Source organism: Anopheles nili, chromosome 2, assembly GCF_943737925.1.
Source record: "Anopheles nili chromosome 2, idAnoNiliSN_F5_01, whole genome shotgun sequence".
In the NCBI taxonomy this organism is placed as follows: Eukaryota; Metazoa; Arthropoda; class Insecta; order Diptera; family Culicidae; genus Anopheles; species Anopheles nili.
This window is the reverse complement of record NC_071291.1, coordinates 18,928,781-19,211,749: the sequence shown is the minus strand read 5'-3', so window position 1 is coordinate 19,211,749 and position 282,969 is coordinate 18,928,781. Positions and strand designations below refer to the sequence as shown.

The 282,969-nt window shown below is 50.0% G+C and overlaps 20 protein-coding genes across 20 annotated transcripts in view; 11 read left to right on the top strand and 9 right to left on the bottom strand.

Annotated features, from left to right (window-relative positions):
* Positions 1 to 15,785: 15,785 nt before the first annotated feature.
* Positions 15,786 to 16,792, top strand: LOC128731294 (chymotrypsin-1-like). Its single transcript, XM_053824406.1, has 3 exons — positions 15,786 to 15,861; positions 15,954 to 16,528; positions 16,607 to 16,792. The coding sequence occupies exons 1-3, from the start codon at positions 15,786 to 15,788 to the stop codon at positions 16,790 to 16,792; spliced, it is 837 nt and encodes a 278-aa protein (XP_053680381.1).
* Positions 16,793 to 45,576: 28,784 nt separating this feature from the next.
* On the top strand, positions 45,577 to 119,071 carry LOC128720510 (nuclear receptor subfamily 2 group F member 1-B). Its single transcript, XM_053814183.1, has 6 exons — positions 45,577 to 45,963; positions 46,027 to 46,189; positions 62,392 to 62,541; positions 83,474 to 84,016; positions 118,691 to 118,848; positions 118,955 to 119,071. Exons 1-6 carry the CDS (start codon positions 45,577 to 45,579, stop codon positions 119,069 to 119,071), a joined length of 1,518 nt encoding a protein of 505 aa, XP_053670158.1.
* A 138-nt stretch (positions 119,072 to 119,209) lies between these two features.
* Positions 119,210 to 120,094, top strand: LOC128731283 (forkhead box protein P2-like; the record flags this gene model as incomplete). Its single annotated transcript, XM_053824394.1, has 1 exon — positions 119,210 to 120,094. A coding segment is annotated over one exon (885 nt), but the record flags the coding sequence as incomplete, so codon positions are not given.
* A 3,318-nt stretch (positions 120,095 to 123,412) lies between these two features.
* Positions 123,413 to 124,344, top strand: LOC128721082 (coiled-coil domain-containing protein 134-like). The gene is made up of 3 exons (XM_053814796.1): positions 123,413 to 123,587; positions 123,737 to 123,858; positions 123,922 to 124,344. The coding sequence occupies exons 1-3, from the start codon at positions 123,413 to 123,415 to the stop codon at positions 124,342 to 124,344; spliced, it is 720 nt and encodes a 239-aa protein (XP_053670771.1).
* Positions 124,345 to 124,428: 84 nt separating this feature from the next.
* LOC128720033 (nuclear cap-binding protein subunit 2) lies at positions 124,429 to 125,035 on the bottom strand. The gene is made up of 2 exons (XM_053813677.1): positions 124,964 to 125,035; positions 124,429 to 124,853 (listed from the first exon to the last, which is right to left on the bottom strand). Exons 1-2 carry the CDS (start codon positions 125,033 to 125,035, stop codon positions 124,434 to 124,436), a joined length of 492 nt encoding a protein of 163 aa, XP_053669652.1. The 3' UTR covers positions 124,429 to 124,433.
* A 297-nt stretch (positions 125,036 to 125,332) lies between these two features.
* Positions 125,333 to 130,706, bottom strand: LOC128731273 (meckelin). The gene is made up of 8 exons (XM_053824383.1): positions 130,457 to 130,706; positions 129,345 to 130,129; positions 127,223 to 127,852; positions 126,868 to 127,149; positions 126,644 to 126,790; positions 125,824 to 126,585; positions 125,674 to 125,761; positions 125,333 to 125,577 (listed from the first exon to the last, which is right to left on the bottom strand). The coding sequence occupies exons 1-8, from the start codon at positions 130,704 to 130,706 to the stop codon at positions 125,333 to 125,335; spliced, it is 3,189 nt and encodes a 1,062-aa protein (XP_053680358.1).
* Positions 130,707 to 131,486: 780 nt separating this feature from the next.
* On the top strand, positions 131,487 to 133,970 carry LOC128731318 (nicalin-1). The gene is made up of 4 exons (XM_053824427.1): positions 131,487 to 131,767; positions 131,875 to 132,062; positions 132,224 to 133,030; positions 133,106 to 133,970. Exons 1-4 carry the CDS (start codon positions 131,599 to 131,601, stop codon positions 133,595 to 133,597), a joined length of 1,656 nt encoding a protein of 551 aa, XP_053680402.1. The 5' UTR covers positions 131,487 to 131,598; the 3' UTR covers positions 133,598 to 133,970.
* Positions 133,971 to 134,555: 585 nt separating this feature from the next.
* On the top strand, positions 134,556 to 139,404 carry LOC128731262 (uncharacterized). Its single transcript, XM_053824372.1, has 6 exons — positions 134,556 to 134,575; positions 134,656 to 135,911; positions 137,157 to 138,631; positions 138,710 to 139,066; positions 139,161 to 139,251; positions 139,328 to 139,404. Exons 1-6 carry the CDS (start codon positions 134,556 to 134,558, stop codon positions 139,402 to 139,404), a joined length of 3,276 nt encoding a protein of 1,091 aa, XP_053680347.1.
* A 5,515-nt stretch (positions 139,405 to 144,919) lies between these two features.
* On the top strand, positions 144,920 to 149,617 carry LOC128731250 (uncharacterized). Its single transcript, XM_053824361.1, has 3 exons — positions 144,920 to 145,121; positions 148,628 to 149,030; positions 149,105 to 149,617. The coding sequence occupies exons 1-3, from the start codon at positions 144,920 to 144,922 to the stop codon at positions 149,475 to 149,477; spliced, it is 978 nt and encodes a 325-aa protein (XP_053680336.1). The 3' UTR covers positions 149,478 to 149,617.
* A 2,833-nt stretch (positions 149,618 to 152,450) lies between these two features.
* LOC128731239 (glucose dehydrogenase [FAD, quinone]-like) lies at positions 152,451 to 154,408 on the bottom strand (the record flags this gene model as incomplete). Its single annotated transcript, XM_053824349.1, has 2 exons — positions 152,451 to 154,090; positions 154,153 to 154,408. Coding segments are annotated over 2 exons (1,812 nt in total), but the record flags the coding sequence as incomplete, so codon positions are not given.
* Positions 154,409 to 161,151: 6,743 nt separating this feature from the next.
* Positions 161,152 to 182,131, top strand: LOC128720344 (glucose dehydrogenase [FAD, quinone]). The gene is made up of 5 exons (XM_053814046.1): positions 161,152 to 161,230; positions 168,492 to 168,795; positions 180,263 to 181,162; positions 181,243 to 181,679; positions 181,758 to 182,131. The coding sequence occupies exons 1-5, from the start codon at positions 161,204 to 161,206 to the stop codon at positions 181,962 to 181,964; spliced, it is 1,875 nt and encodes a 624-aa protein (XP_053670021.1). The 5' UTR covers positions 161,152 to 161,203; the 3' UTR covers positions 181,965 to 182,131.
* A 25,754-nt stretch (positions 182,132 to 207,885) lies between these two features.
* On the top strand, positions 207,886 to 230,545 carry LOC128731228 (uncharacterized). The gene is made up of 5 exons (XM_053824337.1): positions 207,886 to 207,987; positions 226,237 to 226,378; positions 228,999 to 229,175; positions 230,114 to 230,228; positions 230,368 to 230,545. Exons 1-5 carry the CDS (start codon positions 207,886 to 207,888, stop codon positions 230,543 to 230,545), a joined length of 714 nt encoding a protein of 237 aa, XP_053680312.1.
* A 3,673-nt stretch (positions 230,546 to 234,218) lies between these two features.
* Positions 234,219 to 236,616, bottom strand: LOC128731217 (microprocessor complex subunit DGCR8). The gene is made up of 3 exons (XM_053824326.1): positions 236,334 to 236,616; positions 235,963 to 236,252; positions 234,219 to 235,898 (listed from the first exon to the last, which is right to left on the bottom strand). The coding sequence occupies exons 1-3, from the start codon at positions 236,614 to 236,616 to the stop codon at positions 234,444 to 234,446; spliced, it is 2,028 nt and encodes a 675-aa protein (XP_053680301.1). The 3' UTR covers positions 234,219 to 234,443.
* A 1,724-nt stretch (positions 236,617 to 238,340) lies between these two features.
* On the top strand, positions 238,341 to 240,557 carry LOC128722071 (cytochrome P450 4C1-like). Its single transcript, XM_053815889.1, has 5 exons — positions 238,341 to 238,692; positions 238,758 to 239,013; positions 239,409 to 239,535; positions 239,600 to 239,797; positions 239,889 to 240,557. Exons 1-5 carry the CDS (start codon positions 238,341 to 238,343, stop codon positions 240,468 to 240,470), a joined length of 1,515 nt encoding a protein of 504 aa, XP_053671864.1. The 3' UTR covers positions 240,471 to 240,557.
* A 9-nt stretch (positions 240,558 to 240,566) lies between these two features.
* Positions 240,567 to 241,325, bottom strand: LOC128722072 (general odorant-binding protein 84a). Its single transcript, XM_053815890.1, has 3 exons — positions 241,007 to 241,325; positions 240,816 to 240,945; positions 240,567 to 240,735 (listed from the first exon to the last, which is right to left on the bottom strand). The coding sequence occupies exons 1-3, from the start codon at positions 241,289 to 241,291 to the stop codon at positions 240,647 to 240,649; spliced, it is 504 nt and encodes a 167-aa protein (XP_053671865.1). The 5' UTR covers positions 241,292 to 241,325; the 3' UTR covers positions 240,567 to 240,646.
* Positions 241,326 to 245,860: 4,535 nt separating this feature from the next.
* Positions 245,861 to 246,239, bottom strand: LOC128721119 (uncharacterized). The gene is made up of 2 exons (XM_053814842.1): positions 246,194 to 246,239; positions 245,861 to 246,114 (listed from the first exon to the last, which is right to left on the bottom strand). Exons 1-2 carry the CDS (start codon positions 246,237 to 246,239, stop codon positions 245,861 to 245,863), a joined length of 300 nt encoding a protein of 99 aa, XP_053670817.1.
* Positions 246,240 to 247,000: 761 nt separating this feature from the next.
* On the top strand, positions 247,001 to 247,407 carry LOC128721114 (uncharacterized). The gene is made up of 2 exons (XM_053814836.1): positions 247,001 to 247,071; positions 247,154 to 247,407. Exons 1-2 carry the CDS (start codon positions 247,026 to 247,028, stop codon positions 247,405 to 247,407), a joined length of 300 nt encoding a protein of 99 aa, XP_053670811.1. The 5' UTR covers positions 247,001 to 247,025.
* A 229-nt stretch (positions 247,408 to 247,636) lies between these two features.
* LOC128722057 (glucose dehydrogenase [FAD, quinone]) lies at positions 247,637 to 263,290 on the bottom strand. The gene is made up of 5 exons (XM_053815876.1): positions 263,280 to 263,290; positions 254,269 to 254,419; positions 253,994 to 254,120; positions 248,261 to 249,555; positions 247,637 to 248,185 (listed from the first exon to the last, which is right to left on the bottom strand). The coding sequence occupies exons 1-5, from the start codon at positions 263,288 to 263,290 to the stop codon at positions 247,934 to 247,936; spliced, it is 1,836 nt and encodes a 611-aa protein (XP_053671851.1). The 3' UTR covers positions 247,637 to 247,933.
* A 9,940-nt stretch (positions 263,291 to 273,230) lies between these two features.
* Positions 273,231 to 274,891, bottom strand: LOC128731206 (odorant receptor 83a). The gene is made up of 4 exons (XM_053824315.1): positions 273,854 to 274,891; positions 273,588 to 273,692; positions 273,359 to 273,514; positions 273,231 to 273,281 (listed from the first exon to the last, which is right to left on the bottom strand). The coding sequence occupies exons 1-4, from the start codon at positions 274,889 to 274,891 to the stop codon at positions 273,231 to 273,233; spliced, it is 1,350 nt and encodes a 449-aa protein (XP_053680290.1).
* A 1,602-nt stretch (positions 274,892 to 276,493) lies between these two features.
* Positions 276,494 to 282,969, bottom strand: part of LOC128722132 (alpha-tocopherol transfer protein-like) — a 7,134-nt gene continuing 658 nt past the window's right edge. The window contains exons 2-3 of the mRNA XM_053815968.1: positions 277,211 to 277,515; positions 276,494 to 277,115 (exon numbers count right to left, since the gene is read on the bottom strand). Coding sequence (XP_053671943.1) covers positions 276,494 to 277,115; positions 277,211 to 277,515 — 927 coding nt within the window. The remainder of the gene's footprint in view (positions 277,116 to 277,210; positions 277,516 to 282,969) is intronic.

The window sequence follows — 282,969 nt, the reverse complement described above, 5'->3', positions numbered from 1 at the left end:
CGCCCTTCGGGAAATCCACCCTCCAGGGGAGAAGATTGATGATTGGTCAAGCAGGCCAAAGGAACGGCAATAATCCTTACAGGATTATCGGTTTGATCTGGATGCTCGCGCGTCATCGGGGCGGCAAATGTCGGATTGTCGAATTTATTCCCGAACCCTCGCGGTGGTAAGCGAGTTGAAAGGAATCTTTTAATTAACTTTGCATCGTATCCCGTCTGCGAGCGCTGCCCGAATCAATCTCAATCGTTTCCAGTTCACTCGCAAAATCTGCTCACAAAAGTTTCGTCCGCAATAATTGCGCACCGCAAAAGGCAGGCGCGTTGGAAAATTACGTGAATTTCCCGCGCGCAAACGGTCTTATCTTAAAGATCCGTCGCCGCCGCCGAGACCGTTAAAAATTCGCGCCCTTGCCGGCCATTTGTGGCAGCTGCTGTCCGCGTTGTTTGTCCCGCGGTGGAATTCAGCGCACAAAACGCTGGGCCTCAAACGCCGTTGCTGCTGTACGGCGCCACTCGGTGTGGGCCATAAAAAGCGTATTATCGGCGGGAACCGGGTTTAATTTTCCATTTCTTAGCGCGCGCGTTCGGGAAGACGAACCCAACCGGGCGGCGGTGGAAATGTGTGTTTGTCTGCTAGACGCAGAGGAAAAAAAAGTGCCCACAGGAAGCGCTCGGTACGCCATGTTTTGCATGCCATCTCTCTGGCATGCCCGGCCCGGGGGCTCTTTTTCGCGCAACCGTCACCTTCCGGGCGCAAAACTAACGCTGAAGCTGACACTCTCCGCCGGAAAAACGAGCACTTGGGAGCGCAATAATAAAGCGCAAGCAATAAATGCAACATGAAACAGAAATTAAAAACCTACCGCGATATTAAAACGGTGGCGCACTCGGGGCAAATTATGGCCACTCGCAGCACGGTGGAATACAGGGGGAATATGGGTGTTTTCGCGCCCCTTTTTTTGTTGCCGTTTCATCCCCCAAACTCAGCCTATGCACGGGTATCCCTTTTTTCCACGTCGCGGGTGTGTGTGTGTGCGTATTGAGTTAACAAATGTCTTATTAGTCATTAATTAATCTTACCGCGCACAGCACAGGAAGGAGGTCGAACCGGTGCCATTGTGGTTTTTCCTTGATTCCTCTCCGCCCTCTCACCCAACGATGAGGCAAAGTTCCTTGGCGAAAAAAGGGGTGCGCTTTTTGTCCGTAATCATAATCAGGCGCGTCTCGCAACCCTTCCGACGATCGGATTGCTTGGATGGAGTCGTTTTGATCCAAGCAACCGCTGCCTCAAACGTCATCCAGCGACGGGAAAGGCGCAGTCAATAAATGGTGACAGCTTTGAAATATTGCGCACCTTTAGCAAACGCGCTCGCTCGCCAACAAAAGGGGTTGATTTCTGCTCTCATCGCGCGAAACCGCCGGTGTTGATAAAAGGATGCGCCCCGCGCGTTTGTCTCCGTGGCGGGATGGAAAATGAGCGTCATTATTCTCAAATGTACTGTACAAATCATTGGGCTTTAATTGGGCCTGCTTTGGGCCGACAATGGTCGGCTTATCGGAGCCCGTGGAAGCAGTTGGGAAAATAAATTACCACGCAACTAGACCCGCTGGCGTGTCGCTTTTTTTCCCCGCTTCTTCTTCTTCTTGAAATCCACCTCATGATTTCCATTCGCTCGATCTCGTCCTCAGACGCTAATGGTGAAGTGCTAATAGAAACGTAACCTATCACTTCGCCCAATTACGTGCCACTTCCCACGGGGCCCGTCACGAGGCAATGCATTTCAGCGCAGAATTATGATCGCCCCGTAAACATCTCCAACCAGCTCCACCACATCGCATTTCATCTTCTTCACCAGCCTCGTACTCCTTCTGAGCTCGCTCGTTCCCGTGGTTGCGTTCTCGCTCGTTTGAGTTGCGCGGGAATGCTGCAAACCGGACGCGACCGGATTAAACGCCCCAGGAACACGACCGCAGCAGCATAAACCAATCGAACGCACAATGCCGGCCATACCCGCCGTGGGGCCAGCAAGCGGCTCCACACCACCGACTCACATAAATTAATGGTACCGGTAATTTATAATGAAAATGTTTGAATTTCAATTCGTCTTTGTTAATCTTGGAAATTATTTATTTAATTTGATACCACCGACCGCCGCGGATCCTGCTCCAGCCCGAAGTGATACGATTCTCCCTTCTCCGACCGAGATATGCCCTTTACGAACTCCCAGATCGCCCCCTTTACCCAACACATACGGCCATCGCGGGTTGAATGCGGGACGATTTGATGTAAATTATTTCAATTCCGGGCGGAAAATCGGTCGACGCGTAAACCGCGGGGCGATGTGGATTACGCGCTTGCACATGATGCCGGTGGGGTGGGATTGTGGCTGGCGGCTCGGGCAAGGATGAGAAAATGCTGGTTCTCCGCCCACCACTTCCAACATCCTCCCCTCTGCCCTCGCCTGGGCAGCTGCGTCGCACGGAACGAATTAAATGTAAACACACATGTGCGGCTTCGGAACGCGCGCACGGGATCCCCGGAGGTGGGTGGTTGTGAAAAGGGGTTGACAAATTTATAGACTCCGGGTGAGGTTCTCTCTCACACCCCCTTCCTCCCCCCGCCTTCCCGAGGGCTCTTGCAATGACGCGCCGATCGTCTTTGTTGGGCAGCAAGCGCGAGAAGCGAATCGCGAGCGATTTGTCCGTTGGCGTATTGTGAGTCGACTCCCACGACGCATCCCCGGTGCTAGATGAAGGGGTTGAATCGCGTAGACGGAACATTGCACGTATACCAAGGGTTTGCGAAAGTACGGCACGCCACACGGTTGGGAGGAGGCGGAAACAAACCCCTCCCTCCGGGTGAAAAATTACTACATTTAATTGAAAGTGATAAGACCTCGCTGCCGGATGTTGGCGGAATTGGCGTGTAGCTTCTCGTAAACTGCTTGATTGAATTGCAACCACGTATGGCAACACCTACACACCGATTCTATTTCGAACGTTTATGTTTCGGTGGACTATATTTCGGCTTTTTTTTCGATGTAGCAAATGTTTAAATCTACTCAAAAACAACCCACTTTCAGCCCGTTGTGACATCAAGCAACATTGAGCAAGAGAAAGAAGAGAGAGAGAGAGAGCGATTCGTGTTTATGACTGCATGGGAAATGGAAATGAAATATAAAAAAACGCTCAAAATCTACGAACCCGACTGTGCACTATTTAAAAGAAAAAAAAGCGACACTTACTCAGCGGGACACGACGTGCAGCCAGGGACTTGTAGCTTTGCAGGCCACCGGTGAATGGCCAGTGGTTCAGGAAAGTTCTTTAACTTTAAGTGTTGCTTATAAATTATTCATGTCACCTCCCCCCCCCCCCTGGTGGGCGGTGGGTGGGACTCCATCATGCTCTGGCGGACGCGAGGCAGGTGGCCGATAATATTCCGGAAGGAATTTTCTTTTTTCTTATTTCCGCTCTTCGCTGCACTGGGCTCGGCGGGAGAAAATATGAAGCCATTTTCGGGTAAGAGAGATATATTCAATTTTGTGGGAAATGTAAATGAGCTTCGGGACGGAACTCGGTAGTGCATATTTTGAAAAAGGCCAACATATCGTCCACATCCCTAGGCAGGGATGCTTCACGCAGCTCCAATGACGCAAAGCCGGCGCCGGAAGTGAGAGCAGTTGGTCACCTTCTTTCGGGTTTCGCCAGCGCACCAAGGGCATACGAGTTAATATTTGTCCTGCTGGGCACCGGGAAAAACCCCTTTTTTCGAGCCTCTGTCGCTTGACCGAAAGACGTCAGAATCGCAGCCCGATCGTCGAAGAGGCCCTAGGTAAAAGGAAAGGTTCGCTTCTCCGGCAGCACGGCAAACGGACGCTCTCAAATATTGACCAACCGATCCCCGGGGGTTCCGGGTTCCAGAAATCGAACAGCCACCGAAACCGAAACATCATCAATCAAATGCAAATCAAACATTTTACGTAGGCGCGCATGCAACCCACCGGACCCAGCCGTCCGGATGTCTTAGGGACGATTCGAAGGTCCGGTCGGTTTCGAGGGATGAAAAAAAAAGAAGAGAAAAGTTCGTTCGCGATAACAAAAGGAGCGTGAAAGTGAAATGTGCTCGCGCGGTTCCGGGAAGAGTTCGGTTGTTTGGTTGTGAGCTAATTTGGCAAATTGCTTTTCATTTCCCGTTGATTGATGGAAGACGCATTTTCGTCATGGGACGGCGTTCGTGCGAGTTCTTGGCGTGGGTAAGAAGAATAAATTCAAAGCTTCCCCCGCTGATGGTTTCTGCGTGGTCGCAAAGGTGCTCCAGGTGGTGATGGTGGTGATCCTCGGACACATTTCATCTCCTCCGAACGCGTGGGATTTTCACCACTCCATTTCACGATAAGCAAGCAATTGATTCCGTTAAAAGCAATTGGTTGGCTTAGAGGAAACTGGGGCTCGGCTTAATCAATAAGTGGCATTTTCCCACTTACCGACGAGTGTAAAACAAATGCGCCGTTCATGAATATGCGCATCCACACGGAACGGCGAGCTCTCGTCGCGTCACATACGCACAGATGGGTGCAATTTTTTTCCCTCCATCTTCCAGCGTCATCCGCCATCGCGTAAGGAATAAAAAAATCCCGGAAAATTGATCGAAAATCAAAGCAGACGGACGTGGCAAATAAATAAAACACTTCCCAAAAACAGCACCGACACGTCCGGCCGAGGGGGCGCTCCCACAAATCGCTTTCAATAAAGGGAAAAAGCTGCAGAAAAAGGGCACACATTCGCTTCTACGACCGTATTTGATTGACCCCGGCCAACACCCGCGGCCGGCCCTTCGATCAGCGGCAATAAAATATGATCCGATGAAGTGTCATTTAGCATCGGGACGAAGTGGACCCGGCGTCAGGACAGGAAAACCCCCGACAAGCCGCCATTCGTTTTATTGACCGACACGAAAACTTGTCTCCCTGTTTTCTCCCAACCGGCCCAGCAACGCAGTTCAATATTTTCCGGTGGCTTTTCTTTCGGCTCGACTGCTGGTTTATGCTTACCGTTTTTTTGTCCTCTTCCAGGCGTTGTTTTACTTTCTCGCCACCACTAATGTGCTGCTCTCGAAATGCTGGCACGGCCAGGGTGGTGAAAACGAGCGGCCATCACGGTGATGGTGACCAAATGGCAAATCCACACCCCCTGGAAAAGCCCCCTTGGTGCACTTAAGGATATCGAATTTCCCGAGACACACCGAGCGAAAGGTCCTTGGTCACTTTGGGTTTTGCAACAGAGAGCGCCCGGTTCACTCACGTTGCGCAAATGTGGCTAACCTTCCTGTTTTTTTTTTCTTCTCCCGGGGTTGGCTGGCCGGATGCTGCCCTGACCGCCTGCATGTAACGGATCGTTGATGGTGATTTTATTTTCCCGTGTGTGTGTCACCAACTCTGGCACCTTTTGCTGGGACGGTGGCGGGAGTGCGTGTCCTCTTTCGGTTCGCCATTTGGTGTCGGGTTTTGACGCTTTTTTTTCTCCTCCATCCCGAAAAGGCCTCACTGTCGAAGAGAACAAGAGTAGAAGAAAAACGGTTGCGAGAGTGATTAGAATTTCAAATAGGTGCTTTATTTATATCGCTCTTAAATATAACTCTTAAGCGATGCGGGTATTGGGGTTTGATTCGATTTCCACTCACGGTTTCTTGGGACATTTTCGAACGTTTCTTAAGCCTGTTAGAGTGAAAATCATCCCAAAAGAAACTTCCTCCCACTGATGATCCTTTGTACGGTTCGCTAGGCGTTCAGATGATAAGTATTTCATCTTTAAAGCCACCGAAAGGGGGAAAATCCACCCTGATAGTCACCCTTTCCCGGAACGGAGTGGAACAAAAAATAAATATCAAAAGAAATTAAGGCACAAATCAAGTCAAATTGGGCGTGCAGTCGTGAAATGATATCGAGCCGTCGAGCGGTGGGCAGAAAATCAAAGTAAAAAGGACAAGATGGGGCCCATGAAGGACACGGGCCGGAATAGGAAAAAAAGAACCCAAAAGGAACCGAAGACCGAACCGGACATGCAACGTCTAAAACGTCATTAGAAGGTGATTGTTCCCTGGTCGTTTTTGATGCGGGTGGCGCAGGACGAGCCTTTTGACATTTGGAAGCAAATTGAATTTCATCGGTGGTGGTTTTGGTTTAGCTGAAAAGCTGCAGGAAGTAAATGAAACGAGGAAAGGGTGGATTACGGGATCGGGAGGAGTCACTGTTTCGATTGTTCATTGCGGTTTAGCTTTTAGAAGTCATTTTTTTACATCGTGAAAAAAGCAGAAAAAAATGAAACGAAAACACGACAGTTAACGTGGTTGCATTTTCTTTTTCCACTCCTATCCAAGCAAACACAGACTCGAAAAATAGAGCACCCAAAATAAAGATTAATTGAAGTCTATTAAAACATAGCAGGCGCGTGGAACGCAATATTAAAATGTTGCAACAGTGCCACCCCAAACGGTAGGCGCCTCGTCGAGCAGCCGCGGGAAATGGGGAAAGAAAAATTACGAAATTTATAATTGAAGCATAATTCACTGGCGGTTGCTTCTCCAGCAGGCGCAGCTGGATGGGTGACGAGTAAAATGGAACTAATTACACATGCGATAAGCGCACCCGCCAGCATTCGGCGAGCGGGCAGGAAAAAAAGAGCGAGTGCCGGTCGCCAACCCGCATCGGAAAGCGCGAGATGCCACATCGTAATGACACCGGAGTCGACGAACGACCAAACGCACGTTGGATGATGAATCGAAAGATGTCTAGAACGTCTAAGTCATAGCGGGTGCCCTCGGAAGGCGTCCAGCCGAATGTAGAGCGCAGATAAAACCGTCCTCTGACCGTGCGCGAGAGCACAAGCACGCTAAATGAAATTAAAAAATAATAACACACTTGTCTTGGCGAAAGTCGCTCCCCGAGACCGGGGCCGCTTCCGCGAGATTTATCGGCACGGAAAAATGCGTACGATAGCAAACAAACCGTGGAAAATTTAGAGCAACGTCGGAAAAAGGAAGCAACAACAACAACAGCGAAAAAAATGTCATCACCGCACACTCCAGCCCGGGTAATCATTAATTTCAAACCAAAAATTAGCATATTAATCATAAATCCACCGAAGACAAACGACAACGCACGGCGTGACCGAGGGAAGGATCAGCTGGGCGGAGGTGGATAGCAATTATCATTTAGCGTATGGTCGACCCGGGGAGGTCCTTTTTTTTGGCCGTACTTTGTGGTTCATTTTTAAAGATCCCTCAGCAGGAGAACACTTTCTCCGGTGCCGCAGACGCCCAAAATGAGTGCAATAATTGATATTCTTTCACCCCGACTGCTCTCCGAAGCGTCGGCGGGACGCGAAGTGAACATCATAATTAATTTATTCATGATTTTTCCCCAGCCAGCCAGAGTTCGTTCTTTTTTTTCGGCTTTGTCTTTTATCTTCTCGGTTCACTCTCCCAACACACAACGGAATCGGTTTCTTGGGCTATTTTTTTTTTTTTCGTCTGCTTGTCTCACCGATGCAAGAAGGCGCATTCATAAACCAACCTGTTTTTGGCCGCCCGAAGCATCTCCACCGTTCGCGTATAAACACGGCCGGACATATTATTGCAGATTATTATTGCCACCATCATAATTCACGCCCCTGCTCCGGGGGCAGGTCCGGTGCAGTTGACAATTCATTAACTCGCATCGAAGCAGACATCGGGAAAAGTCAAAATGCCGAAAAGGCCAAAAGGTTTCGTTGCCGTTGCGGTGGTTGTGAATTTTATTTTTCAGCATGATGTTTTTTTATTCGTCCCCGGTTCGTACGCTGAGCAAAAGGATGGCAAAACAACCGCCGCTGGCACACAAAACCAATCCTGGGCGTCCCCGATGGCCGCGGAATGTGATTCATGGCTTTCTAATAGTGGCGAAGGCTCGCAACCACCGAAGCGGCTCGCATGCAAAACTCCACGCCCGGTGCAGGTGGTGCTCGAGAGCCCGGTACAATCGCCCATCCGTACGCAAATAAATAAATCTAATTGATGTAGCATTATTATTATTTGCTGCGCTTTAACGGCGGTTCGACAGGAAAGCCGTTTTTCCCGCCATCGCGTTGAAACACAGAAAAACACACGCGCCCAAGAGCAGGGCCGCGCTTGAGCCACCAGAAACAAAGCAGGTCGTTCCTTTTAATCTTCCTCAGCGGGCGTGGAATGAATTATGGCTGTCATAATACTTCCTTCCCAAGCCTGCTTTGATGCCGATGTGTGTTTGCATTACCAGCCGAAGATGCCGGAATGCCTGTGTGTGTGCGAAGAAAGTAGAAAGAGAGAAAGAGCAAGAAAATCTGTGCGCGAATCTCGGCAACATCTCTCCCCCAGCTAATGAAGTATGAAATTATTCAATTGAAAATTAGTCTTCGGCGAGTGTTTCACGATAACTTTATGGCTTTCCGCAGCGCTGAGGAGGGCGCGGAAATTCGCACACGCCACCCACGCCCGGCCGGAGTCCTCCCACGCGTTCTCGTTCGTGGCTGGGTGGATCCATGGTCTTATATCAAATCGTTATTTATGTGAGAGACTGCACCCGAGCGATAAAACATTCATCGAGCGGCCCGGCCCAAAAACGGTCTGCCTCCTTCCTTCGAAAGCAGGCCTGGGAATTTTATAATTTCCTTCTCTCCCGGTGTTCCCGGCGGCAGATGAAGCAAGGATGTAGCGTACGCATGGTGAGTTGGTGCGCTTCGAAAAGCCGCCCGAATGAAGGCATAATTTCCGGGCGCACGGACGTACCGTGGCCACAGCCGCCGAATCCAGCCGCAACTGTGTATCCGATGTCAGAAAGGGAATTCGTTTGATGGTTCCGTTGTGGTGCACTTTTTTTTTCGTTCCCCGATCCATTGTTGCGTTGTCATTAAAACACGCACGACGGGAGTCATTTTCCACCGATAAGGGGGGGTGGAAAAACATGCGATTCGATTCGAATGAAAAATCCCGCACCCGATTCCAACGAAACCGATCAAAGACTTGGCGCGCGTGATGCGTTCCGGGTGTTGTTTTCCCGCGCGGAAATGCACGGAAATGTCCGTCCACAGGCGCGTATTAATTATCGCCATCACGCCGGTGTCCATGACAATTTCTCGTCTCACCCTAGACTGGGCGGCAATTAGTAGGCCAACGCAATGGCGCTCCGATGGAGTGTGCGAGCCCTGCGGATTGAATATTCATTAATTTTATTTCATTTCAACGCCCCGCCATCGTCAGTGCGGTTGTAAACCTGCGCTTGGTTGGGCGTGGATTTGCAAAGGGCGTCCGCTTGCGGAGAGTTTTACACAACCGCGGGCTCTGTTATTGCGCGGTTTTGCACTAATTAATGGCACTTTGTTATGGCAAAAAGCAAACTCCCCAACCGCAGGCGCGAGTGGAGTGACGAATTCTCATCCCTTGGGAGATGAGAGGGCTGTATCGTTGGACAGGGTTTAATCTTTCAACCATCACTTGGTGACATCTTCCACAGCGTGGCCCTTCGGGAGGGTGGAATTAATTAAGAGCGATGTCGCGAAGAAGTTACCATCGCTGAGAACCGGACCGAAGCAATCGTCCTTTTTTGGGAGCAGGTTTTAAAAGGATTGTTTACGGTTGGATAACTCAATTGGAATGATTAGTACGTTTGTTTGAAAAATAGCAACCGCCAACAACGCCACCGGATGCCAGTGACATCCATTAGCGCCCAGCCGGTGGGTTTGTACGGGCCAGGATTACCGCAGCTGGTGGGTGGTCGTGAAACGATGGCCAAACTTTGCGACCAACCCGTGCGAAGGATAAATAATTTACTTGCCAATCCAACGAAGCCACCAAAGATCCAATACACACCCGTTTCTCTCTTTCGGGACAAACTTTTCGGTGATTTATCTGCCCCGAATCGGTTTCGTGACATCACCATGCAGAAGGACATGGGAGTTGGTGCGCTTTGTTTGTCCATAAAATTCGACAAAACTTCAAACACCAAACCGGTTCGGTGATTAGCCGAATACGAGCGTATTTTGATACGTGCAAAAGTTTACCTTCACACACACACAATCCAATCCCGGGGCTCGATACGAGGTGCCCGTTAAAGGGAACACAATTTATTGCACCCATCCGTAGGAAAACCCCGCACCTCGATTGAACGGGCGCTCGGCACGAGAGAAAATCACTAATAATTACCCAAAAACCCCATCAACAGCATTCCAGCAGGGCAGGCAGGCTCCGTTCGGTTGCGAATCGAATTCCACCGGGGCTAGAACGGTGCTGGCCGCGCGGGCACGGAACGGAAAATATTCACACAAATTAATAACCCTAAACCACCCCAGCCGGCTGGGCCCGCAACAAGGATATATCCCGAGCCCGGACACTCGGACAAGACAATCGCACGTCTCGCAAACACACAAAAGCGCCCGGTCCCTGGGAAGAAGCAAGGACACAACTGGACACTGGACACCGAGGGAGGCGGAAGGATGTTCCTTTCCCGATTCCCGGCGAAAAACCCCGTCCCGAGTGACCCTTCGCGCGGCCGCAAGGAAACACATGCACATTACCGTGATTGTCCGGTCGGAGAACGCGTCCGAGGCGAAAGGATGTCTCGGCCGACCGTCTTCAGGCCCGAATCGAACGATGCCGCCTTCCTTCGCATGGTCATTCAAGAACCCAAAAAGGGTACGTACAGTGAGAACAGCCAGGGGGGACAGGACATTGTCCGGGGGTAGGCGAGAACGAGAGTGGGAAAAAAAGCGGCGCACATACCAAGGCAAGACTTAAGGACGATCGTAAGGACTGGACGCACAGGGTCAGACGGAACAGACGGAAACGAGGTTCTACGATAATGTTTAAATTGCAACGGACGCTTGTGACCAAAACCACACACACACACACGGGCGCGCGTCCTTGTGGAAAATGGGAAAATCGAGCACCGGAGGGACAAGGCGGCCGATGGAAATGGCTTGGAGAAAATATTTTCCTTCGGAGTAAAGTTTAAAATTACTGGTCATTTATTATAAAGCGCCATTCATGGGTTCTGCCTCCTTCTACTATCTGCCCCACCCGTCCAATTCCTCCCAAGGATCTCAGAGATAATACGTGTGTGTGTGTGTGCGCCGGGCTACGGGACAGTTTTTGTCGTTGACTTATTGACATTGCGGAAAGTTACGCGTACGTGAAGTGTGGAGTTCTTCGGGTAAAAAAGCGTGCTCCTTCCAGCCAGATCATTCCTTTGGCAAGGACTATCGGGGAACAGAGATGACGGGAGCAAAACACGCATAGTTTTCGAACTGGTTTATAGAATTAAATTGGAAGGAAAATTGATGCCTCGCTGCAACGCCTAGGGGCAGCAAAAACGGGCGTCATTTATTACAGAACGGGGGCTCTTTTGGAAGAAACAAAAACGTAAATTGCGCCAAAAACAAGTCCTCTGTGTCCTTCGTGACCGTATAGATGCATTCTTTTCAAGTGTCACAACGAGGCACACACTTTTTCTTTATAATGCAAGAAACCGTGAAGCTGCCATTCGATGTTGATTTAGCTTTGGCTTTGGGAATCCTTCGGCGGCCAAGAGTCACCGTTGTTTGCAGCGCGAATGTGCACCTTTGCTTTGGGAAGGCTGAGAGGTTTTCCCGGGCCCTTCCCGAGGTCAGGGTGAATAGGCAGCGAGATGGTACGAGCGCCTGGGCTGTGAGAAGGAAAAGCACAAACATCCACCGGAACGGTACGCGCGGCTGAAACCCAATCTCTTGTCGGTGTCGGGAGTGAATGCACTCGTAATGGAAATCTGCCCGCTTGAGACGAGACCTTAAAAGTTGCCTTTTTTTGTCACTCTCTCTCTCTCCGTCTCTCAATGACTGTCAATCAAAGAATTGATATTTTTTAATTAGATTTCACTTTTCCCCGGGCACGATGGAGCATGTGCGAGTTCCTGCCTTGCGTACATACGCCACCCGGTGGACCTTTTTTTTTTCCTTCTTTTGGAACTCTCCTTTGCTCCCGCGTCCCGTGCCACTTTCCTTGGCATCGGATAATAAAAGCCCGCCCGCCGTCGGTCGAAAAATCAGGACATAATGGTGCCTGCCGGGTGCTCGAAGGCATACCCGGCTCCGGAACACGGAAATAGACCGGCAGATAGCGATCGGGAACCCGCGGGCGGCTACGCCTAACAAAAACCTTGTCACTGTTGTGGGCCTTTTTTTAAAAGAACCTTTTTTTTACCCCAAATTTGGGCTACATGCTGAGGTTTCCGGTCTACTTTTTTTTTACGTTTGGTGTGCGGGTTTCATTTTTTTGTTTGATTTTTTCTATGCCCATACGCAAGGCCCTTTTGCTGTCCATTCTCGCGGGTGTGACGGCAATCGTAAGGACAATCGCACAACTGTTGATCGAACCGTAGACTTAAGATGCACGCGTGCCAACGGATTCGGGCCGCGTTGACCTGAAATGAAAGACACCAGGTCGAGTTACGCAAGATCAACAGAAGCCAGCATTCGATACTATTTGCGAAGGACAAACGGTTCAAATTTCACACCCAGGTGAAGTATAGCTCAACAATCAGCACTAACATGTTTTTTTACCTCGACCAAAGTCAAGCATAAAAAACAAACAAGAATCATCGAGATGATCTGCTTGTTCGAGTCCTAATTTGGAGGCATGGACTTCCACATTCAACGCGGCTAAACTGTGCAATTACATCGTACTGTTTAATTGTGCGATTATGTGCACCCACGCGTATGGTTTCCGTTTGGCGTGAAACGACCAATCCAATTAAACAAACAATTACCAATCGGGAGCCCCTTGGCTAATCGGAAAACGGCGGAAACAAGCCACACAATTACGCCAATCAAACGTTTCGAGCGCCTCATCGAACGGGAAATCGAATTAGAAAAGCAGATTGGGTGGACCCCGCGGTCCGCGAACTGAATCGACTATCGTCCGGCACGCGATGGCTTTCCGGTGTTAGTGGAACCATTTCCGCTCCGTGAGGGTGTGAGGTTTTCCGATTTGTCCAGGTCCGATTTGTCGTGATGTGAATGATCCCGCCATCGATAGCAGAGCTTCGTCGTTTTTGTTCAATTCCACCTCAATTCAACGTCCTCACCGGACACACATGGGTGACTTTTCCATAATGCCCCAACAATAATCACACCCACACGCAATGTCCTGCGTGCAATTGAGCTCCCACTATCGCGCAATGGGAGCCAGGCACGAGAACGGAAAGGGATTTAGTTCATTGCCGAACGGAACTGGACATCGAGAGGGTCATCGATCATCACCGATGGTCAACGTCAAAGCGCCCGCACACAGACACAGAGGTGCGATTGGAACTAACAACCACTTCCGGTGCGTGTACCGCGTGGTCCTTTCGGCCACCGCGCTATCTAACTCGAAGCGTCCCTCACAGCGTGACGCACGTAAGATTTAAGGACTCGCAAAAGTAATAATCATAATGCGGAGTGGCTCTCCGAACCGGACGCAGTGGGACACCTTTTCGAGAAATCGAAACCCGGATTGATGTCGAATGAGCGGGTTTTCTTTTGTTTCGCATCAAAAGGAGGCATCCTTCTCGAGAGCAGAACCACGAACGGGAGGATCTCGGGTAGGTGGGTGTGCTTGCTGCGACCTTCCCTGCACCCCGACTCCCGACCGCGGTCAAGGTCCGCCACCGAGCAGGGATTGACCAATAATGGCGCGGTGGTTTGCCGAGTTGTCCCGTTATTGAAGTCATAATTTTAAAGCAGCAAAAGTTGTGTGTGTGTGTGTGTGCACACAACACAAAACGCACCCTCTACCTCCGCATGCGTATGGGTTTCGAATTTCCGTTTTTCCCCCTACGGGTGCAGACGCCCTTTTTTTTGTGGGTGCACCGGGACCACCGAGCGGACATTGTCCGTCTGTCCGACGGGGAGGAAAGGGAAAACAAACACGGGATTTATGACGTGTGGGGGCGGCGATGAATGGCAGCAGCAAAATGACGGGGTTGAAGGGGTTTCGTTCGTTGAAGCCCGAAAGGGTGGAAAGCATATTTTCGAGTACCGGTCGGGTAATGAAAATGACATCTAAATGCCGATCTGTTGAAGCGTATGAATATTAATTACGAAATGAAGCGAACAGTGCCCGCCCTGGGGCGATACGCCTAAATTGGCCCCGTTTAGCTGTGTGGTTGCGGCAGATGCCACGAAAAAAAAAAACCGAAGGCTGCAAAATTCATTAAATCGGCTCATAAAAAGGCTCATACCGGGGAAGGTGTGCTTTAAAAACAAATAATGTACAACAAGCAACTAACAGATAGCAACGGGGTCATTCTTTATGCTCAAGCCGCTGGTGGTTTTTTATCTGCGGTCCCACTGTCGAACCGGTTCGTTCGCTCAAGCAAATAGTTGCTAATTAAATTATGAGCCACATTTTTCAACCGCCACCGAGCAAGATCAAAAAATGGGGCGAACAATCGTCACCCTGGCGACAAATTCTCGCGCGCGGTGGAAATTCCGCGGACGTCCGGATCGCAAATTACATTTCACCACAGCCCAGATACGCGTCCAAACGACGTAACCGTGAACTACTTCACGCTCCCGACACCGAATCGTCGTGTTTTCGATCACTTTCGACGAGTAATTAATGGTTAACATTGAAATAAATAACTACTGTTCACCACCCACTCTCCCCGATGGCATATGCCCGTCCGGGTGCAAGCCACTGGTTCGTTTTTCCTCTGATAACGCGCTGGGGACAACGTAAATGCAATTTGCAACACTCAAAGGAACACACACGCGTCGAAGTGCATCGGCCGTGCGCTTATGAAACCGCCCGAAACCGATCTGCGACCTGGAATTGCTGGTGGAATTGGAGGTGGTTTTCTTTTTCGCCTACATTCCTCGCACTTGTGTGTGTGCGTTGCACCCCTACGAGGTGGCTTATTAGCATATCACCGATTGTTGGCCAGGCGCGTTTTACACAGCAACCACACGGTGCCGGTGATGTTGGTTGATGACGCACTCGCGATCACCAGGGGATCCATAATCGAGCACACTAAGTATCGCAGACACAATGGCTTCCGTGACCTTCGCGATCGTGAATTCTAGGTCGATCCGATGGTATGCCCCAACGGTGAGGATCGTCATCAAACGATCGTCGATCAAGTGAGGTCACAAACGCAAACTGCCTCGAGATCGGCGTCAGTCATCTTGCCGTGAGCTGCCACGACGCCCGTATCTAACGCAATTCGGAAGTGAGCATCGGAAATCCGGACCTGCGGATCCCGGAAACCGAGATACGGTGGGAAGATCTCGCTCGTCGTCACTCTGCGGTCGGGTCGTTGCGCTGGTTCGAGTGACAATTTGAGACAATTAAAGCTAAAAAAAAACACAATTAAAAGTAACGACGATCGCGTTGTTCGTGGCGCTAATCGGGCTTTGCGCCATAAATTCAAGGAGACCGAGCGACCGGAAGGTATCCACCCCCCGGGGGTTTTGCGGACTGATACGGCGATGGTTCACTCGCGCAACCAGCGTTGATAGCGGAACCTGCGTGCGTACCGCAGGAACACCAAACGAGCTGCAGACTGGTGGTATGCGCCTGGTGAACGATATAAATATAATAATACGTGACACACGGTTCGTCATTGCGTTTGTGTCGATCCGATCGGTGAGTCGCGCCCGGTTTCCGTTTGCGTGGTGCGTCCAAAAAGAAAAAAAATTGTGCCCATTCCCAAGCACCCGTGTTTTGTCGGACGTGATCCTCGTTTCCGGAAGAGACTCGTGATGAGTTCGATCAGGTGCATAAGTGTTTGGGTGGTGGCGCTACTGGCAGTGGGATGTTTCGTCACGATCAGCAACGGTGAGATCACGGATCAGCGAAGGATCACATAGGGGCATACTGACATTGACGGAAAATATCTTTCTTTGCCTCTGTTTCTCGATCAATCGCAGCCGATGACTCGAAGATCGTCGGTGGTACAACGGCGGACGAACGCATCCCGTATCAGATCTCGCTGCAGGTGTTGGTCAGCTCGTTCTTCGGGTTTGGTCCGAAGCGCTGGATGCACAACTGCGGCGGTTCGATCGTCAACGAGTACTACGTGGTGACGGCTGCCCATTGTCTGGATGGGATGGACATCAACCGGATGTCGATCGTGGCTGGGACGAACGATCTGCGCAACGACAGCTCAAAGGGCACGCGGTACTACCTTGAGTCGTACATGATCCACCCGGACTATATCGAGCTGAACAGAAGCGATATCGGTGTGATGCGCGTGAAGGAACCGTTCACGTTCAACGAGAAGGTGCAACCGATCCGGTACTCTTCTGATTTCGTTGGTGGAGGCGTGACGTGCTTGTTGACCGGCTGGGGTTACACGATGCCGATCCGCGTCGGTTCGACGCCCAAGGACCTGCAGGAGGCCGAACTGACGACGATCACGAATGATCAGTGCCGTGAACGGGGCATGCCTGTTAACCCGACCGAGATCTGTACCTTTACGCGCGTTGGCCAGGGTGCTTGTGGGGTGAGTATTCTGAGGGGGATCAGCCCGTGCCCAGCAGGGGGGAAGTGTTCCACGTGCTAATGGATTGCATACTTTCAGGGTGATTCCGGTGGACCGTTGGTGTGCAACAACCAGCTATCCGGTGTGGTGTCGTACGGAACGCGATACTGTGGCATCGGTGTTCCGGACGTGTACACGCGCGTCTCGGAGTTTGATTCGTGGCTGCAGGAAAACACACAACCTAATGGAAATGCTTCGGAACCGATGGTAAATGCGCCCATCTAAGCGTACGCCAGATGGAATGCGTTGTTCATCTCGCGAGGATAGAAACTATCACACACAAGTACACACCCTAAAGCAAAAAAAAAAAACAAACCAACCCGCTCGAACAATAAACGTAATGTAATCTTTTAATTTTTCCGTCCAACGGGCATGCCTGGAGGGATCTCAACAGCTTCCACCGCGACCGCGAGCTAATTAGCTCGCATAAGCGTTAACACAATTTAGCCCCGACGCAGGATCAGCCGCGATAAGGGCTCGCCTTATTCGATCCGCTCAAGTGCGGCTCGAACACGAGAGGAGAGTAGGGGAATAAAAAAAAACGCACAATGGACCGCGCGCGTGTGTACGTTTGCAATAGGAGCTGGCTTCTTTGTGCTCAGCCACCCTTTCGCTGGGTAAAAGGATCGTCCAAACGCTCATATCCTGGCTCAAACATTCCTACCTCCCATCGAGAGGCGTTCGAGCACGGTTTCGCGAGTGATTGTTGACGGTATGTTTCAATTTGTGGCACACATACAAACACACAGACACGATCCTTCAGGGCATAGGGTCGTCTGCGCTCTGGTCCTAGGCAACACCTTCACTCGGGGTCGGTGGTGCATCCTTCCATGATGAAAAGGCTCACCCGCGCGCGCGCGCGCACGCCCGTAGGGTTTAATTTTTCCACGACCCCCGAACCGAAGGGCGCACACGAAGGATGTGAATCCAATCACCCCGGGGCCAAATTAAATGAGAGAACTAACTTTTGCACTTATTAACGTCGGCTTTTCGGGCATGAATGGGGCGCGTTGGGTTGGGTTTTTGGAACTTTTCACCACAAACAACGCGGGGCAATAGAGCACCACGGAAGAAAAGCGGGCGAGAAATGAGACAAATCCCTCTTTGCTCTGGAACGGATTTCTACCCCTTTTGCAACAGCGAGTGAGCAATGCCCCAGGACTGGGAGTGAGTTTGCCCGAAAGGGTCCTGCTGCCTGGTGCAGTACCACCGGGGTGACCTTCACAGAGTGTTGGATCGTCACAGTCGTAATCAGCGTTGCGTTGAGGATGTTACCACATGAGATCAAGATGCTGCTTATGATGGTGGTGATGGTGGTTGCGAGCACAACCGGAACCACAACCCCTCAGTCGCTCGCTCTATCAGCCCCGGGGATAGAAGCGTCAGCGGATGATGCTGATGGGCCGACGGGACAAGAAAAAAAAATGATACAGGACCAACGGGCGCACTCGGAGAAAAAAGGGGGAAAAATCTTGCCTCGCAGCTAGAGATGCAAAATGAGATGAAAAGTCGCCGAGTGCAAGAGTAAAATGTTACAGATGTCAAAGTGCTGTCAGTTCGTGACCGACCTCGGGGCACCGGAGGACACCAGCCGGCTTCCTATTCCCGGCCATCCAGGCTAGCCATTCATTCGTTCGAGCGTGCGTGCGTGCGTGCGGCCGGAGAACGAACGATTCGGGTTCGAGGTTGGCGTTTTGGGCAACAAAAAAGGACACGCGACACGCGCGCTCCGGTTTTGATTGAATCGGAAGACGCAGCTCACGGGCGTGCAGATAAAAAGGTTGACAGCAGCACAAAGCGGCGCTCCCAAACCCCAGATTGTGGTTGAATTGAATACGGGGCTTCTTTTGCATTTTTTTTTATTCACTCTCAACGGGTAGGGAAATTGGTTTCGGTGGTTTGTCCCGATCTGTTGCGTAGGACGGCAGCAGTGGCAAGTGGCAGAAGGTATCCCACACTCCGTTGGTTTGATTTTTATCGACTGCGCAGTGAGCCAGAGAAACAAATTACTTTTTGCTGAAAGAGTTTTGTCGTAGGCATTTTCTATGAGAACTTGAAAAGAGTGGGTTTTTAAAGAACCCACCCAAAACTCTTACCTAAAGCTAACCATTGTTTTTTGGAGGAACAGTTCTAGACCTTAAAGACATCCCTCTGAAACAGGTTTCGTGCTTGATAAACCAGAAATGATCGGAAAAAATCCGTTAGAAAGGATTCTCGATTTTAACTTTCACGAATGCTTCTCAAACCAAGCAACCTGGACATTGGCGTTTTTTTCCTTTTTACCCAGCGATCTAACTCTGTCCAAATAAACGAAAAGATATCTGCTCGCTTTCACCCTGTCCTAACTGACGGTGTGGAAATTTTCTCACAAAGGTTCGAGTGTTTAATTTAAAATATTATGATCGATCGCTTTCGGCGGCATATTCACGCGACGCACCATCGTTTGCGTATCCTCTGTACAACGTAGCCTTGCGCTGGAGAACGGGTGAACAAATTAAAAAAAAAAGGTGGAAGCAAAAAAAAAAAGACACGCACTCACGGCCACATAAGCCTTTCGGTTTCATTACGGACCCCCATGGGCAGCGTTAACCCCTTCTCGACGTAAAACTGACCGGTGCTGACACTGATGACCTTTGGGACCGAAAAGAGGTACGTCGCAGCGACAGCGGAACTGGGGAAATGAAAGAAGAAAAAAAAAGCGTTCCCGAAACGACATGCGCAACCCCTGAACTTCCGGCCAATTTCCCGACTGGGCAGCGGCGGAGCATGGAAATGCACCGTAAGGACGTGCGCGAACGACCAGCAGGAACGGAATTAATCCTTTTCCGTCCGTGTGACCGGGAGCGGGAGCGCTTTTGCAGTGTGTGTGTTTTTTTTCCAACACGAAAGAAAAATTACCAAACCGTCCCAGTGTCACAGCGGCGGAAGAAAACTCGTTCCATACCGATCTCGCCGTCAGGGTGCTTTTCCTGTCGGCTTCCATTTAAAACGGGCTTGGCCTTTTTTGGTGCCAAAAAGGTGAAATTGGTTGAAAAATTCCTACCCAAAAATACCCAAACGGACACTCTCGCCGCAAAGCCTGTTCCTGTTTAACCTGTTTTTGGATTGTAGAATTTCTTCCGTTTTTACGTGACCCAAGGACATGCGACTCAAGGACCTCGCCGGGTGTCGTCGGTGGGAAATTGGGCACTTTTCTCACGGGCTTCCGAAGGTACACGGTTGCGATTAAGTATTTGCGTAATCGATGGGTTATCCTTCTTGGGCGTCTCACCCGACCAGGACAGGTTTTCTTCCAGCGGAAGGTTTCCAAAGCTGGCCGCAACCCAAAAAAGGAGACAAGCAAAACAAAAAAAAATCGTCTCCTCGCAAAACCGACCGTTTTCGGTCGTGAGAAAGTCGCTCAAATTAGATGTAGTTTTGATTCAAATTTCATCGTCGTCGCAAAGCGTGAATGGTAGAAACCTATCACCACGGCGCGGGAACCTGTTTGCGCTTTTTGCGAAGTCACCTTTCCGCAGTCAACCGACGACACCGCGAGACATGTTCCACCCAAACACCGTGATCGATAACCAAAGCCGCGATCGTCGTCGTCGTCGTTGCGGTCCTCAAACGAACCCGCGCGTGGTTTTCCACTCGCAGCTGGAAACAATGTGGCACACCTGGCAATGGTTCGTCGTCCCCAACCCCACAACACAACAGGTGTCACCACGAACTGCAGCGGCAAATATCGCGCACACATCTTTGCCGATCATTCGCGAAACCACTTAACATTCAACCGCGCGCTATTCCGTTCACTCCCAGGGGGAAAAGATTACCATCTCGCGGTGAGGCGCGGCTCACCGTGGAAGGAACTGGCACAAGGGGGCGAAGAAGAGGTAGTGGCCGAGACGGAAGGATGGAGAAAAACTACATGCATCGGGCTCGTCATAAAACAAACCGCGCGCGGCCCCAAAACCGAAAGAAGGCCATCGCACGCTGTTCCCAGCGATTATTATGCGATCTCAGCAGCCTTTGGGTTGTTCGCCTGCTGTGACGACGATAGGGCACAGAAACCGTGGGGACACTGCTGGGTGGGGAAGATTGCAATCTAGTCTCCCCCCTCCCTCCCCACTTGCTTTTTATCTCACAACCGCGTGTGCATTCGCTCACGTGAGATGCACTTTCTGCGAATTGCACCGATTGCCGCATGCCGATTGGCACGATCGTGGAAACTTTCTTGCAACCCACGGCGGGGGTTTTCCACACATGCACGCGATCGAGCGGTCGGTTCGGTGGGTGCACAAACAAGCCACGAACACACACACACACACACACATGGCTGGAGTTGGGTAATATTCCATGCTAAATTCATCAGCGAAGTGCCATGCAGCGACGAGCCACCTTTTCCGTGGGGGGTTTTCCACGCCAAAAAAAAAGGGGGTTTACAAACGGCTTTCAAACGTAAACAAGCCGTTGTTTGATCGCGCTTTACAACCCATCTCGGTGGTATTTTTAAGCGCCCCAAAAAGCGCGAGCCGACCGACATGACATGCTCTTTTTCTGGCACCGAACAGGGCATGATTTATCGCTCGGCTAGGAGCCACTTTCGAGTGGCGCACTTGTAGGCCGATGCTGGAGCCACGCCTCAGAAAGCCGAGGGAGCGGAAAATTGTGCCATGATTAATTACCTTCCCGATAACCCTCAATATACCCCGTGCGATGCAGATAATTTCCCATTCTTTGCCTCCGTGGGGAGGAATCGATACTTCACGGGTCCGGGTGGCTTTCTGTTCGCGTTGTCGCGAGCCCATCTCATCCCCGCTAAGACTAGGGTGCTAGGGTTAAACGGGGCGCTCGAACGGAACCATTTTCCTCGCTCGGCGTATGTGCACTCTCCGTTTTGGGTGAGGATCGAGGTTCCACGAGCGCCACGTGGCCACCTCCCGGCGTCACGACCGATGCAAAAGCTCGATCACGACACGCCTAACGCGATCGCAATCGATCGGACGATTTTCCGCGGTACTGGCCGAGCTCGAAGGGTTCTGCCCGGGTGGAAATGTGACGCCGCACACATAAAAGTGATCAACCGCCGTCTGCGGCGTTCTTATCACGGGCGCACATCACGCGGTTACGTAAGCCACGAAATTCCAGCAGGAGACCATCGGTCGGTACCCGGGATTCTGCGGAATTTTGCCCGTTCCGTTTTATGCTCAAGACTCCCGGTCGTCGCCGGAAGAACCAAACTGGACTCTTCTTCAAACGGCAAAAAAAACACAAGAAGGCCCACGCGCAGGAAAGGTCGTAAATTAAAAATAATTATCCTGCTTATCTTTCTACTTCGCGCTATCACAACAGCGACGCGCTCGAGTTTGAATCACTTGGCGCCCTGTGTTTTTGTTCTTTCTTTTTTTTGGGTGGGCTTTTGAGGTGGAAATCTTTATATTTCGGAGTAGTTAAGACTTCATTTTTCTCGAGTTTTCGGGCCATTGAGTGGGCTCTGGTTCTGCGGCCGGGACGGCTTGAAGTGGACCGAAAAGACACAGTGCCTCCGGGGTACGTGTCGTTCGTGGTGTGGTTACGCGAACGACTCGCGTGTTTGTCGCGTTTCATGACTTCCCGGGAAATGATGCCGCGCTGAAGGGGAGGGATGAGTGAAGTTAATGCTTTTTCGGATAATTTATAGCGTCCTCTCGAGCGATCTGTTGACCCTGCGATCGGAGCGATTGTGGCCCTTGCGATGCTCCAGGTTCTATAATGAGCTCTACAAGAAACGAAATTCGAAGCGAACGGTGGCACTCGCGGAGAAATGTTCATAATGTCTTTACTCCATTGCCAACGGCACCTATCGCTCGTGGGTTAGTGTTTACACAGAAACAGAACAACTGCATTTAACGGACATTTAAATGAGCCATCATACAAAGGTTGAAATCTGCTTCCAAAGGGTCAGCTACTTTCGATAGAAAAGAACAATGCAGCATCCAAGAAGAGGCGAAATTTCAAGTTATTCTATGACACATATTCCTCTCCAACAGCACCGGAATTGCAACCCCTTTTTGTGCTGACCTATTGAGGCCAAGATGCATGTCCTGGAATTAAAACAACATACAGACTTTTCCTCCAGCGTCCAGCAGATGAACAAAAAAGAATACCCTCCAAACAAAAACAAACTCGTCCATTTCGACATCAATTACCACCCGGTCATAACCGTTGACCAGTAAACGGTCAAACGATCATGCGCATCACCACGGCGGCAGCTTCCGGTGGACGCTGCTGGGCGACCTTTGCCCAATAAAACATCTTCCGGCACTCGATCTTGCACCCGAAACGGTAAAAGATCGTGATCTTCCAGTGTCACCTGGACGACTCCCGCCAGCATCAGCATCCATCCATCGCCAGCACAGGGGTCACTCGGGGATGAATTAGAATATCTTACCGAAAACTGGTCCTGCTGATGCTGCTGCTGCTGCTGCTGCTGCCGCCCGGTTGTGATGACATCCCGAGCACAATAGGGGTCATCACGCATACACGCTTTTAATATTTGCATGCAACCCCCGGGATGCTGCATGGGCTGCCCGGGGGCACCGGAATTCCAGCAGCACCGAGGGGTGCACATTTGAATCGCATTCAAATTTCGGTGTCTCCGGGAGCAACGAATTTCGGCCACACTAGCAGCTCTTGCAAAGGAAGAAACCAAAAAGATGCGCATGCAGATGCGCCGCTCCCTTGTGTCGATGAGTTTGACCCCTCCCGGTTGGGGTGCGCGGCGGCCGGACAGGGTAGGAAAAATAAACATAAATAATTTTTCTTCCTAAAAGCTGGTTGCATAATCTCGCCACCGTAACACGAACGCACCGTCCAAAAGCGGGTTTGCGATGACCAGCGAGGTCCAGGAAGGTAGAAAGAAACAGAGAGAGAGAGAAAGAGCTTTCACCGTCTCATTCTTGCACTTGGAATAACCGTAGGGTCTTAAGGAATCCAGACATCCTCGAAGGGGAAACACAACACAACCGAAACGGCAAAGCCTTCAGCTGACCATCGTCCGAGCGGCGGGCACATTTAGGCGCATTTCCCCGGAACCGGGGCCCGCAAAAACCCTTCGGTCTTTCGATCCTTTCAACGGCCGTTTTGTGCGTGCATTTTGCGTGAGAAAATATTTTTCCAGCCGACAGCCAACCGGCTGTGGATGCGGAACGCCGAGTTTTGGGCAAATAAGCGCTGTGCGCGGTGAAAGAAAAACGCCACATCGAATCGACTTCCTTTTTTCTTGTGGCCGGACCGCGACAATCGGTCTGGCCGTAACGGATCGATCGGTGCGATTAGGCGAGAAACAAGCAAACCACCCGATCGAGCCCCGGCGTATATTGTTCTTCGCAAAATGCGACTTTATGTTGGATGCATGCATTAACGTGCACGTCTTCGGGTCCGTGTGTTTGCTTGGCACCAGCGAGTGGGAATCAAGCGGATTAGAGCAATTAGAGAGAGTGAGAGCGTGTGTCTCGGCTGAGGGAGATTAAAATTGATCATGCACCAGATCCCCGTTTCCCAGCGAATTTTGTACGCTTTTCCCATCGCAGCAACACAGTTGCTGCTTTTTCAAGACACATGTGATCTCGCAAATTGAATTAATTTCACATTAAACCCCAACCCCATGTGTGGGAAGGAAAACACATTCATTTAGAGGTCCTTTTTTACTTAATTTCACCATTTCCGCCAAATACAGGAAAAAATACCCTTTCCGACAGTGAAGGATCGGCTCGGGGAAAACGAGCAACGACTGCTCTCATTATACATTCGCTTCCATCCATCGATCATCGGCCGAAAGCCTTTCGTCGCCTGCACAGGGTTCGGTGGAAAACTTTCTAATTAACAAAAAACCACGCCGGACACTCCGTTGACACTCTATCGCTCGCGCAGGGCACACGGATGGAGCGAATGTCCCGTGGGATCAGCCTCCGAGCGCACTATCATTTTGGGTGTGCAAAACATCACCAACCGACCGACCAGCGGCGGTGGTTCGGATAATGTTTCAATTAGCGCCGTGAACGTGCGCCCATAGCCTCGCCGTGTCGCGCAAAGTCGTAATTAGACGTGCCGCAACCGTTTTTCGTTGCCGGATGTGGAAAACCCCTTTTTTTCACGTTGCCCGTTTTCCCAAAACACGCCCGATATCAATTACCGCGCAGTGTGCATGCGTCCGACGAGCGGTCTAGAAGTTATCACTTCTAAAACTTCTCACCAGCCGTTGCTACCACAACATCGCCGCCGACGTCGGTCGTGCCTCCCTGGGGCATAATTCAAATCCGCAGCGCTCTCGTCCTTGCGCAGGGGTTTGCCGCTTTTCTTCGCTCCACTCGTGGTGACAGTGATAAATTAATAATTTAAAACCTTTCTCTCTGACCCTTGGGCGAGCGGTGAGAGCCGCAAAAGTTGGCTCCTTAACACGGAACCGCACGGCTGCAGGCAGGATCCTGGGGCCGGAAAGTTTACGACCAAGCTTCTGGGTGCCAGGAGCAGCGACACAACTCACCGTGAGATATTAACTTACACCCTTAAATAATGATTTTATCCGTGTTGGACTTCGTGAATGGGCCCCGGGTTTCTTTCACTCCTGCATCGCAGTTAGTGATTTTTATATCGTTTCGTCGCTACACACGCACAGCAAATTACTTATTTCATTTTCCATCCACGAACGGCGGTTTGGGAAAACAATCCCGCACAAAAATCGAGATTGGTTCGTCTTCGTTCCTTCGAATGCTGCAGCATCGTTCATCGCAAAACGGGCAATAATTTACGCGCACCGCTAGCGCAACCACTGTTGCACCACCATCGACTAATTTGCATAATCAAATTGATTTACTTGCCTAATTCCGTATTCCGCCCCCTTTCGGTTTGGTTGCCGTGCGTTTGTTTCGGTGCTGGGGTGCGTTTTGTGTGATACTCCTTCACCTTCGCCACCGGGTGTGCTGGCGATAAATAAATAATTTTCCCTCCCGCAGGCAGCCTCTCGAGGTCCGCACTCGAGCAGATGTGCGCGCTGATTCCGTACCGATGGTGATCTCCCTCCTTTCGGCAAAAAGGACGCTTCCGGGTGGCGTGGGAAACAGTGGTCGCGAGGGGGCAGTAGTTGCGAAACCCTCGACCACAAGGCCCTCGATCTTCGGTCTGATCAATCACGGGTCTTATTAGCGACCACAGCAGTTGCAACTGCCCGACGCATGCGACAGGACAAGACAAAGATCACCCACCGAGGACGAGACGTGTCCTCAAAGAACGCTAACGAGACTACCCAAGAGAAGAGGCCTTTTTCTCCTGTGGCGTGTGATTGATCAAACGCAAGGGACCCTCGCACTCCCGGTCACTCGAAGGCGGCGTTAGCGAACGGCCGTTAACCGCAAAAAGGACACACAAACACCATCTGAAGTACGTCACCCACTGTGTGCTCGAAACAAAGATCCTGTGAGGGGGTGTGCGCTCGATCGTCTGCGAGAAAGTTTATCTTTCATTAGTTCGACTTCGATTCGATTCTCGTCGAGAAAAGGTCCTTGCGGGAAGAGAAGGAGGGCGAATGTTCGGGTTTTCCGTCCCTGGCCGTAGGTTTCTGGCGGATAAGGACGAAATTTATGGGACAGTAACGTCCGCGGCAACATCGGTAGGATCAAGATCGATCGATCGGTCGGTCGCATGTGCCGTTATTTAACAGTGCCGTTTAGCGGCTGCATCTCCTTGGTGTCCTTTCGGGGGTTGGTTGCATGTCACCGCACCGAACTGCTTTCCGAAACCACTTCAAAGCATCGTTCTTTTCCGGCCGAAAGCGAAGCCACAGCGCTCTTAAGCGCGCGTTCCGTGCAACATTGTGTGCCCGCGATAAGCCGTCGCCTTGCGTCGTCGAAACACGTCCAACGGTCCCGCACACTTTATCATTCAACCGCGATGTTGACGATGATGATGATGATGACGACGCCAACGAAGGCGATGATGATGGCGATGGGAGCCAACACGTTCGCTCGTTCGCGCTCTGTCCGCACCCACTTGACGATGTAATCAGGCGTGCTCGAGGATGAAAAATCCTTTAATTTTCGCTTCCCTCCCTCCGACCTACAAACCGACCGCCCTCCCCGTGGCCCCGTCATTTGTCAGGAGCGTCGGTGCGTGGAACACATTTCGCCGGCGCGTCCTCGTTTCTCGGTTGCGGGCCACGGTTTGCCGCCATCATTCATCGGACGCATCGACGCATCACTAATTCATCACCGGCCTACCGGAGTGTAGAATGCAGTGTGGAGGTGCGCGCGGTGGTGGTTCTGCAAAACTTATTTCCCGTTGCTTTTGGGTCGCATTTTTAGGTCCCATTCAAAAGGTATTCACTCACCGTCGAGTACGGCCAACCGGATGACCGCGAAAGGGGCAACTGCAGGGGCGATCAAGTGCAGAATCTCTTATCTGTTGGCTGTGGGGAGTGGCTCACGGGAGTGATTGGTTTTTGCTCCTAGAAATGTGCGTTTCGTTGGTACTTTTTGTTGAATACAGCACGAAAAGTCCACCCTTAAATAAAGAGAGAAATTCCACAAATAACACACACTTTTCAGTGCTGTCCTGAGCAGTATATTTGCAACGCGATAAGCTCTTCTAGTACATTTCTTCCGTAACTGTTTTGTTACTTATCCACCTAACGCAAGTATTCGCTCCAAAAATTTGCTCCTTCCTTACCAGGAAACGGGGCACACCTTTTTACGCCAAACGCGTTTCCGGTTTCGTGGCACGCATTTCACCTCCAAGGCAAAAGATGAGAAATCGGCCCGTTTTTTCGCGGTGCGGAAACCACAACTCGCATAAATTCAGCAACAATGCCACGCAAGAGCTCGTTGCGAGAAATTGTGGCTGATAAATAAAGAAAAAAAGGAGAAGACAACTCTCACCCTCTCACACGCATTGCCAGGGCTACATTGTGTCGCGCGCCCGGAACGAGATTAAGCGGATATTTTATCACTCGTTTCGCTTTTTTGCTCTCGCTGCTTTGTGAGCTGCCGTTCGAATGGGGGGTGTTACGTTTTCCGGCAGTGGAAAATTCCACCCAAAACGCTCGCTGGATTGTACGTGTTTCCACGGTACACCGACTCGAAGGGGGTTGGTTCATCCCGCGGGGAGGAATCCTTAGGATTACGCGCCCCGTCATGCCATTCGCCGGCATGGATGCGCCCTTTTGAGCATAATTCAACCGTGCACCAGCACCGAAAGCCGATTTAAAGTCGAAAGCAGCGCGGTTTGGCGGGAATGCGCTGATTCGGGTCTGATTAACTACTCGAGATCGAAGCGATTAGCCACTCGAAGGCATTACGCAGCGCTCAATCGACACCTAGACGGGAATGGAGCGGAAAAAATTGCCCCCAGTGCAGTGAAAAGCGTGAGATTTGAGCAATTCCTTGCGAATTAAAAGCGTAAAAACCGCCTCGAAATGGAAAACCCAAACTCCAATCGCGTGCGAATAAGTCACACATCAGTTACAGACAATCTCGACAACTGCCTCTGCTCCAACTTGCGATCAGGTTCCTGCCAGAGACACGGCCTCCTACAGCATGGCCTTCACAGGTGATTAGCATCAGCCGCCATCTGGCTCCGGGATCGGATCGGATCGCCTGTATAAATAGCGCTTTTATTGCACGGTATGATCTACCCGCCACGATCACGGATGTGCCGCACAGGTGGGAAACAATCAAGAAGAAGAGCTCGTTGAACGTTAGATAATTTTCCGACCCAACCGAGGGTTCTGACACCTTTTACAGTGTCTCGTCAGAAGCGCAGAGGAAAAAAAAACACCGCAACACAACCGGACTTGGCTATAAATAACGCGCACGCCTAATCGAGCTTGTAAACATCATAATTTAATATTCGGAAGTCGTCATTTTTTATTCCATCGCCCTCACGCTCTGTCTCTCTCTCTCTCTCACGCTCGCTCGCTCACTCATATGTGCTTGTTCTCCTTGCGATCGCAGCAAGCCTTTCTTCTCGGTTACACGACGTTTTTCCCACCCCAACGGATTTCGACTTGTATGTCATCCGCCCGCCCGAAACCATCAGCAGAACCATTTTTCATTGGACAGATTTTAGCGTCCCATTTCCTCCTTCCATTACACCGTGCGTGTGTGTGTGTGTGGGAGGAAAGGAGCCAGTTTGAAGGGGTTGAGACTGGGCGAAATTCGATAAACCGAGCAAGGGGCCGAGAGCCGTGTGGTGAGCCTTTTTACGACCGGCAGGTGCAAACAATGTTACGATGTTAACAGATTTCTTATGGCTCCCTCTTGTGGCTGCCTTTCTTCGCCTTGCAACTCTTCACCGTGGGGTTTTTTTTTTCTCTCCCCTTTTTCACGAAACCAATACCCCAGCCGGTGGCGGTGGTGGAGTTTCAAGTTGCGTTTCGTGCGTGTGTGGAGTGCGTTTCTTTTTACAAACCATTTTTTTCTCTCGTTTGCTCTCTTGCGCATCCCCCCAGGGGGATTGATAATTTGTTTCTCATTCTCCGTTTATTCGACGTGATTTGTCACATGCGCGGATAACGATCGAGTTGTCGAACGAAACGGTAAACGGTTGAAGGATACACGATGTTTATGTCGCATGGTTTTTTTTGTGGCTTAATATTTTAACCATTTACTTTAAAGTCGCTTAAAATTAACAGGCGAGGCCTGCGAAAGCTTCCATTTCAGCTTCGAACGGTGGTCACCTCTTTCGACGTGGGAATCCAACGTGAATTGGTTATGCTACGGCCTTCCATCGTAGCTACCGATCGACGATCCCAGTCGTCGATCAGCCTGCGCCAAACGCCGCACATCCTTTCATGTGTCGAGGGCACCTTGACCCAGGTCTGACGCGCCTCCGCCCTTAGCGCAACCGGGCGCGCGAACCCGTGAGCTTGCGAGGCCACGCTGAACCACACACGGCCCGGTCCAGCCATAAGTCGCGCTACTTAAATTTAAATTAGGGTTAATGTAGTCAAAGGAAAAGGTTAATATTCTAAGCCAAGCCAAGGTAGGCCCGTACCGGAACGCATCGCGGCCCGGAGGGGCTATTTTTAACCGAGACGCGCGCGCTTCCGTCGATCGGTTCTCGGTGCGGGATTTTGTGGCTTCATGGTCTCCGTTCGCTTCGGCAGTTAAAAAGCCCACCTCCTCGCTTGTACGGGGTGGAAAAACGAAGAAAAACAAAAATGCTCGGAACGATCGAGTGGATCGTTAAACCGGGTCGGTCGTGGAACGGGTTCTCTCTCTCCATCGCAACTTCGAAAAGGGGGTTCCGTTTATGTTCGCGGCGCATGATTTAGTGCCACTCCAAAATTGTGCCTTCATACACGAAGAAAAACGTAGCAATTATCACAGGACGTAAGATACGTCTATTGGAACTTTTCTCGATGTTCCATACACCGGAAGCAATTGCGAGCGTTGTGTAATGCAATACCGAAGCCGTTTGATACCCTCCAACGCGACCGTATGTTTGATAAAAACTCCCCTTTCGGTCGGCTGGTGTTGCTCCCTTTTCCATAATTAGTAGCAACACATCATCATCATCATCATCAGCGTGCACGAAACGCGTCACTAATTTGGCACACGTGAATCGTTTCCCGCACTCGCGACAATGTATTGCGCGAAACTTTCCCCGATTTCGCGAGGAAAACCCTCACCTTCCGCTTCGCCAACGTCGTAACGATTAAACTTTTGCGGAATGAGAATGTCACGACATCATTCCAGCGAGCTCTTTCTCGCTGAGGATGAAACCGTGCCAGGAAAGGACTGGAACGTCGGCATCGGCACCGAGGCGAAAGACCGATTTTAAGTGAGTTATTGTTGTTTAATTGACGGCGGGTAAATATAGAAATTATTTGCGATTACCATCACCGGCGTCGTGTCGTCTTGACGATGGTGGAAACCCGTGGGACCCCGGATGACGGCGGCAAGATGCCTAGGGTTGCGATAAAACGCGCCATTTCTCGCATTCCTCGCGTGCATACCATTCGCGCGCGCATTCGATGCATGTGGACCATAACAATGGGCGGTTCAGTTGCTTTTTTTTTTCGATGCCGTTGTGTGCCCAGCTTCTGGAATTTCCATTTCCCAGGCCACGCGAAAGGCGGCCTCCAGCGTCAGGCACGTCACTCAAACACCATCACTCGCGATCGTCGAGCGTAATGCTTGGCATCTCGCGGCACGCTTATGCTCCGTAGTTCTTCTTCTACTGCCAGAGTACCGCACAACGACAGGAATCGGAAAGGCGGAAAGATCACCCCATACCCCAACACGCATTAAGCGACAATTCAATTAAGATCGCTGCAATAATTGGATAACAGCTCGTGCGGTGAAACAATGCTTCCGAGTGGCAAGTCCTCGAGAACGGGGAGCTCAAAATCAAACTGCTAATTACGGCAACAACCTCGATGCCCTAAGCCAATTCCCGCCTAGGGTGGAAGAAAAATCTACTCCCGATTCTAACCTCCGAACCCGAGTCCGCATGCTAGCATGATGTCCTCTGGAGTGCTTCTCGCAGGACTACCCAACGACGCCGGGTGTTCCTCCGCAAAACCACAAATCCACCGCTCGGGTAATTAAGCGGAACATCATCACCCCAATTCCACCGATCCTTCGGTTTCCAATCCTTACTCCGGGCTTGCTGATGGTGCTTCTGCATGAAGGCAGTACTGCTCCGGCGGCGTTCGCTTCCGATACGGATCTCGGCCGCAAAATTGGGAACGGTAATTAGCCATCGATAGCGACAACGGAGGCCCGACCTGCGTGCTCCCAAACCGTGCTGCGGTCGTCTAGGTCCAGCGGCTTCACTGGACACGCTTTTCATTCGCTCGGTGGAAAACACGGCCACAAAAGGGCTCACAGAGGAGCCCATGACGGTTTGGGTCTAGTAAGGGCACACATTCAACCCGGAGTTCCGCGAACCCATGATGGGATGATACCGGGGGGCTTGTTTGCCATCGTAGTTTGGGTGGTTTTGTAGAAGTCTCATCTAGCAGGGGATGATCCGCACACCGTTCGTCCGGCACTCCCGATTGAGCTAATCCTGGCATCATCCGTGGCTCGTTTTAGGGGCGGGATCTTTGCATCCTCGCGTGGTTTGTGGATACGTTTAGTTGATTCGTAAAATGAGAGTATCAAATGAATACCCACCACCGTGGGGGAGCATTTTAGACACGCTGGGAAATAATTAAACCGAACGCAACGCCAGCGAGTTTGCCGTTTGTTTGCCGCAAAGACCTATAGAAAACATTCACGCTAACCCGTAACGCGCCTCTGGGGGGATTCGGGAATCATGACAACTATTTTTCCGCTCGTCAAATCAATCGTCCCGAGGGAATACCGCATTGAGCGAGACCTCTCGGTTTCCATTGTGCGCGCGTCCTGATACTCATCATTCACTACCATCATCATTGCCATCATCATCATCATCATCATCGTTACCGTCGGATATCATACATCTCGCCATCACCCGTCACCGTCCGTTCCGAGGACGATGAACGACGTTTCCGAAATTGCGCTCATCCGGCGCCGTATCCCCGGGGGAACCCAACCGCCAGGACAATCGTGTCCTTTTTAGCTTCGGCAAGTGCGGCTTAGCCGTGGGTTTTCCCTCGACTTGCCGTGCGCGTCCAGGGGGCGAGAGATCTGATCCCATCAACCTTCGCAACCGGGAGTCGGGGACCGTTCAAAAGGTTCCCAATCAATTCTTGCCTCCCATCTCCGTACGAAACGACGACTGTGGCGCAGTGGGATTGATTCCATTGTTCGCGATTTGCCGCGCCGGGAGGCGATTTCCAGGCTTTCCAGGAGACATGGCATTTCTGAACCGTTCACCGCGTGGAAGCAGCAAACGCACCCGAAAGTGCATTAAAAACCTGGCCTGGCATGTATAAAAAGAGACGACTCCATTGCCGACATCGGCCGTCGAGCAATAAATAATGATGTCTAATTAATGGAGTTGCCATGGTAGCAGCCTGGCACCAGGTTTGACCTCCGGCTAAATTTATTCCCGATCTCGAAGGCTAGCTATTTTTGAGCCGTTTTTTTTTCTGCGCCTGCAAGCCAATCGAGAATGGCTCATCGAACGGTCTAAAACAACTCGGGCGGAATTCTGTACGGCACCACCAGCCAACGGAACCTCAAACAAAAACCCCGACAACCCACAGCCATCGGTTGGGCTGCTAGCGGAGCTAAAAATAAACTCCCGCCATTCTGAAGGGAACCCCGAATTCGGATCCAAGTAGTCTGCCGCACACGGGCGAAATTCCACATTTTTGGCATTCCTGCCATCTCGGCGTGCGTGCGGTGGTGCAAAAGTGAAATAAAATTGAACACCAAAAAAAAAAAACGGAAAATACGAACTCCACCGCCGTTCTTATCCACGTCCATTTTTAGCCACGTTCGATTAGCCGACCGAGAGTGCCCATGTCTGCACCAGGGCATTGCGATTCCGCACGTCATGAATCACACCAACAACCGATCGGTGCTGGGCTAGGAATTCGCGCAAACACGTCAATTCGACTTCGAGCACTTCCTCAAGCCGTTCAGGCACCGACAGAAGAACGATGCCCAAAAGTGACAAGTGCGCGCACGCGAGAGTGATGAGTGAGATTCGTACCCACTTCATCCAAGTAGTCCTTGAGTGAGAAGAAGAAAACAAAATTGCCCAAGAAGTTAATTTTCTTTTGCGTTCTTTTTTTTACGGAAGCATGCTGCTTTGTACCATTCGTTTTGGTGATTTGTGCTTGGGGCCTCTTGGGCCGGTTGTGAAAACGCGAAGTTCGGTTCGAACATTTTGCCCCTGTGTTGCCGACAAACCTCTCGGAAGGGACCATCTCCACCTGGCGCGGTCCCGTTGCGTAAGGGTGACTCATGAAGCTACCATGCACCTCGTGGCCGCATCTAACCGTAAATTAGACCCCATTAGCTTCACCTGGAGGAGTCCGTTTCATGTGCCCTGCCAGCTTCTGGGAAGTCCGCATTCGCCAGTGGTGCTGTAACGCAAACGTGCGTTTCACCCGGGGACACACCGGTCATAACCTGCGCATAACTCCGCGCGATTTATGTGCGCGTTTGCGCAAAGACGCCGCGCGGTGACACTTTTATACTTCGCTTCTTTTTTTTTGCTTTCAACTGTGCGTCCTCCATTGGGGGGTCTTTAGTGGAGACCGCGTCCTCAAGTGATTTGCGTTTGTTTGCGTATCGCGTTAGGTGCGGCATCTGGTTGCGCGCGGGAGTTCTTTCGGAAGCCGTGAACGATGCGGGAAAATGGGCAATGCCACGATTCGCTCCGTTTGACTGCGCCGTAAAGGTCCGCTCGGTGGCTCAGTGACTAATTCCCCCTAGTGGCAGGAGAATATCTAGCAAATCAGTCGCGTTAAGTGTTTCGGCTTTCCAGCATAAGGCGAAGGTTTAGTTTGGCTTTGGTTAAAATTAGCTACTGTTTTTGAGCAGTTAGCTGTAACAAGATAAATCTCGCGAAGTGATAATAATGTAGGCCTGTAAACTTATTGCAAGATATGAATTGAAACTTCCAATGCCAATAATATAACAAAAAATGTATAATAACGTAGCTCAGGTCCAATAATGCACAAAACATATAATATGATCTTTTAAATTTTCAGCTAGAATCATAAATCCAGAATGTTGCATTACTCCAACTGCTGTTGGTTTACAAGACGATAGATATATTTCCCACGATCATTCACATCCATTAGCTGATCATTCACTATGTAGGGGCTGTACAAGCATCATTCTTTCATGCAAAAATCTCAACAAAACATCGATTGCAACAAAACATCACAACGTGTTAGCAGCAGGTCGATAATAAGCTGAGCCAACCTAGAACACCTTCCCAGCGATCCGCAAAAGAGTGCATCGCAAAACGCTCCACCGTTCCAAGGACAAACAAAAAGGAAAACGTGAGATTTCTGCTTTCCCGTGGCTTTCCTATCCATCACGGTCAAAATTCTGTCCCCAGCTCGAGGAGAACAGTACTGTGAAGAGTTGTGTCTGCCCTGGCTGGCGCTAGGAAAGTTCTCCCTCACCCTGCGGGCAGCATTTTCCCACGCGATCACTCATCAACAAGGTTCCAGATTCCGCAGTCGAGACCGCAAAAGCTCGCCCTGCAAAACCAACGTGTGCGCTACGCTGGTCGGTTAATTGTCACAGTTCTCACTCGATTGCGGGCGAACACGGAACCCGCCGGAACGAATTCGCCCTTAGCGACAGATAGCGATCTAATTGGGCGAAGGAGGCGCACTCACACACGGTTGGGCGGCTTTCCCGGTTGATGATATGGGAGCGGACGAATCGTCGTCACGGCAACGACTTTCTTGGGCCAGGCGGAAGGCTAATAGCAGAGTCCGTTGCCCGGGAAAACCTGGCCACCCCGGCTGTCGGTTAGTGGGTCATGTGCCGTTCGTGTTCAAGCAACCGTTAGCGCGTCAACGGCATTGACGTTTTCATTCAGTTCTGTTCTAAATAAAAAAAAACAGCAAGCAAACAGCTCGATTTTATCGTTATGATTACGTTTTGAAACGAATTTCGTCTAGCTGCCGTACCGGGGTGGTTTTATCCCCCCATCGGCTTGGAATAGAATGAAAAATGGATCTCTCTCTCTCTCTCTCTCTCTCTCTCTCTCTCTCGCTAGCTCCCCGGGCGTAGTAGGCCATGGGAAGTGAAGCGATTTCTGCGTGTCCTTTGCCACGTTCTGCTCCTTTTTGCACTCTGCACTCGAGGTCGAATGATCAGCAGAGTCCAATGGAGGCATGGAAAACCACGGCCAGGTCGCGAGTGATGGTGGGGGGATGGAGTGAAAAACGCACCTCGTCACCCCATACACGCCCCTGCCCCCGCGTGGTGCTATCATTTGCACCTTCATAAATCATTTTTACTGCCCACGCTTTTCTCAACCCAGGGGGGTTCGCTTTCCGTTCGTCTCGTTTCAGCGGACGTCTTTTTTTCTTTTTGCACGTTCTCGGATATTCTCTCCTTTTCGTTGCCTCTCGCTTTCTCTCTCATCTCGCTCTCTATCTTATCAACCCATCAACTCCCGCCCAGGCAAAGGAATGGCCGTGTTATAACGTTGTAAGCTGGGAAAAGCGCTCCAAACGGGCCCGCCGATCGCTCGCCTCGAGCTGGGAAAAAGCTCCCACCGCTGCTGCTCCTTTCACCCCCCCTCCCCTCATCGTCTTTCAACACCCACCAGCAGCGCGGAGGGTGGGGATTGATGGATGATGACGTTAGCCCCGGGGTTGGAGCAGCTCTACATCATCGCGAATGTGCGCGGCCACCAGCCTCATTCGCAAACCACCAGGCGTCTCCTTGTTGCGCGAGTGTTACAGCGGCTTCGAGGACCTCGGACGCCCTCTCCCAAACCCCCTGCTTCACCTTCCCCTTCCTTCAGGGCAGCCAAATACTAATTTCCACCAATGGGAACAGCTCGCGGGCCACCCCACACACCCACACACACACACACACCAACGGAACGTGCTGCGCTGCTTGTTTATCATTTATCAGCCCTTCTTGCTCGGGCCACCTAAGCGAACCGTAGCATTCCCGTAGAACGAGACGGCGGAATCGTGGGGCTCACAAAAAAGGGCTCGTTCCATTCCTTCTCTTTTTTGCTTCTGTTTTTTTCTTCTTCTTCTCCCAGAACCGAGAAACAGCGCCGCACACACGCGCATGCTGCGAAGGATCGTACTTCGAAGGACCATTTCAGACCGGAAAGGATGACACCACCCCACCAACACCTCACCATCCCGACCCCGTGTGGTTAACTGGGTCGCGTTCCAGCGGTCGTTCGGTTCGTGCCACTTTGCCCAACCCAACTAAACCCAATCCGACCCGACCCGAACGCGAACCGAAAGGCCCTGCCGCGTGCGAACCCACCACCGGCATGGTGGACCCGGGAAAAGTGACAGGCCACGCCGGGTCCAGGCCAGGCCACGGAACCTTGCCGGGGCTTAACCGGTACGGTTGGGCGGATGCTCAGCCATGCTAGGACGAGGCTCCGGACACACCGGAGGACACCATTAAGCTCTTAAGCCGTGAGAGCTTCGCCCCTGGGGGAGGAAAAGTGGAGGAAAATCTCCCCACGAGTGGGTTGCGAAAATGGGCTTACGGGGAGTGATGGCTTCGGGGAGCGCTAAGGCAGCATCCTTCACCACCGGTGGGGTTCTTTGTTGCGGAGAAAGAAAAAAAAGGGCGTCTCCCCATCCTGGCGTCAATCGATACTTGTTGGAAAAGTTGCGCCACATTTTTTTTCGCAACACACACATACAGCGCAGTTGAAAGGATATTTTCTTGTGGGTTGACTTCGGACCCGATTTGCCGCCCTAACGACAACCGTAATCGAGACCGTTTGTGCCAGGGACGATCGAATGCCAACGCCCAACCGATTGCGAACACTTTGCGGATGGTTTGATGGTGTGAGAGCGAGTGTGTGTGTGTGTGTGTGCGGATAGCGAGAAAGCTACTTTTTCTGCTACGCTCGCACAAAAGTAGCCACATGAGCACTTATCCTGATAAAAGTCGTTCGAAAGCAACGATCAGCACACGTTGGAAATCGATAAACCAAAAAGCTTTTTTCCGTAATACTTCAGAGCTTACGCTGAAAATTCATCAAAGCATTCGCTGCAGTTGCCATGGCAATGCTATAAAAGAAACAAGACTTTTAAGCGTCAGATTTTGAACGGCTCTCTTTTTTTGGAATTCAAACACATTTAGTACAATCTTTTATCTTTCATCATCTTTTGTATTATCCCATTTAGGCCTTCATTTAATTTTCTGGTAATTAAAGAGGTTTATGTTGATTCAAATGTCTTTCCAAATAAGCTGCATTTGCTGTTTATCATCTGTCACTGATAAACAATCTTAGAACCGTGGCTATAGTTGCTATTTGTTAACGCAACATAACGTCAACCATATGATGTAACTTATCTGATTTTCTTTAAATACAATCTCTTAATAGCGTTTAGTTTGATTGTTAAAAGTCACCGTCCTGCAGAACGTTACATATAGGAGAACAATGTTTTACAGCTTTAAACAAATTCCAACCCTGAAAAAGGTTGCTCATCATCTCGATTCACGAACGAGTGCCACTAACTAAAGCAGCACACATTTTCGTGGCTTTCACGCAATCCCTAGCAACCATCAAACCGAGGCATCGGCTCCCCATTCGAGCCAAAGGAAAAATGGATTCCCGGGATTCGTTTTCCATCGCCAACTGCACCGTAGCAGCGACTGGGAAGCTTTTCGCCCACCAGCAGAAACTCTTCGAGCCGTTCACAGCGCGAATGGGGCATTCTTATTTACTACCACCATCGCTTGCCTCCCCTTTTGCTCACCACCACTCGCACCACCACCGTGCGCCAGTTTGCAACGCCTCCAATGTCGCGCGCGTTTCGAAACCTCCTCCACCACGCTCTTCTAGGACCTCTAGGTTTCCCCCCGGGCCACCATTCCGGAAGGTGGCGGAGCCAAGAGCTGCCAAGTCGATGATGTCACCTCGTCCGCCCCCGGGAGGCCAAAGGAGGACCCGCCGGCGTGACTCGGGCAGGCCCCGGGTTCGTGAGGACTCGGTCTTTTCTGCTCCGATTGAACTCCACCTTCTCGAGTCACCTTCCTTGAGTTGGATGGCGGGGGGAGAGGATAGAAAATGGGGGCGCCACAACCCGTCCTGCAATCTGCGGTCTCGTTCTTGCGTTCATCCACCCACAAGCCACCCAGAATGGCGCGTGTGTGTGGTTGTGTGCCCCGGCGACGTTCAAACCTGACGGAGTATATAAGAAAGTATGTACACCGTCGTTTCTTTTCCCGCAAACCGACGCCACCCGTCCTGCAAAACCCCACTCACCCAGGTTGCGGTTCGGAGGACTGCGCGCCATCTTAGACTGCTCGTTTGGGTGGTGGCAGCGTGAACGAGAGTGAGAGAGCGTGAAGGGAGAGAACACACGAAATAAAAAAAAACAGTGAACCAATAAAACGACTGATGGGTGGTGTCGGAATTGACGAAAAAACCCACCCTTCGACGCGTCGAACCACGCACACACCTGCACCGTGTCCGTGGGGCTAGCAAGGGCTAGTGTAAGCACCCAAGATGGGGTGTGTGTCGAAGCGAGAGAGAGAGCGAGAGAGTGCGAAGGAGAGAAACGTCAAATGCGAGCGCGTTGCCGGGGCGATATCTGCGTCTACTAAATGGTGGCGCATTTCCCAACCACCGGGTGAACCGAAAAGGAGAAACTCCACCACCAGCGCACACATTTACACACACCGGGTGGCGCACAGGGTGGTTCGAAACCTCGGTGCCGTCTACTACCGGAGGGGAGCGGCCTGTGTGTGTGTGTGAGCGGCATCCATTGGGGATTGGTTTCGAAATTAAAGGCGTCGATGAGCGAGCGAGCGAGCGAGCTGGAGGGTGGTGTGTGAGCGAGAGAGCGAGATAAATTTCACGCGCGCATGTCAAAAGGTCAGACATTGCCACCCATTTTGCGGGTGGGGGTGTTGGAAGCGCCCGTGGAAAGGTTAGGGGTGGAAGAACCAAACGTGTGTGTGTGTGTGACGAGTTCGGTTTCCGCTCGGATTCGAATCACCTTTTGCATTTCCCCCAGTCCAGAGGCCGGTGCGCTCGAGCAGGATCGGTAAAAGCGCGCCCTTTAAGAGAAAAGGGTAGATCAGTTCGATTTCTTTTTGTTTTTTGTTTTTGGCTCGGTGTTTTTTCTCCACCCCATAGAGCGACACTTTTTCTTCTTTAGCTCCCGCGATTAAACGGGAAATAAAACATCGTGGAGTGGAAAGTACATCCATTTTCTCCGGTGCGCGCTCGTTCACCGTGGTTCGCTCGCACCCGATCCGGGCACCAATTGGCGGCAGGCGGATTATTTCGTTTGTGAAAGGTTTATCGCTGTCTTCGTGGCGCATAAAACACGCTTACACAATGCGAAAGGAACCGAGGGAACAATCGCACACCATTCATTTCATGTGGTCGCGTTGGGCGGTCAGTTACACTGTCGGAGGCACTGAGTGGTATTGAACGCGATTGTGCGATTAGACGCTTGCGTGAGGATGTTGAGAAACAATATATTAGCACGTTATTTTTCGGCATAGAAAAATGCCAAAAAGAATCGAGCATTCGTCGACCAGTTTGTCATGATACCGTCCTACATTCTGTTCTTCTATTGTTGGTTGCAAAAATCTGGCAATTATCGCATTCAAATGGATGCATTTTTTCAATTTATATTGCCTTCTTGATAAGCTTCGGTACGCTACTGATGCGGCGAAAAACAAAAACCCCCTCGTTAAATTGAGCACATCAACGCAAACGACCTGGGGGTGGTGGGCTCCTCGTTGGGTCCTGCGTCGCCCCGAAACCCATTAGCATTGCTCATTTCATCCAAACCGTGCCACCTTGGGAGGGACCGTGACCAACTTGATTTTCTAGCCGCTTATTGCCCATTCATTGCCCGGTATAAATTAGCACCCAAGCACCCAGCACGCATACAAACACCCGCCTCTCATTGTCTCCTGCGATGGCTCAATCGGACAAATGGTTCCATTTTCTCGAGACAATTTGCGCACTCGGCGTGACGATGTTTGGTTGGCCAGTTTATGTAGGAAATAGAAATAAAAGGCACACCACACACACGCATGCGAAACGGTACACATCGCTCACAGCTCAACAAACAAGCAGGCGTTGATTAATCCGCCGTCGCGCGATGCAAAATAGATGTTGTTTTTTTTTCTTTCTTTCGCGCGCTTCTTTGTTTCCCAAGTGCCTCCTAATGAGCTTCTGTTCGATCCCGATCGATCCTAGGTGGGTGCCCTGTCTCCTTCTAACGCTGGTTGTGGGTTTCATACCCCAAACGAAACGTGGAGATGCAATAACCGCAGCGTTGGCGACCTTCAGCGAGGTGTTAATTAAACGAATTGCGCAAATAACTCCACCACCACCAGAGGGCGCTCGGGCGCACACGCGTGCACCATCGACGCGATCGGGGCTTTGTGTTTGCGAGGTTTGCAATTGAGTGATTTATTCCTTCTAATTCGTCTTGCGGGCACCGTCGTGCGTGTGCGCAAACGCAACACCTTTTTGCTGCGGGGTCTCTTTGGGGTTGATCTCGTGTAAGGGTAATGATGGCGCGCATCGGGAGGGTTTTGTGACGCTGGGCGCCAAGTGCAGAAAGCTTCCAGCTCCGTTCCAGCAGGTTCCATTTCGTTCGACTAGCGCCAGGAAAGGGCCACTTTGATGGGACGCAATTGTTTTTCTCTCTCTCCACTACGTGTCCGTGTGTGACGACCACAGACGACAAATGTCGGAAATGATAACGACGTCAGTGGCCGTCCGTTGATTGATGCCATTTGGGGGGGCACCCAGGGGGAAAAGGATGGGATGGTGCGCCAGGGCGACAGACAGCGCTCAGTTTGCATTCCATTGATTTAATAGCTATTTTGATTTGAAACTGTGTGGATGGGATTGTGTGACGCAGGGACACGTGAAGGTGACGAACAATGAGTGATCTAAACCTAGCCGGGAAGACGATGAAGAGATTCTAAGAATAGCTGATTTATATTCCTGGAACTATCATTAAATCATTTAAATTGTTACACTTTCTACTAGACCAAAGAATTTGACTATTCAATACGTTTAGCTAAATTACGTCCGCCCAATGTAACATTTTCCTCCCCACAGAAAAAAGAGTATAAAACCGAGTGGAAAACGACACAGACGACCATTTTCCCGACGCCTTATTACCACCCAACAAAACGAGAATGGGTCAACAGCAACGGCACAGTCGTCGTCAAGTTTATCGCCTCCACCGCATCAGCGACCGCCCCACATCACACATCATCGTCATCAGCAATCATTTCCAGCATCGACGACACACCAGCTTGACACTGGTGTACGTTTTGCGGCCGTCGGGTGCATTTTTCTAGGTCATATCAATTAAAATCCCGCACGCTCTCGCAAGAAACGAGCGTTCCCCTTCGAGATACGACGCTAGATTTCCTCCGGGAAGCGACGATTATAACGTTAGCCCGCCTGTCTGGATGGATGTTGCATTTTTGCATGGAAAACTGTCATTTTCCACCGCATAGACACACCGCTTCGTCAGCAAACCCCAGTAGGCGGTGGTAAGGCTAGACATGGTCGCGTGTTTTGTAGCTCTTGAAATGTCCGTTCGCATGCTATACTTACAACCACTCCACAGTTCGAAGCAAAAACAGAGATTAGACGCCAGGCAGTCGTAGGTTTTCGGCCTGGTTAAATATCGTTTACACTTTCACGGGGCTAGCCATCCCCCGGGGGAAGGCCAGACGATGTACGAGACCCCTCGATCGAGCCATCCCGGGACAAGGCAGGTGGCCCCAACGGGTGCAGTTTTGTCGGTGTCAGCCGAGGTCAGGTCGGCAGACGACGCCTTGCCAACTCGCTCAACGTAACGCCAGCAACCGGAGTGGTCTTAAGGCACAGCAGCAGCAGCAAAAAAAAACAAACAAAAGCACGGTCTGCTGCAAAAAGCCCTTTCTGCAAGCCAACCGGAACCGGGGCCAGAACCTTCCGAAACTCGCCGCCACATGCCGGGTGAGGAGCGTTTCCTTATCATGCACCCGTCTTACGCCTTTGTTCGGGATTATTTTCAAATATAGAATCATTTTTTTTTCTTTTCTTTTGAACCACCCTCCGTCACTGGCTCTTTCCCAACCGACCACAGGCTGATACGCGTGTTATCAGCCCTCCCGTTCAGCTTCAGTCGGTCACCATTTTCCACGGATGCGCATCTTTCGCGCGCGCGTTGTTTTAACGTTTACGCGCCGTTATCACCCCCGGGCAGCTGATACGTTCGTGCGGTGCGCGCACGCCAGGCTTCAGCATCCCCACGACACCCAGGCGTGAATGTGCCCGTGTTGCTGGAACTGCTGCAGCTTCCCCGAACGCCATTGGGGCTCTTTTTTTTCATGCGCTCGGTTGCAGATTGTGGCGCGTTACCTTATGGTCACCAGCGTGTGTGTGTGTCCCGGTCTTTGGAGGGGTCGTTTTTCGTGATTTTGTCTTCTGCTTGTGTTCAATAAATTTAACGACCTGGGTGCGATTTTGGAAATGGTGGTCTAAATTTAGTGATGAGCCAAACCACCAGAGGCATCAGAAGTTTCATTTTCTGGTTCTCTCTTTAACCTAGTGCAAGAGAACATCGCAATCATTATCGATTGCACCCGGGTTTAACCGTAACATTAGTCGTTTTAAATATCGGTCACACGGCCTGCTTCGTTGAATCAGCAATTCAAGCAACGAAAGTACGCTTTTGGGGAGGCGAACGCCATGGCAACCTAAAAATGGCTCGCAAACACAAAAAAGTAATACCCACATCGATAAAAACCGAACTTCCTCCATCTGGCGGAGTAGAGAGCAAATATAAATGGCACCGGGCGAAAAATAAAACATTTCCACGCACTAAGAACTAGGGCGCACAAATGGCACCAAATAGCAACAAAAAGCACCAGACTCCATGGCCTTCCGTTTGCGTTTCTCCTGGTCGTTTAGCTCGCGGTCAGCGGATTATCCTGCGGTTTGGTGAACGTTGGAAAATTGCAAACACTTCTACCGGATGGGGGCGAAACACGACCGAAAACCGCCCGTGAAACGAAGTTTAAATGGGTGCCAAAGTTTGAATGGGCCCTGAACTCGGAGGCCGACGCAGAGGCCGAGAAAACATCTCCAAAAACGCCACCGATGCCGGGCGAGATGATGTTGATGATGATGGAACGCATTGTTCGGACACCGGCCACGAACCTCGTTGACCGCATAATCGCAGGAGTACGGGCACCGGATGCAACGAGTGGCGTGGAAAAACTCGCGTCGGAAAATGGATCCCATCCCCCAAGCGGGTCCAAAGCGGGTGGGCGCGTTTGGAGCGAAATTAAATCCAATCCCACCACCCGGTCGACAATGGAAGAGTAAAAAAAAAAACACCACCCCAACCGAGCGTGGGGGTGAAATGCCCGAGAGGCCATTTTATCCGCTCAAGTCCGGTCTGGCGGTGGCGTTTCCGTGTCCGTGCTTGACGGACGGGTGGAGAAAAAGAAGCAAAAGAAAAAGCAAACAAACCAAAGAAGAAGAGAAAAAAAAGAAAGGATGTCCACTCGGTCGAGGGAGGCAAGTTCACAAAACCCCTAGCTGGACCCCGGCAGGACCTCCGGCCCGGTGAACAACGGCCTTTGCCAGGACACGCGCGCACCAAAGCTCACCCTCCCCCAACATCGCGTGCCAACCAACCCCGTCTAATTCGATTTGTGGCCCCCAAGCCTCCTGCCATCGATTTCCGCACGTCCGATTTCCCACTCCAAAGCTCGCCAGCTTCGTAGGTTCATCCCCACTCCACGGCAGCATATTTCCCCGTCGGAATTCCGACACTCGGGCAGGGTTTGTGTGAGCGAGCGAGCGAGCACGCACTACCCGACCGCGCAACACACCATTCGTCTCGCTCGCACGGTGCACGGTGCGCCATTACACAGGGCGTGGCCTCTAGCAGTCACCCCGACCGGCCCCGGGAGCACTGACAGCTCGCTCGCTCACTCCACTTGCATCGGGACGCTCGCGCGAAAACATGCCAACACACTCACTCTCACCGTGCGCTCTCACTCACGCAACCGGCGAGCGAGTGCTCTTTCGAACCCTCGAGGGCCGCAATGGGAGACCTTCAACGCTGGGGTTAGGCGAACTTCACTGAACCTTGCCAGCGTTTTCCACCACCACACGGCCAGCCCCGTACCGAAAAACCGACACCGGTGGTTGGTTCCTCTTGCGCTCGGTGGCCAGAGCAAGACACCGGACGGTCGTTTCGCGTGAGTGTAAGCGAGACAACCAGCTGCAGTGTGCGCGCGACGTGTGGTGGGGCAAACAGGTCGGTCGGTTGGTCTGATCGGTCGGTCGGTCGGGTCGGGTCGCGTACCTACAGCCACACTAAGTTCGAAGCGGGAAGTCCTTCTGGATAGCTGCGTGTTGCCGCGCGTTTGCGTATCTCTTTGCGTCCCGGAAGGCCAAAAGATCTCGATCCGCGCCGCGTCCAGCATCCGGTGTTCGTTGTGAGCGTTTCGCTTATCGAGGAACCGTTGCAAGACGAGCGATAAAAAAAAATTAACAAAAATAGATAAAAGATTCGAGCGAACAAGAATAAAGAAAAAAAAATCATAAACCCATTCTTGGAACGTGAAATTAAGGATTTGTGTGACGTCCGGCCGTTTCGTTTCGTGGTGGTTTACGCGGGTTTCGCGCTTAATCCTTGACGACGGTGTTTTTTGGGTGGGATGACAAGTTGCGAGCAGTGAAAACCATCCATCCATTATCCCAAGTAGGCCGTGCTTGGTGCGAGCAGAAAGCGCTTCAATTTGCGACGATCACACAGGTGCGCCAGTTCAGAGCGACCATTTTTGCGCTGCTCTCGTCCGTATGTGCGTGTTTTTTGACATTCGTTGATTTGTGTCGTTGTTGATTCGAAACAAAACGCGCGAAGCATAGCGAAAAAACAACAACAACAACAACAACTCCACCACAGTGCAACAGGAAAGTAAACAACACACATAACACACCACCCGATCCTTCCTTGAGGCCGCGCGAGGTTCGCATGATCGCGCGGATGACGCGATAGCGAATCGATCGAAGGGATTGTGTAACTCGCTGCTCTCTGTGGCCGTCTTTACGGGGCCAGTGATTAGAAGCGGGTTCAGTTCAGTGGGTGGGTGTGAGCGTGTAAGTGTGCAGTGTACGTGTGTGTGTTTCCGTGTACCTCTGTGTGTGTGTGTGTGTTGAGAGTGCCCGATGGTGGCGAACGTGTCCGGTGCCCGATAAACAGATACCGCGCCCCCGCGTGTGTGCGAAAAATCGGCCCATTCCCGGAACCCACCCACACCCATTCCCTTTGGTGGCGGTGGTGAAGAAACGCGGGAAAAATTTTCCTCGATAGCGTCGGCCCCGACTGTGGGGCCAAAACCGGTAGCAATATTCTGGCACACAACACCCTCAGCATGTACGGCGGAGGTGTGCTCTGCCCGTCGCCCTCGACGGCAACCGGGTTCTACAACCCGCGTGGCCAGGGCTCCGAAATTGGTGCCCTCGAGCTGGGGTTCCCCCGGGGGATGGCCCTAGTACCGCCGCCGCCCCACGGTGCCTGGCGTGATCCTTCCAGTCTGGCAGGAACGCACCTGCCGGTGGCGAGTAGCGCGACCTCGGCCACGGGTGACGACATTACCACGCTCGGGCAAGGGCCACCGGGGCAGGCTGGTGGTGGATCGGTCGTACCCGGCATGCAGACCTCCTCGTCGTCCTCGAGTGGGGGGGCGCAGGACAAAAAGGACTTTATCTCGTCCTCGTCCGGTGGCTCGTCGCTTGCAAGCGTCGGACCGCACCCCTCGGTGACCGGGGGAAGCGGGACGGGCGGTGGTGGTGGTGGTGGGGGCCTGTCGTCCGTGGGGCAGGGAATCGAGAAGAAGGAGTTCCTGTCGCTGCAGCAAAGCACCACGCCCGGCTCGCAAAGCATGAACTCGCAGAACGGGCAGGACCTCAAGAACCAGAACATCGAGTGCGTCGTGTGCGGGGACAAAAGTTCCGGCAAGCACTACGGCCAGTTTACGTGTGAAGGTAAGTGTGAACGGAAGTGTGGAAAGTTCGCCTGTCTCGAATTCAACTCGACGTTATCGTTAGGATCCTTATCGCTGAGGATCCAATCCTCTGTCCGTCGTGATTGTGATAAAACATTCGACCAATTCGTAGGAGTAGCATTCTTTTCCCGCGTCGGAATAAGGTGTCGCGTTCTCAAAAGGACATCCAGAGCGTGAGAACGTCTTTTCCATCACACGACCACAGCTGGTGCATGTTGACAAGTTTTTATTAGCTTTCCCTCGTATCCTGTCGTGTCGTGCTGCTGCTGCTATTGCAGTAAATGTTACGATTATTGCTGCATTTTGAACTCGCTGGGGTGTTCCGGAAAAAGCCAGTGCTCTTCTCGCTTAAAGTTTCCAGCGAGTTTCCAAGCGGCCACGTATTGAGACATTGGGCGCTCGAGGCTTCCCGGTTGCGCCCGGTTCGACACAGACACAATTAATCACAACAAATAAGCATAAAAAAGCCATCATTCATGCACGGGACGGTCCTTCCGGGTGTTTCCTCGCTGCTTTATGGGCTCTTAATAGTAAGACGTGCGTGTATACGATTATTTTTCCGATTTCTTTGGAAGCGATTTTCGGGATAACGTGACTCCCTCCCCCCCAGGCAGCAGGTTACGATCAAGGATGTCTTAGTCAGGGGAACCCGTATTCTTCCGGCAATTGACTTCTAACATTATTTTTATTATGTTTGCAACCAAACGCGGCACTCGCTCCCCTCCCAAGGTCGAGGATTTCGTGTGTTTGTTTCGGGGCGCCTTTTTTTTATTGTAGTTTTTACCGAAAATAAGAGGCTGCCGGAAAAACATCCCGAAAAAAAAATAGAGAAACACTCGTCTCTCGGGTCTTGCGCCCCCTCTTGCAACTGTTTTCTCCGATTGCACTTGGTAATTGTTATGATTTCATTTTAAAGGATCCTCTCGTAATGGTCCTTTTTTTTTGCTTTTCCGTTTCGCCCTGCATTCTCCCCGACTGCCGTCGCCGCTCACTTATGGTTGGGATGGTTGTTTTTTTATGGGATTTTAGTGGTTCGCTTCCCGTTATCTAAGGCACCGGAGGAAGATTAGGGAGATTGTCTTGCCGGGGCTCACTTACCGGAACGGAGTTTTTTTTTCTTTCTTCCTCCCTCCGAAGATCCCGGTGCTTTATTTATGGGAGAAACATTTTTCTTCCCAAAACCGGTGCTGCGGTGGAATCCACCCGACAAATCTTCCCCGGAAGCTGCCCGAGCCGCCAAGCACAAGCGGCAGGAGAAATTGTCTTCCCGGCAAATGGGATGAAACATCATGTAAAACATCGTCGTTTTTTATTCCCTTGTGTTGCTCCTTTCCCGTGCAATCATGGGTGAAATATGCGCATGCAAATAGTTCTCCGCCCGGCCCTTCGATGGCCCTTCTTCGAGGTGTAATTTGAGTGAGTGTGCGTACGGTGGCGTTCGACGGATTGTGTAAACGAACCGTCGTCCTGACAAAGGATACCACCGCACCGTCATCGACGCTGCTGGTGCACTTCCTTGCGGAGGGCAATTTTCCGCCTCGGTTGATTGATATCGGCATTTAATCAAAATGCAACCCCGTAGAAGCAACAGCCGAGCGAACTACGAATCAAGATATCGGATACGCAGAGTTTCTCGCTAATGAGATAGTTTATGAAGCTCGTCCTGCATCCTTTTCCCGGGTTTACCGGGATGCCGCTACGTTTCAGCTGGCCGTTGGAGACAGCACGGCACATCTTTCGCATGTGTAAGCAACAACGGCTAGGAATAACAATTTTCCAAAAGGGTCACAAAGGGCCACCGGCTTCAGGGGCGCTTGCGAAGCGAGCTGCTTAAGATGTAAATGAGCTCCGGACGGGCATTCTGGCGGGGGATAATTGAAACCCCAGCCCAGGGTGATACAGCAGCGAGAGAGAAGTAAGGCGAGTTCGTCACCATTGAAAGCTTGTTACTTCAGCAAACAATGCTTGCAGCAAATTCTATCACAACCAAGAAGTGGCCAAATGGCCTTGTGCAAATGCCACACACAGCCACGCGAGATTATAGCGCGTTTCTACGAGGTTGTTAATTTTCGTAACTTATCATTTTCTAACCATTATCCCAGCTCTCTACCGACGGGGTGACGTTCCAAAAAGCACCCACGAGAGAGAGAGGGTGAGCATTTTTACACACAAAATTGAACCGACCCGATCACATCGACCCCCGGTCGTAAGGCGGGCGTAGGCGGGAAAAAACAAAAGCCGTATCTGGCACACAATTAAGCAATAATCAGCTGTAACAACCACCAGCGTCGTGGTGTGACATTTGACTTCTCGAGTGTACGGCGCCCTCGAAGTTTGGTGGTGTCCACGCGCTCAAATAAAAGGAGTAGAGTAGGCCATGAAGGTCATACATGTCAACGGGATTAGCTACGATCTATTGACACTGGATTGTGAGTGAGTGAGCAAAAAATAATAAGAAGAAAACAAGCACAAACACACACAAAATGGCAGCGAAGATCATCAGAGCGAACGGGTCGGAAAAATCAAACACGGGTTCCATGGCGCCGAGATAAAAGCCAACGTTTAGCAAAACATTGATAGGGAAATGAAATGTTTTTCTTTTTCTTTCTTGCTTTTGCACATCCCGGAGGCAAGCTAATCAAAAGCCACCGGGGCGCGATTGCGTCACAAACGCACCCAGGGTATCAGCTGTAATTATGATGTTTTGCGACGGCAAACGGAATAGGATTGACCGAGCTCTCGGTGGCTTCTTCCCGGGCGTGATGTAACGGCCTACCGACGTTGCCACCGACCTCGACGGGGGTTGTGCTCGTCTTCACACTTTTCGTTCACGCGCGCACCCGAAAAGGGGTTTTGCGGAAGTGAACCGGTTCCTGCTTAAACGGTTCCTGCTGGCTACAGGGAAGAGGGAGAGAGAGAGAGAGAGAGAGAGAGAGAGAGAGAGAGAGAGAGAGAGCGAGCGAGAAAAAGCAGCCACTGAAGATCTGTGTTTGATACAAAAATAAAAAAACACACCCCGAATGCGCGAGCGAGAGACCGAGAGCGAACAACCAAAGATCGCACAAGGATCCGAGCCTGAAACGCGAGGATGCGTTCGCCGGGTGGTTGCGGAAGAGGGAAAACGTGGTGTAAAATCGGGAAAGAGCGAACACAAAAAAAAACCACACGCAACAAAACATTAAACTCATAAAAAACCAGTAGCGTCATCAGCGCGCGCGATTGATGATGATATGATCTTCGTCCCCGCCGGGATTGTTGGGGTTCAGGTCCTTCGGATCGGATTTGCCGGTGGGGTTGTGGTGTTGGATGCACCGCGGTCAAATGTCAAGCTGCAGCGCAGTCAATTAATCGTAAGCGGCCGTTTGGCAAGGCGGCGAGGCAAGGGTTTTTCAATTTAACCGGTTAACCCGTTTTTACAACGTGTTTTATTTCACCTTTTTTTTTCGTTTTCATTCGAGGAAGCAACAGCACAGGGCGCACGATTGTGTGCATTTGTGTGAACGATTTTCCACCGCATGCCTAACACAGGCGATCATCCTTCGCTCCGCCGTTAAAGGACGACGTTTTTGCTAAACGAACGCATTTTCCCCGAGCGGGAGAATAGCAAACAATTTAAAAAACTAAACAACCTCGACCACGTGGATGTATCGATCGTGTGTGTGTGTGTGTGTGTGTGCCGCGTACGGAAGAAAATCGCTTAGAAAAAAACCCACCCCTTTTCGCGCGTCGTGTCACCGAAGGTCAATTGCGTATTTGCGGTGGCGTTTACGGCGACAAAGTTCCCCACCCAGTGGACGGCAATTTCCGATTCGATGCACCCTCGATGGGCGCCTGTGTGGGCCTGTGTGTGTGTGTGTGATTGTTATATCACGATCGCGAGCCTTCACGATGGGGGCCCTTTTTTACAAGTCTAAAAAACGAGATTACAACCCGTAATGGCATCCGTACGTTTAATGCGCGCATTAGGCCCGAAATGGCGTTTGCTGAAACATGACGCAAATGCACGTTCCATGGCCAGGAGGTTCGATTTGTGCCTCCTTCTAAGCCGGCTTCAATTCGCTTCAGACAACCACTCGTCGTTGGAAACCCTTTGCTGGGTTCCCTATTCTTGTCGCTCAAAACTGCTGCCACGGCGAAATCGGCCACCGGTTGTTACTTGTTTTTTTTTTCGTTGTAGCTGATAAGCCCCCCGTACATGCCAACGTGTGCGTGCGCTTACCGGAATGCGCTTACAAACATTCGTGTGCCAAGTGTAATCAGCATGGCGTCAAATGGTGCACGACGCTGGTGGAAGAAATTTGTTTTGATTTTTCCTCCACGGCCCACCGGCGTTCCGTGGGGACGGTGCTATCTCGTCCGGGAAAGGCTGTGGGTTTCGTTTTGGGCGCGCGGTTGATAAGAAAAAACCCGCGTCGCGCAGATTGATGAGTACTTTTTGTTTTTTGTTATTTTTCTGCCTCCGGCTCGATGCCTGCGCGGCTCGATCCGGGTTGCGTCCTGCGTCCATTGGCGGTGAGACGTTGGCGTAGTGTTGGCGAGTTACCAGGCGGATGGCCACGTTTCGGGGTTGATTTTTTGGTGTCGAGAGCGAACGAGAGCAAGAGACAGATCATGTGAGGGTGTGTGTATGAGTGTTTTAAAGCCATTGGAATTGAAGCTTTATCTGCAGGGAAATCGTATCGTTTTGAGGTAAGATCACTTCTCGAAGAGATGAACCGCGCTGTGTACGCTTGTGTGTGCGCGTTGTTTTTCTTTTCCTGCTCAGTTCCGCTATCCCAAGGCCTCAGCCAAAGTCTCGAATGCCGATGCACCGGTGCAACGGGTGTGCATAATTACCGTGGAATGATTATAAGCATGCGAAAAGCGCATCTTACCTGTTGCCGTGGGTTAGAATCAAGCCACCGGAACAACCAGTGAGTGGGCAGATAAAGTGGCGAAACAGCGAAAAAGCAGGAAAACGGTACCAACGGTGGCGTATGGGTGCGTCGAACTCGATTGTGCGGTGTTTTTCATCCCCGGTCCTCGGCGCGAGAGTAGAAAATTTATGCCAACCATGCGATCGTTCGGCGATCGCTCGATAGAACGTCGAATCGTTTGAGGATCGTGCTTCTGGGCTGGGAGGTTTATCTTAACCCACGGACGGGTGCATTCACACGTCGAACCCGGTGGCTGACGTTCCGTCTTATTAAAGCCGAACCCACACCGTTGGGCGCTGATTTTATGAACAGCGATATTAATTATAATTAAGCAACGCTTGGGGGGTTCGTTTCTTGGAATGTGCCGTGTGTTTTGGTGCTTGTTGCTGCTTTTCCATCAATTAAGACGCGTTTGCCACCCTTGCCACCGGAAGTTGCGTAATCTTCAATTCCAATCGCCGATTGAGTCATTTCGCAGACTTTAAGGGGGTGCGAAAATTGTGCAATCGCAATAATCTTCCTACGGCGCTGCATAAGCTGTAGGCACTGTTTTTTTTTCCCTGCTAGGGCACGTGTTGCGGGCGCCCACTTCCTTACGAAAAGCGGCCCTAATTCGCCTAATTAGCCATAACTGTCCACCGAAACCCACCGCAGTAGGGGACTTTTCCGGACGCCGGACTTTTCCATTTACGAGGCGCTTCCGACGAACCGCGGAACCGGACCGTGACCACGGGAAGTGTTTTTCTGCGGAACTCGCCCAACCGTTTTACGAGCAAGATTCCCGTGCGCTGCATGTGTGTGTGTCTGTGAGAGGGCTTTTCCTTTCATCCCCAGCGCCAACGCCAGTGGAGGCATCGATTTCACAAACGCCCCCGCCAACAAAGGGCCCGAAATTCGACCGACCGTAGATGAGCCCAATTTTCACGAAAAAAAAATCCAAACCTCCGAGGCGCCAACGTGCCTGAGAGCCTGTTCTTAGGGATTCTCGCAGTCCTTTCGTACGCCAATTAAAAGGCAACACCGACACCGGCCGGTGGAGCCACAATTCGTCACGAAATCACAGCCCAATCCTCGTGCTTGTGCTCAATCGCGCGCGCCTAATGTGGACTGCGCGAACAATCGGTCCAACTCGCGATGGAATCGATCCCATGTACGGAAGTGGAAGGGCTCGCGTGCAGCGCCTTTTAAATGAGTGCCCCCCCTCTCCCCCCTCCTCCAGGGGGGCGTGGGTCATCTCCGCGCCTTGGCACGAGATTGTGTGCGAGGTGTGCAACCGGGTCGACCCGTGGGTCAGCATGGGGGTCGTGGTCGAGTTTTTCTTTTTTGTCCTGGTTTTTTTTTTCTGCGCCCTGAAGATTCCACCCCGCGAAAGAAGGAAGAGAGTTTTATTAACTATTAACCTCAATCGAACGCCGGGTGAGGGATGGAAGGAAGCTGCACGATCCGGTGACCCAAAGGGGTGGGTGGGAGGAAGGGAGGGCGGGTGGAAACTCACGCGACTACAATTTCCACTCACCGCGCGCCTATCACGCGCTTGGATCGATTTTCGATTTTAATCCAGCTGGATTAAGCTGTGGGATTCTGCGGCACATGGTGGCAGTGGAGAGAGAGAGAGGGGGGGGGGGGCGGGTCCGGAAGGGACACTTCAAAACCTCAGGCCCCCCTTTATCCCTTCGATCGCCACCACCACCACCATCACTATCGATCGAGAAGAAGCGACCGAAGACGCGAGATGAAGTGAGCAAAAATCGTGACCTACTCGAGAGCCGGCGCGATCAACTAAAACCCCTTCTCAGCCGGATTCTTCTGCTGCCGGGTCAGGTCGATTCTTACACGTCCCACCACCCACCACCCACCACCCACTACCCACCACCCTCCAGCCACGGTATTGTTTGGCTCGTTTTGTGGCGCAGTACGCGCGGCGCTCTATCTGTCGGCCCGGTACTCGATACACCGCGACGTCGATACGCGATCAATCGAAATGATCATCAGCCACCCCCACTCCTTCGCGGGTGGATCACCTCTTCACACACACACACACAGTGCCTCTTCGATCGCACGCGATGATATTGTCGTCATCGTCTCCTTTCGTCGCTTATTAATCATGAACCCACGGCCCGAACCACCCCCCATTCATGGCGCAGGGATTCGATAAAATGCCTATAAACGTGATAGCATCGCGCCGTTGATTACAGATGATGATAAGGATAAGGATTGAGTAAGAAATCATAACCATCGCACCGCACCGTTGCTGCGCGAGGGCTGGTGGGTGATTTTCTTTACCTCCCAGCAAAAACGGACCCATCGATTATCGTTCCGTAAAGGACCTCCACCGCGTTGCGTTGGTGGCCGATAGTTTTCGCTGCAAATCATTCACATTTACTTTAACGACAACTCGTTCAATTAGGCGCACCCCACCCCGTTGTTGCGTCTTGCGCGCGAATCAAAACCCATATTGAATTAAGCGGTATTGATCATCCGTCCCGCGGCCACGAAAGTCGCCTTTTCCGGGGAATCTTAAATTGATTTTAATTAACTCAACTACTGCGAGCCTCGGGACGTCATTTGGCGCACGTCCCGATTTCGTCCCGAGCCCACGAAGATCTGGCACCATTTCGCGAAGTTTCGCTCCACGCCACTGCGACGGACTGCGCAGTTTCAATCCCAAATCATCCCCTCGCTCAACTGAACGAGGAAGACGAGCTTTATTTTTTTTTTGAAGGGAGGCCCACTATTTTTAGCGATGTCTTTATTGTGTGGTCCCCCACCCCGTGCTCCACCCAGACGTGTCCACCACCGCAAGCCAGCTCGAGCTCGAGATGGTGTTGTAGATTCGACCCAATGATTAGCATCTCGCTCAGGCAGCAAACATTGTGCCATCAGCTCGGTTGTCTATTGCCAGCAGAGGGTGAAAGGAACAACACAACAAGTGATGTTAATTCCATCGATGATGACACTTCAACAACGACGGTATTTTGCCTACCTTCCGGAGCCCATCGATGGCAACCCGGCTGGGGGTCGACCCAGCAGGACTGCGGGCCCCTCTTCTCGTCGTGTGTGCACTCTCGAAGAGATGGTGTGGGGGGACTTTAGAGTGACGACATTTTAACCTTTACCACAAGGCTCGAGCGAGCCCGAAAGTGATGGGATACGTTAAATAGAGTTATTGAACCGCAACGTCGATTGGTGCGACGTTCGCCGTGCACGTGACCAGCCCGGTGTGGTGGTTTAGTTCGGCAACACTGTTTGCTTGACGGATGATTTACGGGCGTCTTTTTGTGCTTTGAAAAAACAAAAAAAAAATCCATCGCTCCTTTCTGTTGTTCCCGACGTGGGAAGGAGTTAATGAACAGCTTTCCCCAACGGGCAGGGCTAAATATTCGGGATCGTAGCAGCTTTTTCTTTTTCCTTCATGTTTTGCAATGTGTGGCACGTCCTTCCGGTTGTTGGGAGGGGGGTTGTTTTCGGAGAAGCGAATATTTACTTTGGAAGGTACCACCCCCTTTAAGCGAGCTGCTCTCGTCTCGCATCGGGCGCGTTGTTGTTTGGGTTTTACTCGCTTTGTGTTCTGTTCAACTCTCCTCCGCTCTGTGGGATGAGCTTACAGAAAGAAGAAAAAAAAAACCAACAAGCACACCTAAAAGCTTTACCAGCACGCCCAACGAACGAGCTACGTGTGTTTTGTCGGTTCGTGGCATTCCCCCACTGGGGTGGAAGTGATTTATTGACAGCGAGCCCTAACAGTGATGATATTGTTTTATTAGCGGAGGCAAACCTGGCAAAATGCACGCGAGTTGGATCGATGGGAATGAAAGTGGGCGATAAATGCTTGCCCTCCGGAGGGATATGGGACGGTTTTAGCCCGTTGGTAGCCGAAGCGCTCGCCCGGACGTCGCGGTTCGCCAAAGCGGAAATAAATCATTCCCATCGGTGAACGAGTGGCAGCGCTTAGAAAAGGGGTTTCCATGTTAACTCTCGCGAGGGTGCGCTTTCGGTGAAGCAATTAAAATCGCGCATTAGCTGTTGGAAAAGCGTCTCGAGGGCCAGCGTAGGTGCAGGTTAAAATTACCATCCCAACTGCCACCGCTTAAGACAGCCGCGCAATGTAAATTGCGTCGAGCTTCGATTAATATTAATGGAGCACACCCCGCGCGAAATGTAGCTTCCCTTCCGAAGCACAATTCGAATATCGCTAAATTACGCCCGGCCCCGGGCGTCTTTCTTCCATAGGTCAAGGGGCCATAAACTAAGTCCCGCCGTAATTCGATAATTATCGCCATGTTTGCAATTGCACCGGACACAGGATCCGTTCCTGGTGGCGTGCTACAGCCCCGGAACAAGACAAATCCGTGTGCCGCGGACGAAGCCTGGGAACTGTGCGCGTTCGTGGATTCCAATTTTAATTCCATCCTCCCCCCCCCCTCCCATCTACCCACCCTTTCGGGTTTCACTGAGTTCCCATTTTCCCTGGCCGACGAGCGGTTGCGAGAACGAGACCGCGCACGCCTCAGCATCCGAACGCGAGCGCGCGCGCGCGCACTCGCAATCGATTTTAATTCAATATTATTTTGTTGCCTGTGGCGTTTGGCGGAGAAGCCGGCTAGAAGGGCGAGTAGGGCCATTCGTTCGAGTACAGCACCGAAACCCTCGAGGAGGCTGCAATCGCCGCAGGCCGCCGTCGAAGGGTTGCTCCTCGGGGCCGCCAGGAGGAAGCTCCCGGTTCGGTTCAGGAATCGGAGAAGATAATAGCCGGTAAGTCACCCTCCTAAAGGAACCCCCCCTCCCTTCCCCGAACACGGTGAAGCCAAGCGCATCGCATTCCCGGGCATCGTTTGGGGGGAGGGAAACCGCGATTTTCGTTTCGGTCCGGGCACCGTATCTGGGCAATAAAGCGGAGCAGGAGGCTAAGTCCGGTTCGCAGGAAATAAACTCATAAGTACCTGCAAGTCGTGATCTTATTCTTTATGCATCGGCTGCCCACCGTCTGCGCCGGAAGAGAGAGAGAGAGAGAAAGAGAGAGAAAGAGAGTCTTACTCGATCGTTGCAGGCTCACGCCGACCAGTAGAGGGTGTTCTGTCGCACGGTTCCGCACAGTCGCACGGCCCAAAACCAGTCGGCGGCCCAGCCCTTCGAATGGGGACTATCGCGGCGTCCCTTTTCCCGATCGCGGCGCCTCCAACGTGCGACCCTTTCCCAGCACCATAACGGTTTAATTATGTTTAAAAGCGAGCCAACCTCGCCTCCGAAGCCCGCCTGATAATAGGGTTAATGAAATGATTTCGAAAAGGCGGCTGTGCATCCGAGCGGGAGGATGCAATCCCCGAAAATGTACTCCCACACACATACATGCGAGCGATCCTCTGCCATTGCATCGATGAGATGATCAATATCCGAGGCCGCAGCGAGCGTATGAAAAATCGCAATCCCTTCACAGTGAGGGAAAAGAGCGCACACTCGCAGCATCCCCACACATCGTGTGTTCCGCCCGGTACACTTCCAAAGGGTCTAAGGGCTGGCGCGCGCCTCCGATCACACACATACTCGATCGTATGGCCGCAGCGTGCAGCGCGCGCTGGCTCCTTATCTGGGCGCATCGATCGAAAAATAATTTATTATTTCATATGCTTCTCCCGCCCTGTGCTGGGGGAGTTTGGTTTTTTTTTATTAACTGCTGCACGAACTGTGCGCTTATCTGCGCGGCCCTGGGGGGGAAACCGGTGTGCCGCCAAGAAATTGCCTTTCGTAATGCTCGACCCGACCAAAGGATCGTGTTTACTTTCCACGGGACGGCTACGGGGCGGATAAGCGGCCCATGATCGATCGTTCGCTGACGGACGTTCTCCGATCGCGGGACTCCGGGCCGCGCGATGAGAGGAAAATTATAAGATGGGAAAATTTTCACCCCCAGATAACGACCCGGCCCGGTGTTTGCCCCGGTGTCGTTCGGAACAAATTGGCATCCGGTACGGGGGGGGCAGACCCACAGATATCGAATTATCGGCGAGTGGTGATCGCGAGTTCGCGATCTGCGCATCTAAAAGCGCATCGTTTCTGCGCGAGTGCACACGACTGCTCGAGCTGCTGCTGCACACTAAATTTAGTCACCACACAACGCGCCACCGAGCTCGAGCTTGTCAACGGAGTGTTACAAATAGCTCGTAAGTGCCCTTAAGGACCGCAAGGGGGAAAAAACCCAGCCCCTCAGGCCACTAGCAACACCTCCTTCAGCTCAATTTCGAGCACCCTTTTGAATGCTTCCGGCGCGCGAGCGGAGGGCTCTCAATTTCGGCACTGATTTTTAATCAAATGCAATTCAATTAAACACCCCTACATTGGCCGGACGGGTTGACCGACACCGTGTTACGAGTGCTTGTCGAAGCGCGTTGGATGAGGGTTTTTAATTTTGTCCAGGCGGCGGTGGTGCCTCGCAAGGACCTCCGGCACCACCGAAAAACCAAACACCCGAATATCGGCTTCAGCTGGGGCGATCTCGCTCTCTCGGGGTGGAAGTGTGCATGCAAATTTATGCAAAATTATTTCCAAACTAAGCATGCGTCCGGGCGCGACACCAAACCCATCCGCAGCCCTACCGGCGGTTTGATATTCGAGACAGCGACCGTAAGGGAGGACAGCAACAAAAAAAAAAGAAAGAAAACCCCGAATCTGCCCGCTGGCCAAATTTTCAAATCTGACGACTCATTCATGTCCGCTTCCTTTCGCTAGCACGCATTGATAAGCCCACACGATGGTACCATCACGGACGTGGACACCGGCGGCGGTTCGGCTAGTTACACCGCAATATGTGACCGATTCCGGCGTATAGTTTATGAATAATGTATTCATCCACCCGGGCCGCCCCTTGCATGTGTGCTCGACTGGGACCGGCACCGTGACGTTCCATTCTCGACCACTTTTCGCCCCCGAGGGCCGGGAAAAACCGGGATGGCGTATTAGCTGGTGCAAAAACACGACACCAAGCGGGCGCGCGAGCTCGGCTGGGGTGCAATATCTCTCCTAAAGGATCCACTTGCGTTGTTTCCTTTTCTTTTTTCCTGTTTTTTTTTTGTGCGAGCGCGTTCTCTTTCTCACTTGCCGCTTTTCCAAATCTGTCACGACTTCGCTTCCCGTCGGTTCCCGAGCCCCACCACAGAAGGTGGCGAAGGGTTCATAATCAATTATCTTCCAACGAACCACAAAATTATCTCGTTATGCATCCCGCCCGCCCAAAGGACCGAACGAACGCGTTCGCGCCCTGAGGACATCCGCTCGGGACCCGGCAACTTGCGAAGGTGTGGACCTTGGCGTGCGAGCGAGCACACACACACACGCACACGTACGACCTGGTCCTGCGCCGTGTTGCCTCGGACCCTAGGGGCACGATCCCGATCCCGGTCTGGTGGGTGGAGGAGATGCAGATTCACTTACGCCCGGATCTAGATAAATAGGTGTATCATCGGATTTTTTAATTTAATTATCCCACATTTTGCTGCCCGCTGGCGACATGATACGGATGGCCGGGCCGGCGTGGGCGGTGGCGTTCGTTCCGTACGCCAATGTTGCGATTTTTTGAATAATTCAAATCGGCCCGCGGGACGTGTACGATTCTGAGCACGTGTGTGATGCTTGGTAAAGAAAACGAACGAGCTCGAAGTACGCGAATCGAAACCCTAAAAAAGCGCACATTTCGATCTTCTAGATCGAAAATTTAAAAGCACTAATTTTTTCCAATGCCAAAAACAAACATCAAACGACGCGCTTCCGATCAGAGCACGCAACCCTTCGCCAGGATCAACGGCCGGTTGCTTTCGACCACACCGAGCGGCTACGTAATGTGCTACAAATTGAGCGATAATCTTAAATTAAGCAATTCCCGGGCGCATTGACCACCGGGCGTGCTGGGACGTGCCAAACGGACCGTGCCCCCCTTTTTTCCTTCCCATTTTCCGGGCGCATCATCATCATCATCATCGTCATGCTCTCGGTTACGCTACATATTAGGCGCAGTATGAGTGAGCGCGCGCTTGCAATCGCTCCACACACTCTAATTATCCAGAAATGCATCAGAAAAAATAAGCAATTGCAATCAAACCGCTCCCGGGCGTGGGTAATGAGATAAATAATGAGCCACCTTTGGAGATAGCGACTAGCACAATAGCGCCATCTAGTGGACGATCGGGTGCACCTTGCTTCCGTTGCATGGCGGCGTTATTTAAATTTCAAATTTCATTTATTGTCTGCAACGTTTATTAGCTGAGGCGCCATTTTTTTTTTGGGTATCACTCCGTTCGGAGTTTGGCTTTGATCTGCCCGTCGACCTCCCACGGAACAGCTCGCTGCTGCGGCTCGGGCCAATAATGAAGTGACCCCAAAGGAGCAGCAACATGCAGTTGCAGCGAAAAGATCCTGGCCGCATCTGGTCCTCTGGACACTGATGCTACCGGCTCGGATCCGTTGGCCCACTCACCACGTACCGAAGGGCAGTGCTTACCGGGTCATGTAATCATCCTCGCCCGCGGCTGCCTCAGCCGACAGCTCGTCATTACATATTATTATGATTATATATATGCAGATTGGGCCGCCCTCGAAGGCGCACTACGTGCGTCCGCATTCGGAAGCGCGAAAGCACTTCACACAGCGAACGCGACCGATCCAGATCCGATCGCGGCGGTATCCTATCCGCAAGGGATCCTTGACCGCACGAGGGTACCGCAGTCACCAAGAGGTCCCGAGAGAGCGTTCGCTAATTTACATCAAAAGGGCGCACACAAAGCGGGAGGAAAAATCCGTTAATATCCCATTACCGCCGGTCGGGCTGAACGTGCACCATTCGCGCGTTCGGTTCGGTCTTTATGTTTAGCGTCAATTTTATTGTTTTCCCGCGTCCCGGCTTGCGAGCGCGGAATGAGCTATGATTTATTGGGCCCCTCACTTGGCTTGGTCGGCTGTTTCGTTTGGTCCTTCTTGTGTGGGGCGGTTTTGTGGTCGAAAATTGAAATTCATCTCCGAGTGGTTTGGGTCCGTGCATAAACGTGAGGTGGAAACAGTACACGTAAAAGAAAAAGAACGAGAAAAATGCATCCCTTGCAACCCGCAAAGACATGACACAGGCTGCAGTTCCTGCTGTTGCGGCTGGCTGTTCCGGTTCCAGTAGTAAGTTGTTATAACTCAATTTATCACCCATTTACGAAAAGGGACCCACACGGTACAACCACCAAACCCGGCGGCGTACCGAATCGCAAACAATTGTCTTCGAAAGTGCCGGTAGTGGTGTGGGCGGTTTTGTTTTTTCTGAACAACCCGTGAGGCCCTTTCTCGCGGTCAACCCATTTCGGAGCATGGGAGCGATTTTACGACGACGCGCCCTGCCCGTAGGTGAGTGTCAATTAGACACGGTCGCACACAAATGCACGTCTAGGGCCGTCGTCCATCGGAATACGGCGGTAGAGCAATTTATGCTCCTTCACGGGAGGCGGCGACAGTGGCCGCAAATCAATCTGTCGAAATGTTGAGCCACAAAATGAAATTTTCCGATTTTACGACCGTTCCCACCGATGGCTTACAGCTACGATGGAAAGATACATACAATTTTTCTAACCCCCACCGAAGAGTTGGAGAGCCGTTAGACAGCGAATGGCGTTCTTATTTTTGTTTCTTTTCGCCACCAAAGTTGCACCAGGACGGATCTGTTCTCTAGTGCCAAACGACCCATTGCAAATCCACCAGAGCGTTATGCAAATGGAGCGCATCTGGGTGGGTGACTTTGCGAAATGGATCCTTCGAACGCGTCCCCAAGCAAGCGCTCTTTCGAATGCACAACTTTTTGCCACGCACAGTTTTTATTCCCTCTCAACGAGAGTGCAACGCACTGACGGCTCCGGTTGCGAACGACGCCCTATCGGTCGATTCCCCGGAAGACGGACAAGAAACCATCCGTCCATTGTTGGTGGCCATTCAGCAGGCTGCGTTACAATAAACTGCACCCCCGGGAATGCACAATTCGTCGGGTGAAGCACACAAAAACTGTAATAGTCGCACATTTAGTGCTACAAAAGCCCCCATCGCATTGTGCTGGGGCCTTCGCACGGGTCTAGCGTTTCTTTTTTTTTTATTCTGAGGTGATGTAAGAATGGAACAACAATCCCACAAGCTTACGCCGTGCGTCTGGCGATGGTAGAAAAAAAAGGAGCGCGAGAACCCCATTTCACCCAGCATGAGGTGGGCATTGTTGTGCGCCAGCGAGCGCCAGGCCCCGAAGGGAAGTAGATTAGGATTTTGACTTTGACGACAAACCGGCAGAAGAATAAAAACGGGAAAGCAAAAATGTCCCCGAAGCGGAGCACAAACGAGCAAGGATACGTGCGACCGAATGAAATTGTTCCTAATTAATACGGAACCGGCCTGTCCCGCCCCGGAGCGATGCTCGTTACATTGTTACAACGGTTCCCATTGGTTCTGCCGACTCCACCGGGGTGCCGGGTGAGCGATGCCGATTGTTTGACAGTTTATCAGGATCTGCCCCTTTTTGTGGGTCGCAGAATAGACGACGCGTATGTACCACACACGGCGCGCGCACGGTTCCTTGCAGTTACGTTCCCTTAACATTAACAGCCAGCAGCATCTTTCCCTGTCTCGCTGTGGGTAAGAAAACGTTCTTTTGCTGCTTGACGATGGAACTACAAACGGTACGTTGAACGAAAAAAAAAGTGCTACAAATTGCTCGCGTTCTCATCGGCAGGAGACCTCCGCAACGAGTGTGGACGCGAAATCCGCCACACCGGGGTCGCTGCTTGATGGATGATTAAAATGTTTCTGACCACAGAGCTGGCAGCGCTAGGATCGCCGCACGTTGTGTTATTTTTTTTTAACGCACGGATCCATCAGCCGAAGGGTTTGGGTCATTAAAGCCGGCGCTGGGGCTTTCGCACCGTCAAAGATCACGCTCGAAGGGACGATAAGTGAGGCCGCCGGTCACTGCGGCTAATTACGCCGACAGAGAGGTTAAACTAATTAATCTCTGCCCACGGAGCGGTCCGTAACGGCGGCGCTAAAAAAACCGCCCCTAAAAAAGGACCCTTGGCTCGACTTGGGGGATATGTCTGACGAGCTTGATCGCGAGATCGATCGATATTCGATCGGATGGACCGGGTTTCTGGACGGCTCTGTTAACTACCACCTAGATGCATGGCAATGCTCGTTGAGATAATGTGAAACAAAAATCGCTCAAAGTATACCCACTCAATAACACGCTTGCTTTCTTCCTTCCTAGGCTGTAAATCGTTCTTCAAGCGCTCAGTGCGACGAAATCTCACCTACTCCTGCCGGGGCAACCGAAATTGCCCGATCGATCAGCACCATCGGAACCAGTGCCAGTTCTGCCGACTGCGAAAGTGCCTCAAAATGGGAATGCGACGTGAAGGTAAGCTGATATTTTTTTTTGTTCTTTCTTTAGTGCCATCCCACCCAACACCCCACGTGACATAATCAGACGGGTGCACTTTTCGACAGCTCACCCGTCGGTGGCGCAAAGGTGTTCAGGGCGATGTGCGTCCTTTTTGTTTCGCCTCCTGCACGCGTTCGTGCAATAATTAGATTCAATGCCTCACACTGCGCGCGTGAAGCCATGAAAAGCTCACCTCACCTAGCAGTGGCGGGAAAACTAAAAAAGCCGTCACAACATTGGCACGTCAAGTGGCAAACGATGTCAAACAGCGGTCGTGTGGGTGACAACCGTGCTGACAATCGAACGCAACGAGGCACCACGAGAGTGCGCGGTGTTTGCTTGCGCCTTACACGCATCTACTCGCGCGGCAACAATTTTGCAACGCTTTCACGAGCAAACACGCGAACATGCGTCACACCGACCGACTGGCCGTGAGGAATTCCAACTCGAGCCTTCCAACCAAAGGAGGCCCAGCTTACACCTTCGTGCAGGGCGAACAGGGAGTCTGAGAAATCATTCAATTAGTCTTTTGCGTTTGTGGAGGCAAGCGAATGAAGAAAAAAAAAGAGGAGGAAAGCGGCACATAATCGACAAAAGGATGCTCGCTGTTGGATTGCCGGTGCGATGCTCGCATTGTTGTGCTTTTACGAGCGAAAACAACCCTTTTTTCTCGTGGCTCCGGCGCGCGCGATCGGTCCAATCGAGCCCGCTCCGTATCGTTAAGTAATTACTGTTTTTCTCAAGACCCTGGGCGCCTCGGGCGAATTCTAAAGGCGGCAACAATAATATCGTTTCCACGCGAACACAACACGCCCGAGCGCGTATCCTGCCGGGCGCCTAAGGAGGCGCTGCGTTTCGCCGGCTTCGATTGTTCGCCGCGTGTGCAGAAAACGCGCCCCGTGTTGCTTCCTGGGAGCGTTCCACGCCGAACGGGAGATCCTTGCGAAGCGCCGAGGGAGAGCCAACAAAACGGTAACAATTTCTATGCACGATGCGCGCCGGCTGGAAGCAATTGACATCCTTGGTTCACATTCGGGTGCGTGACCCTCTTATCATTGCTGTTGCAATCGATTGTTCCGCGATGCGGCCACACAATCGTGAGAGCTCAACGAAACAAAAAAGAAAGGCCTTCAATGTTTCGCAACATCTTTGACTTTGTATGGGCACGTTCTTTTTTTTCTCTTTCGTTTGTTTGCTGAAGTTCAAGATGAATGCCCGCGGTGTCCGGGTCGATGAGAGCGCAATTTGCCAAACCGTACTGATCCAAATCGTGGATCCTGGGTGGCCTTAGAACCATTTTGACGAATCTCCTCAAGGATACACCCCGCTGGTCGCAATTGACGGGCGTTCATGACACTGCCGTCGATTGGCATGTCAACGAGAAGTGCCTAGTTTCCTGATCCGTTTTTTTCCGGTTGCACGATACAACGCAACGGAATTTTCCACCGTCATGCTGGCCGGCTCTCAAGGATACGCGCTCTTGCATGCACGCAGCTCGCCCCGGACGGTCGGTGTGATTTATGGAATCGTTATGATTTTTAATATTTAAAACAAATATACCCGCACAGCCCGAATCCGTTACGCAGCCTGCCAAAAACTCGTCGGGTCGCAGGTCGAAAAAAGGGGTGTATAATGCATCCCGTTCCGTCACCACCCCGATCCAGTTGCTTCGCGGCGTTACCTCGAGAAACAATGCCAGAACCACGGAATTTGTGCGTGTGTGTTTAAGCAAGGACTCGTGAGTTGCCGATTCCGGCTGGCACGGTGCCGAAATCGGTAATGGAATATTTGAACTATCCGCTCGGCCATTATCTTCAGGTCCCGCGTGCATGATTTATTGCCCCATCTGCTCCGAACGGACACCCCGTCGAAGGATGTGTGCGGGCATTGGCGCATGAGCAGATAGAAGAGCAAAAAAAAGGTGAATTGTGGAAAATAATCATAATAATGACCGGCTGGACACTGTCCGAGAATTCGATCGGAATTTTTACACGAAAAAGGATGGCCCCGCCGTACGCGTCTAATCCGCTGGGAAACCCCGGCCAACAAAAGCTGGCACCCCAGTATCCTCTGTGAGAAAAGGGGCCATAAGACACCGGGGCCGACAGGACACTGGGAACCGGTTTTTTCGCTGCGTCCGGTGCGCGCCTTGCTTTTCCGGAAGGAAGATTCTTGCGTGCTTGCGTGGCCGCTAGCATCTTCGCTGAGAATCCTTCAATCGGTCAAGCTCGGACGCCGGTCAAGATTCGGGTTCGGGTCCCCTTTCTCGGACTCGGACTGACCGTTGGAATAAATTATAATTCATTAAGATCGTCCTCATCCGTGGCCGGGGTTGGCCGTGTAATCCTTCCCCGAGACCGAAGAAAATAGGGGTTAAGCGCCTTTACTGCCACCGGAATAGTCTGCCATCCGTACGGGTTCACTGGTCGCGGTGTCGAGGTCACGCCACGTGTGTGTGTGTGTGCGCGCGTTTTAAAGGAAAAGCCAGAGAGAAGGCTACTCATCATCTTCGCTTTTGATTTGCGGCATAAAGCCACCGGCCGAAGGTTGCACCGGAATGCAATCGCCAAATTAAAAGGGAAATCTTTGAAGATCGCCAGCCGAAGATGCCAGGGACCTCTGACCGAACGAAACACGGGAACGAAAGGAGACGAAAGCCCACCGAAGAGGGGATAAAAAAAAACTCCGCACACGGAAAGGGTGCACCAGCGCTGAAGGACATCACCACCACGGAACAACGGGATTTGGTGTGAGGATTACGGGTTTAGACGTTTTTGTTTCGTGATGGTGCAGCTGAAAACCGCGTTCGCAAGCGCTGACCACAATTTGACAGATGACTGCGGACGAAGGTGAAAGTTGTCCTTTCTTTAGGGATGCCATCCTGCCCGGGGTTTAGGCTAACGAAAAGGTGATGTTAGAATGTGTTTTTCTCCAACGCGCCCCGATGCACTTATTCGAACGATCGTACGATCCAACCGAGCGATCACTCGAACCGTCATGCTGCATGTTGATCATCTCGACTGCGACCAGGGATGCCCATTTGCGCTCACGATCGATTATGCGGGAACGCACATTTTCACACGCCCGACCGCCAATCCCTGGCTGAGGACGGCTTATGCCGCCCAGCGATAGCATCGTGCCCGATCCATTCCATTCCGCAAATTGATGATTATATTGTTAACAACTATTGGCAGCGGGGTCCACGGGATGGATGGCGCGCGCGTGTGTGTGTGTGTGTACCGTCGTCTTCACAACGGAAAATTTCCGATGTAATCGAATCGAATATGAACGGCACACGGGGGATTGAAATGGACAACAACAGATAAAAAAAAACATCGAGCGGCAACAAAAACCGCCAATTCGAACGGCACCTGGAACGGAGTGGGCGCAAGAGGGGAGGAACGGAGAAAAACATAAAACATAATCATAAAATAACACTCCTTCGGCCGCGATGCATACAAGCCTCAAACATACATTCTTACGCGCCCTTCCGACCTACCCCGTGTTCGTGCGGGCGGCTCCGTGCTCCAGATCGTGGATCGTGGCGGTGAACGTGTGAGTATGTGTGCGTGTGTGTGTGTGAGAGAGTGTGGGAGGGGTGGATGAGTATTAAAAGGAAACGCGAAATCTCGCTCGAAACAACACGCGGAACGAATGTGCCCGAGAACGATGACGAAGACGACGACCGAAGGCGAAGGCCGCTGATGATGATGATCGCGAATGATTATGATGCCGTTTGCTGATCGCGGTTTTGGGTGGATGGTTTTCGAGCGCAACAAATAACAAAAAAAAACAAAAGTGCGTCCCGCTGAAGAAGAAAAACGTTTGTCTCCCCCCACCAAAAGAGGCAAAGTGTGCTTGGGAACCCAAGCGAACGTCCGGGGTTAGTGATCGGTGTTGGGTTGGGCTGCTGCCGTTATCTTGTCGTTCGAATCATGCACGGGGTGGTTTGTTGTTCCTTGTGCCGGGCATTAGCCTCCTTCGACCGGGAACTGCTCTCAAGAGCGACACCGCATTCGAGCGCCCATGAATGCGCCATGAATGAAGCCTTACTGTGCTAAGGAAACCAGGTTTGCCACCAGGTACCTTTGGGGACGTTCCCGCCGGTTTGTTTGCCCTCGAGCTGGAAGCGTTCTATTGTGTCGTCAAGCGCTAGATAATAGGCCGCATCGGAAACGGAACAATACCGCGTGTGTGTCTTCTCGCGTGTGCGCGAGCGCCTCTTTACCTCAGATCGATCGAAATGCGCTGATAAAACGCACACAACAAAACAAGCGAAGGGCATTTTTCTCACCCGAACGGGAAGCTGCCCGGATCGACTTTCTCAACCACAGACCTCAAGGACAACGGATCCTCCGGAGGACAGCAGCGCGCATCCTTTTCTAAGGTGGGAAAATTTTCGGCCCAAAGGTGTCCCGAAGACGTCCTGGCTCCGGTTCCATGGGCGCATATTACGGGGCCACTGTTTTGACCACTGGTCATCAGGAATAATCACGGTTACGACCACTGACCGAACGAAGCGACCGAGAGCCAACAAAAAAACCAACATATACGCAAGGACAAAGACATCCTTTTTCTCGGCCATGGCCCGATCAAAAAAAAAAAAAGGAAGGGTTAACAGGATCCGCTTTCCTTCCAGCAAGGGTATGGAAAAACTTAATTAAAATAAAATGTCCATTTTTTAAATGACAAAACAGCGTCATAAATAGCGTAAACTTGCCCGCGACGCTGGCGCATCCCGCCGAGGGATGGGCTTTCAACAGGATCCAGGGATCTTCGCCTCAGGATCTCGGGGTGTGTTTTCCCGACACAGCAACCCGGCACCAGCTGAAAACACCTTCGGGTGAACGGGGTGAAAAAGGATTCACCGACCCGGGATCCGAAGCCCGTCAAGAGGTTCCCTCCCAAAAACGACATTCGGCAGTCCGTGTGTGTGTGTGTGTCCGCTAATGTATCTTCATCCTTTCACCAGCACCAGGGTTTCCCCGGACGATGCCGGGTTCCGGGCGTTTACATTGAACCCCTTTTGTCTCTCAACACCTGAAACTAATAAGTGATCATAAATTTGACCTTCGAGCGACAATCCCCGGTATGGCTGGGTTGTGCCGATGTATGCCAGGGCTTCACCCCGACCCGATGAACGGACACTCTAGCGCCCTCGAAAGGGTCCAGGGTTTTCGGCACAGCCGGGGGTATTTGCATGGGAAATTGTGCAATTAAGACGAAAAATGCCAACCCACCGGCATTTGGGCTATCCGACAGGCTGCACCAAACCGACTGGCCGGGAACCAGGACGAACGGACACGGATCCTTTTGAGCCGGATCGCGATCGCGTCCATACGAGTCCGAAGAGTGATGGCAAACGATTAATCAAATTAGGCCCACTTGGGAGGTGTGCCGCCGGTTTCCATCACATGGCTGGAATGGGTCGCGGGAAAAAGCCGTTGTTAACCGTTCGAACGGCTCGGGGAATACTGCGATAGAATGACGCGCGTACTGAGGGCGATAACGTGCCTGTTGGCCTCCGTTAATGGGTCGAAACGATCGCGGAATGGAGTATCACTCGATAGCTCACGCGAGATGACACGTGATTTTTGTTCCGCGAGGTCGCCGTCTCACAAGCAACACCTTTGAACGTATCAACGCAACGTCATGATAGGTTGCTTTGTGGCTTCATCTTCGTGTCTAAATTTGGGCAAACCAGAAGACCCAAACCGTTACAAATTGATATCTTTGATGCAGTCCTTTTGTAGCGATGCGAAAGACACCGGAGCACCAGTTGCACCAAAGAACCACTCAGCTTGGAACTATTTTGCGCAAGCTGCAAGCAAATAGGCACACACATGCAAACATCCCTCCAACAATCGTCCTGCAGCCCAAAGCACCCTGACAGGGATGTGGGCCTTATGCTGCTGTCTAAATTATGCTCATCATTTTTGCCCGTGTCCCGTTCCGCATACCGTAATAACATTTGGCAATGGAAATCCTCACTCTGCGAAACTCATCCATGCAAATCATCCCCTGAGTCCTGCGCCTTTCCGGCCAGCCGTTCCGTGTGCGGATATGTGCGAATATTTCTGCGTCCTCACTCATTATGCAGGACCGAAGCCCCTGATACCTGCTGTCCTGCGCTACCATGAGAAGTCCCCGAAATCGCATCCCATCAAACCCGGCCGGAGCCCAATGTCTTAAGACGAGCAGGACGAGCCCGCGTCGTTTGTCTTTCCATTTTCCCAACCCACGGCGCAAGGATGGGCCCGAAAAGGCCGACACCGGTGTCCGTCCGGTCCCTAGTGTTGCGCCATTTTCGGACGACAAAAACACGCCGCAGTAACAAAACGTCCGGCCGATAATTATCTTGCCTAGCTCTGTCCCTTTTCGTGCTCAGGGATCGGTTCCCTTGTTGCCGATCGCAGAGGTCAGGCAACGAAACGTGCGCGCGCGCGCGCCCGTCCGGATGTTCCCGCACGTTGTGTCCCAGGTTTTTGCCGTCAGACACCGATGGGGACACCGACACCGCAGCAGCCGTCAGTGTCGGAAAGTATCCGCTTACAGGACCCAAACCGTACCATCGGATTGCGAGCCGGATCGTTGCGTCGACCTTTTGCGAGCTCCCTGAGCTGGGAAAGTGACCAAACGCGCCCGGGAGAAGAGTAAAATACGTACTTCGCTTTTCGTATTTCCGTTCCGGATCGCTCGGGGGTTTGGAAAGCACCGGGAAATTAGCCCGCACGGACGGGCCCCGTGGTGTGTGTGTATTTGACTGTGGCCGCATTCGGTGGTTCTGAAACTGATTCGGTTATTCGATACTTTTTTCCGCTCACCGAGTCCGTCCACGGGTCGGAGCAGTTCTGCTGCGAGTGTGCGGACAACGACGGCCAGCTACTTGACAGGCTTACGGTCCCAGGACACGAGAACATGGGGACCCAGACACCGGTGGGGTTTGCTTTCGCGTAGTAATTTGAATAATTGTTCAAGATGGCGTAATGATATCGGCATCGGAATCACAACATGCGCGCACGCGGAACCGGTGAGATGATACCCTTTGGCATCAACAGCAGCAGTAAAACCTCACGGTCGAAACCAACTTTGTTGCGGAATGAGAAGGGCACACACAATGGTTGGTTCCGCTGGGCACGATCACCTCGCTAAACGGGGTTAACGATGGTGACGTATTCGAGGCAGGCCTGTCCAGGCGCTTGAGCTAGGAAACCGGCCAGCACACGGCCAGGCGGACAATGAGTCAATAGCCAATCATACATCGACACCTTCCCTAGAAAAGAAGTACGGATGTTTCGTTTTTTTTTTTCATCTTTTCCTGCAACCCACAATCGGGCCAGATCGCCGTCAATCGTCTCGATCTCGTCGATAATCTGTTGGCGCAACAAACGCGCAAGTAAGCCAGAGAAAGAGAGAGCATGCATTAAGGGTTGTGTTTAGGGGTTTCCTTGGGTTCTTCGCCTTCACCATAGCTCCCATAGCGACGTGCCTCTCAATAGGGCATTAATCGCTCGGGCTGACGGCTAGAAGTGGCCCTGGTACCGTCGAGCGCGCTGAGCTAAAGAAGGTGCCAACGGTGCCCGGTTTGATTGGAACGGTCGCTGGTCATCGTGCCATTAGGTGGCGGATATCAAGCGTGTCGGCAAAGCACGTGCCCAGCCGCCCAGAAAAGGTGCTCTATGGAATGCCGGCGGGCATGAGATGGCAACTTTTTCCGCCACAAACTACGAATTCCGAACTCATCGACCGATGGCGATCGATGGCTCGCGGTGGCAGGCTGATTTGTATCCCCCGTCGTCGTCGTCGGGGCTCACAAATTTGATTACAAGTGCCCGTCGTGGATTAGGCAGGAATCTCGATTGAATGGACCGGCGAACAAGCAAAAGAAGCCAAAAAAAAAAAGCCATCCCCTTCCCAGCTTCGGATGATGCGAGTTGAAAGCCATCAACCGCGTCCAACACCCCTTAGCTGCACGCACGAGCCCCCAGGTTGGTCCATCTGGCCGTGAAGTGTTTGAGAAATTGGATAAAAAACACAACATCAGCCCATAATTCGCCGGCCTGCCCAATTTGCAGCCAAGTGACTGCGCTGTTGACCCGAACCAAGAGGAGGCCCTGCCATTTGAACTGGCGCTGGTCGCGCTACCGGAGTACCCCCGGGTCCGGGAGTCGATCGGGTGCATTTTGGCAATCACTTCCCGTTGACATGCCGTTGTTAACCTCTTCAGGCGCAAGGGCAAGGCGCTCTTGACTCAGCAACAAATGCCTCCCCGGTTTGAGAAGCTGCCTTTTGGCGTTGCTGTTTCTGTCTCGCGCAGCAGCCAGAACTCGTGTGTGCTTGCTTTTCTTTGTTAACCTCAACAGCATCACTTAATCCTCCACCGTTCGGGCACAGAACGGGAACGGCTACAACACCGACATATGAATAAAAAAAACAGCATCCCTCTCTCGATTGCGACCGCCTCAGTTAATGTGATTAATCTTCGGGTTGGTTTTTTTTTTCGGGGTGTCTTTTTCTATGGCCATCCCTCTCGCGTGTGTATTACACGTTGACACAACATCACCTTGCCTCAAGGCTTCCTAAACGCTGGTTTCGTACGCGTTCCCTTTGCCGTGTCTTCCCGGGAAGCCCTCTAGGACTCGCTGGCGAGAAACTCCGCTCCGGGGTATCCTATTTAAACATCATTTAGTCCACATCGGAGGCACCTAAAACCCCGATACACACACGCACGCACAGGAACACACAAAAAAGCGTCAGTTTTCGAACGAACAATGGAAGAATGGTTGCGTTTACGGGCCGAAGGAAAAAAAACCATTCACTGGAGCCAAACATTGCCCAACACCGGTCGACTGTTTTGCCTCAGGGGGCTCGATTCCGTATGTTTGCATTGGCAACTCACGTTTGGTTTTCTCCACGACGACGCGTGTCCTGACGAGCCAACACAGTAAGGCACCTATAGCGCGTATCTCAGTACCGTTTCCAGCTTCCTTATCATATCAGTGGACCTCGAAGCGAAAAAAAGAACGAGAAACAGCTTGAAAAAGCATCCCCCATCAAGCTATCTAATGCCCGTGGTGGCCCCCCGAATGGCTGCTGGTGTAAATTGGCAAACATTGTCGGTGCGATCGCGAAGCCGAAGGGATATAAATAAACCCTCTCCCGGTTGCGATCGTTTGGCGGTGAAGCAACCAGCAACCAGCGCGAAAAAAAGGGCCTTTTTTCAGCGTAACGCACCTTTCCCGTCGAGCGATGGAGAGCGTTACACATTATTCTTCACCGGTCGCCGATAAGCGGGCAACATACACGACCGTGGTTGAAGAACATCAGGCGAAAATAAGATCGAGTGCCCTCCCACCCTGGGCACCGTACCGTACCGGGAACACCCCCGGCGAGATGAACCGGGGAAGGGCCCAAAGCCTTACGAAAATCGTCTGTCGTCTCTCGCTCACTCTTTCTCTCTTTCTCGAGCCGCTGCCACAACGTTGTTCCGATTTTATTTATGACCCGTTCGCGGGATGGATCGCCGGGTCGGGCATTTTCCCAAGCTTGCAGGAATTTTGCAGCACCCCCTTTTTCCAACCCCAGCCCCTTCGCACACCTAAGAGTCCCGGTTATCGGTTATGGGGCGATTTTTATCATCCCGAGCTCGTTCGTTCGTTCTCGCGCCGCAGAATGACGCGAGGACGCGCTGGAGAATGGTGCGCACATTTTACCCACGTTTTTGCCGTACGCCGGAGAGCGCGCGCGCGCGCGTCCGAAAGATAAGTTATCGCACGTGATGATGTGAAAAGTGTATCACGATCGCGCGCTGGTTTGCTTTTATTTTCTTCGAAAATCTGCTGAACGGCCGAGATTTAGCATGCCCTTCCGTTTGACGAGACGCGGACCGCGATCGTCGAAACTCTGCTCGTGTGTATGCGTGCGTAAGTGAATGTGTACAGAGCCCTCGAGCGGTGCAGGCGAACGGAAGCGCTCCCGGGATGGAAGCCCCGCGGGAATCTTGACAGCCCTTAAGGAAACCCTATCCGTGGAGCGATACGAACACATGCACCAACACACACACACTCGTGCATGCCGAGAACATCGACCCGCAAACGCCGAGAACGCACCGAAAAGGCGAGTGTCCAATCACCCACAACTGGGATTTCTTCACCGGCCCGAGGCCAAACGTAACAGATATATAATTATGGTTAAATTAGTCGGTATTCACCTTGCCGTGAGGGACCCCGGTGCATCGGTGCATCGGTGCATCGGTGCATCGCTGCACCACAGCCAACCAGCTGCGAACGGGTTGAAGTGGAAACGGGCCTCCAGAAGCCAACCACCACCAGCTGGGAGCTAAACCTCGGCTCGAAAGGTCGCCTCTCACGTGGAGTGACGCCGCGCAAGAGATAACTTTTTCACCCTTTTTTAAGTGCGTTTCGCGTGTGCGTGTGTGTGTGTGTGTTTTTCCTCCTCCCATTTGTCTGTCGACATGCTGCTTCGCACTTCACTGGACCAAACGCCTGTTCCGATCTGACCGCTGCGAGAGTGAAACATGCTGTTTTGTGTGCGTGTAGCTCGAAAATCGATTACGTCCAGCGCCGGTACGACACCAAACGAGGGTTGATTCTGTCCAGCGACAAGATCGATGATCGAGCATCGTCGACGGGCCCTGCCCCCGCCTGCTCGCTTGGGAGTCGATGCGTCATCTCCGCGTCCGGCTGGGCGGTTGAGTTGGAAAAGCGCGAGCCTGCCTCATACGATCGCGTAGTTTCGCACGCGCGCGCGCGCGCGCTCGATCACAACCCTACGCTCGTAAACAATGCGGCAAGTGTTTTGATTGATGCCCTTTTTCTACGTTTTTTTCCCCCTCATCTAACGAAGCCTCCACCGCCTGATGATGGGGCGATTTATGAGACATGACAATCAAACCAGGCTAGAACCGGGCGAAATGGGGTGGCCTCGCCTGGGGTGCGTTTTGTTTTCGGCTCGCGAGCGCGAGTGAAAGGTGACAGAATGGGGTAGCGGTAAAGTAGGTCGCCTTGGCCTTCTGGGCCATGGCATCAAGCCACGGGGTGCCCACGGGGTGTCTCGTACGCATCTCTCACGTGTTTCCCAGCCGTTAGAAAAGGCCAGTAACGCATCGAGCAGAAACCACGGCGAAACCTTTCTCAAAAATTCGATCGCACACGGGAACGAAACCTGCCCTTGGCTCGGGGAGGTACATTCCAGTCGAGCTCGGGGAAACGAAATCGAAAAGCTGGACGTGAGCATACAATTTATGCTTCCCCAGCCGGAAGCATGCCTTCAGCAGCGTCCGTCTGCAAGGATCTCGCGCAAGAGCCCGGGACAACAGATGTAACAATAACACCCGCAATTTCGGAGACGACGCCCGAAGGAATCGAAGAAGAAGGCCCAGAGCAGAACAAAAAGAAAATAAGAAAATTTCGTGCCCTTACTGCATCGGCGAAAAATGGGGGGGGGCTCTGTTGCTTCGCCGAATTGCCTGTTGCCAAAGGAAAAAAAAAATAAAAGAAAAGTAAGAGCTGCCCTGAGAACGTTCCGCTTGAGAACTGCTTAATCCACCGGTCGCCACCACCGGTTGGTGGTGGCGTGGGCAGAAGACACGCAGATTACCGGTGTGGTGGTAACGCGCGAAAACGGAGTCCGTTTCCACCTGAAGAAAGGTTCTCCTTCTCGCGAAACGCGGTGTTCGCCATATGGTGTAAATTCAATTTTAAGCAACTGCTGCTAAGACGCTGCTGCGATGCTGCCGTTTCTGTCGGCTAAGCTGAAGTAGACACGGAACCGATGCTGCGTTTACGCGATATGCGTTCGGTGCGGTTCTGCCCGGTGTGCAACAGTCTGGCATTCGAGCCGGCTGGCTTGGACTCGGTCCAGGCTCTGATCGTTTTCTTGTACGGTGAACAGGACGACAAGAGAGCAACACACGCGCGCACACACATACAAAAAAAATACAATAAAACACAAAACGAGAACCTCACCGGGACGTGGTCGCGTAGATTGCGAAATTTCGCACACCATCGGGCTGGAAAAGCTGTGGAATGGTGGTGCAACCCGCATGTTACACCGCGGGGGAAGAAAAGAAAAAACGTGCAGCGCATACACAAAAGCCACCGACCGTGGTGCGGGTGGTTTTGGTGGGATGAAATGAGCGTGGAGTTCCTCGAACACAACCGAATGTAAGAAATGCGTTCCACGAAATTGCCACCCTTAAATTGACACGCACGCACGCACGGTAATAAAACGCGTATCCTTGCAAATTTGACAATCCTCGAAGATGCTCGAAGCTCTCAAGGGTTTCCAACTCAACGGTCTAAATTAAAGGGTAGCCTGCAGCTGCGATTACAATCCGGACGTCCGTTTGGTGGCGTTTGAACTCTACCTGCCGGCGGGCATCATTAATCATGCAATAAATCACCCATCGCCGGGGTGGATAAATTTCCCACGTCACCGCTCCAGTGTCCCGAATCCGGCAGGGTGTCCCGTGTGCTAATTGATTCAATTACGGCGCGTGATTAATGGTTGCGCGCACTTCACCCGCCGCTTATTGGGAGTATATAGGGTTCAAAATCGCACCGAAACAAGAAACCATTCTTTAGCATCATTTCTCCCGTCAAGACGCCTGTCGATCTCCGTTCGATACTTCGCCAAAGCCGATCGGTTAAAGCCGCTTCCCACAGCACCGCACACGAGCGGTGCATTGTCCTGAAACGCCCCGGAAAAAGTAGTCCCATTTTCCCGGACCACTAGGCACGGCCCTTAGCGGCGTTGCTGCCGTTGTTGCCGGGTGATGACTATCATCACAATCAGTACCATCACCGGGGCCCCGGAAGATGGCCGCCTTTCGAGGTCTGACCGCGGCCCAACACATCACGCGGTCGACGTGCCGTACCGTGAGAAAATTCCTCAGCTTTTACGATGCACCATCCGCAGCCCAGTTCGTCGTGATGTGCCGCGCACGGTCGCGTCCTACACTTCTGGGCCTGCTTCGAAGCTGCGCGCATTTCGCACGTGCCTACCAACCGGCTCTCTAGCTCCATTCCCGGATGAAGATCCTCAAAGACGGGCTGGACGGTGCTCCCGAAAGAAGGAGCACCTCCGTTCGGTAATGACACCTTTTTTTTGTGCGCGAAACCAGCCCATGGAGCGCAATTTTTATTTGCCAAAGGTCGAGCTTTTAAACCGAAACCGCTAAAACCCTCTACACTCAGGGGAGGCGCAAGCGAATAAGAAAAAAAATCTACCGCACCAATGACCCGGTGCAATCAAGTGCTCCTATTAGAGGGCGTCATAAATCTGCACCCAGCCTTTGATTGATCGGTCGTGTTTTTCCTCCCAACATCGAAGCCGCAAACTGATGATATCCATCGCTGGGATGCTCGTTTAACAAGCGTGCATGCCTAAATGGCCCTCTCTCTGCTAGACCTCTGCGTGGTGGCAGGAAAAAAAAATCGCACAACAAAACGTTCGCCCTTAAATTAAAACAAAATTAACTTTTTGCACTCGAATCGAACGCTCGCCATCCGAGAGTGAAAATGGATGAGTTGCATTATTGTAGCAGCTTGTTTCCCGCTGGTGGTATCGTTTACCGGCAGCTTATCTCCGTTAGCGAGCCGAGGACGTAAGGACCGAAGGTGGCAAAGAAAAGGGGCACCAGAACAGGGCACGGGTTAGATTGCACCGTCAACTTGCAACGACGCGATAAACATACCAGCGTTCTCGATGGAACGGGGGAAAAAAAAAGAAGCAATCGTCTTCACCCCCCAAATGGGTTCGGAACAACGCGCGCGAGCCTGATGCACTGATTGCAATTGCAACTGCACGCATTGGGCGGCAGGAGATGCCTTCTTTTCTCGATGCACGCGGTTGGGTGTATGAGGGCGGAGCAACCACAGACACAGACGTCGGGTTTGGGACCAGGTTGGGCGCTATTACAACCCTCCAACCCGGCGAATCCCAAAAGTCAGACAACAATGTGCGTCTGGCGCGCATGTACCAACATCCGCGGGTACCGGCCTTCGGCTGCAAGTACTCGCGGGGGTGAGTACGCTTACCTATGCGTGTGTATGCGTAAACGAGAGAGAGAGAGAGAGAGAGAGAGAGAGAGAGAGAGAGAGAGAGATAGAATAGGGAAAAAAATACAAACCATCGATCTCGGACTGGCGTGGTGGTCAAGCGGGTGTTTCCCGCGGAAGGAATCAACGGCGCACACGCGGAAAGCCAACAACCCATGTACACACACGCACACGAAAGGAACTCAAACACACATACACATACAGCTCCATGCTCCGGTCAGTGCGAGACCAGAAATCGAAGAAGGAGGAGAGTATCAAATATCGTGTTGAGTTTATAAGATTAACATTATTATGTATCAGATTAAAAATAAATTATAATATATTTTCACTCGCGCCTCTTTTTGCCGCCCCCCCCCCCCCAACCAGCCATTGTGTTCCCCTCCTGCCCCCCCCCGATTTGGGCAGTTTTTCCGGTTCTCGGGGATTTGTGCGTCGCAGTTCAGTTCCTGTGGTTGCTTTCATTCTTTTCCTTCATGCATTCTCGCGCTGCCGCTTTCCGTACGTTGTGTGTACTTTCCTTTTCCTTTCTATTTTCTCCCGTTCCATCCAAAATCGTGCCGACTCGTTCACACTCCACGGGGGGGTTGGCTTTTTTGCCCCCCCCCCTCCCCCCTCCAACTCTCCCAAACACTTTCAAACAAGCGCGTTACCGTATTTCGCGGGCTCCACGATCGGCACTCACTCGGTCTCGGTCCCGCAAGATGCACCACGCGCGTGAGGCTGAAGATTTGCGACCCGATTTCGGTAGATTCAAAAGCACAAGGAAACCGGGCACGGGAAAGACCCGGGCACAATAATGCGCCCCAGCGAAAACAGGGGTCCGGATAACGCATGGGAACGACGCTCGCAAGACAAACGGCCGCCGCGACAAGGGCTGGCCCCGTTAAGTTTATGCTGTGTGAAAAGATATAAATAATTCATTGCACGCTGGTTTCGCGAATTTCGGGTCCTTGAATTGAAACATATAAATTAGGCCACCACGGCACGCGGGGAAACACGCGCGAGACAGATCCGAATCCGATCGCAATAATCGCGCGCCCGCGTCGAAGGCGCGAGGATCGCGAACGCACGCGGGCTTTAGGGCTTTGAGGCTGCATTCGCGCGTGCACGGAAACCGATGCTCGAAATGCGAGTTATGCGCTTCGCCGAGAGCGCGAGCATGGTGGAATTTATGCACTGGAATGCTCACACCGATGGCAGCCAGCCCCTCGTGGGCTGATGAGTTTATTTCGCGCCTCCATCGTTAGCGCATAATAAAGGGACGTCCCGGGCCGTCCAAAAAGAGGGGGTTCATCAAATTACGCCTGTACGCCATTAACACGCGCCCGCGACCGTTCAATTCCGCATGTTGACAGTGCAATTCCTGCGCCCATTAGGACCCGACCGGAGGGTGCTGCTTAAAGGCAAGCGACAGCATACAAAAAATGACAAGAAGATGCTGGATCCCATCCAAATGAAGCGACCACGTTCCATTCGGGGCCTACAAACCATTCCCGTGGCACGGTGTTCTATCGTATCTGGAAACCTATAAAATTTAATGTACTCTCCACTTACACCGGCGTAAGTCCGCCTGGCGCGTCCATGTACTCCATTACTCTACTTCAGTAGCCCCGTCGACGAAACGGCATTCGTAACATTAAAACGCTTATCTTTGTTGAGCGTCGCGCGATAGCCACTCCAAGGTTGGGGTGGTTTTCTTTTCCGTTTGTTCCATTACAAATTTCCACCCGCACACCGGTGTGTCGGAAAAGTGGCCCGGAAAACAATAGCGAAACAAGATGCTGTCCATAAATTACGGCGAGCGCCGAGTGCGATACGCCCGAGAGTGCTGCCTTTTCCCAGGCCTGCCGGGGTTTTCTGGTGCTCGTGGATTTTTCCAGCGCTGCTGGCTTCCAGCCAGTCACAAACCGGCAGGTGCGAGAAGAGAGATTTCCCTCCGCTTTTCGTGTTTGCTGCGCAGCCAAACCTCGCTCCAGGAAGGCAAGGGAAAAACGGTTGGGAAAATAAAACGATGGTAATGTCTTTTTGACTACGTCCGACAGCTCGGTTGCGGCGGTTCGTCGCTTACGATGATTAAAGCAAAAAAAGTCACCTTCCGTCTGGCGGGTTGGGCTTTAGCCGACCTGAGCAAGGACCATCAAACTTGGCTTCGAAAATTGTCTTAACGGCCGTGGCTGATCCGTGGAAAACCGCAGGGAAACGCTCGCCCTAACCGAGTCGTGGTTATTTTTAAGGCGGTAATGAACCTTTTCTTATCTTGCATCTTGTGCCAGGCCGCGGAACCGGCTCTTGTTCGTTTGGTTCCGCTGACAAACGGTGGATTCCGATGGCGTACACGGTACGGCACTGTTCCACCCAACATCGGCGCATTTTTTCGTAAGCGTCCGTGCAGAATTGATTGAAATCACGTACACGAAAGCGCCTGACTGCGAGACTTGTCCATGCCGATTTGCCTCCCAATTTGATCCCATTTTCTTCCGCCCCTGACGACGAGCAGACGAGCCCCTGGTCGCAGTCGCAACGGTACAAATAAAATCGATTCCATAAGCGTGATTGGCGAAAGGTGTTCGATTTTGTGGCTTTTGTGGTTGGGAAGCAAACTGGCCCCAGCGCGGCTCAAGAACGCTGGTGAGTGGGTCATTATGCCGCCAACTCGACACCTTACCGTGATTGTGGTCTGTTGGGGAGAGAGAGAGAGAGAAAGAATTGCTGCAGTTAGGGCAAATTGGAAAATTTCACGTAATCCATCAAGGGGGAAAGTGATCCGCAAGGATAAAGCGGGTGCAAATCTGCACTGAAAATTGCTGCTCCCCCCGGGACGCTAAGAGGTGCAAATTGAGCCCAGTTACGTTCATTAGGGAAATGCAATTGAATTATACCACCGCCGGTGGTGTCCGTGCAGCTTTCGCAACGAGCAGCACGCTTCGGGTGGAAATTGGATGACCAAAACGTGATATCATTCGCAACATTGTGGAGCAACCAAAATGAGCCCGATAAATGACGCAACTGATGGGTGTGGGAAAATGGAACGCCTAATTGGGTGTTTTATTTTTCAAATAATCGAGAAAAATGTTTTTCTCATTACCGGCACATGTTGCGGGCGCTTGTCTCGTCGTACAAATTGTCCTTGAAGCGTGAACCGTGGAAAAGCTGGATGCTTCCTCAACGATCGGACTAAGAGATCGATCAACCGAGCCGTCGGAGAGAAATTCGTGAGCATCCACGACAGCTTTCCGGTAGCGAGTTAACAATTAATTACCGACATGCTTTAACCACCGCGTACTCGCGTCAGACTCGCTTCGGGGGCGCGCGATTCGATCAGGAATCGTGCTTTAGCTTGTAACAGCCATGAACATTGAACAGCGAACGAATTTGCAGCATTCCAAACAACGCGAAATACGACCGATGAAATCCCGTCCACAGTGCGTCCCATCTGCGACTCCGTTTGGGCAAGACCTGTTGCCTTTTTACTACTCCCCGCACGCTACAGAGCCATAAATTTTCCACCAATTTCCAAAACCACTACCGCTTACAAAAGGCCAACCGGTGACAATTTATTTTAAATGGTTTGACCCTTATCTAAATCAATTTCCATCAACCCTGTTCTCGGCCGTTTTTGTGTTTGTACGCCACTTTTTTACATCTCCCAACGGAAAGATATTTTGCAGGTGTAAGCAAATTTATGCATTTTCAATTGACACCAGGCAGGGTAGTTTTTTATAATTTTTATGTCCCCCCAACGGATACTTTTTCGCTTCCCAGCACTATCAACCGCGTGTCGACGAAGTTCGTTACTTTTTTTTACAATACGCCCCACTTTAAACCTCATATTTTCTACGCTTGAGAGCAAAGAAAAAAGTGCATGCTATTTTTCAAATTTTATTTCCACGAACTTTCACCGAATACGGCCCGATAGTCATCGCGCTTGAAACATGGCGCAGCCCGCAGTTGGGAAGTTAAAAATTGCAACAAATGCCCTCACGTTTCTGCCGCATTACACGCGAGAGGGAGAAAAAAGCTCCCTGTCCACCCACACAAACGCGACACAGTCCCGCGGTCACACACCGTCACAAAAAAGGACTCCCCCCCCGGAAGGACCGTTCACCGGTATCCGGTTCCGCCAACTGGAATAAAACTTTCCGGCACACAAATGGAACAGGATGCAGAATCTCACCGTGGTGGATCGCGTCCTGCACCGGTCGATATCGTAAAGATAACACCGGCCGGAAATGGCCCACAATGTGCGCACAGTAACGGCGACGACCGACATCGATGGCGGCAACGGAAACATCCCCCTCGATGACATGCTCGCGGTTTCGCGGAGTCCTGTTGTGTGTGTGTTTTTTTTTTGTGCTTTTCATTTTGTGTGGTCTATTATTCTACGCCGCCGTTCAAACGTCCTATCGGTTCTGCCCACTCGGAAGTGCAACCTGCACTCGATCGCGCAAAGGTACCTGAACGTGAACGCGAACGTGTAATTAAAAAAACTATGCCCCTAAAGCTCTCGCGCCGCCGCCGCCGTTTCGTAACGAGTCATAGATCTCGCTAATTTAATTCCCTCAACCCTCGGCCATCTTGTGCGGTTGCGGATCGCGACTGGTCATAAATGGTGCGCGTGTTAAAGCAAATTGCTTTTGCTAGCCCGCACTTCCCACCAGACACCAAAGGGGAAGATCCTTGTAACCGCAACCGAAGGCGCAACAATCGCCGCGATCCCAACCCAAAACCCCGGCCTATTGTGAAGCGCAGAAACAAAAAGCAATCAAAATCACTTCATTTTTCCCCCCCACAAGTGCGCGCCGGGGGTTTGCGGAGGGAGAGGGGGACATAAAACAAAAACCTCCCCCATTTCACGGAACTCCCTCGTGCTGGGGTCCGCAAGGTTCCCTCGCCGTCAATATCCACCGCCCACAAATGCCCAGCGCCAGCAGGGAAAACAAAAACAAAAAGCAACAAACGCAAGAGAGACAAGATTTATTGACTATTTTATTTCATTTTAAATAGCATTAATAATCGATGCTCGGCGAGTGTGTTAACATGAGGAATAACAACAATAACCGCTGTCTTCATCGTACCATTCCGCCGGAGCGTACAGGTTCGTCTTTTGCCACCTTCGCATCGCCGGCAGAAAAGCGCGGCACATAAGAAGCTGAAACCGGGCAGTGCATCGGGGGTTGCACCGTTTGCTGCACTTTATTGGTTTACATCTCCGTGGTAACGTGGCGTCCATCAGCCAGCAAAACAGCGAGCGAGAGAGAGAGAGAGAGAGAGAGAATGAGAGAGGCACAGCGAAAGCGAGGGCGAGCATTTTCCGCTCGAGCTTAATTATCTGATTTATGCTCGACCAGCAAACGCCCCGGGGCCGATCTTGACGGTGCAAAGGAGCGCGAGCAAAAAGAAACCGATCGCGCCCGGCTGCACAGTTACACAAACGCGCCACGGCGGTAAAAGTAACGTTCTGGGCGCTCCGTTAAGTTCGTTTAGGGGCAGTTTTTGATTCAATTACCATACGCTTATCGGCGATGGGCCGCCAGCCACCCAGTGCCACCGTTCTATCGCGAACCGTTTGTGTGTGCTTCTTTGTTTTTTTTCTCGCCTTATTTGTTCTTTCGCCCTGATTTCGAGAACCGCGCTTTACCTCAATCGGTTTCGCAACTTCTCCAGAAGACTGGCGGCTGTTTGGTTGTTTGGCCCGCACGGCCGAAAACAATAACAAGAGCGAACGCGCTCGCGAGCCTTATCAGAGACAGCACCCAAGAGGCCTGCTGATAAGCTGCCGATCCCGCGAAAAGCTGATTTGGTGGTGGTGCTGGTGGTGGTTTTAGCTTCCATCTCTCGATTCATATCGGTCCCATCCAAAGTCCAAACCGTCACAAACATGGTAAAGCAACACGGGAAGACTCCTTTTTCTGGCCCTTCACCAACGATGGCGCGTCGGGGTTATGTTCCGCTTCTCGCCGTTCACCTTCATCACCGTGGTTTGCTACCGTCATCAAGGGCCCCCGGAGGACGAACTCGGTCTTCTCTGAACCCTCCCCCCATAACCCCTGATTGGATCGTTTTTCTTAGGGCCTTCCCTTTTGCGTCACCACCAGAAGGGTACGGTGGACACGTGTGCAAGCACCTTCAACGGGGCACTCAATGACAGTAATAATCATAAATAATTAATGCTCATTTTTTCGAAACTTCATTGTTTGCTCAACAAGCCGCGCTGACTTAACTTGTGCGTCTCTGTGTGTGTGTGCGTGGTCGTTGCCGCGATGGCCGCAAAGAGAGGAGAGTTAATTGCAGCTGGGTTGATGGTGATGGTTGCGAGGAAATGAGTGCCTGGATCGAAGGCAACCGCCAACGGGGTGGAATGGGTGGGTGGGTTTTCAAGTGCGATATGGATGGAAAGCGGATTAACGATGGGTCGCGAAGGGCGACATCATAATCATCGAGTACGGCGTGCTTTGCCACGCGGAGTTGTCCACGACTCCGCGATGACGGCTTCAAGTAGAGCCGATTTTCAACTAACGGCCACGCACGCTTCGACTTGGTTCGTCGTGGTTTCTAAGTGTTTCCCGGACAGGGGGAAGAAAAAAAGCAACCCCTTCGGTGGCAGCCGTCCGGGGCTATGAATATTTAAATTTCCCTGCTTTTAAGAGAAGGCAAAATTGAATTACAATTGAAGTACAACGGGGATGAGTGTCACCACACTAACCCAGCAGACGTGGACGTGGATTCTCCCCGACAGAGGGCGCTAACAAATTTCCCAACCCAATGATGCGTTCACCCGACTAATGTTTTCTCTCTCTCTCTTTCTTTTTTCTCCAAAAATATTCCAGCCGTCCAGCGAGGTCGAGTTCCACCATCGCAACCACCGGGCATCCCGTACGGTCAGTACTCGATACCGAACGGTGACTCCGTGACCGGATTCAACGGTCACTCGTACCTTAGTTCCTACATTTCGCTGCTGCTGCGAGCGGAACCGTATCCGACCTCGCGCTACGGCCAGTGCATGCAGACGAACAACATCATGGGCATCGACAACATCTGCGAGCTGGCCGCCCGGTTGCTGTTCTCCGCCGTCGAGTGGGCCCGCAACATACCATTCTTTCCGGATCTCCAGGTCACCGATCAGGTGGCGTTGCTGCGGCTCGTTTGGTCCGAGCTGTTCGTGCTGAATGCGTCCCAGTGCTCGATGCCACTGCACGTGGCCCCGTTGCTGGCCGCGGCTGGGCTTCACGCGTCACCGATGGCCGCCGACCGGGTTGTCGCCTTCATGGACCACATCCGGATATTCCAGGAGCAGGTCGAGAAGCTGAAGGCGTTGCACGTCGACTCGGCCGAGTACTCCTGCTTGAAGGCGATCGTGCTCTTCACCACAGGTAAATTGCTGGACGGGCTCTTCGGGGACGTTCACGCGCTGCTTGCCAAAACTGCCACCCAACTTCATGCCCTCCAGGCTGAGCCGGATGTCCTGCATCTGGTGCAGGGACATTTGTACCATCGCGCCGGTGGTGCGGGTCTATCAGAAACCGTTCACTCGCGGTTGTCTGGTGGTGGCCATAACACCACCGGTGGTAGTACCGGCTCACCAAACACCTCCCTCACGAACCTCACGCTTAACAGCTCCAGTGGTAACTCCTCGCTAACCTCCTCTACCTCGCTGGTGTCGAACTCGGGTCAGGTGGCGGATTCTGCGAGTGCACCAGCGGTGTCCTCGGTTGCATCCTCGATTGCGTCACCATCGGTGACTACGACAACGCCACGGGTTCCGGCCACCACGGGTTCGGGTTCTGGCACCATCGAGGTCAACACCACCACCGCCCACCATCCCAACACCCCCCATAACCCCCATAACACCAATAACAATAACAATGATCTCAAAACTGTGAACAATAATCTGGCCACGCAGTCGCATGTCCCGGGTGAATCCTCACCATCGCTGGTGGCGGCAGGTGTTGGTGCGCTGTTCGGTAGCAACGCCCAATCGAAGACACCGCCGTTGCCACTGTTCAGCTTCCATCAGAACACACCCACCCGGTCGTACCATGGTACGCTGGATGACTTCGTTAACCTGAGCAGCAGCAGCCCGTACGGTGTTGGTCCGTCGGCGTTCACTTCCGGGTTTGGTTCCGGTGGCATCTTCAGCCCGTACGGTGGTGGTAGCCTGCAGGGTGCGATGCCATCGGCTGGCCCGAAGTACGGACCCACGGATTACAAGTTCGCTCCGTACAGCCCGTGGAGTAGACGGTAGATGGCAGCAAGGATCTGTGGATCTCACGGAGAGATATGATCTTTCGACTGACAGGCTCCACTTATCCGAGGGTCACTCGAAAAACCGTATCATCCGGTGGCACGTGTCGTCCTGTCTGTTTTGGGGGTGTATCGGTCTCGGTGTACCTAGCCTGTGTGTCTGAGTGTGTTTATAGCGGTATTTAGTGTAGTGTCCTTAGCGTTAAGTCACCTAGCTCCTAGCTCACCGTGTTCTAGTGTTCCTGTACAGATAAGCGCACACCATTGTACCAGTATTTGTTACCAAAACCAACACACGCCATGTATCTATAGCTACGTAGTACTATTACCATTAGTCTGTATTCTCTCCCACCACACCGGAAGGTGGTGATGGTGGAGTACTTTACGGTATTTATTTAATTTATTCTACTCTGTAAGGCATCGTTGGTTATGTAGATTCGTAAGCTTTCAGTGTATCGCCATTCGTCGTGTCTCGTGGGTTAGGCTTTGGTTCTCTGCTTTCTAGACCCGCTTTCTAGCGCCTTCTGACCTGACCACGCAGCATCTCAATCACGCTACAACCTCCAGATAGCGCCACCGGTCGAGCAGTAAGCGTGAAAAGCCAACCACCAAAACAAGAATAAATGCGCTTTTCGTTAGCAAAAATAAATCGTCCCGTGTTCCGATGTTCAGTTCGCGGTGTTGTCGAAACCAATCGACTCCATCGGATAGTGTCCGCGTACGCGCCCGCGTGTCTTCTCCCTATACTCCTGCTGATTGGTGCGACAACTCGCGCGTGTGTGTATCAAAGCGATAGGAAACGTTCTCCTTGAGGTGTTGTTTTTTTTCCTTCGTACATTCGTTGCCTCAGATAGCTCCGCGTGGTGCTTGCTTGTCGCATTTCTGCATGATTCAATCTTCCAATGTCGCTCGTCAGAATTCGTGTCGCACAATCAGGTCCACCGACGTGTCCCAAGTCCCTCTGGTTCGCCTTCTTCTTCCCCTCGCGCGTGTAGCACGCTCCCGTAGTTAGGTAGGTTGGTAGAGATTGGATTAGGTTGTACACAGCTCCTCGAGAATTTGCGTATTTTCTTTCCCAGTTTCCGATCGACACGTTCTCAGCCCGCTACGACGGGCGTCACATACTCCAAATTCCAAACCATCATTCCCGGTAACGGGCCGACAACGCAATGTTGGGAAGGGTGCGAGGGAGAATGTTGCACATTACGGCGATGGATGCGCCATGCGCCGGATGCTGCACGACCGGCTCGGCCCAACCACCCAACCCGACACCGTAAACCACCGCCAAAGCGAAACGAAACGGAACGGAATCGGACACAAACCGGCGTTCCGATCCGCACCCGATCAAGGGGAATGCTACCAGCCAGGGTTTCGTTGCTCTTGAAGATTTCGTTGTTTGCTTTGTACTTGCGCAACGGCAGCCTCTCTCGCGGTGGAAAAGGCTGCATAAGAAGATGTTGAAGGGCGAACGACAACGACGACGACGTCGGCGATGGCGACGAAAACCAAAAAAAAAGTACGCCAAGAGAACCGCGCATCATTCAAGCCCGGTGAGAAACGTACGCGGCACAAAAAGGCACTGGTACTGGGAATGTTTTGGTTTCCCCAACCAAAGTCAACAGAGCCACGATGCGCAAAGATGCGAAGATGCGAAGTGAAGCGAACGCAAAACATGAATTCATGTCTCGTGCATTTTCATCTTCATCATCATCATCAACGCCACGGCCAACGTCGTGGTGTACACGTCGAGGACGCCCCGTGCCAAAGCGCCGCGGTTTCGTGACGTTACCGGCAAACCTATCACTCCCGAGCTTGCGACCGCGCGCGCGCGCGCGCGCCATCTGACAATCTCCCGGAGTCCCAGTAGCACTACTGCGGCTCGTTGGTGATGTCCCTTTCGGGGTTTCCACCGGTGCATAAATAAAGCCTCTCACCAAGCGACGCCGAAACGGAAGGATCTCGGACCGAGATTAGACCGAGCCGTGAAGCGTGAGCACCGTCGTTCCGTTCCGTCTCCGTGCCGTGCCGTGCGCCCGGTAGTCCTTTTTCCTTTCCCGAAGGCGGCTTGCCTCAAGCGAAAGGTCATGCGAGATGGTCACACCGGTGGGGTACATTTCGCGGGATTTCTCGCAAGGCTCCAGCGCAAACACTCTCTCCACCACTAGGAGGGACGGAATCGGGAAACCTACGAACCAACCAGGGGGGTGCATGTTTCGCGGAAATTAAATTGAAATAATTTCCACCAGCACAAACTCCCACCTTCAAACGGGAGCTCAGGCCGCGGACTGAGGCTTTCTGACCCGAAGTACATTCGTGCCAAGATGTTACGACTCTTGGGGCCTACCAACCGACACGACCTGGGTCCTTCTTTTTTATCGCAAAAAGGTAAATTAGCGATGTTTACAACAACCGTAACGTACTCGGGGTGCTCCAGAATCGCAAACCCTTGCCTCTGGGTCTAGCCACAGGCTTGGCGTGTACAAATTTCGTTCTGTTGAAATAAAAGAGCTTGCTTTGCGAGAAGCACGGAATTCAACGTACGTTGGAAAGACGATTCGTTTGGCGGACGAAAAACGCCCGAATTGAGACTCATTTCGAAGCACCAGGCGGCCCGTTTCGAGTTGCATTATTTATGGCGATCGTTGAATCTCGCCGCTCGGAAAAAAAATCCATGAAAAAAAACTTTGCGAAAACATAAATAAAAACCATCAAAGCGCAAGAATTATTGTAAATCAATTTCTTCCGCTCAATAAATTTCAACCACTCGCCCGCAAGCGTGTGTGTGCGTTCGCTCTGTTTGACTGTAGAGTTATGTGTCTTTGCGCGACTTGACGCGACATCATTGTTGGGGTGGGTGGATACGCGGCACAGTTTTTTATTTTACGTTCCACTCCCGAAACCGAGACACAAAGCCAGCCGGGGGTCTAAACTCATGGGCAGAGAAAAGTTACACCCTACACACGGGGAAAATGGGCGCACCATAAAATGGGGAGGAATGCCGGTCTGCTTGTTTCGATTACGATTAAATCATGCGAACAGATCAAACGCCGTAGACACGCAGCTGCCGTGTTGGGAGGGAATTTTTAAAATTCCTCCAAAATCTCTACCCCCCCTGGAATGTGAAATACAACCCCAGAAACTGAGGTGCTCAATGTTGCCGAACATCTGCCCGGAAGACGGCCTCAGACATCGTCACGTGCTTCACGTACGGGCGATAAATTCCGATGCGACACATTTTTCATTCGCCTCCTCCTTGATCGTTCAAAACCTCCCAGCTCTCTCTCTCTCTCTCATTCTCTCTCGCAAGGTCACGGATCATGGACATCCGGTAAAGGTGACCCACCACCCTCTAGGGTGCCGACTCCTGCTCTCGTTGCACGCACCCGGGATTAATTAGAATGCACAATGGTATAATCTGGCGGGAATGTGTTCCACAAATTGATTCCTGTTTTATCTCGCCTAGACGCCGGGTATCGCCGGCCACCGAAAATGTTACGATCGAGGACGGTGGTCCCGGCAAGTTACTCGAGCTCTCTCTCTCTCTCTCCTTCCTAAGGACAACGGCCCAACCCTCGTATGGGTGGGGATAAAGTTTTCACCATTTGTGCCACTAGTTCGGCACTAATAAATTAAATTGTTTGCACATTCGCTCCTGCCCCTCTGTAACGGTGGCAACGAAAGAACGTCCTTTCGGAAAAGCGGCCCAAAAGGCTGACACTCTCTCTGTTTGTGCTCTTATCCAGTCAACTAATCTTCGACCCCTAGAGGCCAACCCCCGATCGGTGGTGTCGTCTTTATCTCCCGGGTTTCGGGGCGTCGAGTTTGCCCTTCAGGATCACGGCGGCGTTAACGGTGTGTTACTAGTTGCGAAAGGAAGAACGACTTTGTTTAATCTGCGCGCCAAATTTACATATCAAAACTAATGCCACAAAACAATGGGTGTCGTTTACAAAGCCCCGAGAGCTCAAAGGTTACCCCACTAAAAGAGGGAACGAGTGTGCGCGTCGTGATGGCTCGTAACAATAACCGTGTCCCCTTTTTTTGTTGGTTTTAATTTAATACCTCCCCGTCGAACGAGCTGGCAAATGGCACTGGGAAAGTTAGTTCGTCCTGCCGAAGTGAGAGAATGTGAGCAAAAAGGAGAAAGAGAAAAAAAAAAGATGCTACCGAAGGTCGTATCGAGCGCCAAAGGGTTCGCCTCTAATTTTCTCCCCGGGAAATGTCAATTTCCTCCGGCGGGCTGACATTTTCGACAGGCCCATGCGCCCGAGACGCACCATCATGCTGCTGACCGTAACGAATCTCTTCTGACACTTGCCGCTGAAGCCATAACAAGAAACAGTGACATTTGCGATTGGATTCGCTCAGTTGAAAGGGCAACGGCGACCGATGGAAATGCGCTCCGCTTCCTTTCGCGCAGTGCAATAAATGCCGCTTTGATATTCCAATCCAAGCAGGCAGTCTATTTCGGCTCAATTTTCGTTCACGCTAACACGCGTTATCTCGCGTAAAAATTGCACTTTCATTACGGCTAACAGCAGCCGGCGAGTCGAGGCGATAAATGGAGAAGAAGAAGAATAAAAATTAAAACACAACCCTTAACAACTTAACCCAGCTCGAAGGGATGATCTCGTCATCCCTCCTCTCCCGAGTTCACCTCTCGGTGACCCCCTCGGGCTAATGGCATAAATAATCAACCCCTCTCGGGTGCGTGCGGGAACCTTTTTAGCGGATTTGCCAGCAGCTGCGGTGGCAACTTCCACCCTTCGGTTTGTCGGTGTAGTCCTTTTTGGCGGGCAAAAGGGTTTCCACCCCCAAATCCGGCGGCGTGTTGTGTCTTCCTTCCGTGTCAGAGCACGCAACAGCAACATTTATCTCCAGCCGACACCACGGCCGGCGGTTCGGTTTGGTGGTTTTGTCCGAGCATAATTTACATACTCCCTCCTAACGGTGACTTTTCCGGCTGATTTTCCGATCCTCTCCCCATCCATGGCATCCGGGTACAAATGGCCGGCACACGACCGAAACACTCGCTACCATTTAGCACCTTCCGATTGCGGGAGTTGGGGGTGAATTTTAACCCCCAGGCAGAGAGGGAGGGTTGGAACCACAAAACCACCCCCGATTGCTTACAGCTGCGATAAGACCCCTTCAACGACCTCCATCGGTCACGTCCGTGGAAGCCAAAGTGTCACCCACCACCGCCACCGGGAAAATGCCGGGATCCGATTGACCGCGCGCGCAGGATATAATATGATTTGCAGGGGTTTAGAGCCACCCACACCAACACGCAAAGCCACAGTAACCGCTAATTCCTGCTGCGGGTACGCGCACGCGGGAGCACTTTGGCACGGTGGATTTACTTTAATTATAATTTAATTCATTCAACCCAATAAAAAGGTTAATTATCACTTACGCCATGGTCGGCGTGGCCATGTGGCGTTGTTGTTGTGCCTGCCCGAGGCCATTCCGCGTCCTTTCCCGGGGGTGACACGTGCGAAAGCAAGGTGCCACACATCGTGGCTAAGCCGCGCGCTGTTTGCTCAACAACCGGGAATGTTGGCCTTGCGATGCGATGGCTGCATCGACGAGGGCACTCCTGAGCTAAGGGCTGTTGACACGCGCGGTGTGAACGCGTGAGCCCTTTCAAAATCCACGGTGTAGCCTTGGTTCTCGAGCAGGTTTTCCCGTTCACCTTCTAAGCGGTGGTGGCTTAGCGAACGAACAACATGCACGCTATCTAACGGGCTGTAAAATTGCGAATAAGATGGCGTATAAAATTATGCAAAAAATATGTGCGAAAGGTTGGTCGGGATTAGGGCCATCCTCTGTGGGTTAGTGTTCAGATTGACTGGCACTTGTGTGAACGGTTCGCTAACGATCTGTGCTCCGATTTTCCTGCTGCTTACCACCATAAGCCATCATCGTCACCATCATCATCATCATCATCATAAATGCACAGGCAAATTATAAATACAGTAAATTTAGCGCGAGGTCATAAAATCAGCAAATTTATCGCACCATTTCGCCCGCACAACCCGCACGCAACTGGCGCAAAGATCGAGCTGCTGCCTCTTGCTGCGATCAAGCAACATCCCATACGATCGGGGAAAAATGCGCCAATCAGCCGGACACTAACTGCCATCTCATGCACAGACGACATTTGTGCCAGGTCAACGGGAAAATGTGCGTCCCCAACACCGGCGTGACTTTTCTACAGCTTCTTTTGGAGTGTCCCGCGAAGAGTCCCGCGTGCTTAATCCGCATTTTCCTCTTGTGGCCCCAAAGAGCATCCGCTACTTCCGGTGGCAGTGTCGCCGCGTGTAATGTCTACTAAATCCCTTGCATTACAAGGCGCAGTGCCGCTTTTTCACGGCACGGCAGTTGCACCCAACCCGGAAGTAACCTATTTACACGACCCCTCGAGGGTCACAGTGACCACGGCTACGGGTGGTGTTGTGCGCGCGTGTGTGTGTGAGAGAATGATTTGTTTTCTGCTTCGTGGGCCATCGATGGCCCCCCATTGGGAATTGAAAAGCCAAGCGTCTGCGGGCCATTGTAACACGATCGTGTAGTTTTAATCCAGCCGAGATTTGTACAAACACTTCTCGGGTCCCACCTTCTTCTTCCACGACGGGGAAAATCCCATACCAATCGATCGTAGCATTTCCGCTCGCGACCACCGTGGTCCGATTCCGGTGGACAAACGTTGCTTTTATTAGCTTAAACCAGCTAATCACATTAGGGACCGAGTGGGTAGCCCCAGGACGGAACGTTTCGAGTACTTCCTTCCTTCCTGTATGTCCTGGCGAGGTGGTAAAAAGCCTTACCGGGCCAACACGCACCAATCCAGCCACGATGCACCGATCCTGCCCAGGAACGCTGGCCCAGTCGTTGTGCGCCCTCGCAGAAAAGGTTACCCACTACTTTGCCGGGGGTCAGCGCCTCGGGTCGGCCCGACAGAGGATATGCCGCGGTGTGATTGGGTCGTCGCGATAACACCCCTCCATATCGGCAACAGCCGGTGGTGGTTTTGTCTACCCGCCATTATTATACGCCTGCGAACAGCCCCAGCCAGCTAGCGAACGCCGGTCACCCTCTAACCTAACCTTAATCACCTTAAATATAATAAAATAGAATAATCCTCCAGCGTGGTGGTGGCTCGTGAATATGGTATGAGGGGGGGGGGGGGGGGGAGGGGGGAGGGATGTGGTTGACCACCGGAACTGTACCGACGATTCCTGCCACCAACCGAACACTCAGAACACCCGCGTTAAGCTCTTTAGCCACATCAGCATGGCAGCGGACTCTGGGTTCCGAAACCGAACCGATCGGTTTGCGATGGTTTTGTCGCGATGCAAACCACCCCCGGGGGTGGTTTGAAAATCAACAAAATCTCGCCCAACCCTCCGACCACCCACTCGACTCAACACCAACAACCGGGCGGGAAGTGAACAGAAGCGGTCGAATTTCGGTAGTAAGTTCACTCGTTTATTTACCGGTCGCCGGCATCCGGTATCTGATACGGCTATACGGGCCAGTCGTGGTTTTTCCGACCTGGCACGACCGTTCCGGGTTCGCCGGCTCAGCGCTTCCCAAAGGCCGAAAAGGCCGCCTTTTGGGTGCCGCCCCAAAAAAAACAACAATCACCGCACCGAACAACAAACGGTGGAACCGTCGCGTTGCAGGGAAAATCGCGCCTACCCAAACGGCCGCCCGATTGGTGGGGCGAACCGTCCTTTGGCTCTAGTTTGGCCATTGTTTTCACCGATGGCGCCTACAGTCACACACCCACATCCACCCACACCGCCACGGGAAGTCGACCGAAAAACCTTCGGATGGAAAATGAACGCACGCGGGTTGCGCCAAAAACTCGCCGCACTCGAGCGGCCAAACATAATCCTTCGTAAGCCATATTATTAATTTTTCCGAGGTTTTCCATTACACACTGGTTGCGGTGTGTGGTTCGGTTCCGGTGCTCTCGGGGTGGCGAAAAAAAAAGGCACAAAACAATAGACGCCACACGCCGTCGTAACGGTCATCGTGAGCGGTTTTCCTTTTTGTGTGCCGGGGGATTTTCCACCCAAAAACAACAACCCGCTAGTGGAAATGGCTCGGGACCCGTGATTGAGCTTGCCCGGTTCCAGCCGATCGATGGTGACCGATTGTCCAGAACAGGCCACCGGTCTTTCGGTGCAGAAAGAAGCTCGTCGTTTTGGTGGCGCTTTGGGTCTGGTTTTTCGTGCGAGGAAAAGTGTATCAGGTTGATACATCATCATCGCTGTTTGATTTTATTAGCCGTGCGTTGAATGGAGCATTTTTTTTTCTCGCTCAAAGTATTCAATGTGTTTTAACCGACAGCTGGTGGACAAATAAGTGTCTTTTGGTTTCTTTTTACGATTATTGCTTTCCGCTGGTATCATAACGCGAAACTTCATGAAACGCGAGCTGTCCGATGGACTTGCGTTGCGTGCCAGAACCTTACGGTGTACCGAGAACGGTTCATCAACTGCGTCTGCACTGCATCAACACCCCTTTTTGTCCAGGCATCCTCTCAGCCTATCTCAGCTCGACCGAGGAACCGAACAAACAAAATAAAAGCAAATCAAATTAAGAAGATAAATAAACAACAATAGGCCATTTCCTCGAGTGGGCGATGAAAGTTAACCCCTTTTTGGAGCGCGAATTCTGGTGATTGTTGCAAACCTCGCCCGGGCCACGCTGAAATCAATCCCTTTCGCGTAGAATAGCAGCAAACAGCATGCTGTTAGAGAGAAAAAAACGCCATCAACGAAAAATCTGCGAAACGGGAGATGGTGTTTTTTTCCGCAAAACCATGCCTTCCTCGGAACACCACGGGTTAAATGTGTGCGTCTGCTCCTGGAATGCCCGTGAATGAATGCGGATATTTTGTCATTTCCGGCTCCAACCCCCTTGGATGGGATACCCGACCGGCTGCCGAAGGAGATCCTTTTCTTGCTCGTGCGATGCTGGTTTTTTTCCCATTTGCTCCCCCGTCACTGATGTTCTTTTCAGTCACGCGAATCCCCAATCCCTAGCGGGCCTCGAATGCAGGCTGCGGTTGCGCTGGAGTTGATATTTTTATTTAATTTCCACCAGCGCATTATCAACGCTCATCGCCGCTTCGCAACCCTTTCGACGGTTTTCCACGCGGCCTCTCTCGACTTGCGGCCGGGATTCTGATGGGAGTGAAATTTTCAATTTTATCATTATGATTACACTTTACCATTATTTCCACCATGCGTGCAACGCGTTGTTTGTGGAAGCGCGAAAAAACCCGAAGGGAAAACCTCGCTAGGTGCAAATGTTTGTGTTTACACTCGCTTCTCGGATCCTTCGCTTCAAGTGCGCAGATAAACACGCGAACTTTTCATTTACCAACCCGGGCACGGGTGTTCGCCAAAGCGAGGGAGCCCGAGAATGGGTTCGCTCTTCCTCTTGCCACACCACCGGTGAATCTTTGTTTGTCGAACCGATTTTCCACAGGGCCGACCCTTCGCGAAGTTCGTGTGTGTGTGTGTGGGCAGGTTGGTGTGGCAGGACACGGGGCGCAGTAACAAAAGAAAACATAAACCGCAATCAAATTAAAATCCAAACCAACACGAGCGGTCTGAAATCGGTGTAGCGCAGGACGACACAGGTTTTGCCGCTGCTATCGGTTTCAGCGGGATCATTTTTCCGACCGGCAAGGTAATAACACTTCAGCTGGATCGATTGCACCTTTAAGGGAGTCGAGAGAACGAGAACACGAGCCCGTTTAGTGATAAAAAACAGCGAATAACACGATCGTTGCTTGAGCCGAAATGCATTTCCGGGTGCAATGCGGATTATCCTTGTGCAGCGGTTGATGCCTTCTGCTCCGTCATAAAGCTCCGGTTACGACTCGGCTCCGGAGCACTTTGACCGAAAGATTTGCTTCACATCTCATCCGCTTTTCGACGTACCGTGGGCGCACATAAATCATTTTTCCGATGCACCTTACGATGCACCAGCATACCTTTGATTGAATTGAGTCATTGGAGCTGATTTAACGAGGGAGAACGTGAAATCTGCCACATGCCAGCAAGGTGTGCTTTATTAAATGCCACCACATCGGTCGCGTTTTACTGCACGACGCGAAATGCCATGCACCTCCGAACTGCCATAAAGTGCACACGGCACCCTTCCAGCCGGCCATTTACATCCCCCATGACGGTGGTGGTGCGAAAAAAGGTGCAATTCCACGCCACGGATGGAATGGAATTTCTTTTGATTCCCCACGCCACGATCCATCGCCGGTGGTGATGGTCTATCAGGGCACGGGATCGCCGTTTCTCAGGCCCCTTCGGGATGGTCCGCGAGAAAGCTCCCCCACCGGTGGGAGAGAAAGCGCGATCCGCAGGCGCGGCAAAGGCAGGCGGCACGTTTTAGAAATGCCGGGTGCGTAAAAGGTTATCACCGCCCGGTTGGTCAGCGACAAAAGGGTCCTTTGCCTTCCGGCTTCAGCCGACCTGCCCCGAGATGACTCAGCGTGACAAGATACGAGAGGCCGGCAGCATGCAACAAGATCCCCCATTAAGGATACTCCCCTGAAGGCGCGTCGGTATTTGCCCGTGACGAGGTGCAAAATTGAATAAATCATTAATAATTAACTAATCGCGCAATATTTACACTTCATTTCGATGCTGATTTATGACGGCACGCCGCGGGTATCGCTCGCGCGAAACCGGCCACTTTGGCCACAAAATGATGCTGCGATGACGGTGGATGGATATGGGGCACGTGGAAGGGTGGCCACAATGAGCGAGTTGCCGAAGAAGAGAGAGAAAAAAAGGCAAGCAAGAAGGGGCGAAAAAATCCCCCCCTGCGTGCGCGATTCCGCACAGCTGGGCGGCAAAGGCGCACTCGACGTTAAGCGAGGTAAATCGAAATCAGATAAGCCACGGCTTCCTCCGGTGGAAATGGATGGAAGAAAAAAAAGGCTCGATTGGGTCTCCCGTCGGGTGGCGAGGGCTAAACTCCTGCTGGGGGCCCCGACTAAAAGCAGAGAGAGAGAGAGAGAGAGAGAGAGCGACTCCGTGAAAACTCAAATCGATTTGGATCGGTCGGCAAAAGCCCGGCCAAACCAGCGCATCCCAAACCCGTGGGTTGCGTGCGGCCACGAGAGAGAGAGAGAAAGAGTTACACAAATATTTATTATTGAATAAATGAAAATGACAAAAACTCCCGCTGGGTCGTTCAAGGAAGACATAATAACGTTTTTTTTTGCTCCCCACATCTTCCCCGTACGGGAAAGCTGGTCGATGCGTACGCGAGGCTCTCACGTTCCGGCTCGCAACCCGGTCCAATTGTGTTTCGTCCGTGGAACAACGCACGGTCACTTCACGTTGGGTTGATCGGAAATTACACGCCGCCTGCCGCTCTTTTGGAGCTGCAATTTATAAACTTTACACCTCGCGCAAATGCGAGGCAGGGAGAGAGCAATGAAAAAAGATCCAGCTCCCTTGGGGCACCCGCGGGACGATCCGTATCAAGCAAGCCCCGCTTTATTCGGATTCGGGAGGGAGCATTATTTTTTTTGCTTCTTCCTAACGATCCCAAGTAGATGCCTTCACGAGCGCGTTCGAGCGCGCGCGATCATAAATCATGCGTCAGTCGGTCGGCCAGTTCGCAAGGAAGAATTCGCCGCTTCGCCCGATAAAGCCAAAGAACGCCAGGACGAAAGTAGCGGTGGCCGCATGCGATAAGCGACCGGGCGTAGTGATGTGCCCGCGAGAGTCTTATCGCAACCCGCAGCTTCCCGTAGCTTTGGCCAGGCAGAACAATAAAAGATTCGCTGGCACAACGGTCCCATCGGAAGCTAACGAATGGAAACCACGTCTACGAGATTGGTAAGCGCACTTTCCGGGCAACTGGGCCATAAATCGTCCAGGCCCGGTGCGAGTTGCTGACCGATCTCGAGATCGATCGCCAGTTGCTCGTAGAACCATGCGGCACACCATGGGGACCCCGGTGGCTCATTTGTACTGGCTATTCACCGAAAAAAAAAAAAGCAAACCAGAACAAACTCATCGCTGTTTTGACATTGTGTTTTGATCGCGCAAGGGATTTTCTATGGCCCTACGGCGATCCCGGCGGGTGGCGTGCGCCGGCGTAGAAGATTTATCGGAAAACAAACCCAAACACAACGCAACACCTCTCTCGGAGTCCGGGCGTCTATTCTTCGGCCGGAGTGGTACACGCCGGACAGAAAAGGCCCTTAGGCAACAGGCACGCCCGAACACCACCCTCAAGTGTGCGAGTCGTGGAGTGGTGTGGCTTATTAAGGGTCCCAGCGGCCACGGGAGAAGGTCTGCGAGCGGGAAAAGGTACCGCTACTGCTCAAGGGACGATCGGCACAGCGAAGAGGATAATAAATTAGGTGTTTACCTTGTCACCCTATTGATGACGACTCTACCACCGTCAGGCTTTTCTACACGGCTTGTACGCGCGCGTCGCTTTTAATGGCTTCAATTATCGAAAGTCATTCGAGTCGATTAGATAAATGGACTCCTGCGCGCACGCATTGAGTGCACGCACGCACAATGGCCGATCCGTCGAAGGGAAAAAGGGACGAAAACGTGAAACGAAACGGGACACACCACACCGGGGTACCGGTGGCAAACAATAAATCTACAAATTGAATGGAGCGTGCGATGTGTTTTGAAAATTCGTCACACCCTAACAGGCGTCGGGCGGATGCCTGTGAGCTTTTAATATTCTTCAGCATCGATCAGCTGGATCGATGGAAAGTGAGCATAAAGCAGATCGTTCACCGGTATGCGGGCACTCCTGCGAGCGGGTGATTTTTACGGCCCTTTTTCCCAGCATAGGGCCGGCGCGTTATGCCGATGGCGATAAAAGTTGATCAAACGCACGATCGCGAGTCAAAGCCGAGGCGATGTTAACTCTTCCACCCCGGCTCGCTACTGGAGCGGATCAGTTTCGGTCACAAGCTCGTAAAATGGAACACCTTCCCGTGGGGTTGCGGGAACACATTTTCTCGAGCCCACACGAGCTCGCGCGGACCCACACCTTAATGAGTTTATCGAACCGCGAGCGATTTTTACGATCCGATCGGCGCGGTACAAATATCGCTCGTTAAGCTCGCGACCCATGCCACGTCACCGTCGTAAAATCCCCGAAAGGACGACAGAACGCGTGCTTTGAACATTCCGCGGCGATGGCGTAGTGCAACAGCGCCGATCGATCACACGGCGCGAGGATCCGTGGGCGATCGTTTGGAATCTGCTTTTATTACCGTCCGTGGGGGGGAGGTGACACATCGCGATTAAAGACCCGGCCGGTGATCTGCGGTTCATAATGAGGATCGTAAAAAAAATGGAAGAAAAGAGAGACCGGCTGGTTCGCAGGACCCACCACAGTTTGCAGGAGCAACCTGGCAACCTGATCGGCGTATTTAGACGCACCCCTCTATCGGGTGGGTCAAGTGTTGCCAGTGCCGGTTATACACGCACATAAAGAAGTGTTAATGTCCTGCTGATCGGGAAATGGGCAAGTGACTAAAGAGAGAGAGCAAAAGCGAGCCATCAACTCTTTTCCACTGGTGAGAGTAGCTCACTTAAAAAAAAATTCCAATATCCAGCTTAACGAGAAGAGAAAGTGACGTGGTAGCGAAGACCTCCCGGTTGCAGTTGCGGGCCCAATGTGGGTTTTTTTTTCGCATCAACTTCAACCCCCACCAGACAAAACGAACCCCAACAACCCATCGATTGTGCATTTTTACGAGCCCCACAAATAACGTGCGCGCGCATCTTTTAGCGACGCACATCCCGACAACACCAAACTGGACTCAAGTCACACAGCCAAACGCACCAGACATTTGGCTTCCTTCGCCAAAAGGTCTCTAATTAGAGCGGACCACCGGTGGACCAGTTGGCGATACTGGGCATCCCATTTCGAGCCCGCCTTGACGCCGGCTCGTTCCGTTTAATTTCGAATTTCGCACCATACCATAAATTGGCCAACCGGGGCCATGGAGCCGGGTGGGTCCCCAAAAACCGATTTACCATAAATCACCCAAACGAACGATCGGTCGGTGCCAGTGCCTGGTTTCCCTCTGCAAGCGGGCCGCTTTAATCGATTTAATCAGCCATCTAGTGGGCAATTTGTACGGTCGTAAAATCGAAACCTCCCGCTCGGTGTGTCCCGGGCGGCGAACGCACGCGATGACGTCGCGCATGGCTTATTGGGGTTGGATGGCATTAAAATGCCTCCAGGTCGACGTGTGTGTGCGTGTGTGTGCGACGCATTGGTGCACGAGGAAAAAAGGCTAGGCGAGAACACATGTTGGCCCAACACCTAGCGCTATCGCACGCCGCTAGTTTCGTTTTCGATGGCAGCAAGGCACCGGACCCCGATCGGTATCAGCGTAAAACCGTGACAGCGACATGATCAGATGGGTGCGTCCAAAAAAAAAACCCCCCACCTTTGCGGAGGTGAAAAAAGCCATCCCCGATCGCCGTTTATTGCCTCGTAAAAGCTCTGGGACCGCATCGGGCGGAATCGATCGCGATCGGATTGAGCTAAAATCCGCACCGGCTTACCACGCGGGATCGCGGAACGCGTGAACTTGAGCCAGTGCTATCCAGAGGATCTGCACCAGAGAAAGGTGAGAATGAAGGAAAACCCAAACGACAAGCGAGAGAGAGAGAGAGCGAGAGAGAGAGTAAGAAAAACGAACGGGGAAGAGTGAACCCGGAGAGAAAAAGCTCCAATAATTGTCAACGGTTATGCGACGTTTTATTACACTTAGCATAAATTATAATCTCATTAAACCCGATCTCCTTCGCCCCCCTACCGGTCAGTGGGTGGGTGGTGGACGGGCGGGGGGAGGAAGCAAGGAGGAATGGTCGTTTGCTCGCCCGTGGCCAATTGTTGGCCACGCCAGTGAGGCCATAACCCGATCAGGTTGGCATTTTCTGGGGCGTGCGAGATGGTGGTGCCGAAAATAAAAAATCAATCCGACACCGCGCCAAGCTGGCATTAAATCGGAACGGTCCGCAAGAAGTCCGGCCCCGATTGGTCGTAAACCGCCCCCCCCCTCCCCTCCCCTCCTCCCTTCACCAGGGGGCCCATCAATGGACGACCGTTTTAGCATTATTGTTGATATTAACATTATTATTACGCATATTATTGGTATTATCGTCGTGCGGGCCCGGCTCTCGGGCCGGTCGGATTTGCGGCTCCCAGACGCCACGCCAGAGCACGGAACCCAACCCATATTCTGGCCACGGACCGCAACGCTAATCCTCACCAGAGCCCGGGCTCGCGAGGTCGCACCCAGGCGCTGGCCTAAAGGGTAAAGAAAATCATAAACGTAAAAACACCGAAATAAAAGCGAAATTTGAATAATTCTACCATAACATAAAATCGATTAAACGCTGAACCTGTTTGTTTTTAATTGAAAATTAATATCAAAAAGCCATTCCCGGGCGGCTTTTCCGGCCGAAGGAACGCGGCCCCGGAATCGATTTTTGGCCCGCGCTCGGCCGGCGAGCGGCTCCCAAAGTTCGACCGGGGCGGTCGGGATCAAATAGAGGCCGCGGTTTCTTCGTCCACAAAAAAAAAACCTGTTACCGAAAAGTTCCACCCAGCAAAAGGGAGGAGGTCCACTTGCCGGCCATCGTTGAATGAATGGGATATCCCCAAGCGAGTTGGCCTATCGCGACCTGACACGGTTCCGATGCACAACACGCGGGCGCGTATTTATGCGTGAGTGCCCATTTGTCACTTCATTTACAGCTTTGGACGAGCCGTTTTATGGTTTTATGTCGTCGTTTAATCATAGCGGAGAAGATAATTGTGCGTGGTTTGCCATCCACACCGAACGGAACACGATTGAACCAGATTGTCTTTTAGAACGTCCTTTTGCTGATGACGGCAACACACGCAAAGGCAATGCGTTTATTTGCAATCATTATTTTTAGAAAAAAAACCAATCGCGCGTGCGATTGCACAGACGTGATTTCATTCGCTTCGAATATGAGTGATCCCTTTTGTTTTGCATTTTTGTTTCAATTTTACGCATCTGCTTTTGTCACACAAAATCCCATTTGACCACCAGTGAGCACATCTTTTCTCGAGGATGGATAGCCAATCTCCTTCCCTGGGCTCCTGTTACATCTCGCAAAAGCACACCTGGCGAAGGAAGCTATTCAAATGACTTTCATCTGCCAGGCATTGTGTCGGGATCAGCAAACGCCACCAAAACACACCACCGCAGGGTCGCAAACGGCCTGCACACAAATTGGCCTGCGCAACTCGGAGGCGAACAGGCGACGACCGAGGGCTTCCGGGCAACGAGAAAAGTGTGAACCGAACCCCAGCATCCTATTGCCCATCATTAGCCTCCTGCGGAGCCACCTTCACAGCCACATTACCGCAACGAGCATGCCGAGCCGTTCACCACCAATTGGCAACATTGGCCGCAAAAGTCATAACCATCCTTCTAGCTTCCTTTTGCTGCTGTCCCAAGCACGATGCTTTTCGCACCGTTTGGGAGACACACCGCTTTTGCACACCGTCTGACCTCTGCCGAAGCTACCGGGTGTGATTTACGGCTCGCGTGCCAATAAACGTCGGATTTTGCGGTCATGCCGCCAGCGTGTTCCTTAAACGCGCGCATCCGCGAAATGCGGCCGCTCATAATCCGTCCTTTCGTGGCCGCGCGAATCGGCTCTAGGCGTGAAACGCGCAAAAAAACCCCCGTTAGTCCTTAGCACGTCCCTCGGGTTACGAGCCATCAAGTCTTCCCAGTCCAGGGAAGGTTCTTCCAAAACGATAGATGCGATCTTGGCGTGACCCCAAAACGGGAACCACCGCCACAAGAACTTCCGTCACACGGTGGGGGATCTATTTCGGGCCGAACGCAAAACGGAAGCTTTGCATCGCGCGGCATCACAGATAATCGAGGCCTTTGTTTGATGGGTCTTGGGAAGGGTCTAAGATTTTGGGATTTGCTTGACAGATGGCCCACACGCCGGACGTCATCGACGGTGAAGAGGCCGAAGAGTCACAAGCAAACAGGATTAGGATCAGCTGAAGCAATAGGACAACAAAACACAAACTGGCACAGCTGGTCGAGCTTTCGCACTCGCTTCACTCGCAGCGCAACCTTCGAGATGGACGTAATCTCGAAAATCAACCTTCTGACCTTCTTCCCGGCGGTCAAGACCCCACCGGGATCGTTTCATCTTTCATCTCGAATGGAAATGAGAAAAATTCATTACATTCTAACGGCAGCGGTGCGCAGATTAAGGACGACACGCCGGTACACCGGTGAAAGCCATTCCAATGTGTGCGGCCCAAGGTTTTGCGCGGCATAAGGGCCAAAAAACACACACATGCACACACGTGGCTCATCACGCGGGTACTTGTTAATTTTCTCACGCATCTTCGCGATCGAGCGGTGCCAGACTCCAGTCTCCAGCCCAAACACACGGTCGTACATCTGCACGCGCGGCCCAACCAGAGAACGCAAAAGGTTTTACCCTGGCTGTGTTTCGGCCTTGTTGCTTGGCTTTCTTTCTTGCCCGGTTTTGCATAATGCTCTGTGCCGCGGTGTGCAACAATATGCGCACATGTTCCGCGGGAAACGATACCAACCAGCGCCTGGGCCGCGCGTTGGCCATTATTACATTATGCAAATTAATCATATTTGCAAGATTTATTTCTGTACCCTCTCCTCCCGGTGCTCGTCCCGCCCGTTCCTCTCCCCGTGCGGGTCACAATACGTGCGGCTCGGTTGTTGAGGGCCAAGGGCTTTTTGCTGGAGCCCTTACGGGCGCATCGCCTTTGGCAGCACCGGTAAGGTTTCCGCGAGTTGGATGCTGAATCTGGGCACAAATTCGCATGAAAAACAATGCCAATGATCGATATAAGGAGGACCTCGGAGGCGGGACGACTCTGGAGATGGAAATGCCTTTTTTTTTTGCTTGTCTTTTGTTGCTCGCTCTTTCTTTCTCTCTCGCTCGGCGGCATTTTCTCATCCGGTAGGCCACGACCGGAATGTCTAACGAGATTTGACTGCGACACCGAGCGCGAAGACTTGTCCGCGACCTGTTCGCGAACTTGCGAGGGCTTTCTTTCGCCCGACCCACAAGGCGGGTGGGTTTTGGTATGAAAATTAATTTCCTCCCTCCGCGAGTTTGCTCGATGGTGGTTTTGTGCGCACCGGCCGGTGTAATCTTACACGACACAAGCGAGATCAGGAATTTAATCCGTGCCCATGACCCTGTCGCATCATGCAATCCCTTGCGTCCCTTTTTGGCCCTTTCGTACGTGCTGCATAACCCTAGTGCTTACGCGGCTCCCACTCTCGGGCGGACGATGAACACAACTGAACCATTCTAATCATGAATTTTTAACCACATTCGATGCCGCATAAATCCCAAACCCATATTCGCAACAGGATCACCGGTGACCTCCCACCCCGCGGTGGACGAACATCCCGCGCAGCCGAAGGTTGACCCCTCCCTAGGCGAAGGCACTTTGGTCACCGTTTTACTGCTTTATTACACCATCGCTTGCAAAAATCGCTGCCACGCTCAATATCACCGTAATTTACGGTGGTTTTATGACCATGCTGCTGATGCTAGGGAGGCCGACCCTTATGTCGAGGCTTCCACTTTTTTGTGCCTTTTTTTTCTCTCTCCAGCGCAGGGAAACGAATTTGATGATTTTCGCAACCCAGTCCCCTGGCAAATCGCGCTCTTTTTACTCGCTCGCCACCGAGGGACATCGTCGTCCTAAAAATTCAGATTGCCGGCAAACGCCACCCGACACGGCAACGAGCGGTCGGTCAGCGGACGGAACGTATCACTTGTTCTCTGTTTCACCGTCCCCTCTGTCTGTGCCACATTTTCCGCAATCATCCCTCCGGTGGATGGTAATAGATTTTTCAAGCCCACCACCGACGGCCTTTATCGTGTTTTGCGAACCCATTCGAGAGGGCTCCTAGGGAAGGGAATTGCAGTCGGTTTCATCTCATCGCCAGCAACAATGGCATTCGGACCGTGTTCCGATGCACGGAGCGAACCTGAACAAACACGCGCACACCAAGCTCGTAACCCGCCAAACAAGAACCTAGGGCCAGCCCGAATTGTGTTCAATGAGCTAAACGGGAGAAGAGAGAACCCCGAAACACGCCGGACATTTTGGCACAAGAACCTCTTTTGGATCAGCGTGCTCTAAAGTACTTTGGGAGGATGCGCCCGTGAAATGCTTTCGCAGGAAAGCTGCCATCATAACGAGCCTTGCCGCTGGCACACCTTTAATGAATAGTTTTCGTAGGACATTGGTCCTTCAAAAAATGTGTAGAAAGTTCCCAAACTAGCTTAGGCACGATATCAGCCCACGGGGTGGTCAAAATGTGATGGGATTCATCGAGCAGTTCGCGTCAGCCACGCTGTCGATGTTCGAGCTGACTGAAGCGCATCTCTCGTCCACATCTGCCCCTTTTTCGCCATGCTCCCGCTTGTGAACCGTACAAGCGGAGTTGACCTCTGGCCGCTTTACAAGCGATCCGCTGCTTTACAATCGATACGTGTGGAATGTTCGAGTGGGACGCTACACAGGGCCAACACAACACTCTTGTCCTGCCCGGTCCCGGGTGTCCATTACGTTAGATTATTGTTATTTTTATTACATTACGTCGCGGTGCCGTCTCGTTTATTTCGATTTTTGCGCGCAAAAAACCCGACACATGCACACGCGGAGCTGCCTGCCCCATCCGGCATCGGGTCGATTGATTCCTTGCCAATGCGTCCTAACGAACCGAACAAGTATCGAGCATTAATGATAGCCCCTAGCGACTCACCGGCCCGACCTGGGCCCATTTCATCTGCGCATTCTTCGAACCGCCAGGGTCGTCGCCGTTTTGAGCCGCGGTCCATCATCGCGCAGTCGTGAAGCTGCAACCATGCGCTATGGAGCTGGGGGCTTTTATAGCTCTGACCTCCTTACCGCGCAAGGTGTCGGGCTTGCGCGAACGACTCAAGCGCGAATCACTCTGGCGGCCTTTCCTTGTCGTTTCGTTTCGTTTTTTTTTTCGTTGCTGCCCCTTTGCGCGGTGATTTTATGCGTTAGAAAATTGATCCCGCGATTCAATTTGGCCTGCTTCATACGTGACATCGGTGATGGATACGGCCAACCGGCACCGGGGTCGAGATGAATGCGCGATGGATGGTAGAAAAAAAAAGTGGGACGCGTGCAAAACCCGGCCGAGCTTTTGCATATAAAGATCGCTGGATGCGCGGCGTACCCCATTTGGAAAGCCTTTCTAACCGATGATCGATGTCGATGCTCGGGAAGATCGATGAAAAGGAGATTACTGCCGGTGCCGTTGAAAAGCGGGCCGCAGCTCGATTTTCTCATCCAACTGTTGGCACACACGCCAAGCCGGTTGTGCGAAAATAATGGGTGAAGAATTATTGATGTTGATGGGTGGTTTCGCTGGCTTGTCGCAAAGTGAAAAGACCCGAGCGTAGCATCTCACCAGATGTTAAGACGTCTCCAGCGCCACCAGGACAACAGCAAGGTGACTGTTTCAATGTCAATGTCGCACTGTGGCCTTCACTTTCGTGCAGACGTGGACAACCGTGAGAGCTGTTAAGTAAAACGCAGCCGGATAAAGAGCGCATGCCGGTTGCTACGCCAACAGGCCGCGCCAGTATTGACCGCCAACTTACCCATCCAAAAAGGCGGACGAGATCCCCTCCGGAAGCGTCACAGCATTGCGTCACCTACGCCTTTTTTTCCCGCACCAAACCGTAGCCCCGCTAAGCCAATAATCACCCTAATAAAAAGAAGCGGAATAAAACAAAAACCCCCGGGCGAGCGAATTTTCCACCCTCGGGTTGAAAGCGTTGTCACCAAAAACCGGTAAGGGTGACGCAGCTACGCCTGTTCCTACTGCTAAGTTAGCATTTTTGCAGCGAAACCGGGGTGAAAAACCAGAAGCTCGCCACCAGAACGAATTAAAATAATTTCATTTAACGGCAAAACGCGAGAGCATCCGCCATGCCACGGCTCTGTCGCTCGTGTCGGTCATCAGGTCTGGTCCAACAGCAGAAAAAAAACGAGGGACCTGACGCAAACGCCAACGAAAACCAAAGCCCAAATCAGCTGGGGTGGAAACGTCACCTTTCTGGCGCGCCCCTTGCTGATTCCGGTGCTTCCGAAAACATGTGTTCTCGTGCGGCCACCGCAAGGACGAACGGCAATCGGCGGAAATGATGGAGAGAAAAATGGACAGCAACAAAGAGCAAAAGAAAGAAATGAAGTGACAAAATGCGGTGCGGAAAATCGAGCCCCCACTACACCGGGGTGTTTTTTTTTCTTTCTTCCCGTCTGTCGATGGCTTTGTCTGTCGGACGCAGATTAATGACTTGTAACGCCAAACGGCACCGGATCGAGACGGTGTGACTATGCCGGGCCTCCTTTTTTCTCTCTCTCTCTCTCACTCTGGCTCCCTTTTATTGAAATAGCTTATTTGCACAACGCTCACCGTGTCGCGACGCGTGTTTGCCTTTCGTTCTCTGGCCCACTGGATGTTGGTTCTTTTTGGCGTAAATTTGCACCAATTTTAATGTCCTCGCGGCGCTGGCGTCGTTAGCCAGGTCGGTGCTATTAGATTTTTGGTGTTTCGACGTTGAGTAATAGCCGGCGGATGTGAGAGTTGCTACCGACCCATGCAATAAAGTCCCGCGCACAGTCGTATGACGAGCAGCTCATTCCTTCGCAGGACGTCTATTATCCCTTCGGAACGCCAACCACACACTACCAAATAGTACACACTTTCATCATGCGCCCATCCTCTTGCCACTTCCGGCACGCGTTACCTTTGCCATTTTGGTGCCAAAATTTTTACACAAATTTCCGTGCCCAAAAATGCCATTTGCAGGTGCCCTTGCGAGCGCACTAACCTGGAAAGCCTTTACGTGTAAGATAACGGGGCAAACTTTCACCCGGCGGTGACTTACGAGAGCACGAGCCATCGAGAGACAGAAAAGTCTCGAACAGTCGGTATCGGGACCATTACGGTCGATTTAACGAATCGAAATGATGGCTCTCGTACCGACTTGTTGGGAATGTTTTCATTCCCATTGCAATGTGGTCCTGATGCCCTGGTGCGGAATTGTATACCGTTTGTGGAAATTAACAAAAGGCGAACCGATGATAACAGCAACCGGACTAAAACCACCACGAGTTGTCTATGGAGGATGCTCACCCGGCATGCTAAGGATGCGGTTTTTCCCGTTCCCTTTTCGAGGTGTGACAGGTGTAAAATGTTGCGCATTTTCGAAAAACCCACACCCACTGAACGGAGTGTAACCCTCTCACACTATCACACGAAAAATCACGGGTGGTTTGTGGAAAGGACGATTCTACACACCACCCCCGGCGTTGATGTTATCGAGCCTTTGAGAGTTACCATACGCCTCGGTTCGCTACTGTGTTATCAAAGTTTGCCTCCTCCAGGCCGACGACTCGACAGGCAGAAGCCACCGGGCCAACTAATTAAATATTTTAATTTGATTTTAATTGTTTTGTCAACCTCCGTTAGCACCGGGGCTGAAAATGGTAAAGGAGCCCGGTATAAACAGCAACGGCTCCGATCCGTAAAACAAGCAACTTGAGCACGTTTTACGAGATTCTTTTCAAACAGCAAACTTTAAAAGGCCCGCATACAGGCTCGTCCTTCACCCACACACGTGGTGCCCCCTGATGCAGCCCGTGTGGACATATGTTTTACACCCGATTACCATCATTATGATAAGCAATTTACCCGTGATTAAAATTATTGTTTTACGACTTTTGCCCCACACGCCCGCTCCTTTAATGAACGGAAGGACGACGACGACGAGCGGGCGCCCGAAAGAGTGCCACTTTGGCATGACTCCTTGGAGAACGCACCCCCAACTCCGGGTCCTTTAGCGCGAGAAGGGGTTGCAGAATTCGGATACGTCCCGTTACAACCCCGGATGTGGTGCTAGTGATGCTGCGGATGCCATTAAACTGTGAGCAGTGGCCCAAACCAAGGACTCTTGGAATTTGCCAGGCCACCTCCGTCCCCGAGAGCAGGAAGCATTATCTCATATTAGCATCATTTATGTAACCTCCGTGCGAGAGAAACGTCGTGCTGCCCCCGACACGAAGATGATGATCTAAGTGCCTCCTCCGTGTAGGGCAATTTTCTTCAACCAACCCTAGCTGTCAGGAATGGTGGTGGTGTTCGGGATTTCTGTGGGATGAACGGAAAGGACGCGACCGGGTGTGACTTTTTGGGGAAGGAGGATGCAGTTTTGGCCTGGTAAACACGCCAACCCCAGCCACACACGCTCGGGTAGATTTGCGGTGATGAGACGTTCCAGACCACGCACTTTTGCTGATAGTGTGGCGTGCCATTTAGCTGTCGGGTGGTGCTCCTTCGGTTCAAAAGCCGTGCCGTTTTGGATCCTGGCAGGAACCGGCAACCGGGAAACTTAGGACCCGGATCGTGCGTGCTTAATTGTGTCTCATACACCAAGGGCTATGATGGATGGTACGTGACAGTTTGCAACATTTTCGTTGCAGTGCACGAGTGGAGCCGAAAGCTGGCCTGCATATTAGGGTAGCAGTTTGGCCCAGGATTCATGTTGACAAACCATCTGGGAGCTGGTTTCGCACAGTAAAATAATTTCCCCTAGGAAGTGGAAACACTTGCTAATGGGTGTTGCAGCAAAACTTCTTCTACAATAATTAAGATTTACTTGACTCATCGCCTATGTTCGTAAATCATCCAACAATCCCAGAAGTTTGTCAATTGATATTACACCAAGCAGGAAAGCGGTAGAACAATCATACATTCGCTAATCCACCGGTTAGCGTTGGGGCGTCACTTTCCCAAAGGTCGACGAGCAAAGATCCTTTCAGGCAGTTAATCATTCTGCCCAACAGCGGACACAAAAGCACACGAACTTGGCGAACCCTTAATAATCATCAATCCCGCCCCCGGTGTATGCTAACCTCATCAATAAAACATCCGGACCAACATTGGCCCCAAGACTTACCGCAAAATACAGAATGTCAAACGTCAAATGAGCCGCTGTAATGCACCTGGGTGGCGCCACGATGGGAATCACGCCCGGATCACACTCGGAAAAACGACATCGAAACTCACTCGCGAACTTCATAAAAAATGCACCCCCTTTTTTTGGTTTCACTCGCTATACACAGCACGAAAGAGCCGGCATTTTCCGTGGTATTTCTCCACCGAAGGGCACACGGTTCCGCATCGTAAACATAACCTTTCTTTCTACCGATCACCCAACACCCGGCGTGGTTCGAAACACAGCACGGTAAGCACGTTTGGACGATCTGTAATTGCGTGTTTTGTGGTTAACGTGAAAACTCGACACTCGATTCCCGATACCGACATGATTACGATTACGATTGATCAAAATTAAGTGAAAACTACCCGGTAAAACGCACTACACACCGCACTACTGGTTATTGTTTTGTTGGGTTATTTTGTTTTTTTTTTATTCCTTTCCGCATGACGTGCACGGTAATTACAATTGCGTTATAAAAAAAATAGAACACCCGTGGAAGGGGATTAACTTTTGACGTTTGATCATTTGCTAAACAGCTGTCACTTTGAATCCGCACTAATGGCCCGTAACGACCGTTTCGCGAGGTATCGACAAAACATCAAAGCAAAACGTAACTTGGGCAGCATCCAGCCCTTTTCGCGTCGTAAATGATGACGATTATTTCATCGCCCACCACCCGTAACCGTACACATGAGGGGGGGTTAAAACCGCGGTGGATAGTAGATTTTTATTTTAATGTACTCCTCGATTGCGCCAGCTTTGTGCGTAGATAAAAGCGGATAAAAGGGTGACTAAAACCCGCTCGGTATCAGGGCGAAAGAAAAAGGCCCTACCGGCAGCGCTGCTGATGAAGGTGAGCCCTTTTGTGTTGCCGTTCGACAATTCCTGGTAAAAAAACCACAACCACGCGGGTGGTCGTGGTAGATTAAAAAGTCAAAATCGGCCCACGCTACCGCAACCCCTTTTTTCGCCACGGGTGCTCTAATTCCGCGGTTCCCTCCACAGCAGTCGACAATTTGCTGAGCGGCTTACTTATTGAGTAATTTATTATTGAAAAAATGTATGCGCACGGATTCGGTGAACTTTTCGGCACATTGGTGGCCAAGGCAGACGGTCTTTATGTACTATTTTTGGTACCACCGTGTAGCTGGAGTCCTTTCCACGCGTACACAAAATGCAAACCGTTCGGCAGCGTCTGGGGTGTGATGTAAAAGTCAAAAAATTAATCTTTTCCCAGCCGGCTTTCAACTTCGGCAGCATCTGATTGATTAAGTCGAGATCCTCACCCTTTCGGGTGTGCCGTGTCTGATGGAAAATGGATTTGTTAAGACGTGGTGTGTATTTAACGAAGAAGGAGATAACTTTTGCGAAACCCAAAAAGAACAACGGTGCGAAATATTGATTTCTTAACATCGATGTTACCGTAACCCCTCACGTTTTACAACGCCACGTACAATGTTCGGGAAGCTGGGAAAACGCGCGAGAAGCGTGTCAGAAACGACACACCGTGTACACGTTGCTGGTGCAGTGTTCAGTCGTTTAAATTTCACCCAAAAACCAGTCACCACTAACGCCACCGGCTGCTCGTTCATTCGCTCTTCTGCAGATGTTTTCATTCCCTTCGTGGCTTCGTGGGCACCGGTTGCCGTAAAACACCAACCCGGCCAGTAGTGGAAAACAGTTTAAAAACAGCAATAACAGCGCGCGCTTTACATGTAATGAACGGCCATATATCACTGATGGGAATCTCCCGCCGTACGCCACCATGCGGGCGGAATAAACGGCCTGGTCCGAGCCGAAGAAAAGCCACATTCCTGCGGCCACGCAAAAAGGGGTGCATGTGCAGCGGTGGTCGCGACATGGAAATGTCAGCATGTCGGCTTGGACCCTCAGCATCGTCCCTATGCGTCCGGCATCCACGGACCAGATCCTTCGACAGGTTAACGACGGCCGGAGTGCATCCACAGCAACATCGAGAGGGCGTTTACAGGCACCATGTTTCGTCGGATCTCCATCCGCGCTCTGGCTGGATGCCCTGTGTTTGGGGTTGGCCAGTTGACGCCCCTTGGTCTGCCCCAAAACATATTTTGGGCATTCCTCGTTCCGGTTGGAGCGGCATGTCGGAATAGAGCGCGGTAACGCGACTACCTATCAGAGTGGCAGCGCTAGCAAGGACCTCTCGCGAGATGTCCTCTCGACAAGACGCTACAATCGCGGTCGCGAAGAACGTCCTCATCGTGATAGACCAACGGCGTTGGGAGACTTTCCCACCAAGCGCACGTACGGAGGCTGAACAGCTCTGTTCAGGTGAACGCCTCCAGGATGCCATTCAGCTTGCTTCGAGACCCATTTCACCTGGTCGTGGGGGTGCGGATGGGTCCCGAGACAGTGGGAGAACCGAGAGCGAGAGAGAGAGAGACAGAGCACAACGCAAGATAACCCGCACCCTGGGCGAAGTTTATAAATGGCAGTTGTGCAATCAACACCGGGAGAGGAGCAAACAATAAAACATTTCAAATATTTGTTTTTACGATCAACGCGGTCCTGCGTACGGGGTTGGAAGGGGGCTGAAAGGGTGGAGGGGGCGGTGGGTGAGAGGGAGGAACGTTGCATCCAACCGAAGGCCCATCACGCCAATGAAATTTAATAAAGTGCGCTATCTTTTATTGGTTGATTCAGCCGTGGCTCGGCAGCGGCCCCGCGAAGGGCAAATCAAAACAAGAACAACAGCATTCAAGCACACACACACACACACACACTTGCATGGAAAAAAGGCATCGCCAGACGGACCCACGGATGGAAGGCACCTCGCGGACGACGAGCCTTTATCGATTGATGATTAATTGATGGATAAATGGGGCGGGAAAGGGTGGTGGACCCCTGACGGGAGGGGGGAGGGCAGTCCTGGCGGTGAAAAGGCGCGCAAGGAAAGGCGAAGATTTGCTTCGTTTTTTGGTTTGCGTGAGATTTTTTATTTTATTTCACTTTTTGCTCCTTTCTCTCGACGACCCACCGGCGGGTCCCGCGGTTTTCTCGCGGCTTTCGACGCGCTTTTTCTCTTCCTTCCATGCCAATTACAGCAAGTGCCCGGTGGTGGGCTAAAAATGGGGGCCTGCCCGGCAGGGAGTTGTTTGTTTGCGCACGGAATTAATATTGCCGCCACAAAATGGCGACCGGAGCCAGCCCTGGAGCAAGCGTGGAGTTTCGCCCTTGCTGTCGGTTTTAGGGGAAATTAATTATAAATTAAGTATCGAACATCGAGCCGGAAGCCGGTTTTCCTGTAGGGGGGTAAGAAAGTGATTTCCCTCCTTAAAGGTACGCCCCATTCGGCAGTTTGTTGCAAGAAATGCACGCGAAGAGATGAAACGAAAGATGCATATTTCCCAATGCAACGGCAACCATTCGGACCTCGCTTTCGCCTTCACACTATAAAACATTCAATTACAACTGCCCGTCTAATGGCATTAATTGAAACCCTTCGCTCGATATCGTTACCATGACAACTGCGCGACTCAAGCCCAAGAATCGGTGGATGCGCCTTTCGCTGCACTTGCGGTGGCGGTTTATTCTCGCGCGGAAAAACTTTCCCATGCGCGGCTCTTTATGCATACGACGAGCACCGATCCATACGCTTCCACCCGTGCGGCCAGTGCGTGCCAGTTTAATTTACCATCATTAAGCTGGGAGCATCAACACGGAAAAACGCGAGGGGGAGAAAATTCAACGCCCCCCTTGGAAGGGCTACACCACGTGTCGCGTGTCGTCGCCAGCTGGATGCCGTTGATCTATCGCAAGAAGCGGCCTTAAAGCGAAGGTCCCGCATCTGCACGCGCGCACCCGATCTCAAGTGGAAAGAAAGTGGTAATAAAAGCGTAATAAATATTTGACGCTGACACACGCGGGAAACAAATGCTAAGCGGTCTAATGACTCGATCGGAAGGCGCCCGTGACAGTCCGTGTGAGTGGGAACATCGATCGGTCCTAGCTCAAACTTTTGGGGCTAATTTATGTCTCGCTCCATTCCCCACCAGCTGAAGGTGTGGCGTTTTTCCACCGAAAAACCGCCCCGATTCCAAAAGCACCGATCATGCATCAAAGAGAGGCAATTTTGACGGCATTTAGCAAAAACCCGCCCTATCGGGAAAGCGGATGGGGGCGCAAAACTCATCATCATGCGATTACCGGGCGTGCATTTTAATGGAGCGCCTAATCCGCCCTTGCAGGCGATCCGCGAAATGTCTCTTTGATGTCGCTTCGTCGGCGGTCGCTTCACGACTAGCATTTAGGGCAGTGGCGACGTTAAATATCGTCGGCTCGACCGTCGAGCCGACGTTTCGTATCGTCGCCTCGACCGTCGCGTCGACGTCGAGATGCAGTAAAAAGTCGACGTTTCATGAGGATGTTGCCTAGCATGTGTTGCAAATAAATGGCGCTCACGTAAAATTGAGTGATCATGAAATAAAAAAAATCCATGTGGAAGGAAGCTCAGGCCCGTACGCTCTGCTCTCGTTATTTTCGCTTCAAGCTCTTCTTGACCGTGTGGTCGCGAGTGCATGTCGGAGTGGAACATTAGCTCTGAGTGTTCTAGGTGTCGAAACGATTCCCCCCCTATGCTCTGTATTCGTTCTGATTAGGTCTTGTTGTGCTTGGCTGCCTTGCTTTTTCTGCCTCTCTTCCCTTTGCTTTGCAAATTTGAATTATTTCGGGTCGAATTAGAGAGGGGAGAAGTTAGAATTGATGAGATATGAAGTTTCGTATTGAAATGATTGAGCGTCGAAAATTTACCGATTCAGCCGTCGAGTCTCATATTATGTGCCCCGTTGCTAACGGTTGACTTTCTTTCTTTTAAGGCCAAATTATGACGCCGATTAAAATATATTTTGAGATCGCTGAGAACCCCATATTACCCATAACGTGAAACTGACTTGAATTTGCCTAGCAATATCCCGTCTCGTAAGTTTGTTTCTGATCTGCACCATAATTTCACGTTCATGGTCGGCAAATCACAATCAAAAAGACAGATATTTTTAGTGGATTTAAAAAAAATGATTAGGGTATTTGGCGCTAAGTGTGCTTGGATTAAACTTCTTACAGACTAAATTATTTCTTTTGAGCAAATGAGTAGGAACCATCAAGAGACATGAGCGTAAATATTTCAGTTAAAATCATATGTCTTTGACAATATAAAAAACTAATCTTTCAACAGTCGATATTATTTATATGAAAGTAGAAAAAAACATTGAACATAATTACGGACTTTAACTCAACCTTACAAAAGCGTTATCCATATCTGGCTGGTTTGCAGGGAAGGACTTCCGTTTCCCATGTTTAGGTGATGGAGCTCGGTAGGTAATATATCGATCGGTAATAAATACGTAGGTAATATCCATCGATCCCCCGATATCGTGATTCCCATCGCCAACCAATCATTCATTCCTTATCATTCCGCATACTTTCAATTGTACTGGATTTGCTTCTTCGGTGTTTATCATAAACAGAATTCCTTCGCTAAGGGTAAAACCAATCCAATAGCTTTCTGATCGAAGCGATTGGCTAAATGTACGAATTGCTGTTCCTTTTGCCAGAAAGCCTACCCTCGGTTATGAGTAAATTCAATACCATATTTTGTTAATATAAACAAGCACCTGAATCGTTATGAAAATGTGCTTTGCAAACCAATCGTAGAAACAATTGCCGGTCTATGCTTTAAATTGAAGTCAATGAATTTCGCATGCATGGCATCTTATGAATGCATCTCTCCTATAGGAAAAGCTATCGTAAACGTAATTTAGACAATTTCGCGACGATTACAAAATTGATAAAATAAATTGTCCCATACGGTTTTCCCCCCGGTTTTCTTCTACTGTGTGATTTGCTTAAATGGCTGAACCATTTTGTTCAGGCATCGGAAAGGGTTAAACTTATTTTGAAATTATTAATTTATTAAGAATGGGAAACCCCTAATTGAAATTCGCTAAATATAAGCGATCGCTACAAACTTCTAGCCGTTGTTCCACGGACATTCCGTTCTGATAATAACATTGAGTGATTGAGCTACGTTAGGGCCGCTCAGTACGGGTTTGAAGCTCAAGACGAGTGCGGAGATAGTTTTGGTACAGACAGAACGGAACAAAAACTCGTGACGACCCCGGCCGATACGAGTGACAAGAAAAATGAGCTAGTTTGGGGGAGCTGTGTGGAGCGGGGTGTTGAGCGGTACGCGCGGTGCTCACGACGATAGCAAACACACCCATGCACAACGCTACGGATTGGAAATTTGTATGGATCGAAGAGGTGACAAGCTCATGAAACGTCGAGACGAACGATACATCCCAAATTTTGCTTGTAGTGTTGTTCCTCATCCCCGAAAACCTCGCGAAGGTAATTGCGCACAAATTTCATATCGCTCAGCAGATTTTGCACTCACTATGGGGTTTTTTTTTCCTTCTCATTTTGGATCAACTTTTTTAATACCTTCAGCAAGCAAAGTACCTCCACAGACCCTGAACGCGCGAAAGGCACAACGCGTAAGACGACGCTGAGAAGGTGGGTTTTTGTGAAATTTGCTCATTAAAATCGGGCACACAAAGGATGGCCGGCCGGATCCGCTCGGATTGCGTCTTGGAAAGTATCAGTTACATCATTAAGATGTTGCCGGTGCAAGGATTTTGGGACCAACCGAGCCGCCCCTTTTTGTCCGGTGCTCGTTTGGTTTCGAGCGATAGTTTCTTTAGAGCTTGAAAGTTTTACCCTTCAAAAACGCCTGATAAGGTCTCACACACAGCCGTACACCTTGTGAGTTTCGAAGGAGGGGGGTTTTGTTTAAAAATCAATTCCCAACCCGCCCGGTGGACCGGTGAGCCCTTAAGCATATATGTAGCTACGGCTGTCATCGGCCACGGCAACTAAACGGCGCGCCACGACTCAAGCCGTTCGGTTGTCAATCGACCTACATAAAGTGTTTGTAATCAGTAGCAATTTGCGCTAATTGGTCCGAATGGAGCGTGGAATGTACGATCGCCCAGCCCGGACCGAGGAAAAGGCACACACACAAGCGACCGAGCGCGAGCACCCGATGATGGAAAATAAAGATTATTGTCTTTAATTTGGTGCCCTGGCTGCGTTGGCTGCGTGTGGCTCTGCTGAAGGAGGAATCGCTTCTTTTCCGCCTCCAAAACGGGTACTGTTTCCACATGCGACATAGTTCGAGTCGTGGCCTACGACGCGGCGCGTGATATGTCACATTCTAGGTTCAGCAAATTGAAGGCAATTTAATTGAATTTCATCACCCCACGATCGTTCTAGCGCCCAGCGTTACGCAACCGATCGTCCGACGCACGCATGGAGGAGGGTTTTTTTGTCTCCAATTTCTATTGTTGCCTTTTTTCGAACTACAACCCCGCTTGGGGTCGCTGAGAGTGGTTGGGCGAATCTGTCATAGAGAAAGCTGCGCTACCTTTCAAGCCCTTCAGCGAAGGCGTGAGCGATAACATTTGTCGGTGTCGTCAATGTGACACTCAACTCAATCTCGTCTCTCTCCTGAACGTGATTTGTCTGATGAAAGTCCCCCCCACAAAAAAAGGAAAAGCTGAACCCCCTTGGAAGAACTAATCCCAATTAAATTGCGCCATCCTTCATGCCCACGAGCTCGCGAGCAGCATCGTGAAAGAAACAGGTGAGCAGAAGGAAGACAGAACCCTTTCTCAAAACCTTCACCGGCGTGTGGGAATTATGTTTTCCATGCTGTACACATCATCCTGACTCACTCGCTGACACGCAACACGTCTGCGGGGGGTTCCTCTGGATCTCAGAAGAAGAACAACAACAAAAAATAGACATCATGACAAACAGATGTTATCGCGAGGGAGCGCAGCCGCGCGGGCTTTATTGGTTAACCCATTACGCACGCGAACAGCGCGAGTCAAGTGGCCCTCTTTGGAGCGAGCGGACCCACTCGTCGAAATCCCGCTGCCATCCATGACCATCGGAATGTCCTCAAGTGCGCCACGTCAAGCTGCGATCGTGTCAGGCGCGCGATGAATAAATTTTAATTACCCATGCGCTACTTGATTAGCAGTCTGGCGCGTTTTGACGCTACTCAGGGCACGTCCTCGGGGTGGGCACGCGCCCTTCCAAGCCACCATTGGGCGTCCTTTTACGCTGCCACCACGCAGAATCCGAGTTCGTTTATTAGTATTTATGCCTCCAACGCATTAGCCACAAAAGAGGGGGGAAAAAAACCCCGGTTTAATTGACCTACAACCGATACCGGGAATCGAGATTCCCTTGGCCGGCTAAAGGCCGCTGTGCGCGACCCGCGACCGCAAGATAACGCGTGAAGCCTTTTTGCACGCCCAAAACCATCCAAGCAGGCTTCGGATTACATTTGCATTCGGTCGTAATTCACCCTCCGAAGACGGCCTCCCGAAAATGTGCGCCGTAAACCGGACAATTATAACATAACCTCAAACGGCAAACGGTGCACGGGGTAACGGCCCATCTCGGACTCGAAGAACAGCCTCCTTTGGAGCTCGGAATTTGTGGAATCTCTTCCCACAGGCAATGTGACGAGGGGGGGATGCCGTATTTTTCCCGTGGTCTTTTTTCCCGGTAGGAGGCAACACTCCAGGCACCACAATGCGTTCGGTTTCGGTTTGGTGCAGAATTTTTACCGTCAAGTGAAGCGGAACAGGACGAAAGGTAGACTAGATGTGATTTCGGTGAGGATGACGCGTCAACGGTGCGGTGATTTATGTTGCGGCTGGGTTCTTCCCCCAGTCTGTGGGTTAACGTGGAGGTTTACGGTGAGGAATTAAGATGGAATTGGCGTTGTCTCAAGTGGATTTCGGGAGCCTTGCGGTCGTGGTAGATCGAGGTTGTGGTCGAGATAGTGTCTAGCGGTAGAAGAGTGTCTCCAGTAGTCAGGTAGTAAGTAATTTATGCTCCTGCTAATGGCAGTCGCTTACATGCGCGCCTGCTACGATGTTCACTAGACATTCGGTCACGTGTTTCGCCTTGCAGTCGGTCGGTGTTTTGTAGAAAGAAAAAAGTTTCTCGTTATTCTTTGGTTACTTAGTTGTGATCTTTTTAGTTGTTTTTTTTTTTTCGTTTTCCATCATCATTTTTTGTTCATCTATTAACCGTTTTCTTTCTTTTACTTACAGCCATCCAGTTTCTTTTCATTTCACCTGATTTCATTGAGCTAACGCTAGCCTTTTTTACTAATGTTTGTTTTAAGTTCTTTTTTCTTTATTTCATTTTTTCTTTCATTCCTCCTCTCTACGCCTCACTATTTGCACTAACTAACCCTTTAATAATGCAACAACCCTCAGCACAGAAGGCGGCTTGCGGCCCAAACACAGCGCTATCCATTTGCACCATTAATTCGAATGTTTCGCTCTCTTCTAACACATCAGTTAACACACACCCAAACACGTGCACTCACATGGTTCAAGGTGGATATTATTTATTTTCATTATCATTATTATTTACCCATTCGCCCATAGATCCTTTGCGACCTGTCCCTCTGAGCCAAAAATGTCCTTTATCCCACAACAACGCCCTCGTTAGCTTCAGCACAGCCTGCAAAAAGTCGATCGGAGATCTAAGATAGAACCGTGTCTTTGTTCCTTTTTTTTCCTTTCGCAGATGCTTGTGGGTTGTCGGACGTGGCGCACATCGAATCGCTGCAGGAGAAGTCCCAGTGTGCGCTGGAGGAGTATTGCCGGTCCCAGTATCCCAACCAACCGACCCGGTTCGGCAAGCTGCTGTTACGTCTTCCCTCCCTAAGGACAGTGTCCTCGCAGGTACGCACGGGCGGTTGTTTAGCTTCTTTTTTTTCGAAAAAGGATGCTCACTGGCAGGTTGAGATGTTCGTTGTTTTTTTAAAACACACACGCTTCCCTCACATAGGTCATAGAGCAGTTGTTCTTCGTCCGCCTGGTGGGCAAAACGCCTATAGAAACGCTCATCCGCGACATGCTGCTGTCGGGCAGTAGTTTCTCCTGGCCCTACCTTCCATCGATGTGACACACGGCCGTGTGGCGCCAACTGACAACGACATGATCTTCACTGATGATGGGCGGTGCGTCGACTTCCGCGGTCGCGGCGGCCACCCTCCAGCATCAGCAACAGCAGCAGCAGCAGCAGCAGCAACAGCAGCAACAGCAGCAGCAGCAACATCAGCAACACCAGCAACAGCTGCATCTGCAAGAGCTGCAGCAGCAACAAGCCCATTCATCCCAGCAGCAACAGCAACAGCAGCAGCAACAACATCAACAACACCACCAACAGCAGCTTGTCCACCATCTTCAGGCTCAGCAGCAACTGCATGAACAACACGATCAGCAGCACCAGCAGCAGCAACTCCAGCAGCAGCAGCAGCAACAGCAGCAACAGCAGCAGCATCAGCTCCACCAGCAAACTCTCGGTCTAGCGTTGGGCCAAAGCACCTCCCAGACTTTAGCTCTCTCGCCATCTTCCAGCTCGTACTACAGCAGCTGTTGTTCGGACATGGCGGCGGCAGCCTTGTCCTCGCTCATGGCCACCACGAGCCAGTTTACGCAGTTCCAGAACACGCTGAATTTCGTCAGCGGCGGTGCCATTGCGTCGGGCAGTGCTGCCAGCAGCAGTGGCAGTGTGGGCAGCTCGAGATCTGGTGCCAGCGGTTCGGCCACTGGTGGTTCCAGTGCGGTTAATGGTGCTGGAGCTGCCGGAAGTGGCAGTGATAGCTGCACAACCACAATGGACGGCAATGAGGACGCAGGAGCAACGGCGAGCGGTCACGTGGACACCTTCGACAGTACGCTGGCAGCACTGGCGGCGACGACTGCGTCTCAAATCGGTAACCCGGCGGATGACGTTGACGTGGAGGTGCCTCAGCGGAAGATGGACTTGCCGGCCATTTTGCTGGGAGCAAGCCACGTGGCAAATCTACATCTCATCCATGGCGAACATCGCAGAACCTCCGACACTGACAGCAGCAATGGGCAGCAACAGTTGCGTAACCATGACGACCAGCCCGTGTCCGTCGTCGATGACGACGCTTCTTAGACCGGGAAACAGGCATGCGGGGTACTCCCACGTGGTGCCTTTCTTCTTCGTCCTTTTGACACCACACAGGACATCAGTGTGTTCGTGTGTGTGTGTGTGTCTGTGCGTACGGTATTCTCCAAGAGAATGTTAGCGACTAACAAGAAGCGGTTGGAAAGCTAAACGATTATTTATCGCAAACTCCCCCTTCCCGTGTTTTGATCTAGTTCTATGTTTTACTTTACTTTACTCGTTGTACGTTAACTTATGTCTCGTATACTCTAAATCGTTTTTATTTTTGTGCAATCTCAGCTCCGGGCCGGATCGCCACCACGCCATGATAGGACCGGTGGTCCGGCGATCACGGGCTGCTCTGTTTTCGGAAAACAACCAGCAAGCTAATCGAACTATATGTGTGTGTATAATTAACGCGGAAGGCAACAGGGGTCGGAACCGCTGTAGGGATTTAATCAAACAAACAATCGGGAAGGGGGGAGCAGAAAGCAACAATGATATCGCAATATAGACGTAGCGTAAGGAGTGTGAACAATAAAATGAGGCATTTCTCAAGCAAATGGAAAAACAAAATTCAAAAAACAAGAAAAACTACAGCTTAACCACTTGCAGGTGTACGCGAGCGGGAGCTCCTTTTTGGTGACGAACGAAAGTCGAGAAAATGCAGTAAGCAAAACATGTAGTAAGCAAAACAACAACCACAAAAAACACACATAAAGTATCCTCATCGTGCAGGAGTCTAATCAAAACAACTGTTGGCCGTCCAAAATGGTTCTCTGTCATGGTAGCATCGCTGTCTCGTTCGAGGTTTTGTCCCTCGGAGGTGTTCTTTATTGGCCACTTTCCCGGCTGCAGCTAGTTGCCCTTTCTATCGTGTACATAGATCACGCTGCTGCCCCACGGTCTTTCCCACATCCTTAGGTGTCCTTTTCGTGTCCCTCACAAACTCCTTTGCGATTGTGCGTGACGCCGCGCTGGGGTTAAACGAAATGCTGCTAGAGATGGGCTTGGGTGTGCTGCTTTTCTGCATCGAACTGACCAGAGCAGGGCTCGAAAGTGGCGGTTTCTTTTTTTGTTTGAATGCGTTTACGAAAGCGTAGCGTTACACAAACTATGGTTTAAGCTCATCGTCATCACGCGCTAGCTATTAGTGGTGTCGTCCGGCGGGCACGTACCCATGTACATACACATACAATATAATCAGCTACAAAACGGCAACGTTCTTCGCGCGGGCAGATCGCGACACGCGTGCGTTAAGGAAGAAACAAATAGGTACGCAAAGTGCACCGGGCGGCGATCGGTGGATGAATCAAAATAGTTTAGTTAACTTAATTGAGTTCGCTGGCCAGGTGCCGGGGTTCGGCCCACCCCAGTTTACATGCATTACATGGTGTCCGTTAGGAGCTGGTGGAAAAATTAATCGACTCATCTGCGAAGCGTACGCAGGGCGGCAGGTATCGTTTGTGTTTAAATTATTTGTTGCTTAATCGAACCGAGAGGACAGCAAGCAAATGGTGCGATCGCTCGCGGAAAGATGATCAAACTAGCTAATCGAAGGAAGGGTTAGGAGAAGTTTAAGCAGAATGCGTACATGTGTAATAAGCCATTTGCGACTCTCTGTAAGAAACAAAAAAAAACGTGAAGATGAAAGTGAAGATACTTTTAAAACGAACACAAAAAAACACATATGTAATATTTATATACACCTTGATTGATTGAGAAACTGTGGAAAGTGAACGAGAAATGCTAGCAGGAAATAAAATAATAAAAAAATGTAAACATCAAGCTCTGTTTAACATGGCTTTTATCATGACCGGTAACATTCGAAACGTGGTACTTTCTGTTGTCGAGATGCGTAGACGATCGTCTCACGTGAGTAGAAGCGAACATCTTCAGCACAAACGCAACCGTACACGGGAAGGAACAATAGAGTACCCTTTTCGTTACATCGATCTTCGGCATCATCGTGTTGTTGGGTGGATGCTGGACGCTTAGCTATATCCATTTGTTCGTAACCGTCCGCCAGTACTGCATTGCGGGTACTTTCTTCGAAGAAAACAGCACCACCCACCAATCCGTACCGGTCACTATCGGCAGGATATTCCAATAAAGTATCATTAATTATCACCCGTCGTCATTAATCATTTGCGCACCTTTCGCCCCCCCCCCCACCCCCCCCCCCCCCCAACTACTCGCACCGTTTGAATATTTGGTCACTGAAATTGGTGTGCCTATAAACCTTTCTCCCGTGTGTTGTGTTCCGAGCGGTTAAGAAAAGGGCTGGTCCCTTTTGCCTTCGCCCGGACGCACCATTAAATGCATCACCGATCGGTCCTAATCAAACAACACGTTGCCGACGATCAGCCAGGGCAGAAAGGTCGACGCCAGCGGAGGGCTGATTCGCTTTGGGGCCTCTGCTTGCTGTATTAATGATCCTGATGCAAAAATCTAGGTCTTAGGGTGGCCGAAACATAACAGGGCAGCGAAATGTTGTTGTGACCTCAGACGATTTGTCGGCCGTTTGCATTGAGGTATGCACAATTTGAAAATAATCGCATGTATAACAAATGGCGCCGTATAACAGGCGCACGCATGCAAAACCAATGTTGTATGCAAGCTTGCGTTGTTCGCTGCTCAGTGGTGGACTGATTGATTAGTTTATTTAAGAAATCATTTCACCATTTAATTGTTATTTTTTATTGCATTTTTCAGTGCATTTAAATGTTTTAACAGAATAAAAAGGAATAACACATTTATAGGAAATATTAGACTTAATTATCTGGTGGCTCGAATAGAAGGCCCAGTATAACAAAACAACACAATACCTAACGCCAAATCAGAAGATTTATCTGAATAAAATAAAATGATATACTTAGCAGCTATGAGAGTAAGGTAAGAAAATGCGATAAGATAAATATACAAGTATATTATTTAAAACATGATATTTGAACAGAAGATTGACAAATTGAAATTGAAATGATTTGAAAACAAATTGACGGAACATAGTCTGACGTGTATTCTCAAGATCGTGCTGGTGTGTTCGCGCATTCGGTTAAGATTGCATTGTTATTCAAGATAAAACGAGCAGAAATTTTGAATTAAAACCTATTCATTTGTTTAATTTTAGTTATGCAAAACAAAAATGAGCTATTGAGATAAACAGTGTGATGAAATAACTTTACTGTTGCTTAAATCAGTGTTCATTTACGTTCAGAGAATTAGTAAACAGTCAAATTCAGTTTTTGCCGGTTGGAGTGTACCTGTTCAGCAAACCCTCAACATCTTTATGCATTTTGAAGATAAATACTTGAACATTATCCTAAAATGCATTTCAAAACATACTCGGCAGTGGATTGTTTATTTGTGCTAATCATAACCTCAACACTTGCCGGGTTATCCGGCCTAGACAAAACAATGTTTTCTCCAATGCACGTTCAAGCAAAAGATGCGGAAAAAGTACCCGAACTTGATTTGAGTAAAATGATAAATGAAAAAGTTTGTATCCTTTTCAAATGAAAAATATTACAATTATTCATGAAACTAAATCATCTAAAACCTGCGAGACACGTCACTGGGAGTTTAATCGGCGGCTTATCGTCTCTTGGTTTCTTATCACATCGTTGTTATCCTTAATTACCGATTCCTAAGATTCAAAAATATTTGTTCGCAAGCGAGAGGAGCATAAATTGCTTGTTAACCATCTTCAGTCCATTGATGATTACGAGAAGCGGTACAAATTGATGAAGCTAGGAATTGATGAAATCATTCGGGTAAGATTGTTTCCCGACTAACGATGCCGATTTTTGTTAAAATATATTTTACTCAAATTACAGATCATTCGGGAAGAAGGAGGCAAGCTCCGAGGCAATAACATTACGTCGGAATCTGAGTTCCCCAAACTCCAAGAACTCATCAATGCATTGGCATTATTTCTCGAGAATACTTGCCTTTTCGGCGAGCTGGTGTTACACTTTCCAGACATGTCCTATCGCATTCTTAAGAGCGTATCGGACTGGCGAAGTCTAATGACTCAGGCTTTAAATTACTCAAAAGCTTTCGATCAGATTTTAGACGATAAATCCGTAGAGCTGCTCGGTCTTCTAAACCAAGAAATCAACGAAGACCAGCGAACGGCTGAATACGTTAATCCCTATCGAGATGCAGTACAATCAGCTCCAAGCGGTAAAGAGAAGTTGAAGCAGAAAAGCAAACTTAAAAAGGGACCAACGATGACTATGCCAAAAACAGAACTATAACACAAATGCCATTCGTAGTTCTATGATTGTTTTTCATTACCTTAAAATATTTATGAGAAATTTACAATATAGTTGTCTAAATATAAAGTCTATTCTCGCATGGACGGGGCGCCTAGTTGTCCCATTTGTACCATTTTGCCATAACCGCCTCGGCCCAAATCGTGATCTTGCCGATACTCGTCTCGCACCTGGCCACCGGTTTTACCACGACCGTATTGTCGCCCCTCAATAAATCCGGCGTCCCAATCTACACGCACGATGCGATCATCCAACCGCGTTCCGTTGATATATCGCATCGCACATTCGGCATCTAATCGAGCATAGTATTCCACAAAACAAAAGCCGCACGGGGTTTTCTTAAATTTATCCAATCCCATTATGATGCGTCGTACATCGCCGCAGCGCGAGAAAAGCTCATGAATCTGTTCCTCAGTGGTGTAAAACGATAGGTTGCCGATGTACAGTGTGCTGGAGAGACGTAGAAGTTTTTCTTGCTCGTGACGTGAGCCCTATAAATTGCAACGTTAAAATAGGGTAAACACTATATAGAGCATGTTCTTCATGACTTATCAACTATAGCGAGCTCACAACCCAAACTAAAAAACAGTAAAATGGTTACCTTAAAATGTTGATCTCGATACTTGCTTAACGCTATTGACGGTGTATGAACGGATGCAATCTGAGAAGACATTTTCGGATGCCTTAAATTGCGGAGAAAATGATTTATAAATTCGCAACGCCGTACAAAATTAGTTTCAATCAAAACAAGCCCAAAGTTGTCAGCTTGACAATTATCCTGACGCTATGTACAGCGCCATCTAGCCACAAATGTTCATAGCTACATCATTACGAAACTTTAAATAAAGTTCTCACAGTATCGTTACAATCTGTACTGCATGTAAATTATTTGTAAGTTAACACATTTTATGAATAAATCGATTGTCTTATACGTTTCGCGTTTTACTTTATTTTAAAAACATTATCTCAATTATATCAAAAATCGTTTGTCGATTAACGTTTTCTTGGCAAGATTATTTTTCAGCACGTAATTCATCACTACCTCAAAGCATTTATACGCGATTCCGATGACAATTATCGCCAGAAGGTAATTTTCGGTCAGCAACACAACGCAGCAGAACAGCAACAATTCAACCTGGAAGAATATGCCTTCATTCCCATAGAACAGAATCTGATCGAATGAGTGGCCGTTATCAATGTAGAAAACGCCCTTATCTGCCAAAAAGAAGTGATTTATTTTATCAATCTCTTACGAGTAGAAAAGTGCACGTGGTCACGGTCACGTGGAATAATATGTCAAGTATAGCTTACTTTCCGTTACGTAACTCTGGAATTCACAGTTCAGAATGTTTTCCAAAATGCTTCGCTCTTGAATGATGTAGTCCAGATCTTTCAGTGCCTGTACGAGAGAATGAATTAAGTTGCTAAAAACCTATAAAAAATTACACTACATGATCTTACATGATCGACAAATGCCGCGAAAAACCGATTAACATTATAGTACGTCAGTATGGTCCGTTCAAAATTGTACTCCAAACGGCCGCCGCCCGGGCTGGTGAAAACTTCGCTCGTGCTCATCTTAGCGCTCCCGATCAATTGCGGTTGGTTCAAGTGTTGATGCGGTCCCAACGAGGACGAATTTCGCAAAGGCGTGATCAGCTTGTCGTAGAACAACCGTAGATTCTTTGGCACTAAAATGGAGTACGTTTGTTGCTCGGAGCCCGGCAACAGACCACGATTTCCGCAAAGGTTGTCTTCCTCGCGCTTGAACTGCATAATCATCGAGCACATGTCCGTGTCGGAAAAGCCATGCGGCGATCGACCGTGGATGTAGTATCCGTACGATTCCATGCTCAGTATGAACACGGATATATTCGCAATGGACGCAACGTCGATAAACTGCTGGATCGCATTCTCTATGAATCGATCATGAAACAGCCAATTGTACAATCGCTGCGCGATGTACACCGTGGTGTAGATCAACATCGCAACTGCTAGGAAAAGCATTTTGTCTGGCGACCCCAGAAACTCATCGTTCCGATGCACATGCAGATGGAACGCATTGGAAGCCCAATTTTCGAAACCCAATATAACAAACGCCAGCACCAACAGGACGAGGTGGGCGAACATGGAAATCTTCCTTCGGGTCGCCAACTCTTGCCATTCGTTCGCGATGAAATAGTTGCGCCACGCCGATACGCTATCGTGCGAGGTGGGTTTTGTCTGAGAAAGAGTGGATACATATTATTCTCCTAAAAACATCAATGCGCATTTAACTCACGTTTGTGCTCGACGCAATCGAAGGAGTGTCCAGCTGGTGCAATCGTTGGCCCATGTTGCCAATATCGAATATCTTCGGTCGCTCCCAGTCGATGAAGAAAATGTCGACGTTAGCCATGCAGAAGAACACACGAATCAGTTTGACAATCTGAAGAGAGGATGCACGATGAAGGATCATTAGGTTACACACAGCATAGGTCACATTTTTTTTGGTCTTACAATTACCTTTAAAGCGAACGCTACATAGATGAAAACTTCCACCACGTTTTGTGCTTCCAGCGGCGGCAACAAGTGAATCGTGCTCTGAGTTTTGAAGATGCAAAACGCGTGCAGCACAATAGTACCTGACACGATCAGGAACACCGCACCGAGGTACGAACCAAGAAAGATGCAAAAGTTCCAGAATATCTCCATGTCGTAGTACTGTTTGCTCTGCCGCAACTTGTAACAGTACGTCTGGAAAACGGCCATAGAAAATGCGAGCAGTACGAAGATCGGGAGCAGAATCTAAAAAAAATGATGGGGAAGGAAAAATGATAACCTCGAGAACTTTAGGAGAAGTATCGCAACAGGTTCCTACCTCCAGCAAGGAAGAATAGCTGTACGCCTTTGTGAATGACACGTGGAACTCAAACTCGACCGTATTTCCCACCTGCGGGACCTGGGCAGCTGACATGTTGAGCAACGCGTACTCCATCCGTACCAGCGGTATGGCGATCCGGTTCGGGTGTTTACCATGGTCCGGATGTAGCCTGAACTCCAACTCAATTCTCTTGACGTACCGGAGAAAGAAAAACTGACTCCTCACGTCAATCTCGCCGAACTGCTTCGGTTTGTGCAGCTCGTTCAACCCCGAAACGGTGTCCACAAGCAGGAACCGCTTCACGAGCTGCCATCGGTCCGGTTCCGGGTCGGCGTTTTGGTTGAAGGCATCCCGGATTAGCACCGGCACCGAACGCATCAGCCTAACCCGCTGCTCGTGATAGCTGACGTACAGCGACAGGAACTCGACCTCGCGGAAGTCCACCACGAGCCTGTTCACGTTCAGGATGCACTTTCGCCGGTAGTTCTGACCAAAGCGTACCCGTTGCTCCTGGCTGACGTCGTACCGTTCGCATAGGTTCAGGTCGGCAAAGCGCATCTCGCGAAAGTGGCGCAAATGGCCGTGCAAATCGTAGCTTACCAAGGTGAAATTGAGCGTGTTGTTTATCTGCAACGATGGTAATCAATCAGGGAAACCATTAGCGAGCAGGTCCCCCAATCAGCATGTGCATGTGCAGTGGTTTCGTGGCGTATCGCAGGCGACATTTGCATGTTCGTGTACAAGGACATTATAGAGTGGACGGCCATACACGACGGGAAGCACTCAAGAGCATGCACGAAAATTACACATCGAGATAATGAATGCTTAAGAAACTAAACCGTGAGCTTGGATTTCTTGCATCGACCGTAGGCGGAACAAAAAGGTCCTTTTAGCGGGTCCTTTTAACATTAACACAAGCAGTTTGATTTACATACTGAAAAACTAAAACGTTCGAGAAGGTTTCATGCTCATTAGACTCAAGCTGTGGAGCTCCCTCTCTCTCTCTCGGACTCCCTCCAAGAACGTGATTGGCATTTCCGGGTGCAAGGATCAAACAAAAACCGAACCTACAACGGGTTGCATGCACGGGAAAGGAACCCGGGTGGTATAAGCTAACCTCGTCTAATATTTGCTCCTAGTAACCGCCATTCCGTCAACAATCGGGGGCGTCGTCAACCGCGGTGTTTGTACCGGTGACTTCGACTCATACCAGAGGGTCCTTCGAACGGCATTCAGCACGGATTCGTCACGGCACCACTCTAGGGCATCGAGCCGGGACATGTTGCATCGCTACATTATGTATGGGACATGTGATTCGATTAAATATTGAAAAAGATCAGTTAGTATTGACCTTCGAAGGCGGTAAAAACATTTACCATCAGCAGGAGACAACACTTTAAGCGCGTGTCCTGGAAACACGCACAGCACAGGACAATCATTCACACACAAGCGCACGCGAAACGATTGACCAGTGTTCCTATCAGGGACAAGGATGTATTATCCTTTAACCATCGACATAGATTTCCCCAGCTCGCTAAACTGTAGAACTTAGCAGAAGTGCAGAACTGGGTCAAATGGAGATACAGTTCCTTAACCTTTGTTCCTGATATGCGTGCCCAAAGCCCAAATCAGCTTCAAGCGCTGCAATAAATTTTGTACAACCACCGTATCCAGGACTCACCACGGGGGAGCTTTATTTTGACCCACATCTTTTGTTGCTGATTGGTGTGTTGAGGTGTAATTAAAAAGGTAAAGAACAAAAAACTGTTACCATTGTTTAAATTAATCTTAGCGCATACATTATCGCCAACGACCGCAATTGGTCGCTCGTATGCTTGTCCCCAAAAACTTATGTTGTCCACGCCGTCTCTTGCCACCTCAACGCGGTTTATGCAAAGTTCCAAAAGGTCACGCAACTGAGCCGACGCGATTTGTCACGACCGAGCGTGGGTTATTAAAAGAACGATCAATAAGGGGCCAGTTGTTCGTACCGGAAGTACGGAGAAACGAGTTTCACTTTTCAGCACCACGCGGGAGCAGGATTTAGTGGCGCGGATTTGCGTAATGAGTGCGTTACTAAGCTACAAAGCACCCGGTGCGGGCGTGTTACCTTTCGTACCTGATTTTTAGCATCACTATCGTAGCTGAAGTCCAGATACTTCTCCAACAGCTCGCTGACGTACTTCCCGCGGCGATAGAATAATCCAGGCCGTGCGACATCTGGCCCCAACTTGGGTCCGGTCCCGCCACCAGCTCCATCACCCGCCAGGTAGCTTTGACTCGCACTGACCACACTGGGGACACCACCACCACCCAACCCAGCCGCACCAAGCGCGGTCAGATCGTACGTTTGGAAGGTGTAGAAAATGGCACATGGCGAATGCCGGTCCAGGCTGTAGAAGCTGAGAACGCATAGGTTCGCCAAATGCTGGCAATGCTGCATGCTTCGCATCACATGACAAAACACCATTAGATACTTGACATTTTTGTACACGTTCACGTTCTGACGGTTCTGGTGCAGGAACCGGTTCAAGCTGAACGCCGGGAAGTGCTGTACGTCCCGGAGCAGTGACAGGGGTATGCAAAAGTTATGAGCAGCTCGCGGGTCAGCAATGCCGGCACCATCCCGCTCGGTGTACAGCACGTTGGCCTTTAGGTCGCATTCGCACACCGACCGTTCGTTGCCGGGTGGGAAGGTTCGCCGCCGTTGGTACACGGTTCTGGTGGATTTGGTCGTATTGACGATGCCTACTTGGATGGTTTTGCAGAAGTTCACCGTATCGAATCGTTCGCCGGCGCTGAACTGGGCGAAAAATTCGCTCACATTTTGGCAAACCGGGCGCTGAAGGACACTGTCATGGTCACGGGTGGCTACCGATTGGTCGTTACACGCACAGGATAACTCTGGAAGAAGAGGAAATAAAAGGATTTGAAGCATCCCCAGATAAGGGAGGAGGGCGAGAATTCAAATAAGCCGTAAGTTTCAAAAGCGTGCTAGTAATTAAAGAACAACATATTTATCGTCTGCATAGGCATTTCGTGGTTGGATTCGAATCTGGAACACGATGAAAATTTAGAGCAGTGCCAATAGGAAAGAGATGTCGCTCGAAGGACACTTCTCTGCGATCTCCACAAGCGAGTTTGTTGAAGAACTTCGATCCGTTTGATCGATAAAACGTCGCTAAGTTCAAAATTTTAAATCGCCAGTTCGTAGCGGCAAATATTACTCACTGTCTTTGGCTGGTACCAGGTGTAATCCGTCGTCGCACAGGCTACACTTCAAGGCGAAAAGATCGTAGTACTCGTTCGAGCGACAGTCGTCGGGCGTGGCGTAAAGCTGCACATCATACGTATTGTAAAAGTCCGCGTTTGCTGCGACGAGTAAATTGCCGCACGTGAGGATCAGTAAAAGTAATGCCTTCCAAACCAGCACCACAGCTCCATGCTCCACGGCAGGACCTCCCTGAACGAACGAATCCATCATACGCTCACTCTAGTGTCCTGACTCAGGTGCACTGCAATCGTTCATTGTACGCTCCACTTTCGAAGCGCTTTCACTTTCACTACTGTTCCTCGAACCAGTCGATGAAACGAACGTATTAACCCGAAAGAACTGTGAACCAGACTGCACCATGCCTTGCAAGGACCCTTGGAAGGACCCTCCGAACAGCAGGAGAACCGAGCATGTAAACATGGAAACATTTGTTTAGCTGCCGTATCCATGACGACCAATTTGGAATGCAAATACTAGCCCCAGTAAAATCATAAACAGTCGAGAAGCTCACACAGTGCGCATATTTCGATTGAGTGCGGCCTGATAATCGTGACAATGAGCTAAACTTTTTTCTAATATACGCTTATCACACAAACCCTTTTCAATTCAAGCAATAATCGTTGCATAATTTTAAAACATAAAAAGCTCACAGCGTTAAAGATATCACGTGTCATCATAATCCACCATTTTCCATTCAACAATCAACATTTTTTATCGTGTCACGAGTATCTTTATGATTAGCGAAAAAAAGTTCATTCTCAACGGTCAATTCAAATTTCTACCTTGTTGGTTGTTGGACAAGATGACGGATATACAACATGCTGTCCGAGTTGGATGTCAATATTGACGTTCCGGCTCCAAGTTATCATTTTTTTTATTGTGTCGGTTTTTCATTTGTAAATTTTCCCACGACACGGACAGAAGGTTTTCCTTCGAACTTTCTTCACTGAAAACGAAAAACAACCGACTCCATTTGGCTTCCATCGGGCTTCACGAAAGCAGGGTTCTGCTAGTGCCAATCACCGTTGCTGCTCGTGTCGAGTAAGCGTCCGAATTACACTTTCTTTCTCGAGTGACCACAAGAGTTACGAAACTAAGGATGTTCGAAGAAGCGGATAACTTCGCCGATCTGTTCCGCGGTGGACTGCCGTACTATCTGCTCATCACTCTGCCAATCCTAATCATTTGTTCGTCCAATCCGGTCCTTGCCGCTAGTGAGTTCAGCGTCCAGCGTATGTCACAGTACGATGTTCATGGTGTTGCCTACGGTAAGTCAGTGCGCCCTAATGCGTTGAGGTTAGGGGAGTTCGGATGGCTTAATTAATGTTTGATTAACGTTGATGGGTTAACGCATTGTCTGTCCCTTCTGTTGCAGGTTGCCGGGCGTCAGCGTTGAATTTGGAAGCCAAATCCCTTTACACATGGCAAACGTCCCGGCACTGTGTGCTGACCCGGTTGCAAGACATGACCATTGACCATTTCCGGGAAATCCGTGCTAAGGCAGGTGGTCTTGTGGTTCTGCTGCCGAAAGACACAACCGCCCTGAGCTTGGAGGACAAGCAGGTGAGAAATGGTAGAAAGTGTCGTTGCTCTTGAGAAGATCCCTGTAAGCCAATTAGGTGTTAACGCGGCATTGGTGCAGAAAATAGAACAGAGCTAATTCGATTAGACTGCGTTTTCGGGGGCTTCAATTCAGTTTCATATGTACGATTCCCTTTTCACAGCATATCCACCTACTAGAGCAGGCGATGATGGTGCAAGACGTGCCGATTCCGGTATACCTGTCCAAGTACGACCCTAAGCTGGATGGCATAATCGATGAAGTAACACGCACCACCGTGCGCAGCAGCAAACAGAGCGCACCTAAACGTGATTCGGCGTTCAGCGAGATTTTTGGGTCGATATCCGCCAACGGGTATCAGGTGGTGGTGTCTGGTGCGTCGCACGCGGTTAACAAACAGTCAAAGATACCGATCATCCAAGGAGAGCTGGCCCCGACGAAACCCGGCACTTTGCTTGACAGAGACAATAAGCTGCCGCTAATAATTGTAACTGCGCATCTCGACACGTTTGGACTGACCAACACGCGGCAAAGCAACGTGGACGTAGCAGTGTTAATGACGCTCGTTGAGCTGTTTAGTAAATTGCACGCGAGCATCCCGAAGTATCGGCTAATTTTTCTGGCATCGGAATCAGGCTTACTGCTTAACTTCCAAGGCATGAAGAAGTGGCTCGATTCGAACTTGGATGAGAACGTGCAGATCCAGCATGCGGAATTCGTCGTATGTCTCGATACGATCGGCAAGTTGCTGGCGAACGAGAACATTTTCATGCACGTTTCCAAACCGCCAAAGGAAGGCACATCGATGAACGCCTTCTACAAAACGCTTCGCGTCGTAGCCCAGCGATACGGCAACGTTACCGTTGAAGGTGTGCACAAAAAGATCAATTTGGCGGACACCCTGCTAGCGTGGGAGCACGAGCGATTCAGCATGAAACGCATGCCTGCGTTTACCCTGTCCAACGTGAAGGTGGGTGTAGCCCTTGCTTCGCCATATGCAGCGATCTATTTTGCACAATGGGTTTCAATGATTTTTGTTTTGTAGAATCACAAGGACCCAATGCGCAACACCATCTTCGACGATGACACGATCGAGGAGCAGCTGGATGCGCTTGAACGCAACGTGAAGATTATTGCGGAGGCATTAGCAAGCCATATTTACAACGTGCCAGCCGAGGACGGCGCTGCCGGGGAAATTTTTACCGGCTCGATGGCCATCAGCCGAGACCAAATTAAGCCCTGGCTGCACATCCGTTCGACGCTCCAGAATAACGATCTGAAGTACGCCTTCGAGAAGTACCTGCGTAACGTGAAAGTCTCCTACGAAAAACCCGACGCCCGGGAGCCGGACTTCATGTTGTACGACGATCGGGAAGCGTTGTTGAACATCTACAACGTAAAACCGGCGGTGTTCGACCTGTTCCTCACGTTCATGATCGCCGCTTACCTGACGATGGTCTACTTTGCAATCTTCCACTTCCCTAGGCTGTACGGATTCGTGTGTCGCATGACGGTAGTTAAAACCAAAGTAAATTGAAATGAGATCCTTGCGCTCGGAGCGATCAGGCGATCATCGCGGTTAGGGCCGCTTACACTCATCGATTGTTTTTTTAGGAAAGGGTAGTAAGGTAGTTTAGAATATTTGTTCTGTTTTTTTCTTTTCCCTATCGAATCATTAGCCGTGCTCCCATTCATTTCGCTAGGCGTTGATTTGTACCATACTCGCCTAGTGCATGTCACCATACCCATCGGACGTTAAGTGTCGAAATCGGTTCTCTGCATTCGTTCATGGTTGGGCGTATTCGGATTATTTATGTATTTCGTTCGAGCAAGGTTGAATTTCTCGTATGGAAATGATACCATGCTGCTCTTCATGGTTAGCATTGAGTGACGAGCAATAAAGAAATCAATAAAACCAAATACATCCGCTAGTCATTATTTGAAAGAATTATCATGAGATACACTGGCTTGAATTGTGATGCTAGGAAAAAGAAACAATAAATGCACAAAATTAGTGTGCTCCGTAGACAAATAGTCTTTAATTTTCCCTGACTCGTAATTCTTATCTTCAAGTAGAAAATATCCGGTTAACAGAGGAGAATGTAAACAATTTTGAACATTTGTTCTTTAATTGTCAAAGGTTCATCATTGTCGAACCTGTCTAGTCAAAGACCAAGGCTACTCTATGATGCGCGTCTGTTTGTTTGACGTTAGTTCAATTGTAACGTATACTGAATTCTTTGAAAAATTGTCGACAGAAATAAATATTGAACTAAGGAAACGTTATACTGTGAATAAAACTTACGCGCTGTGTTACAAATTGTTTTGCAAGCATACAATGGTGTACATTTTCATTCCAGCTGGTTAATGTGCTCCCAATTCTATCTGTCTTCTGAAGATACCCATTTGTTAAATCGAATGAAATATAGCGTCTGCCTAGGGCGTAGTGGTATTTTTTGTTTTGTCCCCAAGTGCAACTGCAACATTCTGCCAGCATGGCGTACTTTGTGGAAAAGTAATATTAGTACCAATATGTCAATTTATGTTGCGGAGTGTCTCGAAACTGATTGTTTCTTTTCTTCTCTCGTTGTTTAGGATTCCCGACTTGCAGATGTCTGACGTCGATGAGCTGATACGGGAAACAGCCATGGACAGTTCCAATGGACAGAAAATAATGGAATATATCAGGCGCAAGCGAGGCGGTGTCAGAGTCCGTCTTAATAATCTGTTTGATGCAGGCGACAACGCCATTAATTTTAGACTTGATGATATTGCGCCACTCCCCTTGTCGCAACCGACGGATGGTGAAGCTCAGGAGCGATCCTCGGGATCGCTTGTACCCGTTAGTACTAGTTCAGAACCAGTAGCTGCTGCGACTGGAGCTAACATGATTCAAACTCATTCTGCGCTCTCACCGGAAAACCGAAGAGCGTCGTTCGTCAGTCCGATGGTGGCTGTTTCGAGACTCAGCAAAAGAATGTTGCAAAGTCCCTTTGTTAGCTACCATGACAGCCCTGCTCAGAATCTGAATAAACAAGCGCTTCTGCAGCACTGTAAACGGACTAACCAGAAGAAGTTTGAGCAGTTACGGAGCGCACAAGAGCATGCATCGAGTACGCCCATTGTCAGCAATAATCTAAGGAACGACAATTTCATGAATATACAAGAAAACATTTCTCCTATTGGGGACGCCGAGCAGCTTTCTGTTCCAAAGGCTGCTTCACCCGCACGGCAGACAACTCAAAAAAGCGCAGGTTCAAAGATAATGTCACCGGTACCAGCTACACAGGATATTCCGGATGGGTTAGAAAGACGTTACCGCGAAAAAACACCACCGCGGGAAGGACATTTGGATTATGTCGTACCCGAAACCCCCAGCCCAGTCCGACGATCGTCTCCGAGATCAAACACACCATTACGGGCGCTTTCGATAACGTATCGTTCCGACAACGCTGTTGCACCATCGCTGAACTCTTCGCAACAGTATGGCAACAGTAGCAGGACTGCTGCTCGTTACGACGTTGCAGACGAGCGGTCCAGCCCAAACACGTCCCAGCGGAGCATCCTCAAGAAACGCTGCTCTAATCAAAGGGTTTCACAGTCACCTAAAAATCGTGTGAGTTTTTCGACAAGAATGGTGATGGTACGAGAAATTTCACCTACACCGTCGCAATTTACATCCGACGATAGTGACAATAACGATGAAGAGCCGGAAGTACGTGCAAAACCGCCAGATATGCGGCGCAGCATGCGTCCATCTAATTTGGCCACAAACGTTTACCGATCTAGAATGGATCTAGATAGGCTGGAGCATGATGAGAATGATGGCGATGATTTGGGACCTACCACGCGTATTTCTCGGCCAAGGACGAGCGACAAGGCCGCTGTAAAAAGAAATGCTCCATCGAACGCGTTCGATGATCAGGACATGAATTTCCCAACCCGTACCAGCCCACGAAAGAACCACCGCATGGAAGTACAAAAAGACTATATGCCATCTTCACCTTCTAGAGAAGGAGCTCGAAGTAGAAATAATCGAACAAATAGCTATATTATGCATATGAATACGGACGATAGAGAAGAACGCAGAGTGGATAAAATTACAAGCGATCACCGGTCTAGACTGTTTCTAAATAGAATGGAACATGACGAGGGTGGTAGCGATGAATTGGGATCTCCCATGCGTATTTCTCGATCAAGAACGAGCAACAATGCGAACAGCGATAATGTGCATAGGAATGTGGACGACAGAAAAATAGATCGCGGTGTGAATCCATTCCGTGCAAAAACTGCGGCTGCCGAACAAAATACGATTCGAAATATCGCCGTCGATAGGGATAGTAGCGACGATGAGCAACTCGTAAGTGGTCGTAAGACGCCGCCAAATGTGCAGCACAGAATGCGTCCATCCAGCTTGGTTACAACGGGTCACCGGTCTGGATTGCCTCTAGATGGAATAGAATCTGAGGATGACAGCGATGAATTGGGACCTACCGCACCTAGTTCTCGTCCAAGAGCGAGCAACAATCCTGTTGTAGAAAGAAATGCTCAATCGAACGTGTTCAATGAAAAAGGCGAAAACCTTCCAACCCGTACCAGCCCACGAAAGAACCACCGCATGGAAGTACAAAAAGACTATATGCCATCTTCACCTTCTAGAGAAGGAACTCGAAGCAGAAATAATCGAACTAATAGCGATATTGTGCATATGAATATGGACGGTAGAGAAGATCACGAAGACGACCAAAACCGTACAAAAGCTGCGGCTGCTGCTGAACAAACTACGCACCGCGCTCGCGAAATTCGACAGAAGTATGGAAGGACTCGATCGAACGCGTTTGAAGAACCGGACGGAAACTCCCCTACTGGCGCCAGCCCACGGAAGAACCACCGCTTGGAAGCACTAAAAGACTATATGGAATCATCACCTCCTAGAAAAGATGCTCGCAGCCGAAATAATCAAACTAATAGCGATATTGTCAATATGATTATGGACGATTGGGGAGATTGTCGGGAATCTCAAGGAATTCGACCATCCTGTGCAAGTTCTGCGGCTGCTGCTGAACGACCTACACACCGAACTATGGCAAGTCCAGTTCCCATCACAAATATTGACACCCCACGAACGGTACAAATGGATATCGTTGATCCTCCGTCGGCATTCTGCGATGATGAGAGTGACTCGGATCTTTCTGGGGACGAATTGCAGCAAATGGAATGTGACGATCAGACTACAAATCGATCACATCGATCATCGAGCCCCAATCAAGACAAACGCACGACGTTCCGTACGGTTCGCACACATGACGGTTTTATTAATGAAGAGAATTTTCCGGATGAACATCACACCACCCGCATCGGCAAAAATCTACGCTTGGTGAGTGCTGATTCTCCCAACGATGTTGTACCTATGGTAATGCTGAAAGCTGTCGACATGATCCACTCTCAAGTCGATGATGAACAGAACTTCACGGTAAATCAAGCACCGTTGGCGCGCACTACGGTCGTCATGACTTCGAGGCGGCATACTACAAAACCGAAGATCGACGTAGATACAGAGAGCTATTTCAAAACGATCGAAGACAAACAAAAGTCCCATGAAAATCAGAAGAAAAGCCAAAAAGAACGCCGAAAACTGTTTGGATCGAACATGAACGATCCACCCACTGAGGACGATCAGTTTCCTGAACCGTTGCCTCCGCGTGCAGAGGACGCTGTGACGCAGAGCGCCCCGCGATTAAAGCCGTTATCAGTTGTTGTGAAGCGTCTGTCGTCAGGGACTTTAAAGAGAACCATGCAACTCTGGAATGGTGCCGACTCCTCGTCGGATTCTACCCCGTGTGGTAGCGAAGCTGAAGTGGAAATCGAGATTCCCGTCGTTGAAAAACAGAACGAAGAACGGAGTGAAAAGACATACAAATCGAAATATTCCGATGTGCAGCAGCCTGTGAGCCAGAGTACTGATCCCCAACAGCTCAACCAGCAAACAGGGTCAAAATCAAATAATAAGGTTACGAGATCTAGGAAAAAAACCAAGGAGTCAACGGAAAAGCCGCAAAAGAGCGTTTCGCTGAAGAAACTGAAGGATGTGTCGAACGAAATTCGCGTACAGGTTGAAGGGGACGAACCACGCAGAAGTCGCCGAAATAGACGCATTGCAGCCGAAGTGCTGTGGAACAATCCAACAATCTCGCGGAATGATGCTCCGTTGTACATAATGCCCACCGTTGACGATATCATTCATTACTACAGACAGATGGAGAAGGAGAGTAAAAAGAGTAAAACTAAATCCGCCAAAAACGCACGCAACGATAAAGCACAGCGGCCTGAAAAGATCGTTCATGAAACTCCGGTGGATGGTGGATCACACAAGGACAATAAGAAAAAGAAGAAAGTTACGATAGAAGAAAGCATTGATCATGAAGGATTCCGAATTCCTTCGGTTCCGGTAAACAAACAAAAGAAGCAAAAGAAAATCAAAGAAACTTCAACCATGACCAGCCCAACCGTGCAGTTTTCCACTCTGCACGCCGTATCAAGTGATTCTGGTCTTTCTTCGGCCGGTTTAACGGTAAGTGTGGCATCGTATAACCAGGGTATCCTTTTTTTGTTTTACAAGTACATCAATTTTACATATGTGTTTTATTAGAATGACGAAGTAACTGTACCGGAAACGAGTGCGCAACCATCGACTTCAAAGTCGGCGGAACCTTCGTCGCACAAACCGACAACAACCGCGCCAGGAATGGAAGATTTGCTGGCGGAGAAACGCAAAACGTTCGACTGGATGTTGATGTTGATGGAGAACCAGGAGCTTCGGCCCGAGGCATTGCCGATGGTTGAAATTCAAGGCTTCACGCATCTTTCCCTCGATCACCTTGCCTTCCAACGGCGAGATTTGATCGAATATTCGTTCTACGTTTACTCGAATGGAGACAACTTTGGATTCATCCGATTTTTGCCCAACGCGAAGAAAAAAATGACTCGTACGAAAAATTGTCTTTTGGTACGTACCGTTGAGACTGAGGATATAACATTTTCAATTTCCGTTAAAGCATCCAACGTTCTTCATCTTAATTACTGTTTTGTATCATTTTCAGAAATTTCTCGTACTCAGCGGCTCGATAAAATTCATAATCAATGACTACGAGGTGAATGTAGTCGGTGGCGATTTCTTGATGTTGCCAGTCAGTAAGTATGCCTTGTCGCGTACTGGTGAAACGATGTGAAATAATCTTACGCGGTTCTACTTCAATCCCCAAAACAGATTCCACGTATCGGACCATTAACGGGTCAGTGTCTACACTGATGTTTATGATCAAAACGAGCGTACCTAGCAGCTGAGTTGTGCCGACGATTTGTGTGGCTCGGTGAAGCTTGCGTTCTGTTAATATATGTTCAGAATAAACTCAAACTATTAATAAACACGGTTTTGCGAACCGTAGTCTCGTGTTAACATTAAGGACAGGTTCGTACATATATGGAAATGTTTTCCAACTGCAGCAATAACATGCGCCATCGAAACTGCCGCCAACGAAATGATCAGTGATGTTGGGAAAGTACTTTTTGATTAAATTTGAAAAGTTGTCTAGTAGTCAAACGGAAACTAGAACTAGGACTGGGATTTAGGCTCAATAGTAATTATTAGCAGTGCAGAATGAAATTCAAAGTTCGATTGAGAGATATTTGGTCTTGTACATTAGTCCAATTATACTGGTTTAAACTTGTCACATTATTGCAAGGAATTTCTATATTAATATTGTTTTCTGTATTCTTCGCATTGCGATGCGTTTGTGAGTTTTTTCTTTTTAAATAAATTATCAAAATAAATACACCAGTTCAGACGTCGATCGTGCTTTGATTACACGTCACGTTTCATTCTCCAACGAAAACCAAAAAAAAAACCAAACGAATGTTCCTAAATTTGGATTACCTTTGGCAACGTTAACGCGCTTCGACACATTCCACAACGGAAACGCAACACGGCACGTGCTTCCTATCGGCGGCTCGCCCGTTAATGTAGGCCACCGATCCGTCTAGCGCGCCCACGCCACCTGCGAGCTGGGTGGATGTTCTGGTTTTGGTTTTGGGGGAAGGAAAAAAGTTTTCCCCCATTGCATAACGGCCACGGGCACGTGTGGTGCGCCGTTTCCTCCCTGCGTCAGCGTCACTTTGACCCAGTTTTCGACGCTCATTCTGCCGTGTCGTTGTTTGCTTTCTCGAGTTTGTTGTCGTTTTTCTGTCACTCGCGATAGCACCAATTTACTACAATCCTATACTTGTATCTACAATGTGAACGGTTTTCGATCCGTCGCGTATCGTAAACGTAGCTCGCTGGCTTCTTATTAAGATGAGCCGCTAAAACGAGCAGTGCTTGTACAAATCGTAGCGTGATAAACGTGATCGGTTGATAAGAAGACCGGCTCACGTGTCGCTTTACAGCGTCGCCCCTTTTGCGGGAGTGTTAGCGATGCTGGTTTTTTTTTCTTACATTTACCCTCATTTCGGTAGCCATCTCCGTTCGATGAGCGTCCCGTCCATTGCCGTTGGCGGAAGTGTTTCTCGTGGGGTTGGTTTTTTGCGGCGCACCCGAGGTTGCACATGATTCGTCACGCGTTCCTAAAGCATGGTCCCACGTGGCTTTAGGGGCTGTCTTGACGTCGTCGTCATCATCCTCGTCGTCCTCGGTGGTTCCATTCGTTTCCGGAACCGATAGAAGTACGTCGTTCTTTCCCAGGGATGGACGGTCGTTGTAATACCCTGCCGGGGTGGGATTTTCTTTTCGCTTAAATCCCTCCCAGCGAAAGAAATGGAGCGTGGTGAAGGTACATGAACCAGGATCGTGCGGTAGCTGCCTGGGGCGATTGGAGGGGATCATTAGTGTCAGATGTCTTCCACCGGTCGGCGGCGTCGTAGGCCAGCCGGAAGTCACCGGATACCCAGGGCAGTCGCGTGTCAATAACGGTGCAGCAAATCCGCACCCGACGGTGCTGCGAAGAACGAGCAAAAACATGGGTTGGCATGAAACGACCGATAGCTTCTGGGCGAAATGTGAGCATCAGGCAAAACCTGCCGTTCCACGTGCAGGACCGACCCTAAACCTTTAGGTAGCCGTACTACTCGGTAAACACAAAAAAAAAACAAATGGGGCGATGCATCTAGCGTTACAAGTGTACGTTTGGAGGGTGTAAAACACACGTCGCTCATCCATCCGTACGCGTGGTAATGAGTTACGCAAGTGATGTACACGCCATTTAAAAAAAAATATGCTGTATCGTGTTTTCATCGACCAAAATACCTTCGTTCCTCCAGCGTTCATTCATTTCAAACACAGTAGGCGAGTAATTGTCAAGCGGTGTTTATTCTAAGACGACTTGTAGATTATCAGAGTGATAGTGTTTTTCATAAATTTTTCGCTTGATAACCCTAACGGTATTCATGGGATGCAAAATATCGGGTCAGATTCGGTCAGCGCTAAACGAAGTGAATTTTCGCAAAAAAAACGCGCAATTTTGTTAAGGTATGCAAATTATGGGAGACCTTTTTGCAGCTTCCACGAACTATTTGCTTCCATCGTAGATCGTAAGCTGTAGAAACTAGCAAAACGATGCGCTATAAACAAATCCTTTGGTCAACGTGAGCAGGACCTGGGAAGTCCTCATGGTTATGTATGGTTTGCTGACCGCCAAACAGGGTTGGTCGGAGCCGAACGTCCAACAGTACTCTCACAAAACACTGCGAGGGCACGTGCTCTAGATACTGGTTCTTGTTTTGGGGGAAGAAAAAAAAGGAAAGCACAATAACAGAATTCTGGACAGGATCTTTCGAGAAAGGCGCCAATTAGTTCTCCTCCGACGCTCAGCAGAAAAAAAACCTCCGTAACGACGTTGAACAGGATAAATCCTTGTAAACAAATAAAGCTGACAAAATAGTGCGTCGTATCGTTCGGCACACATGGCCGGCAACGTGCATGGGGAACGGATAAAAAAATTTAAAAGATACATACACACACGCAATTCAAATTCCAACGATGAAAACATACCGTCCTAGTAGGCTGGAAACCGGCTCCGGCTCATATTGCATCGCATAAAACAGCCGATTTTGATGTTGACCAAATGTGATCGCAAGGCTGCATAATTTGCAGTTCGCACGTTAAACCACGCTTTAACGATGGCGCGGTTTGCGGCGCAGAAGGGCAGCCTGCAACCGGAGGGCGATTAGCAAAAGCCGTGTCGCGAGCACGTGTTCTGGCAGCTTGCCCCGTGACTCACAATGCGTTTGCCGATGCTCGGGGTTAGCAACAAACCGGCGCATGGTGGGCAGGGGAGAGAAGGTACGTACCCCCGATCCAAGGCCCCAACAACTCGCCGGGTGTGCATCAAACCGCCGGGAATGGCACTTTCGTTGTAAATTCGCAGCATTTTCCTTCGCCGGAAGCAGACGAGTGCGCGAGCATATGAGTAAGGGTGCGAAATCGAATGACAAAAATGTGTATATTTTTTTTTTTGCTTTACAACAACCCTCTCTCAGATGTTGGGTAGGGAAAGAGAGGCAAAATGAATGCGTTGTAAATGAGAAGAAGGAAACATTTACAAAAAAAATATATGTAAAAACTAAAGAGAGAGAGAGAAAGCTACGCTCATTCCGCTTCGAATTTGTTGTAAAGACAAGGGTGTCAGTTGCATTTTACACAACGTACCTTTTTATTAGTTTTTATCTATTTTATCTGTGTGCATTTTTTTAACAAGCACCAGAGAAAGCCATCCGGGAAGTCGGGTACAGCATCTTAACTAACGGTGTGGTAAATAATTTTTTTTTAAATAATTTTAAGTACTGTAAAAAGTGGCCAAAAGTGCACAAAACTGCATTTAAATCAGCAACATGGTGAAATAAATTTTATGCTCATAGACTTATCAATATTAGTGTTCTTTTCCTGCTTGCTATCCGGTGGAAAACATGCTCAAATTTATCACTGAAAACCAAACATTGCGCGCTCTTCCCAATGCTTCCTATGTTCGACATTCACGCCAACAGAACCGTGAGCATTAAACGATGCAACATACCGGGGGGTTGCTCGCATAAAAACTCACGAGAAACACCCCGAGAGAGCGAGAGAACAGGCAGCGTTCGATCGAGCAGCAGCAGCAGCATTACATGAGAAGAGCGCTGGCTTTTGTTTTCAGAAAACACCACGCATCGTTCCGCGACGAATGTGCGCGTTCATTCCGAGGGTGCAATTCCGTTAGCCGATTATTCAAGGGAAAACCCCAACCCGGCAGGGGCCTCTAGGCGGTCAGTTTCTGGACAGGGTTAGCCTAATTTTCCCATCACACGCGAGTGAAAAGAAACCATCCCGTGAAAGCTGGACGCTCGCAGAAGAGTTTGCTGGCGTTAGTCGAGCGCAGTAGTAGGCTGTGTGCATTTTCGTGGACCGGTTTGTGTGCCGTTGCGTTGGTTCTGTGCCTCATTGTGTAACTAATTAGCGCGAGTGGATTTCGGGAAGGGTTTTGTTGAGTCTACTTCCCCCGCGTTGTGTGTCCCATTTCACGCGCTGTCAGTGCTGCCAGAGACCGGAAAGCTGGTCAGCCGGAAGTGTGCTTCCAAGAGCCGTGTTCCGGCGGAGGTCGCAACACTCAGCAGCAACCCCGGTTTAGGTCGCAAATTTAGACGAACGTGTGTATCAAACAGAAAAAAACAGCAAACCCATAAGAACGAGCGAGAGTGCGAGAGTGCGTGCACACGAGCGAGAGAAAGAGAGAGAGTGAGAGTGCAGACGAGAAAAGTACGCACGAAAAAGGGAAGAGTTTCGTCGGCCATATTTGTTATGCTGCGGTGAAGAATTTCGCGTGCCGTCTGTCGGGAAAGCATGCTGCGGCTGGTGGTGCGTTGAAACGCAGGGCGCCGTATGTTTTCGTTTTCCAGTTCGCTTGGTTTTTGGTTTCAACCCCTCTAAGTGAGTCCCCTGCTTGACGCATCCACGCGTTGGCTTTTGTGGAGCATAAGAGCGCATAAAAACGCTGCGTTTGAGGTGCATTTAGAGTACCCAGTTCCGTATCGTTTGCCAGTGAAAGCCGTAAACCGGAAGTGGTGGTGACAAAACCGCACACCAGTGGCTGTCCAACGACGGAATCAACTAGGTAGGTAGGTGTCAATGAACCGTGAAGGGGTGAATTCGCTGGCCGGAGTGGTACGAAAATGATCGTATGATGACCCCGAGGATCGTCCCCTAAAAAAAATATCTTCCACCTTGGACTTGCATGGGCGATGATTCCAAGCCCGAGTGGAATAAATATGAAATGCAAATAAATAACGGCGAGGAATTCGTTATCCAGTTTTTTATCGTCTTCGCTAGCAACAAACATAGTCATCGTAGATTGCTATAAAGATAACTCTTGTTAGCGATCTTTTCCATTTTTACGCTTTTGAATACTCTAAAAAAATCGCTATAAAAACGATCTCTTTATTATCGAATACCGGACAGAAAATTTAAACCAGTGATAGCGCCTATTTATAAGATTTATAAGATTTAACATATTTTTGAGCATTTTCATCTTATAAATTGCGTCAAATTGAAGAAATATAAAGCAAAAACTATCTTAAAACAATGGAAAATGTTTAAATATTAGTATCTTTATTTAAAAACATAACTTACAAAAATCGTCCTTCCACGCCCTGTGGCTTGACGCACGCATAGTGGCCATTTCCACGAATGCCAATCAAAAGAAACCATCCATTTACGCGTGCTGCCTAAAACTGATAATGACTAACGCTTGTATCTACGCATCTTTCCAGCGAACCGTTCCGGCGCCGCTCGCTCCTCTATCAAGCCCGGAAGGACGAATTTCCTCGCACCGAAGCAATGCCACTGTCCATGGCGAACGTCCCCCCACCCTCCTCACTACCGTCACCAGCCGAAGGGATCGGCCGGGGGGATGATCGGTTGAAGGCTCCCCCATCGCCACCACCGCGTTCCGACTCACCTCCGTCTCAACCGACCGGAAGTGCTACCGGTGGCATCATCGTTCCCGCGGCCGTGGCCAACTTTTCCGTGATAAACTACGGTAGGTTGAGGGCAGCAAAAAAAATGCTCAACATGCCCCTCTCCCCAGGGGTGATCATGATTCCGCCCCCGCCGGCTACCCAACCGGGTGCATCCGATCGGCGATCGATGATCGTCGATCGACACATCGCCAGCGGAAAGGAATGCTAAAAGCCACCCCGATTGGGGTAGGTCACTGTAGACGATTGCACGGATTGAAAGCGCCAATCTGAAAGGCCGTCCCTCTGGGTGGGCTTCGAGGGAGACGCCAACTAGCCAAACCAGCTAGTACGCGACTGCACCATAAACGAGAACATCTATAAGCGATGATCTAATTGCCGTCTCTCCGAGGTAGCACAGGAACAGCCTCATCCCTTCCTCCGTGGTTCGTGAGTTCATGCGAGACGACAGAGGGTGGCTGGAAAAAAACAGAGCGAGAGAGAGAGAGAGAGAATGAAAAAGAATGAAAACTGAAGGCAAATGTTTAACTAAACCCACCCTTCGGGCTGATTGCGGGCGACGAGCGTTTCATGGCGCGTCTGTCACGTGTTGTGGCAAGTGTTGTTGTGTGGTGTGTTGCCGTGCCATGCCGCCATGTGGCTGTTGCTGCCACCCACACCCCTCGTACTCGTGCTCTCAACACCGCACATCCGCGGTTTACGTCTGGAATTCCGCCAACCGGGTCTTATCTTTAAGCAGCTGAGAGAGCAAACCGCGAGCGTTTCGCTCGATCACGCTCGATCAGAGGGGTTGTAAAAACGGTCACAGGGGAGGTGGGGGGGGGGGGGGTGAGGGAGGACTTTAATAGACCGGGCTGGCTGGGAAGAAGGGGTTGTTTCGATAGCCGGCTGTCTGTATCGCAAAAACCCGGGGTGGTTGGAAACGAAAGCGAAAGTTCCTCCACCCTTGTGCGAGTGGTTTTAGGAATTTGCGGGCACTGGCAATTTGAAACCGGGAACCGGGAAAGCAAACCCTTCGACGGAACGTGGAGGGTGCACAAATCCCACCCCGAGTGGCAGATTTTCCGATTTTCGAGTGGGTTTTTGTCGGAATGCACGCGTTCAGCCGGATTCCCTTTTCCTTTCCGAGAAGGGTTGAATTCTTTCGGTGAAGTGAGCGCCTCCAGTGGGAGGGTGAATTACCCCAGATCCGGACACCCCAGGCCATAAGGGGGGGGGGGGGCCAGGTGGTTCCACACAGCACAGCCTCAGCCACGTCTCGGCCAAATGTTTCGATCACTTGGCGGCACACGTGATCAATGGGGAGACGTGTGATTTACAAATGTACGCGCGCGGTTCGCCTGGAGAACCGCACGTTCTGGCCGTTCACTTCCGGGGTCTGGGGTTTGGGATATGTTCGCCCGAGTGACGTCAATCGGTCTAGTTGACATTTTGCTGAGGTGCGATAAAAAAAAACCCCGTGCGGTTGTGTTTTATTTTCCGCACCGCTTAATGGGAGGGCGAGATTTGTGTTTCGAGTTTGTCACGTCCCTGTCGAGGTGTGTGTGTTTCGTCCCGAGTCCGGATCCGAGATGCCAATTATGCCTGCCCAAGCCTCCCAGTGACCCACACACGGAACAAATTAAACCTAATAAACGGCTGGTTGCATCGCGAATCGCTGCGTTATCGCGAACGAGGCCGCTGCATCCTCCCATTGCAGTCTCTGGCGCACCCGGTGCGGAATCGGAAACGCTAAAACACCCCCTTCCCGTGCTGGCTGGACGGTGGTGATCCGCGAAAGGGGGTGGGGGCTGACCGGGTTGCCGGGTTTGGCGGGAAAACAAAGGAAGAAACACGTGACCCTTCGGAGTCGCTCTCGCGCTGCGCCTCGTGAATGCAGCCGGACGCGAAGGACCAGCCGCACAGATCGAACGGCAAATCGGGTAGTGGGAGGGGGTGTGGGTGGGTAGTGGGGGTTCGGTGGCAGCACAAAGGGTGTGTGTGAGAGAGAGAGAGAGTGTTTGATATATAGCAGGGGGCAGTAAAAGAGGAAGAAAAGAAATAAAGCAAACTGATCGAGAGGAAGCTGCGGCGGCGAATCATCCAACACGCCTACATCGGGAGCGTCATCGTCTCGGGGGGTGGTTGAGGGGGTGGTCCTGGGGAGGCTACTGCCGGAGCCGACTCATGACGCGCAAGGGCAGGGCTTTCGCGCGAAAGTGTTGCACCCTTACGCGTGGTAACCGCCGCTCGAACACGTGGTTGCCGGTTTCCTGTGCCACGATCCGTATCCATCCGCCCTGTGGGGGCATGCGTGTGCGTGTGTGTGTGTGTGTGTGACCATCATTTACGCCAGCAGTCAGAGTCCCTCCGTTTCGCGGGGTGGATTGATGTGCGACTTCCTGCTTGAAGAGGGTCACAACGTGGTGGCGACAGCGTGGCCTCCCCCGTGGAAGTGGAGTGTTTGCACCACACACACACACGCACACGCCCGTTCACTCTCCCACCCCACCCGGGTGTTGCCAATAGCTTAACCCACACCAGACACCCTCCACCCCCCATCCCACCGAGCGACGGAACCGATTCTCTCGCGGCTCTCGACAGCAGTTGCATGGCCACGTGGCCAGCGGCCCTTCGGGTAAAGGCGAGTGTGAAAACGTGTTGCAAACGCAACCTGCCGGCGCACGTTGTGTGGCGGATGGCGGCGTTGTGTTGTTGCTGCTTCTGCTTCTTCTTGTTTTTGCTGCTGCTGTTGCCCGTCACCCGCCACACCGGGTGTGTGTGTGTCCGCGTCGTTAGGTTGAAAAAGATGGCCCTGGGTGGTTGAAATGCCCCGTCGGTCTGGGTGATCCGATATTGATATGACAGGGCCAGGCAGGCCATTAAGAAATAGGGGTGAGACGCATATCCCGTGTGAGGGTTGCGGTTTTGCAAGCGTGAGAACGATGCGATTGCGATGGGAAAACGCGCGCCCCATGAATCACGCAGGTGAATGGCCCATCCGGTTTGATGGTGGGGAAAACAAATCAAACGGATTTTTGGAGGCTTAACGCGCATTGGAGCGTTGGAAAAAGAGGTTGTTTGTGTGGAAAAAAAACCCCACTAAAGCACGTCACCCTGTGTGAATGGGTCCTTGAAAGCTTCACCAATGTGATGGGTTTTTGTAAAGGTCCTGCATTTGGATGACCCGATGCCCGGCTCTTATGCACTTTTTCCTATGGAAAGCGTTATGCATGCGACACCTCGTGTTCACCCCTTCGGAATGCATCCTTTCTACACACCGCCACCGATTTGCTGATGACACCGCGGTGATGCGCCAACTACGTGTGCCCTTCTGTCGACGCCAACATATGCAGCTCGAGCTCCACCAGTGGCCCAGAACGTGATCTTGCGTCAGTGTTGTCATGCGAGCGAGCGAGGAAGGATACCGTTGACCGTTGCATTATTGCACTCTTGGGAACGGTCAAGAACGCACACGCCATTTAGATCCGCGCAAACACGCTTTGTGCGCCCTTTTCCCTCATGAAAAACGCTGAGCTTCTCTAACAGCCCTGTGTGTGTGTGTTTTTTCCTTTCCATTTCCTTGCAGTCGGTAAAACACAGAAGCAATCATCCTACAAAGCATCCGTCCGGTGCCGGACACCGTACGAACGGTGCACCAACGTCCGATCGACGGCTGGTGGAGTTTTAGCGGCCACGAACCGAACCATGGAGTCGCAGCTGGACGATACGACCAATTCGTCGACGTTTTCGTCCCTCGAGTTTGGATGCAATAGTCTCAGTCACAGTCTCAGCAACAGCACGGGCATCGGGTGTGAGACGAGCCCGGAATCGAGCGATCAGCAGGACAGTATCGATCCGGAAGATGGCAGCACTTCCGGTCATCGGTTGCGCAGCCGTCGGTCGATGAGCGTTTCCTCTAGCGGGTGTTCGAGCTCGATGGATGACAGGAATTGCGATTTTTCGCCCCTCGGAAGCATCGTCAGTTGTCGGTAAGTCACCGTGGAATGACGTCTGTGTGGGTGTGGTGGTTGCTAATTCATGATCCTGATCCTTGCATTTGTAGGTGCAACTCGTACAGCATGTCCGACTTCGATGACGATGGGTTTCGCGAGGATGCAAGCGTATCCTCGGCGTATGGTGGCGTGCGAGAGTCTGCGTCTCGATCGTACCATGCACACCACCATCCGTTACACCATCACCACCAGAGTGTACCGCATCATCCGAACAACCACAAGGGACTGTTCGATATCGCACTGAAGACGGTGAAGTTGATCCGGCGCAATCAGGAGTTGCAGCTGCGGTTGGCCCAGCTGCAGGAGGAAACGAACGCGTTCATCGACTCGGTGATGGCCAACCCGGAGAATGAGTCGTTGCGGTCGCACTTTTACGGTGCCCAGAGCAAGCGGCTTCCGACGCCGGTCACGGTGCAAAAGTGATCCGGCCCATGCCGGTGGCAAGGAGGACTCAAGCGCTACAACTAACTATACTACTGGTGTCCTGTCGTTCGTATCCTAGAATTATTGTAGGTTAAGCTTCCCCTCTCAGCTTTTCCAAAGGCCCGGCGAGAGAGTGCTACTTCCCGTTATTTATTGCCAGCGTGCAAAAAGGACGTCCTTTCGTAGGCCGCTTTGAGGCATCAGAATTCGAGCACCGAATTTAGGGATACCGTGGCCCTTTTCAATAAGCAATCGATTTGTCGTGAGATTAAGGTGGTACTGTAAGGGAAGCTTTTGCTGCATTTGTATGCGACTGGGTTAGGTTGCCCTCTGTGGTGTGGGCGAAGTAGAAGTAAACCGTGTACATGTGTGTTATGCTTCGGAGTTGCATTTTCGGTGTCGTAGAACTTCGATCGGATCGAAGACAGGTGATAGCTGGAGGCATGATGAAGCCGTTTCATGCGCATCCGGATTTCTCAGTGAGATAGAAAAGAACAATCAAGGCATTAACAATCGTTGTCGTACATACACCCCCATTCTACAGTGATAAATATTATGCGAGCTGTGGGATTCGTGTGATTATGATTTTTTTCCGCTATGCTGCACTTAATCTTTAACAGCTCAACCAGGATAGCCAAATGCTTGCATTGTAGATGTCTTTAAGACTAAAGCTAGGTTGCGAGGTTTTGTATGCATGCACTGGAACGTTATTAGTTCTGGCTGCTAGGCACAAGCGCAGGCTCACCGACGCAGGATATCCATTTCGTACACGAACTCGGCACAGAAAACAATAAGCAACTGGCCAGCAGCAGCGTAAGGTTGATTTATTTATTTATTATTACCTTTTAGGTGACCTTCGAACGCTATTACGAATAGCACGTTTTCGATTATTAAACCAAGCAAGAGACCGTTTCATCGTTTAAAAGCGTATCCTTCGCGGTGTATGTTATCGGACAAATCTCAATCATATTTATAAATCGTAAGTGAGTGATAGCGATCGTGAAGCGGCGTGAACGTACCGTTTCGAACGGTTGAATCAGATTCGCATTACAGCCGGGGATGCCGTATCCGTATGAACGGCCCGCTGCTTAGCCGGATAGGAAGTGAAGCAAATTCCAAGTGTTATTTATATTTAATTAGCGGATCTAAGTGAGAGCAAACCACAAATAGATGAAAACACTTTTTTCATTCTCTACTTATAAAAGCATACGAGACAAATGGAATGTTTGTGTTTGTGGAATTATTTATGCATGAAAGAATATAACGTGACGCAACATATGCAACCGGTAAATTTATATACAATCTAAAATTACCTTCAAATAGATTTTTGTATTGCTTTTTGGTTTAAAAAATATCTCTACTTGCTGTAATCTGCAATGCACGTCTGGTTTATTCTCTCAACTGCATTCGTGTCAACATTTGTAAGGTTCTGCGTGGTGCAACAAATGCAGTCGGTTCTGTGGTAAGTCAAGCGTGCCCAATGGTTATAGCCTTGTGTCTGTTTTAATTCATTAACTTTTTTAACAAGCTGAAAACAACGTTAGCCTAAGCAAATAAAATATAATCTAAAGTACATATATTGAGGTTGACGAGAAAAAAGTTTCCCCAGTACAAAACGAGATTCGAACCCATAACCATTGAATAGGATGCTCACAAACTATGCTTAAATTTATAAAGTGCAACCCCATAAAAATGCAGGTAAGTGTAAAAAAGACTCTTATGTTGCTCCAAAAAACATCCACAGCCATAAAATCCAGACTGATGAAAAAAAACTTTTATTTACAGACGAGAATTGAAGTCATTGAAGCTGACGTGATTCTATGGACGAATGAAACCTGGAAATCATTTTCCTTTATTACCAAATTTTCTGCGAAAATAACTTTTATGCTACGTATGGTTTGGACAGGTTGAAGCCGGCATGTTTAAAATAGCTTCGTAAATAAGATTCTAATTCATGAAATCCTGCACGATTTGTGAAAAGTTTAATCAATTCCCGCAAATGATACCACGATCATTATTCATAATACTAATATGGCACGTGGATCATTCGCGAAAAACTCAGTTTTATTAAACTCTGTTAAAGAGACAATTTTATATGCTAATTGGAATGAAAGTTAACAAAATTTAATTATCATGGAAAAAAAGTTCCCAGATGAGATTCGAACTTTTAAAATTGTGCTTGGTGTGAGAAAAGTTCTTCCAGTTCCCAGATGAGATTCGAACATTTGAAATTGCGCTTGATGTGAGAAAAGTTCCTCCAGTTTCAGGAAAGAATTAATTTGTAATTATTTTTTTTAATTTTCCAAATTGAAAATCTAATATATTAAAGACATTTTCATACTTTTATGATGGGATTTGAGCACAAAAAAGTTTCATGATGAGATTCGAACTCATATATTCCAGTTTGGTAAGCAAAGTTTTCGCCTGTTACACGGAAGATTGAACCAAGTTAAGGTATGATACTAATGAATTAAGAAAATTATTTAGGATACAATAAATCATGATCATTAGGTATAGATCATGTTTATTGATTAAGATCATGTTTATTGAGGGTAAATCGAAATTAATAGGTAAAAAGTTTTTTTTTTGTTCCAAACAGGATTCGAACCTTCGACATCAAGCTCGACGAAACATCGATTCCCATGTTCCAGAAAGAGAAAGATCATTTTTTTAAATGTTACGACAAGCAACAATTTAGCAAATTTGAATAAAATGAAAAGTTTGTCGAAATAAGTTTTTCAATTCCACGAATTTTAAAACACAACAATTTCAAATGTAAGTAAAAATATTTCTTTGCTCCAGGCGGGATTCGAATCCATTACCTCCACGGTCATGGTGAAAAAAAAAATCAACACCAACGATGATCTTTTTACAGTTTAGTTTTCTATTACATTTTATTTTAATTTGGTTCAATTTATTGTCCTCCAAAGAAGTTGTGTACATTTTTCTTCCATATCACGCTTTCTCGCACTCAACCTGCATTGTACGATGTGTGGGTGTGTAACCTATATGACTAGACCCGGCGTTTGTACAGGGGAATGTTTTGCTGGGACCCGCTCAATTACTCTCACGTTCTCCTCCTCCCGGTATGTGATTGGCCCAGTAGTCCTTCACCATGTCGGCCGCCTTCTCACCGACCATGATCACGACACCGTTCGTGTGTGCCGACGGAATGACGGGAAAAATGGACGCATCCACCACTCGCAACCCCGTAACACCATGCACACGCAATTCCGGATCCACGACCGCATCCGGATCACTAGCCGGTCCCATCTTGCACGTACCCGACTGATGCTGAATGCTAGCACCAACCTGCCGCAAACAACACCTCCAGTACTCATCCGACCGGAACCGGTGTTCCTCGCAACCGAAAAACGGCATGTCCAACAACCGGGCTCCGTACGACGCAAACGCTTCCGACTCTCCAAGCTGTACCGCCAACTTAATACCCTCCACCATCGTAGCCAGATCGTCCGGATGCTCGAAGAAGTTACCCTCCATGTGTGGCCACCGGAACGGGTTGCGACTTTTCAACCACACGCGTCCCCGGCTCTTGGGGCGCATCAACACCGGTGCGATCCCAAACGCGTGGCGACCACGTGCAGGTCCAAACGATCGCTCGTAGAACTCCTGCGTCATACCGAACGTGTGTCTTAGCGATCCCGACTCATCGTTGTTGACCGCACCCGTACCCAACACCAGCTCCATGTCCGGATAGTCGGTGGGTGATCGTGACCCGTTCGTCCGGACGAATGCGATCCCTTCGGCACCACCTGGCACCGTGAAGGGTCCTTGACGGGCGAACAAGTAGCTCAGGAAGTTGATCGGTCGGCGCATGTCCCGTTCACGGATCGTCACCGGTTGGTTGACGGTGAACACGAGACCGGAGAGTGTTTGGTGGTCCTGTAGGTTGTACCCAACTCGAAGATCCTTCACCACCGGGATGCCCATCTTCTGCAAGTGATCACGTGGCCCCACTCCCGAGAGCATCAGAAGTTGGGGTGAAGCGATCGCACCGGCTGCCAGGATCACTTCCTTGCGCACACGCACCCGGTACGTGCGCTTGTTCTTCGTGAACTCAACACCGGTGGCGGTTTTTGTGGCCGGATCGAGTAGAATCCGGGTGGCCCAGGAGCGTGTTGAGATGTGCAGGTTGTGGCGACGATCGGCAACTGGTTTGAGGTAGGCACGGGCTGCACTACACCGTTCTCCGTTGACCATCGTGGCCTGTGCCTTGTAGAATCCCAGCTGAACCGGATCGTTGGGATTGATGTGTCGATAACCGAACCGTTTGCCGGCTTCGATGTACCGCTCGAGAAGTGGCGTCTCGTAGGAGCTCTGCTCGATATTCAGATAACCGTGAGGGTTCGTCCAGGGTGCGTTTTGGAGCTTTTCGGCCTTCTCGAAGTACCGCCGGACGGTTCGGTAGCCCCAACCGTAATTACCCGCTTGTTCCCATTCGTCGTAGTCCCGTTGATGACCTCGTCCATAGAGCAAGAAGTTGATGAGGCTTGTGCCACCTAACCCTCGGCCCTTGGGCCAATAGCAAACGCCCTGTTCGAGGCCACGGCAGGCGTTCTTCATCGGATCGGCTCGATAGCCCCAACTGTAGCCTGTTTGGAGAAGTGACATTAGAGGCGATCGGATTTTGTTGAGACCAACTTCAGGTACCTACCAGTCGCGGTGGTTAGTCCCGCGGTAAGTGGCACATTCGAAACGAGGTTCTCCTCTTTGCCGACCTCGAGAAGTAGAACGCTCCAGTCGGGCATCTCAGACAGCCGATTGGCCATGACGGACCCACCGGAACCGGCCCCAATGATGACGAAGTCGTACTCCGGTCGAATGTGGCGTACCTCAGGGATCGGCACCGATGCGTTTGGTCCCGTGCGCATCAGAAGGCTCAGTTCGTCGAAAAGGCTTTCGAGCACGATGGAGGATCGTTGGGCGATTGTAAGGTGCAGAAGCACCACCAGCAGCATAAAGCACCCCAGAACCAGTGACCAGCAGGTCGGCCATCGCGAACCCATCAACGTCGGTGCCATCTGGAAATGGAGAGCCGGATGCACGATTAGGCGGGTTGATATATATTGCAACGATTTAAACGTGCAGGTAGCAAGGTAGGTAGAAGGATGCCCTCTGGCGAATGAATCGCTGATCAGACGATCGTCCCTCGATCGAGATTTTTTTTCATCATCTTCAACACTTAAGAGCAACATCCTTCCAGCGGTGAAGGGTTTGTTTTGTGTGCCTTACAAAGCGCGCTTGCGAAGGACCACGGCGTGCTCAATTAGAAATGATCGAAAAAAGCATGAAGCAAGCAAGAAAAAAAAAACACACACCGTCTCTCAAATGTCAGCGATGGAATGATCGATTAACCAGCCATAGGGCTGGGGCGGGAGCTTTTTTTTTTGCACGCTATGCACGCGCGTTGAGGGTTAACCGACGATGAGCCCGTAATAAGGAAACATTTACGCTGTCGATCAGCGTCCAGTGCATGTGCCTTGATCGCAATCTTTGCACCAGCGAGCGATCGAAGAGCCCTCGAAGGTGTGGTAAATGCACGATCACGCACGTTTTTTTTTCTTTCGGTGGTGGCGCTCAAAAAGCATGCTGACCGAGCGGTTGCGGAACGAGGAAACGAATCAAAATTAGCAACGATCGCAACGGGTGTAGATCTCTATTTTGTCTTGCCTCACTTGTCTGCACGCATTTCGTTTAGAATCTAATCTTTTGCTCTAGCGAGCGCAGCCTTGATCGCCTTTTTTGAGCCGCAACCTGGGTGGACATTTAACATTTTAGAACGCCGGGCTTAAATTACAGACCAGCGCACATTGCTGGTAAAATGTGAGACCTCGTGCACGCTGCTGATCGACTCGACACGATTACACGACACTTTACGCCAGGCCGCACGCGATCGAGCTCGGAATTAGCCTCGTTAGCCTCGAAAAAAAAAAAAAAAACACGGCCACTTAGAAGCTCGTTTCGGTTCTCGAGCTTCACTGAGCAGCATCGATAGCGGTGCTGACGGTTCTAGTTTCACCAAACACAACCTAGCCCTTCAACACACCACGGTGGCTCACTTACGGGGTCTTAAAGTCGTCCTGTTTTGCAGCACTTCAAAGCCGCTTCTGCCAGGCATGCGTTCTCTGCAGTCCTTCGCGATGGTTCGGTTCCTTTCGGCGTATGCAAAATGCTTCCCCGTGAACAACCGTCCGGCACGGCACACAAAATGCAACTAATCAAACCGCATGGGAAGGCTAGTGCCTAATGGTGCCACCTATCGCCTTGGCTCAGCGATCTGTGGGGTGGAAAGCAACAACAAAAAACACACACACCTTGCAGCATGCGATCGTGCTCGAAAACCATCCACCAAATGGGCATTAGAGGCGCCCCAACCGGTGTTGTTGGCGCGCCGGAGATCAGATTCGGTCAGCGGGGCAGCTAGCTGAAACAAATGGTCGAGAGCCGGGGCTTTGGCTGCGGTTCAGTGATAGACGGCTTGTTGGTAGAGGACCGTCCTCGTCGGATCGTGCCTGGTATTTATGCGGAGTTTAAGCATGATGACGGTTTCACAGGATGGAGAGCCGACAAGATGGATGTGGCCGAGTGGTGCCGGAAACTGGTGTGCTGCTGGTGGGAAAAACTCACGTCAAAGCCCTTGGTGGGGCCGCGTATCGATGGCGTACACGATGCGCAACAAATTGCGATGGTTTCGCGCCATCACGACAATAGCCGCAGATTTGCAGCAGATACCAAGAGGCGAGGCATTCGACGACATTCTAGCGGTGCTCATTTTGCATGCCCAACGCGCGCGAAGGTGAAGTTCAGACGTTGATTTGCGCCCGCCACTCGAACACGGAGCTGGTTCTGCTCTTAAAGGTGTGCTTGTATGTGGGTAACCAAGACCGGTAATCGGTGCGGGCGATTGCGCGTGCATGTTCGAGGGATCTAACCATATCGTGCCTCTCGCGCGCGACCTACATCGGACGAGTTCTTGTTGCGCTAATCGACGGAAAAATACCCTCTTTTGGAAGCTCAGAATGCAGCTCCTTACAACCATGGTGGGGGAGCGACCCTAGAAGAAGGCTCAGCGACACGCGGGTCTCGAATACCTCTAGCTAGACTTACCATACGCAGAGCTTCCACCGGATCCCGGCGCGATCGATTCGCGATCGCGGCGGGGAGATCCGGTTTGTCGACTTTCGGTTTCGGACGGCATCATCTCGCAATGTGCGCTCCAAACTGTCAATTACACCATGCGACACTCGCGCCTCCATCGGAATGGCGGCCGGTTGGCGAAATCGTGTTCTTGCGCTTAAGATTTTCATCGAAACCGAGGCCCCCTTTGGTGTCCTAGTGGCATGAACTCACGCACCATGTGACAGATGGTCCCGGGTTCGGTGTTTATTTGGACGAATGACAGCTAAACAAAGGCACAACGCCTACTACGATGGGCTAGGAGTCAATAAACCCTTGTATCGAGTCGCGCGGATTCTCGAATTCTTAATACCCGCCACGGAATGACGCCTGGAATGCTAATGAAGGGGCTAGAAGCTTTTATTAATGGGTTTGGTTCCCGAAGCAAATCCATCGGCGCACGTTAAGGGCGTTGGAGATGAGCAACAAAGTGAAAATTTATGGAACCACCAGCGAGGTAAGTGTAAATCCATGTGTGTGTTTGATTGGAGTCGATGATCGTCCGATCGTCGGGTGGTGAAATTGACATCACGTGTTGTGAATTTGCGACTTGCGTGGATCATCTTGCCGCCGGTTATCGAACCGGTGTCCGAATCGAAATGTTTATGTGCGTCTGGGGAATGGTAAAAACAACGTAAAAAAAGGCAAACCCACCCCGTTACAAAACTGGAACCATTTGGTGAGTGAAGGCGCCCCCCGAAAAACCGGTCCGTGACCAGGTTCACCAGGGATGCATCGGATCGCGATGATGCGAGCGAATGGGGCTTAGCCTTGGCATAATTAGCACCCTTCTACACCGCATCAATCTGCGGAACTGTCGCTCCAGTTGTCTCGAGAAAGTGCAGCTGCATTGACGTTGCAACGATCCTGGATTGGCGTCTCCGTAATTCGACACTCACCGAGGGGTTGTTGGGGTGCGTTATGAAATCGAAAATAATCCACCCTGGGGCTGGGTAAAAGTAAAAGCTCGCACAAACACGCACACAAAACATCTCGCCTCGCACGATGGGTTGTCCTTGAAAATTGTGCGATCTCCGGGGTCTCGTGCCTTTTGGAGGGAGAGGGTGAAAAACAATACAAGAAATTGGGTTTATTTTCGAGCCCTTTCCACCCAAACCCGGCGGTGGTCGCTTGGGGTGGGGGAAATGGAGGTCATTGATAGTGGTGTTTTTTTTTTATCACCACCCAACGAAAAATGTGGCAGTGAACGTGAAAAGAGAACGGGTTTGTTTTGATTTGTTTTTCTCTTTCTCTTTTCGTCTGCGGATATTTTTTCTTCGGAACGTCGGTGTTGGATTTCATTCGTTCGCGTGGTCTCATAACTCCCAAAAGTGGTAAAAGTTATACGTCGGAAAGTTAGCTTCGTGCGGAAGCTGCGCACTCGAAATGGTAACCAAAGGAAACCTTGAGGGACGCACGTTTGGGCCGTTGAGCGGGCTCGTTTTGGAACTTACGTTGTTTTACACCATGATCGGTTTGAGCTGAATGAAAATAAAACACAGAAGACATACTACGGTACAAAAATGAGATTTTTTTCTCTCTGATATCTCATAATGCAAAGCCCTCAAAGCAGATGGAACGCATTAATTCAATCGGCTACTTGAATTGCAGAAGATGCGTTTCCTTTTACGGATGATGAAAATTAATGTAAATGCTGCTTTTCAGTACATCGATAGCGCTCCAAAACTACTGCGAGTTTATCTGAATGCCGGTTGGCTATCGATCACGCCGTACGATACGATGGCGTTACAACGAGTGCAGTTACACTGGCCGGTTTTTTTGAAATTTTTTTTTCATTTGCCCCTGCTTCGCCTCAATCAGCTGCTGTAACCCACTGAAAGGTGATCAAGTTATCCTTGAGATGCAGTTGAGGTGCAGTTGCGGCTAGTTCGTTGGTGCATGCAAAAGAGGGATTGTCCGCACCATGAAAGGTCGAGTCGAGTGGTTCATTTTCCTGCCGTCTCGGTGGTGGTAGATTCGTACGGGTAGATAGTTGGTTTAAAGAATAAATTCGGTGTAAAAAATACAGAGAGGTTACTGCATCGTGCTTGTACAATCGACGAGTACCGACGGCGACGAGTAACGCCCGCGGCAATCGATGCACGCGGATTGCAAGGCATCGGAGTGAATCAGCAGTTGCATCTCTCGATCACCGGTTCGATTGAAATTATGTCATTTACCGTACTGGAAAAACATGACCACCCCAAAAGGGTGCCCAATTTTGGTTCCTTACAGCGAATGACAAATGATCGAACACGTGGAAGTGGGTCACGCGAAATTGCAGCGCCAGCTTTTATTTATTTATTTCCACTCGCACGTACGGAAGAAAAGGGTGATTTTTATATTCGGTTGAACAAACAGATCCTCCCTGATCTGATGGAATGAAGTTATCGGATTGCTTATTCGACCACTCAGCTTCGCATATGATGAAATGTAACTATCTACGTGTGAAAGTAATATATTGTTGGTGAAACAGCATTGGCTAATTTTTGCATCTTAAGCCTGAAAAGAAAGAGAGACAAAAAAACAGCCCCAATCGAGATGCTGCCTATTAGGCATTAAAATTGGGAACAGAAAAAAATGACCATAGTTTTATCAACGAAAACGCACCGACACGCGACGGCTAGCCGTTGATTTAACCGCATCTGACCGCATCCATCCGTTACATAATCCCCCGGTGAACGAATTCCGACGCGTGCGGGTGAATCTTGGCGGGTGGTGGGATTTTTTTTCGCTTTTCCATTTATCACTTTTGTATGCTTCCTAACCCTCCCTCCTCATTTGAGACCGCTTATCGTTTAGCTGACCCTCGTGAGGTTCCTCCCGGGTTGCTAATGATCGATGCTGATGGCTTCCCATGAATGGCGGTCAGTGGTTTAATTGCATTAGTTGGCTGATCTACTTTCGAGGGTTTATGGGTCCGATTGCGATACGACCCGTGGGGATGGCTGGTGGTGCAGCAAAATTGCAGCCTGGCCTCGGGGTGAGAGAAGAAAAAAAAAAAGACGCAAGTACCCATCGCCCATCGCTGGTTGTACAAATGCAATGACCCTGGTGGGGATGACGAATTTTCCCGGTGACAAATAATAAAGGTGCCTGCAAAATGGAAGCAATTTGCCGATCGTGAGATCGCGTACAGGGTGTATTTTTTCGTGCGTTCATCGCTCCCCAACTGCTAAACTGCTGCTAACGTGGTGATGCTTGTGGTGAATTAACGCCATGCAAACAATCGATTGTCTGGTTTGTGAGTGATTACGTGCAAATGTTTCAATTGAATCTGAGGGCCGGTGGGATGATTTTCCGGCTCGCTTAGCAGCCGCGTTGTGTGCAATCTGCAATCTCCAACGATAGTTCGCATGTGATATTGCTAAAACGAACCATTTGTTGACCCTGTGGGGTGTTGATGGGCTACGATAAAAAAAAAAACGTATACGTGATTAACCATCGTCGCGGTCAACTATCGACGGGCAGCCTTGGTGTGTTGATTGTGCTGCCGCATCGAGCATTACCGCATAGCTGTCTGGCATCACCGACCGTCACGCCCTGGCAGCGCCAACGTTCGCGCTTTTCTTTCAGGATACTCGTCATAAAGCGGTACCCCTTTTTTTACGGTGTAGCTCAATTCAGGTGGAGAGACTTCTCCGAATGAATGGAAGATGTAGCGCAACAACGCGCCTTCCCGCGCATTTCGAGTCTACTAAGCGACAGGGAAACTCAACTTACCAGCGATCGCAGTACGCAGTACGATCGGTCGAAAAGCTCATCTTTTTTAGCTTCCAAAAACACGTTTCAATAAAATCTCTTAGAAGTTCATTAAGCATTGGGATAGCCTTTGACTTTGACTATTAAATTTGTGTTTATTTTAACATCTTTTAGAGCATCAATTGGCTCTCAGCACGCATCAGTGGTCGATCACCAGCTCTTGAACCGGTTCAGTGGGGGGAAGCGTTGAGTTGCCCTGATCCCCATGTAGCGCCTCCATCGATCGCGACCGATCGCGAGCGACGATCGTTGGCGGAAAATGTTGCACCGTCCACGTTCGAGTTCGCACGTGGGCTAGGTGCGTTGTGGTATTTTTAAATCGGAGGGCCTCATTTACTGATAGCGACGCGCCGTGAACGGATCAAGATTTGATTTCACTCCCGAGAGCGGATTGATTATACGGTCCAAGTGTAGCCTAAGGAAGTGATTTGTGGGGATCAATCTTAGCAGCAAGGAGTGAGGAATTCATCAACCGAAGTCCCGTTGAATGAACCATCAGAAAAGTCATCCACTTTTGTGCGTGATCCTGGCAGTGAACAAGTGAAATTCCGAGTGGAAAAACGTGACAAGTTGTTTTTCGCTCCATTTGTGTGGTTGCCGTGGGAAGTGCATGATGTGAAATGGTTGGCCACATATTTCGAGTCAATTAGGAACGGTGAAAGTGAACGACGTTGTAGTGCTGTGGAAAAGAATAATTGATTCGATTAGAATATCAAGTGAATTGCCTTAACACCTAAGACTTCGAGAGAAGCTTTCAACAAAAACAAATGTCGGGAAAGTATGCCGCAAATATGGTACGACATTTTTCAGTTGGGGGAACGATTCAATGGGTTTTCAATTTTAAAATGAAGAAACAACTTGTTACGTTATCACTTCCTTAAAAAAAACACAAATCAATCTGGTGTCGAGTTGAAACCAGCAAAATGCACAACACACATTGGCACGTTTCCAGAACAAATGCCTTTATTTGCGTACCATCACGCTAGCGAGCTAGGTGCCAGTGATTCCTCGTTGGCGTGCAAACACGCCTTTGCAGTGCGCTGTCATGCGTAAACTGTAGAACATTGCCTTGACATAGGGCTAGGGTGTGGTGGAACTTCGCACGAAACCGATCTAAAACTCGCACCAAAGGATTGCGGTGCCCTCGAGCATATTAGGATGGCGCAAATCGTACGGTACCGTTTTTAATCGTTCGTTTGATACGCCCAATTATGACATTGGAGTTGAGTTGTCCGTCTGCGAAACGCTTTTGAGACGAGCTACAAGGTACGAGTGATTGATTGCAGTTTCAAACGGCATGTAGAGTTTCGCATTTGCTGATTTGAAATCCGCACGCACGTACAGCACTAGGCGTTTGTTTTGCGATAACCGCAGCAACGCCCAGTTCCAGTCGGGTAATAAACGTTCTAGGAACGGTTACGAGAGCGCTGGAGAAGTGATGCACGTACGGCGTAAATTCTTGCAAGATTGCGCCAAGTTCAAGGTTTCGTCAACGTGCTAATCGAGTGCTAATTTTACCGACACATCTCGGATCAGCAGTTCGTCTCCTGGTGGGTCGCTAAGGAACCGAACCGAAACGTAAGATCCGTTCGCAATCGTCCCCTCTCAGCAGGGTGAGTTTGTCAACTTATTTGTCGCTAATCGCGAGTTTCCATTGATTTATTTCGTGCCTCGATGAATGTGAATTCGCAACTCGGGTATGTCGGCTGACGCGACTCAGGCGTTCAAACTGTGCCAAAACGCCGATTCATCTTTCCGTCTGCGTGTGTGCAATGTTGGCCATCCGTCAAATGCGCCATCGCCAGCCAGTGGAGGTCGTCGCATTTTGTCTCGCGTGTTTCACCCAAAGGCTATGCAAATCATTCTCCTTCCACGGGGCCCAACCATTCCCCGTCCGGTGCGTAATGAATATATGACTGTGTTTACCTTTGCCGCCGAAGCCTCCGAAGTCGACGAAAACATCTGGAAAGCGTCACCACAACCGGCCTCGTTTGACAACGGGGTCGTCAATGACCCCCGTGTGGAAAACCGACGCCCTGTGGGACCCGACCTTGGGTTATGGTTTGCAGTTTCGAACGTGGTGACAAAAATTGCACCATCGGTCACATCCTCGGCCACGGACTCCCGGAAAGCTGGACTTACCGGGAATGAACGAAAAGTATGCTGCCGCCCAACAATCGAATGAATGAATGTGGCCGGCATTGTGACCGATGCCGAAGTAATTTGAAGATATTTATGCTAGAAGGGGCAGCATGCGTGAAGCGAGATAAGCGGCCTACTCTTGCCCAATAAATTTCATTACCAGAGCCCAACGTGAGAGAAGAGCCACTAGGGTTGATGCTTGAATCGAGTGGCTGTATATGAAGCGGGCAGCCTCGAGCAAATAGCCACAGAATCGTGACAATACACGGGCCGCTACGGTCGTGCATATTCATATATGCTCCGAGGGACGAGAAGTGATTTGGATCAACAATGACCTGCCCTCGGCGCATCTCGCCTTCGTAGCGTTGAAGAAGTTAATTGAAAGTGATCCTCGAAATAGATACAGTCGAAGCGTTTGTACAAACAGCAACAGAAAAAAAAACGCCACGCTTGAACGATCGTCCCAAACAGGTGACAGGGGCTTTGTTTGCAGTTACGGTTTCCGGATCGGACATTTACAGTATGAAAGTAATACGCTTGTTCTTTTATGCGATGCGTGATCATTAATTGGAGCTTTCAGCATTGCACAAGCGAACAGAGCACATGGGTTCTAATTAAACCGTGATCCGCTGCGAGCGCTGTTGCCATTAGCAACGGTCGTAGCAAGGACGATCGATTTACCAGGCAGACGCACAAAACTACCCGAATTACCGGAAACTCTTGTGCGCTTGTTTTGTGCCAATTTTGCGGTCCCAATTTGAAGGTCATACCGGAATGGACGGTTGTTCAAATTTGCGACCACACAAGCAAACAAACAGTCCTCGGGAGGGGTTGAAAAATGAAAAAAGAGAAACAATCGCCAATCACCGACCACTTGCGCGACTTGTTGACTTTCTTCCGAGTGAATGGGGTCTGAAAATTTTCGACCAACCCGCGGCATACACGCACCGGTGTGCAAACAGTTTTAATTCGCGCTGTCACAGTCACATTTGCATATAATCCACCACCCCAAGCCCCAGGTGGTCCGTTGCGTTTCGCTAACGAGATCGAAAGTGGAGAAAAAAACGCGTCGAACGGTAATACTCGCGTCATCCCGGTTTCAAGGCCACCACATCGCTTTGTGCGAGCATCAGGGCTGTTAGAGGAAATAAGAACGTCTGGAGCACCTTTACCCTTTGGCGAGGAATTCGGTGCATTTGCAGCGAAAATGTGCAAACAGCATCCAGCACGGTGCAGCTGGACCACCCTACCTTGAGCCTGTTTCATCGTCGCGGAATCTCATGAAACTGGCCTCCGAATGTCCAGCTTCGTTCCCGTGTTGCAACCGGTTCCCCTTATTCTCCGGCACCAGGGAAAAACACCCCACCCGGTGGCCGGAGGACGTGTTCACCTTGAGTTCTCGACTTACCGCCTGGTGGTACGGTTTTTGATCGACGTTGAACTAGTTTCGACCATGTCACTGTGGCCGGATAAGGGCGGTTTGGTGCGTGTGCCGTTCGGAACCTCCAAAGTGCGTCAGGTGACAAAATTCGACCGCCACACCGTGAAGCCCTACGTCGTGAAATCGGATGCGTTCGAGCCGTGCGTTAAGACACAATCAACGTCGCAAATCGACATTCAAGGCGTGATTTATTGTGGCGCGCCACGGGTCTAAGCGGGTCAAACCCTCGGACCTACTACCGTGGGCGACCTTTGGTGGCCTTTGGGACGGTTGGACGGTCGTAGACTAGCCGTGGACGTTTCATCCGATGTGCGAGAAGCGAATTAATCATCCAAACCCGCCCAAGGTCTGATAGCGTCAGATGGCCGATGGTTTTGCATAAAAATTGCATCGAAATGGAATGCTGTTGCACGAATGAAACCAAACAAATAAAAACAAAAAATAACCGACGAACATCAAGCCATAAGTATGCAAGTCCAAGCGTCGAGTTTCGTCGATCGAAGGTGGCATTCGAGTGGTTTGCTCTCGCCAACGGACACTCAAAGCTTCAGCGCATTCGTTTGTGCATTCACAGTATAAGGGGAGCCATTTTCTGAGGCCCCACGCAAACAGGTTTTAGATTAGCGTTTTAGCCTGCAGGCTTCCGCGAGGCTCGTTCTTGTCGCCCGTTGCGTACTGCAAATAAGTGACAAATGAGCTTCGATTAGCTGTAGTAGGCATCTTCGTCAGTGCCGCCTGGTGACAACAACAGCCGGCCAGTTTCGATCGAAGGGCAACCGTGCCCCGAGCGGGAGCCCTACGTGACAAACGCCAAGGGGAAGGTCAAAATGGTCCGATCGAAACCGGTGACGGAACGGCCCTCTAATCTTCAGAACGCCGGCACGGTAGAATGCGCCATGCATTCGATCGGCTGAGGAATGAACGAACAAAAAAAAGAAGAAGAAAAACTAGGACGCGTGGTCTGTTTTATGGAGCGTTTGAAGGGCAACGGCAACGCTAGAGGCTTAAGATTATCACCGATCGTGCCTTGGAGCTTGTTTTTTTCTGGCCTGCAACTTTGAGCAGAAACATATATCCCGCACGTGAATTGAGCGAAATTTCAAACATCAATTTCATGCGCATGTTACGTAATGGAGCGCCCATCAAGAAGTGCGTCACGTGGTGAATTTTGTGAACGGCTTTCGCCCAGAGGGCAGTCTCTGTGGTAAGGCTTACTTTCGATAACCGCCGGGGGGATGATTTCATCCCGGCAGATGGTGAATCGCTCGAGCGCGTTGATTCAAGGGCACCCAGAATTCCGTGCGCCATCGGACGTTCGGATTGGCAACCCATTTAGGCGCTTTCTTTATAATACGCATTGTGATTTCGCACCTCACCGTAACGAGGCAGGATGTTTAGCTTACTGGTGTGGGCTTGTTGTGGCACACTTTTAAAAAAGCTGCTAAAAGCACGCACGGCCAATTGCATCAGCGTGACGTGGAAATGAGCGGAGTTGTTTAGGAATTGAGGAATCGGTCGCTTTATTGTTCGCCATCTGCAAAGGGACAGCCGTTGTGATGCATTCGGGAGCTACAAGATTTGGTGGTTTTTCCCAAATTCCCAAAGAAGTCCACCAAACCTGCCAAGTTCAATTTGCATCAATTCACAGCGACATCAGAACGCGAACGAGAAAAATCCCCCCCCGGGTATTTCGACCGGGAGAATCTTGGATGAAATGGGGAACTTTGATAAATGAGGACTAGCGTAAAACAGGTTTTTCTTAACGTTTTAACTAACGCCCGATTTCGGGCTTGCGTCAATCGGATCCCGTGGGAGGGCACTGGATGGGAATTTTGGGACTCATTGACGCAATTTAGAACTGTTGCCAACTCGCGAGGCACCCGCCGGTGCCAACGACTCAAAGGATTAGCGGATTCGATCTTATCACGAAATGGAAAGGATGCGACGTCAGGGAGCCGTTTTGACGTAAATGGAATTTGGTTTTCTCGAGTCTTTGCGGGTCATTAACAACATAAAACAGCCCCTCGATAAAAGCAGGTTTGGGGGTTTTAGACGAACTTCAAGCGGTAACCCTTGGCAACCGCACACTAGAGAGGTGCCTCTAGATTAGTTCTAGTCACCTGCGGTTCGCGAATATCCGACGTCAAACCGCGCCCAGTCCGTGTTGTAACGCTTCTGACGGTCGGAAACCGCGCGTGCGGCCAAAAAGGAAATGACCCCGCCTAGGGTCTGGAGATGGTGGCCCGTGCGATGGCGAACGCATCGCTAGGGTGACACACGTGGTCCCCCCCCCATTGGGAACGATAATTTTCCACGGATCGCGCCGCAATTAGCAGGCCGCGTCTCGGCAAAGGGCGGTGTAATTTATGCGACCGATTTTGCATAGGTGACGCGTTATGATTATGACGCCATCACCCGGGAAAGGCAGGTCCTGGCGCCCTAAGATTATTGGGGGTTATTAGCGTGGTGACGCAAGGTGTGTGTGTGTGTGTGCGCGCGTGCGCGTGGTTCGGATTCTGATCCGCGTTATCCAAGCGCAACCGCCAGGCTCGTGCGCGAGATTTGTGGCGTGCTTTTATGTAAGCATAAGCGTATTAAAATCAACTGCGCCACGCTGATTGTCGCCGAATGTCGCAACCGATAGCGCTAATAGCCCGATTCACACGCGTTTGGGTAGTTAGGGTTCTCCTACCGAGTGTTTTCTTTAAAACCAAAACCCCCGTCCCAAAAAGGACTACTCCAGCTGAAGGTTGGTTTTGGTGCCCTTTTGGGGTTGCGTGGGGCCACGGCGGACACGCGATGTGCCACGTCATCGTGGCGTAACACCGACCGGCTTCTGACGGTCAAGGTCACAGCTGTCAAACGCGCGCGTTAATGGTTCAGTAGCCTCTTCGGGCTCAACCCGGCTGGTGGCGGTCTCAAGGTGTGGCCGTGTTACCGTAACCGGGCCGCGTGTGTTGGGCCAACCAATTAGCGCCGGTAAGCAAATTTGCCCGATAACCGATCAATTAAAACCCCACGGCAGGATGATGAATGGGCTTTTTTTTGCTTCCTCTCACAGGGCGCGTGTTGGCTCAAATTTAAGTAACGGGCTAATTGTGGGTTTTGCTGGCTGTTTAGTGTATAGCTGCGTTGATCGCCAGAAGCCTAGAGAGAGAGAGAGAGAGAGAGAGAGAGAGAGAGAGAGAGAGAGAGAGAGAGCTACTATCATTACTCTAAGAGCCGCTGTTTCGGAGACTCCAAATAAAATGTGTCATCGACGCATTGGGGTGTCCAATTACGAACGCATAAATCAACGACAGCTGGGCGGAGGTGTTGGAAGTAAATGCAGACCCCGACTAACCGACTGTTTGTGGGCCGCGTGGTTAGAGATTGGGTACTGTAGGCAAGGTGAGCTTGTCCGTTTATTCACGGACGTTCAGGGGACTGACGAGGACTACTCGAATTTGACAATCCTCGGGAAGGCCGTCAATTGGCACCCGTCAATTTTCACAAACGGGTACGTCGGTGCAACGCAATGGTGATTGATGGATTTTTTTAACAAACCACCGAGGGAGTTGTTGCTCGATTGGTTCCGTAGACGGATTAACCCGTTTCGTAGCTGTACTGCGTTGTCATCAATCTCTGCACAAGCGAATAAGCAATCTCGTTTCGGTAAGCTGGGGCAGAGTTGTTCGCGAGGAATACCGATTTAATAAATTAGAGGTAGTTTTTTTTTGCAAAAAAAACAGCAACGAATTAAATTAAACAATAAATTCAATTATAAGCCACTTCATGGCCTGCTGCGCAAGGAATTTAAGGAAATTATGTTTTTTTCCCCTTTTCACTGATTGAGTGGGTCCAAACTAGACAACAAAGTGCAACGAATGGTTGCTCGTAAACTCATAGTCCGATCGCGACAATCCAATACTGAACCCCCACCCAATGGTTGTGATCACCGAACCTAAAGGGCGCTTTCGCGTGGCATCCGCCTCTCTTCGGCTCGATCTTAGATAAACGTGGTGCGCGGCAACCTTGGTACGGTTTTCAAAAATGTTACGGCACGCGTCACGAAGCCGTTTGAAAAATCGTTATCGTGGTGTGTAGCTCTTGTTGGTGCCCTCAAAACCGGTGGTCAAGCGCAAGGCCACGTTGGTTGCATTCAGGCGTGTTTGTCGGATGTGATGCGTTCGATCAGGTCGATTTGGATGTAAATTTCCGAGCGAGATCCGTTGCTTCCGTTGATCACAGACGGGCGAGCGGATGTGTGACGGTGAAAACCCTCATTACAGATTCTCGCGGTCGAAAGGCCGGTTCCATGCATCACGCTAGCTCGAACACAGGCGCCTCTTTAGTGCTCGTTATTGCCGGAAGTGGCGCCAAACGGAGCCGTTGATCGGCATCACTTTGGAACATCACACAAACACATGAGAGACAATCGAACCGATCCTTCTCTAAACTCATTAGGAACACACCATTTTCTCCCTTCATAGGTATTGCTGCTGGCAGCCTTGATACAGCTGATGCTAGGGGTTTACGGCGGCGACAGCACCTTCTTCCAGACACTGTTCGATGAGACGGGCGTCCTGTTCAACAATGGCACGCCCCGTATCCCGGATACAACCGTCTATCGGAAGGAGTACGACTTCGTCATCATCGGTGCCGGTTCCGGTGGGTCCGTCATGGCTAATCGGCTGTCGGAAGTGCGCGACTGGAGCGTGCTGTTGCTCGAGGCTGGCAAAGAAGGCAACATGCTTACCGAGGTGCCGCTGACAGCGGGTTTGACCACCATCACTGGTAAGACGACCATCGTTCGATAAGCTTTGTGTGAGATCATTAACCCATCAATCGGGACATATAGCTTCGATAGACATAAAAACAAACAATAGCAGTAAAACAAAAGCATCAACAACAAAAAGTAGACTAAGCTACTCCTGTTTAAGGACTATGATTCGCTTACCACCCCATGCCGTAAAGGACTGTCATCCATCTTGTCACCATTTATATTATCCAACTAAAGAGTAAAAGAACACTTAATTGCGTATATTTCGTTTTTCACCGAGTAAGTAGTAAAAAAGCAGTCGAATCTACTCTCTTGGTCATGAATTGGACTTTTGATTTCATTGTTTAGAATTCTCACCAATTTTAAGTGACTCACACAAGAGCACTTTTCACCGATGGTCCGTGAGGACACATACTGATTTTTAATATCGAATCGCTATGGAGAATTGAGAAATTCTGTTACGGAAATTCAGATTCCACTACTATATTCTGAGAGTGGGTTGAAATTGTTGAAGGTAATTTCACGCCTTTGAACCATGAGAGTAAGCAGACTACCGAGGGTTGTCAACTGCAACACAGCATATATGTTGCGGAATGATCGTGCGAGTTTTAGCGATCGCTAACAGGATTCTAAAAATAGCACAGAGATACGACACGCATTATGCTTCTTCAGTTCCCAGCAGTGTTACGCGTTTCATTCGCTCCAATTCATACCGCATGAGCGTCCTTGCAACGAAAACGAGAGAGCTAACAAACAATCGACAATCATCCAGAATAAAGGTAGTAATTTTAAAACTCCCCTTTCAGAAGTTAAAAAAACTCCTTCAATTCATTTAAAAAAAGACGTTGCATTCGCAACAACAAGAGAGAGAGAGACATTGTGATCTTTCAGGCGAATATTTCATTTTTTTGTCTGCACCATGGCGTTTTGTGCGCTATAAAGCTACGACAAAAGGTGTTCTAACTTTACATTCAAACGAATAACATTTTTATCCTGAAATATCTGAATGTTTTAAATCAAAATTATAAATTTACGCTGTAAACAATATGAGAGCTTGACTTTACTACCGAAGAAAGGAAGACCCAGGAAGACTACCGAAGGATACACAATAAATTCAGCTCATCTTGAGAAGTTATTCTATGCGCAAAATATTGTTAAAACCCGTTTTGTTTTCTGAGTAGTAACAAAAAGCAGTCGAATCTACTCTCCCGGTTATTAATTGGACTTTTGAATTCATTGTTAAAGAGTTCTCACCAATTCTATGTGGCTCAACACTAGAGCACTTCATCGATGGTCCGTGAGGACACATACTGATATTATTATCATATGCTAAGGAGCATAGAGAATTTCTGTTTTACGGAAATACAGCCACCTCACTATATTCCGGGAGTAGGTTGAAATTGTTAAAGGTAACTTCACGCCTTTGAACCATGAGAGTAAGCAGACTACCGAGGGTCATCAATTGCAATACAGCATATATGTTGCGGCATGATCGTGCAGGTTCTAGCGATCGTCAACAAGGATCTAAAAATAGCACAGAGATACGACACGCATTATGCTTCTTCAGTTTCCAGCAGTGTTATGCTCGACGCTTAATGCCTCATTCTCTCCATTTCATGCCACATGAGCATCCTTGGGAGAAAACTGAGAGAGTAAACAAAATGGAGAGAGCCAGTTTGATCTTCCAAGCGAATATTAAATTTTTTGGCATCACCATGACGTTTTACACGCACTACAGTCACGACAAAAGGTGCTGAGGATACAAACTTTACATCGAAATAAATAAAATGTTTATCCTGAAACATCGTAATGCTTTAAATCGTAATTATAATTTTACGCTGTAAACAATATGAGCGCTTGACTTTACTTGTCCAATCCTCAACTGATGCTATTTCGGCTCATGTTACTGTTTATCAATAAAAATATAAATATAAACTAAGTTTACTTGTCATTATCAGGATATTCTAAATACGGCTTGGCTGTCCCTAAATAAATAATAACAATATGACGATATTTGCGAAGGCAACATAAAAACCAAAACCAAAGGAGTCACACACAATAAGTTCAACTCATCTTGAGAAGTTATTCTATGCGCAAAACATTGTTAAAACCCGTTTTGTTTTCTGAGTAACAAAAAGCAGTCGAATGTACTGTTTTCTGAATAGTAACACAAAAAGCAGTCGAATCTACTCTCCCGGTTATTAATTGGACTTTTAACTTCATTGTTTAGAAATCTCACCAATTCTATGCGGCTCAACACAGGAGTGGAGCACTGTTTTATTATCACCATATGGTGGGTGGGGTAACGCCGCAAGGACACTACCCTTATGTGGAAATGTGCTAAAGAGCACTTCCTTATTTAGGAATAGAGCGAAATCATATCCCTTGATTATGCTGAAATTGTTAAAGGTAACTTCACGCCTTTGAACCATGAGAGTAAGCAGACTACCGAGGGTTGTCAACTGCAACACAGCATATATGTTGCGGCATGATCGTGCGGGTTCTAGCGATCGTTAACAAGGATCTAAAAATAGCACAGAGATACGACGCGAATTATGCTTCTTCTGTTCCCAGCAGTGTTATGCTCGACGCTTAATGCCTCATTCTCTCCATTTCATGCCACATGAACATCCTTGTAAGAGAGAGATCCTTGTAATTGAGAGAGTAAACAAAATGGAGAGAGCCAGTTCGATCTTCCAGGCGAATATTTCATTTTTTTGGTCTGCACCATGGCGTTTTATACGCACAACAAAATAAGCTGAGGATACAAACTACATTCAAATGAATAACATTTTTATTCTGAAATATCGTAATGCTCTCAATCCTAATTGTAAATTATAAATTTACGCTGTAAACAATATGTTAGCTTGACCTTACTTGTCCAATCCTTGACTGATGCTGTTTCGGCTTATGTTACTATTTATCCCCTTCACAGTCATTTGATTTTGAAAAATAAGATCAAAAAATTGTCTCCCGTTTTTATTTGTGTTTTGGCAAAAAACGAGCTCTGTAATTTAAAAAATTAAAAGCATATTTTGCTTTTTTTATATTTCACGCTAAAAAATGATAATTGGCTCAGTGTTTCCGAGAAATTCCTAAAAATTACTTAGTAGTTTTCAATATCACCGAATTTCATGTTTTTCAAGTATAAGATTATTTAATTTTCGTCGTACTTTTCTTTTGCCAGGAGCAAAGAATTCTATTCAAAGTTTCATAGTAATATCTATTTTCTTTGCGTAGCTTTTTACCGCACTTGCTTCTGCACGAACAACGAACTTAGCACTATCGTCAATCAAGTCAAAAAGTTTAATTTGTTTTTATTTTACTTACGACCTGGCCGTATTTTTCTCAAAACTAAATTTCTAGTTCATAAATGCATAATTCATTCATTCTAATTCTATAATTCCACATAAATTATGGCTGCTGGGCATTTCCCTCAATAAAAAATTATGTTAATTAATAAAATTATTGAGATTTAACCACAAAAGTAAAAAAAATCTACATATGTACATGGAGAAACTATACATGCTCATAAAAAGTGATGAAATAACAGCGCACAAGGCAAATGAAGAGAATAAAGGAAAATCAAAACTGCCCGAGCACTGCTGGGGCAAAACTGTGAAGGGGTTATCAACATGAATATAAAATTATAAACTAAATTTATTTGTCATTTTCAGGATGTTTGTGAAGGTAGCATGAGACCTGTAGTACATAAACCAAGTAAGATTACCAAAGCATGCGCAATAAGTTCAACTCATCTTGAGAAGTTATCTAATGTGCAAAACATTGTTAAAACCCGTTTTGTTTGCTAAGGTAGCAGCAAAAAGCAGTCAAATCTACTCTCTTGGTCATTAATTGGACTTTTGAATTCATTGTTTAGATTTCTCACCAATCTTATGTGGCTCACACAAAAGAGCACTTTCTTCCATGAATATTTATCCGTGAGGATTCACTCGGGGGTTTTGCTTGTAAGCGTTGTGCCTTTATTTGGGATCAGAGCGACTATATTCCGATTTTCTATGGAAGTTGTTAAAGGTAACTTCAAGCCTTTGAACCATGAGAGTAAGCAGACTACCAAGGGTTGTCAAATGCAACACAGCATATATGTTGCGGAATGATCGTGCGAGTTTTAGCGATCGCTAACAGGATTCTAAAAATAGCACAAAGATGTAATACGAATTATGCTTCTTCAGTTCCCAGCAGTGTTATGCTCGACGCTTAATGCCTCATTCTCTCCATTTCATACCACATGAGCATCCTTGTAAGAAAGCTGAGAGAGTAAATAAAATGGAGAGAGCCAGTTTGATCTTCCAGGTGAATATTTCATTTCACCATATTCATATACGCGCTACAGTCACGACAAAAGGTGCTGAGGATACAAACTTTACATTGAAATAAATAATATGTTTATCCTGAAACATCGTAATGCTTTAAATCGTAATTATAATTTTACGCTGTCAACAATATGAGCGCTTGACTTTACTTGTCCAATCCTTAACTGATGCTATTTCGGCTCATATTACTGTTTTTCAATATAAATATATAAATATAAACTAAGTTTACTTGTCATTATCAGGATATTCTAAATACGGCTTGGCCGTCCCTAAATAAATAATAACAATATGACGATATTTGCGAAGGCAACATAAAAACCAAAACCAAAGGAGTCGCAATAAGTTCAACTTATCTTGAGAAGTTATTCTAAACGCAAAACATTGTTAAAACCCGTTTTGTTTTCTGAGTAGCAAAGCAACAAAAAGCAGTCGAATCTACTCTCTTAGTCATTAATTGGACTTTTGAATTCATTGTTTAGAAATCTCACCAATTCTATGTGGCTCACACAAGAGCACTTCTTCCATGAGGATTCACTCGGGGTTTGCTTGAAAGCATTGCAGCCTTTCATCGGAACAGAGCACGGATATTCCGAAATTTTATGCAAGTTGTTAAAGGTAACTTCAAGCCTTTGAACCATGAGAGTAACCAGACTACCGAGGGTTGTCAACTGCAACACAGCATATATGTTGCGGAATGATCGTGCGAGTTTTAGCGATCGCTAACAGGATTCTAAAAATAGCACAAAGATGTAATACGAATTATGCTTCTTCAGTTCCCAGCAGTGTTATGCTCGACGCTTAATGCCTCATTCTCTCCATTTCATACCACATGAGCATCCTTGTAAGAAAGCTGAGAGAGTAAACAAAATGGAGAGAGCCAGTTTGATCTTCCAGGTGAATATTTCATTTCACCATATTCATATACGCGCTACAGTCACGACAAAAGGTGCTGAGGATACAAACTTTACATTGAAATAAATAATATGTTTATCCTGAAACATCGTAATGCTTTAAATCGTAATTATAATTTTACGCTGTCAACAATATGAGCGCTTGACTTTACTTGTCCAATCCTTAACTGATGCTATTTCGGCTCATATTACTGTTTTTCAATATAAATATATAAATATAAACTAAGTTTACTTGTCATTATCAGGATATTCTAAATACGGCTTGGCCGTCCCTAAATAAATAATAACAATATGACGATATTTGCGAAGGCAACATAAAAACCAAAACCAAAGGAGTCGCAATAAGTTCAACTTATCTTGAGAAGTTATTCTAAACGCAAAACATTGTTAAAACCCGTTTTGTTTTCTGAGTAGCAAAGCAACAAAAAGCAGTCGAATCTACTCTCTTAGTCATTAATTGGACTTTTGAATTCATTGTTTAGAAATCTCACCAATTCTATGTGGCTCACACAAGAGCACTTCTTCCATGAGGATTCACTCGGGGTTTGCTTGAAAGCATTGCAGCCTTTCATCGGAACAGAGCACGGATATTCCGAAATTTTATGCAAGTTGTTAAAGGTAACTTCAAGCCTTTGAACCATGAGAGTAACCAGACTACCGAGGGTTGTCAACTGCAACACAGCATATATGTTGCGGAATGATCGTGCGAGTTTTAGCGATCGCTAACAGGATTCTAAAAATAGCACAAAGATGTAATACGAATTATGCTTCTTCAGTTCCCAGCAGTGTTATGCTCGACGCTTAATGCCTCATTCTCTCCATTTCATACCACATGAGCATCCTTGTAAGAAAGCTGAGAGAGTAAACAAAATGGAGAGAGCCAGTTTGATCTTCCAGGTGAATATTTCATTTCACCATATTCATATACGCGCTACAGTCACGACAAAAGGTGCTGAGGATACAAACTTTACATTGAAATAAATAATATGTTTATCCTGAAACATCGTAATGCTTTAAATCGTAATTATAATTTTACGCTGTCAACAATATGAGCGCTTGACTTTACTTGTCCAATCCTTAACTGATGCTATTTCGGCTCATATTACTGTTTTTCAATATAAATATATAAATATAAACTAAGTTTACTTGTCATTATCAGGATATTCTAAATACGGCTTGGCCGTCCCTAAATAAATAATAACAATATGACGATATTTGCGAAGGCAACATAAAAACCAAAACCAAAGGAGTCGCAATAAGTTCAACTTATCTTGAGAAGTTATTCTAAACGCAAAACATTGTTAAAACCCGTTTTGTTTTCTGAGTAGCAAAGCAACAAAAAGCAGTCGAATCTACTCTCTTAGTCATTAATTGGACTTTTGAATTCATTGTTTAGAAATCTCACCAATTCTATGTGGCTCACACAAGAGCACTTCTTCCATGAGGATTCACTCGGGGTTTGCTTGAAAGCATTGCAGCCTTTCATCGGAACAGAGCACGGATATTCCGAAATTTTATGCAAGTTGTTAAAGGTAACTTCAAGCCTTTGAACCATGAGAGTAACCAGACTACCGAGGGTTGTCAACTGCAACACAGCATATATGTTGCGGAATGATCGTGCGAGTTTTAGCGATCGCTAACAGGATTCTAAAAATAGCACAAAGATGTAATACGAATTATGCTTCTTCAGTTCCCAGCAGTGTTATGCTCGACGCTTAATGCCTCATTCTCTCCATTTCATACCACATGAGCATCCTTGTAAGAAAGCTGAGAGAGTAAACAAAATGGAGAGAGCCAGTTTGATCTTCCAGGTGAAAATTTCATTTCACCATATTCATATACGCGCTACAGTCACGACAAAAGGTGCTGAGGATACAAACTTTACATTGAAATAAATAATATGTTTATCCTGAAACATCGTAATGCTTTAAATCGTAATTATAATTTTACGCTGTCAACAATATGAGCGCTTGACTTTACTTGTCCAATCCTTAACTGATGCTATTTCGGCTCATATTACTGTTTTTCAATATAAATATATAAATATAAACTAAGTTTACTTGTCATTATCAGGATATTCTAAATACGGCTTGGCCGTCCCTAAATAAATAATAACAATATGACGATATTTGCGAAGGCAACATAAAAACCAAAACCAAAGGAGTCGCAATAAGTTCAACTTATCTTGAGAAGTTATTCTAAACGCAAAACATTGTTAAAACCCGTTTTGTTTTCTGAGTAGCAAAGCAACAAAAAGCAGTCGAATCTACTCTCTTAGTCATTAATTGGACTTTTGAATTCATTGTTTAGAAATCTCACCAATTCTATGTGGCTCACACAAGAGCACTTCTTCCATGAGGATTCACTCGGGGTTTGCTTGAAAGCATTGCAGCCTTTCATCGGAACAGAGCACGGATATTCCGAAATTTTATGCAAGTTGTTAAAGGTAACTTCAAGCCTTTGAACCATGAGAGTAACCAGACTACCGAGGGTTGTCAACTGCAACACAGCATATATGTTGCGGAATGATCGTGCGAGTTTTAGCGATCGCTAACAGGATTCTAAAAATAGCACAAAGATGTAATACGAATTATGCTTCTTCAGTTCCCAGCAGTGTTATGCTCGACGCTTAATGCCTCATTCTCTCCATTTCATACCACATGAGCATCCTTGTAAGAAAGCTGAGAGAGTAAACAAAATGGAGAGAGCCAGTTTGATCTTCCAGGTGAATATTTCATTTCACCATATTCATATACGCGCTACAGTCACGACAAAAGGTGCTGAGGATACAAACTTTACATTGAAATAAATAATATGTTTATCCTGAAACATCGTAATGCTTTAAATCGTAATTATAATTTTACGCTGTCAACAATATGAGCGCTTGACTTTACTTGTCCAATCCTTAACTGATGCTATTTCGGCTCATATTACTGTTTTTCAATATAAATATATAAATATAAACTAAGTTTACTTGTCATTATCAGGATATTCTAAATACGGCTTGGCCGTCCCTAAATAAATAATAACAATATGACGATATTTGCGAAGGCAACATAAAAACCAAAACCAAAGGAGTCGCAATAAGTTCAACTTATCTTGAGAAGTTATTCTAAACGCAAAACATTGTTAAAACCCGTTTTGTTTTCTGAGTAGCAAAGCAACAAAAAGCAGTCGAATCTACTCTCTTAGTCATTAATTGGACTTTTGAATTCATTGTTTAGAAATCTCACCAATTCTATGTGGCTCACACAAGAGCACTTCTTCCATGAGGATTCACTCGGGGTTTGCTTGAAAGCATTGCAGCCTTTCATCGGAACAGAGCACGGATATTCCGAAATTTTATGCAAGTTGTTAAAGGTAACTTCAAGCCTTTGAACCATGAGAGTAACCAGACTACCGAGGGTTGTCAACTGCAACACAGCATATATGTTGCGGAATGATCGTGCGAGTTTTAGCGATCGCTAACAGGATTCTAAAAATAGCACAAAGATGTAATACGAATTATGCTTCTTCAGTTCCCAGCAGTGTTATGCTCGACGCTTAATGCCTCATTCTCTCCATTTCATACCACATGAGCATCCTTGTAAGAAAGCTGAGAGAGTAAACAAAATGGAGAGAGCCAGTTTGATCTTCCAGGTGAATATTTCATTTCACCATATTCATATACGCGCTACAGTCACGACAAAAGGTGCTGAGGATACAAACTTTACATTGAAATAAATAATATGTTTATCCTGAAACATCGTAATGCTTTAAATCGTAATTATAATTTTACGCTGTCAACAATATGAGCGCTTGACTTTACTTGTCCAATCCTTAACTGATGCTATTTCGGCTCATATTACTGTTTTTCAATATAAATATATAAATATAAACTAAGTTTACTTGTCATTATCAGGATATTCTAAATACGGCTTGGCCGTCCCTAAATAAATAATAACAATATGACGATATTTGCGAAGGCAACATAAAAACCAAAACCAAAGGAGTCGCAATAAGTTCAACTTATCTTGAGAAGTTATTCTAAACGCAAAACATTGTTAAAACCCGTTTTGTTTTCTGAGTAGCAAAGCAACAAAAAGCAGTCGAATCTACTCTCTTAGTCATTAATTGGACTTTTGAATTCATTGTTTAGAAATCTCACCAATTCTATGTGGCTCACACAAGAGCACTTCTTCCATGAGGATTCACTCGGGGTTTGCTTGAAAGCATTGCAGCCTTTCATCGGAACAGAGCACGGATATTCCGAAATTTTATGCAAGTTGTTAAAGGTAACTTCAAGCCTTTGAACCATGAGAGTAACCAGACTACCGAGGGTTGTCAACTGCAACACAGCATATATGTTGCGGAATGATCGTGCGAGTTTTAGCGATCGCTAACAGGATTCTAAAAATAGCACAAAGATGTAATACGAATTATGCTTCTTCAGTTCCCAGCAGTGTTATGCTCGACGCTTAATGCCTCATTCTCTCCATTTCATACCACATGAGCATCCTTGTAAGAAAGCTGAGAGAGTAAACAAAATGGAGAGAGCCAGTTTGATCTTCCAGGTGAATATTTCATTTCACCATATTCATATACGCGCTACAGTCACGACAAAAGGTGCTGAGGATACAAACTTTACATCGAAATAAATAATATGTTTATCCTGAAACATCGTAATGCTTTAAATCGTAATTATAATTTTACGCTGTCAACAATATGAGTGCTTGACTTTACTTGTCCAATCCTTAACTGATGCTATTTCGGCTCATGTTACTGTTTATCAATATAAATATAAAAGTATAAACTAAATTTGATCGTCATCATCGGGATGTTTGTGAAGGCAGCATGTGATACATAAAATAAGGAATAATATACCCAGAAAAAGTACCAAAGCATGCGCAATAAGTTCAGCTCATCTTTGATAAGTTATCCCGTTTTGTTAAAACCCGTTTTGTTTTCTGAGTAGCAAAAAAGGCAGTCGATTTTGCTTTCGAGTAGCAAAAAAAGCAGTCGAATCTACTCTCTCTGGTCATTAATTGGACTTTTGACTTCATTATTTATAAATCTCACCAATTCTATGTGGCTCACAGAGTGAACACTTTTTCACCAGGTCCGTTCGGTTCACAAGGTCGAGTGTCCGTGAGTGAGGACTCGCGAACTCACACTCCGGAGGTGCTTTGTTGATAAAAGCTCCGAACGAATCTTTTGCCTTTCTTCATATACGTCGTATTTCTCATATCATTGCCAATTAAACATCGGTACAGAGGAATCAAATACCGCAATGTTAATATTGAAATTGTTAAAGGTAACTTCACGCCATTAAACCATGAGAGTAATCAGACTGCCGGACATTTGTGACTGATTTGGAGGATATATGTGGCAACATGTGCGTGCTGGTTTTAGCGATCGCTATGTGAAATCTAAAAATAGCACACGCATTTCTTTCTCGTGCGTATTAAAGATGCGTGTATGATGTTTGTGGGAAATTGTTGTTATTTTGGCATGGCAAAAAGGTAGTCGAATCTATTCTTTTGGTAATAATTGATTTTCATTTTCCAACGAACTATTTACTTGAAATTATTCAGCTGGCTTGGTTTTTCATCTTTTTGATCACACCAAACGCTACTTTCTTCTCTTCACCAACAACTAACAACGAATGTATGTTTGTTGGACAGACATCCGGAAATGAAGGGAGAGAGAAATCGTATGTTTGAGAGCTCGATTGATTTTATCGTTTTGTAGAGTTTGTTTGTTTGAACCCCGGTTGAGAGGGGCCATTTGACTGTCATACGAGTATAACAGGGATATATAGTTAATACGAGAATGTACCGCTATATGTTTGTGAGTTGTTAAAGGTAACTCCCCCCTTTGAACCCTAAGAATAGCAGACTACCCGAGTGTGCTTGCGCTCAAACTCGTATATAAATGCTTTCGCTACGACTCTGTTCTAGCGATGGCTAGGTGTGGCGTGAGGTGTCTAAAAATAAACTCTCTTACATCACCTTGCGCCCCGTGGGGTGCGGTTTTCCAGCAACGCATCTCGCGCTTTTCCCATCCTCGCGTGCGGCACAATGCACCGATGCGCGCGGTACGCGTCATCTTGCGTGTTCGATGCGCGTGCGCTCTCGCAAACATTTGTAGTGTTCCGCCACGAGCGTTTTCTCTTCACTTCGCGCCAACCAACCCTTCGGTGCTCAATCGGTGCGATTTTCATTCCGTCGTTCCATTTTTTTTCCGTGCCGTTGCAGGGTACAACTGGGGCTACAAAGCGGACCCGATGCCGGGCGCCTGTCTCGGCCTGAAGGGCGGTGTCTGTAACTGGCCGAAAGGGCGCGGCCTCGGTGGAACCAGCCTGATTAATTTCCTAATCTACACGCGCGGTCACCGGCGGGACTATGACGGTTGGGAAGCGGCTGGCAACCCGGGATGGAGCTACCGGGAGGTGCTGCGATACTTCAAAAAGTCCGAGCGCGTCCAGATACCGGAGCTGCGTGGTTCGCCGTACCACGCGACCACAGGACCCGTGGACGTGGAGGAGTCCTCATTCGAGACGCCGCTGTTGCAACGGTTCATCAACGCCGGTCGCGAGCTGGGCTACCTCGAGACGGACCCGAACGGTGAGATCCAGCTTGGATTCGGCAAGGCACAGGCAACGATGCGTAATGGACGGCGATGCAGCGCCTCGAAGGCGTACCTAGTGCCGGCAGCACGCCGACCCAACCTGCACATCTCGATGCACTCGCGTGTCACGCGCGTACTCATCGATCCGGTCACGAAACGCGCGTACGGTGTCGAGTTTCTGAAGCACAAACGGCGATACGTGGTGCGTGCCCGCAAGGAAGTGATCCTTGCAGCCGGTGCAATCGCTTCACCCCAACTTCTGATGCTGTCCGGGGTTGGGCCACGTGAACACCTGCAGGAGATGGGCATCCCGGTGGTGCAGGACCTTCGGGTGGGATATAACCTGCAGGATCACCTAAACCTGCCCGGGCTCGTGTTCCCCGTCAACCAACCGGTGACGATCCGTGAACGGGACATGCGCTCGCCGCGGTACATCTTCGAGTACCTGTTGAAGGGCCGAGGTCCTTTCACCGTGCCAGGTGGAGCCGAGGGTGTCGCTTTCGTCAAAACGAACATCAGCTTCACGCGTAAGTCCCTCACGCCAAGGTTGGGCGGCGCAACTACGCTACTCCCGTTCTTACTAACCGTTACCTCTTCTGGTTCCTAGCGGCCGACTATCCGGACATCGAGCTCGTGATGGGTACGGGTGCGTACAACAACGATGAGTCGGGATCGCTGCGTGCGACGATCGGCATCACGGACGAGTTCTACCATCGCACGTATGGCGCGATCCTGGGTCGCCACGCGTTTGCTGTGTCACCGGTGCTGATGCGTCCGAAAGGACGCGGCCGAATCCGGTTGAAAAGCGCCAACCCGTTCCACTGGCCCCGGATGGAGGGTAACTTCTTTGCCGACTACGACGATCTGGTGGTGTTGCGCGAAGGCGTCAAGCTGACGGTGGCTTTGGTCGAATCGGCCAGCTTCCGGAGCGTTGGAGCGCGTCTCCACGGTACGCCGTTCTTCGGGTGTGAGCAGCATCGTTTCCGGTCCGACGAGTACTGGGAGTGTGCGATCAGGCGCATCGGCAGCACACTGCAGCATCAGGTGAGGCATTCTTTTTTTTTTTTTTGGGGTTTGAAGATCACCCAACAAAAGCCCCACTAACGGTGAGATTGCTTTCAGTGCGGCACGTGCAAAATGGGACCCGCGAGTGATCCGGAAGCGGTCGTGAACGCGCAGCTGCAGGTGTACGGTGTTGGTGGGTTGCGTGTCGTTGACGCGTCGATCATGCCCACGATCCCGGCATCTCACACGAACGCGGTGGTTTTTATGATCGGCGAAAAGGCAGCCGACATGGTGAAGGAGTACTGGGCCAACGAGATACGCTGATGCTGTGTCCTGCACGAGCTCTCTTAAGCCCACCGTGTCCGTCTAGTCATCGTTGTCAGCGTGCGCTGGCGCATCCTGGAAGAGCTGCAGCACCGCGTTTTCCCCATTCTGCACGATCTGTGACCATTCCCCCGCACTCCCACCCACCCGTTTCCTGTTCCCTGGCCGGGGTGTAGACTTACAAAACGAAATAAAGAGACTGCTTTACTGTAAACAAAACTGCGCTGCGGAATCTCACCGGAGTGCGTTTATTTGCGTAAGCGATCGCCTGATAGGTGGCCGGAATGGAAAGAAAATCTCACCCCAAAGTGACGGGAAAACCACCGGCGCAGCAGTAGTGGCCTTGTGCGCGTGTACGTGTGTGGAGTTTTGCTTCCGCGACTCAAACCGTGGGCCGAACCTTTCCGCTGGCGAGTCTCCGAGCTGACAGAGAACCTGCGAATTCCGGCGAAACACGCCGTTACAAAACGCAGCGCCAGGCGCATGCGATCCTTCGCAGTGCCGCATGTTGTAACGGAACCACGTTTTCGACCGGTTCGGCAATTTGGCGCTTTGGAAAGAAGCAACTAAAAGTAATGCTCGTTTTCAAAACCGTCAAGTAGGCTCTGCTGGTAGCCGGTAGAACGAAAGGGAGTGCTTTTTTCCTTCCTTTCTTCATGGCCTGCTAGCGTTGTCAAGTCGTTTTCGTCGACTCCCGAGTCGAGCTGACATTACCCGCTAAAGGTGCCTAGCGCCAAAGAAACGTGTCCATCAAAGTCCGAAATAAACCGGAGTGGTGTGCCAAGACGGCCGCGAAACCGACGCGCGAGCTATCGGAGCGATATTTATTTGGCATCGGTTTTTTTTTTTTTGGTGAGCATTTTCCACATCGATCCCACACCACACCGTCCCACCGGTGGACCGGAAAACGGCATTTCGCACACCAACGCACCGGGCGCGAGAACCCGAGAGTGGGAAAATGTCAAAACAAACACGCCCGCATCGCGACCGAAACCGGACGGAACAGCTGGATCCCGCAACGAGGGTTGGTGGGTGGAGGGAAAACCCGTGCACGAGTTTTCCCGAACGGTGCCACACTCGTGCGCCGTTCGTCAACATTTTCCGACTTTTCCAACCCGAACTCGAACGGGCTCGCTCCGTACGCCAGCTGATGAAGTGGTCGCCCACAGTCACGAATTTCCACTGGCACCGATCAGGTGTGCGTGTGTGTGTGTGTTGGCGCGCGTTCGCTCGAACAAACGCGGGAAAATTTCAGTACCCACCCATCGGACCCGTGGCGAAGGATCTTGGCCGGCCCCGAGAGAACCGGAACTGTGCCATCGGAACCGTGCGATGGATGAAACAATTCGCTGCAAGTGGCGTTAGGAAAGCTGCGCTTGATTGTGCTCCGAAGGTGTGCGCGCGTGAACGTTCAACGGGTGCCCACGTGTGCTAGTAGGTGCGGGTTTGCGTAAAGACGCGCTTCACGCGAAACGGTGGTTGCGTGTAAACGCGAATATCCCCTCAGGACGGCCACGACGGTGGCATCGATCGAGGGGGACGGCATTGTTTCGGCAGGTGATTGTTGTCTCGTGTGTGTGTGTGTGTGTGTTTTGTTGTTTGTCCCCGTCGAGGGAGGACACCTTTGGTGCGTTGCGAATGACACACCACGCATGTGAATCTTTAATCAGCAGGTTTCCGTGCTGCCCAATTAAAGCCCGCCGGTGGGCTTTAAAATTCGCAAGTTCAGGCGTTTCACGGGTGAGTGTGCATATTTTGTGTGGTGTAACGATATAGCGACGCGTTAATTATCACACGGGGTGTGATGCACAACGGCGCTACGCTGCCATCTTTTTCTTCGAAATTGAGTGAAAATCCGGAGGCATACGAGTCATTTTTGGTTGGAGATAGTGTAGTTTGCTCTTAAAATTTTCGATCCAAACGTGTAATACCATTGCAAAAGCCGCTGCTGCCTTTGTCCTTATTTTTGTTTTCCTAATTTTTTATGTTTCTGCTGCTCTCTTTCTCTCTTGCTCTTTTATTTGGATTATTCCTTCTTTTATTCTTCGTTTTCATGAACATCTCCCTGCTAAAGCAGAAAAGCGAACACGAGAGAATGAAGAAATACAAGAATGCAACTGCACCGCATGCAGTGAGTCCAGCTGAAAGATAATTCGCGTAGTTATGCTATTTTTAGATTGAACTTAACGATCGCTAGAAGTAGAACGAATGTAACGCGGTATTTAAACGCCGCCGCACAGAGTTTAACTCGGCAGTCTGAATACTCTCATGGTTCAAAGGGCAGAAGTTACCTCACACAACTTCAAAAACTAGACGCTTATTGACAACGAAGCTTTGGACGAGATTATGACGTGTGAAGATCAACTAGTTTTCGTCACGTCACTATCATCTCTCTCATCAATTGTGTCACCACCAGTAGCAGCAGCAAACAGCAGCAGCAACAGCAGCAACAACTTCAAAAAGTTTTCTTCATCTTAAGATTTCTCAATCTCGATCCTTGTGAGAGAAAGGGCGATTATAGAGAGAGAGCAAACTTTAATACACGCGCGTTCGAGTTCTTCAAGTGCTGTCCTTAGTGTTTCCATCACAGGGACAAATCGGGGAGAACCACCAATTATGACCAGAGAGTAGATTTGACTGCTTTTTTGCTTTTTATTCGCTTCCTCCAGTTCTCCCCGACGAAATCTTTCTTTGTACGCGCTCGGCTGTGGTTTACAGCAAAGCTTGATTGGTGCATGTGCATTATTCAGCTGGTGTTGCTGAATCATGTGCAGACGCTTCAAATTGCACTGCTTTGCGCATCTTTCAAGAGGTCGCACGATCTGAAACCATATGCTGCCAAAACAATATCAATAGGAAATGGAAAGCAAAATAGCAAACAATTGTGTTAAAATATATAAACAAATTGAATGTTTTGTCAGGTTGGGTTCAGCATAGAAAATTTACCTTGTACCATGCAAACGTAAACGTGGGCTCCACCACTCGTCACCTAAGTTCGGTAAACGGCGAAAGTATGTTATCACATGCTGTTTAATATGTAGCAACAATCACAAGAAGCACTGGGTTTTAAATAAGAAACGCGATTCAAGATGATACATTTCTAGCAAACAGTTGCACCTGCATCGGGTATTATAAGAAAGACGCCAACCTTCTTTCAAAAACGGAAAAACTTGCTCTTTCCGGTTAAGTTAGCTCCCTGGTCCTTCTAACAAGGACTCTCATATAGGGATAAAATCGGCATTATAAAAACAAACCAGCAAGAATGAGAAACGAACGAAGATAATAAACACAACAAGAAATTCGGCTAAAGAAACTTGATGTGTGTCAAACCTTTGTGCTAGTTTTAGATCCCTGTTACCAATCGCTAAAACTAGTACGATCATCCCGCAACATATATGCTGTGATGCAGTTGACAGCCATCGGTAGTCTGCTTACTCTCATGGTTCAAAGGCGTAAAGTTACCTTTAACAATTTTAACTCAAGTTAAATAGTAAATAAACAAGCAACCCGAGTGATTCCTCACATGGTGTAAGTGTTCACTCTGTGAACCCACAAAGAATTGGTGAGATTTATAAATAATGAAGTCAAAAGTCCAATTAATGACCAAGAGAGTAAATTCTGACTGTTTTTTTTTGTGCTACTCAGAATGCAAATAATAACTCAAAGTATTTTTTTATTAAAAACAGTAAGAATGCAAAAAAGGAATAAAATAACAAATTATCATAGTAGTTTTAACCCTTGCGATGCTTTAGGAAAAAATTAAAACACATTTGAATGTAAAGTTTGCTTCTTTAACACCTTTGTTAGTTCTCTGTTTCCGTCCAAGGATGCACAAGCGGTACGAAATGAAGAGAATGAAGGAGGCTGGAGGGAACTGGAGAAGCATGATTCGTGTCGTATCTCTGTGCTATTTTTAGAATCCTGTTAGCGATCGCTAAAACTCGCACGATCATGCCGCAACATATATGCTGTGATGCAGTTGACAACCCTCGGTAGTCTGCTTACTCTCATGGTTCAAAGGCGTGAAGTTACCTTTTAACAACTTCCATAAAATTTCGGAATATCGGTCCTCTGTTCCGATGAAAGGCTGCAATGCTTTCAAGCAAACCCCGAGTGAATCCTCATGGAAGAAAGTGCTCTTGTGTGAGCCACATAGGATTGGTGAGATTTCTAAACAATGAATTCAAAAGTCCAATTAATGACTAAGAGAGTAGATTTGACTGCTTTTTGTTGCTTTGCTACTCAGAAAACAAAACGGGTTTTAACAATGTTTTGCGTTTAGAATAACTTCTCAAGATAAGTTGAACTTATTGCGACTCCTTTGGTTTTGGTTTTTATGTTGCCTTCGCAAATATCGTCATATTGTTATTATTTATTTAGGGACGGCCAAGCCGTATTTAGAATATCCTGATAATGACAAGTAAACTTAGTTTATATTTATATATTTATTGATAAACAGTAACATGAGCCGAAATAGCATCAGTTAAGGATTGGACAAGTAAAGTCAAGCGCTCATATTGTTGACAGCGTAAAATTATAATTACGATTTAAAGCATTACGATATTTCAGGATAAACATTTTATTTATTTGAGTGTAAAGTTTGTATCTTCAGCACCTTTTGTCGTGACTGTAGCGCGTATATGAATATGGTGAAATGAAATATTCACCTGGAAGATCAAACTGGCTCTCTCCATTTTGTTTACTCTCTCAGTTTTCTTACAAGGATGCTCATATGGCATGAAATGGAGAGAATGAGGCATTAAGCGTCGAGCATAACACTGCTGGGAACTGAAGAAGCATAATTCGTATTACATCTTTGTGCTATTTTTAGAATCCTGTTAGCGATCGCTAAAACTCGCACGATCATTCCGCAACATATATGCTGTGTTGCAGTTGACAACCCTCGGTAGTCTGGTTACTCTCATGGTTCAAAGGCTTGAAGTTACCTTTAACAACTTGCATAAAATTTCGGAATATCCGTCCTCTGTTCCGATGAAAGGCTGCAATGCTTTCAAGCAAACCCCGAGTGAATCCTCATGGAAGAAAGTGCTCTTGTGTGAGCCACATAGGATTGGTGAGATTTCTAAACAATGAATTCAAAAGTCCAATTAATGACTAAGAGAGTAGATTTGACTGCTTTTTGTTGCTTTGCTACTCAGAAAACAAAACGGGTTTTAACAATGTTTTGCGTTTAGAATAACTTCTCAAGATAAGTTGAACTTATTGCGACTCCTTTGGTTTTGGTTTTTATGTTGCCTTCGCAAATATCGTCATATTGTTATTATTTATTTAGGGACGGCCAAGCCGTATTTAGAATATCCTGATAATGACAAGTAAACTTAGTTTATATTTATATATTTATTGATAAACAGTAACATGAGCCGAAATAGCATCAGTTAAGGATTGGACAAGTAAAGTCAAGCGCTCATATTGTTGACAGCGTAAAATTATAATTACGATTTAAAGCATTACGATATTTCAGGATAAACATTTTATTTATTTGAGTGTAAAGTTTGTATCTTCAGCACCTTTTGTCGTGACTGTAGCGCGTATATGAATATGGTGAAATGAAATATTCACCTGGAAGATCAAACTGGCTCTCTCCATTTTGTTTACTCTCTCAGTTTTCTTACAAGGATGCTCATATGGCATGAAATGGAGAGAATGAGGCATTAAGCGTCGAGCATAACACTGCTGGGAACTGAAGAAGCATAATTCGTATTACATCTCTGTGCTATTTTTAGAATCCTGTTAGCGATCGCTAAAACTCGCACGATCATTCCGCAACATATATGCTGTGTTGCAGTTGACAACCCTTGGTAGTCTGCTTACTCTCATGGTTCAAAGGCTTGAAGTTACCTTTAACAACTTGCATAAAATTTCGGAATATCGGTCCTCTGTTCCGATGAAAGGCTGCAATGCTTTCAAGCAAACCCCGAGTGAATCCTCATGGAAGAAAGTGCTCTTGTGTGAGCCACATAGGATTGGTGAGATTTCTAAACAATGAATTCAAAAGTCCAATTAATGACTAAGAGAGTAGATTTGACTGCTTTTTGTTGCTTTGCTACTCAGAAAACAAAACGGGTTTTAACAATGTTTTGCGTTTAGAATAACTTCTCAAGATAAGTTGAACTTATTGCGACTCCTTTGGTTTTGGTTTTTATGTTGCCTTCGCAAATATCGTCATATTGTTATTATTTATTTAGGGACGGCCAAGCCGTATTTAGAATATCCTGATAATGACAAGTAAACTTAGTTTATATTTATATATTTATTGATAAACAGTAACATGAGCCGAAATAGCATCAGTTAAGGATTGGACAAGTAAAGTCAAGCGCTCATATTGTTGACAGCGTAAAATTATAATTACGATTTAAAGCATTACGATATTTCAGGATAAACATATTATTTATTTCGATGTAAAGTTTGTATCCTCAGCACCTTTTGTCGTGACTGTAGCGCGTATATGAATATGGTGAAATGAAATATTCACCTGGAAGATCAAACTGGCTCTCTCCATTTTGTTTACTCTCTCAGTTTTCTTACAAGGATGCTCATATGGTATGAAATGGAGAGAATGAGGCATTAAGCGTCGAGCATAACACTGCTGGGAACTGAAGAAGCATAATTCGTATTACATCTTTGTGCTATTTTTAGAATCCTGTTAGCGATCGCTAAAACTCGCACGATCATTCCGCAACATATATGCTGTGTTGCAGTTGACAACCCTTGGTAGTCTGCTTACTCTCATGGTTCAAAGGCGTGAAGTTACCTTTAACAACTTCCATAAAATTTCGGAATATCAGTCCTCTGTTCCGATGAAAGGCTGCAATGCTTTCTAGCAAAACCCCGTGTGAATCCTCATGGAAGAAGTGCTCTTGTGTTGAGCCACATAGAATTGGTGAGAATGCTAAACAATGAATTCAAAAGTCCAATTAATAACCGGGAGAGTAGATTCGACTGCTTTTTGTTGTTGCTACTCAGAAAACAAAACGGGTTTTAACAATATTTTACGCATAGAATAACTTCTCAAGATAAGCTGAATTTATTGCGTATCCTTCAATAGTCTTCCTGGGTTTGCATATTATGTCTCATACTGCCTTCACAAACATCCTGATAATGACAAAAAATTTAGTTTATACTTTTATATATTTGTTGATTTACAGTAACATGACCCGAAACAGCATTATTTGAAGATTGGACAAGTAAAGTCAAGCTCTCATATTGTTTACAGCGTAAATTTTTAATTTATAATTATGATTTACAGCATTGCAATGTTTCAAGATAAAAATGTTTTTTATTTGAATGTAAAGTTTGCATCTTCAGCACCTTTTGTCGTAACTTTATAGCGTACAAAACGCCTTGGTGCAGACAAAAAAACGAAATATTCGCCTAGAAGATCAAACTGGCTCTCTCTCTCTTGTTTTGTTAGCTCTCTAGTTTTCGTTGCAAGGACTCTCATGTGCCATGAAATGAAGGGAATGAGGCGCGTAACACTACTGGGAACAGCGTATACAAATCACCCTGGTAGAAAAAAACGAATGTTATCCTGGAAGATCAAACTGGCTTTCTCTCGTTTTGTTAGCTCTCTCGTTTTCGTTACAAGGACGTTCATGCGATATTAAATAAAGTAAATGAGGCGCGTAACACTGCTGGGAACAGGAAAAGGATAATTCGTGTCTGTGCTATTTTTAGAACCCTGTTAGCGATCGCTAGAACGCGCACGATCATGCCGCAACATATATGCTGTGTTGCAGTTGACAACCCTCGGTAGTCTGCTTATTTTCATGGTTCAAAGGCGTGAAGTTACCTTTAACAAATTTCAATATTTACACGGAATATCGTTGCTCTGTTCCGCGTGTCATGGCGTTGCTCTTAGCATGCAATCTACTCTGAATGAATCGAAACAATTGTGAATGTGTTCAACTCTGTGAACTACATAGAAATTGGTGAGACTTCTATATTCAAAAGGTAAAGAAGACAAAAGCCCAATTTAATGACCAGAGAGTAAATTCGACTACTTTTTGCTGTGCGAGAGCTATTCGATTTCCGTCTTATCCTGCGTACGTATCTGCCCCGTGTTTTTTTATTTTATTATTTTGACTGTGTTTGTTTTCTTCAAATAATCAATATCACATGGCATATGGAATTGGTCCAATCGAACGAACGAAATCAAATGGGACCAATTCACCGTGCGCCTAGATCGAGGGATGGAGAAATAAAAAAAAAAGTTCGATCGCGTGATGTGCGCCGTTCTTTGAGAATATTGTGGTTGCTAAAGTTGCTAAAAATTTCTATATTTTTTTACAGACAATTCACTGTTCAGAACACGGTACGTGATGTCGCCTTGCAGGCGTGTTGTAAAATGGACGCTTTTTGTTTGAAAAACCCCACCTCGTACAGACACTTAGCCGTGCGAGCCTGTCTCCATGACGCAGCTAATTTGGCTGTAGGCCTAGCGGATCGTGAGCAGGTGTTGTAAATGGTGCCGTATTAAATAAACAATATGCTCGCCTTCGAGCGTACGTAATTGGATCATGATACACCGATCAAGCGGCTTGGAATAGACGGCACATTCCGGTGCACGGGGCCGTGCTAGGCGCAAGCCCCAGGGCTTAAGCTTCCCGGCGAGTGATGGGCTGAAGTTTGATTAAATTTGAAGATGCGATTTATCTTGCCTACACCGTTGCGTTTAACGCAATCCACGTGGCGCGTAGCTTTGTATTAAAAAATCATTACCATTTCTTCCTGCTGCCCTACTTACGTGTATCGCGAACAAGAGAGTAAGCACGAGAGTATGTGTGAGAGAGAGAGAGTGAGAGTGCTAACGTAAAACAAATGAAATGCAAATATTGACCAAACGATATTGCTAGCTCGGCTGGGAACCTGGCTCGTCCTTGTGCGAACCCCTTGTGTGAAGGTTTCGAGGTGCGTACTGGAAGAAATAATTACGCCAGGTAAAGGACGGTTGAATTGGCAGCTTGCAAGGGTCGGCTAGGCAAAAGAAAGAAGAAAAACGAACAAAAAAAACGCATACACGGGCGACATTACTTGAGAGTGGCACCGTTTCGATCCAAAAACCGGTTTAATGCTGGCGAAACAAGCGCAATCAAAATGGTGATTCAATTTTGCAATAGCCACGCATCCGACCGGCGCTTAGAAGAAAGTGAACGTGCCTGAGTAATTCGCTCGTTCCGGCCCAGGGTGCTTTCCACCGACCAGCGGGAAGGTCCTGAAGAGAACTAAAAATCGATCGTAGCCGCGGGTCTCTAACTTGCCGCCCAGTAAGGGGCATCGATTTTCCCCACATCCAACACGGCGACGAATACAATGTTGATTACGAGTCGCGCGTACGATTATTCCGACCATTTGCGTATTGCATGGGTGGGTGAGCGAGCGCGCGTGCGTGCGTGTGTGGTGAATAAGCACGTGGGGCAGGAGACAAGGACACTTTTGTCCTCGATCAGGTAGGCGGGTGGAACCATTTTGGTGGACGTTAAATTTCCCTCTGGCGTGTGCGGCATTGTGAGTGGCCTTTGTTGCGCCCCACCGTGCCACATGGTTCGCGTTCGTGCTTGCGTGCTATTTGGTTTTCCACGGCGTCCGCTATCGATTGGGCAGTGCCGGTTACTTTGGTGGTGGCACCAGGGATACAGGTAGGTTTTTCGTTGGGTGGTAAATTTTCCACCCGTAGCCCGGTATCGACCGGGCTGTTGGGCCTTCGGAGGATTCGCAATGGGCGGTGGGTTTAGCGCACGTTCGCTCGCTTTGCACAGCTGACCTGCGATAAAGCACTAATTAATGCAACCGGACAAGATAAGGTTTCGCTTGATGAAGGTTCGCTACCCACCCGGTTGGGCTTTTAAACCGCGCTCGTAATCAAATTGCCGACCGAAAATTGTGCGCCGCGGAGTGATTAAATGGTAAAAAGTGAGTAATGAGGCACCCGTGCTGTGGAGTGGGCAAGTGATTGGGAGCATTTAGCTGGGGATGTTTTTCGAGAGACTGAGAGAGAGAGAGAGAGAGAAAGAGAGAGAGAGAAAATGTAGAAAAATACAACAAATTAAGGACCTTCGGAACGAGCCAACTGAAACCAGGTACGGTTCGCTCGGGCGGACACGCAAAGCCAATGCCCCAAGGATAAAGTGGGATATGTCAGCGAGAACTTGGGTGTATGTGTGTGTGTGTTTGTGTCCCTTACATTTCCCAGCACAAGTACCTTCCAGTGTGCCGACAGGACGGACCGTGCGATCGATTCAGAACGGGAACATATTTCAAGTGGACGGATACAAATACGAAAAAGCAAAAAAAAACCAAACGCCCGTCGGGCACAGAGCGCTAACACCGGTAACAAATAGAAGGTAGTGTGCGATGCCCAGCCCAGCCCACGGGTAGATTGAATTTTTCAACGAGCAAAAACTGGCCCTTCGAAGAGTGCAGCACGTTGCAGGAGCACGAGAAAAAAAATACAAACGCCCCATCAGTTGCACCGCATTCTACTCCCTGCAACGGGCTCGTGCCGCGATTGATAACCGCGATAATGTGGGCAAGTGTAACGGGTGTGTGTTTTTTTTTCGTTTGCGCTGATGGCTTTGGGGGAAAGAAATAATTTTCCGAAAGTCATCCGCCAAACGGCCGACGAACCGCACCGGGCACGATGACGATGCCTTAGCTAAATTGGATAAATTCGCCGGGCTCTACCGAAACCCATTCTTCATGCTTCGGGCGGCGTTTCACGTCCAGCCTGGCACTTGACCTCGGGGTTTCGTTTTTTCCGGCGATGATCGAAGCTTTTCGGGCGCCCTTTGGCACGGAACGGAACGGTTGTGTTGTACGCAAAAACGAGAGCGAAAAACCACGAGATTATGCTACTTGTTTTTTTTTACCTCGTCTCATTGCTTTGTCCACATTTTTTTTTCTTGCCCATTTGCAAAAGCGAACCACATGTTTAGTTCCCCGCAAGCGACCGGTGCCGAGGTTCGCACGCCATTTCGTTTGGCCACTGCGACCACAAGGCTCGCGCAAGGACGCCGTATTTTCTTTCGCATTTCCACCCGAGCCGGGTGGGAGCCTTTTTTTTGTGTCCACCCTCGTTTGTGGTTTCTTGTTTGTGGGTGTGCGAGAGTGCTTCCTTTTCGCAAGGGTTACAAGGCGGCCCATAAATGCGGTTCACTATCGTGCGATGAGTGCGAGCTGATAATGTAGTTAACCGTGGAAATAGAAGCGAAACGTGCCACCCAGCAGGAAGGAAAAAGGGAACGTGTACGAGAGATGAGAAGAAAAAAAGCACGATCCACTTAAGAAAGTTCCACTCATGGTCAAGAAGAAACGTCGGGGCTGGCCATCGGAACGAGAACCACCGCCGATTGGCGCCGATGGTTTGGTGGGGCTAAAAATAACAGACGGATCTGACCTTCACGACCACCCTCCAGACCGGCGTGACCACGGAAGCGTCGTGCTGTGGTCAGGAATGTGCCAAGAGAAGATGGAGGAAAAGCTATAAATATCGATTAAGTAATCACTATTATCAGCGCGAGTGGTAAAGGTTTCGATCATTAACCGAGGAGCTTGCTTTTTGAAGACGAGTGCCGGCCGGGTGATTGAGTGGGCCGAAGGTGTTGAAGAACAAACCACCCCACCGGATAAGGCGGAAAAGCGGTGCGTAATGCGTGATTGATACAGTCGCGCGGACGCACTATTGACGCGCACTATTCGCCCACGATTGATTGGGAAATTTCGCCGATTGTGGGCAAACGAAAAAACACAAAAAAAACTAGCGATTACGGAGAGCATCATTAATGGCTCGTTTGGAAGGTTAGGTACCGGATTGATGGTATTCAGCGTGCCACTCGTACCGTGTAATGTCATCGATTCGGTGGCTGTGATGCGCGCATTTCACGGCTCGTCGATCAATTCCGGTCGTCCGTAGCGTGTGCGTGAGTGTGTGTGTGTGTGTAGCGAGCTGTGTCGCAATTCCCTTACTTTTCCGGCTGAACGGTGCGCTGGGTTTCCACCGGTTGATTCGGCACGCGGAACGCACACTGGTGCGGAAGCGAAGAGAGATTTCCTTCCAGCACCGAACCGTATGCAAAACCGGTCGAGTCAATTTTTGCTCGAGTGGGTGGGAAATTAACATATTTTCTGCCCACAGAAAGGAGAAAAATACCGCAGCACGAGCAGCGTTTGTACACCGTGCAATGAAAAGCCAAAAAACCGCCATTCGACCGCTCACGCGTGGGTAGTAAAGTTTCGCGCAAAAGGACGAACAAGTTTGGGCGCCCCGGAGCAAGTTTTATTAGGTGGAAAGCGTGCTGGGTGTCGAACTTTGGTGACCGAAAATTATCAGCATTCAAATCAGCATTACCGTGCGGGGGTTTCGGTTTATCATAATTCGTGTAAGCCAACGGTTGGTGTCCGTGTTTAATCCGACGACCTGCCGACGGTGAGGGTCGCTGTTTTCGCTGTGTGTTTCGTGTCGTAATCGTGTGCGATAAGAAAGAGACGCTGACTCACTGCCGCAGTTCGCTGGCCAAGATGGTGGGATGTTGCTTACATTGTGTAACTTTTCAACTTACAATCCGGTATGCTTTTTTTTGTTCTCTGTATGAATCTCCCCATTCGACTCCCATCTTAAAGAAGTCTCGTCGCAACGCGCAATAAAAGTCTCACCGCCAGAACCCCAATCAGAACACAATTTAGCACGCTTGGGACGCGCTCGAGTGGGCTGCACCCGCTTGGGTTAGCATTTTTCGGTACAAATGGCGGTGAAACTAAGGAGCTATTGTAGAAGCGCTTTTTCTCTGCAGTCGGCTTGCGTAGTGCACACAATGGGATGGGGTTCGTTCCCGTGTGTAATCGGAACCATGCCATCTCGAAATCGATCCCACCCGGAAGGGTGCCACACACTTTCACAAGCTTCTGTCCGGGAAGACCACCTTCATGCCAAAACCGATCTATCTTTATCTCGGCCAATTTGTACCGAGGATTTCAGCGAGCGAACAAAGCCGGCGGCAAGCGACCAAAAAATCAACAACAACTCCCATGCCGTCCCGTTGGCCGATAGCTCATTTCCAACGAAGCAACAGCCACTCTGGTGCGCTATCGCTGTCTCCAGCGCCACCATTAATATCATCATCAGTGGCCGCGCAACGTCTGCATCGGTCGCGTTGCTAGTCCTTTCTGTGGGGCATTCTTTCGTCAGCCCGGTTTGGGGACAGGAAAAATGTCCACCTCCCTCCATATTCACCCTGTTGCGACCGAAGTCGGTTTTGTGTCGCAAGTTCCGCTTTCCTTTTGCTCCCGAGCTTTAGCTTGGGACGTTGTGCGACGAAAGACAAAGAATGCCGGATCGGTCGGTTGGTCTGTCCTTTGTCTTTTTAGTGCAATTTATTCATCGCTTGTATTCGCTTGTTCTCGTTCGTTCGTTCATCGTCACCACCGCGAGGCGATAAAATGGCGACGTTTCAGCGTAATGTAAAATAGCATAATTTATGACGGCCCACCCGTGGAGCGAACCCGTGGCTTAGCCTTGTTTTATTGCCCAGCATTCGGACCGAGCACGCGACCGATTGATGGTCCATCCGCGGGACAATGCAATTGGGAAGGGTGTCCTGGGGATGGTTTTTTATTTCGTTCTTCGCTCGAGCAACCATTTTCGCCTCTTATCAGCATCAGCGCCCGTGTGGCGTTCCGCGGATTTATTTCACCTTTCAGCGTCCAAACCCAACGGTCGCATAGCGCACCCGTTTATGCCCGTTTCACTCCGGCCGAGGCATGCTGAATATTTGATGTTCTGTTTGCGCAGGCCGTGGTTTTTATTTGTCTCTCCCATCCACCTCTTGCCGACGTAATCCGCCCACTTCCGGGCGAGTGAGTGCAGCAGAGTGGTGTGCAGTTTCCACAGCGTGGCAAACCATCCAATGCGGTATCTCCGCTGCAGCATCCCGAGAAACCGACCCGATGGATGCCCTTCCGCAGTGCACAATGTGTACAGCCACGTGCAACAGCTGCCGTAAGCTGGCCAGCACCGCTGATTTTAGTTGGTCGGTTGCTTCTCCCGAAATGGGCCCCGGGCAAACGCGGGCGATAAACACCGCTTCCGGACTAAGGGCTAAGAGCGCTCCATGGAGCAAGCTGGAGAAGTTCGCTGTAATGAACCGAATTTACACTGAACGAGAACGGCTTGGGTTGCAGTTAGTTGCTCAAACAAATGGCACCATCTGCGAACACATCCTGCTGCCGGTGGGAAATGAAATTGAATGTGCAGAAAATGCTGCGCGCCGTTTTTGGGGGCGAAACCGTGGCGAGTGAAGAAAGAAAAAAAGAAAGGGAAAAACACGAAAGAATGCCCCCCAATGCTGCATCGCAAAAGGGCCACCCTTGGGTGGGGGTTCACTTTTCGCTTCAAAGTAGCCACTTTGCGGTACGAGTAGGCCAGGCAGGCCTACTATGCGTCACCATGGGAACCGTTTTTCCAGGCGGATGGGGGGTTTTTTTTTTCGAGCCACCCCAAAATGCGGCCACGGTATGTTACACGGTATTCGCGTTAGGCGACAAAAAAAGAAGAAACAGACGAAATTGCTCGAGGCGCTAGACGCGAAGGTGGTCTTTATTCCAATCATAATGGAACTTTATGATGCCACAGAACGAGCCGCTTTGACCGTGAATGTGCGAACGCACGCGGATTCTTCGCATCTGACCTTTCACGAAGCGTGCGTTACGCAACGGTTTTGAGGCGCGTCGTAAAAGGTGTGCCCAGTTCCGCCAGTTCCGCAGTGCAAAACGACCCAGCAATGGGCTGGGGCTTTTTTTGACAATTTTCTTAGCCGCTTTTGTCGGTCCTTGAAACGTACGCTAGAAAAGCGCTGCCAGTCGTTCGGGACAGGGTAACGCGCTCCTTCGCAAAAGGGAAGTTCGAAAACTCGTGACTGACGTCGGCTTTGACGTCGGGAGGTTGATTCGTTGATGGACGTGCAAATGGCATGCAGTTGCCGGTGGTGGGGCATTAAAAATGCGATTTCCCGGTGCTTGCGCCTGGTACGAGAAAGCGGGCTGTATAATCTGGCGCAAGGTAACGTTTTACATTCGCCCAGCGAAACAGAAACTTCCGGGCTCCGGTGGCGGTATTCGAAATGTTGGAAAGTCACCCAGCCACGCCCTGGAATGATTTTTCGCGGCGAAACGGTGTGCAAATTGTACCAAATCACCACCCACGGCGCAAAAGAACCGCACCCAAAACGCGCACGGGTCGCGTTTATGCTGCCCGGTTCGCGCGTTTTGGGGCTCGAGTTTATTTAATCAACGCACCGAAGCACGCGGCCTAATTGCCTGTCTCCACCGCACTGTGCGCTGGAATCGAATAAAGATTGTTCATAAATTGTTGCAGCACTTTCTCCTTACCTTCTCGCGTGCACTTTCGCAGGATTTTTCCCGCACCGAAATCGTAAATGTCGATTCACCAGGGCTTTTTTTGCGTCTTTATTGAACCGTTTTCGTTCGTCTCGAAGGAACCAAATAAAAAAAAAACGAGAGAATCCCGACGCAAAATTACTACCACAAAGAGACGGAGAGAACCGAAATCATAGCAACCAGTCGCCCCTCGTGGGTGGGTGCAATAAAATGAACAAAAATGGCAAAAATATGATCCCCGATTGCTTCGGTAGAGAGAAACCGTGAGAGGGTGCTTTTTTCCCTCCACCCACAACCGCCAGGTGAATTTGCCGCAGAAAGGACACAAGCGAAAAATGATTGCGAATGAGTGGCGGCCTCTGTGTGTGTGGGTGTGTGTGTGGGTGTGGGCGTAAAACATTTAGTGTGTGCCACTTGTACACGTTCGGTTTTTGTCGCTGTAGCCGACCACTGCGACCGGGGGGGTGTATTTTCGCTTTGTTCCGCATTTTCACTCAGAGTCCGGAGAAAAAGAGGGCACACCGCGTGCGGAGGCAGCGAAGAAGTCGCGGAGGGCCATTTTGCACGACTTCGAACAAACTTTGGCTGCGGATTATAACGTTTTATGATATCGCATTCTCGGGCTGTGTCCCCGACGGTTTCGAGCTTTTCCTTTTCTCCTCCCACTCCACCGCAATTTCGAGACGGGGGCACAAGTTTTTGGGACACATTTTTCGGGGCGCGACCGAACGTGCGACGTTTGCCCACCGTTCCCTGCCTCGTGAATTTCAACCATAACCGTACGGTTGAAGTGTGCGGTTATAAACAACACGCCCGCGTACTGCTAAGCCGGATTACTTCTAATTGGTTTACAAATTGGGCCGGGTTCGGTAAGTGCCAGCTTCCGAGGCGGGACATTTCTGATGATATGAATGCATAATGAAGTCAATTGTCTTTATTTTGCATGGAAATGATACCTCCCGGTGGGTTTAGGAGTTCAGGTGAGCTATGGGCCTTTGCCCCACGTGATTCCGAGGACACCATCAAGGACGCTACTTCTACGCACATATTTTTAGCGTGTTGGTGATTAAACTGATTTGATATTTTCCCCCAGCAACGGGCGAACAAGCCATTCCGGTATGTTAATTTGCTTCAAGTCAAAAGATCAGCAAAAAAGCTTCGCAGAACTTTCGTTTCGAGCTTCTGCACAATTTCCATGGATTCCTCGTGCAAGTTTAGCAAACCTGCTGCCACGCTCGAGCGCACTCCATGAGTGCGGTTCTGGCGAATCGGATAATGATAAAACTCCATCGTCGAGTTTTCCGAAGAAATCCAACGCCCTGGTTGCAAATGCTGTGGCACTCGTGTAAGTTATCCTTTGGTGCACCTGGCATTCGAAGCAAAACTGGGCGCAACTTCTCGTGCTTTCCACGCAATGCCGGCCTCCACTTGGCGGGTTTTGCGAGCTTACCGTCACTTGTTGCCATTAGGTTGTTGCCCCGAGAGTGGGTGCTTTTCAATCGCTGCCTGGCGAAGTTGCTTAAGCGAACATGTTGCCGCGTTATCACATGCCGATAGACCTTTCGCCCCCGTTGGCAATAGTTTACGCCACGCCACGCAAAAGGTACGTATCTCGGAGCCGTCGCCGGTTCCCCGGACGCTTTTGTTCGACCGTGGCCGTGTTTGCCCGAGCACCTTATCTTGCTTCCTTCCGTAGGTGCTTTGCGAAGGAAACTTTTCAATTTATATATGTTTATATGTATGTATATATATGTGTGTATTCTACCCCCAGCTCGACTGGCCCGAGCAGTAAAGTTATGCTCTCAACTCCGGACCCACCGGTAACACGAAAAAGGGGTGGCTCTTTTTATGGTGCCGCACACTGAAGTGAGCCACTGAAATGGGTAAAATACAGAGAACAAAAAAAAGACACAAAATGGACAAACAGCCCCACCCCGGGTGGGATGAGCGCATCTTGCATGTTTATTTTATTTGTTCTCGGGCGCTGGCGCTTTCATCAGCAAACACATCAAAAACTCTTCGGCACACGGTGACGGTCGAGCGCAATATGATACAATTTGTCCATTTTTCAGCCGCCGCAATCCGGCGGGATCCACCATTTTCTGGTTCCGATGAGCGCACGAGCGCTGTGGGAAACGGGACGGTGTCGTAAAAATCTGTCATCTCTTGGGAGCGGTTTGGAAGGGGGGACGGTTGAGGGATGTAAAAAAATAATGACACCCATTTTTTACACCAAAGATTTGGCAACCTTTTCGGAAAGATGAAACCATTGCGCCGAACAAGGGTGCCGTTTGTTACAGGCGTTTGCACATTATGGCATTCACCTCTCAGAAGGGCTCAAGCTCAAACCGGCCGGCCTGGTGGATGGTTTCGAGTTGCATGTCGCCCAGATCCGCCAGAAGAATGGAGTTTGAAAGTCCCTCTGTGCCATCATTAAATGGGTATGAATTTTATGCGCCACCTTGCGATCGCTATGCAAAAGGAAAGGGACGGTTGTTTTTTTTATTAAAACACGGGAAAAAATAGCTTTTCCCACGCACGAGAACAGTAATGGGGCTGATACGACGCACGCATCGGATCTCGTGAGCGGTGATTAATGCCCACCCAAAACTGTGGGGTTTTTGTTTTTGTTATATGCCAAATTCACCATCGCAACCCTGAAATAAAACGGGAACAAACGAGAGCTGCAGCCGATTTATGGCGTTGCGTTGTTCAACAAAGCGAAGTAATCACCCGTCGAGAGGGCAAGCAATAATGGCTCGTTTCAGTGAGAACGACCGTTCAGTGGAAGCCGATGAACGCTCAGAGGTGAACGGCGAGAAAGTACGGTGGGGTTGTGTAATTAAATTTGCCAAAAACTTTCACCCACGCAGAGAAGCTGCCCAGATTGCAGTGTGGCTTGGTGCTCGTTTCGCTCGTACCGCTCGGTCGCTCCCATTTCTGGCAAGACATTAAACGCGCCGATGTGAAGGATTACTGGCGTGTCGTTACGCTGAAGGTGAATACACGGTGTTGGGGGGTGGCTTATGTTTGTGTCGGAATGAGATTACATAAAAATAAAAGAACGATACGATATAATGGAGAACCAAAGTTGGCGGCGTTCGCGTTTGGTTGCCATGGCAACCGTGCGCTTGGTTCGCGATGCTCCGGTGCACCAGCGTATCTGGGATGTAAAATTTAATTAAAGAGACATGAACGGAAAGTTTTAACGCGCACAGCAAAACCGAAAGCCGTCAGTGGAATTTTATGCAGATTTTAATTTAGCGCGTTCATTGAAAATACTTCACAACGCCACTGCAGGTGTTCATCGTTCGTGCAGGCTGACATAGAACTGCGTCGGTTGCAATTCCGGCACCGGAATGTCCTTTCGTTTTGCAGTTTTTAAAGAGCCTATGGGAGGGCGTGCACTACTCCGATTTGTCGCAGGATAACGAGTAACGAACATGCTTCACGCATCTCATCTCCCTCCCAGGGATGGCACAAGCAATCGATTAATCATTCGCATCTTCTCCTGGCACAATTAGCCGGCCCAGGCGGTTCAGGCCCAGGGATTATCTCCGGGATGCTCGGATGTAAGCCAAGGAGGGGTCCATCATGAGTGGTCCTGGGCTAGCGTCTTTGTGTTTCTGGCCAAGCCACCAGGCAGTGGAAGGTCGTGTGCCAGTAGTGATGTCGTCCGGTCGGAGCAATCTCGGTTTGAATTATGTTTCTTCCGGACCGTTGGGACCGATGGTTTTGAGGCGCCTGTGGTAGGTAGGTGGCCTTGCAGGACGTTGCGGGATTCTGGGAAGGGAAAACATCAAAAAGGGTACTTTCTTTTTCGTCGATAGAGCCGAGTTTCCCGTGGGGAAGCACTTCTTTCTGCGTTTGGTAGTGGTGGTGATTTTTTTTTGTATGCTGTTTTGTGTGTGAGGGACGCCAGCGGGGGAGTGGGAAGCGAATAGCAAGGTCATTTCCCGAAGGCGATCCGCCCGGCTATGACGCTGACGGGACAAAGGGCCTGCAGTAACATTGGCATATGGTTCGGCTCGTTATTTATTCAGTTTCGGATCCAGCTCGGCGGTGGAAATGAACTCCTTGTCGTGGGAAGGAGAACCCTTTGGGGAAGTGGGCAGAGTAGGGCAGGCCGGGGCCTGACTCGGTTCGAGAAGAGCGAGAAAGCGAGCAAGAAACGAGACACAACGGCATAGCCATCGGGGACCCAGGGGATAGGTTTAATGAAAATATGTTTATGTATGCTTTGTCGTTGGTCCGGTGGTTCGAAGGACGATCGGTGGTGGGAGGCTGATGGGGATAGGGGAGGAGGGAGGGGGGGGACACACCCGGCCCTTGGAGGCAATTTCGCACGGAACCGAAACCCGAAGCCCGTCAGACTGCCTTCTCGCCCTGAAGCGCAAACGGAAAGCCACAATAGGTGCACCGTTGTCCTAGTTTCGAGCGACCTCGGTGGAGGCATGTATGGCCAGAGAGTGAGGTAAATATCCTTCTTATCAATTATGAACGACGGTGGGCCGGTAGCACCGCACAACGACAAAGACGCTCGCGAGTGTACCGATTCGACTGGCTCGAAGGGCTAAGGGATGTCCTTCCTGCCCGGCTGCAGGATCTCTCCCTCGGGCTGATCATGTTGTTAGCAATTATAAACTGTTTGCGTTAGCGTTTTTGTTTCGCTTCCATTGTGTGGTGGATTTCTTCCACAGTCGACGAGTGTCGCTCGTGCAAATGAGAAGCCGTGCCGTGGGCTACGGTTGGGTTTTGTGTTGGATCTTTCGTTCCGGTGGTGGGAGCTTTTCATCAGAAGCTAGTTTGCATGCGAGCGCAACAATTGCGACGGCACGTCGTCGAAGGATTCAATCTATCGCACGCCGTAAGCATTGTGGCAGGATTAAAGCCAATCCGGTTCTGCCCTAGAGGGCCCAATGTTGCTGGTTTTGGGTGATATTTCAGGCTGATTGATAGCGTACGTGTAAAAGGGGCGGATAAAGCATGCAGTACGCATAAATTCCAACTGGCTGTAAAGCCCTTAAAATGATCGCCATTGTTGGCACCGTGGGTTTAAATTTTTTGGGAGGCTTACGCAACGGCTGAAACTGGATATCGCGCAAGCATGCGGCACACATAAAACAATCATCCCTTTGTGGCGTGTGTTGAATTTCCAAGCCCCATAGGCTGTTCACGGCGGCAGCAGAAGAAGAAAAAATAACCTGACGTGGTTTTAAGGGGTGATTATCTGCTCACATAAAACGAATCGCTCAAGTCTAATGGCACTTGGCTGGTGTAATGAATTGGGAAGCGAGGATAAGCCGAAGAAGAAAAGGCGACAAATGAAAGTGTAAAAGCGAAACAGAACGACCACCATTCGTGTTCGAACGGTATAGGTAAGATGTTTAGCAAACTACTTTACACCGAATAGCAGCACCCGCTGCGAAGGGATGGAACGCAACCGAAAGCGGGAACTTTTATGGCGTTAATGAAATTTTACTAAGCGAAAAAATTACCCCATAATGGACGATGCTTAACGCGGAATGTGCGAAATACGGCGAGGCAAACCGAACCGACCGGAAAGACGACGCGCACGTACTGGGGCTAAACGAGCAAGAATCAAAAAAAAAGCAGCACATGGTGATGGTGTGATGTGAACGAACGAAGCACAACCGAGAAGAGTGTTCTGTTGTACACTAATCTTTCACGCTCGTGCTCGAGCCCGGCGCAATGTTTCCCTTCGTTCGTGGTACAAGTTATTATTTCTTTTCATTCACCCAGACCTCCCCCAAACGCTCGACTTGCGAGATGAGCGCCATTGATTTTGCTCACGGGCAACAACAACCGGGGGTGGGTGGGACTGAAAACAGGAACAATCGCAAGCAAACCGACGACCCCCGGTTGGGTGGGTGCACGAATTCGAAAAGCCAAAAGCTGGTTTCCCGTACAGCTCGCAGCTGATTTTACAGCGACTTGTTCCGAATGATTAAACACCGGGCGCCTCCATCGGTGGGCGAGCGTGAATGGTACAAAACGTAAGGAAGCTTTAAAGTGGCTTGTGACATGCTGTTCATGGGGCTTAACTTACTAAAAACGTTTCGCAACGGTGCCACCAAAGCTCCGATAGTGCGCCCGGTACGTTGAGCAATTTGTTCGCACACCGTTGGAACGCTTTTGTGGGAAAATTGCAGCAGCACCCAACAGCAACAACAACAACAACAACAGCAATAGCACTGAGCACAGAGAAAGCGCCTACTTGGATCGGCTCGCGCTAGATGTATGTTGGGAACAATTTTTGGCGGAATTTCTTATGAATTCCTAAGCGAACCGTCAATCTTTGTGTCGTAAAAAATGTTCTTCTGCTTTCTCGTCGCTTCCGAGAGTCTCATTTCAGGGGTGGGGGTGTGCCTTTTCGTTGTCATCTTTTTGGAACAATTTTTGTTCACATTTGTGCTTGGTTTCGCTTGGGAACCAGCCGTAAAGAATGGCTGGCACGCCGTTTACGGATGCCTTAATATTGTAACCACCCACGGCAGGCGGGCGGATCGAAAAATCAATATTAGTATAATGCCCTGGCGCCCCTTTTTTTCCCAAGCGCTGTACGCACAAAATTGGTCCACCCTCGAGTGTGCCTAGGCTCCGGCCGAGCTTCGGGTGTGCGTCTAGCGGGCGTCTGTTCCGGAACTGATGGGGCAGGAAATTACGGCACCCGAGCGGCGGGACTAATGGTTCCACGGGGGCTCCCTAGATCGTGATTATTGCTCGAGAAAATGGAGGCAACTCCCCGGTTACCGGTTGCCAAACCAGTGCTGGGTGTTTTGCGATTTTTTTTTATTTTGCACAACATCTCATGCCGCAACATCCCAAATCTATATGATAATGTGTGCCGTGGTCGGTGTGAGAAATTTTTGCAAAGCCGACTTTCGCAACGCTTCCCCGGAAGGTGTTTGTATGCTAATGGAACCACCCTCTAAAGGGGGCGGTGGCCGTTGACAAATCCCTTCCGAGCTTTGGTGCCTGACCGTGGTGGGTCCTACCGTTGGCTCATAATTAAAGTATTTAACGAAAATCGACCGGTTTTTATTCGTTTCCCGCACTCCGGGTGTGGGCATTAGCCGATGCCGATGCTTAAAAGCACCCAGCCTCCCCGGTGAAGTGGTTGTTAAATAATAAAACGAGAGCACTGGGAAAAGGAGCAACTAAAGCAAAAAAAAAATTGGGCACACAAACGCGCTCGCCTTAATATGCAAAACGAAACGCAAAACCAACGGCGCAAGTTTGGGCGGTGGAAAGTGACGCGCACAAAATTCAATTTAGCTCAATCTGCTCAGCTCGCAGATTAGTAACGGATTAGGCAGATTGTCATTCGCTCAGCCAGCAGCCCGTCCGGGGTTGTCCAACGGCTGGTTCGACTCTTGATAGGCCGTGGTGGCGTGATGGGAACCCGCTCGTTTGCTGCGTCAACAGAAATGGCTCAGCAACCGGCAAGGTGTTGTCCTTCTTTCTTACCGCCAGGAGCTAGGAGCAGTACGAAAGAAGATAAAGGAGAAGCCAAAAAAAAAGGAAACATTCACTGGTGAGCGACGGGCCTTTGACTTGAAGCTTTTACGGCGTTCGACTTATGGCTCTATCTGGCCGGTCTGAGCCTCGGAACGCTACAGCGAGTCGTAACAAATTGGATAAAGAGATCTACCGGTGAAAAGAGAAAAAAAAACAGCAGCAGTTACCTGCGGGACTACTACTCTGGGACAATGGGGTTTGACCGGGTTGGGGATGGATTACCATTTTCCACGCACCGAAGCAGTAGGGGGTGACTGTGTAAGCAAAAAAAAACGAAGCATAAAAAGGAACAGAGTGGAGCGTTTTGTTTTTGTTTCCCACTGCACCGCCGGGTTGCGATGATCGTTGTCCTGAAATTCGTCACAATGCTGACGCGGCACTCGAGATCGAATCCTCGCCCCTCCAGGGAGCAAGGAACCGATGATGAGGAAGATAAAGCAAATGGCCTGCAAGGTGACCCCACCACCGGTCATCGGTGAAACTCGGGCAAGGTGAAACCGACCGGTATAAGCTCGTTACGCCCCGCAATCAGTAGATGGGGATTCCGGCTCGCTACAGAACCAGCTCCCGTCCAGGCAGAGGACACGGCGATAATCCTGTTGATTATATTTACCGGGCTCAGCACCATTGAGGCCGTGTGGTGCAAGAAGCGTGGCAAGAGAGCGCAACAACTATCGCAACTGCTGATGCATCATTAATTTCGAATTGCTTGCCTTCATCCCGAGCTACCGTGGAGGGTGTTGGAGCTTTCGTTTTCAAGAACGTCAATGGATAACAAAAAAAGAAAGGCTTTCTGCAAGCTAAAAATAAGAACGCCGGGTTCGGATTGTATGGGTGCAGAAAAACTAATTAGAACATCCCCGGGACGGAAAACCGCTCAAGCCGAACGAAAGGCGTATCTTTCGTTGTTAGTTTTAATTCACTTACAAACCTTCCCCCGGTGCCGGAACGACTTTCTTTGCCCGTTCTCGGAAGCCACAAACTGTCTCTCTCTCCCCCGGGAATGTGAGGCGGACCTGTGTGAGCTGCCGCTGGGCGCGGTGCCCCAATTCTTCTGCTTTTGTGCCGTGCTTTTTCAGCACTTCATCACCCGTGCGGGAACAAACGGATCAATGTCGGGTGCTACTGTCACTCACACACCCACACAGTGGCATGCGTCGAGGTGTCGAGGGTTTTAAGTAGAAAATCTTGTTCCACCAAACTGGACCGCGGGCCACGAGGCGTTCGGGTGGTTTAGGGAACAGCGTTTCACCATATCTGCTGGCGGGAGTTGTTCGCTGGAGTTAGCGACAGCTCGTGATCGCTCCGGGAAAGGCTCGCAACCGCGCTTTCCCACACAAACGCGCGCCTCGGCGAGTGGTTTGATTAAGTTAAAAAGTAGCACCGAAATGTTGCCCTTCCAATTTGGGGGGCGAACTTAATTAAGAACGGTATTGTTTCATTTCGGAAACGTACACCGTTTTGAAAGCCGGGTGTCTGGGTGGAGCATTTTCCGGCACGTGAAGGCTCGCTTTTTCATTTGGTGTATAAAAAACAAACCGAGTGCTTGACCTTGGGATTGGACCGGCTCATGGTCGCAAGATGGCCTCTGCAGCGTGGCTTCGATTTGTGTGACTAAATCACAACAACCGGTGCGTGGATTTTGGCGCAACAGACAAGCAGGACAAAATGGCAAATGCGCCAAAGCATGCGAGGCGCAGGAGCGAGACAAAAAGTACATGAAACAGTAAAACAGTTAAATAAAAAAAATCAAAAAACCTACCAAAAACCCCACCCAAAACCCGCATAAGACGCACAAGCGCGGACGCGCACGCCTCACGATCACATCCTTCGTCGGGTGGAGGAGTTTTTTTTTTGGCCTGGGTGCGTGACCGGAATAAACGCGACGGAAAACGGGCATTCGCTACCGCGCGGGTTGACGTGAAACCAAGTTGATGTAGCTACTTTTTCTTTCCGTTCGAGAAATCTTCAATCGATAACGTAAAAAAAACCCACACCCACACACTCCATCGCTTCGTTCCTTTTGCGGTAGAATAATTGAAGAGCACGGTGCAGGAAAGCGAGTGACAGAAGGAGAGAGAAAGAGAGAGAGAGAGAGACAGATAAGTAGAACATAAGTGAGTGATATTGGGTGGAAAGCGCACCCGGGCTGACGAGATCGACCGAGCGCGATGAAGAAAAAGGCACCCGGCCAGACAGTTAAACAAGATTATTGGATCCGTTCCGTCGGTTGGGGGGAAGTTTTGCGTGCCCGGAACCGGATCGGGAAAAACTGCCACCCTCCCAGCTCGGGGGTTGACGTGATCCGATCCGAAACCCATATCCTAGCCATTCCCGTTACACCCAGTTCTTCCGGTGCGTCTCACGGATTCGTTTCCGGCGACAATCGCACTGGCACTGGACTTTTTTCTTCTCTCCCAAAGAATGCAGTATGCCACTCACGTACGGCGAACGAAGCGGCCACATTGCGCGGCTCACCGGTGTGTAAGAAAAACATTGGCACTCTGATTCAAATCAAGCCCCCATGGCGTAAAGACAAGAAGCGAACGAGAAGCGAAATCGGAATCGGAAGCGCCCGTTCGGATGCCTTTTTCGCGCAAGATGACTAACGGGCGTGCGGGTGCGCAACCGAAGCTGTGGCTAATGAAAAATTTATTCAAATTAAAATTCATAACTACCGCGCTGAATGTGATTACGTTTGGTGCCGCCCGGAGGCCGCTTCGTGCCGCTAATCTCGAGCATCCGCTCACGATCGGAATGTTAACAAACGATTGTCGACGGATTCACGCCCCCCAAAACCAGCGCACGCAGCGTGGTATCCTTGCGCGCAAGGTATTCGTCCGTGTCGTCGTGAACGGTCGACATTTGGCAAGCCGGCACTCGCAATCCGTCAGTGGCAGGTGTGCTGTACACGGTGTCCGTAGATTTATGATTATTATTTCTCACCCTGGCTCACACTTATCGGAACGAAATGTGCGATGCCGGCGGAGACAGTGAAAAAGTGAAAGCGCACATGGGTGGAGTGAGCGAAAAAATCTGGTTAGACGAGGGCTTAGCCGAGCAGCGCTTCAGGGTAAGTGGGTTTTCTACGAACACCACCCACGGGTGGGTGAAAGCAACTATTCATACCGAACGTGAGACGAATGTCGTGCTTCGTTTGGTACGGCAGGATTTGTTGGACTGTTGAGCTTTGCGCTTTACAACATCCACAGTGGAACGTCTTCGTTGTTTGAGATGGAATTTCTGCGAAGTATTACCACCCCGTGTACGTGCCCGGTGCTTTTGACAACCAGCTTTTGGCTTCGCTTGGGTCGTGTGGAGTCGCTGCTTAATTAAATCGTAATTTACCATCCGTTGTGTTTTTTTGCTCTCGAACCAAAAATCGATACAACTCCTTGAGGGGTGGATGGCGATAAAGAAACAGAAAACTGGACTCAACTTCGTGCGGTTCCGTTGGGACACTAACCACCCACCGATCGGTCGCGAATGCGGTTGAAATGTTTCACCTGAAAAGCAATTTGCTTTCCCGGCTACTACCCGGAACCACCTGGAGCCAATCGCTGTGACTTTCCGTGGCTGGGTTCCGGGCAAGGGCACACCGGCTAATAATAAATCCCCATCATCCAGCTGGCACTACTTCACCGATCGAAGTTCTCCGATGGTGCAGGATAACGAAGCCTGAATAACCCTGAACCGGGTGCCAACGCTGATCATGTGTGCCCGAAAATGGTGCTTTGTCACCTTGCAGGAACCAGGAACGGCACAGAGCTACGCGAAGAAGATGATGGTGATGATGATGTATGTTTTGCGTCATGTATCAAGCGCTCCTGGGCACTACGAGCACCGTTCGTGCCAGCATCATTTCCTGTAGTCGTGATGGTAATTTTGGCGTGAAGATGACAACATCATTATTTTCATATTATCGTCCGTGTGCGCCACCAGGCGTCTCCATCGAGCGCCACCACCGGGCGTCTCCATCGCTATTCGCAAGCTTTTTTGTCGGTGGAAAGTGGAACGGCATGTCTCGGTTGAATGTCATCGACGGGCTTGCTTCAGCCATCGTCGAACGTTGAGATATCGTTTGCCACCACCCGGAAGTCAGCTGATGGTGATGGTGGCACGTGACGGAATGGGATAAAAATATGTGCCTGCTTGTGTGGCTACCTACTCCCACTCCCACCGAAAGGTGCAGATCGATGGTAAGGCTTACGATTGACGTTTATTGTTGGACTCGAGCACACGAGAGCGTCCTCGAGGCACGAGTTTGTAATTATTTCCAGCAAACGTTCGATTGGCTTTCCTCTCCACGACGGTCCACAGCAAAAGGTTAATTAATGTTGTCCCGCTGTCGAGCGGTGGTTTGATTGATTTCTTTCTTCGTGTTTTTTTTGTTGCTCCACTTCCTGTTTGCTTCCAGCACGGCTAATGAAGCGTGAGCGTGAGTGTTTCGCGTCCGAGAAGCACATTAATTAACGAACCAGTCCGGGTCGAACGGTCCTCACGCCGATGATGAATATTTTTCCTCCTCCCTATATTGTGAGGCAAATAAGGTGGCAATTGTGGCAATGCCGTTCTGACAAAGCAACGCGCTGTGATGCAACGCGCAATGCGAGGAAAACATGGCCACCCATTGTCCTGCCAGGGGAATGCAATCCGCCCCATGATTGGGTAGCGGTTTGCCAGCACTAACGAACCACGTAAACGTCATGCCGGTTTTGGTACAAAACATTGTTTGGATCGTTCGCTTTTCCGGCCTCCAACTCCCGACCGGTGGGTGGTAGCCCACCGAATGCACCGTTTAGCAAAACCGCTGCCACTGGGAGCCAAAGCTGTAGACCCGCCGTGCCAGAATGCACGGAACCGTTTGCCGGTCGGGGATGGCATGATTGCAAACGCTCGAAAACCGGATGACGGAACACGGACCCGGACCACGGTCCCGGACCCACGGACGATGTAAAAGCGCTCTGTGAATTCCGATCGTTATGCAAACCTTCACCGGAACGACGTCCGGTAGGTCACTTCCGTCGTTTTGCGGTGGTGGAGTCTCAATTTCAGGTCGACCGCAGTCGGTGCAATGCTCGGGCGTCTTGGCACCGGGATCCGGGTTTTACAGCCGCTGCCAAACGGTACAGAAACACACATAATTCATTGCGCTCTCTCAAAGGAGCGAGGACACTGGCCGGAAGCGAGCTGGCACCGATAGAAAGGTCACGTTGGGGTTGGGAGCGAAAAAAAAAACTCTCCTAGCTGGTGGGTGGTGGTTGCTTGTTTTACACGCGGTAAGTGGATGGTAAGTTCTTTTGTTGTTTTGTATCTCGGGAACAATATGTGCCCTGAGTGGATCCGCTCTTTGCTCGTTCCTTTCGATGCATACTATTATAGTGGCACATTGAAGCGACGCTCAAATGGAGGCTCTTTTTTCTTTGTTTAGCTACCGCTCCACCCACGGAACATCTCAAATACACACTTTCCTTCAAGGCGTGGCTCACAAAAAGCACTGAATCCCCCTGGTATCCCCGTTCGTCAGCATTAAATGAACCTTTTAATAACGTTTACACGTTGCCGCGTTTCAGGCGCACGATAACGAGAAGTTAATTTCCAACGAACCGGCTGCCCGAAACTGCCGACTAATGAAGTTTTGAGTCGGGGCGCGTCTGCGAGTAAATCGAGCCGGCCATAAATCCTGCGTTCCTTCTGCCCCCCCCCCCCCCTCCCCCTACTAGCTCTCTCCTCCACGTGGTCGAGGTGAAATGATCTTTCCGGGCGATGCGACCGGCTGGGGTTTATTTGGTGTGTCCTTTGGGGGGTGGGCCCTCACCCACGGGTGGCATGTGAGCGGTTAATTATGTTGCCCGCTTGCGGACAGGTGTACGGGTGAAACTTTCGGTGTGTCCCGTGAGGGTAAGAAATGTGACCTCAAGGTGGTGGTTTCACGGCACTTTCGGTTGCTCCGTTATACCATGAAACTAGCGCAAGCGTCACATTCCGAGGAAGCTGGAAAACTCACCTGCAGCTAGTGAACTGGCTACGGTTGCCACAGGTGACCGCGAAGTGACCGCATCGCTGCGGTTGCTGTGGTGATAATTTTCCCGTGTGCTCACTCTCGTACGCTTCAATCGAAGGATGCTGTGGTGCAATCACGACGGATGATGGGTACCCGGGGGCTGTATGATTGAGTGTCACCGTTCCGTAACAACTCCCTGCGGACGAGGACGAAATTCATCGACCCGACAGTAGGGTCCTGCAGCAGGGTACGATTGATTGCGTCAGGCGTCTGGCGCAAATTATCCCAGCGCCTACGCCCTCGAGCCGCAATCGCCGACAGTTTAGAGCGACATTAACGCCTCCGGTGCTTCGACGCAATCCGTCCGATCGCGGGCTCGGCCCGGATCAGCAATCGGCGTCGATCCGTCATCGTCCCCGGGGCTGGTGCGGTGATAAATCACGGCAAAATGGCCTTTTGCTGGGCTCATAAATCTACGGCTTAGGGTCCGGAATTGCCGCTCGAGCTTGGGTTTTCCCGCGTTGGGGCGTCAGCATCTCGATAAGTTATTAGGTTCCCGGTCGGAAGGCAAACTCCGGAGGCCGGTTGGGCGGAAGTTTTGCTGCCGGACCGATGGCAAACCCATCGTGACCGAATTGACACTTGAAAAGGGATCGAGGATTCGGGTTCGGCTCTGAGCAGAGATAGTGAACCGTGCGAGCTTCGTTTGTCTGCCCACGCAAACCGGAATCGGGCACCGGAACGTGGATGATTGAGGTTAATCGAAACAAATGTGTGTTCCCTGCGTGTGATTGGAATTGTAATTCGTACGCGATCCGCGCAAGCAAACAACCGCAGGATCTGAGACCGTAGGACCGGGTGCTCAGCGATGCTGGGATCGTATGGAACACCGCATGATGCTGGACAGGTCTGGCCAAATATTGGCAATATAATCAAACGCAGATTATGCCTCGTACGATTCTTGGGCACGTTTCTACAGCCACGTAGCAAAAAGCGACTGAATAGGCGTATTTATTCACAACCCGGAAGCAAGATTCCCTCGGGAGCACTAGTTGCTGTTGTAGCTGGGAAAACACAACATCTTTAAATGGGTTTAAATCTTCGTCTCCGGGATGTTACGCTAGGCTTTTCGTGAGCTGATTTTTGGAACCAACTTAATTGCGTTCAGCAGCTCACACATTGATCGGAGTGCTAAAAGCTGAAGGACTCCGCTTCGCTACTAGGCATTTCATTCGTCCATTAGCCCGTTCGATCGGCCGGTTTCCACGGTTCCGATTGCAATTCGAAGAGGTCGGCGGTAGAGGTTTCATCAAATATTTACCGAAGTACTTGAGAAAATATCCTTCCCTCAGATCGGTCGGATTTACTCTGCCAGCAGAGGTTGGTTGGTTCCGCTGGAGCGACCGCGGAAACCGCACGATTGTGCTGGTGTGAGGGCGTGATGCGATTTCCCATCCTTCGCGAGCGTGGCCACTCTTGATTGTTGGTCGTCGCGCGAAAGTACCACTTGATGGGTCTGGTCGCATCAACATTTAGGGAGGTGCGGGCTCAGAACTGGCAACACCCGGTTCCGGTTCGCTTATCGGGCACGTTCCGCAAGGCTAGGACGAAAGATGCGAATTGTGTGAGTGCGTCCACCCTCGAAGGATGGCCAGATCCGAATCAAACGACACATCTGGCGTCGGTGTTGATTGATGAGTCGTGGGTGTTGTGCCTACCGTGGCCTGCTTGGATGATTTTTAACAAACTTTTCTGCGGGCAAGCAGTCCTTTTAGCACGATGCCATGGCAACGGTTCGATTGTGTGTGTGTCTAAAAACACTCCCAACAACTCGCTCTCGGGAGTTCCACCAGCCGGGAGATATAATTGAATGAATGGTTGACCAAAAGGACGACGGGGAGATGTGAAAATTTAATCTTTGCATACATTTTTCAACCTTCACAATGTGACCGCTTGCTTTCCAACCGGTTTCTTGTTCATCTTTTTTTTTATGCGAAACACTAAATGGGAAAACTTTAAGGTCGACGTATCTGCACCGGGGAGGTGATCCTTTCGCTCTATGCTACCCATATATCAAACCCATCCACCACGATGGAGCAGGTAGCCGCGCGTGAACCGAAGCCGTAACCGAAAGGTTGATTAGGGTTTTATAGTGCTCCAGATAAAAGTTTCGGCGCCGTTTCTGGGGTTCCCTATTCCAAGGGTTTGCCCCGTGCTGAAGTCGGATCACATTTCTGCACGCATCCTGAGCGCGCGCAGCATAGAAGTACCGGCTACAAATTTGGTGCCATTTTTGGTGCCACTGCTGTCGAAGCGAAGTGTGAGAGATGGTGTTTTTCCGTGTGTTAACTTCCGGCCTTCCGAGGACACATACGGCAGTGGTCGTAAGCGATCGATCGGGTCGATTGATGATGTCGTTCATTTCCTTATCACACGGGTGTCAACGCCTGTAGATAGTGCTGCTAAATTGTTGCCTATTCATCGGTTCACCAGAGGCGCCCAGCCAACGTTCGGGGTTTTGTGTGAGGAATCGATCCGCGTGAGGTATGAAAAAAAACAGCCAAAACCAAAATGGACGACCGACGGTTGCCGGAATCGGTTCATCACCCAAACCCAAACCCGAAGCACACAACAAACTGAAAGTGTATCCTTCTGGGTAGGTGGAACTCGTTCAAAAACAACCATTCCAGCTACGTCTTCGTTACGGTGGGGTAACTCGATAAATGTCTCTGTTGATTACGTTTCTGAAATTCAATCCCAAATAATTAGCTCTCCAGAGCTCAACTGGCGCGTTGATATGCGAACTGAAAGCTCGTTCGGAAAGCTGGGAAATGTGCACACAAAAAGTTGCCAAGAAGTGAGTGTGTTCTTTACAGCAAAGCTTAGCAATGAGGTACGGCTACCCGGTGTGTTTAATACTTTTCTCCCCAGTGTGTCCGCTGGTGCGGGCTTAACGTTGTTTGCCGTAACCGGATAATGCATAATCAAGCGGGCAGGTTGCGGTATAACGGTATCCCTAATGGTTTTGCGATAGGCTGCATGATGGTGATGCGGTCGTTAATATTTAAACGCATTCCGCTCACTTCAGTGGTTATGAAAAGTTTCGAAAGCCACGGAAAACGCCGTATCCTGGCCTCGGCAACACCTGCGGGATGCACTCGCCGACGAGATGAGCCTCGAAAGATAAAAGGTAGTAACGATGGGAAAAAAATCTATAAAGAGAATGAAACGGGAAAAAAACACCAGCCACACCAGCACCGTATGCTCGCACTCGAGCTATGTATCATTTCATGGTATGCGAAGATTTTCGTTCCTGCGCCCCAGCCAGCCCACGGAGAACTCGCTGCGGAAACTCGATGCTCTTTGCACTTGTCCGTTCCCACCATGGTGTTGTTTTACATACCGAAACATTGGCCCGGGCCGCCACCAAAGGCCTCGTGTTGCTGGTTCAGTTCGCTGCTCTGCCAGTGAAATCAAATCCATCCCGAAGGACCACCACCGAGTGGCTCGGGGAGTCTCGGGGAGTCTCGGGGAGTACCGACGATCCGACTGATGGAAAGTTTTGTCTGAATGATGTGTTTTCCCTTCACCATGGCGGCACACCCGAGCTGCCGGACTCGTCGGACGTAAATCTTCCGGCGCGCAACAAAAAAATAGGCACTGAAAGAAATTAAGCGAGCAAGCGAACCGGAAGACAACAAGTGATTGTTTCATTTAATATACTGCATAATTTGTGCTTTTTCGCAGCGAGCAACGAACTGGCAACGGCGCCCATGGACTCGGTGGGCGTGCGATGCTTTGTTTCGGCATTTAATGCATGATTCGCGGAATGATTCCAGTCGCGTGGGCACGGCAAGCATAAGCGAAAATATGGAAACAAGAATGGCCGGCGGTTCTGATGTGGGGCGGCAAAATGGGGGATTGGTAAAAAAAATGTACATCGAAACTCGCCGGTGAGCGGCCGCAACGAAACGAAGCGGAAACGGAAAGTTCAGCTGACGAGTGATGATGAAAGTTTGTGACAGATTTTTAATTGAAAAACTGTGGTTTCCCCGTGGCTTTGGGTGGCCGTGCCATGGCTACGGGTGATTTGTGGCCGGGTTTCCAAGCGCGCGCATGACGGCAAAAGTTGCCCCATTTTGACAATTGAAGATTGAATATATTTGAAGTTCTGGCTGGCTGGCCGGTTGGAATGTGGGAGTGAATTTCTCGACTCTGCCTGGGACCACTTCCGAGCCCCAAAACATTGTCTGTTGCAGCTGGAAATGGTGGTGTATTGAGCGATGTGGAAATGGAGCATAAATTGGGTCGATTTGATTGACGGCAGGAGTGTTTTTGGTTGGAAAGGCAAGAGAATTCCGAAGAACGACCTGCGAGCGTGATTGTATCGGTTGGGCAATAGTTGTGTGAGGTTCCTGAGAACTATTCTCCCCTGGGTGAAAAGTTCTTCTCAAGAGGGTTCAGGTCAGAGCTGACCACTGCTGGACAAGATGACCGTAAATGGGGCATGGTAACGTGAAAAAAGAAACCTTCGAACCAACATGAACATGAAGTGATTGCAATTGTTAAGAAATTCCACCACATTGCATAGCTTAAGGCGCAATTACAATGTCAATAGGTCTCGAATAATATGGTCCCAGCCGGAGGGTGCTTTACCAGTTGTTGTTTTCGTGTTTCTTTTTTTTCCCTTACTCCTCTGCCCAACCAGCCCAACCAGCTTGCCTAAATATTACCGCCTCCTTGGGTGATTTCTTTCGTTTGTTACACATCTCCCAAGGGCTATCCACGTGCCGCGCGATAATACCGGTAATTTATTCCGCGCGTTCAGAGAGTTAGCCGAAGGAAATGAATATTTCATCGCCCCCGGCAAAACGCTCGAGTAGCGCGGCGATGGCATCATCTGACTAAATAGCGCAAAGCAACCCCGCGACCGACGGCACGCCACTCGGACCGAGCTTTAAACGCACCTGAATAAAGATGAAGGATTACTTATCAGCAGCGACGCCACCGGATGTCAAATCGAGCTGGTGCGCTTTCGCGATTGAGACAACTTAAGGCCCTCCGCAAGGCCGTGCTCGCGAGTGTGCTTTCTTTCACCGACCGTGTGGCACTTGGGGGAAATTGTTTAAATCGTTCCTACCGGGTGCGTCGGTTTCGAGCCGGAAAAGCCGAGCCATTGTTCGCCGTTCGGGTGGGTAACTTTAACGCGAGCGCAACAAACGGCACCAGGACATGTGTGCCGGTGACAGCCGGTGATTCTGGTGGCGCAATTCCACGGCACAACGATCGCAACCGCCGAGGCGATGGTTCGGATGGTTTTAATGGCCGCACCGTGCGAAAGTCATTAGCCGGCACTCCCAGCGGAACTGGCGGATATGTTATCCTTACCGGCCGTACGTGTGCTGCTGTTCGGTGAAGCCCGAGTTCACACAATCCGGGCAATTACCGGGTGCCCGTCCCAGGAGCCCCAGAAGTGGGAGGGAGTTCTCGGGTAGGTGGCCCAGGGAGCCACGAGAAGAGATTAATCATCGTTTGCCTGTTGGCGAGCCACGCGGTGTGTGCCACGCGGATGGTTATGAGGCATGAAGTTGTGAATTTCCACCACCTTCAACCGTCCCGGCGGGCGAATGTTGACGTTCATTACCCCAGTGGGGGTGGGTGGGGGTGGTAACGTCTTTCCGTAAAGATTCATCTCCATTTGCGCGGCAGATTCCGGCGAGCGCACAAACGTCAGAATCAATGAGTTCGAGCATCACTTTCGCGGAGGATCCGTTTGCTGGACGCCGTGTAATCCGTCCGTCTGCTTAATAATTGATTACACTTTGTTGTGTTGGGAAAGCGTGCGTAGGATTATTTAGGACGAGCGCTTGTGCGTGGGGATTACCGCTTGAAATGGGGCTGGAATCCGAAGCGTTACGTTGACTCGTACCAAAACGTGCTCCTCGGCGTCCAAAGTGCCGAAGACACACTTCTCGACAACTCGACTCGAGAACAACAAGACCGGACCGGTGGGAGGTACAAGAGTGTGAGTGTACGTGTGTGTGTGTGTGTGGTTTGTGGCTTTACACCGGCGGGAAGCAGTAATTTTTCGCGACTTTCCTCTCGCATGTCGCCGCACCATTACGCTCCAAAGCACGCGAAGTAGACCGATAAGTAACGCAAAAGCAGCAGCAGCACAGGCAGCAAGTGAGCGTGCGTTTCTGCTTGCTTTCATGCCTTGAAAGCAACCCACCCACAAACAACGGTTTCGCAGGTGAAAGACCCGCTCAGAAAAGTGAGCAACAATGGCCACTGAGTGAGAAAGGTGGGAGGCGAGTAAAAAAAGCAGGAAAACACACGGAAAAGCGGAAGCAGAACAAATACAACAAGCGCGGAAAAAAACGTTGCAAAAGGTGCGGAGACGCAAAAGGACAAAATGTTTGCTAAAATGACTCCGTTTTGGAGTGGGTCGAGTCGCGGAAAACGACGGGCTTTGAGAAGGAAGGACACGCTCTCTCTCTCTCTCTCTTTCTCTCGCTCTCACTTCCGAAAGGACGGACCGGATGAAAGGACCCGGGTTAGTGCTCGTGCGGTGGCTTTACATAATGCTGAAGCGGCCGATGCTGCTCTTAGTCTTGTGCTTTCTGCAGCTACCACCCAGCTACCCGTTCGACGGGAGCCTCAGCAATGTTCATAAAACATACGCAAAGTGGTTGTATGAAAATGGGATGGAACTTGTTTAAAATTCCGGCAAATAAAGAAAGTGACGCGAGGCATTATGTCGTCGTCGGTGTCGTCGCCGTCGCCGTTGTCGCCGCCGTCGCCATCGCCAGGCGTCGGTTACTTGGATGAACAAAGGAGGGCCCACGTCATTGCCGGTGTCTTCGGTGGTGTCGTCATATCATGGTCTAAGCAACCCATGAAACAGGACGGACGCATCACACGGATGCCCCTTTTCACTGTCAACCAGACAGCTCTATTCGTTCCAATGGGTCCCACGGGGGAGAGCGAAGGGGGAGGCGATTCGATGGGGGTGTAAAAATTTGAAATTTATGCACAAATGGTTGCCTTCGTCAAAATTGCGCCTCGCATTGTGTGCGTGTGGACAAACGAGCTTAATCTAGTGGGAGGCGTTCGCATGTAGCGTTGTTTTCGAGTATTACCAGCCCGTGGGAAAGATTCACTTTCGTTCTTGACCACCCCGAAACGCCGGGTTGTGCGGAAGTGATAGCACAATAACGAGCCCCAAAAATAGCGGGAAAAGAAGAGCGAGTACATTGTGTATCGAGGATACGAGGGCACGAGTACGGCTATCGAGGCGTCCAAAGTGCCTGCCAGGCTCAACTTCATGGTGTGTCTTAACGATAATGTTTCACTGTCCAGCACTCTCTGCGGCGTTTAATGTGAACGTTGCACGGATCGAACCCTGACCGAGGGCCCGAAGCAACCTAATGGACCTTTCTTGTCTTGTGCGTCGTCGCCGACCCACCCGACGAAGAATGCCGCAAGGCGTGAAAAATGTACCACCGAATGGGGGCCACGCCCGGGCGGTGGAATTCTTGTTACACCCTTTCGTTTTTTTTATTTGTTTGTTTAATTTCTACTTTTTTTACTCGCCCGTCTACCGCGGGTTCCGCTGGTGGTTGCGCCCCAAAAGGGTGCGCTCGTTCGACCGCACTAACGAACCGAGGAAAGCACACAGAACGGGAATGAACCCTTAATGGATGCGGGATTCGCGAGCGCAGCGTCCTTTTTCGATAGGAAAGTTTCTTAATTAATAGAGAGAACGCGCCGGGCGAAGGTAGAAAGAGAGAGAAAGAGAGAGTGAAAGTTTTGCGGTGTTGAAGCCATCTCTCAATGCAGACGCAATGGAACGTGAACGATTCCAGATCGCACCGCTAATGGGAATGGGTGAATGGGCTCGAAATACCGTACCATCCGGCAGCAGTCTGAAGGACCGTTCAACAGCAGGTGCTTGGTCACAAGAAAACGCCTACACCTAGAAGGGTGGGCGAATGAAAACCACCGTAGTCGTCTGTTGCCGCGCTGGAAACTGTTGCATTAATTGAAAGTACTCTCACACACCCACGCATATGCGGGCGCGAATACACACGAAGCCCACAAAACAAATGGCCGCCCTGGGTCGATCCGGCACGGTGTGTGACGGTGGACTTCGCTTTTCAATCCCATTTAAAATCCCACCCACCACGTGGCCCTCCCCATGGCTTTGCTGTGGAAAATTGAATGGAGACGCGCCTTTCGGGTCTCTCGGTCGCTCGGTTCGGTGCTGAAACAACCGGCACCGGGATCTTTCGACAAAATTGTGGCCAAGCTTGACGAAATGTGTGTTTCTTGAAATCCACGCCCCTACCAATGGGGGGGTTGGAAAACAATTTTCATTCATCCAGGCCTGAGTCGCGTTGAGCCAAGCTTATCGCACCCAGGGCCTTAGACCAGCAACATTAAAGGGCGGCGTGGGTGGGATCGCATACGGCGTAAACATAAATTTTGCTGTAAACAAATAAAGTACGTAATCCATTTTGTGTGCCTCGGTGATGACGGTGCGCGAACGTTTCCTTCGTTTTGGGCCCGTTGCAAACACGCACACACGGTGCCGGAAGGACCTCCCGCGTACGCCCACACGTGTCCTGTGTTGGTGTCTCCCATTTTCACCACGCAAAAGGACCTCGAAATGGGGGTGGGGGCGCATTTTTGGCGCATCTCAAAAAGCCCACCTAAGCCACCGGAGCTGGCTGGGTACTTGAGCCAATATTTACCGCCGCATTTTTCCGCGGGGGGAGCACACCTTACCGGGTGGGGGGGAGGGGGAGGTGGAGCGTAATGTTTATGGTCGTGTGCGTGCGCGACAATAATAAGCCCACATGGGCTCAATTTTGCACCCTTCCTGCGCGAGCGAGTGGTCACGATCAGTCACGCGTTTGCGATCCGTTTTTCCGATTTTCGTCCGCGTGGAGCGTTTTTATGCCCCACCGGAAGGAGGTGGAACACATTTTCAGCCCCCACGGGCGACGTAAAAGCGTGACGTTCTGCAGGGAGAACTCACGCTAGTTCCCGACCGTTACAAGCGCATGAGTGTGTGCGTGCGTGTGGAAAAAGGCATTTTGTTCGCCGTGCCCGCGGGAAACAGTCCGCTACCCAGGCACGTATTGATTTTTCCATCAACCCGCCACATCGCCTGCACTACATTTCATGCGTAATTGCCCGTAAAAGAACCGTTCCGTTGGGCTGGGGGAGCTTTTGGCTTCGCTTTTCTCCGTTGCGCCTCGCCAAAGGGCCGAAGGTTGCTCCACGCTGGGTCAGATGGTTGGCGCCCGGGTGCCTTTATTGTGGGTTTTAAAATGCGAAGCGATTTGCTCGGGAGGCGTAATTGAAAGCTCGTTTTTCCCCCACCCCGAAACGCGACCGGTGCCTGCTGTTATGGTAATAATTAATGATAGGGATGCGTAATGCTCTCACGACAGCATAATCGCTTGATTATTTCTTATCTATCATCGGTGAAGGCGGCTAGAAGTCGAGAAGCTCGAGAAGCACAGAACGAGCGCCTGTCACATGTTTTTTCTCTCATCTCTCATCTCTCTCTCTCTCTCTCTCTCCAACTGCACGATGAATCGATCGCTTTCGCCTCAACCGGCTCAGTAACAACAGTTGGCATTTTCCCGGAGCCGACCTCGGGGGCTCGTATAAAATGCTTCATAATGATGTCATAAATCTCCATAAAAGTTCGGCTTCATAAAACTCATCTCATCCCTTTCAAGGGCGCTCGCGCTAGCGAAGAAGAAAAAGCCCCCATTCGCCGTTTCCCATCGGCCCCGGGCCGTTGATACGGTCAATGGCAAGCCGTGCCCGGGTCAATATCGTGCCACGACCCGTCTCTTCGACGAGCTGAAGCGCTGAAGTGCGCTTTAGTACGAGAAATTAAAAGAAAACCATCATTTCCTCGGCACGATGGGCCGCTCGGGAACTGGTGAAATGAAAAATCTTCACATCGATCGGTTCGTTGCGCTTCGGCGTGGGATAAGGGCCAAACAAGAGGGCATCATTTAAGCGAACTTGTGTTCCCAATTCCGAAGCTACCGAAGCGTGGGATTGCAAATGCACCGATTGCAGCCATACGCACGTCTAATGCGACACGTTGGACACGTGTTTTGTCACAATCGGGCATCACTAAAACGGTGGCAAATGAGGTGGCGCGTGAGACTAGACGGTCGGTGGTGAATCGACAAGCAGCAAGGAATTAGAGATGCAGCTGGCGTACCACCGTTGGCGTACATGTTTCTGAGACGCTCGTGACAGGTAACCAATTTCACGGATGTCGTCTCGAGTCGATGCATCGCCTGCCGAAGCCATAATTTATGCCATTCCGTTTGATGAATGCGCTTGACGCGTGTGCGGGCGCAGAATTTCAACAGCAACAGCACTAACAAATAAAGCCGCACGCAAATATCCGCCGAATAAGGGCTTACGGTGGTAGGGCGATGGCCATCCACGAACCGCAATAAACGTTTGTCAATGATGGCCGTGCCCTCTGGGCGGTCGTTTTGGCGGTGTCTGCTCGGGGACGCATCATCTGGGGCGTAATAAATTGTGTGCCGTATCGTTCATTTTTTTTTGGCCGCGTGGCATCGAAATTTAAAACGCACCACACGAACCACGAGTGGCCACGAGTTTATGGTTACGTTGGTTTTTTTACGAGAAAACGCGCGCGGATGGGACAGGTTTAAAGAATTAAACCGCTCTAGAGCTAGAACGTTTCCAGCAACGTGAAGCGAACAGTCAAACGCGAGTGAAACGCGAAAGAAGAAATGCGCAAAAAGAACATTTCCATGCTAGACGAGCTCGACGATGCGAAAAGACGAGCGTGTATTTTAACCATCGCCCTAATGGCCACGAATTACCTTCCCATCCGGGCGGGTGGTGGATTTGCGCCTCGTTTTTCGGCTCGAGCGGCTGGGATAATGACTGCGGATTATCCCGCTCTAAAACATTGATGTCATAATTGAATTTTTTATTAGCCGTGCATGTGCGCCCCGAGATGACCGAGAGAACCGGGATTGGATCGGTCGGCGAAGGTGAAGGTACCGTGCGATGCGATGCGATTTTCTTCCCCCCCACAAAAATGGGCGCTTTTCCTGGAAGCTTTCGCCCCGGCGACCTGCAAATAATTCACTTGGACCCCCGGGTACGCTGGGACCGTGTCTGTGTGTGTGTGCTAGTTAAGCAATTAAAGCCGAGATTTTCGCATTCATCGCCGTTAAGTTGTTTTATGTTGTAAGTGAACACGCGCGTGGATTTAACGTATAGCCAAAAGTTTGCTCTAAGGGCGGCAAAACACAGCCAAAGGTCAAACGCGTGGCCACATTCTGTGCGACCGAACCGGGGAAATCCATTCGGTAAAGAATCTTGCCGGTGCCCATAAAAGCACACCGGGTTTCACCGAACGGTCCCACGGCGATGACAAATTTACGACTTCACATTCCGCGTCGTCCCGAGGCGGTCCTGGCCCTGGCCTAACCGGATTAGCTAAGCCCGGTGCCGAACCGCGCGTCAAGGAACCAAAAGGACGCACCGTTGGGTGGGGCTAAGAAGAAAAGAAAGATTCACCGCTCTAATCGGATTTGCGCCCTCCATCGGGGGTCGGTTCGCCTCGAGGTAAATGTTCGGCGGGCCAAAAAGAAATGCTTCACCGGTTTTATGCGGCCGAAAACTCGCCGCCTTTAGCTGCTCGGGATTCGCCGGAACCTGGAGGTTGGGTAAAAGCGATGCAGGCTCGAAAACACGCTTATCAATTCGCATCAAAGTGAGCCTTGATGCGGAAACAGCCATGAGTCAGCATTCGCAAGGTCGCGGGCGAGCGATCCAACCTTGCCCAGTGGGTGGAATTGTTTCTCACTAATTTCGATGCTTGAATTTGGGGGTTTTGGAAATGGTGAATTTTTGTTTGCTTTCGTTAATTTCACGGAATAGCTGAGCGCCGTTTTTAAAAACAAGCATGTTATTGTGAAAATTACGATTGCTCTAATAAGAGAGGACTTGATCAGAGCAAATGCTGGCTGCCTCTTTCTCTGGTCTTTGATTTCCATCCAAAGTAGAGGAAAACCATGCCAAGAAATTAAAACATCGTACACAGACAACTTCCCAGAAGCCCCAGGCAGCTGAGAGATCTCCCACAAGCACAAGAATAGCAAATCCGACCAACTGGAAGAGACGTGTCGTCGAGCCATTGATAGACGATGGTGTCGCCTGGAGCTTGAGAAATATGTTTGACCGCTTGCACGAGCACCGGAAATTAGATTAGCTTTCCCTTCCGTGGCGCCCGTACTGCAACCTACGGCCACCATAGGTCGGTTGATTTCAATATAGATTAAATTTTAAGCTTCGTTGTTTTATTGGCCCGGCACGAGCGAAACAAAAGGTGAACAGTTGGGAATCACACGGCAAGCTGGCACAAGGATGTGCCGGACAGTGTACGGGGGTGGCGAAAAGTAACGAAATTTTCATTTGATCCTGCGCCGTAACTCGGATGAAGAAAAAAAACCCCTCACACCCACCGAGCGTCGGTTGTAAAACCGAACCATATGACCCATGTAATCTTTCGCCACGAGTCAAGAGGGCGGCTGGAGAAAAAAAAAGTCCGCAGATTTAGCGCAATGTCCATGTCGGTGTGGGTGAGACGGGAAAGCGCAAGAAAGAAAAAAACAGACGTACGCCGTGCAGGAGAGTCGGGGAGATTAAATCGGGTGCAAAATATGGTCCTGGAACGATGAGAGCTGGATGAGCTGGACGAGTGGTGCTGTAAAATGACCGTACAGCAGAAACAGGAGTTTTTTGGCGTGTAACGATCGCGGAGAACCAAAATGTCGGAGGGGAAAGGTCGAGTGACCATAAAAGATTTATTTTAGGGAAGCCACTTTTACGAGCGAGAGATTAAGCAGCATTCGTCTTGCCGGTGTGCATGTGTATGCGTGTGTGACGTGGAAAAAGCGCCAGAACAAGAGCGATGAAAGCGAGAAACCAAAGTAGGCGGTGTGGTAGCTGATTATTTCCTCTATTTCTTTTTTTGGCCTAACCTTACCAGTTAACAATAGCTTTTTTTGCAGTGTGAAGAGCTTTCACGATCGTTTCAAACGAAGCAAAAGAAAAAACCACTGTTTTTTGTTATCGATCGACGCTCAATAAAAAAAAGGGGTTTGCATAAAAGAAAACCAATCATCACGAGCAATTTGGCGTCACAATCGTTGGAATTTCAATTGCTTTGACATGCTCCCGCATTTTCCATTTGATCACCAAATCCGACCCTGGGGGTTCCTCCCCCGGGGGGGTTGAGGGCCCAGGAAACATAAAAGAAGGGTACGGCGAAAATGAAAGCGAAAGCGCACACCAGTGCGCCCCCGCGTGATGGAAATCAATCAATTTTTTCCCAACCATTTACGGTTTGTTTTCGGGTCCGCTGATCCGAAGCGTACGGTGCTGTTTATCATCTCGGGGTGTTTCATTTCATTTCCGCTGAGTGGGTGGCGTCCTTTTCCCCTGCTTTTGCTTCTTCATCGTGCGTTTCCCAACCCTGGCGACCCTTTCATTCGGTGTCGATCGTAATCTTCCACCGATGGCGCGCGTTTAAATGGCCATTTTTCCGTCTCATCGAATCGGTTGCGTAGTGCGGGGGGGGTGGATGCTTTGAAGTTGTCCATCTTCCGGTCCGTGGGTTGTTGGGGCTTCCTGGGAGGGGTGGTAGTTCAGAATTCTTTTTATCTCAGCACGCTTCCGACACGAGGGTGTCGTTTTTTTCCCTTCATCTCTTCACTGAACCAACGAAAAATGTGCTTTCTCTCCCGCAGGCTTTCGCCACACCGCGGGACGTCCGCAGGCTGTAATAATTGAAACGAACGAATAATCATTCATCATCGCTCGGGTGCGTTGGGTGGGCGCCAGCACAGGAATAAAAACCACGAGCATAAAAAAAAAACAGGAAAATACCCGAAAAGAAGCTTCAAAGACGCGTCCAGTGGCGTATAAAAATTGGGATGCGAACCGTCGGCCATCCGGTGTTCATGCGCCCCTGTTCGGTGAGCGGGCGGAATTCACCCATCAAATCCAATTTTCACGATCACTGAACAGCGGTCGGCCGGAAGTGACGCGAACGCGCGCGCACTCGCTACCACGTGTAAGCCAAGCACGGGAAGCCGGAAACTGTGCTGCCCACCGGAAGCCCACCGGAAGGCACGTCAGCACGAGACATCGTCACCAAAGTCTACGAATGGTCCGTGTGTGTGGAAGGGCGTTTCATCACCCGCTGGGTGGGAACTGAAGGCTCACGAGAGGAAGGCGAAACTTCATCAAAGCACCCGCAGCGACGGGGTGGACAGAAGAAACTCATCCACCCACCCACACACCCACCAAACGGAACGAGGACACGAGCTAAAGTGATTCTTCTTGGCCGCGTCCGGTTTGTCGCGCTTTCCCCCCAAGGGATAGGCCGTTCTTTTTTTTTCGAGGGGCAACAAAAGAAGCGACGCCAGTGGGGATTAGTTCCGGACGAGTCGGACCGGACGGGAGCATAAAAATAAAAGCACACCCAGCTTAAACGAACCGAAAGGAAAGGAATCACACACCATCGCAGGCCGCAGCCACGTCACGGCGCAGTTGCCAGCGGAAGCTGGCCAGCCAACGTCCTGTAAATCCGTTACCATGACCGACGCCTTTTCCATCCCGGGCACAACCGGGGCTTCCTGTGCGCCTTCCGGACACACCATTTCCCGGACGAACGTCAAGTAATAGCCTGTCCGAGGGGACGAATCGCATCACGCCCGATGATCGGGAACGCGCCGAGCTGGAAACGGGTTCGCTTCTTGGTGTGACGAACCCGCAGAAAGGATTTTGCCGGAAAATTTGTATCCCACAACTCGGCCGGTGTGAAGTTGTGGAAAGTTGTCGCTTTCCCTAGCACGAACGAGTGCTCGCAAAAAACCCCACCCTTTGCGAAGTACGAGGAACGGTTCGCGGTCGAGAGGATACAGGGTGGTCGAATATGCAAACATACCTTAATTAGAAAATATCATAAACCGTACCGCAAACGACACGGGCTTCTCGGGTGTTTCGGCGCGCGCGCGCATCAGGACTCGTGGGTTTGCCGAAAGGAACGGACCACGGGGTGCAGGTGAAAAGTAAACACTACCATAAAACATTAATTTTTTATGAGCCAGCGCGTCTCCTCGCCGCGTCCCGTTCGTGCTGCGTGCGGTAAATCGTGCGGACCTGTGATTCTGAACCGAGCGAGTGCATTCGAGTGAGAGACTCGTCCGAGACGCCGAACGAAACTAGTCCCCGTGCTCGGGAGTGGCCTGGCACGTGGCGAGACGAGTAAACATGGCGGCCATATTGAAACATATCAGCGGCAACACCTTGGCGCAGCTCGCAGCCCTTATCGCGCTGCTGGTGCTGATGGTTGGGCCGGTTCCGTCGGGTAAGTAGACCGCGGTTTGGTTTGGCTTGGATGGCATGGGACGCGTTTTGGAACGATTCGATGGAGATCGGAGATAGTGATACCGTCGGGTGAGTGGATTAGCACGTGATTGCATTCGGGCGTGGAGCGGTGATGTTTTGCTGCTCGCTCGAATGCTGGGATGTCGTTTAAAGAGTGTGCTTTAAAGAGTGCAACAGGGCGCAAGGCTGGTGGCAAAAATTTATCACACGTCAAGGAGTCTGGCAACATTGCAGGCACGTGTGGTGTGAGAGTGTATGCAATGCCACTCTGGTGGGTTTTAATTAAACCCCTAGCACCGGGGTACGGGGTACATTTTGTGATATCACACTCTGCGGGACGTGTATACAATTTTCAGGGAGAAAAACATCCTTCTAGGTCGGTGATCGATTTGCGCCTGAATCGATGCAACTCTCATCACACGCCCGGTGCAAGGACTCGTTCGAGAGTTTGTTCAGGCTCGTGCTTTTAACAACAGTGTTACACGGTGCTCTGTTATTGTGTTATCGGACCTGACGGTGCTGGATTGATTTCATGGCACAAGGCAGAGCAAAAAAGCCGCTGCAAAATCCATATCCTGTTCGTCGAGTTTTGACAACTCGTCCACAGGAACAAACAAGCCGACATACTATCGATTTTAGAGGCCATTCAGCCGGTTGATCCTGACTGTGGAAGGAATATTGATTTATGGTCTGCGTTCGCATAGTTTTAGAAACCAACTCGGCACCTTTCATTGCACGCATATCTGGCAGGCTTTTCGGGATATGGTATTGCTTTGTCTTGCCCTTTTTTTATTGCTTTCCCGCCCTCGCAAAATATAAAATAGAACCCTCGCGTGTTATGTTGCGGTGCGGTTTCATCAGTTCCTTCCGTTGGTGACGTGAATAGCTAAACACTTGGATTGCATGAAAGGGTACCTTTTTTGTGGGTTTTGTCGAGCGCAAATTTTACATTCCTTGCCCGAAGCCCGGCTGAATATTGCATGAGCAAGCGTAACAGCGCGCTGGGTATTGGGTTTTGTGCGGTTAAATGGAATCGGAATTTATGGCTGAATAGTTGGGAGCAGGACAAGTCAACATATATGTAAAAAAAACATGGAAATTCAATTGCATCGACCATCGGTGAAATGGAGGGGTGGTGAACGAAACGAGAGAAAAAGGACCTGCGTACGTGATTTACATTTTGAACGCGGTACTTATGATGAACAGCGCTCTTCTTTCGGTGTTGGAGATACGACCAATTCCGGTGCTGAAGCCCACTTGGGCGAAAAAATAACCTCCCTCACCCATTGAATACGAGTGCTGGCTAACAGGCTTTTCAGCGTAGTAATCGTCCCATAGAAAAGCGCCATAGGACACGATTTATCTGTTCCCCGTAGTGAATCGGAGACCTCCACTTAAAGCTTATTGCGGGACTAACAACCCAATCAGAGCAAAAATCCGATTATGCTGCGGTGAATCTCAACCATGCAAACCACTTGTAAAAATCAATATTCAAGCTTGCATTTCGATTATTACGCAACTCATGAGCAATGGCAACAGAAACAACGCATTTTGCACACGAAACATTGTGCGCTATATTCGGCAATTAAATTATCCTCCCCATGACGGCATGTAAAAATTCAACCCATTACACAAACAACCATGCGCCTCCATTCGTGGAATTGTTTTATCACCGGTGCATAATTTATGGCGGCTGGCCAACGAACTCTGGCCGATTTGTTCGTGCCGCGTGGAAACTGAACCGAATGCAATTCCAGGCCTGCATTCTTTGCAGTTTGCCTTCGTATGTGCGTGTGAGTGTGAGTGTTATGAATGTTTACGAAATATTTCCCACCTGTCGGCGAGGAAGGCAACCGGAAGAGAGAACGAGCAATCGAGATGGGGGAAAGAATTGGAATGAAAAACAACATCCTTCCGTTAGCGAGTGGATCGACTCGCAGGTTTGATGCGTGTACGCAGACGTGTTTTCGTGGTCGATGGTTTGATTATTCGCAGGGCCGGACACAAAAATACATAATTAAACAAAGGACACGCACGTGAAACGTGGGTAGTGGTGCGTACTGCCAGGCCCAGTCCATTCTCGCTTATCTCAGAGCCGCCCCCGGCGGGCGTTTGGAGTGGGCCAGGTGCAACATATTTTATTCATAAGCCAATTAACGTAAATCTTAAATTTGCATAGCATCCACGCGGGTCTCCGTGCCAAATGGTTACTGTTTGCGTAAGACATTCTGGGGGAACACGCGGCAGGATGCCCATGCGGCGCTAGATAGTTGCCAAATGGAATTCGATTTTGCGTTCGAATGCTTCCTTTTTATTTTGGCAGAAACGCCATTCTATTCGTGAGGAAGCCAAAAAAAAACTGCCCCAGGGAGATAGAGGGAGTTCCGATATTATCTACAAAGAGCTACGACACATCCCGGCCCGGCTGGGGATAATTTGATTTATGAAAAGGTTTTGCCAAATTTCCATCCCGTTTTTCCATCCCAGCCAGCCCAGGCACACCGTTCGTTCTCTCGACCGTTGGGCACAATTTCATTTACCTGATTCACGCGGGCGGACCGGTGTCTGTGCTGCATTATTCTCTTACGCCTCGTCCACAGTGTTCGGTATCGATTGCTTTAAGTGCGTTTCGATGAACGGTGCCAACAAGGCGTGCGATGATCCCTTCCACAACAACTACTCGGCGGCCATCCTGGAGTCACCGTGCATGGGTGGCCGAAAGGGCCGGGACGGGTTGTTTCCGGCCACGTCGTGCATCAAAATTGCTGGTTATTACGGTGAGTATCGTGGGCGGGGTTTGTGGGCGTGCATTTGCTTTTTTTCCTATTGTTTTTTTTTGTTTTGCACCCATACTGGACAACGTTTCTCCCGGATACAATGTATGCATTACCGGTGCAAGATTAAAGGTTTCATTCTCAACTGCGTGAACACTGCACGAGGTTGATCGAAATAAATTTCAAACGTTATTGAAAGCTTTCCCGCAAGGACGCAGGCAGCAGAGCGCCACCTTCGTGGTTTTCGTGGGCCTTCATCAAATATTTCACCGGTTTTCGTTCGAAACAACGCCAACAGAGACGCGCTGCAAAGCACTTGATGCATACACTGGCCCCGTTCTAAAAAACCACTGACACTGTGACCTTTCGCTTGGCAAAAGCCAATTACTCACGCGCCATGACAGTCCACGTGGAGAGGATACCCGGTGAAGCACGGATCAACGCCTGCTTTTCCGGTTGTCAACGCGGCCGCTGTTGCGTTGTGTGGTAAATCATGCGTATCATGTTGCAGCTAGCGGGCGGGTCTAGTGGGCTGTGAGTTTTACGGGCGTCTGGTTCGCGTGTATAACGCTAGATCACACCGGTGGGTGTATTGTGAAGGAGAACAAAAAAGGACGCATGAAGTGAAATGACACCGAAGAGGATGGGCCGAGCAATTACCATGGAAAGTGTATTAATTGCAGCCTTTTGGTCATCATGCCGGGGTACCGTGAGAGTAGTGAAGCGTTATCAGGATCAAACTGACCGGGGCATGCCTCGTTGTGTTTAATTGAATTGCCACACAACAACACAAAAAACATATCACACACCATTAGATTATACTAGCACACTAGGATTCCGATTTAGCAACGTTTTTTGTGCTTCCACTTGCGGATATAAACGAACCAGATCCGTCCCCTGCATCGTTATCTCGTTCGATTTCATTTTATTGTCGATTGCAGATGACACCGGCGAAACTATTACGGTTCGTGGATGCGCCCTGGACAGTGGCACCCTGACGACGGATACCGAAATAATTCGAATGTCCCATTGCGGACGTTTCTACTACGATGATAGGTAAGCCAACGAACCTGCCGACATATTGGCCCGCTCGGGAGCGCCACGGTTGAGCAGACACGTCTAGATAACTTCTTCAATTATTTGCGCTTTTTCCATGACCGGGGTCTGCAACCTTTGAACTGCGATCGACATTCAGATACGTGCACGGATGTCTGCAAAGCTGCAACGATGCGGATGCGTGCAACGATGCACCGAAGAGTGGCCCCACGGCAATCCTTTGGCTGGTTCTGCTGGTCGTCGCTGCCGGATCGCTGCTAAGGCCCAACCTCACGTTACATCCGTCCGGTCGACTGGGACGCGTCAACGGAAGCTAACGCATTACCTCGCACAGGTAGAACCGCGAATGGGCCGCGAGCCATGCCTTATGAAGGCACTGATCAGCCGTAGTAATGAGAGCGTTATCGCAAGGATAATTTATGACCAAACCACTCAACATACAAATTCAATCAAACGCCGCCAGTTTCCTGTCCGCGCGGGCGTTGAACTAGAGTATCAAATGTTACTGCAATTAGTTGATGATTAGCATGAACTCGTTTTGTTAAACAGCTCTGTTGAGTTTTCTTTGTTACATTGTTTTAATCTGACCGCACCGCAAATATTTTGTTGCTTAAGTTTAAGCCCGAAGGAACAGTTCCAAAAAGGATGCCGTGGCTCGTCCCGGACTCTGAAGATGTGCACTGTTAGGGGCGTCTTTAACATGAGGATGAATCAAAATCGTTAACCAATAAGCGTAAAACAAACAATTACTAGGATAAGCATGCCCGTAAAAAATCTGCTACGTGTAGAATCGCAAATAATGAGACACATTACTGTAAGGCAACCCAGGTCGTTTGTGGATGTAATCAAGATGCTTAATGTTAGCGAAAATCAACACTAAAATACACCCCCAAAATACACGCCCTCAACGTAGCAGGAGTATTGTAAATTGACACAAGCAAAAGTGCAGAACAGAAGGGTGATTAGTCGTAAGATGGCGGAGATACGAGTGGTCGCTTGGTTCGGTGACTCGGTGCAATGCAGATTGAATTGAAATGACGTAACGAATCGAATTGACCTGACTTGTAGCTACATTCGTAGGTAAAACCACACAATGTGTTTAATGTCCGAATCGATCTGATTACAATGGAAAAATCCGTCTTCGGGCTAGTAGCAATTCCAAGGGAGCGAACGATTCCTCAAACCGAAAGGAGCCGCTCCATGAGCTGTCTTTAGCAAACGTCTCCGAGTTTTGGTCTGCAGTTTCTTACCGTTCTATCCTCGACGAACAAAAAACCTGGACCAAGCGCAATTCCTGGGGGGGGGGGGGGGGGAAATAAATACCCCATCCAGCCGCCAGCCCTGCTTTAGTGGTGAATTTTCTTCCCGTGAACCACAACACACCCTAATATACGTACAAATCCATGTTTACGACCGCTTGTTATTTAAGATCAGATCTTATGTGCTATTGTCTCTCGTTAAGTGCGGATAACAGAAGGATAAAGTCAGGACAAGAAAGAAAAATCCTGCAATCCGCTCCCAACAAAGCGTACAGTAAATGTATGAAGTACGTAAAATACACTATAAGTAGCTCCCGTCGCACAGAACTGCGTGATGCGGGACAGACAGACCGGTTGGTTTGCAGCAAGATGAATAAGTATGTTCCTTGTGATACCCGTTTCAGCGAGTATGTCGGAATTGGGGCGCCCGGAGCACACAAAACCAACCATCTTGTGGGGGAGGGAAATGATTTTCTTTGATGGGATTGTTTCCCTCGGCCTGTTCATTCGCACCCAGCCCGACACCAAGTTACCCGTGGCAAGTTCTTATCCGTACGAGCCGAATTTATTTCTGTATTTAACAAAGAAAGACAAACGGATGTTTCGCAGTGGCATTTGCTGCGTAGAGCGGCACAATATTTTGTCAGATCATCTGCAATCCTCTTGTATATGGGGATGGGCGAAAAAAGGACCAGCGCAGCTTATATTTTCAGCACAAGCAAATGTTTGCGTACACCGCGATGTGCGCGGGTTAAAAGACGAAAGCAAAAAGGACGTTTGACTTTTGTTTTGTTGCGTCACAAAACGGTAAGGGGTTGTTTTTGTGTCGATACCTAAGCCTAAGTCTCTCATCTCCAATGATGTGCTTCGATTTCTGCACCACATCTATTAGTAGCAATTAGCGCACCAAGAGACTAGGATAAGGCGACCGGTGTAGTTGTGTAGATGTAAGGCAAGTGTAGAAAAACGCCTTTAGCTCATCCCCCTGCTGGACGGGAACGAAGCTAGGAAGCGAAGCGCACAGTAGCAATGGTTTCACGTATCGGGCGGAAAAATTTGTCCTCGCAGTGGCACACGCGGTGAAAATAGCATTGCGTATTTATGTAACGAACGGTCAGGCATGTTACCAAGCTACAAAGCTCACCTGAAGCAAGTAGGCCATGGTGCTAAGCAGCCAAACAGACGACGGAACTTAGATCTAAGCAGGCCAAGCGCACGGAAATGAACCTGCTATTAGCACCAACATTGCTTCTCCTCTTGTCGTCGTTATCCTTCTGGCACCGTAAATTAGGTAAAATTGCGTTCTGAAGGAAAAACCCACGTGCACACTTCACGACCAACTCCAGCGTAGAGCGCGCGCGGCTGGTTCTGTAACGATTAAGTTTGAGACCAGCCCGGTCGGGACAATTGTATTATAAGTGCCTAATAACAGTATGATTACATCCTAGATGTGGCCACGATGGGGAGGGGGGCGCGGACAGGAAGCAAAGAGATTAAATTCATGTACAAAACAAAGCCCCTGCAGCTTATCACCAACGGTATCAAATATTTGCACGAACACGCTGAGCGCGAGCTTTCGAACGTAAGTAGCACCACCCACGTAACACGCTAGATAATACCCGAAATAAAATTTGAGCACAATTTTGAACTTCCGGTTTCTTAACCAGCCAGAGAGGGCGGAAACATAACCAAAAAAAAAAAAAATAAACAAAATGCAAATTATCTGATCAACTGTACATAATGGTCAGCAAACATACAAATATACTTAAATGTGATATCAAAAGTATGAAGCAGCAAGGCGACATTCAAGCATGCAATGCATCAATGCACCGTTGCAAGGCTACAAATGCTTCAGGGATGCTGTGAGACATAAAATGAAAAAAATAATAATTGGGGCACATTGGCCCCCGCACCCGGCGTCCCGGGGTTCACACGTAATCCCGCTTGTTCGAGGGAGCGCTAGGCTTGTAATACAACATATATAAAATCGTAGATAAGTATGCTAACGTAATTTGGCACCTATTCAATGCACCTTAGCGTAACGTTCAGGTTCAGGTCGCCAGCCGATATCGATCCATACAGCACATTCGCGTGGCAATGATAATTCCGGATGTGTATGTGCATCCAGTAAAGCAAAACAAAAACCAAGTAGCATTAAGACCCAACCACTCTGCGTGGAACTTGAGCCGATGCGAGAGGAAGTATGTGTCTGTTCAGATGACAGCCAGGATATGTTAGAGCATGATTATTACTATTACAACTATTACAAAATACAGCATTAAACAGTACACTAAAATCCATGTCGCACAAAGCCGTGTCCTAGCTTAGCGGACTGGGAGTGAACCGATGAAGCAGAATGTGCCATCGTTTTGCGTTAATATAGCGCAAATTGACCAAAATCGAAAGCGTCCTTTGTAATGCGCGTGAGGGTGCACGGTCAAGCAGTACTTCTAATCGTATGGATCTAACTAATCACTCAGCTAAACGGTCCGGATGGAAGCCGGCATCGTACGGGGGATGAACCAAAATTGAAAACGAATAAAAACACAAATGTTTCCTAACAAATGCTTCACCTCTTGTACGTATGGTTGGAATTTCTGTGAAAGAATTTAAGCTCCTGCAATGCATGCGATTTTGTACCGTTTCTTTACGTATGAAGTCTCGAAGCTCACCAATTGAATTCAGCGTGTACGTTTTACTCAATTGAAGACATTATCTACTTATACCGACGTTTATACAAATTTTTGCAGCAATGGCTGTCCCATGCCCGCGAAACCACGATTAGCAATTACATGCTCAACAATCGATTGGTAAAATGCATACACTGCCAGCGTAGGTAACGTTTGCGGTGCAGTTCCTGGCCGGCTGCGATGAAGATAGCACAGTGTGTGATGATTCGGAAACGAAGGCAAGACTGCATCGTCTCCTTCTGATATTGTTTTCATACGATCGTCGCCTAAAGGTCGACATTTTTAAGATTCGCTCCGGCACCGGTTGGCAGATCGATGTCCGACGGTGGCACAAACTTCCCGATCACGCGCACGTTGCGTTGTCGCTCCTCGAGCTTCGACATCTCCTGCTTCAGCTTTTCGAGGATCGCATAATTTGGCTGATTAATAGCGGCCTTGCTCTGCAGCACGGTGATCTCCTGCTCTTCCTGCTTTTTCTCCTTGTACGACTTCACCGACCGGTTGCCGTACAGACGCAACAGCGACCCCCAGGTCTTGATGTGCGGGTGCAGGATCTGCAGGATGGCTTGCGAGGCCCGCTGCTTACCATCGCGCTTGTTCTTGCACACGACCGTGGCCACGTGCTTACCCACCGTCATGGTGAACTCGTTCTTGCGGTGCTTCATCGTGTTCACCTCGTAGTTGATGTGCACCTCGCCAAGTCCGAAGTTACGCTGCAGACACGTGAGCAGGATCGCGTGTGGGGAAGGTTCAGTCGTTTTGGCGCAAAATTCCGCCACCCGCGGGTCCTCGATTTTGATCTCATCGAACACGGACAACTCTCGGAGGTCAGATGCTTGCTGTTGTGAGCCAGTCCCGTTTGCGGTGTTCTTCGCGTCCTTGCCGGTGATCTTATCCTTCATGTCCGGAATGAGGATTTCGAGCGTTTCGCGAGCCGCTTCGCTTTTCGCCTGCTTTTTGCTCGTGCCATACCCCGTACCGTACTTCAGCTCGTTTATCGTGACCGTAGCCGAGTAGGGCGTGGCAGCGTTTTCCAGTTCCTTAAATTCGTACGTGGGTTGCTTCCGCAGGGCGTGCTGTACGTACTCGTGCAGGATGCAGACGTAGCTTTTGCCGTTCGGATTCATGATCCACTCCTTCTTGGGTCGAGCGTGCGGGTTGCCCTGCTCGTCCTCGATGTTCAGCATCGGGAAGGTGATCAGTTTCGTGCCATCCGGGAGCGTAGGCCGCTGCAGGTTCTTGATGTGTTTCCGGTGCTTGGTGAACTTCCTCCGAGCAGCCCAAGACTTGAACCGCAGCACCCGTATCGTCTTGAAGCGGAACAGCTTCTTGCAGTACTCCATCACGGCGTCGGAGGTGAGCGATTGGGCCTTGAGGTTTTCTGTCACCGTCTCAATTTTGGCACTCACCTTCAGTGGGAGCAATTTGGCATTGGCTTGCGCTTCCGCGGTAGTCGTCGCCCCGGCAATCATCTTGCTTAGCTGGGCGTTGTGGAGTTGCCGTTCTTGGTTCGGTTCCGTCACGTCTTTGGTAGTGTCTGGATTGTTGCCGCTGACATCTGAGGAAGATGGGATTGATTCACCGTTTTCGGATCCGTTCTCCACAGAAGCTGCCGTTTGTGCTGCCGATGCAGCTGCTAGTTCCTTCTTCAATTCGTCTTCCTTTTCCAGCGCCTTCCGGTAGTTGAGGCACGGTATTGCGCTGAGCGGTACTTCGTGTTTCTGTGAAGAAAATAATACAAATCAAGATGCTACTGGAAATCGGTAGTGATTATTTGTAGCTTACCCGCACACTGCCCGGTCCAAGAAAGTATGGCCTGGAAGCGGTACAGACACGTGACGTTTTATGCAGGTACAGTGGCATTCCGCTCATGTGGGTTGCTTGCACCCAGCCTTCTGGTAACACCTCGAAATGGTTACGTCCTTTTTCTTCCAGGACCTGCTTGAAGCGTTCTTCGTACGGCTGTTTCTTGTTGGTGTTTCTCAGCTCTTCCGGTAGCCCTTCGTCGAGCATTGACTCGATATCGTCGTAGTTTACATCCGATCCTTCCGAACTACCATCTTCCACGTCTGCTCCTGTGAGTGAAACGGTTGCATGATTAAACCACATGGGAGGACCAAATGAATCGCATGTCAGAACTATCCGCAAGAGCTTACCACCCGTTTCCGAATCATCATCCGAGTTATCCCCCTGAACCTCATCCAGGACGTCGAATTGCCGCAAATTGTCGACCGGTCCGGGCTCATTTCCAGCATCATCTGGGAAGCTTTCCTCCTCTGATTCGCTATCTAGTGCGCTTGTTTCCGTGGGATCGATCCTGCGACGTTTTGCCATGGGACACTCGGACGGAGCGCTCAGTCCGGGATCCGATTGATCCGATCCTTGCGTATAATCTCCCGCTTCGTTGCTTTGAAGAACAGTCCCGCTTGATGCATCCATACTGCTCGTACAGCTAATGCTGGTTCAGGGGTTTCACGATGCGCTCCCTAGTACAGTCCCGTGATGCCTAACCGGTTGCAAAAATAAAACCCCGCTGCACGCATGCACAACATTACATTACAGTTTCACCGCTCGTGCAGCTCAATGACACGACAGCTAACGCATCGACGCATGAAATTTTCTACCAAGCCCCCCAATGTGGAACGAAATCAATTTTTGTTTTGTATGCGGTTACAATACAGCATGGCAAAATTGAGTTCTCGCTCCCATCGGCGGGTGGTAGAAAATCAGATACAGAAACACATAGTAGCACGCATTAGTACGTGGTCCGGGCGGCGTTTTGACGATATCGATTGGGTGGCGCGTAAGTCGGACCACAAATCGATATTAAGCTTGCCGCCGTATCCTATCGCTTACCACCTTCATCACCGTGAACCACACTCAGTTTGCAGACATTTCATGATGCAGAAGTTTGTCGGCTTGGCGTTCTTGAACCAGCAAATCCCATCGCAAGAACGTCAAGTCAATCTTCCTGCAATCGAAACACAATCTCCACGACGGCGAGAACAATGGTATTAACAGGAAAAGACACCGGATCGTGAATCGTCGGTACAAATGACGCAAGCTGGCGCGGCGTCACTATCCTCGAGACACGGTTCTCCGCACGGAACTTGCAAGATTCCGGACCGTGCGTTGCTCTATTGCTAGCTCAATCGTCGTTTACAGAGGCCTGACGTACGTGGAATCTATTTGCGAATAACTTTTCAGTCAATATTTTCTCTTTTATCCATACCTGCCCAGGCGTCGATGCGCAACCAAAAGGTAAACATTTGACAAAACGAAGCGTTTCGGTGAAGCGTTTGCGTAGCTGTCAAAAATGGCGTCGATGTGTATCAAGCGTGTCATGCCACACGTGCGATGTTTCATCGAAATGCTAGCGAAGCGATGAATTTTGACGTCACCGCAATAAGGGTTGATAGCTTAAAAAGGGATGAAGCTTATGAGACAAGAGCTTTCGGAAAAGGCTTTTCCGAGAGTCAACCCTTCGATGGCGCAATCTACCCCATCGGCAGTTCGTGAAATCATCGTTATTTCGTTTTAAAATGAATGTAATGCAACAGCAGCTCCAACGATTCCGGCGAAGTATTCTAGGAATTGAATTGCATCACTTGCACGCCGCTGTATGATTGATGGCATTCTTTTAATAGCTTATTATGCGTGGTTTTGTTGATCCACGCTTTCATTCCCACCGTGGGCAGCCATTCGTAACCTCCGACTGCAGGTTGTTAGGAGACATCACGGATGGCATTAAAGAGCATAGCGTAAAACGCAAACGTCGCAAACGTCGAGACGTCGCCGGACGATTAGTTCCCAGACAATGGCCTCCTCGGATGGGGTCGGTAAATCGAGAAAATAATTGCATGAATTATGATCGCGTACGCATGTGTGTGCCCTCCCGTATCCGCCGTGTCTTCCTTCGTCCCGTGCAAAATAGTTGCACTAATTTTCGATTTTATTGTACACGCACCGTTGGCCATTTGCGCAGGTGGGAGGGAGACCGAGACACGCTATCGCCGCACGGAAACTTTACCACCCTGGCCGAGCATAACGCACACTCCCCCCGAGGCTCTAGGTGCATGTGCATCGAAGCCTAGGCCCTGCATACCCCGGCCGAGCCAGACAGTTGCATTTTTGTCGGCAGTGAAAACGGTCGCTTCGAAATCATGCTTCCCGGGTTGCTCCTGTTAGCGGTGATCCTGTGCGTCCTGACGATCTCGTCCTATTGGGCGCAGCGATTGCGCTGGGCCGATGGAATCCCTCGGGCCGTAGCTACCCACCGGTGGCTTGGAAACGTGGGTGATTTCCTTGGGAAAACGCCCGGTGAAGTGTTCCTGGTGCTCGATCGACACTTTCGGCAGCACAATCGTCTGTTCACGATGCGCTTTGGACCACAGCTAGCCATTGGTGTCACGCATCCGGATCTCATCCAGAAAGTGCTGACCCATCCGGACTGCCAGGCCAAACCGGACTTGTACAAAGTGGTGCGATTACCGAACGGACTGTTGGCGGCAAAATGTGAGCAATGGACCGTGCGACGATCGCACCCAATAAGTAACAGTGTTCCAATCCCATCCCGACAGATGACGTGTGGAAGGCACATCGGAAAGCGCTCAATTCCACGTTCAATGCGCGGATCCTCGAGAGCTTCGTGCCCATCTTCAACGATTGTACACGGCGGTTAGTAGGAAGGCTCGATCGCTACGCTCAAACCGGCGATCGGTGCAACATCCTCGAGTACATTTCGGCCTGCACGCTCGAGATGATCAGCCGTACCTCGCTTGGTGGCAGGGTGCTTGAGCGCGAAGGTGCCAACCAATTCATCGCCAACCTGGAAGTGTAAGTTTTTCCGCACGTTTTTCCGGGGAAGGTGGTCAAAAACTTTTCCGACCACCCGGGGGTCGGGAAAATCGCGAGCGGGAATTAAATATGCATGCGACGACTGGCGGCGGGAAAATTCAGCCCAACTAGCGGTAGGTGATAATGTGCCAATTTGATCGATACCAACCGTAGTGGGTGGCGTGATGGTTACAAGGAAATCAAATCAATTTGTGGCCGAATGTGGTCGGAAAGTGGTGCCTATGGTGGTGTGCTGATTTCGGTGCAACCGCGCGGTGTATTAGCTAATCGTTCCGGCCGCACGCACTCAACGGGCGAGAGGATTTTCCGGGCTGGGTTCGATGTGGGCTTCTAAATTCATTTGAATAATTGACTGCACCCCAACCCCTCAACAGGGCACTCAAAACGATCGGTGTACGAATATTCAACATTTTCATGCACATCGACCTGCTCTATCAGCTCACCGCGTTGTACCGCAACGAGATGCGAGCGATCGGCATTTGTCAGCAGTTCACGAGGAAGGTGCGTTCCGTCTCGAGTGGGTTGGTTTTAGCTGGCCCGCGTAATAGCTCAGGCTCATTTTCAGATCATCCAAGACAAACGGGAAGAAATCGGACGGCTTGAGCGTGCCGATGAAAACGCAAACGACCCGGCGGATGAGCCGTACGGCAGAAAGCCGCAAATTTTCATCGATCAGCTCATGAAGATGCCTCTGACGGATCCGGGAGCGCGTCACTTCTCGGACGAGGAAATCTCCGACCACATCTACACGATGATCGTCGCGGTAAGTGCTAATCGGCGGCCATGAGTACATTTCTTTCCCCGTCTCTAGTTAGCGTATTGCAAAATTGCCTTTTCTAAACACACCAACTCAGGGTAACGAAACCTCGGCAACACAATTAGCACATGCCTGTCTGCTGCTGGCCATGCATCCCGCAGTCCAGGCCAAGGCATACGCGGAGGTTAGTGGGTGCGTTTTTTCACCCGATCAAGAGATCACGATCGAGCTGATGAAAGACCTGCCCTACGTGGAGTGTGTGCTGAAGGAGTCGATGCGCTTGATGCCGGTTGCACCCATCATTGGGCGCCAGAACCGGACCGAACTCGTGCTCGATGGCCATCGAATACCGGCCGGGAGTGTGTTTCTGTTCCACTTCTACGCACTGCATCGTCGCAAGGACATCTGGGGACCGACGGCGGACGATTTCGATCCGGATCGATTTCTTGCGGATCAGGCTGGCCAACGGCATCCGTACGCCCATCTGCCTTTTAGTGGAGGGCCACGTGGTTGCATTGGCTACCGGTACGCGATGATGAGCCTAAAGACGCTGTTGGCGCAAATCCTGCGTAGCTACGAACTGACGACGGACCTGCGTTTCGAGGACATTCGCTACCAGTACCAGATCTCGCTGAATCTCGCCTTCCCGCATGAGGTGCGGTTGCGTCGACGATCCTAACCAGCAGCTTTAGAAGGGCAACTTAAAAGGGTAGCCGTACAACAAAAGGGGTATATGGGATCGACTAGAAATAAAACGAAAGCTTCTAGCTGCAGCTGCGAATGGGTGCGATTTATTGTGCTCTCCGTTAAAGGCTCCTTATGCTCGGTGGGCTCGTCCAAACCAGGGTGAGTTCTCTATTTATTATCCTTGCTCTTGCCATCCACCAGCGCCCGGGTCATGACGCAACGAGTGAAGTAGTACGCCTTCTCGCAGCTTGAACCCGCTGGGGAAAAAAGGGAATCCAACCAAACCGCAGTCGTCAGTCGAAAATAGTGCCTCAACGATAGTGCCTCAGATACCTACTCATCTCGTCCAGACACTCGTCGACGGTTTCACCCGAGGAGGCCCAGTTCAGGGCCAGTGCCGTCTCTTTATTCACCTTGTCGTCCTCCGTCAGAATGCCGAGCGCTTGCAGATAACACCGGATGAAGCACTGCAAGTAAAACCCATCGATTAGGGACCGTAAATGAAACCCAAAAGCTGGTTCTACACACCAGCGGTATCCGATCGGTTTCGTCCGGGAAGCTGCCGGTTTCGTTCAGCTCAGCCAGGTACTCCGGCTGGATGATGAAGGTCCGATTGCACTGGGCCACGGCGTCCTGTGGGGCCATTTCGGGCATCGTCTGGGCGGTGGTTGGATCCGCCAGTACACCTGCTCGCTGTTCGGTGGCGTCGTTGTTCAACATATTGCACGCAACGGCCCCATTCGATATGGCCAGTGGGGCCAGTAGTACAAGTACTAGGGCGCACTCGAACGCCCCATTATGGTGCCGTTTCATTCCTGTTGTCGACGATCGGCTTCGACGTCCACTTCCTACTGTTGGGGGGATTTCGGGGCGGCTACATGCATGGTGAGGCGAAAAACAAGCAACAGTCAGCCAACCAGCCGGTAGCATAATGTTTTCACACATTAATCGCGAGCACACAGCGAAGGGAAGTCGTTTAACCTCCGGGGCTCGTCGCTAGGTAAGCGATAAAAGCACCTTTGGAAGCGGTGCACCAGCCGGGATATGTTTTGTCACCGTAAACTTTCTCCCTTAATCCTCTTCGAAGTGGCACCCGGTGGCATCTTGTAGTTTCATTACCATACATGTCGTGATGATCGTTTTTCCGACCCCACTGGCGCTTAACGCAATCCGCAAGCCGACGATCGTTCGCGTGGCACAGAACGCTGAACCCACAACGGGTGTGAGGGATATTGTATTGTTTTTCACGTTTTTCGGTTTCGCTTAATTGCGATGGAAAATATATCAAAAAGCCCCCAGCGAGACAGGCTTCAAACGTTAACGGCGCGTTGTTTTTCCTCGCCGTTCACTTTCGCCTTTTGCGTGAAAACAACGCGAAGAAAATGGGAAGAAACAATAAAAACCGCACCCCAACCGATCCGCGGTAAATCCGCGCCACGGAAAAGCTCATTGAGGCGCGTCGGGGTTTTATGTTGGCACATAATTACCAGCTCCTGCCTGACGCACGCCATTCCGAGGCGAGTGATTAGCCGCGGTGCGAGTGGCAAATCCGAACATCTGAAAAACGAAATAAAAAGCTGCCTACCGTCCTGCTCGCGCGCGCGATTACGTCGACATCAAAAGCTCTCGCGTTTGGTGGACTCGCGTGGTGAAAACTCCCGTGCCTGGCATTCCATTCCATGGACGACGGACGACGGTTCGAGCCGCGATTGATTTCGGCGCGATTCGGGCCGGTGGAAATTTAATATTTATTTTCATCCCCACCGTCCATCCTTGGGTTGCGATCGGGGCGATAGATAAAAGGACGTTTCGAATGGTGGTTCCCGCAAACGGATAAAACCGGGCTTGGAAGGAAAAATAATAATTTGACTCCTCAGCGAACGAAGCGAAACCCCACGGACGCGAGGAATCCGAGCTTCGTGCCGTGTGAAAACTCCCCTTCAGGCATTCCACCCGAAAACAAGCAATCGAAATCACGAATAAACCCCCTCAATTCCGGGACAGCACGAGTATACGCGAAAATAGAGAAAATACAGAAAACCGATACCGTCCCTTACGGCCGGCGAGTCGAAAGTTTTCCTCCCACGGTGAAAAAGGTGAGCCTTTTCCGTCCAGCGCAATCACCAAAAAGGTGCACGTGTCCGTTTCAGCTCGGGCGCGCTTGGGCGAGCAGCGCTGATAAAAACGGAAGCCGCCTTCAATTTCACGGACAAAACGGGACGCGTCGGGTGTGATGGGAGGTGCGCGGTAGCACAAATAAATGTGGCGTGCATGATTCATGCGGTATTTCCGGTCCCAAACCCGCCGAAGGTCACCGCGCTGTCGAAGCTTTCGGAATTCGCCTTCCCGAAAAGTGGAAAATGGAAAGGATAGCGCTTTAAATTTTCACCCTCCTCGCAGCATCCGCTGTCCCGGCGATGGGTGGGTGGTATTGTTTTCCCGCGGTCCCAGCTGCGTGACTGAGCGTGTGCGTGTGTGTGTGTTGGTTGGTGTGCGTTTTTCAAACGTTTTAAGTAAACAGTGCCAGCGTTCGTGTATTTGGCGAGTTGGCACGGCTACGGGAAGGGTTTTCCTGACGCGACCGCTAGACGAGGGCGTCGGGTTTCGAGATTCCGACCGCGAAGGGTGAACATATTCGTCCCTGGAATTGTTTGCTCGCAGCGTGATATTTTCGTTCCTCTTACCAAAGCGGTAGATATTGGGTTATTGGGTGGAGCTTTGCTAGAGGCCTATCGTAGCGCGGGCAGCAGCTCAGACGAATGTAGCCTTCGGTGTAGAGCTTTTGCTGGATGTTAGACGAGCCGGACGGCGAGGTTGTGAGTACTGGGAACTGTTAAATAAACATCCAAAATTATTCGAACCGATTAGGCGGCGCGTTTACTCGCAAACTGGCGCAATGTTTATGCATGAGACCGCTAAATGGAAACTTGCATAACTCTCGGTTGCCGAAAAGAATTACACGCCCAACCAATTTCCCGGGTTGGGTAGGCCCATTTTGTAGACTTGTAACGGAAATGCGTTCCCTGAAGCAAACACGCATGAATAAAATCACCATCCAAAGCTAATCCCCTAATGTGTTCTAAGGATTATTTATGCTACCGCTCGATGCCGCAGAGCTTGCGTCAAGCCGTTCCTAGCCTAGTCGAAACACGGAGGCACTACATGAGTAAGCACATGTAAATCACACTGAATCGGCAATCAATTATGGAGGCTTTCCGTGAGGTCGGGCTGGCGCCCCTTACACGTGCACGGATTGTGTGCATTGTCGAACACACACACGCACACGCACACGAGGTGGAGGCCTCGCCAGGAAGCGGCTGTCCTGCAGACGAGCTTGTTCGCTTCGCTCGACCGAGATGGCAGGATATTGGGATTTTTAAGGCAGCACAAAGAAGAAAAATAAACTGCGCCGCAGCTTCCTTTATAGAAAAGGATGTGAAATTGATGCCACTAGAGGGCGACACCGAGCTCGTCTATAAGTTTCACTCAAAGCCAGGTTCGCTCTCCATGGCAACGGCGGGAGACAGACGCTACGAAACGGCACAGAGGAACCGTTGGAGCAGCGAATGGAGACATTTTTCACGCTTAACTTTCCCGAGAAATTTGTTCCAAACGAGTTTAAAATATAAACGAACGACGGGATGGTGGGCGCCTCCTGTGAACCCGGTCGTTACATGCTGTCTAGCATGTTGGCAACGATGCTGTTGTTGTTGTTATGAAGTAGATCTACCCCGAGGAGGGATTTACGCGAACTTCAATATACATTCTCTTTTTCACGAGCAACACTGCGTCATTGTTACACGCAGGGCTGGCTGGCAATGTTCACTAATTCCGTTTCCGTGCGAGGTTTGTGCTGCGGGCCCGTTTAAAAAAAAGGACGCAGGATTTAACACGTCCCATTTTTGGGCCGATGAAAAGGGACCACAATCGTAGGATGCGTGGCCACGCAGCAAACCGTTTGGGTCGGCCGCTCGCTGATGTATGCACTAAAACTGCTGACAACCTGCCTGTTCCCGTGGGGCAAGTTCGGTTTCATAAGCGATTCGAAAACGGGTGCGATATGCTCGGTGACAGCTCTCCGGAGAAAACTGCCACGTCGGTGGAATGGTATTGCGAAACGAATAATGCGTTCTGCGTCAGCGGTTCCGGTGAGGATGTTTCGTTTTCGGGTGAAAATTTCGATGCAAAAAACCCGTTCAAAATTTCAACCTACCGAACGTTTTACCCGGGAGGGACACACTACACACTTATCAGACTTTCCCAAACAACACACTGTGTACCGCGTTGTGGGCGAAATAAATCCAATGCCTGCTTGGTGAGTCGATTTTATATAACCCTATCCAGAGGGCTTTACAACAGACAGACGCACGTTTGGTTAGTGACGTTTATGTCTTGACATGCCATGATGGACAATTTGATCGAATTACGATCGGACCACTTCCGGCCCGGACCGATACAGAACCATTTCCCTTCGACCGTTGGCGGACGGTACGGTGTCACGTTACAATTTCGTCTCTATTGTCTAGTTCACCCGGTGATGGGTGGTGAAATTGATGTAAAAACCTTGAATACACTACGCTCGTGGTTTGTTTGTGTGATGATGGGTTTGTCTCAATTATAGCGCGCAAAAACCAGCTCACGCGCTCTGGGTAATTGAGTAATAGAAATAATTTATCTGGTTTTTCAATTTTCCACCTGCATGGCGTGCAACTAAATGCTCGATTTATCGGCGTGCGTGATGATCCGCAAGCAAACCAGCCAGTGTTGTTTTGGAATCATTTACTTAAATTTAGGAAACATTTAAAAAGCAAGTTTTACTATCGAACTCGATCCAGTAGGGTAACTTTAACAACACGAGCCCGGATTGGTCCTGGCACGTGGAGAGAGTGCTAGTCGGGGAAATCAATTTTGTTGTCACATTAGACGTGCTTGAGCGCTCCGGATCGGTAATGTATGGCATATGCATGAATTTTAAACAGCCCATTACGGTGGAATGGATCAAAGGATACGAAGCGTTCACTGATGTCACCACCCAGGACGAGGACGATACCGATGAGGCATCCTGTCAGCCTGAGTGGGTATCATAAACTATGGTTCTTATCCGAGAGCACCGGTGCGATGGCACAACCGACTCAGGGATGAGTTACGGTGTACGGTTGTAATAAAGCAAAGCCACCCTTGCTCGGAGGATGTCCTGGCCTGGGAAAATGCGCACATCAAAATCCGATTACAGCTTGCGCGGAGTAGACATTTTCACATTCTCGCAGAAAGTTGCCTTAATTCACGGGGAGCGTTTTATTCTTCCACCAATACGTGGGCGGTGTGTTTCGCGTGTTACATCATATCTTGTGTCACGGTTCGGTGGTTTCGATTCGAGACCCTCTAGTGCCGGTTGTTGCGGTTCAGCCGGTTGGCGAGACGAGTTCCGAGCTGGTTCGGGATGCCACCACCGATGTTCGACGGCATGGTAGCGTTCTCGGCACCACCGGCCGGGTTCGACGGTACGGTCGTGTTGAGGTTGTTCTGCAGATCACCCGGGTTCGTCTGGTTACCACCCATCGGAGGCTGCACTTCACCAACGCCAGGGGTCGTCATGCCACCGGGCAGCTGGTCGAGTTGGGGTGCAGCATTGATGGCTGCATCCGGGAGTTGGGAGTCGAGATGAAGAAAAGTTATTTTCATCACAATCACACGCCTACACGTTCTATCACTTACCGACGATGGTTAACAGGACGGCGATGGCAGCTACTTTGAAAGCCATTTTTGCTATTCGTTGGAGTGGACTCGCTGGGTGGCTGTTAGAACGCGGAATGATGAGTGTATGCCGAGAAGGAACATACCCAACGTATTTATACTCCTGCTGCATGGGGCGATAGTTCGGTAATTAGCCTGCGGTGTTGTCTACAAATTGAACAGCATTTTGCACCTGAGGGAACTGAAATTGCATTTTTATCGCTTCGGTTGCTTCGACAGCACATGGAACGCATAATCGGTTGCTTGTTAAAGGCGATATGCTGCTATCATTACGCGGTAACCGATGTTCATCGTGGTTCTGAGCGGTGATCATTGATTAATGCCCTTTTGTGGGTGGTTATATTTTGCTAGTAAATTTAATATTACTTTGTGTATGTAAACAGCATGTTGAATATTTTTCAAATTATTGTTCTTTCTTGTATTCTTTCGTCTCTGAAAAAGCAGAGCTTTTTAGTCGTTTAATATATAATGTATTAAATGTTATGAAATGGGAAAACGCATTAGAATTGCTTGTACTTTTAATCATCAAAAATGAGCTTCGAAATTAGGTTAATGTGCGAACGAAAGTAGTAATTTGCCCAACATCGCACCACCGTGAGGGGAATCGAGGGGATAATTAATATGTCTTCCAGATATCACCGAGACACCTAGAATACAGCCCCATTCCCAGCGTGGGCAACAAACCCGGTATAAATAGACAAACCCCGGCCAACGGACAACCACATCAGTCTTCAACGGTCTTCAGTACCAACGCCAAACTAGCAAACCCCAAACCAACCACCCGTTCGAAACAATGGCTTTCAAAGTGGCTGCCTTTGCGATCCTGCTCGTCGTTGTCGGTAAGTTATCCAATTCGCCACCATTCACCGGTTCTGCTCAATAGCACTCACGTGAGGCCTGTTTTCGCCCCGTTCTATGAAGCCATCAATGCTGCGCCCCAACTCGACCAGCTGCCCGGTGGCATGACGACCCCTGGCGTTGGTGAAGTGCAGCCTCCGATGGGTGGTAACCAGACGAACCCGGGTGATCTGCAGAACAACCTCAACACGACCGTACCGTCGAACCCGGCCGGTGGTGCCGAGAACGCTACCATGCCGTCGAACATCGGTGGTGGCATCCCGAACCAGCTCGGAACTCGTCTCGCAAACCGGCTGAACCGCAACAACAACCACTAGTGAACTGGCGAACTTGCGAGGACTCGACTGCCCGGCCGCGCGGGTTGATTGGATAACGCGATGAATTCGATGGAAATAAACGTTGGCTAACCCACTCTCTGGAACGAACCTTCTGCTGGTCTCGTGGTCGTTTTTTTTTTGGTGCGCGATAAAGCAGCCCTACTTTCGATTGTACCATAATTAAACTTTATTGATATTCATAATTTAACTTTACATTAATACAACGCGCGATGGGGCGTGCGGTTAAGAGCGAAGAAATGTGTCGCTATCGAAGTGTGAACGTTTTGTCTGGTTTTCGCCTCCGGGTGTGGGCTCGCTTAATAAGGCGAACGTTACCAATTCTAGAGGGTCTGTCCGTCCTGACCTTTCTAATTTCACGGGGCTTTAATTTCGATAAACGCGCCGGTATGCGACGCCTCCTCATACAAACAAGATTACGCGACGAGTACGCTTACGTGGTAAATGAATCTATGCCAATTTGCGTAAATGCTAGCGCGTCACCGGAGCATCCTTGCGCCGGCACGTCCTAGCGAGCTCCCCACGCACGGCGCAACAGATGGGCGCCCTTTTCAGCGATCATAATGATCGGTGCGTTCGTGTTGCCCGATGTGACCTTCGGCATAACGGACGCATCCACAACTCGCAGGTTCCGTACACCGTGCACACGCAGTTCGTGATCTACGACGGCCATTGGATCGCTGGTGGGACCCATTTTGCACGAACCTGCCTGGTGATTCTCGGCTCCAGTGTTCTGCCTCACGGCACATTCCCAGTATTCCTGAAGAAAAAAACACACACAAAAAGTGAGTGAACAGACGTAACAATGATCGAAGACCGAGGGTTTCACTCATACCTGCGTGCCAAATTCCATATCCTGACAGGCTTTCACGGGGGTGCGATCGAGATCCATACCGTACGCTTGCAAAGCGTCCGTTTCCGAGAGACGCACCGCGAACTTGATGCCTTCGACCAACACCTTAATGTCGTGATCCTCCTTCAGGTAGTTGACGACGATCTTCGGATGCTCGAGCGGATCGTTCGACTTGAGCTCGATGTAACCGCGGCTCTTGGGGTGCAGTACGGCCGGGAACACCTGCACCGAGCGTGAGTCGTTGCTGAGCAGCTCACCAACCTGGCCCGTCTTGGCGCAGTCCGCCAAGAACCCACCGAAGTAGAACTGCAGATCAGGATCGTCCACGCGTTCGGCATATTTCGAGCTGATCTTGGCCGTCACCGCTGACACGCCCGTGCCCGACATCAGCCCATCTCGGAACAGTAAGTACTCCATCGCCGTGGCCCAGTTCAGCGGAGCCGTGTTGGTGTCATTCAGGAAGAAGTTGATGAAGTACGCCACGTGATTGTGCAGGTTCCGTCCGACACCGGGTAGATCGTGGATCGGTCGTACACCCACCTGTTCGAGATGTGCCCGTGGGCCAATACCACTGAGCATCAGGATCTGGGGTGAGTTGACGGCACCACCAGCAACAATCACCTCTTTCTTGACCAGGATCTTGCGCATATGACCATCCTCGTCCACGATTTCAACTCCATGCGCTGTCTTAGACGTCGGATGGACAAGGACCTTCGTGACAGTGGTGTTAAGCAAGATGTGCAAGTTGGCGCGGTTTACAGCCGGTCGCAGGAAAGCACGAGCCGCACTAAATCGGATGCCGTTTCGGTTCGTCATCTGCGCGATCATGAAGCCCGTTGTGTTGGCACCGTTTAGATCCTGCACCTGGTAGCCGAGCTGTTCACCTGCCTTCAGCACTGAGTACGAAAACGGTGGATTGTAGGGGAATCGACCCACCGGTAACATGCCCCCGGTTGAGTGGTACTTTGAGTCAACTTCGTTGATTTGCAGGTTGTCCTCAGACTTCATGAAGTACGGCAGTACGTCCTTCCATTTCCAGCCCGGGTTCCCAGCCGCTTCCCAATCGTCATAGTCCTGCGGGTTGCCCCGGATGTACATCATGCCGTTCAGGACAGACGTTCCACCAAGGACCTTGCCACGGGGCCAATAACACCGCTGCTCGGGCGAACCCAGACACCCATACTGCTCCGGTTCCGTGTTGTACTTCCAATCGATGTCGCTGCCGAGGTAGTTCAGGAACATGGACGGAATCTGTGCCCCGGTTGGCTCGTCCGGTCCTGCCGCAAGAAGACACGCAGATGCGAATACGCATGAGAAACGAAAAACAAAATGGGCCCCGTTGCGCCACCCAGCCACCGACCCCGCTTGGCAAACAACGCTAATTAGGCTGGGTCTTGAATCGCACCGGCCCTTGCGCTCGAATGATTAAGCCGATAGGGAAACAATTGATTCTCGGGCGGGCCCACGAGATGATGTGCAAACAGCAACGCACGCCGAGAGAAACAATATTTGATGTGTGGAAAGACGCTCCCGCGTGTGTGGGTGGCGAAGAAGGAGAAGAAAGGGCATCGCCTCGGGGGCAGGGTGTGGTAAGCGCTACAAAAAGCTTCGGCAGCTCTCCCGGGGCTTTTGATTGGGGTGCCTTTCTTCTCGGGGGGTGGTGAGATTTTTGCATTGCTGGAGATGGGATTTGCCGCAAGACGCATACCGACGATTGTGTTTACCGCTAAGGTGTGTGTGTGTGCATGTGTGTGCATGTGTGTGAAGCTAAAAACCCCCCTTTTTCCACCCAGATGATGTGGTGTTGTGAACGCCTAGCACTCTGTGTCCGATGCTGAGGTGAATGGAGGAACTGTGGGTACATCATTGATCTCGTTTTAAAGGCTCCCCATGGTGAGAGCGTTCCTGGGGGTGGTGTTATTAAAATTCTGTTACGTAAGGAACGCATCCATGCGCGAGTAATACGAGCCACACCAGGGGGTTCTTATTTCGCCCGATAATCAATCACTTTCCAGTGTCGGTACCATTTTCAATGTGCTTTTTTTTTGCTCTCATTTTCTTCTCCGGACTTTTTTTACGCTAATCTTCAGACAAATCCGTTTAGAAGAGCAGCGCAGCGTGTAGAGAGTTGTAATTGAATTTATTCACGTTCATTATCCTCCCACGGGTGGAAAGTACGAGGGTTCAGGCAGGGTGCAATGCAACCCTGTCAAACGACCATCGAAGCGCTAATGATGCATCATTACACTGAATTGCGCCAGAATTTAATTTCCAAACACCGCCGCTTGCGTTGCGTGCAGCGTTTGTGTACGTTTTCATGTTTTTTTTGTCGTTCTTTCACCTTCTTTCATTTGGGAGGCTGAATGAGCGACCGAGGCGAGTTTGCCTGGCGAGTTTATCATCAACATTCTGCGAGATTTTTCGTTGTTGAGGTTTTTGGCCGTTAGAGGCAGCAGAAGTAGCCCCAAAGCGGGACCACTCGCTCGCTGCATTTTGTCCGCTGTCAATCAAAGCAGGCCCGCATTGCGGTGGTGGTTATTGTGATGTGCTCAGCATGCCCTGGAAAAAGCTCCAAAAACCGACATCAGTGCGCGCCTCCGTTGACATTCGTGAAGCAGATCCGACAGATTGGCTCGGTTTGCTCTGTGTGTATACTTTTTTTTCTGTTATCATCAGTCACCTCCATTCACTATCATCAGGCAAACGACTGCACTATGGCACGGAGGGGCTCTTGAGAATGTAATTGAATTGTGGAGCCCATCCCGCAATCAAGCGTATGCAAAACAGTCCAACCACAGCTCGTACCGTCGCAGAGGCGCTGTTCGTTTCACCATCGTTGGTCGCTTTTTTTTTCTTCCACAAAAGCTCCACCACGGGACATAGTGAAATGATGAAAATTTTGCTTTCCAATCAGCGCTAGAGGGAGAGAGCGACTCAAATGTGAGAATGCTTGGTTCTCCCCAAATAAAAGGGAGCTTTTTTTTTGTTGCTTGCTATTTTCCATTTGAAAAGCATATCGCAAACCGTTAGTTCACATACAGCGAGCGCTCTCGAGAAAAGCGGGCTGGTGTTTTCTTAATCTCCTAATCTCCGCTGTAAGCATTGTCACACCACCTCGATCGCTTCACGGTTGGAGGCTAATCGGGCCCCCTCCTCCGTCAATCGATTATCGATTAGCACTGAAGGTTGGCTCCGGCCAAAAATCCGAACCAAACCTAATCCACAACAGCCATGCCGTGGCCACTTGTGCAACACGTTTCGCGCTCACCTCGTGCAACGGATGCTAATTGCAGCGAGCAAAACAGGCCCGACCTAGTTCTCAGTCCCTAACCCACGGCTGCCCGATCTCGAACCCAACCGGCACGGATTGGATACCGTTTGCGAACCCGATGCGCCACCCGTTGTACCGAGAGATGCCCATCGATTAGCCAATGAACGTTGTGCTTCCCGGGGCCCTGGCCGTACCGATCGACCCGGATGGTGTTAGGCCGTTGGACCCCCACAACCGGCCGCAAATTGGCCGGTTCGGTCGATTTTTGCAACGAGAGCAACATGGTAAACACTTTGTACACTTTCCGCGCAAGACCCGTGAGGGGCTGATGCCGCCCGAAGAACGCTGCCGCGGCCATGCCGCAAGAGATGATTGTTTCCTCGTGCGCTGGAGCAACGCGAGTCGCGAGGCCGCGTGGAATGTTTCGCGAATCTTTGGCGCGTTTGGAACGCACGTGTGCTGGAGCGTTGTGCGGGGTTTTTGCTATTGTGGCGCATCGGTTGTTTTGCCGCGCTGTGCGAGTGTGTTGCCACCGAGAGGAGGCGTACTTTATCCAAAAGAATGGTGCTGGTGCTCCATACGATGCACTGCGCTAAAGGGTGCAGGGTGCACTTTTTGGGTCAAGGTCAGAGGTGCCCATCGAGAGGTCCGATAATTGTACCTCGGACGCACAATTGCGCGATGCAACGAAAATCGATGCTAATCGTGTGAAATGAGCCGTGACGAGCGAGCGTTTGAATCAAAGCTCCAAACAGCCATCTCAACCAACGGGTTGCTGCGATGGGTACGATTGCGCACGTCACACGTTGGCTGGGTGACCGATCAAAGCATACCGAGTCGCATGTTATGTCAAACTGACGTTGGGGTAGTAACGTCGCGTCGTGCGAATCCATTATATTCGCATAAACGGTGGTTTTGCTTTCGGCATATATGAACCCACCCGTTGCGTGCTCAATTTGCTCAACGGATCGACGCAACCCCCTGCTGGAGAACAAATGTCCCGCAATGCGATACAGAATGGCGGGCAAATGTTTCAGGAACGGAGAGAAGAAAACTCGCGCTCTGGCAGGGTGATAAGGACGCAGCCGAAGGGTGATCCCAGAGGGAAATGCAAAAAACCCTTGACCCTCATCGCGTTGGTAAATGGTGCAAGGTTTTGGTTGGATCTGACATTACGCTCACATCGTACCGGACTCGGATCGGAGTCAAAAAACCAAGCAAAAAAAAAACAACAAGAAGCAAAGAAGAGCAGAATGAAAAGGCCAACCAGACCGACCCCGAAAATTAAAAGAAGCCAACGTACCCGCCCGGTGGGGGTTGTGAGCAGCTTTCCAACATCACGCTCATCGTGCCGGGGAGCTTAGCCGAGTTCCCGAGGCAGTAAATGTCATCGGGGCAGCTGGCCGGGGATTTCGGGCTGCCCAAAGCAGCTCGTTCAATTGCACGCCTCCTTGGGTCCCTGGGTGGGATTGCGCGAGGGCTCTCGAGGAGGTGGAAGGGCGAAAGGCCAAAGTCAACTTGGCAATAATCATCCAGCTCCCGGACTTGCGTCCCAAGCGACCGGTATTTTACGAAAGTAAATGTCAGGTCCATTCTTTCCCTGTTTCCACGCGTACTTCTTGCTGGACACCAGCAGCCCCATCACCACAAAACGGTCAATCTCGGTGAGAGGAATCTCCGCTTTGGAATGGGGAGGGTTTTTTTTGGCTTAATGCGTCAATGTTGCGGCTCACATTTGTGCACAAAACCCGTGCGAGGCCACGGTCAGTGCGATTTAAATCTGCTCCGGCTAATGGCCTACACGCCAGGGAAGGACATTAACGTGGATGTTTGTCCCTGCGCGGGACCTGTTGAGGTTCTCCACGATGACGTATTTGGCAGGTGGCCGAGTTTGGCTTGCTCCGGAAAGGCGATGCGAGGTGTACGTGGTGACCGGAAAGGCACAACACGCCACGCTAATGTGTGCCATCATGTTTATCCTCATCGCAATCTCATGGTCCACGGATCGTGTGGCGTTAATTGTGGCATCAGAGCGATACCGAGGGCGATACCGATCGAATGGCAATAACCGAAAACGAGCTATTCCTGCGGTTGCGAACGTAACCTCAAAAAACGTGACCGCGGTGTGGTGGTTGAGCGAACGGCTACGTGAAAGTAGGTGCCATTTATTTGAATCTCCCATTCTATTGCTCGTACCGTTGGCGGGAAGAAATGAGCGTTTGCGGATTGCGTAAGCATTGCAACAGGTTCGGGTGAGATTCGAGTTTGCGAGGGTTGGGGCAGTCCGCCAAGAAGTCTCGATTGAATGTCTCCAAACACCGAGGTCAGCCAACCGAGACGAGCTATGCTCGAATGGTAAAACCGCGAGATCCGTTCTCTTTTCGCTTTTGAGACGTTTCGCGTTTCCCTGCCGTTCGTGCGGGTACGCCGCCAGTAGAACTCACCTGCTTCGATCAGGAGCACCTTCCAGTTCTTGATCTCCGACAGCCGCGATGCAATTACCGATCCTCCGGACCCTCCACCGACGACGATGAAGTCATACTCGTAGTCAACGCTTCGGGATGATTTGGCCTACAAAATCCACACCAAACACACACAAAAAAAAGCAACCGATCGACATTAATGGAGAGTGAGGGCCCATTTTCACCGGGACCGGTTTTCCCGCCGGCGGCATCCTTTCACCCAGAAATGGGCCCCGACCGTGGCGTGAGTCGCTTACCTTCGTGCGGCCACAAGGATCCTCCAGATCGCACTGTGACCTTATGAACACCTCCAGCAGGCCCATGAACAGCATGTACTGTGTGCCACCGCACAACGCCGCCAGGGTTGCCCCGACGGGGCTCGTCATAGGACACGCGCAGGACGACATCCTGTCACCGGACCACCAGCAGCCTGTGGCGCAATTTCACGTCGTCCTCGCGTACAAGTGGAGAGCTGCAAATTAAAGGTGAAACGTTCCGGTTACGTCCGTGCATCAGCACCAGCAAGGTAGGGGGTTTTGTTTTTCGTTGGTCGTTTTCGCAGCTTTCGAATGCGCCGTACATCTCGATCACCGTGAGCGGTAACAATCGGAGCAAGGACGTCCCGCTGGTTACCAACGCATGGATCGATGCTTAAGCGAAAGAATGGCGGCACGGCGGCATCTTGAACCACACGTTCCATCATTGCATCACGGAAATGGATGGGTTTGAACCTTGTAGCCCGGTGCGCATGAGTGCGGTGAATGGCGCATGTGTGCGATGTGTGAAATGTCGTGGCCAGGTCAAACGATGTACGGCTGTGTAGCCACGTGCCGCAGGAGCAAACCATTTCACTGGCGCACGAATCTGAACAACAATCTGAACAATTATTGCATCCGCAGTGCTTCGCTGAAATTCGCTGCAATAATTGTGCGAGTGCGAACGAACCGCGGCTTGCAAACGAGCATGATGAATTAAACCCAAAGTGATTGAAGTGCGGAATTGGCTTCGACAACTCGGCAACGTGTCGAATACGCGCGGTCCGATAATGTCTCACGATTGCTTCCACTAATCAGCGTGAGTGTAATTTTCCGATCGAGATAATTATGCTTCCGATAGAACGCATCGCCAACCTGACCCTCTCGCCATACGCATCAAATAACCGGAAACGAATCGTCGCGAGAAAAACAATAATCAAACCCAATCGTGACGCGCTCCATTGGCATGGTGACATTGCATACCCTCCAGGCGCATAAGACCACCTTCGGTTGCTTAATTAATTGGTGTCAATTAGTGTGCCACTTTCATCTCTCGAACGGCTTCGCTTTCCGAGTAGGCGGTTGTTGTTGTTGTTGTTGTTAGTTTTTTTCCTTCTCTCCCATCTGAAGCAACTCTTCCCAGCGACGCATTGCGTTTCCCGGAAAACTGCGAACGCTCGGCATCTCAATCAACCGCGTCATACTTCCCGCATGGTGAATTCTACGCGACTACCGGCGTCTTGTCCGGCTTACGGGAGGCTGTGGAAATCGATCTCCATCCGCAATTGCGACCGACATCACGAACAAAGCACGTCCGCTGGTATGAGACGACCTGGGTAAGCCGATACACGGAGCTCACCGCAGCCGCCGCCGAAACAAAGCTCGCCCTCCCGAACATCGGCAACAATCACCGGTTGCCGGAAGAAATAAATTGGATCTGCACGAAAAATAATAGCGATAATGCAGAAACATGACTGCTAACGAGCTGCTGACGTGGCTGAGGCTAACAATAACAGCAAAAAGCATCACTCCAACCCTGCTGGTGCACGGTTTCGATGCAATCGATGCACAAGGGCTTCACGGCAATGACTTCACTAACGTTGGGGGGAGGCACTGACTCGTCGGAGTGTTCTTCACCCATCGCATGTACGTTCATCCAAACTCACCCCCGCATACAGACACACACACACACACTTTCCACTTGATGCGGTGCATTGGAGAATAATTGAAAGATTTGATAAAATTGCCGGTTTCGGTGGAAAAGTGGCTCAAAGCCGCATCCCAGGGTCGTCCCAGGTCCGGAGGAGTTTGTGTAATCAACGATTGCAAAATGCATCGACCGGAGGAGGCGTGAGATCGCCCGGTTCGTGAGCTTTCCGAAAGCCGAAAAATATGCACGCCATCGACGAAGATCGACATTTTTGCGTTTGAACGGCAACAGGAGATGAAACAAAAACGAAAACCGACAGGCTTAAATAATCGGAACCCACCCACGCCACCGCAAATCAAATGCAAATGCAATTCTTTTGGGAACAGAAAAAAAATGCCCGAACAATTCGGTAGATCGAACCGGGCTGATAGTTGCAACCCGTTACGCGAAAACCACCCAACTTGCCAGGGCTGTCGTTTTAATCGCGATAATGGGCGATTGCGCGCGTTGGGTAATGGGAATTATCTCGGTAATGGGAAATCATCTTGCGGGAAACAGCCACGATAATGCAAAGCTTCTTGCTTGGTGAAACAGCCAGAAAAAAAGGCTCCCCCGCAAAAGTGTTTGAACATTTTCCTTGCTTGCTAGCACACAATCTTTCGCCCCTTCCAAAAAAATCCGTGCGTCCGTAGCTTCCCCATCGATGGTGGCTGTGTTCCGGTCGTGTTGCAACGTTAAATCTTATCGCTGGAAACATTTCCTCGTTAGTGTAATCCCAGCCCAGCGTCTTTTCGCTCCGAAAGAGGGTATATCGATTGCAATTAACGGGCAAGCGGGCGAAGATCCGCCACGATGGTGTCCCGAAAATTTTCCAACATTAATTACTTGCGCGTGTAATTTCATTTTACGGCTTAACTTGAGCCTACCCATGGGGTGGGGTGAAGATTTGCTTTCGTTTTACACGCCAACCGGGCTAAAGGAAAACCATCGAAACGATCGGCGTCGTAGATCGCTAGCTGCAGCTGCTGCTGCTGCGTGCCATACTGCGTTGGATGGGAAATCCCGGGAAAACCGTTCATTAAGACGATTGATGGTGAAAATTTCATTACTCGGTCCGGTCGGTTCCGTGCCATTAAAACGAACGAACGAGAAAGAATGAAAACCCAAGCAACCACTAGATTGCGATGTGGGAATCTGGGGAATCCAAGCAGCGCCAGACGACAACTCAGCGCTTTAGAGATGCTGAAAGTCCTGCGCTACCGACACCGACGGAACTGCTAGACGGCCACTGAGCGAGGAAAAGTCAGCTAATAGAGATTGACACGACGGAAAATTGTGACACACATACAGTGAAGGGTTGTTTTACAAGCTCGATATGGGTACGAACAGTGCACAGGTGGCTCATCGGTGGCGAAAGGCCAACGGCCAAAGGAGGAGAAATTGCATCGTCGTCTCGTGCTCCCTCGATGAGCCTTTTCGGAAGCGATGATTTTGGGGTCGGTAGGTGCTCAAATAGGGCACGCGTTTCGAAGCTGAACCTCATGCTCATCATCTGCCCTTAGAGGGCACGAGATGTTACGAGGACGAGCGCCGAGTGCGGATAAAAAGCGACATCACATCCTAGCTTGTTGCGTTGCGTTGCGTTCAATATATGGCAGGCAATGCTAACGCGAGCTCGTTTCCGAAAAAGGGTAGCTCGTAAAGCCACGGACAAGAGCACAGCACCTTCGCCGAGACTCGGGCACCTTTACAAATAGCAACAGCTTACGCGTAAAAGTGTCACCTAATGCTCTCGGGGGAAAGGCTTCTTCATCGCTCGGAGATGCCTTTACCCAGTTGACAGGAAGATAAGGTACTAAGGGATGCTTTAAGGAAGAGCTTTTCACTATTTACAAGCAACCGTTTCACGGAGGATGTCGGTCTCTTTTACCCCAGCACCATCGTGCTCGGAGTGCACTTGTTGACGTCTTTCGTCTCGTTGACGGAGAACTCGAGAAGAAGGGATTTTCGCCCGTTTCGTCAGGGCTGTGGCTCAATCTGTGTCCAGCGCGACAGGTGGGTTAGGCGGTGATGGAATTCCAACCTTGAGGGCTTTTGCGGTAGAACCTTCGGAAAGCGTGCGGGAGCGTGGTGATATAAAATCAATTTCCGCTACGAACCGCAACGAGCGTGTTCTACATCCATTCCATTCCAGCTTCTCACGATCGGTCCGGCTCGAGAACGGTTGCTGGTGGTTGGTAAATGTGACAACATTTAGCGTTGTATCCAGCACACGGGACGTTGGCCATCGATCGATAAAAGTGCCTGCTAATAAAAGTCCGCCGGTTTGTTGCATCAAATGATGAAGGAAATATATTCGGTTGCTGTTTGGGAAAACGGGTGTACCGTTCTGGGGCAAAACTCCATTCCGGCTCAATTGATACACCATTTAGCATTCACGCTAATTTATGCCATTAGCACTGGGAGTCAGCGCCTCGTTCCCAGAACCACGGATAGTCCTCCGGGCTTATTCATTTATTCAACACCGTGCAATAACGGCTAGGAGCAATGTTCATTTGCATTCATAAATGCACCAGCGAAGAGCATACGCCATGAAAACTATCTATTTGCTTTTTTTTCCGCAGGGCAAAAGAAAAAGTAAAGGCCGCATAAATTCATTTCCATTCCACGGTTCTAGCTGCGGGCGTTAATTTAAACGTTCCTACCTAAAAACATAAAAGAACCCGACGAGCGAGTGTCGGTTTTCCTTTCATCTGCATCGCTCAAGGCGCTTTTCTTCCGGAAGCGCTTCCACTTTCGTTCAATTGGATCGGTCAAGATGCACCTTTCTGGGTGAGTCCTTTGCCACTACTCGGTGGGTATTTATTTACCCGCTGGTCCGTGTCTCAATTAGCCTAGTGCATGCTTGTCCCGCTTCGAGTGAAAGCAGAGAACCTTTTCCATCTGCCCGGTATGGATACACACTTTCCCTACACCGGCGGGAATGCTAATGAACGAGAATGAGGGCATTTCGTGGCGGGAGCAAGAAATGGGACAATGCATTTGCAAAGATTTACGGCCTTTGGCAGTCTCACTCTCTCGCTGTCGGAGTACCGCCAGAACGAAAGAAGAAAACTGCCCGTTCCGATACCGGTTGGCGCCGGTTGCGGTCTCGTCCAAACCGTCTAACAAAGGCGCTCGGTTATCTTTGGCCTTTCGGGCCCGGGGTTTCGAGCTTGGGCTCATCGGCACGTAGCCCGAGATCGCTCTGGGACCGGAGTGTGGTTCGTAAAACGAAAAATCATGTTTCCCGACGTGAAAGACAGCGCGGCCTTTGTGAGGGTGATTGAGGCTGAGAATGAAACCGCCTGATGGCCGGTGGCGACGGCATCGAGTTCGTCCTCGCACACCGAAAGAGGACCGCTTTTTCCGCGAGTTTCCACCCCAGGAAGGCAACGGCAAGAGATAAGAAAAATGTTCGGTACGTGTGGGATGGTGAAAGAATGAAAAAGCACAAAATAAAAGCTCCCCAAGCACTCCGGAACGCCCATGTTCGGAGCAACGGACTCGCGGGCACTCGTTTTACGATTTATTTCCTTTCAACTCGTAAAAAAACCCGCCGCAAATAAAAGCGTCAACGAGAACCGCAAGATCGCGTAGGCCCTTGACCCACGTTCCGGGGGCGCCGGAAATCAGAACGAAAGACAATAAACCTCCCCAGCCCGCAGGCCACGCACGCACGCACGCATGTAGCTCAAACCGTATTAAGGTGGATGATTTTATGTTTCTCGATTTTCCGGCAAACCGCACGGCAGCCCAACAATTACGGCTCCATCTCGGTGCGGTCGTAGGGGAGGTGAAAATTAGAGAGTCCAAAATCTGCCAACTCAACCACATTGATTGATATTAAGAAGAGAAGAGCGCTGGAAAAACGCCGGCCAGCTCGTGACGAAACGTGATTACGACCGTAGTGTGGTGGAGCGAACGCAAGCGAAGAGCACACCGTTAAAACGTGGCGTGGCGTACGTGAGAAGCTTACGCAATGGCACACCGTCCTGACGAAAATGGCACCGGGACGAAAAGGAACCCAACCCTGGACGGTTCTGGTGGCTGGAATCGGTTCGGCCACAGTAGTGGGCGCGCTCGAAATTGCCAAAGGTAATCAACAATCGAGCGTGACGGGCAAATGAACTGGCTCGAAACTCGGCGAGAACGGCTCCAACAGGTTGCTTCGCATCCAAGCAGGCTGGTTTTCGCCGTTTTTCTTTTCTTTTTCTCTCGCTCATCGCCACGCTGCTCCAGGGATGCGCGTGTGAACCGGTTTTGAGAGGATACGTGGGTTATGTTTTTTGTTTCGTTGCTGCCGCCGATTTCGCTTCGCTGGCGTGCATGGTGGCGATGCAGTTTTATGGCCTTGGTACTTGACATTTAGTTCTCCCCGTGCGGCGACCATCGGACGGTTGGGTGAAAGTAACGCAACCAAAGAAGGTCACAGTAGAAGCGCGAAACTGAAACGACTGTGCGACTTTGTTCGCTGCTTAAAATACACCACGACAACAACAGCAAAAAAATCCAGCGATCGTAATTAAGATTTGACGGCTTTATGTAATGGCGCTCCGGGAACGTTATCCCCGGTTCCGGGCTGTTTGCAGAATTTTGAACAATGAACCGCTCGGTTGATTTGACGCGTGGTTTCAAAAACTCGCAAATAATTAAAGGAATAATGAAATTGCACCTTCCCGTTCGTGGAAAACACCCACAGCGCAGCCAGCGTGGGCTGGAAATGCCAAACGGATGCAATTAGGCAATCGCGGTATGGCTTCCAGCCCCAAAATCGCCCACCATTTCAAACCACAAATGCCACCAATAATTTGAAATCCACAAAAGCTGCATCGATCCGCACGATTGCACACTCATTTTGTAGAGGTTAGATGGGTGTTTGCTCGAACACGTCGAACATCCATCCCATGTTGGCACGATAAATATAGCCGATTGTTCCAGCCGTTTTCCGATTATCGAGCGTTTGCATTCGACCATCGGCGTGTCCTTGTGGGAAATTTCCACAAAATCAAACCCACGCACCGGCCCGAAGGCGGATGAAATAACGCACCCGGCAGCGAACTCGTTCCGGTTCCGGGGCGCATTTCTAATTTCCGGCGCTTATTTCCGCACCATAGTGGGGTCCTTGATTTTCCACGGCGCCTCCGGCGGGTTGGTTCGTCCTTCGTGACCCTACGCGACCGATCAGGGCGTGGTGTCCGGCCGGAAACATGAACCGATCGCCAAAGGTGACACTGACTCTTGTGTCCTTGGCGTGAGGATGCGTCTCGCTGGTTGCGTGCATTATCTGCGCCCCGTTGATTATCGCGTGTCTCTCTCGCTCTCTCTCTCGCTCACAATGTCCTTCTCGCACGTTTCGCATCATGGACCGCGAGGCCCCGGAGATGGTTCGCTTCCGTGGCCGCGATCCGCCCGGTCACCGGTTTCGCGGTTTCGTTATCTTCTTAACCCAAGCTGACGGCGGTCAAGCGAATCTGCGTGGCGCTTTACCAGGCGCAACCGGTTTCGGTGAGCTGTGGCTGGTGAACCGGTTGCTCGCGCTCGAGTCTCGTCCCGTGCCTGGCCGTGGACGCGTCCGGCTTTTCCCAAGTTCAAGGTTGGGCTAATGAGCCGCGCGTTTTGCCGGTGGCGGTGTTGGCCACGCACACAAACCCACTTGGGTGGAGTTAAACGACCCTAAACCGCAGCACCCAAGCACCACCTCGTTAGGACGACTTCAAAACCAGACTCGGGAGGGATGAAAACCGCCACCGGGCGCGAAGCCAACCCTCAAGCGGGGTTTGTGTAAATAGCACCCCCATTGTCGGGTCAGAACCCTTCCCGGGTGGTGTAGAAGGTGTTCAGGGTTCAGTGTTTGCTCGACGTCAGCCACACCCAAAACGTTCCAGAACCGGGCCGAAGAGGTCATCGGCACGAAGCGCGTCATTTTCTCTCGACCATCGTGTCGGCTGGAGCGCCGTATCGGTTTAAGAGGTTTCCCATGGCCTGCTGCAAAACCTGTACCAAACCTGTGCCGGCTTTGGGTGCGGTTGCTATGGCACCGTCATGATGGAAACGCGGTCAAGCAGACAGTGGCATGCGTGCATAACTGTACATTTATTTCGGACACCCAAATGGGCTGAGCAGGGGGTTTTATTTCGCGAGACCCAAATGGCCGTTGTGCCACGCGCGAGAACGTGCCATGCTTGACCTGAAAGCCACACCCGGAGTGGGTATTTCCCGGCCGAAACCCGCGGCCTGAAATCGGGACGGCGCGTTTCGTTCGGGGTGATATCCGTCGGGGTAATGTAATTTGTGCAGGAAATTGAATCCTTATCCTCGAGCCATGATAAATAGCGGCGTCATTCGTGTGTGGGACGCGCTTTAGATGAGAAAGGAGAACGAAACATTTTTTTTCACACACACACACACACACGCGAAATTTCGTACCGGATCAGGCCATAAATTGGCAAGGAAATCGAAGACTAACTTTGCATTTTTATCGATCCACACCAGCGACAGGGGGAACTGCCGGGACGAAATCTGGGTCGATTCACTTTCAAGCCAACCGTTTTCCCTTTTTCGGAGGGTGGGAAAGGAAATTTTATGCTAATGTATGCTAACGCAGAAGGAAAGTTTTGTATCAGCTCGCCCGGCACGCTGGCGATCACGGGTGACGATTTATGCGCCTGTGTTTAAGATTTGCCGAAGATTAACCATCCGGAGGGATGGGGTTTGGCAATAGGATTTAACATCTCGCACTTCTTCGCAAAGCGGTGCTCGGCGGGTCGTAAAAAATAAACAGCGCACCTTTTTTTTATGCTCTCGTTCAAACAAATCGTAAAATGAATCAACCTGCGAATGTTGTTAGTGTTGTTAACGAATGCAATTAAATGCGCGTTGTTGGCGTGGAATCGCAATTCTCGTGCAAGAGAATCCGACCCAAAACAAAAAAAAACGCTCAAAACACGACAGCTAGAAGCCCGCTCGGGATGTTTCAATATTTAATCGCCAGGCTGACATTAACTGTAAATTGGAGGGCATTTTTTGTTGTTGTTGCTGCCTCCAGCTGTCGGCTTGTTTGTTTGCGAATTCGTTATTGATGCCGCCAGTTGCTGAAAACATCCGTGTTGTTTATTTATTTATTTTTTGTTTCGTCCCAAACACACACACACACACAAAGTCGACGGAAAATAACGACTCAATTATTGCACTCTGCGTCGTCGCATCCCGGATTTTCCACTGCGTCCATCCACCGTTCCTTCCCGAGAACCTAACGGCTCGTTACGGCGAGACGATTAATATCGCGCTCGCGCTATGATTTATCTTGCATCGTGCCACCGACGCGGCAGACATTCAATTTGGCACCGTCATCGATACGGGCGAGCAATTTATCAAACCTACCCCGTTTTTCCCGCCAGTGCAACATTTTGTTTTCCACCCCAACCCCAGTGGGGAAGGCTTCATTTCCCGCCCGAAAGCACGGAAAGGCACCGAGAGAGCAACTGAACGGCGAGAAAGCATAAAAATCACAACGGATGGCATGGCACCATGTATCACGTTGCGTAAGGCGACCGATTCGCAGGGCTCTCGTTTGATCGCAATTATTGTCATAATTTGCTGCAAATTGTTCGCCACTGGTCGCGGGGTGTGTCCCATGCGAACGGAAGGCCACCCCTGGGTGGGTCCGATGCTGGAGATGGTGCGGATCGTAATTAGGTTACGCAAGCGTCCCACGGGGTGCCCTTGAGTGGACGCATCACTCTCTCTCTCTCTCGCTCGTGGGGACACATCACACCCGAACAAAAAAAAATAAGAGGGATATATCATTAGCAGGGACATCTAACGCGACACCTCGGGATTCGGCGAAACGAGATGCCGTTCCGGGAATTGGGAAGACACACGAGCACATGTGTTCGGACTGTGTGGAGCTAATTGTCTTTCCGGACAGAATTATGCTCCCGCAGGGGTTGCTTCGTAATTATGCGCCCTTCGCTCAATCCGATCCTCGATCGCCTTCTTCCAAGAACTGGTCGAGTTTTCCCTCCGAACTTCGAGGGACAACTTTTATACTCTTCCTCTCTCTGTCTCTGTCTCTTTCTCGCCTTAACCCGGCCGGGCGTTCGGGAAAGCGGAAAAAGTTTTATCGACCAAGTTGAAACGTTAAGCAAATGCAAGTTTCATACGACAGCCATTCTCTGACACTTTCGAGTGCTCTTTTGGAGCGCTTTTTCCACCCAACCCAAGCAGAACGATGACGGTGATGATGATGTGGATGATGATGATGATGATGATGCCACAGCTCTGCCCGGGATGGACAGTAAATACTCTTTTATGGCAAAACAATATCCCGCCATCGGTCGACCGGCAACGCCGGTGGCAGCGGACGGCAATCGGGTTCCAAAAGTTTTAACTCCAATTACATTAAAGTGTTGCAAGATGGATTGAGTTTGTGCGCTTATCACAGCGAGGGCGCACGCTGTGGAGTTCGAGTTCGAGGGTTGGGACTTATGCTTTTCTTGCTGACGTGTCCAAGGGCTGTAAGGTTATGCTTTTTCCACCCATCCATCCGAAAAATGCCCACCCTTTGCTTTGCTGTACGGTAAGTTATTCTTCCCTTTCGCGCGAGTTGGGTGGGTTTAATTCATTCAATTACCGTGGCAGCTTCGCTGATAACTGAGCCGCTCGCGGTTGGCCCTTGTTTTTTTTTCGGTGGGATTCCCATCCCTGCGCTTCTCCCTTACAAAACAATCGCACCGCCGCAGGGATGCCGTTCGTCCAAAGTCCGGCCCAATTGCGGCCATAAATTCGTGCGGTCCGGTGCGACGTTATGATTCGAGGCTTACGAGCCACTCGTGCTCGGGGGCGTCTTCGCTTAGTCGGCTGGGTGGCTCCAATTTTTCCATTTTTCCAACCCCCATCTCAATCTAAACAATCGGCCTTGCCGAGTGGACGCGCAAAGCCGAGACCCGGGGCACCAGAGAAGCCGTTGGAAAATTAGCATTGCCACGATTACCTAAGCCGTTTGCTGCCACCATTTGGGGCCGGCTAGGTCTCGCACTTATTATTTGCTATTTAGAGAGGTCAAATCAAAGTACCGAAGTCGGCTCATCCGACAGGGGGCCCTTGCACGGGAGGGCCGGGGGCACGATTTCGCAAAAGCAAAGCTTCGTCCCTCCATTGGACGGGGTCTCCCCAGACCTGCCCAAACAAAGCCCCATAATCGGCCGTCCGCTTGCCGTGCGGAGGAATTCGCTCCCATCTAATGCTAAATCATCCGCCTCGTAACATGGGGCCCTCGGCGTGGATGAAAAATGATTTAAAAATGCAAATACCCATTTGCTCACTTCGTCACGTCGTCGTGCCGCCTTTCCCGGGCTGATGATGGGCCGGGTGTAGAGCAAGGGCTCGGAAATCGCAACCGAAACAGAAAGTGAACCCATCGTCAAATTCGCGCTCTCACGATTAGCCCGAGTCGGGTCGGTTCTCGTCCGAAGGTTGTTCCGGTCGCATGCATGTCCGGAAGCCAGCTCCAAAGAGCCACGAGCTGTTATGGTACTTTCCACGAAAATAAGCCTCCTCCTCCCTCGGTACATCATCCCGTGAATGAGATTGTGGGGGAGTGAGGTGGTTAATTTTGGAATTCCCGCGCGTCGCGAATAAAACAACATTCCGCCTGTTTAAACGGTGGCGCGCCTTTCCACGCAGCATCCGATGAATTTCCATCCCATTCCCCAATGCCGTTCCGGGTTGAATTGAAGATAGAGAGTGAGAGAGAGAGAGAGAAAAAGCGAGAAAGACAGAGCAAGAGTGAGAGAGCAAAGGAAGATGGTTCGTTTCGCCAGTGGCGTCTTTGCCATTTCGGGCTCCTTCACATCCGGATGTTTTTCCCTAGCCTCTCGACATTTAATCCACCTCCTTCCCCCGCCCCCCCCCCCCGGGCCCTCCATCCCCTTCTCTCGCGGGAAAACCTTGCACGGCATCTCGGGCACGGAACCGAAAAAAAGGGGTTTTTACTTTCGATTGTCTTTCGGCGGAGACGAGCGCTTGAAGATCACCCGGTTGATAAGCGAACGCGCACAACAATCGCCGCCGGGAAGGCCTCTTCGTCGGAAATCAGTCGGTGCTCGTTGGAAACCCGCAACCCCTTCCCAGCATATCATTCCGCCTCTTCCCTCGCACGCGCCAACCACTGCCACTGCTCATTACATGGCCGCCCCTCTAAAAATGTTCCTAAATATAAAATTTCCTCTTCCACGCGCGGTTTGAGGGCTTATTCCCACCCCGGCCACTGGCCCGGCCACGCATTTTCCGCTTTTCCGTTGGCTCGTTTTGTGGGAGGAAAAAAACAACGAAATACAACAAAATAAAATGCTTCCCTGCTATATGGACCCGAAAAAGTAGAGACCCCTCCAAGGGAGGCAAGAAAAAGGCGTGCTGCGGATGAATTCGAATGCGGGAAAATCCGCCTCGGTGCGGGTGGTGGGGCGCTTGTTTGCATTTTCCGAGTCATGTTCGTAGTATTTTTTGTTGTTGTTTTCGTTACTCTGCTCCACCGCTGCCTAAGTGGGCCCAACGGAACCACCGGTTACACGCACGCGGATAACGCAGCAAACGCCAAACGTGGCTCGAATAGCGAGAAATAGTTTTATATGCTAAACCTCCGTCCCGCCGGGTTGGGTGGCATTTTTTGTCCTCACCCCCATCATGAAGGGGGCTTCCATCGGTGCGGAATGCGGGACACAAGCGAGACGAGCCACGAAAGCCCAACGAAGCAAAGCTTCACGCTAATTGGTTCACGCCTGTGCACGGTTCGCAGCTTTAGCGGAATTGGCCGCGAAACACAAGCCACGGAAGCGAGAACTCGCGAAAGGGAAAGTGCGGAAAATTCACCTACTTCTGTGTGCCGGTGCTCCTTCCGAATGTGGGTGGGTGGCGCTGTCCACACGCGTAACGATCGAACGGGTGCGATTGTCGCGCCACACAAGTATTGTCCTCAAAGCACAATGCCGCCTGATCTGCTTTTACGCGCGCGCTTTTCACGTAACGAGCGCGTGGTTTCGAATGCGAGCTTTCTTCAACGCACTAGATCACTTACTAATGGCAATTTCTCCTGCGATCCAATCGCTGATCGTCGCGCACACACACCGCTCCACTGGCTAACGACTGACTGTTCGGGTGCTGGCGCTACAAACGGTCCGAATCACTTGGCGTCACTCGATCGTCTGATGAGAGTGGAAAATTCTGCGCGTCTTCAAACCCCAACTCACTTACGCCACACAAGCGCATACATATGCGCGCGCGCACACACTCCCGCGAGCCCGTGCGGATTCTTCCGCAGCTCGAAGATCCCACAGAACACGGGTGAAGAAACGTCGACGGTACCACAAAATAGGCAGGCGGTTGAAGAAAACGATCGAACGGACGGATGATGAGTGCGATCAGAGCCACGCGATCTGGCGAACTTGCTTCGGTGAGCTTTTGCCAGCGAATGAGTGGTGGCTTATTAGTGCGTTGAGGTTTTCTTGCCGTTTCTTAACCCCCACGACGGATGACTCTCTCTCTCTCTCTTTCGTTGTCTCTCTTTTCGCTTTCTCTCTCTCTCTCTTTCTCGCTCTTTTTCACACGTTTTCTTCGCGCCTTTTCCACCGCGAACTTTTCAAGCGTCTCGAGAGCCGATCGGAGTTTCGAACCGTGATCGTGTGTTTTGCAAGCATACTCTGTCTCTCTGGCTGCTTTTGTGCTATCTTGCAGACCTGGAGAATTAAGCTGGGCTCGTTTGGCTTCAACGGTGCGAGCCCTTTAGGCGATCGATCTTGGCATGCCGCACGCGGGAGTTGGCCCACGGGCCGGTTCTGGATGACTGGCGCACGGTTTTGGTGGGGCTTTAGAGTTTTGCGTATCATGCCGTCTGATCGCGCTACTTCGCGTGTGGCATTGCCTGCGCGGTACACAATCACCGAACGAGCCGGTTGGGATTGTGATTAATAGGCGTCCGCGAAAATGACGCCATTTGGCACGGCTTATCACCTGCATCGGCGAATGGGATTTGGCTACGCTTTTTTGGGGACATTACCGTCGAGCGAATCGAGATTCGTTCTAAAGCCCTCTAGAGAGCTGAAAATAGGTCGAACAGCTGCAAGAATGCCCGGATGGAAGTTAAACTAACGTCCACATGTTTGGCGTTTTCCACTAAATCATCATTCAAATCGTTTCCCATCAAATCATGCTTAGCTTGTCGATGTTTCTCGCTTTCGGCTCCATTGGATGGATGAATGGGCTCATGTAATTAAACGGATAGAGATTATTCGCACCAATTACCGACTGACGTTAGACCTTTCGGCTGCGCTCTAGCGCTCGTTTCTCCTGTAAACTGATAACGACACTGCTTACCAGCGCATTAATTAAATCCGACAACTTTATGGATTCATTACGGTGCCGTCCCATTGCATCATTGGCCACCCGGTGAGCGCACAGTATTTCGCGCAATAAAGCCATTACAGAAATCCACGGTAACGCAGTGACCAATTTTCCGAACAGCGATCCTCCTCGATCGGGACAAGCATGAGCTGGTGCCGTCTCATTTGCGTGGTTATGGCGCTGGCAGTTTGGCAGGAATCTTCCACCAGCGACCTGTCGAACGCCGTCGGGACAAATGTCAAGAGACGATTAATTAAAACTGCTCCCAAACCTCCCCACCGGCAGAGAACCGCCTCTCGATCGACTTCATACCAGCCGCTGCAATGTTCGTTGGAGTGCCTCAATCGAATTCAAACCATGACGCTACGTTCGCGGGGTTTTCCCAAAACAGAAACGAAAACACAAACCCCCTGTTATTGCTTCCCACAGGGGCAGCCGTTGGCTGAAACGGGGCTCAACCGACGCAATGAGGATCTGTTATGTTTGCTTCTTCTGCTTGTGCTCTCCGTCCCGTTTAATCTCATTACCAAATTCCGACACCAGCATCACCGCCCCCGATGGTAACACCCCGTGGGGGCCACCGGGAAATCCGCTGTCTCAAGACTCGCAGGCACGCATCGGATCGGTTTCGACGGCACCGCGGCTGGGACCGATCCGGTGGCTGGAAGCAGCACTTTGCAACACACGCCTGGGAGAATATTTCGCACATGATAATTATGCAGAAGCGGCTTCGGTGTTGGAATGGGTGCTGTTTGCGCTGCTGTTTAATCAACATCAAACGGCGGGCGCACGCACACTCCCCACCACCCAGGGAGCAAGAGGGCTCTCTATTGCAGCACGGGCCATTCCGTGGAGTCACGGATTCGTGCCACGCATGCAACTTCTTCGCGTGGCGCAAATTTCGTTATCATCTTACCCCGTCAATCTTCTGCTCGGGCTCTGCCAACGTGACATCACGTGTGTTAGAACAGCGATGCGGGTTACTGGGATCGGGTTAGCCTCCCGGAGGAAACGTGAAGCGATTCGGATCGAGGTGGTTTCCGTTGGGATTTCCGATGAAGCTGATCGACCACTGCATAATGATGGTATTCCCGATCGTAAGGTTGGTTTTGATTAAATCGATCGTGACTTGATGCTGGGAGCGTGGAAGAGCAGATGTTACGAATGCAGAAGCGGAAGCTTCTTGTTTGCATGCCTGTAGCTCAATTCTATCGCATTATCGTTGTAAACTCACGGGGAAATTTATGTATTCGAGTAGGTATTAAAGCAGATCATCTCGTTGAAATTTAAAGCAAATTATGTTATGACTTCATTCAAACAATAAAAATTCCTCGAAAAGATTTATTTTTCATTTCAACTGTACGATCAAACCTTCCCTTGCGACGAATTCCCATAGTGATCGTTCAACCATTATCGTTTTCGAGCATCACACCATACGCATAACATATTGCCTGTATTTAGGCGCCCAACAAATCATAAGCTTTCGCGGAGACGCAGTGAATTTAATTAAATCCCCAGTCGGGAAGATTAAATTTACATCCACGAGCATATTAAGCGTAAATTGAACGCGTCACATGCTCCTGTGACACATACAAATGGTGTGCTTTAAATCACCGCACTTCCTCGGAAGCCCAGCCGCGCGCAGAATGTATCCTTCGCAGCGCTTTCCCGGCAGCTGGGCGTTCGGTAGATTGCAGTTTCCATGCGGCTTCTTCGCTCGCTCGACATCGTCGTCGTGGGACCGAATACTTCACGAAAGAAGATGGAAATTAATTAATCTGCTTTAATAATTCATCGTTATTGTGAGAATACCTACTTCCACCGCGGTCGGAGCGTGGTTGTGTCGCTTGAAACTTGGGCCATCGACCCAACCGGAACTGGTTATGGTTCTCGGGCCGGATCCGTCGCATCCGTGCGCGCTGGTTATAATTAAAGTTTTTAGCCCATTTGGCTCCGCGTGGACCGACTTTTGGCCAGCATGAAATCACCCACGAAGCGCACGATCCTCGAGCCAGAACGGACAACCTGGTGATGGCGTCCGGGTGTCGATGTTTTATTTGTCGCACACTGGCCGTCAAACTGCGCCGCCGCCCGGGTGGACAAAAATAGTATCTACTGGCAGGCGAATGGCGGCTTGCGAAAGATAATTCGACCGAGCCAGCTGTCTCATAATTTCGTTGTTTCAGGCTTCCGAAGCATGAAATCCGCCGGGGCGATCGTCCGGAAAGCTCGTGTCGCTGTATCCTTGGAGACGGCACCGAAACCGACCGAGCAGATGACGCTGATGGTGGCGTTTGGTTGGTGGTGCTCTAAAGCGCCAGTCACGTCGCGAGGTTGAATGTATACAATTTTGCTGCCAGGAGGTATGTTGTGGGGCATGCTCCTCTGTCGCTCCAAACCCCCCAGTGGCCGTTCGTTCCTTCGACACGACTTCCGATCTGCTCGCCAGCGGAAGGTCCTTTCCGTTGGCCGGTCCCTTGCGCTTCGGTGTATAAATTAACGCACCAAATTATCGTCCCGGAAAATGATGGTCGGATAAAATATGGAAGGCTTGTGCTGGGAAGGGAAAAGAAGAGGCGAAAGTTTTGGAGCCAAGTTTGCCAAAGTGTTAGCAATATTAGTCCCGGCCCTACGGGAAGGTTGTGGGATTGGGCGTCCTGTGGGTGAGGCCATCTTTCGAAAGGACAAGGCCGGAAAATTGCCACAAGACAGCCGGTGGTGGAGTGGGAACGGACGAGCAGCGTCGAACGCTGATAGAATCTCAAAAAAGAAGGTGTTTTAGCTGTGTCGAGATAACGAGGAGCTCAGGCAAATATTTTCCAAACAATTTGGCATGCTAAATACCACTGTCGCTCGGCAAGGCTGTGCCAAAGATGGCGTAGGTTGATAAAAACCTTATCATATCAGGTTCTTTTTGACATACAACAAACTCATACTTTTGCCTTTTCTAATCAAGAAAACGAGCAATATAAGAAGCGAGAACCACGGCTGCAAGCTATTAATGAGCTTCTAAGAAACGACCTCGAAATCTACAAGGTCGATTGTTCCTTTGTATGCGCTTTTAGCTTAACGAAACCGAAAAAAACCATTCTCTTGTGCTCTCACAAACCTCCATTGCATCGCAAGGCTACTACGGCGGAAGAAAATGACTCTTTTTGTTCGCACATCCGAGGATGGCGACCCCGTTAAGGATCACGTCAAAAATTCAAATCTTTCCCCCCGTGAAAAGCGCCACCGGCTGTTGCGTGAACAATGCGCGATGCCTTGCAGATTTCCCGGAGCCAATCCGTGCACCGGAATTTTGGAGCCGTCTGGCTGTGGTTTTGCGTGTTGTCTCCAATTCTCCCTTCAAAGACTGACAAAAGGTCGTTAAAATGGTACGGGAACGAGGGCTTTTTCCTCTCGAAACGTCGTGACGCCAGTACCTAACCGGGCGGATTGGCATTGTTCCACTTTTCAACGGCGGAACAGCTTCGTTCCCGTTCAATCATAAAACACTCGCTAATACACGCGCACCGTAACGGGCGAAGGATGAATGTGCATTCTGCGAAATGAAGTCGAGGATCGCAGAACGAAAAAAAAAACAACAATACACCCTTTTCGTCCTTTCTCGATCGTAGGCGTCCCGTTTTGCCAACAAGGACACCGTTCACAGGAAGGAAGGAACTCACCAAACGCCGACTTGCAAGTAAATTCAATTTATCTTGCAGAATGTTCGTCCCTTTACGCGCAGGGCGCTTGTCGGGTTGGAAAACGGTGTGCCATGTGCACGCACGCGTCGGGAAAACTGTTTCCCTTTTACACCGTGGACCGCTTTTCAACCGAAAGCACAGAAAATAAACTCACCAAACCGGAATCGGACCGACGTGGGTAGAAGCCGATGGAAAAGCGAACACCATCCGGCATCGTTCTTCCTTCGCTTCGCTTCGTGACGGAGCTACGGTACATTTCTTTCGCAACATCAAAGAAACTGTCGGGTGAAAACTATGTTTTCAAAGCATTTAATTAAAACCACCCCTCGCACTGGGCATCCGTTTTTCTACGTAGTGTAGTTTTCCCACCCGGGTGCGGGTGCGCGATCGGAACAAGTTTATTCTCCAAATCACGTTTTCCGAGCGCGTTGAATGAGTTATACGCTTTAATGTCCCGTCGTCTTCGTCGAAATTCTCGATTTCTTTTGCTTGTTTTATCACAACTGGTGCGCTTTAAGCGTGCGATAAGAGAACCCCACCACGCTGGGTGATGATGCGTGCCCGGAATCGATGAAGCCATCGAGCGAATGCCAAAGGTCCTCTTGTGAGCCGGAGTGAGCTTTTCGGGGGAGAGAAATTCGTTCCTCGCCCTTTAGAACGACGAACGTGAAAGAAGAATCTGCTGGGGTCATGCCCCTGCAGATGTTCCTTTTCCGGGGTGATTTAGCTGAAAAGGACTCGTCGTGCGTCCGTGTATGTGGGTGTGTGTGTGACAGGGATATTGTAATAAAAGAGCTCGCGAATGGAAGCAGCGGGAAAGGACCGTCGTTTCACATGTGGGAGGTTTAACGGTGAAGGACAAACGCCCGGCATTTGACGGGTCTTTTCATTACAATCAAAACACCACCGCCAACGTGTGTGTGGACGGTTTGGGTGGATAATTTTTGCCCTCATCCGGTGCTAAAATCTCACCACCGCGATCGCGCCTCCCATTGTGGGCAGAGATTGAAATTAATGACGCATTACGGATTGAAGCGCGGCTGTGTTCCGGTTCCTGCACGTGCTTGGGTGGGATAATGATTTATGCGCCGTTCATCCAGATCCGATCCAGTTTTTGTTTGCCACGTCACGGTGAGTGTGCTATTTTTGGGTGGATTGAGTTTTACGCAGCGAAGCGCTTTTCTTTAGCGAAACTTCTTAATGATGGTGTAGTACGAAAAGGCAGCCTTCAGCACCTGTTTGGAGCCGGAAACGGAGATGAATTACGTCGCTGGGTGAGTGAAATTTCGCCTCACACAACAAACCCTCATACCGTGTAGTACGTCTCTAGATTCAGCTCGTACATTTTCATGCCGGTTAGCCGCACGGGACGCTGAGCGTTCATCAGAATGATCAGCATGCGCCTGCGATAAGAAGCGCCACACAGTTGCCAGGGCGATTTCCACATGGCGTCGGCTACCTTCAGCCCCTGGAATGGTCACCGGAGCGGTAAATGCATAAATCGATCCACCGTCAAAAAGCGAAACTACCGAGCAACCGACCTGGTTCGTGAGAAGCTGCCCTAGAAAACAGTACAGGTAGAGCTCCGTCATCGTCAGCATGAAGTACTCGAGCACGTTAATTAACTTCATTGTCGACAAACTTTCCTGCCGGGACGAGCGAAATAGAGAGAGAGAGAGAGAGATAGGGAACCACAAAAGCGGACGTGTACAATTTCATCCGTTTCCCGAGGCCCGGTCGAGATGCACCTCGGTCGGGATATTGATGGAATTTTGATTGAATTTCGAGTCTCATGAGCTGAACTTACCACGGTTGCCATGAAAGCGAGAAAGCACAGCAGCAACAGAATTTGGAAGAGTTTCAGCAACACGTACGGGTAGTAGCAGTGTTCGAGCTGTTGGCAGAACTGCAGCAGCAGAAGATGATGACTGATGCAGTCCTCGAGCGCACACGTCAGTTCTGGTGCCAGCTCCATCAGGTAGGTCTGGGACTTTGGCAATCGATCCAGCCGCGCTACGGTTTCGGTGGGTTGCGCATGGTCCAACACCTCCAGGAACACCTCACGAAGGACGTAATCACGTGCGTCTACTTCACCACCAGCTGCTTGAACCCGTCGGAGGTCCCTCTGGTAGCCACCATGTAAAAGCATGGCCGATTGTCGCACATTCGTGAGACTGCAGCACAACATATCGAACTGATGGCACGCCATGAACACGAACACCATGAATAACGCGCCACACAGTCCAAAAACGAGGCTAACTTGCAGCTGCCCGAGCACCTGAAACAGGTACGCGAACTCATACGCAGGTGACCGCTGCACGTCAACTGGATACCAACAAGGAAAGGGTAGCGAGCGTTCCTGCGACAGGATCGGATAGATGGCCCAGTGCATCGTGCCGAGGACACAGAACACGAGCCACCAAAACAGGCACCGGTTGGCGAAACGAAAGCACGAACTTATCGCAACATAATGCGTGGCAGCGGCTGATCTCCGACGGAACCGACGTATCGTGAATTCGTACAGCCGGCGTACGTCACGTTCGTACAACCGCAGATACACGTTCAGCAGGGTCATGATCGAGTAGATGCTGGTTGTGATGAGGAACAGGAACAGCTCGTCGTAGCTGAAGTCAATGGTGAGGATCGACACGATATGAAACGCGGCAATGTGTACGCACACGAAGCCCCAAAACGCTGGGTAAAGCACGTCGAGTAGTCGCGCGATCACGTGCCGTCCTGGCCAGGATTGGGGTAGATACCTGGTGTAGTCCGTTGGCCATACGGCGATCAACCGCAGGACACGCTCGAGCATCCGAAAGTTAAGCGCGAGCGCCTGATCGTCCATTGCTTTTGGTTGTCCCATGTCACGACGCCGTGTTTTCTACCCGTAACTGGGCGCCTCCATCGGTTGCAGGTCCTTTTATCGGTTGACGAGTTGACTTCTTGATCTGGGGTTGCATCAAAATGAGTTTGTTTTAAATTATTTAACCCTCCAACCGTTAGATGACGGGCACGCGCGTAAGTGTTGGCGTGGGAATTAATTGCCAAATTATGCATGCATAATTTAACGGCCGTATCCTGGCCCGGTGGTTTGGGGTCACCATAACCCCCAACCATGACCGAGCTCGTTAAATGCTCAAAATAATGGCCCACCTTTTGTGGGTGAGAAGACGTTGCGTTTGAAGCTGGTGGAGGTCGATGAAGGTGTTTTCAATCGTTTCATAAATTTAAGGCACCCTTTTTTGTTGACGGCGGAGAGTTGTGAGCTTAGCAGCGGGTCGCTTCCCGGAACCATTACGATTCCCGTCGGTTGATGGTTGTTCGGAGATGCGGCTTTAAAATCGGATGTAATTGTACCCGGAACCGAAGAGCTTTCTGGAGGGGGTTTTTGCTTTACCTATCTTCATTCCAGTCGAGTTGGTTTTCCGAGCCGGTTGCTGCTGTCATCCTTGAGCTGATTTACACGGAAAATGAACCAATTCAGCAGTGGGTTTGTGATATGATGACGAGGCCATTATTGGGCAACAACAATGGCAACGATGAGAGAGAGAGAGAAAGAGAGAGAGAAAACAACAACCACAGCTTTGGTTTCCTTTTAAACAAGAAAGTCTTTAATAGCAATACGCAATACAACAAACTGTAACAAAATTGACTTTTTTTTCGTTTTCTTCTTTTGCTTATAATAATGAGTAATCAGGAAAAATCTCAATTCTCGCTCGGAAGCGCGAGGCGCCGTGCACAAAACAAAACGAAGAGAGAAAGAGAGATGGTGAACCCCCGGTGGGGTGTTTGGGGCGACCGGATGGGCGGAAAACAAAAGAATTCCCCTGTTCCGTTGCCGTGCCTTGCTCGTGTTTCACCACACGCGGGAAAGCGGACTTTGTAAGCCCTGAAATCTGTAGACAATTCTTCGAATCGAATGCAAACGTGAGTCCTGCCGCGCCGTTCCGGGACCCGAAACCGAGCCGGTACCGTGCGGGCGAGCAGAATGTCGGGGTGGGACATTTTTGAGATTTTTTCGTTACTAACGCTACACGCAAAAAAAAATATTATGAGAGAGTATTCGTGATTATGGGGCGTAGATGAAGGGTTTTTGAAAATGGTTGGGTGGATAAAGAATGTGGAATGTGTTTTATCGGTTTCTCTATATCATCGAGCGGTGCTTGTTTCCGACTCCATCCGGGGGTGGGCCGCATTCTCCAGGGAGAAACCCTCGAAAAAAGGGCATCCCATCTGGAAGTCCCCCTTCGGGGATGCGTCTTTCACCCTTATGGTCGGAAACAAGCACACAAGCGCGATGAGACGGTTCAGAAGCGGTTCATGACGTAGCATCGGTGGATGACGATCGCACGCGACCGACACGAATGGATGGGGATGGGGGATGGGGATGACGATGACGATGATGATGATGCCGATGACGGACTGGGATAACCGGAACCGGACGCGCCTAGTCGATGGTCAGCTGCCGGAAGGTTCCATCCATACCGAACAGCTCATCGGCCGTCTTGGGTGCACCAGGTCTGAGCGATTCGTTCGCCTTGGAAGCCTCCTGCTCCTTGAACCAACCGGCGTACTCGCTCATCTTGGCGCGCCACGCGTCATTCAGATCCTTGCAGGATCCAGCATCACCACCGTACTCGCTCGGCAACATCGCCTTCGGCACGAACTTGTACAAATCCTCGATGTTGCTGTGGATGTGGATACGCTCGCGGATCTTCTCCTTCAGGAAGGGCTTCACGAAGTTGACGATCGTGTCGACGATCGGCGACACGTTGATGACGTGCACTTCCTTCAGCTTCACCGGGTACGCTTCCTGCACGCAGATCAGGAACTTCTTGACCAGAGCCGGCGTGAACTTCGCGAAGTGAGTCGGCGTAGCGACGCTAGCGTCCAGCACGTACACATCGCCAGCAACACCGACCGATTCCTCCGCCAATCGGATGTCACCGATCATGAGCGTCGCCTTCATCGACTCGACAACGTTCGGGGTGGCGATGTCCTTGTCGGTACCACGCAGCATCACGACACGGCAACCGTTCGGGGTCAGACCCGGTAGTGGTGGCATGTGGCTGTTGGAGAAAGCAAGAACACATCAGCACAACTGTGTGTGGTTGTGTGTGTGGGTCACAGGACACCCGCAGGATAACACGCGATCGCTACTTACATGACGTTCAGGACCTCAGCCATCTCGGCGCGCGAAACGTCACGCTCGGTGAAGAACTCCGGCACGGCATTGCGCATGGTGTAGTACATGTCCAGCTTCTGCTTGACGCGCTCCAGGCTGAACTTGCAGCCACGCAGGAAGGTGCGCAGACGGGCATCGTCCATGTCCTTGGGCAGATGCGGCTGCTTGCTCAACCACTCGCGGATGATACCAATGTCGCGCTCAATATCGGCCGGGTTTGCCGGCTCGCGCAGCTCCTCCTTGATCTTAGCGCTCAGCTCACCGGACGGCTGGATCAGAGACATCTGGTGGGTGTTTGTGTGTGTGTGAAAGAGAGAGAGAGAGAAGGCAACACTGCACTATTAGTAAACTGCAATTGCGATACTCGTCGGCTTATATCTGACCACCGGAACCCCGGGATCCGTTCGTTAGCGTTCGCGTTAATGGATTAGAGATTCGCAGGTGCAGCATTCAGGCGTAAGTCCGGTGTAGCGTGAAGAGAGAGAAAAAAAATGCCTCCAAACGGTTTCATATAGATTAGCCAACGCGTGGCACGTTTCCGGTTGTGGCCGCGTTCTCGTCTTGACTTTCCCCGTGGGGAAAACCAATTAGCCCCGGCATCACGCGACTCCTTCCCAGTGACCAGCAGACCGATGCGCTACTTGGTAGGAACCGAGCCCATTAATTACGAGCCCCTAAACACACATACATACACACACCAGGGGGCCAGGAAAATCGAATTCGAATGGTCCAATTACGCGAGCGCGCCGCCACATTCTTCGGTAGCGCAACGGCTGAAGGAAATCCATCGTCATGGCTGTGTGGCTGTGTGTACGACTCCGTGGCTCCGTGGTTCGCGCTCATTCAAACGAAACCTGCAACAACCGATGCCGTCGCCACAAAGGCAGGGGGATTGAAGCATAATCAACACGCGGCGCATCCGCAGCAACCGCAACCGGCCACCGAGCGCGACTCCGTGACCGCTGGGGGTAGTGAGCTCTTATGCAATCAGCATTAAACAGACGAAACCTACAGACCAGAAGCGGCTGGTTGGTTTCTCCAGCACACACCTTAAGCCAAGTAATCGCCAGCCTCAACGAAACACGAGGCTCGGTGAGCTTAACCACGCTCCGCGCACAGCCACGAGAGGCGAAGGGATGAAAATTTGAAATGAAAACGCGCAAAAGCCAGCGAGAGGGCAGAAAACAAGAAACATTCCATGGGGCATGTGAAATGCAAGATGAAGCAAGGCGTAATAACAGCGTAAGCGTGTGCCGCAATAAGCAACCCGTGCGCACATACAAACACACACACAGTCACAGACAACATACACACTTACGAGCCCACCGCGCGAGCCTAAACATCGCAGCATGCCGTGAATCGTGGATCGCGCAATAACGCACCAAAGAGGGGGCAATTATTCGTATGCTGCGAGAAAGCTGTACCGGAGTGTGAAGCAGCTTTCGTGGCTAATCGAAGTTGGCATGCTGTCAGCGAGCCGCCAGCTGTCAAATCGAACGCATCTCGGCCAACCAAGCCCAGCCGAGCCCTCTTCAAACCCGTGAAGGTTAAGTTTGTTGTCTTTGGGCGTAATTTGCTTGGCCGTGTGTTGGATGAAGACATTACTTAACCTCGTGCTCATTGGGGGGCTCAGCCCTTTTTCTTGTGATGCTGCCTTTAATTTCATCCAAGCAAAAAGCACCCCTAAGTGCGTTCGTTTTTCCGCTCGCGTAGAGATTTTCCTTTGACATTCACCTGGGTTAACTTTGGACGGCGTGGCGCTGACATTGGCTACGCCAGTGGACGAAGGACGAAAAAAGCTCGATAAGCCACCGAGAGGGTGCGTTTGAGCGGCAAACCGCCACCATACGGTTCTCGTGGGGCCCGATGGGTAGCGATATTTTCGACTGCGGTTCGCTAAATTAGATTATTAAATCAATGTCAACACGAATATCCCGGGGCCGAGTTGCGCTGTGGCTTGCGCGGGCGCTTTGGCAAATGGAGTTTCCTTTCGGTCGCCGCCAGCTTCGACCGAGAGACCCGTGTCAAAGTGAGGCATGAGCTAATCTTCGCCAACCGAGCGAGATGGAAATGGAAGGAAGCTAAAAGTACGTAGTGGCGAGCCGTCTAATCTTATCAGGAAAACCTTCGGACGGGTTTTTTTTCGGCCGTCGCCATTTTGGCCTTTTCTTTTCTTTTGTGACGCTAACCATCCATTTTTTTCTTCTGTCCCCTTCTTTTGGATCGCCTGTTTTCGGGCTTTTGGCTCGCTGGGTCGTTCGCGAGACGCTGCCCAAAGCGCGCGAGTCAAAGAAGGGTGGAAAAAGATAGAAAACAAACTAAATTATCATTAATGTGCTGTTATTTCTCATCATTCAGAGCAAATTGCGCCAGTCTGGACGGAGTGACGAAAAGTTTCGCCCGTAAATAAAGCCGTCACCCGCTCGGTGGAAGAAGAGGCTGAAAATGAACCGAACTACTGGTCCGGTGATGTGATGACGCAAAGCACCGGAGCTGTTTTGGGAAATTATTACAAGGAAAGATTTATTCACCTGGCCCATCTGGCAGGCGGCCCACCGACGGAGCTGGCCCGCCGTTGGCCAATCTGTGTGCTGTTTTATGGCCGTTTCGTAATGCGCCACGTAATGCTGATTGCTGGGTGATTGTTAAACGAGCGGCCAGCAAAAATGTGTTCATGAAATAAAAAACAACAACCACAAAAAACCGAGCAACACTAGCCCGATAAAAAAACCCCTTTCGCGAGAGGCTGCGAAAATGATCTACTTTGCTGTGAGTGATGCTGAAATGGTGCGCATTAGAAAGCTCGCACCCAGCCATTTACCGGGAAATGTGAATCAAACCCGACCAGACATCCGCACAGTTGGCGTTGGATTCGTGGAAATCGAAATGCAGGAAGCGCTTGAACGCGTTCGCCTTTGGTTGATCCACACGCAGTATCATCGCGCGGTGGCTCCACTTTTTATCCGATTTAATTATCAACTATGGAAAAGTATTAAACGAAGTGCTGCTGATGCTGTTTTTTTTTGTTGGTTCTACTTTTCGCTTCTTCGCCCGCCTGAGGCCGGCAAGCGAACGCAATTTACTCCTTAATTAACACCCTCGGGAAATGGTCCTCTTAATTTTCCTCGCCTGAAGTGGCTATCAGCACACTTCAACACCCATTTTAGATCCATTAGAAGTAAGCGAGCGTGCTGTGTAGGTGGGGCGTGCTGGAGCTTTCTGAGCGCTGCTCACACCGATGCGAGTGCGAAATTTAGACCACATAACCTTGAAAAGTTTTCCACCCGACGAGCGATAGCGGAAGTGCCGCCCCCTGGAGGCTGCACGTGGCCAGCGTTGGCAAAAGGAATGATTTGTGGGACGCTTTTCGCTCATTCTCTTATGGTCGCGATTAAGCGCTATGGGACGGCGTGGGAGATTTCTGGTGTCATCAAAGCAGCCATCGCGGTTTGCCGGTTGCTAGGCAATGAAGGGCATTTTCGTGCGTTTATAACGTTCAGGCGCAAGAGCAGGGACAAACAAACCATCGATATGGCCCTCGGTCACGGGTTCATGAATATTTGAAATTTTCATTTTAAAACCGAGCAAAAATCAAACCCAATCCCGTGTTTGCGCCTATGTTTGCACATCGGGCAATCCCACCCCTCCCGATAAAGAAACCATCCTGCATTAATCTTCTCGAAAGGGCACCCGACTCGTTGGGAAAAAAAAGCTCACCATCAAGGCATGACAACTGTGCCCTAATCCCGCCGTACCGACGCTGACCGTGTGTTGCAACAGAATTGGAGCAGCTTTTTCTTCGCAGTCGGGGTGAGTTTTGCGCTCTCGCGCACAACCCATGCGGATGTGCCAAGCCAAACGGGAAAAAGCACTTACCGTAATAGAATGCCCGATGGTGGGCTCAAAAGGGCTGCGGACACGTCGAAGCGGCCGACCAAAGCGGGCGTACCAAAACCAGAATTACACGAATGCGGTGCGGCGGGTTTCGTAATGTTGCTACTTGCACTTTTGCCGGCGTACCGAGACGACCGAGGGCCCTTTCGGCCGATGCAGATGACGATAATGATGACGCCGAGCGGTCGGGGAAGGGCCCCACCGGGTCTCGGACTCGTCTCTGTGCTGGCGAAAGTTATGCAACAGACGGTGAGGGCTTTTTCTAACACATCGCCCGCTCGCCCGCCATTCCACCTGTGGCTCATGGTCATCTCGCAGGTCTGCCCAAGCGAGTGAGAGCGAGAGAGAGAGAAAGCAAAGCGCCAGTAAGCGAAAGTCAATTTCGAGGCAGCCCGCTTGTGGGACACGGCTGGAACGCCGGGATTTTCACCACCGAACCGGTCGGTCACTCGCTTCTTTCTAATGGAGCTCTTGAACGTACGCGCACTTCATGACCCTATTTGCTTGCGAATGTGGTGACTCGGTACGGGCCTGGATGTGAAGTGGTTTGGTGCTTCACCCTCTAAACCGAAACCTGTGGCCGGGCCTCGTTAAATGAGGGTATCAAAGTGAGCTGTAATGGCATATTTTTTTTCTGCTATTGCCCTTTTCGGCGATGACGTGTCACATTGTGCTTCGGGGCTCGGAATGCGTCTGTGCGATTAGACGCCGGAATTATTACATCCTTAAGCTGGCTTTCAAGTTTATGTGGTGCCAAAAACACCAGTGTCGGTGGTTGTGCCCTGACGAAGACCATTTTCTGTACCAACCATCACCAAAAGCATGACCTTTACCAACGCTACCCACGTTGTGGGGGTGGAAAATTTTCGCTGGAAAACTATTCTCACCGTTTCCGCAGCGTTGAACGCACCGCTGTAAACAAGTTTCCCTACAGGAACTGGGGCTGCCCGGTTTGAATTTATGATAGTTTTCTGATAGTTTTCGCTCGCCAACGCCCACATGGCAGCCGATCGATACGCCCGACAACGGCAGAAGTTATTTTCGAGTGGAAAGTTGCACTTTTTTTTGTTGCTCTCTCTTTATTTCCTTCCACCCAATCGAGGAGTAATCTTGCACCGTGTGTGTGCGAGGAAAATGGAGGTTGCCTTTTAGCGAAATTTATGACGATGCACACGAAGGTATGCTGGAGCTGGAGGGCTTCTGGTCTCACGATCCGGTTTTGGGAAAAGTTTGCACCGTTTCCGAGAACCGCTCGATTATGTTTGAAACCCTGCCAACCGACCCCACGCGGGACTCGTCTGGCAGCAAATGCAAATAATCCACCGCTGCACGTTTAGCTCGTGTGCAAGGAAACACACACACACACACACACTCTCGGGCACGCCCGCGCTTAAGCGATCAATTATTCGAACACCCACCCTTGGGGCGTCGTGAAAATGCAATGGCGCTCCATTTTCGGTTGAAGTAATGGCGAAATGGCGCACATCATGCGGTGATGTGCTCGCAAACGGCACATTAGCGCCAGCCGGCTGGGCATGAAATAAATCCCACCGGTAAAGCACCAGCACGCTCGCTATATTCATCATGCATCCCAGGCTCGATCGAGCGGTACGATTTCGTGCCCCAATGGCACGCTTGCGGAGCTAAAACAATTCCAGCTCCCAATTACATGGCCACCTACTCCCCGTGTAAAATGAAAGCTCGCTTGGATGGGGTATTGTGTGTGTGTGTGGGCATTTTTTTCTTTTGCCTCCCATCCATCCATTATTAAATATTGTACCGAATATCGGACCCGGCGCCCTCGTTCCGGCACTTCCGGTTGAATTAATTTGCTCCGGAAAGAG

Excerpts from the sequence above, each read along its gene's own strand:
- LOC128731294 (XM_053824406.1), top strand. The coding sequence starts at position 15,786 with ATGAGTTCGATCAGGTGCATAAGTGTTTGGGTGGTGGCGCTACTGGCA. Across the intron at positions 15,862-15,953 it reads TTTCGTCACGATCAGCAACG|CCGATGACTCGAAGATCGTC; the intron begins GTGAGATCACGG and ends GATCAATCGCAG. Across the intron at positions 16,529-16,606 it reads TTGGCCAGGGTGCTTGTGGG|GGTGATTCCGGTGGACCGTT; the intron begins GTGAGTATTCTG and ends GCATACTTTCAG.
- LOC128720510 (XM_053814183.1), top strand. The coding sequence starts at position 45,577 with ATGTACGGCGGAGGTGTGCTCTGCCCGTCGCCCTCGACGGCAACCGGG. Across the intron at positions 62,542-83,473 it reads AATGGGAATGCGACGTGAAG|CCGTCCAGCGAGGTCGAGTT; the intron begins GTAAGCTGATAT and ends AAAATATTCCAG. Across the intron at positions 118,849-118,954 it reads TAAGGACAGTGTCCTCGCAG|GTCATAGAGCAGTTGTTCTT; the intron begins GTACGCACGGGC and ends TCCCTCACATAG.
- LOC128721082 (XM_053814796.1), top strand. The coding sequence starts at position 123,413 with ATGCATTTCAAAACATACTCGGCAGTGGATTGTTTATTTGTGCTAATC. Across the intron at positions 123,588-123,736 it reads AATGATAAATGAAAAAGTTT|ATTCAAAAATATTTGTTCGC; the intron begins GTATCCTTTTCA and ends CCGATTCCTAAG. Across the intron at positions 123,859-123,921 it reads GAATTGATGAAATCATTCGG|ATCATTCGGGAAGAAGGAGG; the intron begins GTAAGATTGTTT and ends CTCAAATTACAG.
- LOC128720033 (XM_053813677.1), bottom strand. The coding sequence starts at position 125,035 with ATGTCTTCTCAGATTGCATCCGTTCATACACCGTCAATAGCGTTAAGC. Across the intron at positions 124,854-124,963 it reads ATCGAGATCAACATTTTAAG|GGCTCACGTCACGAGCAAGA; the intron begins GTAACCATTTTA and ends TGCAATTTATAG.
- LOC128731273 (XM_053824383.1), bottom strand. The coding sequence starts at position 130,706 with ATGGATTCGTTCGTTCAGGGAGGTCCTGCCGTGGAGCATGGAGCTGTG. Across the intron at positions 126,791-126,867 it reads ATGTAGCGTTCGCTTTAAAG|ATTGTCAAACTGATTCGTGT; the intron begins GTAATTGTAAGA and ends TCCTCTCTTCAG. Across the intron at positions 125,578-125,673 it reads CCAGAGTTACGTAACGGAAA|ATAAGGGCGTTTTCTACATT; the intron begins GTAAGCTATACT and ends TCTTTTTGGCAG.
- LOC128731318 (XM_053824427.1), top strand. The coding sequence starts at position 131,599 with ATGTTCGAAGAAGCGGATAACTTCGCCGATCTGTTCCGCGGTGGACTG. Across the intron at positions 131,768-131,874 it reads TGTTCATGGTGTTGCCTACG|GTTGCCGGGCGTCAGCGTTG; the intron begins GTAAGTCAGTGC and ends CTTCTGTTGCAG. Across the intron at positions 132,063-132,223 it reads TGAGCTTGGAGGACAAGCAG|CATATCCACCTACTAGAGCA; the intron begins GTGAGAAATGGT and ends CCCTTTTCACAG.
- LOC128731262 (XM_053824372.1), top strand. The coding sequence starts at position 134,556 with ATGGCGTACTTTGTGGAAAA. Across the intron at positions 135,912-137,156 it reads TGATTTGGGACCTACCACGC|TTCCCATCACAAATATTGAC; the intron begins GTATTTCTCGGC and ends TGGCAAGTCCAG. Across the intron at positions 138,632-138,709 it reads TTTCTTCGGCCGGTTTAACG|AATGACGAAGTAACTGTACC; the intron begins GTAAGTGTGGCA and ends GTGTTTTATTAG.
- LOC128731250 (XM_053824361.1), top strand. The coding sequence starts at position 144,920 with ATGCCACTGTCCATGGCGAACGTCCCCCCACCCTCCTCACTACCGTCA. Across the intron at positions 145,122-148,627 it reads CTTTTCCGTGATAAACTACG|TCGGTAAAACACAGAAGCAA; the intron begins GTAGGTTGAGGG and ends ATTTCCTTGCAG. Across the intron at positions 149,031-149,104 it reads GGAAGCATCGTCAGTTGTCG|GTGCAACTCGTACAGCATGT; the intron begins GTAAGTCACCGT and ends TTGCATTTGTAG.
- LOC128720344 (XM_053814046.1), top strand. The coding sequence starts at position 161,204 with ATGTCGGGAAAGTATGCCGCAAATATG. Across the intron at positions 161,231-168,491 it reads GAAAGTATGCCGCAAATATG|GTATTGCTGCTGGCAGCCTT; the intron begins GTACGACATTTT and ends CTCCCTTCATAG. Across the intron at positions 168,796-180,262 it reads GGGTTTGACCACCATCACTG|GGTACAACTGGGGCTACAAA; the intron begins GTAAGACGACCA and ends GTGCCGTTGCAG.
- LOC128731228 (XM_053824337.1), top strand. The coding sequence starts at position 207,886 with ATGTGCGATGCCGGCGGAGACAGTGAAAAAGTGAAAGCGCACATGGGT. Across the intron at positions 226,379-228,998 it reads GGTTGGGCCGGTTCCGTCGG|TGTTCGGTATCGATTGCTTT; the intron begins GTAAGTAGACCG and ends CCTCGTCCACAG. Across the intron at positions 229,176-230,113 it reads CAAAATTGCTGGTTATTACG|ATGACACCGGCGAAACTATT; the intron begins GTGAGTATCGTG and ends TGTCGATTGCAG.
- LOC128731217 (XM_053824326.1), bottom strand. The coding sequence starts at position 236,616 with ATGGATGCATCAAGCGGGACTGTTCTTCAAAGCAACGAAGCGGGAGAT. Across the intron at positions 236,253-236,333 it reads TGATGATTCGGAAACGGGTG|GAGCAGACGTGGAAGATGGT; the intron begins GTAAGCTCTTGC and ends TTTCACTCACAG. Across the intron at positions 235,899-235,962 it reads TTGGACCGGGCAGTGTGCGG|AAACACGAAGTACCGCTCAG; the intron begins GTAAGCTACAAA and ends TTTTCTTCACAG.
- LOC128722071 (XM_053815889.1), top strand. The coding sequence starts at position 238,341 with ATGCTTCCCGGGTTGCTCCTGTTAGCGGTGATCCTGTGCGTCCTGACG. Across the intron at positions 239,536-239,599 it reads GTCAGCAGTTCACGAGGAAG|ATCATCCAAGACAAACGGGA; the intron begins GTGCGTTCCGTC and ends GCTCATTTTCAG. Across the intron at positions 239,798-239,888 it reads TCTACACGATGATCGTCGCG|GGTAACGAAACCTCGGCAAC; the intron begins GTAAGTGCTAAT and ends ACACCAACTCAG.
- LOC128722072 (XM_053815890.1), bottom strand. The coding sequence starts at position 241,291 with ATGAAACGGCACCATAATGGGGCGTTCGAGTGCGCCCTAGTACTTGTA. Across the intron at positions 240,946-241,006 it reads AAACCGATCGGATACCGCTG|TGCTTCATCCGGTGTTATCT; the intron begins GTGTGTAGAACC and ends TTTTACTTGCAG. Across the intron at positions 240,736-240,815 it reads CGAGTGTCTGGACGAGATGA|CGGGTTCAAGCTGCGAGAAG; the intron begins GTAGGTATCTGA and ends TTTTTTCCCCAG.
- LOC128721119 (XM_053814842.1), bottom strand. The coding sequence starts at position 246,239 with ATGGCTTTCAAAGTAGCTGCCATCGCCGTCCTGTTAACCATCGTCG. Across the intron at positions 246,115-246,193 it reads CGTCCTGTTAACCATCGTCG|CCATCAATGCTGCACCCCAA; the intron begins GTAAGTGATAGA and ends TCCCGGATGCAG.
- LOC128721114 (XM_053814836.1), top strand. The coding sequence starts at position 247,026 with ATGGCTTTCAAAGTGGCTGCCTTTGCGATCCTGCTCGTCGTTGTCG. Across the intron at positions 247,072-247,153 it reads GATCCTGCTCGTCGTTGTCG|CCATCAATGCTGCGCCCCAA; the intron begins GTAAGTTATCCA and ends CGTTCTATGAAG.
- LOC128722057 (XM_053815876.1), bottom strand. Across the intron at positions 254,121-254,268 it reads ATCCTTGTGGCCGCACGAAG|GCCAAATCATCCCGAAGCGT; the intron begins GTAAGCGACTCA and ends TGGATTTTGTAG. Across the intron at positions 248,186-248,260 it reads ATATGGAATTTGGCACGCAG|GAATACTGGGAATGTGCCGT; the intron begins GTATGAGTGAAA and ends TTTTTTCTTCAG.
- LOC128731206 (XM_053824315.1), bottom strand. The coding sequence starts at position 274,891 with ATGGACGATCAGGCGCTCGCGCTTAACTTTCGGATGCTCGAGCGTGTC. Across the intron at positions 273,515-273,587 it reads GGCAGCTTCTCACGAACCAG|GGGCTGAAGGTAGCCGACGC; the intron begins GTCGGTTGCTCG and ends TGACCATTCCAG. Across the intron at positions 273,282-273,358 it reads ATCTAGAGACGTACTACACG|GTGCTGAAGGCTGCCTTTTC; the intron begins GTATGAGGGTTT and ends GGCTCCAAACAG.